At 43.6% G+C, this 283,338-nt stretch overlaps 14 protein-coding genes, 1 long non-coding RNA gene and 1 other non-coding gene across 42 annotated transcripts; 9 read left to right on the top strand and 7 right to left on the bottom strand.

Moving 5' to 3' along the window:
- Positions 1-59,544: 59,544 nt before the first annotated feature.
- gata3 (GATA binding protein 3) lies at positions 59,545-71,402 on the bottom strand. Of its 8 annotated transcripts, none has more exons than XM_023350118.1 (6): positions 71,272-71,402; positions 66,855-67,234; positions 65,793-66,320; positions 64,082-64,353; positions 62,669-62,794; positions 59,545-60,909 (listed from the first exon to the last, which is right to left on the bottom strand). In XM_023350118.1, exons 2-6 carry the CDS (start codon positions 67,087-67,089, stop codon positions 60,619-60,621), a joined length of 1,452 nt encoding a protein of 483 aa, XP_023205886.1. In that variant the 5' UTR covers positions 67,090-67,234; positions 71,272-71,402; the 3' UTR covers positions 59,545-60,618. The 8 variants fall into 8 exon arrangements, with proteins under 8 accessions (XP_023205886.1, XP_014328259.1, XP_005809757.1 ...); XM_014472773.2 differs by lacking the exon at positions 71,272-71,402 and adding an exon at positions 67,386-67,727; XM_005809700.2 differs by lacking the exon at positions 71,272-71,402 and adding an exon at positions 67,386-67,727 and having other exon boundaries at positions 64,082-64,128.
- On the top strand, positions 70,217-78,527 carry LOC111611832. The gene is made up of 3 exons (XR_002754262.1): positions 70,217-70,974; positions 76,768-76,925; positions 77,123-78,527. It is a non-coding gene; the product is annotated as an uncharacterized LOC111611832 (long non-coding RNA).
- A 46,395-nt stretch (positions 78,528-124,922) lies between these two features.
- atp5f1c (ATP synthase F1 subunit gamma) lies at positions 124,923-129,738 on the bottom strand. Of its 2 annotated transcripts, XM_014472772.2 has the most exons (9): positions 129,643-129,738; positions 129,308-129,342; positions 128,185-128,316; positions 127,900-128,107; positions 127,678-127,821; positions 126,994-127,058; positions 126,747-126,902; positions 125,334-125,430; positions 124,923-125,078 (listed from the first exon to the last, which is right to left on the bottom strand). In XM_014472772.2, exons 1-9 carry the CDS (start codon positions 129,681-129,683, stop codon positions 125,075-125,077), a joined length of 882 nt encoding a protein of 293 aa, XP_014328258.1. In that variant the 5' UTR covers positions 129,684-129,738; the 3' UTR covers positions 124,923-125,074. The 2 variants fall into 2 exon arrangements, with proteins under 2 accessions (XP_014328258.1, XP_005809752.1); XM_005809695.3 differs by lacking the exon at positions 124,923-125,078 and having other exon boundaries at positions 125,330-125,430.
- A 410-nt stretch (positions 129,739-130,148) lies between these two features.
- kin (Kin17 DNA and RNA binding protein) lies at positions 130,149-133,499 on the top strand. Its single transcript, XM_023350299.1, has 12 exons — positions 130,149-130,369; positions 130,465-130,559; positions 130,635-130,678; positions 130,779-130,901; positions 130,974-131,158; positions 131,244-131,292; positions 131,386-131,431; positions 131,511-131,652; positions 131,733-131,864; positions 132,579-132,678; positions 132,750-132,850; positions 133,261-133,499. Exons 1-12 carry the CDS (start codon positions 130,256-130,258, stop codon positions 133,318-133,320), a joined length of 1,191 nt encoding a protein of 396 aa, XP_023206067.1. The 5' UTR covers positions 130,149-130,255; the 3' UTR covers positions 133,321-133,499.
- Positions 133,403-142,313, bottom strand: itih2 (inter-alpha-trypsin inhibitor heavy chain 2). Its single transcript, XM_005809712.3, has 20 exons — positions 142,095-142,313; positions 140,841-140,873; positions 140,713-140,751; positions 140,098-140,270; positions 139,759-140,026; positions 139,584-139,691; positions 139,005-139,133; positions 138,804-138,920; positions 138,525-138,693; positions 138,327-138,452; positions 138,072-138,253; positions 137,695-137,880; positions 137,480-137,619; positions 136,333-136,505; positions 135,595-135,738; positions 135,411-135,524; positions 134,494-134,692; positions 134,253-134,425; positions 133,826-133,937; positions 133,403-133,678 (listed from the first exon to the last, which is right to left on the bottom strand). Exons 1-20 carry the CDS (start codon positions 142,188-142,190, stop codon positions 133,531-133,533), a joined length of 2,829 nt encoding a protein of 942 aa, XP_005809769.1. The 5' UTR covers positions 142,191-142,313; the 3' UTR covers positions 133,403-133,530.
- A 519-nt stretch (positions 142,314-142,832) lies between these two features.
- On the top strand, positions 142,833-155,352 carry itih5 (inter-alpha-trypsin inhibitor heavy chain family member 5). Its single transcript, XM_014472770.2, has 14 exons — positions 142,833-143,587; positions 143,662-143,706; positions 144,727-144,890; positions 145,288-145,389; positions 146,239-146,474; positions 146,654-146,823; positions 146,911-147,027; positions 148,366-148,537; positions 148,697-149,006; positions 151,186-151,847; positions 152,369-152,422; positions 153,012-153,128; positions 153,785-154,162; positions 154,927-155,352. The coding sequence occupies exons 1-14, from the start codon at positions 143,489-143,491 to the stop codon at positions 155,181-155,183; spliced, it is 2,883 nt and encodes a 960-aa protein (XP_014328256.2). The 5' UTR covers positions 142,833-143,488; the 3' UTR covers positions 155,184-155,352.
- Positions 155,353-155,522: 170 nt separating this feature from the next.
- On the bottom strand, positions 155,523-162,029 carry LOC102228649 (store-operated calcium entry regulator STIMATE-like). Its single transcript, XM_005809694.2, has 8 exons — positions 161,666-162,029; positions 160,753-160,801; positions 160,574-160,669; positions 160,262-160,383; positions 159,396-159,508; positions 158,708-158,791; positions 158,493-158,624; positions 155,523-156,566 (listed from the first exon to the last, which is right to left on the bottom strand). The coding sequence occupies exons 1-8, from the start codon at positions 161,862-161,864 to the stop codon at positions 156,456-156,458; spliced, it is 906 nt and encodes a 301-aa protein (XP_005809751.1). The 5' UTR covers positions 161,865-162,029; the 3' UTR covers positions 155,523-156,455.
- A 3,966-nt stretch (positions 162,030-165,995) lies between these two features.
- sfmbt2 (Scm like with four mbt domains 2) lies at positions 165,996-191,206 on the top strand. 5 transcript variants are annotated; one of them, XM_023350252.1, is made up of 22 exons: positions 165,996-166,356; positions 171,314-171,446; positions 172,330-172,418; positions 173,811-174,051; positions 175,657-175,677; positions 181,537-181,625; positions 181,923-182,172; positions 182,286-182,383; positions 182,685-182,786; positions 183,530-183,760; positions 184,659-184,785; positions 184,861-184,974; positions 185,083-185,125; positions 185,551-185,612; positions 186,196-186,335; positions 186,411-186,520; positions 187,377-187,552; positions 187,900-188,051; positions 188,599-188,769; positions 189,319-189,444; positions 189,531-189,644; positions 190,633-191,206. In XM_023350252.1, exons 2-22 carry the CDS (start codon positions 171,389-171,391, stop codon positions 190,768-190,770), a joined length of 2,652 nt encoding a protein of 883 aa, XP_023206020.1. In that variant the 5' UTR covers positions 165,996-166,356; positions 171,314-171,388; the 3' UTR covers positions 190,771-191,206. The 5 variants fall into 5 exon arrangements, with proteins under 5 accessions (XP_023206020.1, XP_023206018.1, XP_014328257.2 ...); XM_023350250.1 differs by having other exon boundaries at positions 165,998-166,356; positions 189,522-189,644; XM_014472771.2 differs by having other exon boundaries at positions 165,998-166,365; positions 189,522-189,644.
- Positions 191,207-196,765: 5,559 nt separating this feature from the next.
- Positions 196,766-215,936, top strand: prkcq (protein kinase C theta). 3 transcript variants are annotated; one of them, XM_014472768.2, is made up of 18 exons: positions 196,766-196,852; positions 202,279-202,642; positions 204,990-205,189; positions 206,265-206,325; positions 206,894-207,074; positions 207,157-207,188; positions 207,285-207,370; positions 207,462-207,591; positions 208,519-208,628; positions 210,037-210,166; positions 210,239-210,405; positions 210,575-210,748; positions 211,655-211,746; positions 212,469-212,531; positions 212,677-212,815; positions 212,888-213,076; positions 213,510-213,638; positions 214,153-215,936. In XM_014472768.2, exons 2-18 carry the CDS (start codon positions 202,525-202,527, stop codon positions 214,309-214,311), a joined length of 2,160 nt encoding a protein of 719 aa, XP_014328254.1. In that variant the 5' UTR covers positions 196,766-196,852; positions 202,279-202,524; the 3' UTR covers positions 214,312-215,936. The 3 variants fall into 3 exon arrangements, with proteins under 3 accessions (XP_014328254.1, XP_023205742.1, XP_023205743.1); XM_023349974.1 differs by lacking the exon at positions 196,766-196,852 and adding an exon at positions 202,065-202,158; XM_023349975.1 differs by lacking the exon at positions 196,766-196,852 and adding an exon at positions 202,175-202,194.
- Positions 215,937-216,535: 599 nt separating this feature from the next.
- On the bottom strand, positions 216,536-227,346 carry tbc1d30 (TBC1 domain family member 30). The gene is made up of 16 exons (XM_023349976.1): positions 226,646-227,346; positions 225,146-225,310; positions 223,491-223,552; positions 222,624-222,689; positions 222,271-222,396; positions 221,684-221,869; positions 221,542-221,611; positions 220,267-220,365; positions 220,021-220,189; positions 219,842-219,947; positions 219,647-219,765; positions 219,417-219,556; positions 218,664-218,873; positions 218,506-218,592; positions 217,103-217,762; positions 216,536-216,973 (listed from the first exon to the last, which is right to left on the bottom strand). The coding sequence occupies exons 1-16, from the start codon at positions 227,064-227,066 to the stop codon at positions 216,768-216,770; spliced, it is 2,892 nt and encodes a 963-aa protein (XP_023205744.1). The 5' UTR covers positions 227,067-227,346; the 3' UTR covers positions 216,536-216,767.
- A 2,078-nt stretch (positions 227,347-229,424) lies between these two features.
- Positions 229,425-234,166, top strand: lta4h (leukotriene A4 hydrolase). The gene is made up of 19 exons (XM_014472766.2): positions 229,425-229,635; positions 230,363-230,493; positions 230,575-230,695; positions 231,007-231,075; positions 231,147-231,251; positions 231,378-231,430; positions 231,502-231,574; positions 231,666-231,806; positions 231,890-231,913; positions 232,006-232,076; positions 232,146-232,257; positions 232,339-232,483; positions 232,583-232,686; positions 233,119-233,189; positions 233,263-233,317; positions 233,410-233,508; positions 233,585-233,667; positions 233,743-233,847; positions 233,926-234,166. The coding sequence occupies exons 1-19, from the start codon at positions 229,489-229,491 to the stop codon at positions 234,062-234,064; spliced, it is 1,848 nt and encodes a 615-aa protein (XP_014328252.1). The 5' UTR covers positions 229,425-229,488; the 3' UTR covers positions 234,065-234,166.
- Positions 234,167-236,579: 2,413 nt separating this feature from the next.
- Positions 236,580-250,615, bottom strand: LOC102231712 (protein-methionine sulfoxide oxidase mical3b-like). 13 transcript variants are annotated; one of them, XM_023350444.1, is made up of 33 exons: positions 250,388-250,615; positions 248,864-249,205; positions 248,573-248,780; positions 248,385-248,501; positions 248,054-248,155; positions 247,818-247,973; positions 247,644-247,744; positions 247,049-247,306; positions 246,858-246,973; positions 246,666-246,792; positions 246,455-246,548; positions 245,809-245,956; positions 245,523-245,719; positions 245,309-245,409; positions 245,172-245,234; positions 244,877-245,035; positions 243,723-243,806; positions 243,078-243,237; positions 241,867-241,946; positions 241,736-241,796; positions 241,470-241,587; positions 239,871-240,028; positions 239,699-239,767; positions 238,531-239,082; positions 238,391-238,461; positions 238,030-238,113; positions 237,852-237,899; positions 237,547-237,789; positions 237,375-237,468; positions 237,177-237,227; positions 237,010-237,109; positions 236,869-236,942; positions 236,580-236,799 (listed from the first exon to the last, which is right to left on the bottom strand). In XM_023350444.1, the coding sequence occupies exons 2-33, from the start codon at positions 249,125-249,127 to the stop codon at positions 236,624-236,626; spliced, it is 4,434 nt and encodes a 1,477-aa protein (XP_023206212.1). In that variant the 5' UTR covers positions 249,128-249,205; positions 250,388-250,615; the 3' UTR covers positions 236,580-236,623. The 13 variants fall into 13 exon arrangements, with proteins under 13 accessions (XP_023206212.1, XP_023206211.1, XP_023206213.1 ...); XM_023350443.1 differs by having other exon boundaries at positions 250,392-250,615; XM_023350445.1 differs by lacking the exon at positions 250,388-250,615 and adding an exon at positions 249,788-250,036 and having other exon boundaries at positions 243,723-243,797.
- A 1,811-nt stretch (positions 250,616-252,426) lies between these two features.
- Positions 252,427-256,701, top strand: rtcb (RNA 2',3'-cyclic phosphate and 5'-OH ligase). The gene is made up of 11 exons (XM_005809692.3): positions 252,427-252,767; positions 253,223-253,301; positions 253,375-253,442; positions 253,508-253,764; positions 253,838-253,994; positions 254,441-254,600; positions 254,701-254,876; positions 255,793-255,981; positions 256,049-256,159; positions 256,236-256,355; positions 256,439-256,701. The coding sequence occupies exons 1-11, from the start codon at positions 252,675-252,677 to the stop codon at positions 256,544-256,546; spliced, it is 1,518 nt and encodes a 505-aa protein (XP_005809749.1). The 5' UTR covers positions 252,427-252,674; the 3' UTR covers positions 256,547-256,701.
- Positions 256,702-257,485: 784 nt separating this feature from the next.
- On the bottom strand, positions 257,486-264,720 carry xpot (exportin for tRNA). Its single transcript, XM_005809691.3, has 25 exons — positions 264,569-264,720; positions 262,943-263,096; positions 262,772-262,854; positions 262,607-262,663; positions 262,464-262,533; positions 262,172-262,390; positions 261,917-262,101; positions 261,668-261,836; positions 261,259-261,495; positions 261,151-261,189; positions 261,011-261,073; positions 260,807-260,931; positions 260,591-260,735; positions 260,347-260,466; positions 260,182-260,276; positions 260,014-260,083; positions 259,691-259,929; positions 259,321-259,606; positions 259,066-259,255; positions 258,818-258,934; positions 258,619-258,734; positions 258,496-258,543; positions 258,355-258,426; positions 258,223-258,279; positions 257,486-258,156 (listed from the first exon to the last, which is right to left on the bottom strand). The coding sequence occupies exons 2-25, from the start codon at positions 263,027-263,029 to the stop codon at positions 258,130-258,132; spliced, it is 2,916 nt and encodes a 971-aa protein (XP_005809748.1). The 5' UTR covers positions 263,030-263,096; positions 264,569-264,720; the 3' UTR covers positions 257,486-258,129.
- An 845-nt stretch (positions 264,721-265,565) lies between these two features.
- Positions 265,566-271,005, top strand: rpl18a (ribosomal protein L18a). Its single transcript, XM_005809690.3, has 5 exons — positions 265,566-265,639; positions 267,427-267,606; positions 269,450-269,579; positions 270,653-270,762; positions 270,866-271,005. Exons 1-5 carry the CDS (start codon positions 265,622-265,624, stop codon positions 270,956-270,958), a joined length of 531 nt encoding a protein of 176 aa, XP_005809747.1. The 5' UTR covers positions 265,566-265,621; the 3' UTR covers positions 270,959-271,005.
- LOC111611885 lies at positions 267,229-267,359 on the top strand. The gene has a single exon (XR_002754289.1). It is a non-coding gene; the product is annotated as a small nucleolar RNA SNORA68 (small nucleolar RNA).
- Positions 271,006-283,338: the final 12,333 nt, after the last annotated feature.

Genomic DNA, 283,338 nt, shown 5'->3' with positions numbered 1-283,338 from the left:
GCTGTCAACTGTGTTTGCTCCCATCTCAGCAAGACGGAGCAAATCCTCACCACCCCCTCCCACAAACACACCCAGACACCAGTAGGTTCTCCACACAGGAAGGCCGAGCGCAGGAATATTTCTGGGGTTGGTCTGCGCTGGTCCTCGGGCCAGCAGCAGGGCTGATTGACAGGCTTTCTACTGGAGGTGTCGAGTTTCCCTCTGGAGCAAAACTCCCAGTGGCTCTCCACCAGAGGGTGAACGCATTCCTGACCAGGTCATGAACTGACCACCTTTACCGCTGAGAACCCGCCTCACAAAGCTCTTCAGACCAAAACCAACCTGACAGTTTCCTCTCACACTCAGAACAGATCCAGATATTCAGACTGAAAACATTTATTTAGTTCATCAAATGATTAAAAATAAGCTGCTTCTGCCCACAGACTCCTCTGGCTGGAGGCTGATTCAAACTAAAGTACAAAGAAACATTTTGGTTAAAAACTGTTTAAATGAGCAGAACTGATGCTAACTCATTTAAAAACAGTTTCAGGAAAGATGGGCAGATAAAACCACCAAAGATTAGAGAATAATCTCTTTCTCTGGATTTAACAACGATGCCACTACATCAGGTTTGATCTCAAACCTTCAGACGTCACAGACTGACACCGAGTAAAAATCAGTCAATCTGCAGATCAAACATTAAACACCTCAGCTGAAAAACTGGAGGAAAGTCTAGAAAGAACCAATCAGAACCAAACATGCTGCCAACATGAGCGACGCGACTGTAAAACTAATCAATATTGATCAATAATCAATCAATCACAAGAAAAAGCTTTTCAACTCCAATATTTCAGCCACAGTTTCATGTTTCTGGTCGATTAATTTGCATCTTTTGCTTTTTATTTTGTGATTGTAGATCTGCTGCTGTCTGCACCACAGACTCTGATTTACATGGATGCAGGTGGATGGACCCGAGCCGACCTTTCCGGACCTCCGGCACGGTTCTGACTCCTGCAAACGGCCCGCTTCGGCTCTATCTGGACCCGGCAGAAAGCAGGAATTACGCGCCTCTTCCAGGAATGTGATTAGATTCCTGATGTTGGCAGCAACACATCTCTGGGTTTTAATTGGGTTTGGAGGCGCGACCAGATGAGCTTTGTGACATCACTGATGGTGTGTGTGTGTGTGTGTGTGTGTGTGTGTGTGTGTGTGTGTGTGTGTGTGTGTGTGTGTGTGTGTGTGTGTGTGTGTGTGTGTGTGTGTGGGGAGGTCGGTGGTGTCTGCTGATAAGACATGGGGCGGAGCCTCCCCTCCCCTCCCAGAGGACGATGCTTACTAATGTGCAAATGATTATTTCATTTTCTTTGCAGTTCTATTCAATCATCATAAATGTCACAAATTTGAAGCTTTTTATGATTTAACTCAGTTTTTCCATTGGAAAATAGATCATAAAACAACATCAACATGTTTAACTTTTGTTTTTATTCTCTAAAAATATTAATTCATTGATGCTAATAAGATTTTCGGTCTTAATTGAGAGAAATCTAGATGAGTTTCTCATGGCTGAAGTTATAGATCTGAAACCAAGAGAAAAATATTTTTCTGCAAGTGATCATGCAAAGCATTCTGGGATGCAAAAAGGATGATCACTGCAAAAACATTAAATCTTATCAAATTGTTTTGTCTACTTTCTAGTGCAAATATGGAATTACACTTGAAATAATACAAAAATAACGAAAGTAACTTTTCAACAAGATATAGATTATTTTAATTAAATAATTCCTAAATGTTGATAAAACTTTAGTTCCTCTAACAGATTATTTCAGTATAACAGGAATATGCCTTGTTATAAAGTGAGATAATCTCACTTTATTAATATTTCAGAATCATGCACTGAAAATAAGCTCTGATATCTGGTTAGTTATTTTTGTCTTATTTAAAGTGTAATATGATATTTTCACTAGACAAAAATATTTGATAAGTTTTGTGTTTTCTGAATTCAGTAATCAGATAAAATGATAAAAAGTCCAAACTTTCCCTTCAGTTGTTGGTCAGAGCAGCGACACCAGAGGATGTGGCCTACTCAAATCCTCAGACAGAGAGTCTGTATCAGGTGGATTTTTATTTAAAATGTCCATCATGTGAGTTATTAATGTGTGCTAAGTTTCCCCTGCAGCGGCGACTGGAGGTCACAGATGGTGTCAGTGCGGGTGGGGGTGGTGCAGGGTGGGGTCGCCCCCTCTCCTCCCATTAGAGCGCATCTCCTCCTCCGCGGGCCAGAGAACAATCAGCCTGGCGTCTGATACTTCCTGCCCGGCAATAATTACCCCACCTAATTAAAACTTAATTGCTGGCCTCTCCGACCGTCATCTTAAATGAGCGGTGGGAGCCGGGGCGGGGGCGGGCCGGGCCGGGGCGGGGGCGTCCGCCTGCTGGGATGTTTGTGTGGACGGCAAATTGGTTTATCCCTATCAGATTCCTGAGTGTGTGGCCCGGCCGACGCTGCTGCCCAGAAACACAAAGAAAGGCAGAGAGCTTAATGTGATGGAGGCCAGACAAGGCCTAATGAGATACACCGCTCCACCGCGCCGCTCCACGCTGCTCCACCCCGCTCCCCGCTGCTCCACCCTGCTCCCCGCTGCTAAACCCCGCCCCACCCCGTTGCCCCACGCCGTTCCACCCTGCTCCCTGCTACCCCACGCCGCTCCCTGCCGCCCCATGCCGCTCCACATTGCTCCCTACAAAGCACTTTTAATTTGGCCGGATTAAAAAATGGATTTTTATTTTAGAAAGTGATGACAAAGTTTCCTGGACAGAAAGGCGGAGAGTTTGGGGTGAAAGGAGGAGCAGAGATAAGGAAGTTAGTGCAGAATCATGAGGGGGATGAAGGAGGAAATGCTGCGTTAATCGCTATGGATTCTCATAATTGTTACGATTAAATTTCATAATTGACTAATGGCCAGCTGCGGCTTGCATTACATGGAGGATAAATACATCACATTAAACATGCAAGCTGAGAGGAGACGAGTGGAGATGGACAGACAGATAGAACGGATGGACAAATGGATGGATGGATGGATGGATGGATGGACAGATGGATGGACGGACGGATGGATGGACAAATGGATGGATGGATGGATGGATGGATGGATGGATGGATGGACAGATGGATGGACGGACGGATGGACAAATGGATGGATGGATGGATGGATGGATGGATGGATGGATGGATGGATGGATGGATGGATGGATGGATGGATGGATGGATGGATGGATGGATGGATGGATGGATGGATGGACGGATGGATGGACAGATGGATGGATGGATGGACGGATGGATGGATGGACGGATGGACGGATGGATGGACAGACAAATAGAACGGATGGACAAATGGATGGATGGATGGATGGATGGATGGATGGATGGACGGACGGACGGATGGACAGATGGATGGACGGATGTATTGTGTTTTTGCCATTCAAGCCTCTAAACTGCAAAACCACAAAATATCAAAGTATTTATGCCTAGTTTCTAGTGTAAATATCTCACAAAACTAGCTTACATGTAACTTTTTATCAAGATACAGGAGCTGGTTTACCTCAATAATTCAGTAATACTGATGAAAATCTGATTGTAAGTGAAATAATCAGCCAGTGAAACAAGACGTACAACGAGTCATTTTTGATCAATAATGAATCATTGAGCGAACATCAGCTCCTACATGTTGCCTTCAGTTGGTTTTGTCTCATTTTTGTGAGATCCTTGCTGTAGAAACTACACTGAAATACTGAGAGTCACATGTTGTGTCTCCTCCTCGCCTCCCGGCTTCATCCTGGTCCCGGGGACCGGAGCGAAAGGCGGCGGCGATGAGCCGATAGCGGCAGGAAGGCAGAGGTGGAGGAGAAAGTTGGAGGGTGATTAGAGGGAGATGACAGGTGACATCCATAAAGGGATTACAGAGCAGGCCTCAAAGACAGGGCCCTAATCCTGGCTTTGTACAGACTCAGATAAACAGCTCCACTGATGGCTTGCTCTCTTAAAAAGTGAACATGAGCTACACAAATAACTTCCTAATTCCCCCTTTGTAGAGGAGAGAGCAGGCTGCAACACAAATAAGTTCCCCAGTTCTCCCTTTGTGCGGCCGAGCCCGAGCAGCACAAAATAACTCGCAGCAGCTCTGAGGTGTTAGAGAACAGGATGCTGCGCTGGAGGGGAGAGGGGCCGCCCGCAGGGTGGGGGCGCGGCGCTGTGTGTCACCGAGACGCAACTCAGCGCTGGAACTTCACTCGCTTCCATCTCCCCTAAAAAATAAATACCAACCTGGAGATATTTCTGAAAAAACAACAAAACACAAAGAAAGACGCAGTTTGTCAGTTTGTGGTTTAATTAAGCGTTACCTTAAAACAGAGAGGGAGAACACACACACACACACACACACACACACCACACACACCTGTGCTCCGCAGACAGGAAAGACCACCAACTGAAAGTCTGGTTTCCCACACCGGTCTACAAAAATGTGTTTCTGTTCACACTTCAGCTTCTCAAACAACCAGGCCTCAGATTCTGATTGGTCTCATTTAATCACAAACGTTACGTAGTTTCACTGCTGAACCAAACACGTCACACACACATTTCACACATTTATGACTAAACTAGATGTCTTCATTAGTTTTAGTCAAGATTAAAAAGCAGAAGAGGAATTATTAATGTTCTCACTAAGATGGTAAAATTCAGATTTGAGGCCCGATTAAGAAATAAATTGTTTAACTTTTTCTGATGATCAATGAAAAAGTTTTGCTCTGGAAGTAAATACAGAAATAACGAAAAAACATAAAAATAAAACTTTCAGTACTAATAATGATAATTGTAGAAAATAAAATGTACTACTACTTAATAATTATAACACAATAACTAGTTCTACTGCAAATAAATAAAAATACTAATAACATTACCACTACTGCCATCAATAAATGAATGAATAGAAAAACAAATAGAGTCCTAATAAAGGATTCTACCAATAATACAGATAATTAAAAATAATCTAAAAAGTATAAATTAACATTCATATTAAATATGTAGATTCTACATCAGGGGTCTCAAACTCCAGTCCTCGAGGGCCGCAGTCCTGCAACTTTTAGATGAGCCTCTGCTGCACCACCTGAACAGAATAATTAGGTCATTAAGGCTCTGGAGAACTGATCTACACAAGGAGGAGGTAATGAAGCCGTTTCATTCCAGTGTTTTGTACCTGTGGCACAGCTAAAAACTGCAGGACTGGAGTTTGAGACCCCTGATCTACGGTATCACAAAAATGCCTTAAAATAATCATAATGTAGAAATTCAATTCTTAATTTTGATACTGGTGTAAATATGTAACAATTCTTAAAGCAAACATTAAAACTTATGATTTATAAATTAATTAATGTTTATAAAGTGATAAAAATAAGTTTGAAAAATTATTTTAGTACGTTTAATTAATATATTAGTTTAGCCCGCCTCCTGTCCAATCACGGCTCTCCATCAGCAGCAGCCGTCCTGTGATTGGACGGAAGGAAATGTTTAACAAAAATCAGGCAAAACTTCTTAGCAACTCTTCAAAATAGGAAAGATAAGAGAACATGTATCAAGTGTTAAATATTGATTGTGAACATGGTTTTATATTTATCAATAAAATTATGATCATTTCTGGACTCAATTATTTAAATTATTTTATTTATAATTTTATTTATAATTATTTAAATTAACAAAAACTAACATTCAACCAGTAGAAGCTTCTATTTCATTTGTATTTATTGCTGCTTGTTTTATGAAAAAGACGGTCCCTGCTTCTCCTCTATCGCCAGAACTGATAGGTTCAGAACCGGGTCCGGGTCCGAACCAGAGAACAGAACCAGAACCTTCAGAGTGAACCGATGCGACTGAGATTCCAGTTGCCTGTGATGGACTCTCTGCTCCCTCTTCCTTTAGATACACACACCCACCTGTCACTTCGCTGCTTCCCTTTCATCACACTCCATTAGCAGGTGATGAGCAGATCTCCCTCTTTCTTCTCTCCTTTCTGCTACATCTATGCTAATTTCTCTGATACATCTGCAGGGACTGACGGCAGAGGTGAGGTTGTCTAATGGCTTCATTTTCTCTTTCATGGCCGTTTAAAGGATTCCTTCGAACTGCCAGGTTGGTGACACAGATACTTCAGTGAAATGTAGCAAAGCTCAGAGTTTCAGCCTGCAGAACCGTTAGCTTAAAACTAAAACCGTCGCTGAGCTTCAGGCAGAAGTGGACGCTCTCGTTCAGCCGACAATACAAATCAACAGTTATCTTGATTTAACTGCAGTCCGTTAAGGTGGATCAGGATTTGGTCAGACTCACTTCTTTATGTAAATATTTTATTTTGTTACTTTTTGCTTCTTTTAATAGGCCAAAGTGTTAGGCACTGTGAAATGTAGCCATTGTGCTAATTCCTGTATATTTGCACTGCCATGAATTATGTTGATTAATATGTCGCAATCAAATCAATTAAATTAAATAAAACTTTGATGGAAACGTTTCTCTGGTTCTGTTTGTCTCAGCCGTTGAAGCTGAAGGGACAGGAGTCGTCCAGAGGGACTGATCAGCCAATCAGAAGACACCTTTGTATCAACCAGACGAACAGGCTGGGGGAACTACCAAATATGGACTTCCTTTACATCATCTGAGACGCAGATTCAACACAGACTTTAGTCACATTATGGTTTTATTTTATGGGTTTAACACAATAAATTAGTTACTCATAGAAAAGGTTGATTTCTTAATAACTGATTTCATTTTAATAGATTATTATACTATTATTTTGATTATTAATGCTGCGTTCCAGTTGAAATTTTCACTTCCAGTCATAAAAATCAACTGAAATCAGATTTCCCACTGGGAAACTGGGATCAACTCCAACTATCTCCAGTCACACGGCTGACTGTGATTCAATATGGCCGCTCCACGCATCAGCAGTAATAAGACATTATTTACAGGGTTTACATGAAAGATTGTCTAATGTCAGAGCTCTAAAATGAACTGAACCACGGCGAAATCACCACTTCAAAACCAGAACTCTGTTCACTCGGGTCGGAAGTCACGTCCAGGTGCCTCTTCTCAGGTGACTGGATGGCGTTACCATGGTGATTAAAGCAGGACTTGGTGCTGTGGGTCGGTACCAAACCAGCATCTCCATAAAACTCAGGTCAGCAGAAGGAAGAATGAAGATCTAAAATGTTCTGGTAGAGCCCGTGGACCAGAACCAGAACCAGAAGACGACATGCTGACCCCGATCATCTGTAGCCGAGTTTCCATTCATCTAATTGAACAAACTGGAAATATGAAATAAGTTTGCTGAAGGGAAACACACCAATTTCACCAAAAACTCACATTTCTGATAAAACGTTTTTGCAGCAGGATGAAGTGTTTTGATAATCATGTGATCAATATCCTGATGTTACTACTGGCAGAAACAACAAAGACGACGACAGGAAGTGGTAGGAGGATGACGGCACTGCATGTATTTTAACGACTCACATGAATAAACTTATTAATGTGGGATTTTAATTGCCAAATGGAAACAGCAATTGTGAAATTGCTGTGTTTGACATTAGTAACATTTTGTGAACATTTGTAACAGTTCACTGAAGCATCACTCTGGACTTCCAGCTCAGTGGATCCTGCTGCTCTCCTCTCTTCCTCCAGACTCTGGTCTTGATCTCCAAATGAAAGCAGACTGGACTTTTATCTGTCTGGTTCTGGTTCTCCTCATGTAACAGATGTAGTCCATGTTCTGGATCCATCTGTGTGTGGTGAAATTGTGAAAATCATCAAAGTCATTGTATCTCTTTTACGTGACACGGTTTTTCTTCCACTCAACTTTCCATCCATATGCTTGGGTGACTCCAACGGGTCGAGCTCCGGTTGGTTATTTTGGGGATTTTTTTTGTTGACTGCATCAATTTGAAGTTGGATATTTTTCCTCCTGTTCCCAAGACACACCCAAAGTGCAACTCCACACACACACACACACACAGCTCCATCACAGGCTCATGCTACACACTTCTACACACACCTCATCCCCCCTCTAATAATCCGCTAATCCTGTTTATCATCAGCCAGCTCTTCTTAGTGCGAGCGATACATGAGAGAAATCACTCTCACAAACACACTCCAATGTGCAGAGCGGAGATACAGTATAAATACACACATCGCTATTTCTTGATTTCTCTCTCAATCTGGGGCCGTTTCTCCGTTTCCCTCGGCGCTCTGTTATGCATCGGTTCTGCCGTTTCACATCACAATCCCACATCAATGAGCCGCCTCCGAAACGGGACCGTTTGCTTCTGTCTGAAGAGTTTCACTAAGCTGCGAAGAGCGCACTCATTCTCTCTCCTAATTGGTTTTTAACTTCACACACACACACACGCAGCATCCTGCACTTCCTTATGGGACGATGCAAACACACTCCATCCTGAACTACTCCCTTTCAGATAAAAAGGATATTCTGTGTAATATTCCAGTCTAAAAATAAGAAAATAAGGTATAATCGGAGATGATCCAGGCTTGGGCAATAAACCTACATTCTCATATTTCTCTCTTTTTGGATGTTGATTCCTAAAAGAGTGGAGTAAGTAGTAAATATGCCTTCGTTCCATAAAGTAATGTGGCTCTGAGGGGGTCAGTGCTTTTTAAAGCGGGTTTACTCCGGCCGCCGCGGTTTCCTCAGCACTTTCATCATCACCTTAAGAGTTTCAGACGTTTACCTTACACATCCTCCAAACTTAGAAACACAAATATATTCCAACAGAAGCGCCTAAACCGATTTAGAAAAGCTTAAAGTCGTTGTAAAAATGCAAACATTTGGTCATGACTGCAAACAGAGAAGAGACAGCTTTTATAAACTGAAGCACTTTTATGAAGCATGGCTCGTAAAGTTGCTTCAGGTTCAATCTGCTGCTTTGGATGAAAGTTAAACAGTTAAAAACAGAAATTCATCTTCAAACTGAACTAAATCAACTCTGAATTTATTCATTCACCAAAGTGAATATTTAGTGCAAATTTTTGTGCTTTTTTTAAGTTCCTCAGAGAAATATGACAAACATGCAGAATGATGTAATAAGTGAAATGTAAAATATTGCAGCGTTAAATAGTCTGACCTCCAGTCTTATTGCAGATACAAACCACAATTTTTCTGTAAAATGATTGTTTTCCAAACAAAATTAAGTCATTTCTACTAGAATTACTTTCATCTGAAGCAGGAATAGCTACAATTTTACTCTTGATTAAATTAAAAAGTGTTTTATTGCAAAGAGAAAATAAACATGGCTGTGGATGGTCCTCCAGTAGCAGTCTGCCCTGCAACTAATCTTACGATGCCTCTGACTGAAGATAACCATCACGACACGCTGACAGCGCAACATCCAGACGACAGAGACAATATTCCTCAGTAACGCCATCAGCTCTGCTAATCCTCCTCCTTTGCTTTTGCTGCTTCTCTTCAAAACTCCATCTGGTCGTTAGAAACGGTTAGAATTTCATTTTTATCAACAAAAATAGACATAAATAAATAAAAAGTCCCACTTGTTGCATTTCACTATCAGACAAACAGCAGAGAGGAAGTACTTCCTGCCAGCAGGAATTAGTCGCCATGACAACAAGGCTCAGCGTGAATGATGGCTGAACGCAGCAGATGGACACGCGTTGCAGCGGGAAACGTAGATCATTATTTAACTTCAGCATGAAGATTTTCGTGCATTTGATTTTGCAAAATCACTGACAAATGATGATATATTGGCTTCTTAAAGGGGCGGCATCATGTAAAAAAATAAACTTTTCTAATCTTTCCATCATGTTTTAATGTTTTTCCCTCATCAGAAACGTTCCTGCAGTGTTGTTTTGATTCTTTAATTCATGTTTGAGAATTTCTTTAATCTCCATGGCAACCATTCAGCTGTGCAAAACGCCTGGTTGGACCTAGCCCCACTTTTGAGGCAAAGCTCCTCCCACTCAGCTCCTTCAGACTAGCCAGCAGCCATTAGCAAACAGCTGGTGGAACTGAGCTCATTATTGGAGCTGCTGCTCAGTGAAATGATGGTGAAAACTTTAAAGGGTTAACAGAGGAGCCATATTGGGATGACTTCCTGGAGGCGGAGGCTCAGAAAGAATTGGAGTTTCTTAAAGAGACAGAGGCCCAATTTCAAGGTGTTACATTAGGAGGTCAAATTTATTTTAGGTCATATTTAATATATATAACAAACTATAAAATGTGCTATAAAATGGCTCAATTAAAGGGTTTTTTATATGGAGGACATTTCAACTTGTCACCTTGTTCACCTGTTTGGTTTTAGTTACTCACCAAGAAATATTAAAGTTTTCAAAGATATGCACACAGAGAACCTTGCAGAAATCAAATCAATTGACTGCCTGTTGTAACTGTGAACCAAATGCAGAGCTAGAACTAAAAACCGGTCCTGAAGGGAAGCGTGTCCCTTCTGATTGCTGTGCTCATTTACGCTGCATTCCTGTCAGATTGTGCAGGATTTAAACATCTACACTTTGCTGTGCAACCTCTAATTAATGTGAGTGAAGGCTTGGCAGTGGCTGAGGCGTTTAGCCTGTTATCTGCTGCCACCATCAACGATTCATGACAAATTACATCCACAACTTGACCAAGATAGATGGAGGCGCAGATAGAAACCGTCTGCAGAGTCGTCAAGGATTTGCACAGAAAAAGCAGAAGCAGCACCAAACAAGCGTTTGGTTTTAAGTCGTAATGTGTTTTCTCTTAACGCTGCAGCACTTTGATGTGAGTCCAGGCGAGGGGGGGCCCTGCGGGGTCGGGGGCCGCGGGGAAGCGGAGAGCTCTGGTCACTCAGGGTCCGCCTGTAAACACCGGGGGGCCGTTCCATTTCCGGAGCTCAGGAAGCTCACGGTGGAGGAAGCCCTGTGGGTTGAGTTTCTCTCATTTCCCTCCGACTCCGCTCACGGTCTGACTGCAGGAATGCAGCGGACGCATTTCGCCCGCATCCCGGCCCACTGCGAGGAGTGAGACATCAACACGACGCAGAATATCACCACTCCAGAGAATAAATCCACAGGACTCCCCAATCAGCATGTGTACTCAGTTGCAATTATACTTCTGAGATACTTTGGAAACTTCAATAAGTGAAAAGGAGAAGGCAGTACGGTGTTAAATACAGCACTGGAGCATCTAAGCTGACATAACCCCATTATACACACCACACACACATTCCTGGACACACACACAGTCATTTCCTCAGATGGCCTGTAATCTTACAGGCCTCCATCTCGGCGGCTTAGCCCAGTGGACTGGGGCAGCCGCTGCCAGCTTTCCCCGGGGCGGGGGGCCCGGGGCCTGGAGGAGCCCCACATGGATTGTATTTGGGAGCCTGAGGCATGAAATGGAATAGGTTTAATCTGTTATCACCTGCAGGGGAGCGCCAGGCCCGCCGCTGACAGGGGGAGGGGGCTGGTAAATGAAATATCAGCCGGTACAGGGAGAGAGTGATATTAGTTTAATTTCACCTCATCTGCCTCCCTCTCTTCCTCTTCATCGCCATCTCTCCTCGTCTTCCTCAGCAGCCAATCTGCATGAGATTCGGCTTTGCCACGCCGACCGTACCATCGCTAATAACTTCCCTTTTTGTCCCCAGCAGGACCCATGCAAATTGGTACCAACACACACTTTTGTCGGGATTCCTCCACTTTCCAGCTTCACTTCAAATGTTTCTGATCCAAACCAGAGAATTTATCCGTCCATTGACTGGAAGGGAACATGAAACATCAAAAAATGGAGCTCAGACACAACCTTGGGGTAAAATCCAAGAGCTGAGCAGGTCGCTCGGCGTTTTGCAGGTTTTGACCTGGAATTTGCTTTAACTGCATAAAAAGAGCCATCAGTTACTGCAGACGCATCAACAAAACGACAACGGGTTAAAAAACTAAAAAATATGTCAGAGTTTCAGGAAAAAATGCAGCCGAAGCCCTAAACTCTTAAATCTTAAAGGTAAGACATTATTCTTGTTTTATCATCTATAGCATTTTTTATCTGCAGGTTCAGTGAGTTTTCCACAGAGTGATCACATTTATATTACTGAAAAGAGCAGAACTAGGCTTTATTTTGAAAGGTTGCTGCTGTATTGAATAAAGTTTGAGATTCTGGTTTAAAAAGTCTTTGCATGAGTCTACAGAAATATGTACTGTAATAACTTGTAACAAGTGATAAAAGTAATGCTATCTTGACTGATTACATCCTGAACTTTGACAGGAGAAACTGGTTTTGGTTGACTGACCCTTCTCACCCCAAAATCCACAAACTGTCATCTGTTTTTTCTCGTTTTCTCTGTTTTTTCTCTCTGTGCATCACAAAGAGCGCCGGTTTTCTAAAATATGGCACAAAATCCGTTACACAAGAGCAAACTGCTTTATGGAAAGCCAGCAAATATTTAATGATGTGCAGTTTGAAAATTAAAACAAACTGAATTTCAGGCATTTAAAGCAACATTGGATGTTTTTCCCCAAAAAATGATCTATGTTATAATCTTGTTATCTTTGAATTGATCTAAAATTATTATTTCGGGCAAAAAGGGAAAAAACTGCATTAGGAATCTGTAAGGAGGGCAAATACTTTTTCACCTTGTTGCACATTTACAGTTTAGAAACTTCTAGTTATTTATTTTTTTGCTAATTTGTCCCAAGCAAAGTCAAAGCAGTGAGGAAGCAGAATTAAAATGTTGATTTTAAACCATTAATCATAAAAACACCAACGATCTCAGTGTGGATGTGAGTTTTGAGTTTTTTGCGCCGATTTCAGAAAAACTGAGTGAAGCTGTTAGAGTAACACCGCTGACATGGCTTCGACCGCAGCTTCCTGTGAAGGAGTGAGCGAACAGACAGACATCACTTCTTCTCTCGGGGGCGTCGGGTTGAAGGGGGAGCTCTGTGTCTTCACGCTCCTTGAAGTGGCTCGCCGGCTCTGCTACTGTACAGAGCATGAAGACATGAAGCCTGGGAGTGGGTGAAGGTTACGCAGTGAAGGCAGAGGGAATGTTGGGAAACGGTGACATCATCAACACCAATAAGGGCAGAGCCGTCATGTTGCATCACATGAACCACAGCGAGCATCAATCTTCTCATAGTTTAGCTGTTATTACTGGATTTTTCTGTCAGACACTAAACCACATCCCCTTTAATAAGGCATTCATCTCTTTCCTGCCCCGTATCTATAAATAGGAAGTAATGTTGTTGTGGTTTGTTTGTTTGTTTTCTAAAAGCGTGTAGATTGCACCGCTGGGCGGGGCTTCGCCGCTCCTTTCTTCTTTACATACCCAGTTAGTTTTCAGGTTAAAGTGATGTGGTTCTAAAAATAGCTTCGGTTTAGAGGTTGAAATCGTCACCTACGCATATTCACGAGCTCCCACCGCCCAGCCATTCACACAGAAAGCTGTGAGTGCGCAGACACATGGCGGTACGGTATTCTCACTTGCTCTGCTCCACTTTGCCAGCGGCCCACGCAAACTGATCTGGCACAGCTCACGGAAAATATTCCATTTCACACATTTTTGCTCAAGTTTGTAGCTGCTGACAGACTGGGAGGTCTCTGGGTTCATGACACTCCGCACACATCGCTTTCTCACGGTGAAAGATGCGCCGCTCCTTTGAAATGTCCGAATCGAACAGAAACGTCTCGGTGTGTCAGCAGGAACGCTCTTCACGTTTAGAGATCATTTAGCCAACGCCGGGTTCGTTATTTCCACAACAGTTTCTGTTCAGAGAGTTTGAAAGCTCAGACCAGGTGACTGTTTCAAACCGTTGGAACAGAATAATGTAATGTGGGGAGTGAGGCCGACCCGACGGGCGACCCGCTGGAGGGTCCCACGGTTCATCAGACCTCAAGGAAACAACTTCACTACAATCTGCAAGGAAATTCAGCATGGAGGAAAAATTACTAATGAGACTAATCGCCAAGCTAATGTTCATCCATCCATCCACTTCCAAATCAAATGTAATTGTGAAACTTTTGAAATGTTTTTTTCCTTTAGCCGTTTAGTTTTTAAAAAATATTTGTGATGTTTCAGCCGTCAGCAACAGATCAGCTCATGTAGACAGAAAACGGGCCCTCAGGTTTGATTGTCCACAAGTTGGATTTAAATAATGATTTTGTTTAAATCCAGACATCCAGACCAACTCTGAATAAAAACTGTAGCCATGTGGGTTTAACCACATTAAACAAATTTTATCTGTAACCCGTTGAAGCCCAGATGAAACTGGCAATGAATTCCCATCTAGTTCTGCTGATCTGTAATCACAAAACAAACCCACCTACCCAACCTCAGCATCAGGGCCCAAATTTACTTTACATCCACCCTGAAGCATCTAATGTTGTCCACCTTTAAATCATTTGTCATATTTCTACATGGAATAATTTCTCAAAATGTTTCAAACACGAAAAACCCAAAGCAACCGACACGCTGTAGTTTCTACGCCAGGCCTGTATGAGGTGCTGTGGTGCTGGTGGAGGCATATTATACAATCAGAAGAAAGTTCTAGAAAGACCTACGAGACATGTTTACAAAGTTTGTTTTATATTTAACGGCAAAACATGTAAAATTAAAGATGAAGGATAATTTCTGTGATTTTCAACCAGTTTATCAGTTTCTGTGTAGCAGGAATACAGGCAGAGAAAAGCTTCTGTTTGTCCAGATAAAACCTTCCTTATTTGCTGAAAATAAGAAAATAAAAACCTGTTTGATCTGCAAACCGAACCGACAACCCCAGAACTCCCATTAATCCCAAAGACAACAGACGAGTTTCCTGAAGGAGCGGAGGGAGAAGTTGGAGGATGACCTTTGTTTGACTTTCCACTTTGCTTGGATGGAACAGCACAGTAGGTCCACTATTGTGTTTGCAGTCAAGCATTCCTGTACAACTATTGCAACCAAATAATTAGAGGATTAGGTGGTGAAAAATAGCTCCTGTGACTCCACGGCCAGCTGCACTGTGTATTTTGGCATGTGCCACTGTGTACCTGTCTATCTCATTAAGCAAAGTGCAAACAGCTGCAGATCCTGGAAAAAACATGGAACTCAATAAGATAATCTACTTTAATACGCCGTGCTTCCTGTGACAACTTACACGAATCCACTGCACAGTTTGCGTCGTGTTTGCACAGGAGTTTTGCTTCAAAACTGCGATGACACATGAGTGGCACGTTGTGTTGAAAGGCAGCACAATGGCTGTCCGATGAAGCGTGGAGAGGGAGCGAAGGTGGCAGGTAAGGAAGCCGGGCGGGGCGCAGGAGGAGGGTCATGCAGTGACTGGATGAAACTCTGTGGTTGGGTAAATGGGTGACTAGAGTTACAGTAGGACGAAGCCGTATCACCACTGCCTTATCTCCATCCAGATCGTATGAGGAAACCCCGACCGAGAACACAATTAGTCAGTAATCAGATGTGATGCGATACTCTGTACCATCCACCCCGGAGCCAAAACGGTCCCTTAAGCAGAGCGAAGGCTGCTGGAGACGGTGTTGGTGCTCATGTTAGACCAAGAAATCTGCCAGAAGATAATCACTGAATCCCCTCATTTGTCTACAATTTAAATATAACCGTCATGGGAATGTCAACTTTTATACCGCTCAAGAGAAGTTGTATTTCTGGAGACACGTCCTGCGGTCTGATCAGTAGAGAAATCAATGTTTATGACCACAGAAGAATAGATCAGAGTTTGAGTTTGAGCAAAAGCCTTTATTTGCATTTGATCCTCAATAGTTGACTTAAACTCGTCCCTCAATTCTTGAAATGTGTCTTGCAATAAATGGCTCCTATGTGCAAACTTCATGTTTTGACGTAAAGATGAAGCTCCAACCAAACAGAGATCAATCTGTAGGACACTGAGACTAGATATCAACCCTTCAGCACATCTATGAATATTGACAGTTCATTTAGTTCACAAAGAAATGAAAAGTATGCTAAGCTTTCATAAATAGCTAACTCTCTCCAGTCGTTCAATAGCAACACATTGTCACATCAAATGCTTTTGGTACAAACAAATGTTTACTTTAACAAATGTTGCAATAAGACGTGAAATTTGTACGATTGGTACTGAACCAACGGGGTTGTAGCAGATGTTTTTATATAAATATGTGTACTGTTGCATCTCTACGACTTACAACCTGAACTGTCCCGTTTATACGTGGAAGACTCAATATTTAGCCTGAAATCTTCCAAATCTGCCCGACTACAACCTGCATCCCTCTCACCAGAGCAGATTTTCTGTCCTTCCTTCCTGCATGCAAATATTTTCTTTTCCTCGTCTCCTACTCATAGTTCTTCATTCTTTTTAAAGCAAAACACTCCAACCACTTCCTTGATTCTTTTCCAAGTGCTGTGCTGACAGTTAGATTAATGTCTCCTTGGCCTCATCATGACATCAGAACAGGAGGACAGAGCATCAGCTTGCTGCTGACCTTCATAGCAACAAAGCCTCTAAAGATGAGGAAGACTTCACGTTATGGCTGAAGGAGGCTCTCTGAAAACTTTGCATCATGTATGACGTTGTAACGTCTGCTGCCTGGCCGGGATGCATGGATGTGTGACAGCTCAGCAACAAGGGCAAGCTGCTGACATGGAGGTTTCTCAGCAGCTCTTGCTCCGTCTTGTTTGGACTGTAAACAAGTCAAGAAGTGTGAGAAAACCTTTGCATGCATGACGGCAAGGGGCTCCTGTGTTTTGGTTCTCAGGGTATTAATAGCCAATGGTGAGCTAGGCTAGCATTAGCCAATCTGCGGGTATGCAGGTTGCTGCAGGAGGAGCAGGAAGGGGGCAAACTGGTCAGGCCAGAGCAACAGACGGTTGTCTTTTCATTGCTAAACTATGTCAACAGTCACTTCTAAGAAATGTAGAAATGACTAAAATAGGCAGCAGGCTTTCTGTAAGCATCTATAAAACTGAAATCAGTATTTACAGTATCCTGTTGATGCTGCGGAAACAAGATAAAGATGATGCGCTTTGGAGCTGAAACATAAGACCAGCTTTTCAGTAAAATTAGCAGGAAAAACTAAGTTACTGAGAGCAAAAACAACTGATAAGGTCTAACTCTGCTGTCTGCTTCACACTCTGTAATTATAAAATGACATAATGTCATCATGTCATGGTACATTACTGAGCCTCGTTAGCCCATTAAGTCCTGGCAGCCAGAGTGATTAGTCATGGAAAGCCCCGCCCTTTCCTGCACTCCCACTCATTCAGAGAGGAAGCAGGAAGCTGCCAGCATGTCAGTCATCCCCGGACAGGAAGTTCCTGGGAGATGACCACCCTTTAATGCTGCAATTATTCTAACTATTGTTTGGATTGATAATCACGCTCATTACAGAGAGATGGGGAGAGGAAGGAAGCTGGAAGCTCCAAGGCGACTGGTTTGGGGCCGCGGTTTGTTCTGTCGTTGGGAGGCAGCGAGGAGCTCCGCAGGGATGTCGCCACCTCTCAGTGCATGGGAACGGAGGGGTTTGCATTTGATCTGGGTTTCTCAGAGTAATTATCTGGGCCAGTGCAATTATGAGACGCTAGGGTCAGGACGGGACAGACGGCCAGGATTACTGGAGCTGAAACTGGACACAGAGAAACTGGAAATATGTAGACAGAGCCAAATAAATCCCTGTAAACAAAAATCAAACTCATTTTACTAAAAAATCAAATGATGACAAAAATGTTTCGTAGTTTAAGGAAAAGTTAAGGCCACCCTGACACTTTGTCTACACTGTGAGTCTGATCTTCATGTTTTTCTTAGAGACCAAAGGGTTTCCTCTGTGTTCACCTTCCCTCAACATTCAACCTGCTCAGTTTATTCCTGATTGGAGTTTGCTGCCCTGAAATGACATTTTAGTTCTGGTTGAACTTATTGACCTGCCAGACCTGGACATGTTTATTTTTATGTCATGTGTCCACTTGTAGATAATTTTCTCTACTGCAGTTGATGATTTTAAAATGATTTGAAGAACTCTTAATCCTTCTGAAGGCCTCAGACAGATCTTTGGATCTTCCTAGATTTGATCCTTTTCCCCATCTGCCTTGTTCTCTGAGGACTTTGTCTCCAATATGCTTCAGTGCTGCTGCTAATATGCTAAAAGGCGTTTTTGGCCATGCTAGGTATGTTTGACCTTTCCATCTTGATGTGTTGTCAACCTTACGTGGTTCTGCTGATGTGGATGGAAAGATTTTCCCAAAATGGAAACCAACATAACCAAACTCTGAAATGAAGCAAAGCCAGATCAATCATGCATTTATTTATCATTGTGAAAAACAAACTTGGATCCTGAAATGTTCTGACAACAAAGATACCAGAGAATTAGCAACCAAAGATAGCAACAAACATTTTGTTGTTCTTGGATCAAAAACTATGGAAACCTGTCGACTGGACGGTTCAGAGACGGTTCAGTGTTTTCCTCACATACTGTTGGAGGCAAATCAGCAGATTATTGTTGCAATGATCCACATCTTATGTTTGAGGCAGCCATATTGTATTCTGAGATTAGAGTTAGTGAAAAATGCTAACCAGTCCAAATAAGACTTTGGAAGAGAGTTCCTGACTGTTTTTCCAACTTCAGACAAAATACTGAGAAACACACAGAAAAATGACCAGAGGTGTGAAGACATCCAGACAGGTTGCTCATAATGTGAAACTTTGCTGAAATGTTGCTCAACGAAACCATAAGGTAATAACAGAGCTAAATGTTAAAGAAACAAAATAAAACAGGTATTACTGCTTCCTGTGCCAACTACGCCTTCGCATCCGAGAAAACTGTTGCACTGAGTGAGGGGGGATTCCCACAGTCACACCTGCTCATCAATTGCTTGTAATGTCTGAGTGTTAGCAGGCTGGTAAATGATGGGGAGCAACCGCTCATTTTCCACTTAGGAGAGAGAATCAGGCCGACAGGTGAAGCTACTCCACTGAACCCCAGCAGATCTGCAGGAAGAAACTTTGTTCATGTGAGGATCTAAAACTCATTTATCCTAAAAATGTCTGAATGTGCTCTCTCCTGAACCCAACAAGAGCTTTGCTCTCATTTTACTTCAATCCTCAAACACAAACTGTTTCAGCCACTATTTAAAGTATTCAGACTCTGGTCTTAGTGACAGGTAGAGACATCTATGAGCTAAATGTAGCCAAACGGTTCCGCTGATAGTTTAACATCCAGACTGTCATAAAGATGCTTCTTCATCCTCTGTGTCAGTTTTGGCCTCAGCTGCTCCTCTTCAGATGTCTGAAGCCTCCGTCAGCCAGCAGGTTGATGTCAAAGTAAAATCACCATCAGCTGTTTGAGCTGCTGCTTTATTCCTGTTGCTCCGTCCGAGGGATCATTCATCAGGACCAGACACCAGACTGACAACTTATTTCTAACCGTCTAGAAATAAATAATTAGGTCGAAAGAAACATGAATTTAATGTCCTCTGATTTAGCCACAAAGCAACAGTTTACAGCACTTACATTAAAACCTGAGCAGTGATTCCTCAGGAGAAACGAGAGAAAGTCATGTTTCGTTTGACAATATTAACTCTGAAGTAAGAGAACAGACTGAACTGCTTCCTTCTAGCCATTAAAAATAAATCTGGAAAAGTGCAAATCTTTGTTTTTGAGACAATGAATAAGAGGTCATCATCAATTGGCTGGCTAAATTCATTCAAGCACTTTGATTGGTCTACGCACCTGAATACTTAATGATCCTATTTCACTAATTTAATGCAAAGCAAAGATGATTTCCTGATATTTTGGATTATTTAAAATTTTTTCTGATAATTCCCAACATATTTATGATAAATTGTCAGTTTATGATACATTCTGATAGCTTGTTTATCTGAGCAGAGTTCATATTACTAAAGAAAAAGAAACTATAGAAAATAAAAACTACAGGCTGAGGAAGATGTGAAGCCGGTGATGATGAAGGTTATTAAAATTCAAAAATAATTTACTAATCCCAAAGGGAAATAAGCCAAATATACGAATGCAGCCACTATTTCTCCTATAAAACTCTAATCTCTGTGTTTCTTCAGAGTTTACTCCTTTCTTATTGTCACAGTTAGTAGTTCAGGACCTAAAACACGTTATTGTGGGTCGGCAGTTTCAATATACCAGGAGTGGAAACGGATCCAACTCATCAAACATGAAAAAACTACAGAATTCAAAAGAATAACAACAAAACTTGATTTGATTTCACTAGTCAAACAACTTTACAGCAAAAGCTGAAAATATAAGAGTTTAAAAGCAAGTGGTGTTTATGCAGAAATGAAATAAAAATGTTTAAAGTTGGATCTGAGCTGCAGCAGCAGGCTGGTCCAAAACAATCATCCAGATTTCCTTCATTTAACTTCAAAGCCAAGAAACTCCAGTAATCATTAAACACGTGAAGTTAAGTCAACAGACTAGTTAGCGAGTTTCAGGCGGAGCCGTTTTTTCTTCACCAGCCACCAAAGCAGTAAATACCCAGCATTCCTCAGCATTTAAGGTGGAATATTTAAGGCAGCGTGCTCCTTTCTGTATGCACGCCGTGACCTTTCACCCCGGCCTCTCAACGAAACGAGCCGGTCCGGTCATAAAGACGCACGCACTTGCTGCTCCACGTGCGCAGCCTTAAAACAACAAAAGGAAGATGTTGACCTCTGACCTCCAGTCTAATCCTGGGACCTGCTACTGTTCCTCGCATTGTTTCCTGATTGTTTGTCTTCTGCTGCTCCAGAAACCGATTCAACGCTTAATGTGTCAGAGAGACGCTAAAAACCTCAACAAGAGCGAGAGGAGGGAAAATATCACAACAGAAACGTTACAATGTTTATATTACACTTCAAAAAACTAAATATTACCAAGTATTTAATTCCTTAATATTGATTTTGAAAGTCCTAGTTATTAATGTTTTTATGTTTTAAGTGTTTTTATGTTTAAGTGGAGACTGAGATAAAAATCCCAAATAGATCAAAAAAGTTTCCTTCCTTCCTGCCTGTCAACTTTCACTGGACGATTTTGTGACTTCAGACATTTTCTCATGTTAAAGTGAAATAACAGGAACAAGTACTTTGTTAATCAATATTAAGATGCCATTAGCTTAAAACCACTTCCTAAATCCTAAGAAGAAAACTTACTTATACGTTAGTTTAGTCTTATTTCAATTGCAGTAAGACATTTACGATATAAACTAGACCAAAAATAGTGAGATTTTGTGTTTTTGCTGTGTAGTGAGGACCAGTTTACAGAATAACGGTAATTAGCTTATTTTACTGAAAATGCATCTCAGTTTTTGCAGAAATGTTTTTTGTTCTGATGACTAAATTCATAAAATTGTCCCTTGGATTAAAACTTTCACGGTGTTTGGTTGCATCTATGAGTTTAATTCTGACCTTTTCTCTACGTTCTGCAGCATTTGTGTTATAAAATCCACAAATAAAATAAAGAACCAGTGAAGTGAGCAGAAGGAGCCGACTGGGGCGGCCGGGTCCACATTGTTTCATTCAAAGAGTTTAGAGATGGATGACCGAGACAAAAGAATGTCTTTGATAAACACACTGACGGCCCCCGGGGTAAATGAGCTTATTAGGCAAGCAGGAACACGCGCACACGCCCACACACACACACACACACACACACACACACTGCAGTGAGGTCAGCTGATTACAGGGGTACATTAGCCCCCTGAGGCTGGCCCATTCAAAGCCCGGTTAGCACACAACTTTATGGTATTTACACTCATTTGCATGGCCAAGGCTCCGACTGAGGCGTTTGTTTAGTCATGCTGGGGGCCGCAGGTCCTGACATCGTCTCAGAGCCGACTGAGCACGTCTCAGCCTCAGGTGTCCCTCTGTTTGGGACAACCTGGCTCAGTTCTCCTGAAATCCTGACAAAATCAGCATCAGGCTGGAGTTTCTCCTTCCACCGACTCTCATTTAAAAGTTCTCCTGGAATCGACATCTTCCAAAAATATTACAGCTTTTATTTTAACAAGACTGAGAGGGAAAGAGGATCTAAAGCCAGATTTAAACTGTTTGAGGACAATTTCATGCAGAGCTGATCTATTGAGAAAAGTTTACCTGAAGCTCCAGTATTCACTGAAAAAACAAACTAAGTGTTTTTGTCTAGTTTCTTGTTCTTATAATACTTTGAATAAGACAAAACTAAGTTACTAGTAACTTTTCAGAAATATACCAACTTATTTTAAGTTAATAATTCCTTAATTTTAATCAAACTAATGTTAGTTTCTCTGGCAGATTATTACATTTATAAGACATTTTAAAGTGTTACAAGTGAAATAAACTGCCAGTGGAAGTAGAACTTTTTAATTTTATTAAGGAATTATTGACCTATAACAAGCTGATATGTTGCTGAAGTTACTTGTAATTTAGTTTCATCTCCTTTCAACTATAAAATATTTACACAAGAAACAAGATTTAAATAGAGATTTTGTTTCTGCACTTTAAAAAACTGCATTTAAGTGAATTTTACAACGTTATAACTGTCTTTGCATTTTCATGCTAGGTTTAGTATTCTGCCAGGACTTCCTGAAAAAATAAATACGTAATTTATAATCTGGTTTTGTTTTCAATCTAGCATTATGTTGAAATCATGATTATTTAAATTATGTTGAATAAAACCAAATATTTGAAACTATGCATTTATTCAAATATCTGAAAATAAAGTTTATTCCAATAATCTCCGATAGACAAAATGCAAAATACAAATAAAAAAATAAATATGAAAGTTATTTTAACCAAATAAATTAGCATTTTATTTCAGAGACGTTACATTTTGTTTGTAAATAATAACTTTATCTCCAGTAAATATTGTTATAAAAACCTGAGAAGTGTAAAATATGCTGTGTTGTGGAAGTGAAGTGTGCAGACAGGAAGTGCGCTGAGTCGCGTCAGAAACGGCTCCTCTGATTGGACGAATGCAGACAGGTTGACTTCCTTCTTCAGATTCACACCACAGGACATTTTCATTTTAATATAGGAAAATTACATACTTTACAATAATTTCATTCACTTTTTTATTAAAAGCTCATGGACTGACTTGATCTGAGTGTAAACAAAATATTTCAGAGAGTATTAATTTGCTATTCAAATCAAATTCCCAGTTTGACCAGTAGGTCCAGATACACCAGTATCTTTGTGTTCAGCCTGCTGGAAGCAGAAACCATCCGAAGCTTTTTCCTCTGATAAAACCACAGGGGCCAAATTAACAGCATTAGTGTGTTTAGGGCCCCGGTCACTCTGCATGGCTCCCTGCTGAGCCACAGCAGCAACAACCAGTTAGTTTTACAGTGTTGCCACTCAGAAACACAGGAGGAGGCGGCAGGCGGGTCGGACCAGAGAACGCAGCAGAACCGTCCTCTGACCCAACCAGGGGAACCTCTCAGTCAACATAACATCAAACTGGAAACCTGAACAAAATCCAATCAGGAGGTCAGAGGTCAGGGAAGGAGAAGTTAAACATCCTGCAGGTTGACCAGAAGATGAAAGAACTGGTAGACTCAGTTCTGTTGGAACCAAAACTTCATCATCTGCTCCACCTCCTGCTGCTGCTGTTCTCTTTCTCAAACCAACCAAACCGTTTGAGCAACCTGTTCCCTCCTGGCCTGTGGGGGCGCTGCACCAAGAACCACCGAAGACACCGAGAGCAATTTCCTTCTTCACCAAATGGAAACAAAATGGAGGCGTCAGCTTTTAGCGGTTGGAGGATTTCTCTTTAGTCTTTGGCTGAAGACCAGGAGCCATTTCTGCTGCTAGCGCTAGGCTAGCACGTTAGCTTTGGTTGTATTTACCCAGAATGCCCTGCACTGTGGTTCACTTCCTGCTTTTGGAGCGGACTTTGGTCTACATGAGGTTCACATATGCATTCAAACCAAACCAGAGTTCACTTCAACCAAACCCAGACCGAGGTTTGGAGGACCAGAGGTCAGAGGTCAATTAGCGTTCACACCTCACCAACCAAACCAGATTTTCTAGGTAAACGGACTGGAGTTGGATTAAAGTGGATTAAACCGTAAACTAGCTACACACTCGGGGCCGTAAACAGCAGACCTGCACCGTCTGTTGACGTTGGCTGTAAAGGTCGCAGCCACAGTGACCCTACAGTCCAGAATCGGGCTGAAAGAGGGGAAGTAACGGCCGCCTAACGGCCCCATAAACACCCTGAGGGGTCCCTATCAGCCAGCGGCGGGCTGGTGGGGACAGATGGAGCGCAGGGTGAGGTAGGAAGGAGTTGGGCCAACAGATGGAGAGGAGGAACCTCCCAACTCCTCAGAGGAATGACGCTGGCGGGTGCAGGAACGCTGAGCGCAGTGAGTTGGGGTGATAAGCACATGCTCCCCTGGGTGACTGCTTGAGTGATCTAACAGGGGCAATTAATTTGTTTTATATACAATTTAACTCCTTTGAGCTCCGACAAAGGAAGCAGTCCTCTGGGAGCGCTGAACGCTCCGATACAAGCAGGACCACAGGGGAGACGCTCCATCGCCCGCTCACGCCCGGTGGGGGCTTCCACATTCCCCTCCATGAATATGGAACAGAAACTGAGCCGGCTAATGACTTGTGGAGGTGACCTATTTATTTACTCCAAAGGAGTCGGGACATGAAGCTTTCATCTGTCACACGCTGGAGAAATGTCAGAGTTTTTCTGTCCAAATGATCCAAATGGCATCTGAAGGAGGGCGGAGCGTCTGGGTCACATGACCTGCGGGACGCGATCATGTGACCCAAACTTTTATATCTCACTGAAAAGTTCACTTTGTCTTAATTCACGTGCTAAAAGATACTTTCACTAGAAACTAAAATAGATGGTAGGCATTAGGGTCAGAGGTCATGATTGACTTCAGAAGGATTTGGACTTAAAGCGGTATCAGAGGAGAGCAAATCAGAATAAAATGGATGAAACACCTTTAAATAAACTTAACTCTGGACAATGTGAAACAGTTTATGTCAGAGTTCAGCCTGGACTCTTACTGGGAGCTTACTGGTCTCTGTGGGATGCTAACTGGTTCTGCTGAGCCGCCTCCAGCCCTTATTCAGCCTGATTGCCCCCCGATGTTCACGCCCCATATTGGTCTCCTGAGAGACTGAAGCGCTGGGAACCGGGGCCCCCAAACGGTTCTCTGGAGAAACAGGAGCGTCAGACAGCGGCGATGAGGATGATGAAGGTAATGAGGCTGGATGAACGGAGGCGGACATCTTTGTTGTCCAGGACTAATTAGAGTTAAAAACAATCTGGATCTGATGATAAGCTGCAGAGCCCATGTTGGAGCGGCTACGTAGCGTTAGCTCTCATGCTTTACAGACTTTAGTTCAAACGTTTGTGGTGTTTGGATAATTATTTAAGTTTTACTTTAGGACACAACCATGCATAACCATGGCAACAAGGTGAGAATGCTTTATTTTTACACATTCAGGAGAAGCTGATTTACATAAAGCTTAAATAACACCTGAACTTTGACCCCAAATTCCAGAGGAGTTAATAAGGAGGCTTCAATTCAAACCACCTCAGATCAGATCCCGCATCTTTCTGAGGAGGATTAGCAGAGCTGCTAACAGCTGAGTTTTCTCTGCTGCATGTATATTAAATTATCAGCAGGTCATGAAGTTATGAAACTGTTACACAGCAACAGTCTTCAGTCAGAGGCCTCTTGAGTCACTGCTAGACTGACTGCTACAGGAGATCCTTCCTGCTCACGGCATCATAACCACGACTGAAGAAACTGGGACGATAGGAGATACAACACTGAATTTACCTTCTGATAAATAAATAATGTGTACTGAACTGAAAAGAACACAAAGAACTAACAATAATATTATAGAGTTTTCATTTTTGGATAAAATAAAATAAAATAAATGAAAAAATAATACAGTCAAATAAAAACCAAGAGGTTTCCATAATTTATGGCCAGATAAGGATCAGGAAAGCTAAGTGCTGCAGAGTACCATCATCAGAACCAGTCATAACTCAAACAGGAACATTTGCACAGTTATCACGGCTGATTGTTTCATGTGCAGCCACGGTAACCGTTCAAACAGGAACTTCTTCAGGTAAAGAAGAATGAACAATGCTTTTCATAGTGCATCAAAATGTAAACAAGCTGATGGCTGAACAAACAGCCCAAAGTCTCAGCAAACGGCTCACACAGAAGCATGGCTACAATAAATGACCAGTTTAACTGAAAAGTAAAAAATATACAATATTCTCTTCTTTAAATAGTTGAATTTTTCTGCTCTTAGATAAACAAAGCAGAAATGATCCGATAGGGATCCACACGGATGTGAAGTCAGGCTTTGGAAATGAGGAAACTGATGAATAAGAAATTCCTCTTAACTCAATCCATAGGGAAATATTATCCTCAAATATTTGCCCTTCCAATCTGATCATAAGAATTATCAGCATGTCATTGCTAACAAGAGCTCATGAACAAATGAGGCATTTATTAGGGAACACGAGACAATCCTGGTGATATTTGCTGAAGTGAGGAGTCAGGAAACCTGGAACTTTAACGAGGCGAGGAGCTTCGCTAAGGCTCAGAAACGCCTCCAGGACGGCTCATTCAGCCTGAATCATTCCAGCAATTATTCAGAAACACCATCCGTCAGAGGCAGCCCACCCGCAACCAGCCCCACTAAACTAGTAGGACGGAAACCAAACAGAGGGTTTGATCTGTGGAAACTCCAGCGCTGTGAGCGACTCATTAGGCCAGGAATATTTGGCACAGCAGCCAAATGAAAGACGGGACGGAAAGATGAAGATGAGTCTAGCAGAGCAACAAATTAAGCCTCCTTTCATGCTTTGATTTACAGCTGGGTGTCAGGAATTTAATATTAAGTGATGTATGTACCTTGGCAGCGATCTGGTATGACGAAAGGCTTGATCTGAGTCCATGCGCTCCACTGACATCTCACAAGATGAATATTTATCTGAGTCTTTATTTATACATTAAAATATCCAACAACTTTCTGTCTCTCTCTAATAAAATGCACAATAACAGAAGACTGACACAATACTCATAATGATTATGAACTGTAGGTATTCAGACTTTAACTGACCTGCTGCTCCATTAAGGCCTCATTAAGCAGCATTCAGCCTCTCTGGTCAACTGGGCCTCAGGTTTTCCTCTGACACTTTATCAGTTTCTTCAAACTAACTGGATGAAAATGTAAATAATCTTAATTTACTCCAGATTCTAGGTGTCTGCTCTTCTGCTGTTCTGCAGAGTAAAAAAAATACAAAATAAAATGAATAAGATCAGAGTTTTGCAACTCAGATAATCGTTTTTATTATACTCCCTTTACTGGTCTATAAACAACTGAATGATATTTTATTATGTAATAAGAATATTAGTGGATCATTTCTTGTAAGCCTGCATAAAAGTAAAGATTTGGTACTTGTTCTAGGAAGATTAGAAATATATTAAATTAAGTGAAATTATATTTATAATTATATTATAGCTTTTTCACATGTTGCCATAAAAGTCCACAATAGAACAGAAAAAAGTTGATGGAGGGTCTGAAAAGTTGCTCAGGTGGACACCGTGAACTCTGCACTTTTGGCCACGCCCCTCATCATCTCTGGCTCCGCCCACTTTGGTGGAATTCAATCCATTAACTAAATTAGCTTTCATATTAAAACTTTAGCTCAAATTAGCTCACTCTAGCTAGGTCTTAACATTAGCATGCAGGCTATCACCAGCATGTTAACCTACACTAACATACTCCATTCAAAATAAAAAAGGTTAAAGTTTAAATTAGCTAAAATGCTAATATTAGCATTCCAGTTAAATAAAATTCAATTCGAACTACAGATTACATTAATTTTTTAAAGTAAAAACAATTTCAAAGTAAATTTTCCTATTACTTGTCAAATATCTAAAAACAAATTTTATTTTTTTAGGTTTTAAAACAAAAACTAAACATCTTCTGTTGATATTTGTGGAGCATGCAGTAAAGCACAAAGTTCCCAAACTAATGATAATAAAAAAGATTTAAGCAAACTTTAACTGGTGCTTTTAGTAAAACACCATGTAAAGAAAAACAAAAGCTGCAGATCTCTGCAACATGAAGGACAAACTCTGTACTTTTTGGTCAAACACAACCAGATTAAATCTGTGTCCTGCTGTTGACCTCTGACTGTGACGAGCCAAGAGTCTGGATTAAGATGGCTGAAGTAGATCCCCCCCAACACACACACACACACACACACACTTCTCCTGATTCATTTACATTGAGTCGCCTGTTTTCCCTGAAGTGAACACAATGACTCCGTCCACAATGGTTAAAGTCTACTTTAGAGATTAACAGCATAAACAAACACTTGAGTCACCTGAGAGGAGCGCTTTCTCTCTCCATCACACACAAACGCCACGGCCTCCTGCAGCCGGCGCCCCTTAATAAATTATATCTGGCTCTAAAGGAATGATCCACATTGTCGGCTGGTGGAAGCTAGAATGACTGTGTTGTGTTACCCTGATGCTTGATTCTTTAGGCCAGGTATTGTTTATGGAAGCCGACACCGCCGGCCACTCAGAGCGAACAGAGTGGACCGATGAGGATTCATTCATCCCTCCAGCAGGAAGCAGAAAAGCCAAAAAGCACAAGAGCTACTGGTCACTAGATCACTCTGATTCTGGAGCAGCGTTTTTATTTTCAGAATGGAAGCAGATATCTTTAATTTAGACTTAGACTGACTTTATTGTCATTTTGCATGCACAGGGTGTATACAGAACGAAATTTCGTTGCATAATTTAAGCCATCTTGCTACATTTAACAGGTTAGGATAAACCTACGGCCTGCACTTATAACTTTGATAATACTTCATTCAACGTTTACACTCGCACGTGAAAATGACTGCAAACAGATGCGCTTCTATACAACCGTACAGCTTAGAAAAGCAGAAGTGGAGCCTCCTGCACAGCCAACAAGAATGCAGCAACTGGTTTCTGGATGGTGAGTCAGCAACTAAACACTTGTCCTTTCCAGCAGCCATTGTACGAATAACACAGCGGCAAAAGCAGCTGACCAAACATGCCGCCATTTAGCTTGGGTTGCTAGGTGACGGTTTTTGAAACGGCTCATTTTCCAGACACCAAAAAACATTAACTTGCTGCCAAAAATGTCCGATTGTTTTTTTTAATCACTGACTGTTTTTAGAAGCAACAGAAACCCAAATGGATGCACAAAAACATACAGAATGTGAATTTTGCATCATTGTTCCTCTTTAAATAGCTGATTGTTTGTATAGCTAACAGCAGGAATGCCTGAGGTGCATTTAGCTGGAACCGAGCTTCAGCGCCAGGCATTAGGACACTACAGGATCCTCAAAGAGCATGGGTGAAAAGCAACAAGAGCACTTAAGTGTCAGGCTGATCTCTCACTTACCAGCACTCAGGGAGAAACGCACACCAATCACTTAAACATCCACACCTGTAATTAACCGTCCTGGCATCGGGCCGGAACGCCGGGATCTCTGGATATGCGCGAGTGTGTCCGCTCATAGACATGTTTTAATTTGATCGCTTGGAATCCAGATGAAGAGGAATATCAGGGATAGACGTCGCTTTAAGGAAAACTCTTCATTCAGAAAAGCTTAAAGTAAATCAGAACTTTGGTCCAAAGACACATTTAGTTTAGTGTCAACACTGAGTTTATCTGAAAAATTACTCATAAATAAAAGGTTTTCTGTTAGGATCTCTAAACTAAACAGATTTAACATCATTTAGCTCAGAAGAAGTAAGGATAACTTCTAAATGACTCTTGTCCTGAAACAGAAAACCAAGATGTTGAGTTTTCATGGCTTTCATCAAATATCAGGAACGACAAAGAATGGACTTTGTTTTCATAATAAAATCACAACATTTGGGAAAAGAAAACTAAAATGGAGGCGTAAGATTTTAGTGGTTGGATGGATTTCTCTTTAGTCTTTGGCTAAAGGCTAACGCTAGCAGGCTAACACCAGGCTAAAGCTACAGCGCAGGGCTAGCGCTAGCACAGAATGCCCTGCTCTGTAGTCCACTTCCTGCTTTTGGAGCGGTCTCCGGTCCGCTTGGCGTTCACATTCAAACCAAACCAGAGTTCACTTCAAGAGAACCCAGACCGAGGTTTGGAGCACCAGAGTTTGATTTTTCAGTTTGGCTAATCATTCAGACTTCCCCAGCTGAACCGGACTTTCAAGGCAAACCAACTGGAGTTGCATTAAAGTGAACCAAACATGTTTTTGCTCTTTAGTTTATCTTCTAGACTTGGTAATCATTCACTCCATCTGAAGATACTAAAATAAATGCAACATACTTCAACTGTTTCCCGGTATCAGGACATTTTATCTTAAGGACATTTCATGGTAGATGTAAGAATGTTTCAGTATTTACTGCTACTCTTTAATGACAGACTGGAAACACTATAACTATGCAGAGAAAGTCATGAAAACATAAATTAAAAGTATCAGTTCCAGGGTGCTGCAGAAGTTGCAAACCCTTCCAGCGCCTGTCGTTTGCAGGAAGGTTGTTTCCTGTCTGAGTTCATCTATCAGCTCATTCTGCTTGGAGAGGCAGACGGAGGAAGAAGTGGGAAAGATGAGACAGAAGAAGAGGCTGCCAAGCTCCTTGCACCTCCTCATTGCCCCCAAGCAAAGATTTAGACGTTCCTCATTGTGAAAGCATTTCACATGTTTATTGTCCCGCTCAGAAACCATTCACTCGCTTTTCAGGCATTAGTCAGTGGATTTCTTCATTACCACTGCAGTTTACCACCAAAGGAGAGGCGCACAGCATCAGGACAATAAAAACCGCTGTCAGTTTCCAACTTATTACAGTTAACATGTTACAGCTGATTATGAAAGCATCAATCTGGATTCCAGGTGTAGCTCCGGTTCAGCCCTGAAGGTAGAGGCATGTTCTCACCGTCTGCTCGTTGTGTAAGATAAATCACAACAATTCAATGAGTTGATCATCAGAAAACTAAATGAACCTTCAGAGCAACAGATCAGAACACCATATGGCATCAGTGGTGCTTTTATTCCTTTATTCAAACTTGGATTTAAAGTGTTTTAGTCACCAGCTGGACGGTTTTCTAGTTTCACTCATATTCAGAGTAAAAATATCCAGAAACCTTCAGGAAATCCCCCAGAGAAAACGACACAAACAGATTTCACACAAATACATGAGATTGTTCCAGGATTACTCACACAGTCAAACATTCAGACAGAGATTTGAAGGTTCCTGCTCCTTTTAAACTTTGGTTGTTTGAAGAAGAAATTTTAAAAAGTTACAGTTCAGTTTCATTCAGACTTTAAAGTCACTGAAAGAAAAACTTCCAGGTTTGTCCCTCAGCTATTATCCATCTGCAGGGGGTTCAGACATTAAAATTTAATCCATATTTCATCATGAAGTGGGAAACCAAACCAAATCATCTCGAGTTTGATGATGTATGAGGTTTTCTGTTCGTAAACAACTGAACTGATGAAACAGTAGAATCACTTGGACATATTTAAGATTCTCCAGCTCCATTTTAAAAAATATTTTAGACTCTATGAAATGCTCTATGAAAAAAATAAAATAAAAATCAGCAAGTTGGCAAATTTAGCAAGAATTAAGAATCATGTTCCACAGAAACGTCTGAAAACTGAACTGAAACAGGAGGAGGTGAAAAATGATTTAATATGGAAGAAGAAACATCACGGCAACTTGAAGTGGAATGAAAAAGCAAGGAGCTGCTTGAGAGATCAATAAAACCAAACATCCTGAAAAAACAGATAAAAACTTGAAAGAAGTGTCGCTGTGACAAATAGTTTCTCTGTAACTTTCCTAAACTTTAGTCTTGAAACGTCTCAGCGTAAAATCTTTAACAGCAAATACAATAGTTACACAAAACGCCCTAAATCACACCAATCCACTTATCTGTTGTTTGTGCAACTTTGTTTGCCACAAGTTTTCCTTCCACTCAACTTTCCTGATTCAGCCAGATTCTCCCCTCCTCGTTGAGGGTTTCCACTTCAGTTTTCTGGTCTGAGTTTTGGGTTTTTATTTGCTCTAAATTACAGTCACCAAACCAACAGAATCTCTGCAGTAGATTATTTTCTAAACCTGAGCTGATTTCACTTCCATTGTAAGTGAAATGTGAACAAAGAGCTGCTCTAAGCAGCTGTTGGCTTGGTGCTGCAGATGTTGATCAATGTTTCGCTCTGAAACATTAAACTGGTCCGTTTAGTTTGCTGTTTACAACCAGACTTTGTGTTTCGACATATTTGGCAGCAACTGTGTCAAAGGAACTTCCGCAATGTCGGCCATGAAGCGAGACTATTTTAAATATGTTAACTTTTAAGCATGAATTCACACCTGCGGTTCCACTTCTCCACCGGTATTTTCTTTTTCTTGCAGGTGGCAACATTTCAACATGCCCGTCTGTTCAGTGGGAGCAGAAGCCTCACCAGCCTGAGCTTGTTTCTCCTGTCACTTCTCATCCATTTGTTTGCATTTCTGTTCAAGCACATCTCACCCAACAGCATGTGAAACAAACACTATTATAGCTGCAGTCTTTCACTCTCACAGAGCTAAAAGGAGACTGCTGGATGAAAAAAGCTTCGAGGTTCGAGGCGCAGAGCAGGGAGAGAGCGCTAAAAAAAGAAACTCATTTTAGGTATCGCATTATTATTTCTTTGCAGAATCTAATCTCCATCCAGTTTGGTGAAGAATATGCCGTCATCAGCAGACAGTAATCTTAAGAGACAGAATGACAGCCAGATCAAAGTCCTTTCATGAGGAGTCTGCAGAAAATGAAGGGCGACAGACAGATCACTGCTTGTAACTCAACAATCATTTGTCAGTTTTCGCTGTTCGCTCTGGAGCGCTGCCCAGTTCACCAGCAGCAGCGCTATCATTAAATCTTTATTAATGCTAATAAACTGCTGCCACAGAAGATCAGATGAGTCACACACAGCCTGTCACAACTCAAGTCAGTCAATGAAATTACAAACAACCGTTTAGGACGGGGAGAGATTTCTATCAGATATTATGGGACAGAAATGTTCAAATCCAAGATTTAAAAACAATTTTATCTTGTGACCTTTCAAATTGGCCTCCTTCACATAAAACTGGTTCATATTCATGAAAACATCTTTCAATATCAATAAAAGATATTCAAAACAATTCTTTACGTCCATTTCAATATTTTCCAAGGTTTTAAGAAAGACCAAGACATTTAGTTTCCATATGGTTGGTAAAAACCGACTGACTTCCTTTGGCAGATCTCAGTAAACATCACGCAACACCCAGTGAAAGGTGTAATTTGGAAAGCTACGTTTGCTAACCACAAGCTAAAAATAACCATCAGCAACTGCAGGTTTCTAAAGATTTTTGCAGTGTGAATGAAGCAATAGTTTCCTTACTATCAATAAGACTCACTCACCAAGCTGGAGGTCGTCACCAACAGAAATATTGAAAATAAGCTCATCTGAAAAAGACATGAAACTTTCAAATTTCAATAATTGAGCAATCATGACAGCACACTAAAATTAATCATGTATAATAATAATAACACAGTTGGGCAAAGTTTTGTCATTTTCTGTACTTAAATTTGTTTAAAAATTAAAGAAAAATGGAATTGTGAAGCATTTTACTGATGCTGCTGGGAAAGATCGTTTGTTCCTACAGTCATAAATAAAGTGAATAAAACCAAAACTATTTTGCATATAACATTTTTGCTGCAACTTTCTTTTAATAAAGAAAGAAGAGACGACACGCAGTAGCAACATGGCAGCGAAACAGTGAATGTTGATATTTAGACTTGGTGAAAAAGATCAAACCAAGAATTAGGATGGAGAAGAAAATAATTATAGGATTATAAATTAACTGATTATAATCATCAACCATGGTCAGTTTATAGTGAACGGTGACAGAAGACGATAAAAACCAGCAGCTGTAATCTGGACAGAAACGCTTCATGAAGTCAGAGGAATGGGCAGAGAAACACTAGCAGTAGTTAAATTAACCAAGTTATGCACATGTGAAGCATAAGATGTTGAACTTTGACACACATTGGCTACAGCAGCAGAAAACCTCACTGGCTGCCACTTCCCCCAGCTAGCAGGAAACTTTAGTTACTCTTTGCACAAACTCACCAGAATTGGACAGCAGGTTGGAAAAGGTTTCTGAGTTTTGATTGGATAATTGATTAACTGTTACCTGAGTATCGTTCCTGATCACATCAGTTCTGATGGGTCCGTCCTGCAGGATTATGCACATAATTTTAAAATGCAGATTATCTCAACTTGGTTCAAAGAGAACATGTGTGTACCTAACCCTAATCCAGAAGGAGTTTTAGATTTAGCTCTGCTTAACTTTTCTGTTTTTAATCTGGATTAGTTTTGCCACTTTGATTGTTAGGATCTTTATTTTCATTGTTTATCTTAGCTAATGCTATCATCTTCATCTAGCTGTGCTTAGTTTGTCTTTAAATTTTTTGGCTAACTGTTAGCTAACGCTAGCTTAACTGAGCTAACCGGCTCAGTCTTAGATTAGCTTCATTTAACTTTGATTAAGTTATTTTATCTCATCTGAACTTTAAAATGATTTATTGAATATTTAGTGTAGTTTAATACTTAGCTTTTACCATTTTCTCAACAACAAGGATTAGAAATAAAATATTTGCCTCTTGGATTGTTTTTGTTGCCAGCAACTTTAGTACTCAGATGCTCGACGTGTCTGGAGGTTTATAGTGCGTGTGTGTGTATGTGCGTGTGTGTGTGTGTGTGTGTGTAACAGAACCAGACTGGGCCTTTCTGGTTCTGATCCCTGCATGGCCCACATTCTTATCCAGAGTTTCTCAGCTCTGTTCAGTCTGTGTGTGTGTGCGTGCGTGCGTGCGTGCGTGCGTGCGTGCGTGTGTGTGTGTGTGTGTGATGGTAAGAGGCTGGCAGCTGGTATCCTGGCACCAGGCCACCTCCCCTCCCTCTCTCTCCTGTCAGAGCACAATGGGCGATCGGGTAAAATGACACCCTGAAACAGAAACACTCCAGGATCTCCCGTCCGTCCGCCTCACTCTGCTGCAGGCCGCCATGTTGCCATGGCAGAGCCTGGAGCACAACCTTTTAACCTGGCAACCAACGCTCAAGATGAGACGTCTGAGTTGAGTTTTGTTTTTCTCTCAGTTTATCACCAATCTAGGTCCACTCTGCCTCCTGCTGTGTGACACCGGCTTCCATCCAGATCTGCACCGAGATCCAAAACATGTTATGAAGTCAGAGGCTGAACTTAAACTCAGGAAACTAAACCTATTCAGACTGAATCCTCTGAGTTTAGGGGTTTATTAAACTCATTCTGTGGGTAAATCCAAACATCCAGCCTCGTTTATCGGTTTGAACCTTTACAAACTTTAACTTTTCCTCAGACTGTTGACATGCAGCTTTCAGGCCCTCAGGAAGCTGCAACGTTTCAATCACAACCACTTATGCAAATTCACTCACTACTCAACTTTTCCACAAATCTGACGAATCATTCTTTTCTGACCAATCCATAAACCTCATTCTAATTTAACTTCCTGTTTCATGACGAACCTGCTAGATGAAGGCATGTGATGCTAAACAGTCATAAAAAACATTTTGAAATTGTCTGTAGGACTGTCTTAAAATGGATAAACAGTTAAATGTTAACTTGAATGAACAATAAAGAATGATTGTTTTTCACTTTGACAGTTCCTCTTTACGTGATTTTATTATATTTAACAGTTATATTTCAAGATGTTACTGGAAAATGTTATTTTTAAACATTAAACATGTTTAAATCCTGTCCTTTGGGAGGGTTTTCCATGTTATGACCAAAATGAAGGTAAAAAATGTTACAAAATCACATTAATCACCCTGGAGGGAGACTAAGATGATCAATCGAGTTTATTTCAGCAAAAGGCCATTCAAATGGCTTTACATCATGAAAACATAAAATCAACATAAAACAGTCACCGACTATGAAACCAGTAGCAGAAATCACAGGAAATCCAAAGTTATGAACTGTTGATGAAAAGTATTTTTTGGATTTGGTTGAACTTTTTCCAAACAGAAACAAAGTAATTAAATGAAAACATGTCAGTGCTGCTGCAATAAGACATTTATTTTAATAACTTCTCCATGTCGCTGCAGAACCCAGTGAAGCTGTGAATAATGAAGGAAATATTTGGTCAACTTTCCATTAAGTTTCCACATCATGTGAGGAGGGAACGACGTGTCACATTTAAGCTGGTTAGTGTGAAACGAGGTTTGAATCGCTGAACGGCTAGCCACCGCGCTGCTGGTGATGATGCAAGGCTGAATAAACATCAGCAGCCATGTTTCTGTGTTTCTGCGTTTGTGTTGCTCAACAGCAGCTGATGAAAACACAAACGGTTCCACAGTCTGAACAGAACTCCAGAAGCCCCTCACACAGCCGGCCCGGTTCTGGCTCTGGCCCGGCGGGTCTGACAGGTAAGCAGAGGAGCTGCACAACCTGTCCATGCAGGTAGAGAAGCATTCCAGGCGCTCCCACACACACACACAGCGAGCAGTGTGTGTGTGAATCCTGAGTTATCAGAAGCAGCAGATCTTCCTCTCACTAATACCAGTTAGAAAGCGGCGCAGCGCCCCGTTCTCAGCGCTATCTCTACTTCTCTTCAGAGAAATCACCAATCTCAGTCCTCCAAAGCCAGAGCCGCCGCCACACAATCACTAATCTAACGCCGGCCTTGTTTGCAGATGGAATCGCTCATATTTATCAAACATGGACTCTCCTGTTGGCCCCCTCCCAACCCACAGGCGCATCGGGAAATGATTGGCACATCGGCACGTTTATCACACCCATCAGCATCACCGGGCCACACACACACACACACACACCTACTGCTGTTACATTACTACTCATTACACATTACAAGCTGATAAGATCCCGGCTGCTGATAGTGTCACCTTGCCCCAGAAAAAGGTCCAGAAAATCTGTGGGTGGAAACTATGAGAGGAAAGAGGCGTTGGGAGTTTTCCAGAGGTTCAACATGTGAAGGCAGACTGTGGGGGACAGGGGGCGGGGACAGGGGACGGGGCTGGGGGAGGGCAGGGACAGTATTGTTGGTTTCACCTTCACCTGGAAGAGTCAGGTTAAAGAGATGATGGAGACACAGTGGATCAGCGTTCAATTCTTGTAGAGCTAAAATATTCAGAAGGAAAGCAGCTTTAAAAGCTCAAACAGCTGAACTCAAAGCTATTGGCTACTGGAGGCAAAGCAGCCAATCCAGGAGCACCATCCATTTTCCTTGGCACTGATTGGCTGAACCAACAAGAGCAGACATAAGGAAGTAAATCTTTGCATATTAATGGATATTAAGGTATTTTTGGAACTTTTAAAACAAGTTTTTTTTGTTTTGTTTTTTCTGTGTGGTGTGGAGGCGCTGCAGCCTCCACACCACACAGAGAGGCAGCTGGTCAGAATGCTCTCTATGGTGCTTCTGTAGAACGTCTTGAGGATGGGCGGGGGCAGGTGTGCTCTTCTCATCCTCCGCAGGAAATACAAGCGTTTCTGTGCCCTCTTGACCAGAGACGTGGTGTTCACAGTCCAGGTGAGGTCGTTTGTGATGTGCACCCCCAGGAATTTGGTGCTGCTGACCACCTCCACAGCCGAGCTGTTGATGAGCAGTGGAGCGTGGCTGGGCCGGTTCTTCCTGAAGTCGACGATCATCTCCTTCGTCTTGTCAACGTTCAGGATCAGGCTGTTGTCTCTGCACCAGTCCACCAGCTGCTCCACCTCCTCTCTGTAGTCCAGGTCGTTGTCGTCTCTGATGAGGCCCACCACCGTTGTGTCGCGACGCTGGTGTCGTGGAAGAACTCCTGCAACACCAGGAGTATGTGGCAAGGCATAAAGGCGATCACAGATTACAATCCATCCTCCCCCCCAGTGGGCGAAGTTGATGCTGACTTTCTAAATGGACTCAATAACTTCTTTGGGAGGTTCGAGGCACTGAACAGTACTCCGGCAAAGAAAACTGTTCCCCACCAGGAAGAGGAGGCACTCTGCCTGGACACAGCCGATGTGTTGAAGACTCTGAAAAGAGTCAACCCACGGAAGGCCCCAGGCCCCGACAACATACCTGGGCGGGTGTTCAGGGAATGCGCAGGTCAGCTGCCTGGTGTCCTAACAGACATTTTTAACACCTCACTGGACCAAGCCACAGTGCCAGCCTGTCTCAAAACTGCCTCCATCATTCCGGTGCCAAAGAAACCTCAAGTCACCTCTTTCAACGATTACCGGCCTGTGGCACTGACTCCCATCATGATGAAGTGCTTTGAAAGGCTGGTAAAAGAACACATCGTCTCCAGACTCCCCTCCACATTCGACCCGTTCCAGTTTGCCTACCGCCGAAACCGCTCCACTGAGGACGCCATCTCCTCCGCCCTACACCTGAGCCTGGCTCACCTGGAGGAGAAGAACACTCATGTGCGGATGTTGTTCCTGGACTTCAGCTCAGCGTTCAACACAATCATCCCACAGCATCTGGCAGGAAAACTGGGACACCTGGGCTTCAGCACCCCCCTGCGCAACTGGCTGTTAGACTTCCTCACCGACAGACCTCAGTCAGTCCGGATCGGACAACACACCTCCGATGTCATCACCCTCAGCACAGGCTCCCCTCAGGGCTGCGTCCTGAGCCCTCTGCTGTTCACTCTGATGACACACGACTGCACCCCCAGGTTCGCCACCAACCACATCGTGAAGTTCGCGGACGACTGGAAGAACGTGAGGAGAGTGGTGCGGATAGCAGAGAGGATCATCGGGGCCCCCCTTCCCTCCATTCAGGACATTTCATCCCAGCGCTGCGTGTCCCGAGGCCGAAACATCGTCAGTGACCCCTCACACCCCCACCATGGACTGTTCTCCCTGCTGCCCTCTGGAAAGAGGTTCTGCAGCATCCGGTGCAGGTCCACCAGGTTCTGAAACAGCTTTTTCCCACTTGCCATCAGACTGCTGAACTCTTAACTGGACTGCACTTAAAATCTGGTCTCCACTTCATATCTTGCACATGTACAGAGCTAAATAACTTCTATTTTACTGTCATTCCTGCACTTTATATTTTATATTTATATTTATATTCATATTTTATATTGTATTTTATTTTATTCTGGAGTAACCTCACAACATTGAAAGCTCAAAACACTGTCCTGAGCCGTATGCAACGAAATTTCGTTCTGTATTCACCCTGTGCATGCAAAATGACAATAAAGCCAGTCTAAGTCTAAGTTTTAGGGATGATTCCCTCCTGATGGTCCGGTAGATTAGGTTCTGTTGGACCCAAAGCATCTGCTCCACCTCCAGCTGCTGTGGTTCTCTGAGTCAAACCAACCTGTTCCCCTCCTGGCCTGTGGGGGCGCTGCACCAAGAACCACTGAAGGAAACGACACAAAAACGTCTGAAGACACTGAGAGCAACTTCCTCCTTCACCAGATGGAAACAAGATGGAGGCATCAGATTTTAGCGGTTGGAGGATTTCTCTTTAGTCTGTGGCTGAAGACCAGGAGCCATTTCTGCTGCTAGCGCTAGGCTAGCACATTAGCTTTGGTTGTACTTACCCAGAATACCCTGCGCTGCAGTCCACTTCCTGCTTTGGAGCAATCTCCGGTCCGCTTGGTGTTCACATTTAAACCAAACCAGAGTTCACTTCAGCCGAACCCAGAGGTCAGAGGTCAATTGAACCGGACTTCACCAACTGAACCGGACTTTGACTAGATACAAGACCGTTGGAATAAATTGGACTGAATAGAATAGAATTACTTTATTCATCCCAGCAGGGAAATTATTTTGCAGTTACAGCATAGAGACAAGACACACAACAACCACCACTGAGTAGCAATTGTAGACAAAATAAAAATAAAAATAAGATATAAAATGCTGTCAATATAAAAAGCAGCTTAGAGCAGTCCTTGCAAAGATTCAAAAATGCAGCAACAGTATGTATATGTAAATATATGTACAGCAAGTGTGCCACAGTGCAGTTGTGCGAAATTGGACTGATTTGTGCAGGACAATGATTTAACCGGGCTGGTGGAGGTTTTGCATTTTCATCCGAAGATCTTAGTTTGATTTAAAGGCTATTTATGATTTATGTAACATTTACCTTCTGAATTTATGTAACGAAATGGTTTGTGGTACATTAATTGTTTGCTGTTTTCATGCATGTATCAGTGGATCTGGAGACATTTACCTAAATGTATTATCTGTACATTTGAAATAAGCCCAACCGACAAATAAAACATAAATTGGTAAAATCTAACTAAAGAATCCAGCCTTTAATTACCAACTTTAAAATCACTCAGGTTCCTTGTTCACATCCAGATGAAAAAGTTTGAACCTTTCAAATGTATTTAAAATCTTACAAACACAATCATTACTGTAAAAACTGTACAAAAAGTTTTGAACTTACAAGTTTTTTCTCCCTGAAGATCGGCTCAGATTCAGTCAGATGGGAAAACAGAAATAAGACAGAAAACAAGTATTTATTCACTGAAAAGGCTGATGTGTTTTTGCTCACATTAACTTTTAAAACAATTCAAAATGAAGGGACATCATCTGTGCTATGAACATGGTGGAGGAAGCTTCATGGTTAGAGGCTGCCATGGATCTGAACACTCTGCAGACTTTTCAGGATGATTCAGAGATCCAGTTCAAAATAAACCCCAGAAGATCCAGAGCACAACCAATCAGAAACAGCCTGATCAACGGAAATCAAATCAATATATGTCAGGCTCTGTTCCTGCTGCAGGAGGAGCCTCGCCTCGCGCTCATGTCAAATCTTGTCTCGTCTGTTTCTCCACCTGAGGAATGCAGAGCGAGTGCGTCTCATTTAAACTCCCAAAGCCAAACTGGAGCTTAAAAACGGAGAAAATATGTTAAAATTTACCGTTTTCACCTCAGAACATAAACATGTGAAACGACTGCAGAGCAGACGTTAATGCAGAGCCCATAAATCCCCTACATGCACTTTACTTCACCTCTGAGTGGAACCTGAGCGGCTCGGCCTCCAGGTAGGCTGAACTCGCTCAGAGCCGTTTCTGTGACAAGTTTACACAGAACATCCTGGTCACGGTCGGCCTTCATCCTGAACCTCATCGGCGGGGGGGATTATATAACAATCAGCTGCAAACACTCAACAACAAGTGGCTGCACAGCTTCACTTTATTAGATTTGATCCAATCCACAAAGTTAAACTTTATACAAACTGTCCTGATGCTGAGAGGAAGAGAGAAAACCTCAGGAAACATGGCGACCGGCACAGAAACAAGAAAGAAATGACAAAACAAAATGATGTGGTAGTCAGGAGGAGGATTACTGGGAGTACTGGGATTACTGGGATGCTGCACAGCTGAGTTAATTACCAGGATGAACATCAGCTGTGAGACGATTAAAGATCCTCTGTCAGCTTTAGCTAAACCTGCTGAATATTAGAGCGAGTTGGTTAAAAGATTCACTAAACATCCATTAAATATGGATTTAAATGTGAAAAAGATAAAAATGAGGTAAAGAGGTTATCTTTGCATAATTTAGAATAATTTACAGGAACATTTATAATAGTTTTTGTTTAAAATGCATTAAATTAGTTTAAATAACCAATAAAAAGAATGAGTGGATGTGCATTTATTGTATAATTTCAGTCAGGCATCCAGCTTATAAAAGCCTTCCTGGTTAGAAAGTTTGACTTTCAGTCAGACACACCTGTGCTGAGGATCCCCAGGTGTTCCTACAATAGAGGTCACTTCCTGCTTCCTGTCGCTCTGAGATTTAATAACGTTCGCTCTGGGTCCGACAGAGCGGCGGTGCAGGTAACCTGAATCAGACTCACACCTGCGGCACCAACCCCGGCTCTCGCCACCTGTCGCCATGGCAGCAGGAGGCAGGTAGCGGGTCGGGGGTCGTGGATCTCCCGGTAACCCCCGCTGACCCCGACTGCAGCTCACAGCTCCTCCGGTCCGACTCCGTTCTCCCAATGAAAGGCCTTTAAAACGAACCCCATCAGATCCCAAAGCGAACCCCTGGGGGCCGGACGGGCGTCCATTACGGCTCCGGGCGTCCAGATGGCCAGGTGCTGCTCAGGACCTGCAACAATCCCAGGTTTCATCAGGCCTACTGGTCACACCGGGCCGGTCAAGCAGAGGAGGAGGAGTAGCACAAGATGGAGGAAAACATTTCTGCACAAATTTTAACAACAAAGGACCAATGAGAAGACAGCAGTTTGAAATGGCTGAATGAGGTCAGACACTGCTGTGGGGACCTCCTTTGGGTGTCGACAGTGGGCGGGGTTTGGGTGGATAGCTGTGACCTGCCCTCGGATTGGCTGGATAAATTACAGACAGGACTTTAACCACTTCATTGTCATGTTAATACACCGATTAGATTTAACTGTATTTTTTCTGGAACCTTTGTAACCACGTGTTTCTGGTACACCAGTAAATCTGACGCACAAGCTACATCTGCTAACAGTGAAGGACTAAAAGCTGCTTCTCTCGACCTGATGGGGTCAAATTTCTGCTTCAAAAAACAATCTGACTGGACGCTGGAAACTATTGTTGTGCTAACAGGAGTTAGCCTACAAGCGATGCTATTCAAGCCAAAAATAGCATCTTATTGCTAAACATGTTGCTAACGCTAACATAAGCGTCCTCAGTCCACTGTTCTAAAGAAGCTCTCTGAATGTTCAGGGCTTCCTGAAACACTTTGTTTCAATCTGATGGATGAAAAACACATTAAAAACTAAAAAACATATTTTAGTTATTGAGCTCATATGTCATATACTCATATTTATTCAATAATTCAGCAGAAAAAAGGAATTTTGAATAAAATTTTTTGCACATTTTTAGATCGTTTCTGATTAAAATGCTGATAATTAATCAGACTTTTTTAAATCAATAAATAACATTAAATAAAAAAAATGGTTCGGGTTCAATTCCCATTTGAGCCCTGAAGCCATAGAGCTTCATTTATTTTGGTAAAAAAATGAAGTAAATCCTGAATTGGAAACGAACTTTGACCTTTTCCGTCTCCCTGAACATCCTCTCTAAAAACTGGAATCACCCGAAGCAAACGGTTTTTTGTTCCAGTTTATTGTTGCTTAAGACCTTGGCAACTCTAGAATACGCTGCGTTCTCCTTCCACCTCTTCACCGCTCACGCAAACACATGCATGCATTCTTAGCCTTGCACTCCTCCCACACACACACACACACACACACACACACACACACACACACACACACACACACACACAGGCCCATTGTGGACCCACAAAACAGAAACAACAAGGCGCTCAAAAAACACCCAGGGGACCGGCAATTCAGCGCTCAATCAATCCAAAGCCCTGTGCGAGCAGATGCACGCTCTCAGTCTCACACACACTTAAGGCACATTTAAATGCAACAAATATGTCTTATGACAAATGAATGAAAAACACGGAGCGCTGCATTGCCCTCCAGGGACAGGCCACCAAGTGCAGATATAGGATTACCAGAATTGACGCTTTAGTCTTTCCATTGTGGAGGTGAAAATCCAATGAGGGCCTTTAAGTGGATGCACTCGCACACAGAGACCTGTTCTCTGGCCACTAATTAAATCTAAACATGCGCTGACACTGATCTGAGAGGCCATTACCGGCCGCTTATGGACCCGGAGCGCACAGGCTTCTCAAGCGGCGGCGCAGGCCCCAACGTGGCTGCTGGGTGAATCCTCTCAGATAAAATTATTCTATTCTTGATTCAGACTAACTGTAATGTTCAGAGGAGCGTCCTCCACCTGTCCAGGTGAGCGTCTGTTAGCAGCGGCCCGGATTGAGCAAGGTTCCACTGAAAGGTTTCAGGATCCGTCATTCACCTGAGAGGAGCGACAGCTGAACGCAACGCTGCAACCTTCAGTTTCACACTGACGCCAAAACAAACGGCCACAGGACGAACCTGTCTGAACTCCTGGAGGAAACTTCAGCGGAGACGACGAGCCACGCTAAAGATCTGAAACTCATTCACACTCTCAGTGGAAGCAGGACGACTTCTCTAATCTGAGGAGCTCAGGTTCCCTGGGGAACAAATATCACGTCGCACACATCATAATCACAACAACAGAGAGGCTGCTATCATGCTAACGACAGAGAGGCTGCTATCATGCTAACAACAGAGAGGCTGCTATCATGCTAACGACAGAGAGGCTGCTATCATGCTAACAACAGAGAGGCTGCTATCATGCTAATGACAGAGAGGCTGCTATCATGCTAACAACAGAGAGGCTGCTGTCATGCTAACGACAGAGAGGCTGCTATCATGCTAACGACAGAGAGGCTGCTATCATGCTACCAACAGAGAGGCTGCTATCATGCTAACAACAGAGAGGCTGCTATCATGCTAACAACAGAGAGGCTGCTATCATGCTAACAACAGAGAGGCTGCTATCATGCTAACTTCAGCGGCCAGTGAAACAAAGTTCACTCTGTTGGACTCAAACACTTGTATTATAAAACTTCAAACTGTAAAGGAAAACTCAGATTATTATCTCACACTGTGTTTACAGAAATTTAAATCTTAATTACAGCTAAATTAGAGCTTGCTTAGAACCTCTATAACAATTAGTTTTTATTTTCATAAATATGTCCTATTGGAGTCAACTGAAGCACACAAATACAAAGGTTCTAGCACAAACATGTTCAGATTACCAGAGTAGTTTATTGGTGAACCAGGAATAAATAAATACATTGAAAGAGAATAGAATAGAATTGAATAGAAAGAATAGAAAGGACTGTAATTAAATTTGAATATAAATTACAAATTAACTGTGGCCTGTTTCATACGCCATCCCTTGTTTTCTGTTTGTTTGCTAAACTAGTTTTGTCTCTGGTTCCTGCAGCAGCTCAGAGAAGCTGTAGAACATTTTTAACCAGAAGTGATAAAAGGTAAAAGGTGATGAGGCGGATTCCCTCGAGCGTTTCTCTCTGCAGGGGCTTCATACAGTTTTGGTTTCAGAAATGGTTTCCAGTGAGTGATATCGGCAAACCACTAACCTCCTGCAGCTGATTAATTACCAAGTGTGAAACATAAAGGTGATAAAGAGCCTGTCGCTGTGCCGCCAAAGGAAAGCAGAGCCATTTATTTATCCAACGCGTTTCGGTATGTGGGAGTTTTTTCTGTTTCTGCCTCCTGAGCCAACAATTACAGAGACATTTTCATGAGTTTGGAATTTGAAGCAGAAAGCCCCTGAGAAGCAGGAAGGCGCAAAGGCTGCAGCATTGATGGAGATGACGCGATAAAGCTGAAGGTTTGGAGGAAGGGTTTCTCCCTCCTGCAGGTCCGGACCGGCCCGAGTCAGCTCCAGGTAAAACTGGTCACCCGAGTCCTCCTCTTCATATTCCCCTTCAGCTCACCTCCCCCATCTGGCAGCGACTGCAGCAACCGGAGACGCTGCAGCATTCTGCACCATCACACATTACATAAGACAATGGCTGCACTGTTGAGCCAAACTTTTGTATGGAATAACTTTGTTTTCCAAAGTTGTGTGTGCGCTCGGCTGCAGCAGGCCGGCTCTCAAGGTTAAGCTGCAGATGTGTTAATGCACTAAGACTGTGTGATCAGGACTTCCTGTAACGGCGTTTGGAGAAACAGCCGAGTGAATAGCAGAAGAAGAAAAGAAAGAGGCGGGATGAATGAGGAGGAAAAAGCTCATTTCTGCTGACATGGAGCGTCTGTTTGAGGGACACGCAGCCAGAGCAGCAGAGAGTGACCGAGCCACAAAGGGAGCATAATGGAGGCTGAGCGTCCGCCATGCCAGCCTCTCCGCTGGCTGGCTGCTTTATCCCAGCGCGAGCTGCCAGGCGCCGCCGCCGGCCAGCCTGTTCAGCAGAGCCGCAATAAGACAACACTAATAAACGCCAGCTGGGGGGGAAACAACAAATAGCTTACACTTTCACATTTTACAGTGAAGTAGTCAGAGCTAATTCCCCCGGTTTCCCTCTGACTCCCAACCTGTTTATCCTGTCTGTGGCTCGGCGCGGCGCAACGCGGCACGGAGCCGGCCGTTGGAGCGAGGCACCTGCTGCTTCCTGGTTCACGCTGCAGATCACCAGGCGCTCAGATAAACAAACCCCGTGTCGTTTGGGACGGGTGTTGACAGCGAGACATTCCCGCTTTTCATCTCCTCGTCTTACGCAACCCAGAGCCGAGCCTGCTCTCTGCAGAGCTCTCTGACAGATCGCTCTCTCTCGCCGCCGCAGAGCCGATCTGTCTTCACGTGTCTTCACTTTGCTTATTCTGCAGCTCAGAGATGCTCTCAGGAGTCTCCCTGAAGCACAACAGAGTAAAAGTTAATGTCTCTATTAAAGAACAAACCACCCCACTCAGGTTCTGGGCCCAGTTAGCGAGAAGCTAACTGGTGGGTCTGTAACTCGGTGAAATCAGAATCACTAAAGAAAGTTTTATCGAGTGCTGCTAGATTCAGTTTGGGCCAAATCTGGAGGAGAAAAGAAGCTCAGCAGCTTCTGTCTGTGATTAGAGGTCTGGATCAGACTGAACTCACATTCAGAGACTTTAACTGGACACAAATGATGCAGAAATGCTAAAGGTCACATAAAGCACTAAAGGTCACAGAGCAGGAAGTACAGACCAGAAAGAGAGGAAAGCAGTAAACAGGAAGATATCGCCATCGCCAAGTTATCTAATGTCGCTCAGAGCCAACAGAACTGGACCAGAACCGGTTCATCTCAGACTCTACCAGGAGGTTAAAGGTCATGCTGAGCCAGTATGGCTGGGTTAGAGAGCAACCTCAGGACAGATGAGACCAAAACTAACAGCTCAAAGCATCTCAAAGCATGGAGGAGGGGGGTGATGATGGGGGCTTTACCAAGTCAAACCCATCTGAAGCTTGGTCCAAAACCAAAGGTGCTGGAGTGGTCTAGTCGAAGTCCAGACTTCAACCTCACTGAAAAGCTGAGCAGAAAGACCTGAAGTGAGGTTTTAAAGGAGAGTGGAGCAGGATTCCTCCATGGTGACAGAAATCTAAACCCAAATTCCATCATCATGCAGATTCTCCTCACCGTTTGTTTTTTCCCACCTTTATTTGGTTTCTGCTGCTCTTGCCTCTTATTCCTCCGTCATCAGAGCAGATCTTGTTTATGGATATCAGATCTGAGTGAACTGGAAAGTCGAGCCAAAGCTTACGGTGGGAGCGACAGACGGAGACGCTGCAGGCAGGAATCCACGGAGCGATGCCAAACACTCTGCTCACTTATTAATCAATAAATTATTTTATCAAAGAACAACTGTCAATGAAGAACTTATTAAGCTTTCACTTTCAGAAACTAGAGCAGACAGAATAGAAACACCCAGCATATAGTTTGCCAGAGTTAATGTAATGATTTTATTCACATGATTTAACATTTTTAATTTTTCTCTGGCATGCTGTGGGCTTCATGTTGGCAGTCACAGCGGAGCGCCGCAGGCTCCTCATGTGAAGTTACAGAGCAAATACCGACTGCTAAACATTAAACTCTGAGCTCCACGGCTGCATGATCACAGAGCAGCCATGACCTGCTGCTGGAGCCGACGACTGCTCCGCCGCGAGACGGGACGCTCCGCCGCGGATCTGGACGCTCCGCCGCGAGACGGGACGCTCCGCCGCGGGTCAGGACGCTCCGCCGCGAGACGGGACGCTCCGCCGCGGGTCTGGACGCTCAGCCGCGGGTCTGGACGCTTCGCCGCGGGTCTGGACGCTCCGCCGCGGGTCTGGACGCTCCGCCGCGAGACGGGACGCTCCGCCGCGGGTCTGGACGCTCCGCCGCGGGTCTGGACGCTCAGCCGTGGGTCTGGATGCTCAGCCGCGGGTCGGGACGCTACAGCTGGCAGAAAGCAGTTTCACTCTGAACACACCCAGAGGAAACGGGACTGGGAGGACTGGGGGATGGAGTCTGGTGATACACCAAGATGTCCCATTTGTTAGACGTTAGTCTGAAGGAGTCAGCTCGGCGTTCCAGGAGAAGATGCTCTGATTTCACTTCATTAAACTTTAAGGCTGTTTTCCTCCTTAAGTCCGGTTGACCCGGTTCTACTGGAACCAGAACTCCATCATCTGCTCCTCCTCCAGCTGCTGTGGTTCTGAGTCAAACCAACCTGTTCCCCTCCTGGCCTGTGGGGGCGCTGCACCAAGAACCACTGAAGAAAACGACACAAAAACCTCTGAAGACTCTGAGAGCAACTTCCTTCTTCACCAGATGGAAACAAGATGGAGGCGTCAGATTTTAGTGTTGGAGGATTTCTCTTTAAGCTAAAGCCCAGGAGCCATTTCTGCTGCTAGTGCTAGGCTAGCATGTTAGCTTTGGTTGTATTTACCCAGAATGCCCTACACTGCAGTGCACTTCCTGCTTTAGGAGTGCTCTCCGGTCCGCTTGGTGTTCACATTGAAACCAAACTCAGACCGAGGTTTGATTACATATAAAAATATTTCGCTTTACTGGTAGATTTTCTTCACTTATCACAAGACATTTTTCCCATTTTATCAGCCAGTGGAACAAATAATTCATATCAATATTCAAGTTATTAACTATACAAGCAATAACTTGAATAGTTATTGACTATTCAAGTTATTGCTCCCATATCTTGCTCAGAAGGTACTTGGTTAGTTTTGTCTTATTTCTAGTCGACTGAGATATTTGCACTAGAAACTAGACAGAAACACTTGTGTAGGTAAAAGTTTGCAGTGAAGTTGTCTTTAAGACAAAACTTTGTATTATCTGTAAACTCTTTCTGCCTGATGTTTTCCTGCTGGGTCCAAGTCTTCAACCAAACCTGCAGAATAAACCCAGACATCCTACTTCAACCTGACTAAGTTCAGCTCTGCTGCCCAATCAGAGTTAACCGTCTGAGGGAGGAGTTCTCCACTCGCCTCACTTCCTGAGGTTCTGCAGCAGATAACCGACCCAGATCCACCGTCCTGCCAACGATTGGCCCACACGGCCTTATTTATCTAATAAGGCTTGTCTGATTGGCTCGTGGGAGACAATGGCATGTGTAAACAGCCCGGGGCTCTGGACAGTGACCGACACAGCAGTCCCTTTGTTAGTCAGGTAGCTAACTGTGTCTAACTGCTGGCAGGTTCTCAGTTAGCGCTGGACTCTAGCTGGAAGCCGGATCCAGGCTTTCTGAGGCGGAGCCGCCAGCAGCGCTCACCTGTGCTGGTATTCGGTTTAAAGTCTCTCCTGAACTCATCCAACATCCTCACAGTCAGATAAAAACACAGCGCTGAAAACTTTCACCACAGAGAGCACCAACATTAAACACTGAAGGAGGCCGATCACATTCAGTTCACGTTCTTTTGTTTCATTGAAATCTTAAATATTTTGCTTTAGTACAAATATAGAATAGAATAGAATAGAATTCAACTTTATTGTCATTGCACTGTCACAAGTACAAGCAACGAGATGTAGTTTGCATCTATCCAGAAGTGCTCTATGAGATATAAATATTTATTCACAGATGTACAAGACTATGTATGTATGGACTATAAGAGGTTATAGCAAGAGATATAGATATTGTGTATAAATATAAATATGGGAGCTATATGCACAGATTATACTGATTATACAAGAATGTTAGGGAATGGATCATAGATAAATAATGGCAGATAAAATGTACAGGTCGTATGTGTGTGTGAAGAAAACAGTCCGTGATATGTGTGTGTGTGTGTGTGTGTGTGTGTGTGTGTGTGTGTGTGTGTGTGTGTGTGTGTGTGTGTGTGTGTGTGTGTGTGTGTGTGTGTGTGTGTGTGTGTGAGGATAGTCCATGTGTTATTGTTGTATGAGAGGATAGGGGAGTACAGCCCTTATAGTTTATGTTTTATGTCAGGAGGCGTTCAACAGCGTGACAGCTGTGGGAAAGAAGCTGTTCCGGTGCCTGGTGGTTCTGGTCCGTAGGGTTCTGTAAATATCTAAATACACTTGGAATAAAAACTTTACAGATAGAAATAGGAGGTTTTATAAGCTGAAACTTCCTTAATATTGATGAAAAAGTATTAGTTACAAGTGAAATAATGTGCCACAGGAATCAGACAGGTTTCTACATCCTGATGGAAAAGTGACTGAACCAGGTTCTGGTTCTGCTGGGAGTTTTTCCTCTCCACTGTTGTTGCAAGCTTCTCCAGGAGGACTGAACACTGAAAATGTTCTGCTGGGCTCTGAGATAGAAAACTATCAACTTTGATTGTGAATTTTAGCTGGATAAATACACTGGAATGAATTAACGGTGCAGTAGAGATGGACACACATGCAGCCACGATGAGGAACAGGAATATCCAGAACCAGGATTCCAGAACAGATGACTAAAACTTTGAAATGTATTTTTATCTTGATTCCAGTTTCTGAGTCAGTATCGTATTCGATAATCTGACGTCTCATCTGGAAACTGAAATCAAACGTTTCGCCCTCAGCTTCGTTCTGGATGCTCGTGGCACATTGAGCCGACTTTAACTGCAGAGTTTACCTGAAGTCACCTCAAACCGAAACTGCATGCTAACAGGAAACAGTTAAAGCTGCTGCGTCTGTCCTGTGATACCAACTTCTAGCAGTTTATTAAAAGACTGTTAGCACATGACTTGGCCCAGAGAGAAACTGGGCGTTTTTCAAAACAAACTCCTCAAATAGAGCTCAGAAGACGGTGCCAAGTTCATAACACCTGTCTGCTCTGCCTCTCTGATGCCAGTTAGTCACTAGCTGCTCGGCTCAGGTGATTAGGCGGCCTGCTAGCTGCCTGAGAGGAAAGGGGAACACTTCAGACCGGGCCGGGTAAACCCCAGTGACAGTTTCTGGACTCAGGCCCATGCAAATGAGGCGCTGCCAGAGGCTTAACCAGGTGAAGGTTTCAGTTGTGCCCAGAGGCTGGGCACAACCGTTAGACTGGGGCGCGCCGCGCAGCATGGAATGGACTGGGAATACTGGGAAAAGGACTGGGAATACATGAATATCGGAGAAAAACTGAATCTGCTGCTTCTTTCAAAACTTAAACTGCAAAAACATTAAATCCTACCAAGTATCTTTGTCTATTTTCTAGTGCAAATATCTTATTACACTTAAAATAAGACAAAGATATCTTACAAGTAACTTTTCAGCAAGATATGGTAGCTTTTTAAGTCAATAATTATTGACTATTGATGAAATGGTTCTACTGGAAGATTATTATAACAAGACATTTTTCATTAATCTAGCAGAGGAAATAGGATTTTTAAATCAATTTTCAAGAATTGCTGACTTAAAAATCTGCTATGAATGGCTAAAAAGTTCCCTTTGTCTATTTTTTAGTATAGTCAGATATTTCCACTAGAGACTAAAAACTACTTGGTAAGATGTTGTGTTTTTGCAGTGTAGACAGATTGTCGAAGCGCTGACATGTTCTGTTTCCAAACCAGATCAAATAGTAAACATCAGTCCAAGTGGAAAACGTCCCCCTGCAGCCGCACAAACACTTCTGAGAAGCTGGAACATACTGACTACACTAACAGCCTCAACAACCGTTCTGATGAAAATAAACCTTTAAACACAACAACCAGGTAGAATATAAAAGCTCATGATTTTCAATATAATGACGTCAATTTTTATCCTTTGAATACTTTGAATACAAAATAAACTCAGCAAAAAAACAAAATAAGAAAAGCTGAGATTTAACAGTAAACATGTAAGTTTGATGTGATTCTCATTTAAAACAGTCAGTCTCTAGTCTGGCTCTTTTCAGCCCAAATCCTCCTCCAGCCACGCCCAGATTTCACCTCTGACTCGCTCTTCAATCGCCTCAACATGCTGCAGGAGTTTGAACCTGGGAACGTTTTAAAGTCCAATCTGGGTCTGAAGACGAGGAAATCTTCACATCAGAAATCCTGCAGGTGTTGGACTGTTCTCTAATAGTTTAAATGCATGTCATAAAAACAATAAATGGTTGATTATTCCCAACATAGTTGCAGCCAACAACCAAGCCTGTTTGCAAATGTGTGCTTGAGAGAGAATGGCTGTTTCTGCTGTGTGTGTGTGTGTGTGTGTGTGTGTGTGTGTGTGTGTGTGTGTGTGTGTGTGTGTGTGTGTGTGTGTGTGTGTGTGTGCGTGTGTGTGTGTGTGTGCGTGTGTGTGTGTGTGTGTGTGGGATGAGGGTTTAGGCATGTTGTCTGCGAGGCCGTCCAACAGGCCTCAGGGTGCCTCAGTTAAAAGAGATAATTATCTTTTATCTGCTGTGTTGTGACGGGAGATTATGGTTCAAATTTACGATTGTTAAGGAGACAATGCAACACGAGGCAGCTGAGCTCCAAGTGGCATGAGAGGAGAACTCACAGACGGCGCAGCGCTCCAGGTCCTCACTAACAAAAGGAGAATGGGAGATTTTCACCCTGAAAAATCATTATCCAAATCCCATAATCATGTTTTGATCAAATGATTTTGTGTTTTCTGGATCTTGTTTGGGATTCAGACGTGTTGAAGGAGATGAAGGATGAATGAAAATGAACATGTTGTTCTGTGAGCTGTGAGTTTGTTCTGCAGGAAACTTCACACTGCAAAACAATTCATCGTACTGAGAATTTAATATAGTAATATTAAATTATAATGCACATGAAATAAGCCAAAAATTACTTACAACTAACTTTTCAACAGATATAAAAGTTTGTTTGTCAGTTGAACTAAAACTTTTTATTAATATTAAATAATTATTGATATAAAACAAACTTTTATATCTTGTTGAAAAGTTTCTTTTGTGTCTTATTTTAAGTGTACTGAGATCTTGTCACCAGAAAATAAAATACTTGGTAGGATTCTGTGTTTTTGCAGTGCAGTGCTGGACTGAACCTAAATCCACCGACGTTCCTCTGAGTTACACTCTGAATTTTCACATCAATGAACACAAACGTCCCAGTTTTTTAAGAGTCGTGATATGAGGAACAAGAATTAGGATCATCTGGTCCCAAAGGGGATTTTAAGGGTTAAAGATGAACGTTTTCCAGCTCCGATGACAAAACTCAGGAATATTATCAGCATTTCTGCAATAAGTGATGTGATGTTAGTTTTCTGATAGCGGTGGAGTTAAAAAACTATCCTGCTTATTCCAGAGGTTTTCACCAGCTTCACTGCAGCAGGATGCAGGAAGGAAAGAGACTAACTGAGTTTTTAACAATGAATAAAGAAGAAAACTTACTGGCAGAATGACGGTCGGAGCAGGTCAGGAGGAGAAACGGTGAAAACCCAGCAGCCTGAACACAACGAGGGAACCAGAGGAACGAATCAGAGGAGATGTGGAACAGCTGGAGCAGAAGAGAGAAAAATCAGCCGACCACAAACTGAGCAGCAGATATGAGAGGAATAAACCTGAGTGCACAAAGAATCAACTAAACAGAGAAATGAACTGAATATGGCAACATTAGAATATAGACAAACAACAAGGAGATGATCAAAAACCACATTGGGGCTTATCATACACTGCATTTCAAAATAAAAGCCCAGAATGCTCAGACTAAGATTTGGTGACCTCAACTTACACACAGAGATTTTCTTTTCTGCATTAATTTGACAACAATAACTGAACTATTTGGTTCTTGTTTGATGTTTCTGTTTAGGCAACAAAACTGAACCTAAACTGACAAAAACTACATTTACAAAACTTAGCTGTCCTCTTTCATCTGCAGGTCGGAGGAAAGTTGATATGATGCAGAAACCCTGATGATAAAAATGGAGTTGCTCTGCTAAATAACTGCTGGATCAGCATGCAGAGCTGCACACCTGACCTGACAGGACCAGAGTTAGCAGCCCTGAAACCTGGAAACACTGAGGCCAAAGGAAATGCAGCAGAAACAACCAATAAACCAGAAAATGAAGAATATAACCTTCAGATCTGAGATGATTAGTAAAAACCTTTGGGTTTTTAGACAGTACCTTGGCGTCGGCGCTCGTGGTTTGGCCTGTGGCGACAGGAAAGTCTTTGGTTCTGGTCAGTTTGGCAGATTCCACTGGAATTTTAAAAGGGTTCATTTTCAGGTGAGAGGTGAAGGAAAACATTCACAGCGTCCAGCAGCACTCTCATAATCCCCACAGAAAAACCCAATTGATCCATTTCTCTGCATGAAGGAACTGACTGAGATGTTCTACCGAACATCAAGGTCTGGGGGAAACAAACAAAGTCACAGATTTGTCCCTAGAAGCAGAAACCTCAGTCTGCACCAACCTTTCTGACCTCTGACCTCCCCAGAGAGGAAGCAGGTGAAAAGTGCAAATCTGACCCACTTAAAGTGTCACTCAGATGATCAATGGTTCCTGCACAGCTTTTCAGATTTCTGCTTAATTAACATCAGGAAGTTTTATTTTTGTAGCAGCTTTCACAGATAATAGCAACAAAAAGAAAATAAGCAGAAAAATGACTAAGAGCAGAAAAAATAATTATTTACTGTAAAAACTAACAAGTTGACTTTAAAGGGTTAAAAATGGGAGCTAAAATGCATTCAAACGACTTCAAACGATCGGGCATAAAGTTAGGAGCTTCACAGCACAAAGGAATGGAAATCTGTTACCTAAAATTCACATTTTGAATGTTTTTGTTCTTCCATGTGTGTTTCTACTGCTTCTAAAATCAACTAAAGCACTTTAAAACAAACTCCCTGACGTCTTTAGACAGCCACTTCATGGTTTCTGGTGTCTGAAAAATGCCGGCATCCAGCATGTTTTAGTTCAGTAACAACATTCTCAGCAGGTCAACGTTCTTCTTAGGCCTTTAATGAGCCAACATCTGATCCAGGTGCCTTAAACCAGGGAGAGAACTAAAACACGCAGAATGCCGGCCCTCCAGGACCGACGTTGGACCCCCCTGATCTAAATGATGAGAAATAACTGTACATGCTGAAAACACAAGTATTCCTCAAACACGACCCTGAGGGACTCCACTGAAAAGCAGAACCTGGTGAGATGTGAGCCATCTTGAAGGTCCGACGCTGTAGCCTGTTGTGGTCGACGGCACCGAAGCCAAACTGGGCCAGAAAGTTCTCCAGTCTGCAGACTTTAACACCCCAGATTCACCTAAATCTGTTTCTTTAAAACTCTTTTAAAATGTTTCTCCAGAAAAGAAACAAGATTCCCAGCTGCTGCCTTTTCTTTGTGAAATGTTTAATTCATGTCAGCATTTCCGAGGTTTCCTATGGGTTTCTCTAGATCAGTGTAAGTGCAGCGCTCGGTGTGAACAGACAGAATCTGGTTTGAATTGTGGGCCGGGGAAGAATCATTAGCCCACAGCTCACAACCTGCTTCCCCACACCTGACCACACTGACACATATTGGTCCCTCCGACTAACCAATATGGCTAGAACAACAAAACATATTTTCTGTTTCATATGAAAACAAAGCAGATCATATCTGAGGCAAGAGAGGAGGAGGTTTGACCAACTATATTTAAAAGAAGGAAAAGGTGGGGTGAAAAAAGCACATCCTGCTTCCTGTGGCGTGTTCATCATTTCTCAATCTGCAGAAAAATAACCCAAATTTTAACCAGAACATTTATTTACGTTTGTTTCAAAGATGAGCTAATTTTCCAAAGTCGCTACAATCCTCCCCGACCGCGACCCCGCGCCTGACCCCACCTGGAGACGGCGGCGAAGACGGACTGTCCCCGAGAGCCAATTACGCCAACAAATCTGTCATCGTGCTCACCTGAAAGACGAGAGGCAGACGCAGGAAGAGAGGGAGACGGAGCGCTTTGGGGCGACCGAGACGAGATCAAGAGGAGATCACACGGCGCTCCGTCCTCACCTGAGCAGGAGCCGCACCTCCAGTCACCCTGGCGGCCGGAGAGGTCAACCAGAGGTCATGGGGTTCCACCACAGGGCAAAGCTCTCCTTATCCCTTTATACACACACACACACACACACACACACACACACACACACACTGTGCTCCATTCTCATCCCACATGCCCCCGTGACCTCACTATTAAAACACAGGAGCAAATCTCCCGATTGGTCACAGCGGCTCAGAAACAAATGATGCCAAATACCGAAGTTCTGCAGAGCGAGGAGGAGACTGCTGCTCACATTCCTACCAACACACATCCCAACATATACACGTATTGAGTTTCTGGGAAGTTTTTTTGGGGGGGAACAAGGGATCTGCTGTGAGTTATGCAGACGTTCAGGTTGCAGAAAGCAGAAACGAATCATGAACATCATGTTAGCATTAAAGGAGGGCTGCTATTTAAAATCAGCTTTCTTAGCATCATGTAATAATTCCCTCACCAGTCACACCTGGAGTGTTGCTTTGGTTCTTTCAGGCATGTTAGAGGATCCTTTAATCTCCATGGCAACCATTCAGGGCTGCCTAAACGCTTGCTGTCACCAAGCTCCGCCCATTTCCACAAAACTCCTCCTCTGAGCTACAGGAGCCACTTCTGCAGCTCATTGAAATTGACGCTAATTTCAAGGCTTCAAATTGCAAAATCAAATTTCTTTCAAAATTTGATTTCAAAAGAAATTTCTTTCGAATTTTCGGCTTTCTATAAGCCGTGAAGGTAACTTCAGTGTGCTACAAAACAGCACAAAAATACACAGTACTGTCCCTTTAAGGTTTAAATGTTAGAGACATAAGAATCTAGAACTTACATAAATACATTTACAAATATGATATGAACAAAAGTGCTGATTACAATACGGTACTATGTTACACAAAATGATGAGGTATGAAAAGATGCGATGCATTGTTCCCACAAGTCTGAACCGGAAGTGATCCGCGCCACTGAACCACCATCTTGGCAGAGAGATGGTGGTTCACAGCTCAGATAATGAACCAGGCCATCAACTCCAACAAAATGCCAAAGTGCAGGAGAAAGACAAGTCTACAAAAACCGCTGCTGCTGAGAATGACCTTTGACCTACATGTAGCACCACAGATGTCTTAGCTTCCAGATAAAAGATACATTAGCTAAGCTGCTGTTGCTAGGTCTGCTGTAAGTGCAATAGTAAATATCACTAATATTTATCTTACCTATAGCTTATTTTCCAAAGTTATTACCATAAACCGATGCTGGATGCAGGCAGAGCAAGTGTTTAGCATGTAGCGGTTTAGCTTAGCGTATCTACACCAACCTCAGCAGAGATTTACCAAATCATGAACAGAATAGTTCCAACACACAAAATGCTAGATATAAAATATATATTTTACCGGAATAAAAGCGATGGGGCAGATTCCTGATGTTTTCCACGGCTAATCATCAAGGCTGATGTTTCCGACCCAGATTCTCCGGTTCGCTCAAACGAGTAAAAACTGCGCTTTCCGTCCGTCCAACATCAGGTAACCTTCACTATCTTAAAATAACATTTAATTCAATAAAAAAATAAAATAAATATTCCCCAACAGCTTGTTCACCGCGTCTGACGCCATTCTGCCTTCCAAGATGGCCGTCAGCTACACAGTTCCCGGAAGTGTGACGTCAACTCAGAAGTACGTTAGATGTATGGATGCCGTTATGAAATATTATCTGAAGCGAGACAATGTGATGAAATTCAATATAAACTGAGATGAGATCCTATACGATGGAATGTGAAGCAAAATGTCAGAATATGTAACACAATATGATAAAATATGAGATTATATATTATATATAAATTTGTGTTCCTTTGAGTGAAATTCCTCCTGAATGATGATCCACAGTGAGGTCAAATCTACCTGCAGCAGCAGAACCTGACCGTCCGACCAGGTAGAAGACCTGAGGTGTTTCATCCTTCAGCTGATCTTCTGTTTGTCGTGTTTTCAGCAAATAATCACCTTAAAACTTTTATCCTGTTTTACATTTAAGAATCTGTTTTATCTTTGGGATTATTACAGATTCAGTTAAGAATTGTGAACAATCTGTCTGTTTGTGACAAACAGCTGGAAACAAACAGTCTGAGGTTGTTGTTGTTGTTGTTGATCCGTCAACTTGACGTTTTGATTCTCTTTGTCGCTGTTTTATGTCTGGATAAGTCAAAGGTCAAAGTTTGTGCCTTTCTAAAGTATTCACAGCACTTGAACTTTTCCTTCCTCTTCATGCTGTATGTTCTCTAATTTTCTCCAACTAACTTCTGAGACTTTGACCAGATTTTATCCAGGGGTGTCAGAGTAAACAGGGCACAGCGCTCTTAGCAGGTTTTCAATTATAATTTTCACATTTTTAATTTTTAAAGTTGTTTTTTATGCAAAACAGTAGGATGACAGTATAATACCGACAATATGATGGTCAGATGAGATCCTAACAATACAAATGTAGATTAAAATACAGAAAAATAAATTATTTATAAGTGTATCAGTTTTTAAAATACCAAACTGGAGGTTTAATATTTAAAATCTGAGCCTCACTCTTCAGTGAAAACGGTTTAATTACATGTTTTCCTACAGAATCTCATATAAGCTGAAAAGTAAAGTCTGCTGTGAAAGGAATAATCCAAAGCTTTGTGATGTTTGTAAAAGGTTAAAACAAAAGGGAACAAAAAGAGCAAACATCACAGACAAAGTGATTCCATCATTTTTTTTAAATATTTAAATTTCATCTTGGTTTATAATGGGTCAAAGAGTCAATTTTTTAATCATTCCTCCATTAAAGTTTGTATTGGTCCTTTCTCCTTGTTTTCCAGAGTGAAGCGTCATGAAAGCTGGCTCACAGCTGCGGTGGTGGACTGACCTGCACCAAGCAGAAAGAAAACTGAGGAAACTGCGACGGCTGCAGTTTTGTGTGGACTTGTTTGTACATTAATCTGCGGCAGACGCTGCCTGTGAATTCCTGGTATGATAATGATGTTAGAAAGGTTAAAGAGGTTTGAAACACTTAAAATTCTGCTCTGGAGTCAACGGAGGCCGAAACCTGCAGGAAGGGTTCAGCATGCAGGTGAAGAGAAGTTAGAAAGTGCTTCAGCTGCAGGTTGCTCATGGTTTAGTGTGTTTGTAGTTTATAGGAGAACATTTTATTGTGACATGGAGACATTTTTATTTGCAGATGTGAATTCTGAATGCATTGGACCTTCAGCTGCAGGGCTGCTGATAAAACCTGCGGCTTCATCCATGCAGGTCCCTGTTCTGTCCCAGCTGAAGACTCGAAGCATCTCATGCTACAGATATCGCAGGTTTCATTTCATGGCTTGATTATGAATAATATTAGGAAATTGTGCAGCTTTAAATCAAGAAAACATGGATGAATCTGTATTTATGTAGAAACAGGATGAGACAAAAGCACCTTCAGCCGTGCCATTTGACTTGTTCCTCCATCGCTGTTGTTTATTTCTTGTCTTCCTGTTTGTGCTCAGCTGACCTGAAGCTGTTCCTGCAAACGCAGAGCAACAGAACAGGAGCAGAACAGCTACATGTATGTCTGAATATGAGCACAAAGGTGTGTGTGTATGTATACATATGGCCGGGTGTCTCTGGTTGTGGTTTTGTGGGTAGGTGAGTGGGTGGGGGTGTGCAGAGCGCCGGAGATCACACAGCACAGAAACACAGAACAGACGGCTCTCGACCACAGCGCTAACATGTCAACAGAGATTAAACTAGTTTATTATTTTCAAAGAGCAAAAAAAAGAAAAAAATACGAAACAAAAAAAGCAGTCATATTTTACACTAGTGATTATTATTAATTTTTTACAACCATTCAGTCTGCATAACATAAAGAAATAATTCTACATCTTTGTTTCTTTCGTATTTTTGGTACTCTGATTTATACATACAAATAACAAATACAGGAACTTTTTTTCACAATGCATATAATCTGTGGGCAGAAAGAAAGTCTTTCAGGTGATCCAATGTATGTGTGTGCATGTGTGTGTGTGTGTGTGTGTGAGAGAGCGCTTCAACAAAACCAATTGCCCGAGACGTATAGCACATCCAAAAAATAAAATAAAAAGGAAAAAAATCTAATAAAATAAGAGAGAAGCCGGCAGCCAGAGGCGCCGGATCTCTGCAAACTTAATGCGACACATTTCATGCAGGCAAAATCTGAGGCCTGCCCTGTCTCAAAGTCTTTCCCTCTCGCTTCTTTTCCTCCTCCGGGACTCGCTCGGTGGAGTCTCTGCACCTGCTGCGACTCGTACCCTTCTAGTCGTTAGCTGCCCAGGGGCAAGTTTTCTTTTTTTCTTACTTAATTAAAAAGTCTTCATTAAATGTACTGTATTTCATACAATTTGTACAAATATGATCAGTCTGTCCTCTTCTTCAGCTGAACAAGAGGAAAGGAAAGGAAGCAGAGAGGGATGGGTCCTGTTTCACAGGCAGAAGGTGAGGAGATGCGGGTCGCAGGGACTGGGTGTGTTGCGGTGGAGGAATGGCTTTTTATACACAATGGAGCTCCATGTTGGGCGGAGTCTGCAGCTGCGGCGGGTGGAGGAGAAACGTCCGCTGGAAAAACAGAAACCTTCCCCCTGGAGGTCAGTGCGCCGCAGTCAGTTCGAGTCTGCAAAGCATTTACATCGCAGAGGAACACTTGGGTTTTATAAAAATAAGACAGAACCGAGGAGAAAGGATCCCGCTTGGGTCGAACCGAAGAGTCTGGAGCGGAGGTACCGAAGGGCGTGGAGGTGATGGGGGAGCCCAGGGCGCTGGGGCCTTAACCCATGGCTGTCACCATACTGGAAGGGTGGTGGGGGGCGAAGGGGAGGCTGGAGGAGGGGTGCATGGGTGTGGGGGTGGTGAGCATGTGGCTGGAGTGCGAGAAGGGGGGGAAGGAGGACATGTGGCGGGACAGGGCGGCCGGGCTGAACGAGCTGCTCTTGTCCATCAGGCTCTTGGAGAAGTCGTCCATGTTGTCTTGGGACTTTTTGCTCTTCTTGGACTTACTGGACATCTTCCTGTTCCGGGTCTGGATGCCTTCCTTCTTCATGGTCAGAGGTCGGTTGATCTGCTCTCGAAAGGAGACAGAAAGACGGCAGATTAGTACTTTGTCTTGTGATATGAACATGAAAAAATAAACATTTGTGACCAATTTGGAGCTGATGCATTTCAGAAACTCGACTCGTCCATTTCAGGCTGGTATTTAGATTTCTATCTTAAACTGAAACATATTTGCAGCTGTGGTGTTTCCTCAGAGAGAGAGGAGGACAAATAGAAGATGGAAGTGGGACGGATGGAAGCCATTCAAGCAGAGACGATGCCGGCCGGCCAAGTCCTTGTTCACTTGGCCATGCGTGGACTAAAATGGCTCCAGCTGCCATTACCTACAGGTTGGGATGAAGAGACTCTGGAAGCAGGACTGGGATTCCTTCTCAGAATAAAGCCGAGCATTTTTCAGCTGACTGTCAATGATTATCGGAGGGCAAAGATCTCCTCTGGTTTCTTCCTCCAACCTGCGACTCCACACGGTGGTGGGGGGAAACTTTCTCCGGCTACGAGTTACGCTACGTAAAGCCAGGCGAGCCTTTCCTCTTTGATGCCTGAAACTTCAAACATCTGAACCCGTTGACCACCTGAGAAAAGACAGCGAGGCGTTCACACCCGCCGTACTGTCAAACCTCAGCCTGGGACAGAGGTGTCAAAACTAAACATACTGTAAGTCTCAGACGGTTCCACCCCGTCCTCACTCAGCAGGGTCTGCTGGAGGTGCAAACACAAGCTAGCTTAATGCTAATGTTTTGCGTCCTAATTAATCCTAATCCTGACAGATCTATCCAGAATTCACTCCAAGAACCTGGAATAGGATTCGAGCTCCAACAGAAATCCAGATTTACTCAAATAAACCAATTTGAGAATTACTCAGAGTCAGAACCAGCTAAGTACTGAAATGTATGCAGACACATAACAGAGTCTCCCTCTGGGGTTTTCAATGCACAATCAGCTGCTAAATACAGAAAATACCAACTAGAAATAATTACTCCGCCAACATCTGGCGCCCCCTCTAGCGTGGCGCCCCTGTACAACGCACTGCCACTTTTTACCCACTGACTCAGAGGTTGGGGTCAGTTCAGATGCTAATAAGTAGCTTGGAAATCTTCTTCTTCTTTGTGTTTAAACTCACTCTCAGTCTGTTTTCAGTGGCAAACCATCGGCCAAGAGAAACATGGGAAAGTGATTTAAGAGAGGGCGCTTGCGTGACAAGCAGGGCAGCAGGGCGGAGAGTCTGTGCCTGCACACTGGGATATAAGTAAACTCTGTCATGTGAGAGAGGCAGAGGAGGGGAGGAAGAGGAGGGAGAAGAAATTACCTACATGTGGCCTGAGAGCAGTTAGTCTGCTTATTATTATTATTAGCTGGAGCTACAATGGCGGTTTGATTGGGAGTGACAGCTTTGTGCAGGAGAGGGGAGATAAACGACTCCCCGGGGTGTCCGTCCTGTAGATGTGAAATCCTGTGGTAAGACACCAAGCGACCCAAAACGAATCAGGCAGATTGGTGTTCAGAGGGGAAAACCAAGAGGGTACAAACACCCAGAAATTAATCTAATTTTAATTATTATTTAAAAGCAGACAGACTGCAGGTTGAGCTCACTCCACTGCCAATAAATCAGAGTTTGTGTTATCTCTGTGCTACGGAAATTCTCTGCAGGGACAAGTCAGATCAAATATTCACAGGAAGAAGAGTCCAAGATGAGGGCATGAAATATTCAGCAGACCTGTGTGTGTTGGCGGCGGCAGCAGCAGATCCTGAGCAGGTTTATTACTTACATTGTGCAGCTTGAAGTAGAGGCCGCAGGCGTTGCACACCGGGTCTCCGTTGGCGTTTCTCCGCCACAGCGTTGTCGTCGTTGTCTGGCAGTTTGCGCAGGACGTCCCTGCCCGCCTGGCTGCAGACTGCACAAAAACCACGAGTCAGGTGACCGAGCGACAAACCAATCAGCTTCAAGATTCACACAAAACAGCGGCTCTTCCTCTAGCTGACAGGTTGTGGGTGAATCTACTGTCCTTTAAAATCATTACATACTTATGAATAAACGCAGCAGAAACTCTTCAGATTTCCTTTCATCGCAGATCAAAAGCACAAGTTATTTCCTCTCTAAAACACTGAATGCTTTTATTTTCACTGTATATATTTTCCATCTTTTTATGCATAAAAGTGCAAGCTGAACATAGTTTAAAGAGCACAAAGACAGAAATGGCAGAAAAAGAGCTGCTTTCACTCCGGGCTCTAAAAATAGCATCATGGTGCGCATAACTCAGAGAGAATAAATATTTACAGAAGACATAAAAGCAGAGCCGTTCATCTGATTCAACCTCCGTTCTGGAAAAGGCTGAACGTTTGAAACGTTACGGCGAAAGTTTGTTAATGCAGGAGAAACGCTGCAGCCTGGCAGCGATGAAGACACAGAGCATGCAGCAGCAGCAACGCCTTGACATTGATGTTATAATCTCTAAAAACAATCAATACCTACGGGTGACCGCAGAGGACACGCCAAAAGCGAACGACTACATTATCTGCTGGAGGCATTTCCAATTACACGGCTGTTGTCCTAATAAGTCCTGCTGCCGCTGCGTGCTGGGATTAACCAATCAGAGAGCAGCAGACTTTGATTCCTTTGACGTGTTTTCCTTTCTAGAAATTTGATTTGTGCAGCCCAAATAAATAAATATTTATTGAATTATTAAAACGTTGTGCCTAACGCTGCGCATCGCAGAAATATTTTAGCGGGTTTAAACAAGCGCAGGCCGTGCGGGGCTCCGGACAGACTCTGTGTTTTGACTGCGCCGTTATCTGCGCCGCGCAGATATCCGGCAGCCCTTTCCTCTCCATTCCTTCCCTGAGACGTCGGCTTTTCACATTAAGGCCGGAGGAATAAGTCCAGAGGCCGGCAGAGCAGGGCTGGTCACCTATTGCTTCCTAACACTTTTTATTTTTACTAAATCTAGGGAACTCCTTTAAGCTCATAAGTCATGAGGGGGTTTCCCTACAGAAGAAACCTAAACCTATTTGTCTGGAGCTCAGTGCATGCAGCCACATTCAGCTGCAGAAGAAGCAACTTAAAAATACACATGAGTCCTTTTTGCACACAGCAAAATCAATCTTTTTTTTTTATTATTAATCTGAATTATTTTCAGATAATGCATTAATTTTTTTCTCAGGTAGTATCTGAAAACAGAGACCTGCACTTGCCGAGTCAATTTCCTGCAGCTAATAGGCCTACTTCTTCCTGGATAGAGGGGGAAACAAACACAGAGAGAGACGGAAACGTCATCAGCAGAGAGGAAAATGTCGGTGGAGGAACGTACCAGCCGCCGCTTGGGCTTGATGAGAGGGCGGTTCTGCCCGTTCATCTTGTGATAGAGGCCGCAGGCGTTGCACAGATAGTGGCCCGTACCGTCCCGCCGCCACAGCGGGGTGGACGTGGCCCCGCAGTTCACGCACTCTCTGCCTTCTGCGTGCGGGAGAGCGCACAACACACACACACACACACACACACGCACAGAAATAAAAGATAAAAACACGGACACGGGGTCAGGCGGAGGCGGAAATACACAAATCATGTTGATGTAATAATCAGGGCTGGCAGGAAAAAAATCCGTTAATATTATGACAAAACATGAATTCAATAATCAATAACAATAATAATAATACAGAAAACGACACATTAACATATTGTTAGTTTTCTTAAGGTCCTTAAAACCACAGAGCTAACGTCTCTAAACAATCTGAAACATTTTGGATCTTTTTTAATATCATAGTTTAGTATTTCTCTTTCATTCACCATCTAATAACAAAAATAATATTTTATGTGAGAGTTTTTCCCTCCGGCCTGTTCTGAGATGACGGTGAAGCCTGAAACTGAAACGCGGCGCTGCTGTTATTTGAAAGCAGAGTGAAGCTTTATGAACATCAGCGAGAAGATTTCTGCCTTTTCATGGAGCCACACTTCCCTTTTTTATAAATCACACACACTCACACACACTGCTTTAGATGTGTGACAGACACACACAGGCACCTGGGAAACTGCGTTTCTCTCTTTCTCTTTTGACTTTGCAAAAGAAAGAAAAAATCAAACAGGAACTGCGTCGGTTCCAGGCATGTGAGACAAACGCAGGCCTGAGAGCGAGAGGCTCCGCTGCCTGATTTCAATTTAAATAAAGGAGGAAATGTGCAGAAAAATCTCCTAAGTACTGCGAAGATCTGAAAATATTCTGTAAATGCCTGTTATCTCCAGTGATCCTGGAATTAAAATCTTTATTTGCATTTTAATCCCGATGATATGCATCAACTAATCCACTGTTTTCACCGCTGATTTTAATCTCATTCCAGAAAACGGCCCTTTTCTGTGTTCTCATAATAATAATAATAATAATAATTATAATAATAATAATAATAATAATAATAATAACAGAGCCCTCCGGTCTGCGGCGCAGCTTCCGGTTCTCGCGCTGGCTCAACAAAGCGACAGTGGCGCGCGCTGGCCTGACAGTAATGGGATTATCCTGAACATAGAAACTGGGAGACAGAGCAGAGCAGAGCAGAGAGCCGCCGTCTGCCGTCCTCTCTGTCTGCACAGCGGAATGACTGCGGGCTTCACCCTGGATGTCATTAGAGCCAGAATAAATCTCTAAATATTTTTATTAAAATGGGAAAATATCAGATTCATTTCAGTAGGAAAAAATATTTCCTATTATTATTATGATTATTATTGTTATTATTATTATTATTATTATTATTATTATTATTATTATTACTAGATGAGGAGCTGAAAGAGGGCCGGCTCGGCCTGCCGGAGCTCATGCTCTGGTTTGGGGACAACATGGCTCTGCGGGTCTCTGTAAATCTGGGGAAACGTTAGAGCAAAAGGGAATGTAATAAACGCACGCCTACCTGAACAGGACCTTGTTTTTGGTCTCGTTTTGGAACCATAACTAGAAGATGACCCACCTATCAGGCTACTTGGTGGGAAGAGGCCTGGGCCGTATTCATAGGGTGGGTATGTGGCGATGGGGTGGTGGGCAGAGGTTGACCCTGCTCCGATTGACGCCACGCTCCGGCTGTGAGCTGATTCCAGTTTCATGCTCTCGGCCAGGGTCACCTGGTACTTTATGCACTCTTTGTCCTCCTGGCGCCCGGAGCTGCTGGAGCCCGGGGTGGAAATGCCCGGGTCCGGGGACACGTCTTTGGGAGGGGTCGGGGGGAAGGTGAAGAGGTGCGGACTGGAGTGTCCGGTGGACAGGGAGGTGGAGGAGGCCGGGGGGTAGACGGACAGGCTGGCCGGGGAGCCGTGGTGCAGCGGGTTCTTGGGGAAGGGGCTGAGGTTCCAGGGGGAGCTGCTGTGGTGGGGGGGGATTCCTTTGCTGCCCTCCAGCCAGGGCAGCGAGCTGTGCAGTAACGACGGGCGGCACACCTGGCTTCCTGCAGCGGGAGACACAACAAGATCAGCAGCCTGCTCGGTTCGCAGCAAATCAACGATCTAAAATGTGATTTTCCAGCATGTCAGGTAACAGAAAGCTTCATTTTCCCGTCTAACAGGCCCCGATGCAACAGCTCTGCTATCCAAACGCCTCAAAACAAACTGCGAGCTGACTGTAGAGGAAGTTACATGGTAGGAAACTCCGCAAGCGGCTGCATGTGGCGCTGCTGCCTCAGATGTTCATGTGATCAGAGGGACAAATTTCCCAAAAATCTCCACAAACTCTGAGTCGCCGTCAGACACGCGGCCGGGCCACAGAAACTGATCACACACGGCCTGATCTGAAAAAACAAGTCCTCACTAGAGAGGCAGGTCGGGAACACGAGAAGGTAAAAACTACGGGCAGAAACTGAAACCCGTCCCGGATCAAATTCTGATGTGAAACCCAGCCGCAGAGCTTTTGCGAACAATCATCGAAAAAGCTGGATTATGATTAAAAACTAAAAACAAAAAGGCCGGAGAGGCCGTGGACTCACCGGGTGGAGGAGGAGGGTACCTCTGGACGGCTCGGACTGAGTTCCCATAGTACGAAGAGACGTGGTTCCCCTGTCCATCGATATTAAACAGTACATCCACATCTTCCGCCAGCGGATACTGCGAAGGGTCCATGTACGAGTGGCCGAGGCCCGGGTGATGAGAGCCGGGATGCTGTTCGTTCAGCACCGCGGGATGATGGCTCATCCATCGAGGCTGGTCCGCACTTACTTCCATCGCTCGCTCTTTGTCTTCGAACCTGATTTAATTATTTCTGTTCTTCAGTAAAAGTTCATGTGGAAAAAAAACGGAGTAAAGAAATAATCAGTCCCAAATCCGTTTGCGTTAAAATCCAACAGGTTCCGCGGCCGCTTCCGATCACCTGGAGACAGAGAGCAGAGCGTTAGAGTCACTTTCTGGTTCTGTTCTTCATGCAAACACAGCGGCGCACACTGGATTCACGAAATAAAAATAAATCAATCAAAATGAAAGGAAGAAAAGAAAACGCAGAGAGATTTAAAGAGCAAACATACCCGCAGAAGCCCCGCATGCAACAACGCCGCTGCCGCACCAACACGGCCAAAATGGAATCCAGTTCGGCGCAGAGTTCCTGAACTCTTTCCTCTCAGAAAAAACGTGACCAGATATAAAAAATAAAAGATGTGAAAGTTTTCAGGCTGGTTCAACAAGTAGCGCAGAGCTGAGTCTGCGCTGCGCACTGAGCGGCACCAGCAAGTTCAACTCACTGATCAGATCTGCTGCTACCTTTCTCCATTAACCCCGCTCTCTCTCTCTCTCTCTTTTCTTTTTTTACAGTGAAGGCATTCTTTCAGGATGGCGCCAGGCAGCTCAATGCTCGCAGACAGCTGTGGCGCGACGCAACTTAAGGAGGGTCTGTCAGTGTCATCAGCTGAGGGGAGGAGCCTGATAATTGAATCCAACTAAAGTAAGAAATGCAAAACCTGCAAGTTTTCAATCACTTCAGATAAAAAATAAAAACATAAATTCTCCACATTATTTATTAAAGGCTTTCAAAGGAAACGGAAGTTTAAAAAGGCGCAAAACTGAACAGATTTAAAAAGAAACAAAAATAGAAGGAATAAATAGAGTGTTTGTGGTGAGACAAGAATGTTAAGAAGTAAAGATTTGTTTGTTTCATTCATGTCTCAAAGTGCTGCAGGGTGTGTGTGTGTGTGTGTGTGTGTGTGTGTGTGTGTGTGTGTGTGTGTGTGTGTGTGTGTGTGTGTGTGTGTGTGTGTGTGTGTGTGAGCAGCGCAGCCTGTTGCTTTCGGGACGTTTCTGCTCTTTAGATTGTGACAGTGCGTCCTCTCGCGGTGACAGCCTCATTATTCTGACTGTTGGCTCCAAGACGCGCAGCACGCGGCGCGCGCGGCCCGGACGCGCTGAGGGCCGCGAGCCAAGACCTTTCATCAGATTTCATTTCTTTAGATGTTACAGAAACGTGAACAATTATTAACAGAATAGTTTGTGGCTCTGTTAATATTTCTGCTGCAGTCACGGCTTCATTTTAAACACTGAAGAGAAAAAGTTCAAAATACAAAATATAACATTTGGAGAAAAAAACACAACTTGTATGATCTAATCTTATTTATCACCTTAAAAATAAATTCAGGTTCATTTTCAGATTAAAAGTTACATTAATAAATAATCTTTAAGCAGTAATTAAATATACTTTCTTTCTATTAATTTCAGTTTTATTAAATGGAAATAATCCAGATGCTGAATTTCTTGTTTACATTTGTTGTAAGCAGAAAATCATCTCGTGCGTTTTAGTCTCTATTACATCGATACTGTAGTAGTAGTGGAAATGTGTGTGTGTGTGTGTGTGGGGGGGGGGGGGTGCATCGACGCCACTGGATGTGACGTCACTGTAAAGCCAGGAAATGAACCCGCACAGGGCGCGCAGCTCGGTTGGTAAAAGCAGTCGGGGGCGCGCACGCCCTTGCTGTGCAGCGGCGTCGGAATCAGCAGCAGCTGCAGCAGCTGCTGCAGCATCCATGAGGCTGCTGGATCAGCGGGGCGCCGCACAGGGGAATTCATGAGCTACATGCGCTCAAGCAAAAAAACAACCAAGAATCGCACAAGTCGGCCTGCCGCTATGATCAGACCTCATTTGGATCAAACGGAACCAGTCAGAACTGTTCCCGCCCGCAGGCTCTGCCCCGAACGCCTCACTGCGCTTCAGGGTTTTAATCCACTTAGTTTAATATTGGGGAGGAAGAGGAGAGGAAGAGGAGCAAACCGGAACCTGAATCTGGTTCAGAGTCCGAACCGGACAAAGCAGCAGCCCGGCGGGAAATAACAACTATAACCATAACAACAATAACAATAATAATAAAAATAACAACAACAACAACAATAATAATAATAATAATAATAATAATAAAAACAACAACAACAACAACAATAATAATAATAATAATAATAATACAGACTGAGTTTTATTTCTCTTGGTTCGGGTGAACAGAACCAGTCCGGAACCAGGCCTGTTCTGTACCAGGATGATTTTCTTTTAAAAATGAAAATCAAACTGAAATATCTCCAGTTTTTTTCCTTTGTGTTTTGTAAAAAAATAAAATAAAATAAATAATAATAATAAAAACTCCGTTTTAAATGAAACCCTGAGCAGAATGTGAGCAGAGCTGCAGTCACAGTTCTGGGTCCAGTCGCGGTTCTGATGACGCAGATTATTTCTGCCTGATTATGTCAAACATCTCTGATTAAAATCAAAACGTTTTTTTTTTGGCTCTGCGGCTCAGAGTTTAAGATGTGAACAGATTATTCTGCTGCCAGTGAGAGGATCAAATATTTTAGATTAGGTCTCGCCTACGTGTGTGTGTGTGTGTGTGTGTGTGTGTGTGTGTTTATCCCTAAACATCATTGTTTCCTTATGAACAAAAATTAAATTACAACAAAAGGATAATAAATTAAATGATAAACAGTGTGAATTAAATTCAGCAGGCAGTGAGATAAACGTGTGAATATTTGGAGGTTCGGTGTGAGACGGGAGGTTCTGGTGTCTCGGTGCTGCCGGGGTCTCCGTGTGTCAGATTTCTGCTGCTTTCTCATTTCTGCCAAAACAAAGTGGCAGAAGAGCCTGACTAATATGTGGCTTTCAGCCTGACAGCAGGACGAAATTTAGAAAAACAGAAAAATGGCGCTAAGACGTTGTTAGCGGAATGTTTCCAGGAGCTGCGGCGCGTCGAAGCGGAGCGGGCCGCAGGTGAAGCCGGCCGCCGGCTGCAGGCTGCCGGCTGCGGGTCAGACTGCCAGGCTGCACCGGCGCTGCACGCATGTGGAAACCGCTGCAGCTCCCCGCAGGTAATCTATTTGTTACATCACTGAGTCATTTGTCACCTCGCTGCTCTTTTCAAGAAAAAGGAGCTGTTATTCTCTCCGGCATGTGAACAGAAGCTGCTTCTTAGAACAAAACGAGGGCGTCAAATTCTGCTGCTGAAACCTGAAAGCAGAACTTCGGTTCCTAGAATGATTTAAACTGAAAACAAAAAAAATTCTTCGAGTGTAAAAAGGGAAAAAATAGAGCAGTTAGTGTTTTCTGTCATTCTTTCCTACACTGACGTGAAAAGGGAAAATGGTGAGCCGGTCGGCCAAGTTGTGATGCTTATCAGCGTCTGTATCGCTGCTCGCCAGACGCGCTGATGTAATCTGTCAGCCGCCGTGCGGGGCCTCTTCACTTTCATTCAGCTCATTGCTGACTTTTAAGAGGATGGGCTTCCATTTAGAAATTCACTCTCAATTTAAATACTGAATTAAAAAAAATAAAATTGAATTAAAAAACCTCCCAGCAGCTGAAAACCGGCACCGACCGGCCGGCTGGCGGCTCCGTACTCAGCGTCAAATATTTTACGTTTTAAATCTAATTTGGGAGATTTTATTTTTTTCAGGCAGAATTAAATAAATTAAAAAAATAGAAAAATGCGCGCCGCATCTCCTCCCTGATGCTGCCCTCATTTCTGCGCCATATCGATGCAGAGAGCGGACTGAGATGGAGGAAGAACAGCCGCCGGCAAGGTAATCAGATCGATTTCACGGCTGGAGCGGCTCCCCGGCCGGAACCGCCGCCATCAGCCTGAGCGGCAGGTAATATGCCGCTAAAACTCCTCATCTGCGCTATTTTAGCTGCGGCGGCTGAAATTTGGGGGAATGGGCGGCGGGTCGGTCCGGAGAGAGGCGCGGAACGCGGCGCTGAATCAGTGTGGGCTCGGTTCGGATGGAGGCTGCTGGAGAAGCCGCCGAACCCGAAACGAAAAAAACAAAACATGAAATAGTGTCTGAATATTTAGGATTCTGATTCAAAGCAAAAGTTTCCATCATTCCGAGCCGAACCGCAGCAGCAGGATCCGAGCAAAACGAGCTTCACATGGAAAAGCTACTGACCTGACCGCTGGACGCCGCGCCGCTTTTCTTCTTCTTCTTCTCTTTTCTTTTCTCCTTTTTTGGTTTGTTTTTTTCCTCCCCTGCAGATGAGAAGAAAGACTGACATGCAGATGGAGGCGCCGATGGCATTTAGAGACAGGCGGGGAGAGAGAGGCTGAGAGGGCGAGAGCTGTGGACGGGAAGAGCACACACACACACACACACACACACACACACACACACACACACACACACACACACACACACACACACACACACACACACACACACACACTGAGGCTTCTTACTGCGCGCTCCCGCTCGTGCACGCGCCAGGCCCTGGCACGGTCCCGGAGTCACCAGCCTGATTATAAATAAGAAACGCGCGCGCACGCATGTAGGCTACCGGGGCACGGCAGCGCGCGCGCGCACGCGGCCTCGCCTCTACTGTATGAGCAGCTTCCGGCTCAGAAAGCAACTAGATGCGGCTGCAGCCAATGGGAAGAGGCCTGCATCACAGGGTTAACTGTCAGGCTTCACGCTTCTCCTCATTATTCCGTTTCTTTGACATTTTTAGGAACATTTGAGACGATTTTCATCTCAATCTATCGACTGAATATTGAAAATAGATCTGGTTTTGTTTTAATCCAAATATAACACCCCGGTGTGTTTTAAATGCTTCCCTGCTCTTCAATAAATTCAAGCTTTTTTCATCTAAAGAATTAATTTTAGAGTAAAAATAGATTTTTTCCACAATGTTTTGCTGTTTTATCTGATCAACCTAAACCAGTATTTTAAAATGTTCTCATCCTGAACAAATATACACCTTAGAATCAATTTTAATGGGAGATTTGTTCATTTTAATAATTTTTCTTACCCTGTTTATTTGTTTAATAATTAGTTTTTTAATTGAATATGTATCCAGATTAACCTATAAATCTATTTTCTCAGCGATTTGTTGTTGTTTTCTTAATAAATCAAGATTAAAGGCCTGGAAGCTTTTTATAAACGCCTCTTTTTAAACTAATGTAAGAATTTCAATCCTTTTAAACTGAAACTGGTTGATTTTGAATCTATTTTTCCGCCGTTTTATTCGTTTTATCAAACAGAAAACGGATGTAAGATCTCCAGGGCCTTTTGTTTGCCTGTTTATTAAATAAATATCAGTTTTAGAATAAAAAGCGGCGTTAATTATTGAACTGTGCTCATAGCAGTGATCTTCAGTGACACGGAGCTCCGCGTCCCTTTGTGCTGCAGCAGGAGCCGCTGCGCCACAAAGGACAGAGCAGTGCAGCTGCACGGAGACAAATAAAGCCAGAAACGCGGCGGGTTGGGATGCAGGCTGAACTGCAGCACAATGTGATCGCAGCAACACGTTGGGTCTGCTGGGTTTTTTTTTATGCCAGAAAAGAAGAAAAAGGCGCGAGCGGACTGAGTAACCCGGCGCGCGCGCAGAGGCCTGCTTATTGACAGCTCGGTTGATTGAAAGGAGCACCAAGCAAATCCGATCCTCCTCTGTGAGAAACGCGCCGGAGGAGCAGAGAGGAAGAGGATGCTGCAGGCTCGGCGCCTCGACTCTCTGAAGGAGAATGTAAACTGATCACACCCAAATCTAGCTTTGGTGGCGGAGGGTGGGGAGAAATTCAATTAAGGTAATAAATTAAAGATAATTGGCGCAAACCGCCTTGTATAAACTTACGGATGCGGCTCTGCAGCCAAACGCGTCTTTTTAAAGAGATGAATAATTCAGCGCTGCGCGGCGCGGCGCGGCTCCTCATTTAGGAGGAATTAGAACATGCCGGCATCTGAATGGAATTAGAAAAATAACACATCCAGATCGTAATGATTTATTAATCTGCTTTTGATGCAAACGCAGCGCGAATGCTGGGAATCAGATTTCAGTGTAAAGGTGAAGCAGCACAGATGGAACAACGATCAGATTATGGCGGAATTTATTCACATTAAAGATGCAATAAAAGATTCATTAGGAGGGAGGAAAAATAATAGGAATCAATTTGGAAGATAAACAGGAAGTGGCTCTATTTTAATTCACACTTCTATGATGTTAGAGAAGAAACGTTATTTATTACGGCTGAAATGTGGCGTTCAGTGTCCCAGTCACCTGAGCAGCCATGTTGTCTCTCACCTTTACACGCTGCGGTGTTTCACCGCATCAACGCGTTAAAAGCTGATAAAACTGATCAGCCACTTTCCTCCAAACGGGGAGTAAATTTTCTCTCTCCAGCAGGATTCCTCTCTGGAAACGTGCAGCGAGTTGACCTTAATTTGAGACAAAAAAAAGAAAAGAAAACAACAGCAGCCAATGCGCGGGTTTAATCTATTTACTCATTTATTCTCTCAGTGTGTTTTATTACATTCCGTGCACCCTCCAAAGCCGGTGCATGCGCGTGCGCGTGCGCGCGTGCGCGCCGCTTCTTTCTGCCTGCGATTTTTATTTTAAAATATTAGGCCGAGGTGGGGAGAATTATAAACGACTCGGCTCTTATCTGCTGCCTTCACGTATCCAGGATCACAGAAGCTGATTAAGAAAGAAGTCACAGCCAACGCTGGATTCATAATGATTTGGAATAATGAATCCTTATCTCCCCTCTGCAGATTATCAGCCTTTCAGCTCGCCATGTTTTGTTACATGGGATAATTTATTGCATCTAATACATCACAATGAATCTGATGGGGGAAAGTGATGGCCGTGTTAGCAGAGAGGCTGCTTCTTTCCCTTTTTCTTTTTTTATTTTATTTTATCCCGAGGCAATGAAATGCCTTTACGATTTTTAATTGGTAAAATATAAGCAGGATCTGATAAAATAAAAAATAAAACAGCAGAAAATAGAAGCAGAGAGGTGTAATCTTGGCCGCTAGTGTTCCAGCAGCACTGCGCTATAATTAGTGTGTCAGTTTCAACCTGAAATTAACAGCATCGACCTGCCATCTCTGGCTCTGCGCGCGCACACCCTCATTTCGCATGATTTATTTTTCCACCAAGAACAGATAATTAATCATAAACACATGGAGAGGAAAATACTACAGCTGCAGCGAGCTGCAGATAACGGAACATTTGCATCTAAAAAGATTTGATGAAACCAGGTTTTTCTTCTTCTTCTCATCCCACCTGAAGGCTGCGGGTTCGGCTCCACACCGCAAACCTTCCGCTCACTTTGCGTGATTAATCTGCGGCTGGTGAAGTATCATTAATCACTGCTGCAGGGGCGGCGCAGCTATAAATGGGGCCCAGAGCGGAGTCTGAACGGGGGCCACAAAACAATCTATCTATCTATCTATCTATCTATCTATCTATCTATCTATCTATCTATCTATCTATCTATCTATCTATCTATCTATCTATCTATCTATCTATCTATCTATCTATCTATCTATCTATCTATCTATCTATCTATCTATCTATCTATCTATCTATCTATCTATCTATCTATCTATCTATCTATCTATCTATCTATCATTTTTACTAGTTATGTTTACATGCAGATGTTTAAATTTTCATACTGGTTGAAATTTTGATTTTAAATCCTTTCAAAATAAAACCTAAATAAATAAAAGACGAATTTTCAGCAACATGGATTCAGTGGAGACATTTAGGGTTCCTGAGGCCCCCTGCTGGCCTGGAGGGTTTACGCAGCTCAAAGGTCACATGACTCAGTTTCATTATTTATGTCTGTTTACACAAATATTACCAATAATTGTGATAATAATAATAATAATAATAATAATAATAATAATAATAATAATAATAATCACATTATTCTATTGTGAGTCCAAATGATGTAACCACACCATAAAGTGAACTAACTACATACTAAATAACTAATTATGCAAATAAATAAATAAATAAATAAATAAATAAATAAATAAATCTACTGACATGTGTTTTTATTTCTGATTTTCCTTCCTGGTGTTTGTTTACTCTCCTCCTCTTGTTGCTTAATCACAACAACAGTAATAAAAATGAACTAGATCATAACTTTTAGTTTGTTAAATTTTCTGTCTGTATTATTCTATTCAAAATGATCTGATCTTTCAATCACGATGAAATTAAATAAAAATGTAAAGTTCTTGAGATCAAAGGAAAATGAACATTTTTTAAAATTTATGATCAACAAAATTTGAGGTTTTGAGATTCTGTATTATTTCTTCAGCGCCCCCTGCAGGCCTGTTCGGCCTCACAGCAGCAGCTTCATTCGCTTATTCCTTGGGCCGGCTGTGATCCTCCTGATCATGAATGTGCTGCAATCTGTATGGTGTGCATGAATAATAATAATAATAATAATAATAATAATAATAATAATAATAATAATAATAATAATAATAATTTCTGGATAATGAGTCCTTGTTGGATTGTTGGAGCAGAGCCCGGTCCACTCAGGTTCTGGACGGCGCCATGTTTGAACTCCATCACGGTGCCAGGAGAAATTAGCATTTTATTTGCTCTCTCTCTCTCTCTTTCAGCAGCACTACCAGATATTTATCTCTTCATACTCGGGGAAGCTGCCATGACAAACAAACCCAGGATGGACCCTCAGCCGGGTATCCAGGAACCCCCTTCCTCTTCCTCTTCCTCTTCCTCTTCCTCTTCCTCTTCCTGCCTGAGCAGAATAATCCAGGACCGGTTAGAGTCCAGAGAGTTTCATGGACGGAGGGAAACAAAGGCTCTCTAAGGTTGACTGTGGCCCTGGGCAGAATCTCATCTGGGGCCCCACCTCCAGCTCTGTCCGTGTGATTACACTGTAAAAAACATTTGTTGTTTTTACACCTCATTTTACAGTAACTAACGTTTCCTCAGCCTTTCTGTTCTCTGGATAATCTGTTAACTCTTCAAACTGTTTCATTAAAATAAAAAACTCGCCTTGATTCTTTTATTCTAACAGGAACCTGATGAAATCACAGAAGTGTTTTTATCCATTAAGGTTTCAGATGAGTTGGAAGACGGACTGCTACTGGAGATCCTGACTCTGAAGAAACCTGGATGATAAAAACTACGACAACATTTACATTTACTAAAGTATTTTTAAATTGATTTGTGGAATCCTCTTTAGAAATCTAACAAAAATGTTATAAGTTGTGATTATTTAATTTGCCATAACTATAAATAATTAGGAAAAACTTTTTATTTACTATGTGTGAAGATGCATAGACAGTTTTGATTTTTTTGATTTGATTGAACTTTTATCAATCAGCAAATTTTATTTACTGTTAAATTGCATCAATGTGAAAAGACATTGAATATTGTTTAATTTTAACAATGCAGAGTCAGCTATTTATTAATATTATCATTTGTTAAAGGATTTAATAATAATTGCTGTCCCAGTATCCTGATATGACCAAAATGAAACACTTTCAGTTTCTGGTGAATAAATTCATCAACATGTTTTACAGATTATGAATCTGTTTCAATAAATCCTGTCTGATGGATTCACTTCCTGTATAAATGTTTTCAGTGGATTATCAGCCCCCCCTGGACACGCCCCTGCTGATTTGTTTCAGGTTTTCCTCCCGCATGGCGCCGGGTAGAGGAGGGCTGTCGGGTTCAGAGCCCCGCTCCCTGTTTTACTGACAATGAGGCAAAGATCAGGTTGCAGCGGGCCGGACCGGAACCCGAACCGGAGCAGGAGGAAACCTCCACAAACTCCCGGTTACTTCCGGTAACTTCCTCAACTCAGATCCAAAGTGAAAAATAATATTTTGTTTTAACATGTAGATATAGAATCTCATTATTCTGTTGCTCTGGTTTTCTTTGAGTTGAGTTAGAGAAGCTGCTGAATTCAGAATATTTCTGTTGGATCTAAACTGATTTTTTCTCCTTTTTGCAGAAACTGAAGCTCGTTTTGTTTTTCTTCAGGTGTTTCCTGACAGGATGGAGAGCAGAAACTGATTCTGAAGGACTTCCGGTGAAGTGAAAACTGGACAGTTTCCTCTGAACGCGGAACAAATGCGGGTCTTTAACTTTATCATGACTAACTGAGCCACAGCCTGAATCTTATTGATCTTCATCAGGCTGATCAATTGAACCCATCGCCTCCTGATTGGAGGGGAAAGCAGCGCAGAACCCGCTGCGGAACTTTTCAAACTGGGCGCTAAAGAAACGCTTTAACTCCCGCCTGACGCTGCGGGATGAACCGCAGCTTCGCCGCAGGCTGCCGGTGTGCGGGAGCGGCTGAGTGACGCTCTGTCTGCGGGATCATGTTTAATCCCCGCCTGTTCACAACTCATTTCTGCACACAGAGGCGCAGAGATGGGGACTCAGATGGTTGCCGGGGCAACCGCGTTAGGACTGACGGAGCCGTTTCCCTGAACGGAGGCAATCTGCAGCAGAGGTCGTCACAAAGTCATTCCTGATTACTTTCCTCTTTCCTGGAGCTTCTCGGCTGCAGCTCAACATCCAACAGTTCATTCAGTTCACTCGTTCAGTTCACTCGTTCAGTTGGCAGGTGTAAATCCTGCATGTGACGTCACGTGGATCCGTTCCTCGCAGATCAGAGTTTCAGGTGTTTTTTTTCTGTTCATGTTCCTGATGATTCCTTCAGATTCAGATCTGAAATGATTCAGTTATGTTTCTGATTTTACACGGAATCACGTTGTTGCTTGGATTTTGCGGCGCCACGTTCAGGCCCTGAACTTCACATTTTAACGGAAAAAAGCGCAAAGCGACTCGGATGTAACGAGTAACGCGACGGTTTAGTAGAAATGTAGTGAAGTAGAAAGTACAGCTACTTACTGTAAAATGTAGTGGAGTAAAAGTCGAGTTAAAGTAACGAATTCTTGTCCTTCGTTACTTCCCACAAAACTAAAACCTCAGCAGTAATAATTCAGCCAGTGATTAATGTATAAGTTTTGTGCATAAAAGCAGCAAATGTTCTCAAAAGTCATTAGATTAGAGGCCGAGAGTTTGACTTCACTCCTGTTTTTATTTTAAATATTTTAAACTCTGAATGTTTGTTTTGTGAAAAATATTCAGTTAAATTTGTTTCACAGAAACTTTTACACTGGAACATTAAACCCACAGGTTAAAAATCAGCATTAAATGATCTTATTGATTCATTTATATTCATTCCTCAGCAGATACATGTTGAAATATTTATAATACCGTTAAAAACGTGATTTATTGAAGTAAATAAATTCATAAAGTGAAGTTCATATTCTGTTGGAAAATGAAACAATCAGACTATGAAGCATATGCTGCTTGTTTATCTCCTAAACCTTTTCCTTCCACTAAACTTTCCATTAATGTGCAGATGTAGCACTCTGACCAGAAAGCCTGTTTAGCAGTGATATTTTCCACATGTTTATAACATAAAAATGTATCACTGTTTATGTAATAAATCAATATAATTCAGTTTAAATCAAACATTTATGTTTAATATTCACCAGTCGAATCAAAGTGAGGAGTTTCCTGCTGCTTGTTCTCTAGATTCCCTGAACGTGAAAGAGCCTTCCCCTCCATCCTGCGTGTCTCCAGGGAAACCAACACGCAGCATCATCAGCATCCAGCCTCATAATCCCGAGATGAAGGTGAGGCGTCCCGTCTGATCAAAGCGGCCGTGCGGCGCTGCAGGCCGGCCTCCGTCACTCAAACGCTTCCTGCTCCACCTGCATGCTGCAGGCCGCCAGGCTGCGCTAGCTTAATGAAGCAGCCGTTAGCCGTTAGCTTCATGTGATCATCCAGATGGAAATGAAGACTGCAGGTGAGGGTTCTTGGCTCCGGCTCACCTGGGCTCATTAATTCATCCAACCTGGCAACGCTGCTCTCACTACTCCTCACAACTTTCCTCCCAGCTTGCAGAGAGCCACAGGCGCCTGCTGTGTGTGTGTGTGTGTGTGTGTGTGTGTGTGTGTTAAAGGTGAAGGACAACAATCTGGATGAGGAGGACTGGCGATAATAAGGCTAATAAAGTATCTCTGTGCTGCACATTGTTCTGCTGCTGCAGGAGCCAGCAGCGCTCTTCCTCATGAACTCTGAATATGCAAACACGTTTTATGGAGAGTAACGTAATTACAGGAGAAGCTTCAGGTTGTTTTGATGTCACTGTCCTCCTTTCACAGCCAGCAGGTCTGAGGAGCTGAAGCTTTAAAAGGCCTCAATAAAACCAACACAGAACCGCAGGCTGAACTGGAACAACAAGCAGAATCTGGTCAGAACTTCACAGGAGAACCGCCGGTCTGATTCATTCATTCATTCATTCATTCATTCATTCATTCATTCATTCATTCATTCATTCATTCATTCTGTTTAACATCAGAACTGGCTTAAAGGGCCAGTACCATGTCATTTTATAACATAATAAAGCAACTATGTTATATCCAGCTGGCATGAAAATGACTTAACAGAAATTTTATTTCCTGATTTAACCTCTTGAAATTGGGCCTCTGTCTCTTTAAGAACTTCAAAACCAGAACCAGATCAAAACCAGAACCAGATCAAAACCAGAACCAGATCAAAACCAGAACCAGATCAAAACCAGAACCAGATCAAAACCAGTGTTTCTGCCTGAAGTCATCCATTTATTCAGTATTTCTGTGTCTTCTCTGCAGGTGAGTTCAGGTGAGTTCTGGTGAGTTCTGCTGCTTCCTGTTGGCAGCTGTGAGCTCAGAGCCTCTGACCTGCTTTCGGTGGAACCTTCAGACCCTCCAGACTTCCCCTCATCGCTCGCTGCAACCGCAAACCGACCCAGATATGATCCAGGGCAGCCCGGTTCTGGAGGAAGGCGTCTGACTGGAATCCAGCGGGTCTGGTTCTGAAAAAACGAAGAAGTTTTTTCAGAACAAAAAAATGATGTAACTGTAGACACACTTAGTATATAAACTCATATTTATCACTAGACTGCTCACAGTATTGATCATAAGTTATTGATATTTACTGATCCTCTCAATGAGAAAAACAAAAGTTTTGTTGGGTTTTAAACATCATTAATTTAAATTTATTATGACAACAATAAATCTAAATTCTTATCATGATTAGAAATGTATCACCATAAATAAAGTTCCTGTACAGGTTTATATGAATTAAACTGGAATAATATGAAAATATTTTCAATATTTTCATCCTTCATTTCAAAAAATAAAGTTCATATTTAAATATATTTATCACAATTAGAGCAGAAAAACTTGAGTTTTTTCAGTGCATGACACTTTAAAAAGTGAATCATAAATAAGTTAATGAGGAGATAAATCCTCTTCCTCCCAGCAGGTGAGCCTCTTCTGCTCCTCTTCCTCAAACTGCGTCATGTTTGTGCTGCGTTTCCTCCAATCAGCTTCAGAGCTCACGACCTTTTGACCCCTGCTCTGGAGCCGCTCTCTTCATCACTCAGTCCTTCCTGATTGCTGCTTTTTGAAGGTTTCTGCTCCACATGCAGCAAACATGGAGATGAGAGGAAATGTTTCCACAATCAGAGAAAGTCATGTGGAAAACATTCCTTATCGATGGCGCAGCAGCAAACTGCTGCCGTCTGGCCTCCGCTGCTCTGATCTGATCCGACTCCGTTTCTGATCACATCAGGACATTAAAGGTAAAAGTATGAAAAGGAAAAGAGAAGCCAGGAGCGGAGAGTTTAGACAAACTGGAGTAAAGTACTGAGAATTAATAAAACTAATTCAGGTCACAAATATGAAGCAAAACAAAAATAAAGAGAAATTCTGGGTTAGTTCTATTGTGATAATAAAAAAGGATTAGAAGAGGAATTTATTACTTATTTTTAAAGTAACTTTTTGAGACTCAAAAACAAACACTGCTCTTGAAAAACACAGTTACATAAACTCATATTTATCACTAGACTGCTCACAGTATTGATCATAAGTTATTGATATTTACCGATACTCTCAATGAGAAAAACAGACGGTGAAAAAAATAGTAAAATTAACAAAACAGTTTTGTTTTGTTTTAAACTTCATTAATTTAAATTTATTATGACAACAATAAATCTAAATTCTTATCATGATTAGAAATGTATCACCATAAATAAAGTTCCTGTATAGGTTTATATGAATTAAACTGGAATAATATTAAAATATTTTCAATATTTTCCATCCTTCATTTCAGAAAATAAAGTTCATATTTAATTATATTTATCACAACTAGAGCGAAACATAAATAAGGCAAACTCAGAATGATACAAACTGATTTTAAAACAGAAGTGAAGGAGGAAAAGCCACAGAATGTTTCAGCTCAGAGAGCTGGCTGCTAGGTTAGTGGTGGAAAGTTGGGTGGAAGGAAAAACTCCCAACTTGTTAGAAATGAATTTGGGGATTTCAGAAACTCATGGATGTTCTGCATTGGTCTCTTAAATCTGATCCAGGTTTTGATTAGAAATCATATTTTCATCTGTAGCATAATGTGGCAATCAATAAGACGGAAGAGAGGTCGGTGTCTGCTGACTAAATGTGTTTGAAAAGTGAGCAGATGTCTGAATGAAGACGTCTGATTGTCTGAATGGTTTGGGTCGATCAGAACCAGTTACAGTCCCAGTTTGTTTGTTTTGTCTTAAATCCAGAAGCGAACTGGACCAACTTCCTTCTCCAGTTTATCGTTTCCCCAGTAAAACAACTTTCTGCTGACAAAAACTAAATCCGGGTCGAACTTTCCTTTCTTTCTTGTTGGATCCGCTTCACGGATGTCAGGGAATCGACTTACAGCTGCAGATGAAGCCAGAGGCATGTGCCACTCATCCTCCGTGTGATTCGAACTCCTGAAGCTGGATTGTTTTATCTGGAGTCGGATTGAGCCGCCAGCCAGGAAGTGTCAGTCAGAGCTGCTGAAGGCTTTGGGAGCCGCCGGCGCTGAGCGCAGATACTCAGAGATTATGCTTTATTAGCTGTTCATGGAGAATTAATAGTGAGATCAAAGTTAACATCTCTGCCAGGCAGGCGGCGGCTTTTCATCACCAGGAGACATCAGAGCAACTTCTGCTTCCTCTGGACAGAACCAGGGAGCCGGATCGGCCCATATTGGAGAAACATGGGAAATAAAGCCGAAAATGTCAGAATGTAGGTTAATCTGGTTCTGCAGGTTTTGGTTTGTGTCCCAATCAATCTGATTTCTGGGTTTCGGGTTTCAAAGTCAACATAAATGGAATATTAATCGTCATATTTCATGTTTATTGATGATTGTAATCATCAGTAAATATGATCAACAAACTGTTATTGCTATTGTTGACTGTATGTTGTGTTTATGTTTCATGCTGTAAACACTTTGAAGTGCCTCCTTATTGAAACGACTTACAGGAATAAACCTGATTGGTTGAACAAACTTTCTGGTTTCCAGATGAAAATATTCTGAGATCTTTGAGGAAAAACTCAAATCTGGATTTATTCTGCATAAAAACAGAACATTTAACAAACGGAGTGAAAGTTTGGACAGTCGGCACCGACTGAGATCCAGGGCTGGGCTTTGACTAGGCCCCAGATAGTTCCTGCTGTGTTGTCGTGTTGCAGGATTTCCTCAAGCTCCCTCTGATAAACGCTACTGAACATCCCAAACCATGACACCTCCACCGCCGTGCCTCCAGAAGTATTTAGTTTGTTCCAAACATGTTCTGGTCCAAATGGTCCAGTTTCAGAGTCAGACTGGGTTTTACTTTAACCAGATTCAAAGCTGCTGGTTTTCCTCCTGAAACCTGAAACAACAAACATTTTGTTCAGATTTTCACTGTTTGAAGGTTTATCAAAGTTTTTCTTCAGACTTTCGCTGCTCTTTTCTCTCATTCATGGAATATTTCACCAGTTTGTTTCTCTGATTTCATTTTGATTTATGAATCAATCAGAAATGAAAAATAAAACGTCTCAAAAACTCAGACGTGTTTTTCCTCAGAGCTCGGTTTCTTCACTAATCCATCACTTTTACTGTCTGCCTGCATCTGAAATCTTTAAAATCTGGAAGAGTGTGAAGCTGTTTTGCCATTTTCCAGAGCAAATTTAAATTTTCTTTTTTTGTCTGTTTCCATTTCCTCTGTTGAATTTATTTAAAATGTTTTAATCATAAAACAGTTTGAGGAACAGAAAATAGGATTTCAGCCACAACATGACATATCCATCAAGCTGTTAGTTGGTGCATCTGCCTGAAGTTTTGTGCAGCTAAATGCTAATAAATGACATAAAATGATGGCAGTATTTTCTCATTTTTATGTTGAGATTATTCTGAAGGAATAAAAGATGACTTTAGGATTCAACGTGTTAAATTTGGTCCAAAACAACCATTTCTCCTGAACCTCAAACTGAATAAATTCAGTGTAATGGCTGGTTTTATTTTTCTAAAATTCAAGTGTGAGATTATGCAACTGTAACAAAAGAAACATTTATGTTAAAGCTTTTCACACGTCTGTCCCAGGGGTGTCCGTGGATGTGTACAGTGGCAGCGGCGTCACACTGTAGGTAGCCCATTTCAGGCTCTCTGTGTCGCTTTGTTGCAGCGATTGGACACATTCCTGCTGCGGTTTAACATTTTTAGCTCATGATTTCATCACCCAGGAGACAAAAACACAGAGGCTGTTTACATCTGAAGATCAACTGTTTACTGCGTCTTTGAGCTAATTTAGACGGAGCATTTCTGAGCGTTAGTGTTGTTCTATGCTGAGTTTGTGCAGGTAAAGTCAAAGGTCCAGCTTCATGAACTTTAACCTCGGCCTAATAGAAACAGACAATTCAATAACAGCGTAATAATCTTTAACTGGAGCAGAGAGACTCATTTTCTGGCTCTGGCTTCATTCAGAGCAGAAATAGAGAAAACAGGAACATTTAGCTGTTTATTAATTGCTTTTTTTTATCAAACCAGGTTTATTCTGTAAACAAGAACCTGGATAAATAAAGAGGCAACAAAACATTTAAGATAATAAAATCTCCTCTGGTGGCAGTTTGAGCTTCACCTGGTTCAGATACTGAGTTGAAAAATCTCCCATTTAGAACCTTTTTCTGTCCAATTATTAATCTGTTAATCCCAGAAATAATCCCAGATCAGTTCTGTAACATGGTGTTGATGTCAGAAGGATTTTCAGCTGCAGATTCATCAACGGTTCCCTAAAGGAATGTTGTTGTTGCATTTTAGGTGAGAAAATATTAATTTTCTTTTTCAGAAAAGGAACAATTGTTTATTTGTATTTTTAATCTATTCATAACATATAAAATTAGATTTATTGTTAGTTGGAGCTCCAGTAAAAACAAACTAATTTAGCTTCAGGTTCAATATGACTGTTTCTAACTTCTGGTCTAGTCAAATCCTCCACATCCTGAGTTCTCTGCTGGGCTGCCATTCAAACCCTCTGCTGGTTATTAATGTGTTAAAATGATCCGTTTCTATCCGGTTCTCCGCCTCGAAACCTTTAAACGTATCGTTTTCTCTCAACCAGCCGTCCCCTCCTGAGCTCTCGTGGCTGGCTGACCTTTGACCTGCAGCAGCAGACAAGCAGCCACCCTGGAGGAGAGATGTTGTGGTGTGAGGAGGCCGTCTGCCCGCCGGGTGTCAACCCTGCGACCTCAGGAGGTTAGCTCCGCCCCCGGCCGACCTCACTTTGTTAGTGGAAGGAGAAACTCTGGACCTGCATGGATGGATGCATCTGATGGTCCGTTTCACATCAGAACCAAGTCCATCAGTTCTATCCTGCATGTTTTGGTGTTGTCTTGTTAAAATCCGCAGGTCGTTAACAGAACGCTGCATAATGACTCAGCAGAAACACTAAATATTACCGAGCACAACTTCAACACAACAGTTTTCCAATCAGATTGTTTGAAGCAGAAACGAGTCCCAGTGATTTCAGAGAAGAAACCAGAAACACAACACTAAGGTTCCGGTTGGCATTTTGTAAGTAAAATGAAATGATTCTGTCAAAATTAGCAACACTTTAAATCTATTTTTGTTCAAGGTGGCTTCCCATGCCAAAATAAAAAAGTTTCCTTTTTCCAAATTTGGCATCTGAATAATTCTTTGGTTCATTTCAAATGTACATCACTGATATGGCTTCAAGATTAAATATCAGAATAAATATCAGAAATGATAAAAACAGTTTAAACTTTCCCAGATTTTACTCCTTGTAAAATCAGATTTACGCACATTTTATATTTGGAAGCAGGCGATTAGAAAGATTATGGAGAATTATTTGAATTATCCAGAAAGACAGAAAGATAAAGAAAAACTCAAGCAGAACATAAAGACTTTTGGATGAATTCATGGGTTAGGGACAGAAATGTTTAAATTGGAAGCAGTTAATCAAAGAGAGGACTTCCTTTGAGAGAAACGGTGCAGTGAACCCACATGGCGGTCATGTTTCCTCCGCCCCAGACTGAAGGCGTCAGCAGGTGTTTCTGTTGCGTGGCGCCCGGTCCGGGCAACAGACGCCGCAGCAGCGTGATCCAAGCAGCATCAGAAAGAGGGAATAATAGTGTTTTGTGAATCGGTGGTTTGCTGGGAAAAGATGAAATGAGCTTTTAGTAGCCGAGGAAACAGAGGGAATCAAACACTTCCTGACTTTAAAGTGGAAACAGCAGAGACTTCCTCCCTCATATGCAGGTAGAGGAGGCGCCCATCAGGGACGAACAAAGACTCAGAGTCTAAACATGAGGCGCTACGCCATCACCACCTCGGCCTCCAACGACATGGAGACGGCTTGTGTGTGTGTGTGTGTGTGTGTGTGTGTGTGTGTGTGTGTGTGTGTGTGTGTGTGTGTGTGAGCTTGTTGGCCTCTCCTGGGGTGGTAACACACACCGAGGTGGTGCAGCGCCGGGTGGGAGAGGGCGAATGGTTACTGTGGAGCTCATTCCACCACCGGTCACAGGGTTAAGTGCCACAGTCACACACACACACACACACACACACACACACACACACACACACACACACACACACACACACACACGCCCACACACACACTGGAGCCATTGAGTCGGATGTACAGAGTAGACGCCACTGGAGGGGGTTCCTCACACACACCCACACCGTCTGAGGCACATTCATGGTGAAATGAGAGAGTGACCACACAGGCTGCAGATTTAGAAACAACTTCCTTTAATTTTGCTCTGATTTGGAGCCATTGTTGAATGAGGAGATCTTCACTGAGAAACAGGAGCCCAACCTGCAGAAAAACTGTTTTCTACTGCAACGTAACACCGGCTGCTCAGGAACGGAGGGGAATGTGTCAGAGGAAAATTTAAAAAGCAACTTTTACAGATCAGGCAACATTAGAACCAAACTTTAGTCAAATCATGGTGAAGAAAAATACCAAAGTTAAAGATGTTTCCCTGCAGACTGGGGTTCATTCACACCAGTCCTGTTTGGTCCACTTTAATCCAACTCCAGTTTCATTTAATCCAACTTTCTAGTCTAGAAGGTCCAACAAACACAGGAGTGAATGTGGAAACAAGCTAAAAATGAGGAACTTTGGTCTGAGTTTGGTTCAAGTGAATTCTGGTTCAGTTCGAATGTGAATGTCAAACGGACCGGAGACCGCTCCAAAAGCAGGAAGTGGACTACAGCGCAGGGTATTCTGGGTAAATGCAACCAAAGCTAACGTGCTAGCCTAGCGCCAGCAGCTGGAGAAGGAATAATTCCTCCTGACTCTGCTACTTTCTCCTACTACTCTCCAATTCTGCATTATCTGCTGTTTTTGTTCATGTTAACTTTATGATTTCTGTTTTTTCCTGGATGGAGATGTGGACACCTGAGCATCCAGATGTTCCTGAGCATCCAGATGTTCCTGAGCATCCAGATGTTCCTGAGCATCCAGATGTTCCTGAGCATCCAGACGTTCCTGAGCATCCAGATGTTCCTGAGCATCCAGACGTTCCTGAGCATCCAGACGTTCCTGAGCAGAGGTGCGGTGGTACAGAGCCGTTGAGCTGCTGAGCTCCGTCTTTGTGTTTGGGGTAAACCCCTGCTGCTGCCGAGCTTTTGTCTCCTCCTGATCAGCTCTAATGCTGCAGCACTAATTGTTTAACACAGAAACACGTCTTTTCTCCCTTTAATGTTTTTGTTGTTATTGTCGCCTGTGCATTTATTACCAAACCTTTGTGGATTTCCTCTCCACCCCGCTCGTTCACCACTTCGCTCTCATTCGCTCTTTCCAAAATGCCCGCCCTGAAAAGGGAGGAGAGGGAAAAAAACGAGAACATCAGCAAAAAAAAAGCAAAAAAGGATGTCTGGCAAGTTGCATCATTTTCAGAAACAAACAGTGTGAAACCGTGTTAGCCAGCCTATTAGCATATATACATAAAGAGCGTGTGAGCGTGGCCGTCTGCAGAAGAAAGGAAAATCACAAAGAGGCAAACGTTACTCTCCACTAGCCGTGACGACGGTTTCTCAGAGAGATAGAGCTGAGGGTAAACATGTGATCAGCTCAGATCCAATCAGCTCAACAAAGGGATCAGCGGCGCCGGGTCCATCTCCTCATGTTCTATATGTAGGTGTGCCATGGATGAGGAGAGGGAGAGGCGGCAGGCAGACGCACCGTTATCATTTGCATCATAATGGTAAACTGATCTGAATAGTGCTAAGCTCCTAACCTCCATGGAAATCGCAAACCTTCATGAAATGTTCTGGTTTCCGAGCCGCTCGCTGGTTTCATCATCCTTTGGGTCACAGCGAGGTAACGTAGGAGTGATGAAGATACAGGCAGGAACAAATCTGGAGAAAACCTGCTTCATTTGGAGGTTTCCCTCAAACCTTTGACTTCAACGGTCAAACGTTACACCTGAGCTCAGAAAATGTTTCAGATTAAAACGGAAATTATTGATAATTTAGCAAGAAATTCTCTGTTCTGCAGCAGCACTGCTGGATTCTGGGTTCAACTTTCAGTCCAGATATTCCTTCTTCTTTTTCATTCCATCCTCTTTATGCATCGATCCCAGCAGTGAGAAATCCCCACAGCATGATGCTGCCACCACCATGCTTTTAGACTAGAACCGCTTCATTTACGATTGGGTCTTTTTTACATATTAATCCAGTTGAATAAACTAATGAAACAATAACGGTGGTTCCACTGACGGAACGCTAAGGAACGTCAGACGTTCAGGAAGCAACGAGATCGATGGAAATAAAACACACGACGAGTTTACTGGGTAAACTGGGTGAACTGGGAGAAAACAGAAAACGTGTTGAAATGGTTTTGTTTCTCTGATCATCACATCAACACTGAAACAATCCTCCACTAAGTTACTTCTGTAAGTTCTGACCCGGTTCATCTTCCCACCTGCTACCAGACATGGCAAGACAGGAAACAAATCTTGACCCAAAGTCTAAAGGTCAAAGGTCAAGTGGGACAAAAAATAGTTGGGACAGATATGACAAATGGATGAAATTATTTTTAATTCTGGCTCTGGTTCTGGATTCCAGAATTCAGCTTCTATGTACCACAGATCTGGAACAAACTTCCAGAAAACTGAAAACCAGCCGAAACCCTGAGTGTCTTCAAAACAAAGGTCAGAGTCAAATCAAACATGGATCAATGTATCTGATTGGTCTTTTGCTCATTTCTCTAAATTTAATGTTAGTTTGTTTCATAATTGGTTACACTGTAAATAAAACTGTAAAAAAAACAGTAAAATCTATAAAAATTTACATTTTGATTGACGTTACCGTGAAAAATTTAAACACAATAATTTGTACATTTTATATTTGTTGTTTTGGGAAATATGTAGTTTTTAAATTTTACAGTCAAACAATTTTTAACTGTAAAATCAACAACAAAATGTAACCATGAAAGAAAAAATATGTTACATGTAGTTTTTCCCCAGCTGACAGTGTTTAACCTTAAAAATGGGTTTTTTATTTGTGCTGTTATGATGTAAAGTTCTCTGTTCTGCCAAGTTTCAATAAACTGGACTTGAACTTAAAGTTCTGCAAAAATGTTTTTAAATATTCGACCAGTTGATCCAAAGTCTTTTCTTTAAAAGTCTTCCTGAAGTTTAGCATCAAACATTATCATTCAAAAGGCGTAGAGACATTAGAGGACACACTCAAAGACACAACGTTCAACAATGGGATCACCACACACACACACACACACACACACACACACACACACACACACACACACACACACACACACACACACACACACACACCACCTCTGCCCCCTCCCTCCATCCTCTCCCCAGGAGGCCCCTGTACATCCCAGATAAGACTCCTCAGAGGAAGTGGGTGGTGGGGGGTGTTGGGGTAGGATGGGTGCTGTGGTGCAGGATGGGGGGTGGGGAGGCAGCTTCAGGGTCACCACAATGGCACGCTCCTGATAGCGCTATCAGCTTATGCTAATCAGGCGCTAAGAGGCAGCGCCATCCTAAACATGCGCCTCCTCCTTAACCTGCGCCGTATCGCGATGAGCCCGGCTCATTCAGCAGATGAACCGCCTTTATTTAATGACGAGACGCCGTGTGGAGAGGCAGCGCCTCCAAATTGATTAATCGTGTCGTAAATTGATGTTAAGCGGCGCTGAAGATACGGGACCTCTCTCTTTTTTTGGGACCAACTTGGCTTTTTGAGGCCATTGTTCTGCCAACAATGAGGAGGACAGAGAGGTTCTGGAGCTGCTGACAGAATAACGCGCTGCTGCTGAGGCTCACTGCCAGATAAACTCACCTAAACCGTGATTTCCCCGTACAACACAGAACAGATCAAAAAGGCCTAATTAAAGTAACGGGAAACTCCAAAGAGAAGCATTTAGCTGCGTTAGCTTCTCTTCAAAATGTCTCCAAGTTCAGTTTCACACAAACTAAAGTTTTAAAACATTTAGATGAGAAACCAAAGAGCTGATTTAAACGATGAAACAAAGGAAATGATCCAAACGGATCAGGATCCAAACGGATCAGGATCAAGTGGTTCTGATGTTAACATCTGAGGATGACCTTTGACCTGCTCTGCTTTACTGAAGTGATTTAAAGTAAATTTTAGTCCAGACTTTGACTAGGCCACTCTAAAACGTTTAATTTTTATTAACAAAAGTGTGAGACCATATGTGAGAAATAATGGCAAAGTGAAGCAGAACTGGAAAACGGGCCGAGACCCAGAACATCCCAGTAAACCCACCAAGAACCAGTGGAGAATTCAGAAAGGGAAAGTCCTTGGTCTAGTCAAAGCCCAGACCTTGATCTGATTGAAGTGATGTGGGACAAACATGAAAGAACTTCTTTTATTCGATTTCAGCGCCTTCGTGGTCGTTGGTCTTTGTTCTGGTTGTTTCCAAGGTGATCAAGAGATTTCAGGCAGATTCACTTTAAATCTTTTCTTAAATATTTTCTCTTTGACGCGTTGTGTCGGTTTGATTATTTTAATAGTTTTGCTCTTCAGCACTTTGAGAAACAGTTTTGTTTAAAGTGCTTGATAAATAAAATTGCATTTGGAAATTAATCGATTCATTTTTCTGATATCTGATGTTTATTATCGGCTGAATTCAAATGTTTGTTTTGTTTAAATATACTAACTTATGAATTTCTTTGCTAACCGCATAACTGCAATACACCAATAACTTCACTTTAATCTGTTCAGATTAAAATTAGGATTAGAATAAAAACAAACAAAGAAACTGAAACAGAAAAAAATGGAACTGCAGCAAATCTTCTTCAGCAAATGGTTCAGAAAGTGAAATTAGGAATCCTAAATAAAATGTAAAATAAATAATAAATCATGAAGAGCGTAGAGTTACACTGAATAGATCAGTGTCGCAGATATCTGTTGTAGAACTTTGTTCAGGACCGATATTGATACCGATATTGATATCGTATCGGAGCGTTTCTGGTCACATCGTCTGAACTTTTTCCTCAACTAGAAAACTTTTCTTCACATCTGGAGGTTTTAGGTGAATATTTTCCAGATGTTGATGTTTGAATCTGATCTCATAAATTCCAGAATGTTTTTACTGTTGGCCAGTTTAATAAACTCTGAGACGGTTCCTGACCCAGTGGAACCAGTACCGACCTCCGACCTCCAGCCCCAGTCAGCTCCTCCTCCCATGATCCTCTCTGTTTCTCCTCCTCCTCGCCGTCGCTACACCTGCTCCGGCGGCGCGGCGCCGGGCCCCGGGGCCGAGGTGAGGTCCGCAGATAGGAACCCCATTGTGGTCGGACGGGAAGCGCTTTGTGGCTGGATTTGTCCAGTTTTATGTAAAAGCAATACTCTTTTCACCTGAACTAATACAAGCTGTGGCGTAAGCCCCTTACTGCCATGTGCTGCATTTTCCCCTAATCTCTCTGGATTCAGCAGCGGCCCGCGTACCTCAGGGCGCTGATAAAGCCTTAACTCCATACCACTCGCCTGCTTTCCTCCTCCAGCTTTTCTCACTTCTAACCAGCCTGGCTTCCCCTCTCTCACCCTTTGGCTTCTCCTCTTCCTCCTTTTCTCTTTCCCAGGACACCGATGAAGCAGCGTAGCAAAAAATTAAAGTGATCAAAAGATTTAGAGGAACGGGGGAGAAAATTCACTTTGTGAATCCCATCTAAGAGAGGAGATGAAGTGCTGAGAGAAAGCAGGATTTCTGAAGGGAATCAGCTTCTGTATCTTCTGATTGATTTCCAGAAACTTTCCAATCATCTCTGACCAGCAGGGAAACATCAGAGCTTCTTAGTTTCAGTGTAAAACTGTTTGTTTTTTTGATGTTTTATAAAAAAGGTTTCATGACTTAAAGTATATTTTTAGAGAGATGGTTTTATTTTATTCTCATCTCAAAGTGCTTGGTGGCTGTTTGGCATCATCCTGATTTAATAAACCAGATTCATTTATGAAACGTAACTGAACAGGTTGAGCAGAAAGAAACCCGACCCACAGAACCGGTTCTGCTTATAACCTGAAGGCCTGACGATCACCTGGATGCAGGTGAGCTGATTAGGAAACAAGGAGCAGGTGTGACTGAAAATACCTCAAATACAGAAAATCAATCTAGAAACACACTTAATCCTCAAATTAACCAAAAATAAAACTATAAATTATACAAACACAGAGACTTTTAAAAAATGATTTGAATGGTTCATCCAAATATAGATTTTATTATCAGATAGCACTTTATCGTTTTTCACAGCAAAGCCAAGGTGAGACTGTTTCTGGGTTTCATCAGAAAACGTTGCCTGATTCTGTATTTTAACTCATTTCTGTCAGGTTGAATAAAAAACAACAGAAAGACAAACTTCAATCTGCAAAACGTTTCTGTGTTTCTGCCCAAAACTTCTTTTCATCACATCCCAGAAATGCGCTGTAAGTTCTGGAAGTGAGCAGTAAAGATCGTCCAGGAGAAACCTGACGAAGGAACCAAATAAATGTTAAAAAAAGATCCTGAAAAATAATCTACAACTTCCAGATGATGAAGATGATAACATGCAAGTTCTAGAAAGTAATTTTTGTAAATTTCAGCTTTATCATGTAAATTGCTGCTCCTGAATTGTGTGAATTCCTCAAACTAACCTCTAAGTTCTTTGTTACATGAAAACCAGTAAGACCATTAATGTTCCAGTCAGAGTCCCAGCAGCTTGAATTCGAACATTTTCCCCGTTGAGCTGCTGAAACATCTGGCGGTTTGTAACCATCTGCTGCTGAGCCTCCTGCAGCTGGAGCTGCCGTCCTGCAGGCGTGTTTACCTCAGCACAGGTAGGACGCCGCTCTTTCTCCGCCGCCATGATTTGTCAGAGCGATTTGGATCCGTGCAGAAGCAACTGCAGGTTTTCCACCTGAGCGACCTGAAGCACGCAGCACTGACAGAATCTTTTTATAACTAAAGATCCTGTCAGGAGCGATTAGCTGCTGTAGCCCACACAGGGACAGCCATGCCAGGCAGCGCTGCTGCTGCTGCTGCTGCTGCTGCTGCTGCTGCTGCTGCTGCTGCTGCTGCAGCTGCTGCTGCTGCTGCTGCTGCTGCTGCTGCAGCTGCTGATGCTGCTGCAGCTGATGCTGCTGCTTCAACGGTTTCCTGTGTGACTCTTCATCTAATCCACCTCACTGATCCTCTGTTCAAATGTTTATTTCAAGGAGATCAATCTGCTGTTCTTCCTCCTCTGTTTGGTCAAAACTCTAATTAATATTAAAGCCATGTTCTTAATTAACACTAAAATATAATTTTGAAACATTTTTATAAACACATCAGCAGCTGTCTGTTGATCTAGAGCAAAATCCTGCAGCTTTTATGCAGGAAAATAATCTGACATATTAAACCATCTTCAGTCTTCAGATTTATTGGAAACTATAAATTATGAACCAGGATATCTCAACAATATCAGATCAAATTGAAAATAGCTGGTGACATCAAATGTAAACAATAAAGACCATTGCATAAATATATATTTAACATGATGCCTGGAGCAGTTTTTACATCTCTTTCTATTCTTTGTGCAAGCAGAAATATTACCAAACATCTAAACTTGTATTTCCTGTAAGAAGGGAAAAGTAGGAGCAATCTTTCAGCCAGCTGATAGGAAACGTGCAGCAACAGGTGTGGGAAGGACAGCGCAGTATTTCAGACAAACTTTATGGACAGAGCCGAGTGTCATCACTGCATGAAGAAATATTTAATGTTTGTTTACAAAGGAAACCTAGAAAAAGAAGACAGATAATAAACTAAAGAGGAGCAAAGACAAAGCCCTGAGGAACACCACACAGGATTGTAACTTTAAATGTTTAACAGCAGAAGGGGTTGAATTATCCTGCAGCATGAAGAGGTAAACCTGGAGAAACCAGCTGGTAGTTTAGGTTTCTAAACCTCCTGATTCTCCTCCTGATGGTCCGGTCGACCCGGTTCTACTGGAACCAGAACATCTGTTCCACCTCCAGCTGCTGTGGTTCTGACCCAAACCAACCTGTTCCCCTCCTGGCCTGTGGGGGCGCTGCACCAAGAACCACTGAAGGAAACGACACAAAAACCTCTGAAGACACTGAGAGCAACTTCCTTCTTCACCAGATGGAAACAAGATGGAGGATTTTAGTGTTGGAAGATTTCTCTTTAGTCTGTGGCTGACGACCAGGAGCCATTTCTGCTGCTAGCACTAGGCTAGCATGCTAGCTTTGGTTGTATTTACCCAGAATACTTCCTGCTTTTGGAGCGGTCTCCGGTCCGCTTGGCGTTCAGATATGCATTCAAACGGAACCAGAGTTCACTTCAACCAAACCTAGACTGAGGTTTGGAGGGAGACTAGCGTTAGCGGTTTTGGTTCACGTCTCCCCAAATGAAGCGGACTTTCCAGGCAGACGGACTGGAGTTGCATCGAAGCAGCTGGAGGAAGAGCTTGTTTGATACAAATATCCTCTGTTGTCTGTCAGTCAGTCCACATTAGACACCTGCTAGCTTAATTTTAGTCGCTGTGTGGTCTGAGTGAGCGTGTGGAAAATGAACGGTGAAGATGTTCCTCGGTGGTGTTAGCTTCTGGTTTCAGCGCCTCAGACAGGCTGGATGTTTAAAGGAGCCGTTCATGGTGGGTGGGAAGCCTCACAGGGTGGGCTAGCAACGCGTTGGGGAGGGGGAAGAAGCTTCCTCGTATCACTGCTCTTCATCTGAAAAATTTCTATCAGCTGATGAAACATGGAGGAACAACAGCTTAGCAAGATCCGCCCCCCTTATCAGCGCGGCTAACATCTCCTCCAGTGTTCCCAGTGCTCCCAGTGTTCCCAGCGCTCTGCCTCCATTGTGACGCTGAGAGGCTCATAAAGGCGGAGCGTGGTCCGGCGGTGTCCTCTCGTCTCCGCGCCGCACCTTCACACGCACAGCGCGGTGACACGCACTATTATAAATAGTCTAATCTATATGGTAATAGTGTTGTATTCTACAAGCAGAGAATGGGGATAAGATAACATTGTGACTCCGGGTTTGTTCTGCCTGCTATGGTAATTGTTATCAAAGGTTATTTGGGATGACATCGGCGGCTCGCTGTGATTGGCTGGGACCTGTTATTTACGATATGAATTATGATAACCGTGATGTCTCTGTGCAGCCGAGGCCTCGCCGGCCGCCAGATACAATAAATTGCTATCGTTAATCACGGCGCTTTGTTCTGCCATGATTACCCTGAGCTGCAATAAGAGCTTTATTTAAAGGAGAATATGGATTTGTCATCCTTCTGGCGGCAAAAGGAAACTGACAATTTTTTATGTCTTGACATTTAATTTGTAAAAAACGGACGCGGTGCTGCATTTGCATTTTATGACACGCTCTTCCTCCTCCTCTTCCTCCTGTTGTACCTGGAGTGGAGGTGACATCTGAGGATCCGCAACTGACCCGCCTTATTATTAACATCATGATGACGCCATATATCAATATTTAAATCATATAAATTCACCTGAAATCACAGGACAGAATGTTGCATTCAGAAAAGTATTCACACCTCTGTTACGATGAGGGTGCACAAACTTTATGCAACAGCCGAAAGCACCAGTCTCACAGCAATCCGGAGAAATTCAGTTTTTGCTTCTAATTAAATAAATTAAAAACTAATTTCACAGTTTTTCAGTGTTTCCACAGCAGGACAGCTTAACTGCCAGAAGTCAGAAATAAATCCAGGAGCAGAATCTCGTTAAATGAAATTTAAAAAGCTCCTTATAGCTATCCATTCATATCTAACTAAAAACTAAATATCTTTTGTGTTTGAAATAATAAAAGTCGCAGCAGTTAAACGGCAACACCTCTGGATTTAGAGGAAACAGCCTGAGAAGGAGCGAGTGACGTCATGATCCGTCAGAGGAGCAAATTTTCATCTCAAAACCAAATATTACTTCAGTTTCTCATAACAAGTTTTGTGTCTCATTATAATAAGAAGGTTTTGATGTTTTGTCTAGAAACTGTCATTATAACAAGAAATCATGCCATAATTTATTTCTCAGTTCTGGCAGGTAAAGTCTTCCATAGATCCAGACCAACAGCAGATTTTATTTTGTTGTTTGTTGCAGTTTGCTTTCATATTTATCATTTATCATTTGTAAACAGTTGTGGGTGTTGAAGTCCAAGAAGTTGTTTATTTCCTGTAGCTGTTCTGGTCGGGGCTCTTGATCCAAACCGGTGGGACATTTTAACATCTTTAATAACCATAAATATTTTTAATAAAATGAACAAATCAGTCTGATGTTTGGAGAAAAGTTCTTTGTAAGTCACTGCAGTCTGGAATCATTAAAAACCTTTGCCTTATTAAAATAAACGCATAAATGTTTTCACTTCCTAACTGGCTCCATTTACAGAATGTTTTGATTCTGTAAAAGGAATCAAATAAAAGATAAATACATTCTTTAAGAAAACATCCAGCTCCATAAACTAGTGCAGATAAATTTGATCTATTCTTCAACTGAAGTTTGGGGAAAGAGCAGCAAATGGCCCCCGAGCCGCATGTTGAACACCCTGGATTTTAACTGAGCAGACTGTGATGTCATAAATGAGTTTTTAACATATTTTTACAAAATAAAGCCTCAATGCAAAAACATAAAATGTATTTGAAGTTATCTTAATGAACCTAAGAGGAACTTTTCAGATGTTTTAATTCAATTTTTCCTTAATATTCATCAGAAATTAGCAGATTATTTCACTGAAAACATGGAAATAAAATCATGTTAAATGAAACAATCTAGAACTTTTAAAAACTAATATTAAGGCATTAAAACAAGCTGAAAAGTTAACTGTAAATTAGTTTACTCTCATTTCACATATTTTCACCAGGAACTATAAAACATACTTGGTAGGATTTAGTATTTTTGCGGTGAGAATGCAGCAGCCTTCAGTAAAATAAAAGATGTTTCATAGACTCAGAAGCAGTTTGTGCTCATATGCTGGTAAATAAAAACCATGTGGAGCTTTTATTCCAGTTATGATTTACGCTTCACGTTTTGTTGGTCTGTCACATAAAATCCTAATAAAACCACTGGAGGTTGAAACGAGACCAAATGCTGAAAGTTTTTAAGGTGAAGAGAGGACAAAGCTGAGGTCAGCCGGGTCCAGAACCCGAACATGAAGGAACGTCAGCGGTCAGCCGGGTCCAGAACCCGAACATGTAGGAACGTCAGCGTCCATGTGAACAGAAACTGCACTCAGATTTTACTGGAAATTAATCTGAACAAACTAATATCTGGGTCAAAACAACATTTTCTGAGGTATATTTGGTATATTTTAGATATTTGTTTGTCCCTGACCTGTGAATGCCAGAGGTCAACTGCAGTACCAGTTTGTCCCACCAGGGAGGCTGTTGAGGCAGGAAGACATTGAAATCTCTCAGGTTTTCATTGGCAAATTCCAATTTTCAAAGAGGGAAAAATGTATTTGTCTCATTTACTGCATTTCATTTAAATTAATGACTTCATAAGTGGAACATCCAAAGTCCGGTGACTTACAGCGTCAATTTACGTGATTTCAGCAGATTTCAGCTTTCTGCACGGCGCCGCGCCTCTGACCAGGGTAAACTGAAGCAACCAAAGACATTTTTATTTTTATAAAACGTCGCTAAACACAGCAAAGGTAACGACCTTCTAAACTACAGGAGGTGGAGAAGGTGAGTGGAAGGAAAAACTGGAGAAGATTGTGAACCAAACCAGATGTATTGATGCAACAATCACTGCAGGAGCTCCAGGCCGACGCTGAGAGAAATCTTTTCTCAATCGCAGCTTCTGAGAAACAACATGACGCGTTTTCAACACAATTACAGGAATTTCTGTCATTAATCTATTTGAAATACACGCCTGACTTGTTAAAATAAATAACATTTTGTGATTTATTGTGATTTATTCATTGAGTCACTTATAATGGAAACCAAAATCACCAAAACACCAGAAACTCACGCAGACGGGATTACGCAATTTGGAAAAAACACTGAAAAAACAAGAAACGTCCAAATACTGAAGACTCTTAACAAATAGAAGTGCTGCTGCTGTTTGGCATTACACACACACGCATGCACACACACACACACGCACCCACACACACACACACACACACACACACACACACACACAGGGAGATAACCGCGCTGAAGTCAAACTATTTCCTGTTCCTGTTTGTTTGGTGCCAGCCGAGCCACCCTGCTGCCACCAAGGAATGTCGTTAACGTGGCTCTGAGCGCTGACGTGCACGCTCACACTCACACACACCCTCACACACACACCCACCGCCAGGCGGCAGCCATTTTGTTCCACCAGCAGTAAACAAACAGAGAAAAGATGAGCCTTTGAGTGACTTTGACTCTGCTTTGCTTCACGTGTTTCTGTCTCAGCTCCACCTTCCTCTCACTTTCCTGACCTTCCAGTCCAGGAGGGAGGGGGGCTGAGGGTGGGGGGTGATGATGAGGAGGAGGAGGAGGAGGAAGAGGGGGGGAGACAGCGAGCCCACTGGAACCTTGGGCTGAGCTATGCAGGAGTGAGCTTTGAATAATTGTCCCGCAATATGAGTGTCTCTGATTAATTGCCTGAGATAAGGTCTGCCCCCCCCCACCCCCCTGGCCCCCCACAGCCCCCCCTCCCCCGGCCCGCCTGCGCTCCATAATCAGCACCGACTACTGAGAGAGAAACTATTTAACTGACCCTGTCATCTCAGAGCACCATGATGGCTGTCCTAATTACTCAACAATAACAAAGGCCTCATTTGGCTCCGCCGCCGCCTGCAATCAGCACTTCTATGAATAACTTAACAAATAGGAACCAGGCAGAAACGTATTTACAGCCACAGTAATTCAAGGCCAGAAGACAATGCATGTCACCTCCAGCTGAGCTGCAGGTGACAGTCGGCCTGAAGTCGGGTCCACGGGACTGGGAGAACCACTGGGAATGTTTACTGGTTTAATGCTGCTGCTGGTTTATCCTGAACAGCTGATAATCACATTTGATTTAAATCAAATCTGTTCATATGGAAGATTTCCTTCAAATCTGTTTGTTTAAGTTGAGTTTTGCATAACTTTGACTGCATCCTCCATCAGGGCGCCGTGTTTTACAGCTGACGCCATGTTGGTCTTACAATTACAAAATCTCTGTTTTTATTGAATGACATTAAAATATCACACAAAAATCTTTTTTTTACAAATATTTAAGAGTAAACAAAATTTAAATGGTTAAAAAACTGTTTTAAAAATCAAAAACTCTATTTTAATATGATCTTTGCATTTATCAGCTGATTTTTATCTTTTTTGTCAACAAAATCAATAAAACATCAAATGTTTAAGAAATTTCAACATCATCAGATAAAAAGTTAAATTTCAATGATATTGTCCTCAAACTGTCCGTGTTTAGCACTAAACCAGAGTGTTTAGTTTAAAAGGCAAATAAACTTTTTAAATTACATTCATTAATTTGTTTTGCTAGTAAACAGGGAAAAGTGTTTAAAATGTATATTTTAGAAAAAAACAGATTTTTTAGAAATCTTCCTTTTAATAAACATTTCTTTAAGAAACCCACATTTTGTGCACATGGTGAGAAAAAGTCACCAGATTTCCTTTCAAACTCTTGATAACGTTGTTACCTTTCAGTATATGATTAAAAAGCGATTCAGAAATGCCAGCAGGGTCACATGGAGGGAAATAAATAAAATGAGTTCTGGTTGAGGACCGGCTCTGGCCCGAAGCCGTCAGTCGGGTTCTGCTTCAGATCATCTGATCGTTTAAAACATTTCAGTTCTGCTGATTTTTGTGAGGCAGAAAAAGAGAATCAAAAACTTTTAAACAAACTTCCAGCGTTGGAGATGCTGCAGGAAATAAAACTTATTCTGCATGTTAAATAGTTTTAATAACAGCCGCTGTCATGTTTCTAAGCAGCAGAGATAACCTGGTGGAGAAACCCACCAAAGACAACATCTGAACGTTTCCAGGCTGCAAAGCGTCTCAGCGCTCGCTGTGTGGCTCTGGTTGGAGTATCAGCCTGTGTCTGCGCTGATTGCACCTGGCCTGAAAACACTATTTACACATGAAACACCTCCTGGCTGTTGTTGCTCCCTGCAAAGACGAGACGCGCTTCCCTTTTTCAGAAAGACACAAACTCAACACACCAGTCCAAAGAGTTATAATGGAGGCGGGCGAACTGAGCAGAACCAGTTTACTGATAAACACGCCGGGCCTTTCTAGTGTAACAATAAAACGGACACACACACACACACACACACACACACACGCACACACACACACACACACACACACACACACACGCACACACACACCTCTAACAGCCTCTATCTTTCCTCCTCAAACCACTAAAATCCCAGTCAAACTTTCACACCGTGTGTGTGTGTGGGTGTGTGTTTGTGTGTGTGTGTGTGTGTGTGTGTGTGTTGGGGGAAGGGGGTGGGGGGTCCTCAGCTTTATGCTGTAATTTACTGCAGAGCCTGGAGGCCAAGCTGCCTTTGAAGTGCTGCAAAATGTCAAATCAGTTATTACTAAAAAGAAAGAATTCAATTTGGGTGTTTTATGATAATCGCTACATTTTACCAGCCCTGCGTTCATTCCTCTTTCTTCCTGCTCAGATGTGCTGATCGCAGAAGAAAGTTGTTGATGATTACGTCTCATTCTCCGTCTTCTCCTTTCTGGTGTCACGACGATCGCAGAGACGGGGAAAATCAATTTGGCGGCATAATGCTCTCCATCAATCGGACCGGAGCGATAATGATGTTCTACACCTGAGAGACGGAGAGCGCGCTAAGTGAGCTGCAGCAGGAACAATACGGCTGCTTCATGATTCATTACGCCCTAATGTGGCCCCGAGAATAGAGACGGAGCAGGCCCCGTGAATTACACACACACACACACACACACACACACACACACACACACACACACACACATCAGAGCTGCATGGAGTCCAGCTTCACCAACCCACATTTCCTGTTTCCTGTTGGATCGACATCGGACCGATCCAGAACTTTATTCTTTGTCTTGTTGAAACTCTGAACGCTCAAACCGACCAAGACCATCAGCTGCGTTTCTGTTAGAAACTTGGTCAATGTTATGCAAATATTGCAGAACCTGAACGCAGCACAGTAGAACCTGATCGCAGCAGAACCTGAACCCAGTAAAACCTGAACGCAACACAGCAGAACCTGAACGCAGCAGAACCTGAACGCAGCAGAACCTGAATGCAGCAGAACCTGAACGCAGCACAGCAGAACCTGAACGCAACACACAGAGAGAAAAATCTGGCAAAAACTCAAAAATGTTGAGACTAAAATCTGAAACTTTCAAGAAAAAAAAGGAAACTTCTGAGTTTCAAAAATAAAAAATTATTGACTTTTGATACTCAGAAATTTCTAAGTTTAATCTCAAATTTTCTGTTTTCTATCTATATCTATATATCTATAATCCCCTAATAAGCCATCATAGAACCAGATGAATAGATCAGACTCAGTGAACGTTGTCCAATCTGTACTAGAATATCTCTGTAACTCTCAGCATTCCTGCTCTGAATCAAGCACAAGGCGACAGTGGACACCAACCTCTAAAACTCAACTGAACTAAAATGACTGATTTTGTAATAATATTTTGGCCAAATTTCCAAATTCAGCTTTTCTTTTGCCATAATGTGGCAAATGTTGCTGTTTAGCATCACACATTATTTCACCGTACAAGTTCAGGAGATGCCAAAAAACAGGAAGTTACATCAGGAGACGCCTAGAAACAGGAAGTTACATCAGGAGACGCCTAGAAACATGAAGTTACATCAGGAGACGCCTAGAAACAGGAAGTTACATCAGGAGACGCCTAGAAACAGGAAGTTACATCAGGAGACGCCTAGAAACAGGAAGTTACATCAGAAGGAGACTAAGGGGATTGGTCCAAATTCAAATGGGTTTCAGTGATTGGTCAGAAAAGACGGAAACAGAAAACTTTGAGCTGATTAGTCAGATTTGTGGAAGAGTGAAAACTTTTGAATGAGTGAATTTACATCAGTGGTTGTGATTGAAAAACTTTGTAAAATAAAAGTCTTTAAGTTTGATTTTGATTTTGTCTCCATGACGTTCAGATATTTAACACTTGATGTTTCCGTTTCCAGTCTCGGATCAGGAGCTAATGCTAGCATCAGAAAATATCCGACGCTAACAGATCAACTTTCCTCCTTTTCCCCTCCTCTGGGAGCTGGGGTCAAAGTTCAAGTAGTATTTGAGTTTTGAACAGAGTGCCGCTGCCTCCAGCTGTGAAGACAACAGCTTGTTGCCACGGTTACGCACCATAACAACTGTCATACGTATAAAAGTGAGAGCAACAATCAGAGGTTAGAAACAGGAAGTTGTGACGTCATACAGGAGCAAAATGGCCGCCCCTCATCAGAAACCGGTGGAATCGTATCAAACTGCTGTTATTTATGTTACCATTAATGAAGTCATTAAATATTACAGCTTTATGGAAAATTGATTTAGGAAAAACTTTAACATGTTTCCATGATGCTTGGTCATAATGGGGTGTGATTATGAGAGCACTGCATAGAAAATAGAAAGAATATGATTTACTGGATGATTCTTAGAAATAAATAAATATATTTCACTACTGTTCTTATTTTGTTTTAAATTTAATTTCTTTGTATAGAACTTTTATTACATTAAACTGAATAAAGTCAAACTCAAACTGGAACTTAAAGTTAACTTAATGATTTTAGATATTTGGACAAATATTAAACCCATTTTTAATATTTTTACAGAGGTGATTATTTGCAGAACCAGTTCAGTTCCAGTTCAAACCGAACAAACTGGTTTTATAAGAAATAAACAACAACAAAAAAGAAAAACAAGGAGTTAGAAACCAAACTCATATTTGAACCACTGACTGCTGGCTGGATTTGACCCCTAAGTTGACCCCTCAGGTTGTGTTCGGCTGTGAACTGGACGCTGAAGGCCAAATGAAAGAAGAAGAAGTTGGTGGGAATGGAAGAAAGGAGGGAAAAGGGCAGACAGACATGCTGCCAAGTACCCACATCTCTATTCCACGGCTTTGTGTACCGTGTGGAATAACATACCTCCCCCCTACACACACACACACACATTCACGCACATGCACACACACTCCCTCCCTCCCCGGCTCTTTGTAAAGCGATCAGGCCTCTGATAGTGATGGTGATTACAGAACCACAGGAGCAGCTCCCCACCAAAACAAAGTGTTTTTCAGCTGCTGTTTTTTCAGGGCCTGGCGCCACCCGGAGCTCCGTAAACAATAAACAGAGGCCAGGGCCCGGCTACACACACACACACGCACACACACACACACACACACACACACACACGCACACACAAACACACACAAACACACACCTGACTCACGCCACTCATCATGGCAGGTACAGCGCGTCATTGTGAGCAGCAGCTGGAGCATGCAGGATGAACGGCGGGCCGCGCACTTCCCGTGAACTCCAGCAGAACTCACACGTCCCGCGTCTCGCTTTGCTGCAGCTCGTCTAGTTCAACCTGCTCCGCTCTGCAGGGCTTCTGCGGCACGTAAAACTCTGCAAATATATATTTTCTCTAGTTTTTCACCGAGTCTGCTGCCTTAAATGGTGCCGTCCTATCTGAACATCTACTGTGGCCGGCTCGCAGCCCCGGTCGCGTCGCAGCGGTTCTGTTAAACGGTGGACTCGCAGCAAATTGACTATTACTTCAAAGTGGGCTGTGATTATGTCCCTGAGTGATTAGGGGGGCTGTTAAGAGGGAGCCACTTGAGCATTGCCAGTGAACCCATGAAGGAATGCCGGCTCGGTGCCGATGGACGAGGGAAAGCGCCGCCGGAGACACAGAGCGCCGAGGGCCGAGGAGAAGTCAGGGTGGAGAGGCAGGAAGGAGGAACAGAGGGAAACTGGAGAGGTTAGACAGGGCCGAGAAAAACCCTGCAGAAGTTAGAAAGAAGTGAGAAAAAACCCTGCAGAGGTTAAAAACTGGAGGTTAGATAGAACAGAAAACTGGAGAGGAACCGAGCAAAAAACCTGCAGAAGTTAGAGGAAAAACTTCACTAATACTCACATATTCATCACTGTCCAGTCTCAACTTTGATTACATTTCTGAAAACTTAAGTGACAAACCAAGAGAAACCAGTGAACTGCTTTTAATGCAAAAATAATCTGAAAAGTGTGGCATGCATTTGTATTCAGCTTGTGGGTGTGAAAGTAACTCAGAAATCTGCAGAAAACACAAGAACATTTCTTAAAAGTAGCATAAAAGTAAAAAAAAAAAACCCCAGAATTTTCAAGGTTAGTTGCAGAAATTTTCTACAAAAAACTTTTTTTTTTCAGTTTCAACAGTCAAGATCTTTGACATTTGTTTTTTTCTAGAAAGTTTTTGAGATCAATCTAAACAAATCTGTTTTTTTCTTGCAAACTTTCAACTCTGGGACCTCAGAAATGTTCCTGTTTTTCTAGAAAACATTTGAAATTAATTTCCACAATTTATGATTTTTTTTCATGACAAATTTCTTACTTTTGGAGCTAAGAAATAAAATAAAAAAATCAGACCATTTAAAAGATTATTCTAAAATTTACTCTATTTTTTTCTACCTATAACTTTCCCGATGCGCCGCCGTCGTATTCAACCCCCGGAGTCAGAACTCAGAATTGGAGATAAGAAAGAAAAGGAAGAAATTGAAGTGGTGCAGAAACTGAACACACACCAGCAGCTCTGCTAACATCAGGAGTTTTTATCCCCATTAACCTGAAAACAGATGAAGCAGTCAGGAAATATTTCAGCAAAAAGAGTTTTTGCTGAAATGCAGAAGTGCAAATTAAAAGGAGAAAATAATTCCTGCAGGGAAGAAGAAACAAAGATAGAAAGAATGTAAAACATAAAAACCGTAAAGAAGGGAATATTTTAGGGAATGAGTCTGAAATTAGCAGAAAGTTTTCACCGTAAATCTGATGTTCAGTAACTGGAACGTCTCTGAGGAACGAAACAGAAAAAATACTAAAATATCGACACATTTTATCACCTTTCAGACTCAACTTTGATGTATTTTCTGAGTTTTTGTATTGAGCCTGTCGCCTCTGGCTGCAGCTTTTACTGAGTTAGACGGGATGGAGAACATTTTCAAGTCCAACCACAGGTTTACAGTTGATCTGGACTTTGACTAGACCCTTTTTACTAAGAATCTGCTTGAACCTAAGCCACTCATTGTAATCTGGCTGTTAATGGAACAAAAACCGTATAAAGGGTGTGAATACTTTGCCTGGCCTGCAGGTGAAATGTTCAGCTGAGTTCAGGATCGTCCAGACTTTAAAACGTTTCAATTGTTACCAGATTCTCTAACTTTAACACCAAACTGATCCAGAACCCCCCCACCCTTCATCTTCACATCAAACAGACCAACAAGCAGCAGCAGGAGGAGGAGGAAGGCGGGATGAAAGCAGTGGAGGGAGAGACCCTGGCAGTGCGCAGACCCCGGGAGCGAGGCCCGGACGCCGTTTTAATGGGAATAATGAGCTTCTATCTGAGGCGATTAGGGCTGCGTTGGATGGTTATCTCCCCGCAGAGCCGCACTGTGCCATCTAAAGAAAATGTTTGCGTTTGAAAAACTCCGTCACGTAAACAAGATAAGCAGGGAACACGTATCACATCCAACCTCCGCTTTGTTTTCCGAGGGAGAAGGTTTCCTGGAGCGCCACCGACTCCGATCCCTCTGCCGTGGATCTGCAGCCTCATGCAGCTGGAAACAGAAAACTGCAACATCCCAGCAGCAGAGAAACCTGGTCTGCTTACAAACTGGAACAAAACTTTTCTTTGATTTTTGAGATAATTGTAAATGTTTGCTTATTAAGATTAAAACTTGATGGTCTAAGAAAAAGTATTAAATGTAAAATCAAGCGTTTCTGTTCAGGTTAATGTTCTCTAGTTATTTATTCTGTATTTTCTTTTATAAATTTGCTCCTGAACTTTAACACACTTATAAACTTATTTTCTCTGGAAAAGTGTTAACCCTGTTTTGACCTGGAGTGAGCCATCGCTGCTTCTTAATCCCATAACTAGTTCAGATGAGTAACAACGTTTCCACAATAAAGCAGAACGGATTCGACCGACTCCAGTTTGTGAATGAGTAAATTTTGCTGCGTAATTCCTGACATGTTGAAAGATGAAACTGGTGTTATCTTTGCAGACAGCAAGGCAAGAAGACGCTCATATTTTCATCTCCTCCTTTATGCAGCTTATCGGCGAGTCAGATCGAGTTCTTCACGTCTCCGTCCAGGTCACGAACTTTACCTGCCGAGTTCTAATCCTGAAATACTGCATAGCAGACATGCATGCCTGCTGCATCCAGGACGGTACGTGAAAAGCTAAAAGTCCCGCATGCATCACAGGAGTTATTTTAGATTTATCTTCCTTGTCATCAAAACTTTAGTTTAAACTCAATAACTAACATTTTTTCATTCAGAGACGGTTGTTTCTTAGTTTGAGGTCTTAGAAAACTGATTCATTTGGAGGTTAATTGTGACAATCATAATAAAGAAATTATTTTAAAACAGATTACCTTCTATTGTTATGTCTTTTTTCTAAGGATAAATGTATATTTTCAGTTTTATTTAATTGCTCGATTTATAAAAGTGATAATGACAAATAAGATAATTAAAATTGGATTTTAGTTTGATATCAGATTTTAGTTCAGGCTTAATAACTTTCTGTTCCGAAACAAACTAACATTAAATAACGAACCTCCTTGAAATGAAACAGAAACTTAAAGCATATAAATTTGTTATTTTCCCTTAGCAGATATTTATTCATGGAAGAATAAAACTGATGTGGATTGTGACTGAAATTATTTCCACTCTGCTGGTTTTGTCCCGGACGAGCCCCCAAAAAGAGAGGAAACGTTTTACATTTGACTAATTATGATAACATGTTTATTTTGTGTGTTTATAAAGAAAGACTGAACTGTTGAGCTGCAAGGCAAGGGAATTATTTTCAATCAAATATTTTGTTTTTATCATGGAAGCAATAAAAGTTTTGTTACGTGATGCATAAAACTTTGGGACACATAAAAGCAAATGATGTTATTTTCCCAACTACTTTTATATTTTTGCTAATTATTGATACATTATCTTGCTGTTGCTTTATATCAAAAGTGAGATTTTTTAATTTAATGTTTTGAAGGATTGTAGATTCACTGCCTGAAATTTAATTGCAACATTTTAAAGAAAACATTTAACTCTGAGATTTTCCTGCGTGAGAATCAAATTCTGCAGAAAACTTATGAAAATTTGATCAAAACAAACTGAGGGTTTGAGTTCTGGTGGGGAGGGAATTTATTTGACAAATTAGTTGATAAAATCAACTGTAATGTGGAAACTTTCTTAATAGCTGAAGAACTATTTCATTAAAATAAAAGTCATAGTCTGTTTGAGTAAAGTAATTCTCTAAAGGCAACAAGAGACAAAGATTGAGATTGATCATAAAATATAAAAAACTGTAAAGAAGGAATAATTTCCCTACTGAAATGATGAGAAAAGAGTTTAATGTAAATTTCTCAGGAACATGAAGTGAACTGAGCTGAACTTTACTTCCTCGCGTGTTTTCCTGCAGGTCACGACTCGCAGACCCAGCCAGCACACTGAGGCCCCTGTGACTCAGGGCCAACGCCACCGCGGGGTCACGACCCCAGCCACAGTGTCTCCCAGGTCACGGGGTCGGGTCAATCACAGGGGAATGTTATCCGAGGCATCAGAGTTTATTTGTTTAATTTTCCGTGTCTGCCTCTGATCAAGATGGCCGCCGATTATCGGAGGGAAAATGGAGGAGCAGAGAGCCTACTGCTTCAAATTAGGCTGGAAAAATAATCCTCACCTCAACTAAACATCGTCGTTTAAACTTATTGTCCGAAGTCAAATAAGCTTTACAAACCACCAGACCCGGCCGGCGCGGCTGCAACTCGCTCCCAGGTCACATCCAGAGCCACCAATATTTTCCTGCTGCTTTCAGAGAATAAATGTTCAGATCATCCAACTCTCCTGCATCTTTGCCTTTCTGCAGCTTTTCTCACGAGAAACAGTGAAAGTTAAATCATTTACATTAAAAAGAAACATAAAGAGGCTTCCTACAGAAAAAGGTTTCAATCAGCAACAAAATAAAAGTATTAATAGTTTCAAAAGCTGAAAAAAAAATCCAACTTTTAACGCATTTTAATTTTAACAATGTAAATAATCTCAGACAGTTTTAGTTTAATCATCACGTTTAATGTTTGATTTTTTTTTTCGACTAGTTTCGATATAAATCTACTTTATATTTATGCAAATGTTTAAAAAGAAAGAAGGACAACAGAAATTTAATATTTTGTGAAACTGAATAGAAACAGAATTTATAAAAGATATTTTAACTTCAGTCAGTCCGAGGTAAACGGTGAATATTTTCACTTCCGTTCATTTATTCTTCTCTGATTCGTCTTTTATTAGCCGATAACTTTGTGATTTTATTTTTATTAATATAATAAAGTTCCTTGGTGAAAGAGCTACATAAATGCAACAAACATTAAGAAACTAAAACTTTCCATGTTTGATTGTTGGAATCCAACAAGTAGTGAAGAAAATCGGACATTTTTCTGGATAAATTTGGGTTAATTATTTAAATTCCCTTTTTGATCAATAATAAAGTAGTTTTTGAATTTGAATTTCAGGGTTCGTAATTCATCGCATTTCAATCAAAAACTACACGTTTAAAACATAAGTAATATTTTCAAATCAAAACCTTTTTCTGCTCAGTTACTTAAAAATGAAAAGAAATGAGCAGACAGAGGAGCAGGAAGTTCATCTATCTCTTACACATCCCCTACTCCAGCATCTTTCTAACGGCGCAGCCTGACAGACTTAAAGTGGAGAAGCAAAAGCAAAGGAGGAGGATCAGCAGAGCAGCTAACAGCTGATGGAGTCACCAAAGAATATGGTTTCTACTGTCTGGATGCTAAGCTGTTAGCATGTCAGGACTGAGGACAGCAGCAGTCTTCAGTCAGAGGCCTCTTTAGAGCAGCTGCAGAACTGACTGCTACTGGAGATTAGAGGCGCATCGTTTATGCTGAAAGTTTTCTTCCCATAAGAATTTTGATTTGTTGTCATGATAAATTTAAATAGACTGACAGTCTGATTATGAATGTTTTTGTTCCAGAAGAGCTTCAATAAATGTCTACATTTAAAAATGTGATTAAATGCTAAAACTGACCAGTTTGTTGATATAAATCATGTTTTTAAGTGTCGTCCTGAAGAGCCTGCTGCTGAAAATGGGAATCATTTGTCATTTTATTTGTTTGTGACATTATGAATGTTGTACCATCCAGTTACAGCTGTAGTTACCTGACAAAATGCCATAATCTTGATCATTATCACAATAATACCACAAAATGTGCATTTCCAGCCCGCAGCATCACCAAACAGAAATCAGTGGAAATAGTTTTTCTTTCCTCCACATTTTCTGAGAACAAAGCGTAAACTCCTGGTGGCCTCAGAGCCAAACCTCTGAATGACCCCCAGCCCGACCCCTGACGGTGGAGGCAACGCAACAATACACTTAATTTGCTGTGTGAATACCTGTGTACCTGCAGAGGTGTGTGTGTGGCTCTGAGTGTGTGTGTGTGTAGCTCCAGCCCAAACAGTGCGGCGCCAGCAGTCTGCCCTTCCCTTGAGAACGTAACGGCTGAGTGGTGCTGGAAAGAGAGCCGGGTGGAGGCGGTGGAGGCGGGGAGCCTCCAGGTGACTCAGCCCGGCTCACACCTCCAGCCTCACCTGCAGGAGCCTCCGCTCCGCCTCGGGACGCCGCGCTAATCCGCTTCTTCATCTGTTCAGGAGGAAATTGAACGGAGTGAAAACGAACAGCGGCTCTGCTGACTTCATCAGAAAATAAATAAAAATCCCGTTTCTGCTGTGCTCGGCGCTGTTTTCATTCCGCCCGCCGGCCTCCGCTCAGCTTTTAATGTCATGTTTTAAAAATAAAGGAACCAGAACCGGACCGGAGTCGGTTCAGCCAAAAATCACTGAAACCCAGTCAGGTTCTGTTTTCTCTGGCTGACGGTTTATTCTGAACCAACTGGAGGACGGAAAATGTTTTACCATAAAAATCCATAAATCCATCCGAACCAGCCTGGAGGGAAAACCCGATCACTGGTTCCTCCTCAGCAGCATCAGGCACGTCAGACTTTGACTAGGCCATTTCGTTTCTGCGACAGCAGAAACGTCACCAGACTTTTTCATCAAGACGTTTTTGGTAAATAAAAGAACTGACTTAAGGTTCTTTTGGGTCGGGAATGGTTCTGGTCTTCAATCTTTTTGATTCTTGTCTTAAAGCCGCAGAAACTTTTACAGAAATCAGTTTTTATTTGGTCAAAATGTCTCCATGTGGTTACAGTTTGATATGAGACAGGTAAGCTGTGGACTGATCGAACTCTGCTGAAGAAATACACAAAAAACAGCCAATCAGAGGCAGGAGGCGGGGCCTATCGCTGTCAATCATCCTCATGTACTCGCTGCTAAATGTGTCAGTGGCAGAGAAACAACTTACTGCTGCAGGAAAACTGTTTATCCGCCATCATTGAGGCTATGCTAACTAGCATTAGCATTAATGACAGGCTGTGCTAGCTGCAGAGTAGCAGAGAGCAAAGAGAGTGATTGGCAGCGCTAAGTTCCGCCTCCTAGCCCTGATTGGCTGTTTGAGTGTTTTTATGGATGATCTGTCTCATCTGATGGATGTCAGAAACTTTGTTCTTCATCCTGAATTTCTGTAGCTCGGGTCATGAAGAGTTTCTGTTTCAGATCTTTCTGCCTACTTCATGTTGCCAGACCAGTTCTACTAAAACCCTTTCCTCAGGTCTGGCAGTAAAAAGGTCTGGGATCTGTTCCAATAAATAGGTTTATAACCACTAACTAGTTAATTCTTCTCCACACATGGAGCCTGTTTGGCTCAGGGAGTTTTAGGCTCCGCCCACATGGAGACAATTTTAGATTTTAGATTTATCCTCCAAAGTTTTTGGATAAACTTCAGGTTTTATGTTTCCATGTGACATCAGATCCACCTCTCTCTCTCTCTCGCACGCCCCTAAAATAACAAACACGGCGCCACCTGGTGGTGTTGTTTTGTTTTCTGTCAGTGTTACAGCGCCACCAACTGGTCTGGCAGACTTACTGCAGCATTATTCTTAATCGTTCACCAGAATCTTCGTCTCGTTTCTACAGAAACTTTTCCTCTTCATGCATTAAATGATCCAATAAAAACAGATTTTGAGGTTGGAACAAAAACAGAGCAACAGGGTGTAAATACTTCTTCATACTTGGACAACCTGGAGGCACAGAAACCTCTTCGGTGTGTTTTTAGGTTTGACGGTGGGATCCAAGTCAAACATGGCCGCCCTGCAGTGAAAGCGGAGCGGTCAGTCTGCTCTTTATTCCCCTGACGGCGCGGCCGTCCAGCCGGCCCCACTTAAGGTTATTAGCAGCTATAAATACGCCTGTTTCCAGGACTAGAATGTCGACGCTGTTTGTCCTGGTTAAGACACATAATGAGCTCATTTACATCTCGTTTCCTCCTCCGAATCGGAAGCCATTATGCGCCCCCACACTCCGCGCCCCCTCTGCTGAGAAACATCCACAGTTAGGAACATGGACCAATCAGCTGCCAGGCTGCAGGACGGGAAGGAAAAGCTCCCAGGAGTCAGGCTGGGACCAGAGGACACAGGAAGTGGATCAAATGCTACTTCCTGTCCGGCAGAGACACTGGTAATGGTTTTTACTGTTTGTTTATCTCAATTATTCAGATTTGAGTCAGAAACTAAAATGATTCCCAGAGTTTTAGTAATTATTCCATCCTGGATTTAACTAAAATGACAGTGAAGCCAAAATTCAATAACACTGTAAAAGTGACTTCATGGCTGTGAAAAGTTTTTCCAAAATGATTTTTGCTCTTTTGTCACTTTTAATTTTAATCATTTGGACTTTAAAATTAAAGATAACCTGAGTAAAGTTTAAAAAATCCGATTTAAAATGCTTAAAATAAAAAATATATATTATATACAAAGTATGTAATGTTGTCATTTAACACATAATAATTTCCTTTATCAGTTCATTTTCTGTTCTGGTTCTGTGTCTCACTAATCTGATTATAATTTATGTTTTTTCAACTCAGAATGAACTAAAGTTAAAATGGATCAATAATAATAATAATAATAATAATAATAATAATAATAATCAGAATGATGGACCTCCATCAGCCATTATTTTATTAAATCTGATATTCCTGATTAGTTTTGGGGGATTTTCTTCCATTCCACCAGCGTGACAGAGGTCAGAGTTGGCGTCGTCTGCCTGGTTCGAGCGGTACCTTCCTGACCCGGCCGTGACCTCAAACAAACAGCGAACACGGCGAACACGGCGAACACGGCGAACACGGCGGCCATGACGCCAGAGACAAAACAGCAGCCTGCAGGAGGAGACACTCTGCCTCTCAACACAAAGCAATCTGCAGGCACAATCAGAGGTTTCATTCCTCATTGCTGACGGTCGCCAACATCAGCATCACCGACTCACTGGAAGCTGCTCTTCCTCCAGAACAACCAGCTTCCCCAGTTAGAGCTGCACACTGGGAGTCAGAGCAGCTTCATGAAAACAGGCGATAAGATGCAGAGATGATGAAATATGAAGCAAAAACACATGAACCAGAAAAGAGATGTCTGATAGAAACACACACAGGCTGAGCTGATCACACACACACACACACACACACACACACACACACACACGATCAGTAAAACCAGGAGGTCAGAGGTCAGACATGAAGGTTTATTTTATGCTTCAAGAGAAAAAATGCTGCATTTCTGTTTTCTTTACCGAAAGAGTCGGTGAAATGAAACATTATCAGGATTGTTTTGATTAATCTGAAATCCTGCAAGTGAATTTTCAGAATAGAAAAATTATTTCTGAGATTTAAAATATCATGAAGAAGTTATCAAGAATAAATTCATTATTTATGTAAATTAGCCTTTAAGTTGCTAATTTAGTTACAAAATTCATTTTTAATGCAGAAATATTTTCCTACAGTTCTGGGCTCTGCTCAGGTTCTGCTGAGGTTCTGCTAAGGTTCTGCTCAGGTTCCGCTGAGGTTCTGCTGAGGTTCTGCTGAGGTTCTGCTCAGGTTCTGGTCTCCCTCATCTTCCTCCAGACCAGGTTCTCTATGGGGTTAGAGGTCAGGCCCAGGTGTTACCATGGTGAACAAAGCAGGTACTGGTACCGTTGGCAGTTTGGGTCGGAACCAAGTCCTGCTGGAAGATGAATCCCAGCATCTCTATGAAGCTGTAAAATGTTCTGGTAGGCACTGTGTAGAACCCAGTGGACCAGAACCAGAACCAGCAGATCATCTCTGAACATCGCTGGTCCAGTCTGCTCGGAACCGGTCCTGTTGGTTTTCTGGTCAAATGATCAGAACTGTCGTTTCCTCTGATCTTGTAATGAATTTCATTTCAGTGTCAGTTCGATTTAAGCAGACATGATCAGAGCCGGTCCGGATGGCCGGGTCCAAATGGCCAGATCCGGGCCACAGCTCCATCTGATACCGGTCCGGACACCGGTCCGGATGGGTTCTGCTCCGCTCTGATGGCGGCGCTCTCCAGAGGTTGAAGGACAGATCTGTTTTTCCCCTCCCGGACGGCCAGGCCGGTTCCGACCCGCATGGCTGCGCCGGGACAGCGGGTGACTGACGTGGCGCCCGCATGGCGCCGCCTCAGATTATTCATATCACATAGTTCAGTTTCATAAAGCAATTACATGTTTTCACACTCCGGCAGCTCCGGGAATGGCAGCTGGTGGAAACACAGAGTGGAGGAAGACAAACCTGACATCCTGCTTCCTCCCTGAAAACAGTTTTATTCAGCGTTTGACGGCGGCCATCTTTAATCCTACAGCTGCTCTTCTTCAGCAGAACAACAGAGGAAGGTCATTCCTCCTGCTGGGAGAATCCCAGTTATTACTGGGAAGGAGGCAGAGATTACTGGTGCAGCAGACGGGTTTACTGAACCAGAACCAAAACCAGAACCAGAACCAGAACCAGAGGCTCCTCTGCTGCTTAGCGATGGGAAACTGGTTCTACATGTGGAAACCATTTAGTGGTGACCAGAAAACTGAAAATAAGTTGCCACTTTGTCTTTAAAACAGGAAAATGATCAAAAACATCCGAAACAAAACCAAGAGAAAACAGTGCTGCCCCCTGGTGGATGGGAGGAAATAATCTGACTTAAACAAAATGAGTGAATCTTCATCAGCGCAGATGGAGAGTCGGCATTGTGACGTCATTATCAGGCTATTGAAAGTAACTTTTCAATAAGTCCAAAGAATCTGTTGCATCCAGGAGACCAAACTGGACCCGTCTACCAGCCGGCTACAGCATCAGATTTAATAAATCAATATTTACTAAAGTTGGACAGTAACATAACATATTTTGGGTTTGTCTAAATAAGGACCTGATGACTTCAGATAAAAATTAAAGTGACTTCCAGAAACCAGTCAAATAAGGATTTCCACAGATTTTCACATGAATACATAACTGTCAGTGGACTGTGAACGGCCCATTAAAGCCGTCTTGTTGTTGCAGGTTGTTGTCAGACTGGAGGCAGAAATGCTAAAGAAACGACTTTGATTACTCAACAAGTGCTGCAGAAAATCACTGGAGCCCAACTGAGTCTGAGAACATAAACACCGAGATGGAGGGACACGTACGCACGCTGCGCCTGAAACCAGAAATAAACTCAACACACATGAACCTGACAGGCGACGTCATGGCAACACCTGTCAGCTGCTGCTGGGCACATTGGATTTATTATAAAGTATTAGCTATAGAAGAATGTATTTTGTGTTTTTAATGGATTTACGTACTTTTAACTTTGGTTTTTATTTCTTATATAGATATACTTCCTGTAACAATTATTACCTGAATGGGAAGTTATTGTCTGAACTGAACTATGCTTCCTTTTTGATGGATGGATAGTTGGTTGGGCATTTGGAAGATTACATGGATGGACGGATGGGCGGTTGGATGAGTGGTTGGATGGGCAGTGGGTTGGCGGACAGACGGTCCAATCATCAGAATCTCATTTCTCAGTCAAACTTTAGGAGATTTTTTTTATTTCACACTGAAAAATGTTGTAAAAACATTCATCTTATTCTCCAGCTGTGGTTCCCAAATTTGTGTCATTAACCATCCCATCCATCCATCCATCATCCATCCATCCATCATCCATCAATTAACCATCCAATCATCCATCCATCATCCATCAATTAACCATCCAATCATCCATCCATCTTCTTTGTACAGAAGCTTCTTCTTTTTCTCTTAGTCGCGGTTCTCCAGCGCCGGCTGTGACCCGGTTGGCTTTAAGCCGCTGTTTGAGTCGGCCCTTAGTTGAGCTTGGCTGCTCAGACAGGGCAATAGTTTGCTCTCTCTCACACACACACACCTACACACTCGCTGGCTGCCCTGGCTAATTGAATGGCGGGGCAGAAGGTCCAGGTCTTTATGCTCACCGAGAGGAGCCATGAATATCTGCGTTTCATTTGAACGCTGCTTTGGGAAAAGCTGCAGGAGTGTGGGAAACGACTTGGACTGAGGCTGAATATTCACCTTCCTGTCAGCTTCAGGCCCAGTTTTATGTTCTGGGAAACAGAACTTGAGATTGATTTCGAAGTTTTAACACGGATAATTAGCACGATGTTAAACCTGTGAAACAAAAACGTCTCAAAGAAAATCCTGTTTGGTTCTCTGAGGAAAACGATCGACGGATGGAAACTACTGGCCCTTAAATGTCTAAAATGCTTAAAATGCTAAAAGAAAAAACACAAACTAGTTTTCCATCAGGTATTACTAAGCTTCACAATAAAAGCTTAGATATTTCGGGGGTCTCTGTAAAAATGAAACTTCTTCAAAACCAAAAGAAAAAACATTCTGACATGACCTGGATTATTAATATCAGCATTTTCATGATTTCAGTCTGCAGCCACCTCAAACCTGAACTACTAATTTAAATGTTTTCTCAAAGAAGAAAATTCTAGTGAAATCTGAAGAGTTTACTCAAAGCTAACAGTGAGAGTAACTTTAAACACTTTGAATGCTAAATCAATGAAAATCCCAAGGATTTGTAAAAGTTTTGCACAAAATATCCTCCAAGATCTCAAAATAATTTAAACTTTGATACATAAGTAAAAATGCAAAACATCAGAATTAGACAGAAAAAGATGTTCTGGTGAATTTTAGAGTGAAAACTGCAGAGGAAGTATTTGATTTAATGGGTTTTAAAACCGTCTAGAGATTCTTCAGACAGATTCAAACTCACAGTTTAGTTTGTACCGCAGCTTTTGTTCCTCTTAATGTTTCTCATTGTGAATAAAAGTGGAAGTGGAGGGAAAGAAGACGCGTGTCAGGATGGAGAACAAGGAGTTTCTGACTAAAGTCAGATTTCAGTTTTAGAAATGACAGATTTCTGCTCATTCATTTAAAATATTTCACACTTCAGGCGTCATTTGAAGCTCAGGAGGAAAAAAAGAGTCACCTTTACCCCATTTCTACCCCCCAAAACTTGAAACATACACCCACTGGTGCTTCTCACTTTAAGGCAGAGTCACAGAAACTTCCTTTGAAATGACACAACGCACCTCATTTCAGAAACCAACAAAGCCACAAGTGGCGGCAGCGGACTGACTAACACTCCTGTCACCGGTGGATGCTGCATCTGGCTCTGCAGGTTTGCATCCACTGTGCAGAAATATTTCAAACGGGCTGCAGGAATACGGGAGGAAGTGTGGATCATTAGCTCACTGGAGCCGAATGTTTGGACTCAACATGTTTCCTCCGTCTGCTCAGAGACTCCCAGCGTTACTCACACCAGAGCTCCGATGCAGACGTGCTCTTCTCAGAAACAAAAGCCTCATTTTGATGCATCTAATGCATAACTTAACTGAGGTTTGTTCTGTCTGAGTGAGGAGAACCTGAACATAAAGCCAGCAGCCTGCAGGCTCCTGTTAGCGTCGCAGCTGGAGAGTTTAGATTTATCATCCAGAGGGGAGAAAAATGCAACATTACCAACTGATTTACAAAAGAAGCTCAACATTATAGAGCATGTATAGAAGGAGTTACTTCTGCTGTGATGTCACTTCCTGACTATCAGACCTACTCATGACTGCCCCCATGTGGCCAGAAAATTAAAAACCGATTTTATCTAAACAACACAATGAATTTTCATGAGTGCAGATGGAGCGTCTGCATAACACAGCATGAGATCCTGATGTTATTATCAAATATTCTGAACAGCATTAGAAATGAGGAACGACATGAGGAGAAAACTTCCTTTCTAAACAGAAACTTTGATTCTGGAAAAGTTTTGAAGAAAAATCTGTGGCAGAAAAACGAGATCAAACGATGCAACAATCAGACTGATGAAGATTATGAAGGTCAAACTCCAGAACAAAAACACTTATAGTAAGAAGGTAATATAAATATAACTATCCCAAAATAAAAAATGTCTAAAAAACTCCATTGATTTAAATAAGACTAAAATATTTGAGCAAAAACTGAAAAAGCACAAAATTAAATTCTTTGTAATAAAATGTTTAAAGTTTAAACAGCAAAATCAAAATTACAATTATTATGAGAAATTTTAGGATAAAAGAAATTAAGCAGTATTTTGCTTAGTACAGTTATTTAGAATACTGTCATTAAAAATGTAAAAAATAATGTAAATAAATAAAAAGTTCATAACAAAATGTTTAGAAGATAAATAAAATGTTAAAACCGTCTCAATCTAAAATAAGCAATAATTTTATATCATGTAAATCTCATAATTATCTGTAACTCTCAAAATCTGAAAAAGGATCTGAAGATGATGGAACAACAGTTTGGTTGATGAAAGTGCAAAGGTCAGAGGTCAAGGAAGGCCCGGCCGGGTTCAAACGGTTGGTTTGGATTTACTGCTTCCTCGTCTCCCTCGGGTCCATTTAACATCGCTTTCACTCACATCCAGAAAGAAAACAAGGAGCGCAATTTGCTCTGCGTGAGCATAACACACACACATACACACACACACACACACACACACACACCTCTACGCGCACACCCCCACGCGCACACACACATACACACACACACACACACACACCTCTACGCGCACACCCCCACGCGCACACACACATACACACAGCCTCCTTCTGCTCTAATATGGTTCATTCTCAGCGATCAAAACACATGAAAAGAGAGTAAGGCTGTCGACAAGCGAGCGAGGGATGTGGAACCGGCCGTTTTCATTCTCAGTGTGTCGGGGTTGGGGTGTATTCCAGCGGGGGGGCAGATAGGGGTGTGGGGTGAGACTGAGGGGTGAGACTGAGGGGTAAGGAGGTGAGGAGGGGTGTCGTTCTCCATCCTCTGCTCTCCAGAGAATCCCATCATGAAAGCAGCACAAAGAGCTGAGAGCCGGGAGCCCAGGGACCTTTTCATCCCAGGATCAGAGCGCTACGCTGGGGCAACAGCGCCCCCCAGCCGGTCACCGCCGGTACTGCAGCTGCTCTTCCTCCCACTCTGACCTTTTTTTTTTTTAAAGCCAAAACAAAGAGCTCAGTTGTAATATCCCAGTTTAATTCAGAGATGAGACAGACTGATGGTGGAGCTGGGTAAACCCAAACAGCAGCAGCGCTAATGGAAGCCCCAATCAGCTGCGAGGGAATCGAACCCGTAATGGCTGCAGCCTCCCAGCTCAGCTCACACACACAAATCAAAGCAATTACAATTTGTCCTTTCTCTTTTGTCCTTTTCACTGCACTCCTTTAATTCCCCTCATAATAAAAGGCATGGTGGCGTGTGTGTGTGTGTGTGTGAGGCAGAGAGGGGTACACACAGGGATTTTCCAAATAACACACTTTCCCTCATTTAAATAAGCGCCAACACTGATTTTCTAACAAAATATGCTACTAGTGTAATAACAATGAAGTAAGAGCCTGAGAAAACTCTGCGCCTGCAGCGAGTATTTAAAGTATCGTTTAGAAAGGGCTGATCTGTAATTCAGAGCGGATATGGTATCAGACGGCGTGCTTGTCATTCCCAAACCATAATCTGCACTACACTGAGGAACAGAGTCTGCTGGCAGCGCCGCACAGCCAGGGAGAGGAGGAGGAGGAGGAGGAAGGCTTTCTGCTGCTATCTGCACAAATCTGGGAATATTTTCACTAAAATGTGAAAGAAAATCCCAGAGATTAAAGGGGAGAGGAAAGATGCAGGAAGTTTTCAAATATGAAAAGAATGTTGATTTAAAAAATGTTCAAATGTAAATATTTCACTGATGCTTTTAATAAAACCACAGGATTTTCTCTCAACTCTGGAAAACATTAGCAACAAATGTATGAAGGAATGAGAAACACTGTAAAATGAACCAGCAGTTATTCCTTAAAATGAATTTTTATTTGATTGTAGCAGAATAACCTCAAACTGAAATGTTTATAAAGATTTAAAGTTGAGATATTTTACCTACCATACTTATTTGTGCTGTCAGTAAGTTAGTCTATAATTTATTCACATTTATCTATTTAATAACATGTTTTTTCTCTGATTATTGAGACTTTGGAAACTGAAATAATTTGGTGATTCTGACCTGAAGCCACAAAAGTTTGGTTTGATTCAACTTCACTAAACTAAAATGTTTCCAACATGAACAAACTGTTTTTCTTTTTTTGCTTGGGTCCAATCAGAGTTCAGCGTCCAGATCTGCTGTTCCTCCTGACGGCCTCTAGGAGGCGGCGATGGTCTGAACACGATTCACTGGTTCCACATGTAACGTTCCCAGATTATCGTTAGCATTAGCACAACCAGAGGAGGATTTCTCCTCATTTTAGAAGCAAAGCTCAGTCTCTAGTTAGCATCTGTAAGCTCAAGGCGGCCATGTTGGATTGTTTGGCCAGGCCTGGTGAGGAACCAGAGCTTTAAATCAAACTTTTGAGTTTTTCTGACTTGGATCTTGAGAATCTGAACTTTCCATGTGAAATGAATGAAACATCTTGAGGATCCGGAGCGCTAACATGCTAACTGTCAGAACTGCTAACTGAGGTTCTGCGGTTCTCAGAAACCCGGAGAGAAGAGGCCCGTCTGGACACATTGGGTTTTGGTTAGGTGTGTGTTCTGGACAGGAAGGGGCGGGGCCAACGGGCTCAGCGGGACATGCACGCGCGCACACACACACACACACACACACACACACACACACACACACCCACAGCTGGCGGAAACTGGCCCTGACATGGCATCCAGCTCAGCCATCGATCATACAACCAGCAGCCGCGTAACCCAAGACATGAGTGGCAGAAAACACACACACACACACACACACACACACACACACACACTTCAGATGAGGAAGGTGTCTGCATCAGAATCAGCCCAGCAGGAGCAACAAGGAGACCAAACTTCTTGTCACAGATGTAATGATGTCATATTTTAAATATTTTGTAATAATTGATTGAGGATTTCCTTTGATAATATTTTTTATCTACTAAAATATTAATTCTCCTTTCTGCCTGCAGACTGAGACCTGGACTGGAGACTCTGGAGGAGCTGCAGAGATTCCCTCCCAGAAAAAGTCCTGTTGTCATGGAGATCAGTCCCTCCAGGATTTAGGATTGTTTTATGACCCTTTTTTGCAATAAAAATTTAATTTAGAAATATTGATATTTAATTTAGCAATATTGGTGCTTATGTATTTTCCTTGGTGAGACATACTGCCCCCTGCAGGTGGGAGTTAGCATCAATTAAAGCCAATGATTTTCACCATTTTTGCAGAAAATTGCAACAAACTCATAATAGTAAATCAGCGTGAAAACGTGTGAAATGACGCAATCGGTAAACTAGAAACTGTGGGCAGTTCAAGTTCTGCTGGGGAATTTAAACGCTGCTGATGTTAAAGAGACGAATGAGTCTGGAGCTGAGTGGGGGGGGGGGATAAATCTGCGTGGCGACGGGAATCGATCGTTTCTCCCTCCTTCAGTCCAGTTATCTCATCGGCTCTAAACGATCCTGACCTTGTCCAACATAAATAGTCAGAAAAGTCCAGAGAGCAGATAGAGCTTTGTGTTGGAGAGGAAGAGGAGGAGGAGGAAGATGTTTCAGATATATTCACCACTAAATACATTTAATATCAAAGTTTACTGTGTATTTCTTTTTTCATTAGATATGAATATGTGGTTTGTTGTCATGGTTTCTTGGTTTCTGCAGGTGTAGAAACAAACTTCCAGATTGTTGACATGAATTCTCTCTTTCCTTCTTTTGCTTTAAACATTTTCCCTCCTTTCTTTTCTGTCTATATTAGAAATAAACCCAGAGCAATTTCTAATAAAGTTTCATATAAATATCAAGTGGAGCATCATAGTGAACGCTGCAACTCTCCACTTGTGAAGTAAAATCTGTTGGACTCCATCTTCCTCTGCTTCAGAGGACAAATCTTTAGTTTGATGATGTGAAACATTTAAATCTGATGAAAATGAGAAGCAGCAGGAATCTGGAGGGTGTAAATACTTTTCAGAGCTCTGTGTGTGAAATCATTCTGTCTGGACTTTGCTTCATGTCCAGCAGCGTCTCGGTCAGAGAGCAGAGACGCCGTCCCTCTGTCCTCCCACCGGACAGACGGAGCCGAGGCTCAGCCTCCTCTGTCACCTGCTCCTCCATAACCAGGTGAAGCTAATACTGAGGAGATCCTCAGCGCCGCGTCTTCCTGCGTCCTAATGTCTGCAGAAACCACCGAGCTGCTGACACAGAACTGACTGCTTCTTTCCTCTTCCAATAACTCAGAAACCAGTTCCTCCATGAAACAGGAGGAAGGCTTCAGACTGAGAGGAAGAGCCGCTGCGATTGGCTCAAACTTCTCTGCTTAAAGCAACTTTTCTACCTTTTCAGCCTTTTGTCATGTTTCCCTCTTCAGAAATAAACCTGATGACAAACCTTTTAATCTCTGTGGCAACCACTCAGCTGCAAACATCTGGGTGTACTTAGCCCCGCCTTCGATGCTTAGCTCCTCCCCCACTCAGCTCCTTCAGACTAGCCAGCAGCAATTAGCAAACAGCTGCTGAGCTCATTAGGAGCTGCTGCTCAGAGCAACACTGGCAAAATGTTTTGATTATGAATGAAGTAAAACATTTCCATAAGTTCTTATGTAAAATCTGTTTTTAATATCTATAACAGTTTTTAAAAAGTAACTAGCTTCAAACTTTGCTGTCTGTCTTTCTTCATTTGACATATTCATACCAAAAACTCATCTCACTCAAAAAAATGTTTTCCTTTGTGAAAGAGAAACCATTTTGTTCTACAGTCTGATAACATAAATACATTTATTTTCATTTTGTTAGCTTTCATAATAAAACATTTCATGTCATACGTATTTAGAAAATCGCTGTTAGTGGCTCAATGTGAGTTTTATTTTGTAGCATCGGGGGCAGACGTGATTGTTTGAATGGAAGAGGTTGAAACTGGGACAGCTGGATGTTCCAAACTGGTTTAGGAATAAAACAGATTCACCTTTAGCTTCTGGAAAATCACCTCCAACCTGATGAGTCCGGACGCCGACCTTCAAACATCAGGAAACAGGAGGCAGGTTAGAGGGGCGTGTGCAAACACCTGACCACTCAGTTAACCTACATGCTTGAACTAGACCAAATGTTCAACCTTCCAGCTCAACATTTTTATTTTATTTTTTTTCGTTCAGCATCTTAGTTTTAATCAGATCTGGAAGACTGATGGAGGTTCTCACTTTCCAAGATTTTAAAATATTCCTTCTGCTGTTGCAAAAATTAAGACAAACTCTTTGGAAAGTGTTGAGCATGTCCAAGTTTTAGAAGGTGGAGAAACACGGAGAGCAGCAGAAATCCTTCAGAAAGCTTCTCCTCCTCCAGCCTGTTGAAGATCAACTGAGATTCTTCAGCCAAACAAACCAAACCGTTCAGGTTCGTCTCAGTGGAGGATCTTCCTGAACATGGAGGTCAGACAAACCTTCAGGAAATGTCAGGAAATGACTTTTCTTCCTCTAGCTAAACTTCAGGCTCATGGCTTCTGAACTATTTTTGTTTTTGTAACATCTGGTGTCAATTTTATGAACCATTAGAAACATATTTACGTCAGAACATCTTCTCCCTGCTGTGACGACAAGCTGCTCCTCTTTCTCGTTTCATTTCTGAACCCAAGGAAATTCCCAGATTTCCAAGCTCTCCGTTCCTGCTGCCGTCCCCCCTCCCCCACATGCTGCTGCAGCAGGACTGCTGGCCGGTGCGGAGGCTGCTGCCGCTCCGACTGCATTTATCACCGTCTGGCATCGCTGTAATTTCAGTGTTCAGATGCAATCGCTCCCGACTCCCCTCAGGAGTAAACAATAACAAGCTCAAACACAAAAGACAAACAAGGTCTGCAGGACACACACACACACACACACACACACACACACACACAGCAACAATAATATACACCCACCATCTGCTGTCTGCACTGAAACATTTCATTTCTGTCTTCATCAACATGGGAAACCTGATCTGAGCTGAATCTCAACGTTAGCATCATTTTAGTTTAAGTTTTATTTCATAACTTCTGTAAACACTTCTTAACTTTCTATTTGTTGTCAGACACTGCCACCTGGTGGAAACTATGAAAACAGCAACAGGGATCCTCCTGCCTTTAAATCACTCTTAATGATGTGGAAAAAGTTTTTATTCCCTCAACAATCAATGTTTAAACGCGTCACAAAGCAGCTTGAAATTATTTCAGCAGTCTGGAGGTTTTTACACAAATTCAGCCAAAACAAAGGAAACATCTCAAACTTTCACACGTTTAGTTTTTCTGTTGAACCAAAGACTTCCATGAATCCTTTACATAAAAGATTTAAAGGTGGTGAAATATTATTTTTACATTTTAAACATTTTGGAGCTGAAATAAAGAGCTGTAAATCAAACAAGGATTTAAATGACATTTGATGATTTCTGAATATTTGATGTTTTCAGTTTTCCCGCGGTTAAAGTTTAGTTTGTGTTAGTTTAGTTTATTGATGCTCACCCAGTCTGAGGATCCTCCTGATCAGATGATTGATTCCAGCAGCTCTGAGTTTAACAAGCTGCAGAAGCGCAGAGGAACCAGGAAGACCTGGACCAGAACTACAGGTCCAGTTCATAGACATAAAATACTAGAACTCATCTGTGGTTCTGGTCCAATTCAGAGTAAAAAGGACCAACTTTAAATCAGTTTATTCCTGAATGAAGTGATTTCTATAGAATGAGTCAGGTTGTTTGGATCCATGGCAGACGCAGCAGTTTTCCAGGTTTTCCAGGCCATGATGGAACCAGCATGTTGGACATTCATGGTTCTGGATTTTATATTTCTTACTTCTGTAACCACGACAACAAGACGTTTTTACAAGTGCCAGGATCTGATCAGCATCTTGAATAGCACCTGAACGACTCAGTCTCTCTAACTGTACAGGTTAAGAGGAGCAGCAAAAGCAAAGGAGGTGGATTAGCAGCTGCTAACAGCTGATGGAGTTACTGTAGAAAATCAGCTCTGCTGCCTGGAAGTGTAGCTGTTAGCATGTTACAACAGTCTCCAGTCAGAGCCTTGTTTGGATTTGCTGCTTGCCTGACTGCTACTGGAGATCCGTCCGGCCCGCAGCATCACTACCAAAGTCTCTGTGGAGAAACTTGGATGATCAGTTATGATGTTTAAAATCTCTTTGGGATGAAGCGTTTCTGATTTAATGTGGACCAAACGTTGACAGCAGATTGTAATTTTTTTGTTTTATCTGATTAATGTCATTCAGAGACAGGAAACAGATCCAGGTTCTGGTTAGAGCTTTATTTTCTCCACATATTTTACAAACAGAAGCAGAAATCTTCATTAGACTCAAACAAACATCAAGTCTGCAGCGATGGAACAGAATCCACGGCCCGGTCCGGTCCGGAACAGAATCCACGGTCCGGTCCAGTTTATCTGCAGACAGACCAGAGCCATCAGAACCAACCAGAATCTGAGCAGAAGCTACTTCCTACTGCTGCAGCTAGCTGCTAAAGCTAGCCTAGCACCACACCGCTACGCCATGTTACCTCCTGTTAGTCCCTGAGTTCAGCAGGAGGAGCAGAGAACAGTTAGACATGCAGGAGGAAGTGATGAAGAGCAAACAGGAAGTGATGAAGAGGAGCAGGAAGTGATGAAGAGTGAACAGGAAGTGATGAAGAGCAGACTTACAGGGCTGCAGCTCCAGAGATGATCTCAATGAGCTCCTTGGTGATGACGGCCTGCCGGGTCCGGTTGAAGGTCAATGTCAACTTATCGATCATCTCAGCTGGAGCAAAACACAAAACATGGAGTCAGAGTGGAGGACGGAGCGGATTGGAGCGGACCAGAAAACATCCCACTCCATCAGAGATGATGGAGGACAGACATGTTGTCTGTTTTCCAGCCACAGCCGTTTCCATGGCAACTCCCCCTTAACCCTCTATGGCATGACTTTTTATTTTTGTGGGGAAGAAATATTTTCCTGCATTCTTTGGGAGCTTGGTGGTCCCTAATTACATGTCAATCATAAAATCGGACTCTGACACCTCCTGGAACCAGATTTGGGTTTGTTGCCTCAGGGTAACATTGGTCTAGAACACCAAGATTGTCTACACTGATTATGAGAAATGAAATACAAATCAAACAAAAACTATATTCATAAAAGAACTATTTTTTGGACAAAAATATGTCAAAAATCATGCCCCCCAAAAAATAAAATAAAGGAGCAATGTGAGGTACAGCTATGTGGTTTGTTGCCTGAGGGCAACGCCATGCCATAGAGGGTTAAATCCGTCCAGGTTTAGTTGAAGTTGCAGCATCGCCTTTTATTTTGAAGGGCCAACTTTTCAAAATAAAGTTGAAAAGTTGGCCCTTTTCAACTTTTATTTTGAAGTAGTTAGCAGACTTTTATTTTGAAGGGCCAACATAATCTCTGTGTTGTAAACCAGGGTGTGCAGCCTGTGGTTCTGGCCAGAACTGGCTCTTTGGACATAAAAAGTTCAACTGGACATTTTTCAGTTTTTTATGCAATAATTACGTTTAGTTTCCACAACAGAATGATACTAAAAGTACAAATCATTTTTATTTAAATTATTTTTCTTGCTCTGACGCTGGAAAATGTGCAAATATCAATTAATTATGAGAAAAAAAGTCAAATATTTAAACCTAAAAATAAAAAGTTTAAAAAACAACAAATTTCCTGTATTAAAAATGATAAGCACGTTTTCAGATGTGATGTTGGTAGAAACGGCTCTTTGGATTGTAAATGTTAGACATCGGGTCAGAACCATTAGTGACGGGAGAGAAACCCACTGGGATTCAAACCCCCAACCTTCCTGCTACAAGGCAAGGAGGGAAACGATTACATCATTTAATTTGAAATGTGGAATCTACATTGGAAATGATCTAGTCTAGGTTTTATTTTGAAAGGTCCTAATAATCCTGTTATCAAGATTTTTTTTTACTTGCCTCATCTATGACATATTAATGCTTTTATTTTGTAGTATCTCTAACCTTTCTAACCAAAGCCCATATCAGTTTGGTTCAGCAGTGTGCTCAGTTTCCTAACGTCCTAGTTCAATCATTCCAGAGGTGTGGCCTTACATGCGTTCTTGCTGGCGCTGTCCATGGCCGTCATCCTGGCGCTCTGCTCGCTGGTGGACGATTCCTTCAGCGCCAGATAGAGAACATTCACCAGAGCAAACTCCTGGTAGTTCCTCAGAACGTCGGCATCGATGTCGTCATAGATCCCCAAGTTTTCTATCAGGAGACCAGACGGCATCAGAACCCAACAGAACCCAAACAGAACCCCTACAGCACCGGGACCAGTCAGCAGAACACGGGCCGGTACCTGAGGAAGCCACCGTGTCGATGGAGAACACGGGTTTCTGATCCGTCTTGTAGGAGATAACGGACCTGCAGGAGCAGAACAGGTTCTGGTTGAAAACTTTGATCAGTTATTGAAATAATCAGCAAATATAGAATAACCGCTAACTGGAGCAAACGGCCAGAATATTCACATCAGAAAAGAGTACAAATAAAGAAATATGTCATTTGTATCCAAGATAAACAAAAAAAATTAAACTTTTTTCTGTAAATGTTTCAGCAAAAACTCATCAAGTGTTCGTTTAGCTCCAGCAGGTTTAGATTTGCTAAAGGAGGCAATAAAATGTTTCTCATTTCAAAATGGAAATTAATATTTACATAATCATCTCTTGTATTTCTAATATCATATAAAAAAAGACTTAATAAAAAAATAAGTAATGAAAGTTTGTCCTCTCAAAGACAATAAACATTAATATTTTAAAGAATATGAAAAACTGGAAAACATTTTAAATATCCGGAATAAAAACACAACAATCAAAATCAAACAACAGAAACCAACAAAAAACAGACTACGAAACGTCTCTAAAGAAAAATGCCTTTCAAAAATATTAATCCCAGGGACAGGAGTTACGGATCTCATTTTAATGCATCATATGATTTCATGGTTTAATTAACGGCTAGCAGCAGGCGTTCTGGGCCGGGTCGGTACCTGAATCTGTTGAAGACGATGGATCCCCGGTCGAACTCGTACCCAGAGTTCAGCAGCTCGGCCGCGATCACAGAGGCGTCGCCGAAGTTGGGCGGCTTACGGCCGACCTCCTTACAGTTCAGCAGGATGTGCTTCCCATGAGTTCTGACGAAGAGAAAGTCGGGCAGAGGTCAGGCAGAGGTCCATCAGTACCTACAGGCCCGGTTCTCCAGCGGCTCTCACCTGTACAGCAGGCCCCTCAGCTTGTCTCCCACGTTGATCACCATCACCTCCTTGCCGGCGCCGGTCAGGTTGGCGATCTCGCTCTTGATGGTCTTGGCCACGCCGGAGTGGATGGCGCCGCAGAGGCCGCGGTCAGAGGTCACGCCTACGATCAGGTGCTTGGAGGCCTTGTCCTCAGGGGCCTTGATGTCGGCTTTCTCATACAGAGCTGCAGGAGCAGAGTAAGAAACGCTCTCAGTCTGAGGCAGAGTCCGTTTGGACCGGAACCGGGTTGAGATGGCGTACCGAGGGCGCCGGTGCCGTATACCCGGGCCGGCTTCAGCTGCCGCTCAGCACGAGCGTACTTGGCGGCGGCCACCATCTTCATGGACTTGGTGATTTTCTGGATGTTCTTGATGGACTTCAACCGAATGGTGACTAAAAAAAAGTCAGTCAGTCAGATCCGTCACCATGACAACAACAGTTTGATGTGATAATTAATAACTAGATCGGCAGTTTAAAATCAATTTATATTATTTTTTAATTAACATAAAAAATGTAAATTAAAGTAAGTTCTGTTTATGAATTTGTTGGGTCCAGAAACTAAACATTTGGACGCATCAGTCCAACTCCAGCATAAACGAACCGAAAACTGACATCAAGTCTCAACATTTATGAATTTTAATATGAAACCTGAATATTCAGCAGGCTCTAATCCAAAGATGATAAACAACTAACCTGAGGTGGCTAGCTCTGTTAGCATAGAGCTGAAAACTCACTTTATAAACAACCTGATGGATGCAGCTAGTGGGACGCAGAGGAAAGGAATCTAGAAAAGCAACAATTTGTTGGCAAAGCGCCTACAAAGTGGTTTGAAAAGTATTTATTTTACTGGATATAATTACAGATTAGATGCTTCAACCACTTCCAATTCAAACTTCAGCAAAACAGAATTTAATATGACATATGCATAACTAAAAGAACACAAATTTTTCCTTTTTAATCATCTTTCAAAATAAAAACAAAGCAATCCACAATAGTCATGTTATAAAATTAAATAATTTCAATGTACAAATAAAAAGAATACCATTTGCAAATGAAATTATAGGATGAGATAAACGCTAGTTTTACTGATTTATGCAGGGCCCCTGCCAGGGCCTATTGAAACGCCTGATTTCAATAAATCTATAATAGATCAAACTCCGATATGAAACTTCACCAAAACAGATCAACATAGTACAACTTTGGCCTCCACCAGGTGAAAACTTGCAGAAAACATTTATAGAAAGTGTTTCTGGGGCAGTTGTGTAAATGTTCAAAGCATTTCCCGACACACTAAAAGAGAGCTGAAATTAAAATGATTATACTTAGATTTATCAGATTTTTGTATTTTAAAAACATTTCCACGCAGTTTAAGGGGATTACTTACTGTCCTTCAGGGTAGCCATGTTCCTGACCTGCCCACTGTGGAAACAAACACCGTCAACAGTTATTGTTTAGCAAGTATAACATGATAATCAGCTCATTATGATGTTAACAGGAGGTAAAAGTGGCTGTTTAAGTTTTAACGTTCAGGGCGACTACGTTAGCATTAGCCTCAGTTCCATTCATTAGCTGAGGCCTACAGGTTAGCGCGTCCTTCCGCTCAATAACTCCCCGTTTCACTGTCCTTGCAACCCGGACTGACTTCTGCTTCACGTCCGCTTGAACGTCACACATAGAGCAGGAAAAAATAAAGACTTTGGTGGACTTAAACAGGCTCACCATTGTGGGGAGAACACCAACGCGCTGGTCCTGGCGAACATCCTTACCGCTATGAAGGTCAGACAGGCAGGACTGCGCGTGCGCAAAGTCGAATCAAGATGGACTAACGCTGCCTTCAGAGACAGACGAAAATGTTGGTAAAATGAATTTTAACACTGTGGTGCTGGTGAGTGAAATGCTCTTTTTAAATGAAGTTAAATATTTACTCGGTTTCTATCATAAAATTAGTCTTTGAAATCTGGCAAGAGGAAGTGGAAGAAAATAACGGTTATTATTTATTTTTATTTTATTATTTTTTATTACCATTATCCATATTACGCCACACAAGGTCAACAAAGTGACTTTTTCATTCAGTCAATTCGATTCAAAAATACTTTAGGTGTAGTGCCAACTGATTTGGATTTCTGTGAATCTAATTTAACATTATTACCATTTACCCACGCTGATAAACTGAAAATTATAAATTCCAGGGCTTATGAATGCGGCACCAGTAGTCTCGCGAGTTTTCAAGTTCTTCGAGAGGTAATGGCTGCTAGTTTCCTGTGTTGTAGCGCTGTTGTCCTGTTTTCAACGGTGTAACGTCTGTTTTTGGGTCGTTTGAAAGGTGGTCGCCATGGGAAAAGCGGATTTTCTGTCCCCCAAGGCGATTAGCAACCGAATCAAGTCCAAAGGTCTCCAGAAGCTGAGATGGTACTGCCAGATGTGTCAGAAACAGTGTCGAGACGAGGTGAGAGTTTAATTAGCTTCATAGGAGTTGGTGTGTGATGCGTTCACTGCCAGCTGCTGCTGCTCTGACTTAAACATAACCTGTTTGTGAGGCAGAATGGCTTCAAGTGTCACTGCATGTCCGAGTCCCACCAGAGGCAGCTGCTGCTGGCCTCGGAGAACCCCACCAAGTTCATGGACTACTTCTCCGAGTGAGTCCGTCACCATGACAACGCCGTAGCATCTGCTGCTGGAGGTCTGTTTAACGGTGTCGTTTCTCTCTACAGTGAGTTCAAAAGTGACTTCCTAGAGCTGCTCAGAAGACGCTTCGGTGAGAAAGTCACAGATGTTCTCAGAGATACCGAAGTGTTTCTGATTGGTCCCTTCTAACTGTTCTGATTGGTCCATTCTTCCGGTCCTCTGGTTTACAGGAACCAAGAGAGTCCACAACAACATTGTCTACAACGAGTACATCAGCCACAGAGAACACGTCCACATGAACTCCACCCAGTGGGAAACCCTCACCGACTTCACCAAGTGGCTCGGCAGGAAAGGTAACCGGTTCCTGCTTTGGTTCTGGGTCCGTCCGGCTCCATGTCCCACTAACCTGTTTGGGTCGCCGGCAGGTTTGTGTAAAGTGGACGAGACTCCTAAGGGTTGGTACATCCAGTACGTGGACCGCGACCCGGAAACCATCCGGCGCCAGGAGGAGCAGGCCAGAAAGAAGAAGCAGGAACTAGATGACGAGGAGAGGAGCGCTAAGTTCATCCAGGAGCAGGTCCGAAGAGGGATGGACGGGAAGGAAGCCGAGGTGAGTTCTGACCGGCCCGAACCCGACTAGATGAGCAGAACCAAAGCTGCAGAGATCATCCTTCCCTCCTCTGTTTCCCCTGCAGGCCCAGTCCGTTTACACAGAACTCAAACGTGAGAGTGAAGAAGAGAAAGGTTGGTGTTTGTTCTGCAGGGCGATCCGGGTCTGAACTGGGCCCGAACCAGGCCTCAGACAGAACCTAATGTCTTACTGCTTTTCTCTTCCAGTTGCTTTCAACCTGAGCGCTCCGGTGGCAAGCTCGTCCAGGTCCAGGTACTGATACCCCACCGATCCGTCATGGCTGCTTCCGCCCAACTTCCTGTCTTCAAACCCGCTCTTTGACCTCTTCCAGCTCGGTTCTGGGTGCCAGCTCGGTTCTGGGCGCTCTGACAGCTCCAGCATCCTCATCCTCGGTCAAACGGAAAGAAGCACCGTCCGGTTCTGATTCCAGAGGGGAGAAGAAGAAGAAATCGGCTCTGGAGGAGATAATTGAGGTTCTGGTGGTTTGTTTGGTTTCCACTGATGATGATGATGATGATGATGATGATGAAAGTTCTGATCGTGTTCTCTGCAGATAGAGGAGAAGAAGAAGAAGAAGCAGTTGTCGGCGGTCAGGACTGATTACTGGCTGCAGCCCAACATCGTCGTCAAGATCGTCACTAAGAAGCTGGGAGAGAAATACCACAAGAAGAAGGCCGTCGTCATGGTAACAGCTGGGCGATAAATCAGTTTTATCGATTAATTGAAATCTTTGGTTTTTACAGAATCTGGATTTTTTCCCCACCTATTCTCTCCTCTGGTTCCCACAGATCAGAGTGATGTCACGGCGGCCATCTTGGTTGACACGCTGTTTATTTACAGTTTGGATTCAGTTCAACTTTACGGCAAATATTAGGGCCATACTACAAATTTTTTCAATTATGAGAATAAAGTCTTAAAGTAGTACTTTTACTATAACTCTTGCACAAAAAACATTAAAATGAGGAATATTTATCATCTGTGAAGTTATATTTGGTTTTACAGAAAAGGAAACTTTTAACACTCCAGCTTCAATTATTCCCAGTAGCAGATCTTTCAAATAAATTCAGTTGTTTCCACCACAATCGTTTCAAAGAAAAAACCAGACAGTTGCAGCAATTGCATCATTTTAAATAAATTTAAGACTTTCCTCTGGTAAAAGTTGTCTTAATTCTGCTGTCATAACTATATTCTCATAATTTAAAAAACTAATTTTTTGCTGTAAACTGACAAAAGGGATGACTGAAATAAAAGCAACTTTTTAAACATTTCTGTAATTTGACACTTCATTTTTAGAAAACAAGAGGAAAACCAAATTAAAATCTGATCTTGTCTGAAATAAATCTAGACTTTCTTTCAGAGCTGTTGTGGTTCTGATCCTGTGGCTCTCGTCCGTCTGCAGGAGGTGAAGGAGAAATACGGCGCCGTGGTGAAGATGATCGACTCCGGGGACAAACTGAAGCTGGACCAGAACCACCTGGAGACGGTCATCCCCGCTCCAGGTCAGCCGCCGGCTCCAGCCCAGAAGGTTCTGATCAAATGATTCCAGGTTCTGACATCTGGCCTCCTGCAGGAAAAAGGGTTCTGATCCTGAACGGGCCGTACCGGGACACCGAGGCGCTGCTGGAAGGGATCGATGAGAAGAAGTTCAGCGCCACGCTAACGCTGGACTCCGTAGGTTCCCCTCTTCCTCACCCAGAGCTGGATCATGGTCACGTGTTTCATAGACAATAAATCAATATTATATATCGCTACAGACACATGATCAGTATCTGTAGATAATACGTCCGATAGAATATTCAATAATTTCACCGAACTCTGATCCAGAACCAGAACTAAGAAAGGTTGGTGGGATCAACTAACTCACTCACTCCCTGGTTGCCTAGCAACAGTCTGTAGAGTGACTTTAGCAGCAGCAGATTAAAGTATAGAAAATATTTAAATCTCCAGAGATTATGACCTAAATTGTGTCCTCATCTGTAGTAAAACCATCTGAACTAAAAGTTCTGTTTTCTTCAATCGTGGAATATTATTATAAATATTCAGATTTTTTTTAAGGTTAAATGTTTGTGTCGTGTCCCCAGGGGCCACAGAAAGGGGACATGGTGGACATCGCCTATGAAGACTTTTCCAAACTGGCCTGAACTGGAACGCTCGTCTTGCTGCGGGACTCTACCGTGTCAGAGTTAATTCCCAGATCTGTACAGAAACAATCAGGAAGAAATGTTTGGTGGAATTATTTTTATTTTTTAACATTAATGGTTGAAAATGTACACTTTGTTCTAATAAAGTCGGTAAGTTTCTCTGTGTGTTCTGTGGAAAATGATTAGAAATGAGAGTGGTGGAGAAACTGATTAGACCGTCTGAAGGAAGCTGTTCAGATCCGGCATTATGTAGTCGCCATAGCGACCGTCGATGAAGCCTTTGCCGCTGTTGTGGACGAACCAGCAGTAGACGTTGGAGCCGCGTTTCCGGTCGTGTCTGAAGTCCTTCTGCCAGCCTCTGAAACACACACACAGTAACACACACACAGAGTAACACACACAGTAACACACACACAGAGTAACACACACAGTAACACACGTTCCTGACTTTAGGTTAAACTTCAGTCTGGGTTCACTGAATGCAGCCTTAAGTAACAGGAAGTACCTGGTGACCCGCAGCGTGTGACCTTTCACCTCCATGGTGGCCTCCTCCTTCAGCGGGTCGGGTCCTTCATGGACATCGTACACGCTCACCTCAGGCTCTTGGGAAAACTGCCCTGTTTTACCACAAATTATTCATTTATTTCAACTCAAGAATGGAAAGCCAAGCTCTTTAGGAAGAAAAAACTCAAATTTCATAATTTATATCATTTTTCTTCTAATAACTTATTTTAACCCCTTTTAATCTTCCAATAATAAGTCATTCTCACTTTTAATTGCAGTACTACTACTGACCACTAGGGGTCCAAATGCTTTATGCTGTGGTTGATTTTTTGCTCTCACATTATGAAGAGAATTATAATGTCATTGTTATTAATTAATGAGGGTTATAGAGGTGAAGGCAGAGCCTTGTCCAGGACTGGGAGTCGTACCTATGAGTCCGTGGACCAGTGGAGAGTACTGGTTATTACTGGGAATGTAGAGACCCAGGAAGTCCACGTTGACCGGATGTTTCCTCCACACCCGGTGGAGCAGCACCGTCACCCGGATGCTGTTGTCGATGGTGACGGTGACGTGGGAGTTCTTTACGATGGAGATCGTGACGCTGTAGCAGGAAGCAGAACTCTGAGGACCAATCAGAGCAGAGCAGGAAGCTGGTGGAGGCAGAGTTACCTGTCCTGGACGATGTCAGCCGTGGCGCCCCAGGTGAACGAGTGGCTGCTGCGGCCGTCGGCCATGTAGATCCGGTCGGTGCCGACCTTCACGCTGACCCCGGCAGGCTGGTGGTAGACGGAGATGATGCCAAAGTAGGAGCTGACTCTGTTTTTGTGAGGCTGCTTGGAGCTGATCAGCTGGCCGTTCACCACAACACCTGCACACAGCATGGAGGAGAACCCCAGGGGTGTACTAACTTTATGTCAGCTCCAAAGTTCTCATGGAACAAAAACATGTTGTGTTTAAAAACTGAAATTACAAAAATATTGTGATTTCTTTGCTATGAGATTAAATAAATCCAAAAAGTGTTTTTTCCTTGTTAAATGAAAAAGTCCAGTTTGCTTTTTATTTTAATCTCTATAATATTTCATCTGTGTTCATCTGAAAACACTTCCTGTATCAAACCATTTTGTAAGTAGAATTTGATTTAAAAGTCATAGTTTTGTCCAAATTTATTGCTGAATTGTGGTCAAGCGGGCCACTAAAGGCCCAGGAGCCCTACTTTGAGCACCGTTGGGTTAGATGTCAGTTCTAGGAGCTGATGGAGGGAAAACAACTAACATGCTGCAGTGGTGTTATTTCCACTCTACCACAGCCTGACTCGGTTCTGGAGGAGTTCTGGTCCGCTCTCCGGTTGCTTCAGTTCATTGAGCTCAAACCGAATCTGAGGTTTATACTTTGACTAGGCCATTGCTGCACCTTCTCTTGTAGATCTGCTGCTGTGTTTGGGTTCATGGTTCTGTTAATGACACAGTTTGGGCCGCTGTTACCCACCTAGAAACTTTGTTGCTACATTTAGCAACTTTTAAGAGAAGAAACCAAACCGGGCTTTCTAACGACACCAGAATACCAAAACATTTCCAGTTGTCCTGCACCTGTTCCCATGTCAGACACCAGGCTGAGGATGTGGCCCGGTTTGGAGTCGATGTTGAAGCAGACGTCCATGTTGCTTCCAGGCAGGCGAATGATGAAGTGAGGGTCTCCGTCCACTGGATGACAAACAAAGACTCTGAACATGGAAACTTGTTTCTGCAGCCTGCAGGTGGATGCAAGTCTTACCCAAGTTAACTGTTGGAGGCAGGGCCGTCTCCAGGGGGCCACTCAGGACCTGACTGGAAGGGGTCGTGATGGGGACTTGGACCCAGGGAGGCGGAGTGGCGTAGAGCATGCTGATGGACGGAGGACCAGACAGAGTTTGGACGCCTGCATTGGTCACAATAATAACATGTTTATAATCGACATGCAGAGAAATGTTAGTCAGTTTTAAGTTTTTTTCTCAGCAGCTTCTGGAGGAGGAGACGTCATGAGGGACTGATCAGCCAATCAGAAGCTCTCTTCTGCTAACCTGAGAAATAAGTCATTGAACACCCAAAGTAAATTCAGTTCAATGTTTTTTCTAAACACTTTGCTTAGACTCTGGAGGAAATCCAAAACATTCTGGTACTGTAGGTATAATACATCACTGTTCCTCTGAAACAAGCAGTCAGTTACAATAAAAGACCAATAATAATCACTATTAATTAATGACTGAATATTTTAAAGATTTCTGAATTTTTAAACTTTCTAATTAAGATTATTTGTAGAGGAAACATTCAACAATCTCGACTCTCCAGCAAATCATTTGTGTGACGTTTCAAACTCGTTTTGACTGGACTTGAAGTCTTTAAGTGGAGAAACCTTGTGTGTGTGTGTGTGTGTGTGTGTGTGTGTGTGTGTGTGTGTGTGTGTGTGTGTGTGTGTGTGTGTGTGTGTGTGTGTGTGTGTGTGTGTGTGTGTGTGTGTGTGTGTGTGTGTGACCTGAGCAGCAGCCGTGCCTGGGGTCCCGGGCCGAGTCGGCCAGCAGCCTCTCGGTGGCGTCCTCGCTCTCCACCAGCAGGGCGGTCAGCGGCGTCACAAAGCTGTGCTGCAGGGCCAGCTCTGTGATCTGCTTGGTGATTTTTCTCTTTTTTCCAACTGTTGTAACCAGAGACCTGCAGGGGGAGCCAGAGAGCAGCTGGTAAAGACGGATACACAGAATATTTAGAAAAGAAAAAGCATGCTGTGTTGTTGTGCAGAGAGGTGAAGGCGTCTGGTTTGACCCTGGAGGTCAGGGTCCTGTACATGTCCTCTCTGAACCAGCTGCTGGACAGATGGACTCACACTGACTCTACATTCAGTAAACTTCGGTTTACTGAAAGGTTCAAGGTTCACTCAGTCAGACTGAGGTGTTTGTGCTGATAAGCTGTTTGGTTTTGTGCATATGGACCAAACATCAACACTTTGGTTCTTGGTTGGTTCTTTAGATCCAGATCTGCTAACCTCAGTCTGGCGGCCATTTTGATTCCAGACCAAAGAGGATTTCTCCTTCAACCCTTCCAAACAGACATACTGGTTCAAGGTCATGACCTTTTACCTTTAACCCGAATGAGGCCTGAGGTGAAGATGTTTTTATATATATTTACAGGGACAGTTATCAGGTTTTTTGGGTTATTTATTTGCTTTTTTGAAGAATCAACACAAATTCCTCATTAAGAGAAAATAAAGAGGAACTATAATGCAAAATTCACATTTTGCACATTTTTGTGCTTTCATTTGAGTTTCTGCTGTTTCTAAAAAGCGCTCAGATTGTGCATGATGTCTGGAAAATGAGCCATTTTAAAAACCTTCACAATGTAACATCACAAGTCAGCAGGCACTGCCTGTTACCAAGCAACCCCACTGAAGCTCAGCCGGTTACCTAGCAACACAAGAGGAGTTCCAGCATGTTTGGTCAGCTGGTTTTTCCACTGTACTTGCTGTACAATGGCTGCTGGAAAACACAAGTGTTTTGTTGTCGACTTACCATCCAGAAACCACCTACTGCGTTCTGGTTGGTTGCTTAAATGTTCCTGATTAAACAGACAACCCTCAGCTGTACCATGTGACCCAGAATATCCATGTGAACATGTGATGCTGTGGGCCTCACCTCTCCCTGATCAGCTGTTTAATGGTGAGGTAAGCCCACATCTGCCTGGAGAAGCCAGTGAAGGAGTGCTGCTGCTTGGCCAGCTCCAGGTCCAGCTCCGTGATGTCAGCCTCCGTCTCCAGGTTGAGCTGCAGGCTGGCCTGCAGGCAGAGACGTGGACATGGACGTCAGCAGGTGTCCAGAGCCCCAGTGACGTCTCGGTGTGTCGAACTCACAGCTGAAGCAGAGGTGAAGCTGGTAAGCGTGTTGCTGTCTGACAGCTGCACCTTCCCGGCCACCACCAGCTCCGAGCCGCCGAAGAACTTATCGAAGTGGCTCTGGGTGACGTCGGTCACCGTTCCCTCTGGGAAATGGACGGTGACCTTCTTCAGCAGGGGGGACGACACCTGGCTGTAAAAGGCCTGCAGAGACAGGGGAAGACAGGGGAAAAGACTTTTTAAACTTCAAAAGTTAGATTCTGATCTTTGGGTTAAATTGAACTGTACAAGAGTAGATTAGTGTGGGTTGGTAAAGTCTGTGGGTTCAGCAGTTACCTACTGCTAATGAAAGTAAGGCATTGCTTAAGCAGGTGTTGTGTAATCAACTGTCTTACCCGGATCTGCTCAGCTGCGTCGTGGTTGGCGTAGATCCTCTGGGCCATGCCCCTGTTCTCCATGGCGATGCGCTCCAAGAAGTCGTAGTCGACGTCGAAGCCGATGCCCAGCGAGAAGAGAGAGAGCTCATCTGTCATCACTCGCTTCACGTTCTTCTGGATCTTACTGAGCTTGATCTCTCCTGCAGGGAGCCCATGTTGGATCAGAACCTGCTGCCTGAGGTTTACGGCTCTTCGGTTCCGGTGGCCTCCTACCTACGGTGGGGTCTCCGTCAGACACCAGGATGATCATGGAGACGGAGCGTGGGTCGACGAAGCCCTGGCTGTTCGCCCTGACCAGCATCTGAGCAGCTCGGATCAGCGCCTCGTTGATGTTGGTGCCTGTCAGGAACATGGTCAGCTGTTAAGGGAGCGGCTCCTGGCCCGGCACCGGGTCACACTCTGCCTCTATACCTCCGGTGGGTTTGATGTTCTGGACGTATCGCTTGGCGTCGGCCACCTGCAGAGGAGAGGCGGGAAGCAGCTCCTCACTCCAGCAGCGCACGTTGTGGTTGAAGTCGATGATACTGAAGCGGTCTTCCATCTTCAGGTCGTCCAGAATCGCCTTCATGGCTTCCACCGTCTACAGCAGAACCTCGAAGCTCAGTGCATTCTGGGAAACGGCCACACGGTGGCAGCGCTCCACAGAAACGGGAAGAATGACGACTTTAGAGGTCAACAGAGGTCACTTACTTGCTTCATCTTGACCCCCCACATGGAGCCACTGACGTCAATGACGAAAACGATGTTTTTAGGAAGAGGAGAGAGGTTTGAAGGAGCAAAGAAATGAACAAAATAAAGATCTGACACCTGAAACAGAGAGTCATGATCATAATCATCTCTGTTTATGTTTGAGGAAGTGGATGTTATTTCCTGCTTTGGGTCAAAGTTCACCTGCAGCTCCCCGGCGTTGCTGTCTCTGGTCACGTCGTATTTGACAGAGAAGATGCCGTCGATGGCGCTGCCGGAGCAATTCTCACATTTTCTCTGCTGATGCAAATTTGGCTTGAAGACAACGTGAGCCTGAGAAAAATGTAAAGATTATAATTTCTATTTATAATGCCTGCAAACGTAGAAATATTACGAGCTTCAGCCTTAAATGCATAAAATATACGATGTCCACTATTAACCACAGTGAATTAGTTCATTAATGTTATTAATAGTAGTTAATTAATATTTATATATTTAGACCATGCAATAAAGTAGTAGCAGTACTAGTAGTAGTACTAGCAGTAGTAGTACTAGCAGTAGTAGTAGTAGTAGCAGCAGTAGTAGTAGCAGTAGTAGTACTAGCAGTAGTAGTAGTAGCAGCAGTAGTAGTACTAGCAGTAGTAGTACTAGCAGTAGTAGTAGTAGCAGCAGTAGTAGTAGTAGTAGTAGCAGTAGTAGCAGTAGTAGTAGTAGCAGTAGTAGTAGTAGTAGTACTAGTAGTACTAGTAGTAGTAGTAGTAGTAGTATTCTCTTCCAGGTTACCTTGTCTTTGGTGGCTGTGACATGGATCAGATTTGCAAATCTCTCTCCCAGAGTGTTTGGCGTTTCCAGCTTTGAAATTCCCTTCGGCTCGTAGAGGTAGACGTCCACCTGGGCAGGAGTGGGGTCAGAGGTCAGAGGTCAGCAGAAAGGTCAGTGTCGGACGCGGGTCTCTCACCTGGAAGTGCGGAACCGGCCGTCCGGGCTGCAGGAACAGGTTGTGCTGGTACATGCCCAGCCGGCGCTCCATCATCTCCTGGTAGTGCAGCTCGAAGGCGACGCTGCTGCCCGGCGGGACGTGGACCTCCGTGGTGAAGGTCTCCAGTTCCTGGGCGTTGGTCCTTACGATCCCCGCCGCCTTGTTCCTGGAGCTGGCCTGGGCGTACAGCCGCCGGGCCAGCGCCTTCTCCTTCACCGAGCCCACGAACGTGATGCCGTTCACGTTCCTGCAGAAGGAGAAGAAGAAGAAGTTGGCCTCCCGTCTGCGAGCTGGCGGAGGACGCTCCGTCGGTCTCACATGGTGAAGTTGGAGATGAATGCCCGTTTGGGGATCTGAACGTTGAAGCCGATGCTCTGAGCTCTGGAGCCGGAGTTCACCACCGAGCTTCGGACTGAGGTGTGGGCGAAGCGGGACGTGATGCGGCTCTCCACCCGGTAACTGTTCACCGTGATGTCATCGCCCCGGACGGCCTGCAGGCGTGGAGCGGAGCACAACGCACCGACAAGGAAGAAAAATGGAAACAGAAAATACAAAACTGTAATTAAAACAAAATAAAGTTAGAGAAGAAAATAAAGAAGCGTGAAAAATAAGAATTCTAAAAATATATATGAAAATAAAACTAAAAGTTGGAGCAGAAAATTTAAATATATATATAAGATAGATATATTAGTGTCTCGTTACATTTCTTCACTTTTTAGTCTCAAATGTGAAAATAATCTTTAGATTTTGTTTCCATGCCTCCTAACATTGACAATTAATATAAAAAAATAAAAATATGTCAAACAAAGGGAACTGGACTCAGACGTTCAGTACCGGCGGGTCAACGCGCGGCCTGTCACGAGGAACTCCTCAAACAGTCGGATATTGATTACTAGATAAGACTCAACTCTGCCACAGTGTTCGGCTCTTTACCTCTACGGTCTGGTCTTCGTCGCTGGTCAGCGCGGCTCTCTGGAAACAACAAACAACACAACATGAGTCAGCAGCAGCAGGCGGCTCCCAGCGGCCCACTGGGTTCGGATCAGAACCGAGGAACAAACCTTCTGCCTCTCCTGATGAAGGTCGACTCCAGGCTGGTGGACAAAACAAAAACAGACGAATAACAAAAAATCAGAGCTGTGAGGCACAAATATGAGAAGAAACATTTTAAACTGATTTTTATGAGTTGAAATAATAAAAATGATTCTGTTTAATTTGATAAAAAATATATTTTTGTTTGCAGATGAACAAACGGAACCAGAATAATGAGAGATTTGAGTTTCACATGATTCTGATTCTCTGTGTCTGAAGGAAAGTTTTACTTTTACTTTGTTTTCTGTTTCTGGTTGATCTTTCCTAAATAAAATAGTTTAACCAAAGGAAACAATGATTTTATTACATTTTATCTTCTCAGAAAATGTGATAAATTCAAGAATTATGTATATTTCAAAACTGACGGAACATCATGCTAAGTTTGACAGGAATAAACTAATAAAGTTATTATTCAGTTGAGAGAAGTTCTGGTTTCATTCACCTGAAAAACTTTATGAAAATAAAAAAAACAAACTTATAAAAGTAAGTTTATTGTACTTTTTACTTTTATTTGAGTAACATTTTAAACTGTTGATACTCTGACCAGACTGATTTTAGACTTCACAGATTGAAACATCAGATTTATGTAACTGATTACAAAGTCGACCTTTGACCTTCAGAGCCACATAAAGCTGGTTCCAAAGTGGGCCTTCTAGCAGCTGCAGAACATTTCCAGGACCAGAGACTAAAGTCTCAGATCAGAGAAACTCATCCAGGCTTCAGTTTCTCTTTAGTGGCTTTGATTCCTGCAGCAGCCTCTTCACAGGTCTGATTGACAACCCAACGGTCCAGAACGCTGCTGCTGGAGTTCTGACTAGAACCAGGAGGACAGAGACACCACGAAGTTCTACACCACCTGGTTCTACACCACCCAGTTCTAAACCACCCGGTTCTACACCACCTGTTTCTAAATCATCTAGTTCTACACCACCTGGTTCTAAATCATCTAGTTCTACACCACCCAGCTCTACATCATCTAGTTCTACACCACCTACTTCTAAACCACCCGGTTCTAAACCACCTGGTTCTACACCACCCGGTTCTACACCATCTAGTTCTACACCATGTCTGCATATTAAATTAACAGTCTGCTTACTGTGATCCCCCAGGTTTTAAACAGGAAGATAAACTGATTATTTTGTTCTTGGTTTTCTCTTGTCCTGCTTGTTTTCTCTGTTTGAAATAAATTGATTAATTTTAAATAAATTCCTGTGCAGCCTCACCTCCTCGTCCTCCCAGTCTCCGTTTATCACAAACTCAAAGCAGCAGCTGTGATGAAGGAGCAGCAGCCCCAGAGCGAGCAGCAGCGGACGCCTCATGGTTCCACGCTCATATTTCTACACAAAACTAGAAAGAATAAAACAAGAGCAGCGAGGAACGGCAGCGAGCTGAGAGCCGAGGTTAAAATCCACCAAACTGATCCGATCGACTCCAACCCGGTCAATATTTACTGAGCTGCATGTAGGAACACAGAGGGGAAGCAAACTTTGACCCCTGACCTGGAGGCGCAGGACGAACGGCTCCCTGTTAAACACACAGGTGTAATGCTTCTTTTGACCACAAGATGTCGACAGAGGCTCGCTTAGAATCTAAACCTTTACGCTGCAAAAGCACGAAAACTAAACAAAACTTTTATCTAGTTTTCAATGCAAATATTTTATTACACCTAAAATAAGACAAAACTAACTTACAAGTAACTTTTCAGCAAAATATAGGAGCTTAAGTAAATAATTATTTCACTTATAACAAGTCATTTTCGCATAAGTAACATAATCTGCCATGAAAGTAGGACTTAAATATAAAAATATTTATCTGCTTAAAACAAGTTTCTGTTGAAAAGTAACCTGTCAGTCAGTTTTCTCTCATTTCCGGAGTACCGACATATTTGCACCAGAAACTAAGCAAAAATACTTGATAAGTTTATGTTCACAAATAAGAAATATGACTTCAGCTCACAATATCATGCGTTAACAACATCTACCCACAGGGGGCGACTCCTGCGTACATACGTAGGTTTAAACTGGGGTCTTATTTTTATTATTAATCATATTTTTTCTACACCAGGTTTAATATTTGGGAAGATTATCTCAACACGAAACCAGAATCAAACACGGATCAGAACCACCAGAACAGTCCGGATGGAACAGGAAGTTTTCAGGTATCAATAAAATTAATCAGTATTTATCTGAATAATTCATAAACGTAACACCAAATAATAATAAACTGATACATGGAGGTCAGAATGAGACAATGTGACCCAAACATTCAACATCCGGGTTTTAAATCCAGAACAAACCCGAACCGACTCAGAACCAGACACAGACTAGATTTCAACTTTTTTCTAAATCTTCTGCCCCCTGGTGGAGAAAAGTGGCCCATTCCGATGATTCGGGTCTTAAAAAGAGGAGAAACGCAGATTTAGGTGTTTATGGAGGAAGTTCCGGGTTTCTGGATGTTTCCTTCATCAGGAGGCGAAGCGGAGAAACCAGCAGTTTCATCTTCCTCCTGGTGGGCGGATTTCTCCCGCTGCAGACTCTCTGCGCTCAGTCAGACCCGGACTGGGAACACTGGGAGTCATGGAGCATTCCTGCTTCTAACAGGCTGAGCTGCAGATAAGATGCTGCTGCTGCTGCTGGTTCTGCTGCTCAGCTGCAGCCCGGGCTACCGGCTGCAGGAGGATTCGGATCCAGACTGGGGAGATTTTGACCTGGACCTGGTAAGAGGAGCTGCTGCAGCGCAGTGTGCAGCTCCGTGTTGAACTTCTCATACTGAGCGTGTTTGTGTCTGCAGGAGCCGCGCAGAGTCCCGCGGCAGGTGAAAACCATTCTGCTCAAGGTAGGAAGTCTTCCCATCAGCTTCTTCTGGAAAAACAACCCAGAGTTCAGGAAGTTTTCAGAAAGTTTTGGGTTTTATTAAACTTCATGTTCCGCTCCAGATCGGTGACCTACTTAAAGATCCCTGCGCGCTTTGGGCGTGACGCGCAGGAGATCCGCCAGGAGTTTCTGTAATGTTGGATCCGCTGCAGATTCCTGCTGCAGCGGAGATGAGGATGATTCATCCGGAGGAAAACCGGATGAACCATAAACTCCTGATATTCCTCCCTGGTTGAACATTTCCTTCGTCGTTTCCTCTCGATTTTATGGTTTATTATTCTGAAACATTTTCACAGCTGAAAATGTGAAAAGCATTTTCCTCTGATACCCTGAAGTATAATCCAGTTCCAGTTCAGAGGTTCTTTAGAGCGGGTTCCCAAAGTGGGGGTCGGGACCCCGCGGGGGTCTAAAGATGATTCATCTTGATGCGACTGCTGAGCTGTATGGAGGACCAACGTAGCAAAAAAACTAAATGAGATAATTAAATGTGAATATGTTATAAAATAAATTAATATTCCATTAAATAATTAAATATAACTTTTGAAATTAAAAAGATAAATCCATTTAAAAATGCACATGATTGTGTCACTCTGTATTTATTTACTAGATAAATTTAGAGTGAAATAATTATAATTACTGGGGTCAAAGTTCACCTTCCACCCTGAACATGCAGCAGATGCAGGGGTTGGAATGGCCTAGTCAAAGTCCAGACCTGAATCCCACTGAGAATCAGTGCTACGACTTTGAAACTGATGATGTCAGAAGTTCTGTGGAGGAGATTCAGTCAGTAATGTTTTGACTACACATACACTCCACACTTTTCAGATTTTTAAAGTAAAAATGACAGAAACCATAAATCAGTTCCTCCACTGCTTTCTGCTGCTGTGACATAAAATCCCAACGAATGAATGAAACAAAAACTTTGACTTTGGCTCTGGATTTGGACGTTGTCACAGTTTGTCGTCACATTTCTCTCTGTCAGGAGAACAAACCTCACATCCAGGAACTGTCCATCAAGACCAGCGTCATCTCGCGCTACGCCTTCACGGCGGTGTTCTGCTCCATGCTGAACCGACACAGTGCTGCAGCTGAAGCCGTCTTCCAGATCCAGATCCCTGCTGCGGCCTACGTCTCCAACTTCACCATGTAAGAACCTGCAGCCTCACCTGGAGCCCATCCAGATCAGCAGGAAGAGAAAATCCCAAAATCACTTTGGGATTGTCTAGATTTACTATCTCAACTAAACTTGAATCCAGATCAGGAACCGGTTTATCTGGAGTTTCAGATCCCAAACTGAATCTGGTGGCTGCAGCCGCCCCTCCTGTCTCCGTTGCCATGGAGATTTCAGGCAGAAAGTTGAACATTTTCATAACAGAGTTGAGACAAGCGCAGATCTGTTCATTCATGTGCAGGAAACCTCTGAATACGTACTGACAGCATTTTCTGGCTCCTTTGTTGAAGAAAAACCCAGTTGAGCTCTGACAATAGTGGTGCTGAATGTGTGTGGGGCTCTAAGGCTTGACCTTTGACCTCCTTGAACCAGGATCATCGGAGGGCGTGTCTACCAGAGTGAAGTCAGGCCGAAGGAAAAGGCGGCCAAACCGAGGAACGGCAAAGCCAAGAACAGAGAGTCGAGTGACACAAGGTAGGAAAACCCTTAGAGAGAGAGAGATAGAGAGAGAGTGTGTGTGTGTGTGTGCGTGCGTGCGTGTGTGCGTGCGTGTGTGTGGCCATGACCCCGTCCAGCTGCAGCCTCCTAGCAGTGATTTTCAGATTAAAACTCTTTAGGCAGTGCGCAGCCGTTCATAGCGACCTCTGACCCCAGCTGTCATGGAGGAAATGACACCATGTAATTTCCATGGAAACAGAGAGAGATTGTTTAAATATGCTGCAGAGTAAAAAAAATCCTCCAAATGTTTCTGGCTTTGCTTTGACGTTACCCAAACATCCAGAGGAGCTTTGAATCCCAAAATGGCGGAACGTCCTTCTACATATCCCAGCCAGAACCACTAACTAGTACCACTAACCAGAACCACTAACCTGAACCACCAACATTGGTTAGCAATGTTAACAATTAACATTTCCCCCACTTAGGGGATCAATAAAGTATTATTATCTATCTATTAACATCTAAACCAGAACCAGTAACATCTAAACCAGAACCAGTAACAGCTAACCAGAACCACCATGTAAACCAGAACCAGTAATGTGCAGCAGACTCTGGTCTGGGAATCTCAAGGTTTTATGGATTCTTCTTCAGACGATCTTCTGTCCTTCAGTTTCAGCTGGTTTGTGGCGGCGGATGAATCTTGGTTCTCATTGGTACCAGAAATGTTCGGTACCTTTTAGGAAGTAAAGTTCTGATTCTGAATGTTTGCTAAAACATCTTGGGTAAAGAACTAAAACACTCTCAGGTATTCAGCAGTACCGGTTCTGATCTTTATGCCAAATGAGGGACTACTTCAATATTTCGTCTTGCTCTTTCATTGTGCAGCTCGGAGCCGGAGGTGGAGTTGTTCCGGACCACGGTTAGCATACCGGGCCGGAACCGGGCCGTCTTCCTGCTGATGTACGAGGAGCTTCTGCAGCGGCGGCTGGGAAGCTACGAGCTGGTCACCAGCCTCAGGCCTCTGCAGCTGGTCAGCCGCCTGAGCCTGGATGTCACCATCGTGGACCACGCGCCCGTCGTGGACCTGGAGGTTCTGCCGCTCCGCAGCGAAAAGATCACAGGTTTGAGTTCTACTTTAAATCACATCAGGAGTCGGGACGCCAATGAGCAAACCCAATTCCCCTCAGTCAACAACCCAGAGACTCTGGCTCCAGTCCAAACACACAACCAGTCCATCCATCCCGGGGTTCTGGTTTTGATCCAGTTAAACCATGACATACTTCCTGTCTCTGTGGTCCAGCCAAGTCCGAGGTTCCCATCACAACTGCAGTCACCAACGAAAACAACGTCTGGAAGGTCACCTTCAGCCCCAACATCGTCCAGCAGGCTCAGATCTCCACCAGCGGCGTCCTGGGAGACTTCGTGATCCGGTACGACGTCCAGCGAGACACCGGGATCGGAGACATCCAGGTGAGACGTCCTGCGTGTCGCTCACTGTCCTCCAGCCTCACGTTGTGCTTCATGTCGCCGCAATGTCCGGATTTATTCTGATTCCAGGTTTTGAACGGACACTTCGTCCACTACTTTGCTCCCAAAGATCTGCCGGTCGTTCCCAAGAACGTCGTGTTTGTGATCGACAGCAGCGCCTCCATGCTGGGGAAGAAGATGAGGCAGGTAAAGCAGCGCTCTGATTGGACGACGGTTTGTACTGTCCACCTGGACAACTCCGTTGTTTTTCCTCTTCTACCACTCTGCTGCCTCCGCCTTAATTTAGGTCAAATTATAATCCATAATCAATGTGGCAAGTAACAAAATGTCACATTTATCATCAGATCGCAAAATTTCTTGCAAATATTTCTAAATTAGCTCCATGAGATTAACAAAAATTGTTTAAAAATCATAAAATTATGAACATCAGTGTGAAAAGATGTGCGATATTTTATTTTAGGAAGTTGAATTAGCTATATATTGATATTTTATCAGTGTGTTAATGGTATTTACTGATATGTTCTGGTGGAACCGGCTGTAATGATTTCCAGCAGATCTCAGGAGATTCGGTAGGACCTGCGCAGGCTGACAGCTTCCTCCAGAAACTCTAGAAAGATTTCAGACATTTAGAGCCCAGAACATGAAAACTGGAGGTAAAGGTTGAAGACATGAACATCGACAGAAACATTTCAGTATTTTGCATCAAACTTTAGCAGAGTTGTAGTTTTATACTAACTATCCAACATGGAGATCAGATCTGCTTCCTGCTTTCAGTTTGAACTTCTGCACAAACTCTCAGCAAATCCATTCATATTTGGATTTCAGCAGATATGAAATCATTCTCAGCACGTTTTCCATTTGAGCCGGAGGAACTCTGACGACAGGCTGCATCGCCTCCTCCCTCATCGTATCGATGTCAGGAACGCAGCGCTGTGACCCCGCCAGCCTCCGGCCAGAGCAGCTCACAAACTACAGAAACAGACTTAAAGCAACAAAGCAAAGTGGAAAAGTACAGCAGAAGGTCACCGTCACCGTGACGACGGAGCTTTGTGGACAACAACACCCTCGACCCTTGACCCCGTGATCCGCCCCCAGCACGGCGCGGGAACAGAACAAGCGTGTTTTGATGCTTCACAATGGACGGCTTGAGCTGGGGTCAGTTTGTCATTTTAGGACCGCAACCCCAAATTAAATCGCCCGCCCACAGAGGAGAGAGAGAGGACTACCGAGGTTTTAATGGACTTCCTGAAAGCTTTTTAACCAGACGGCCATGTTTATGACTGCAGCTGCTCTCTCACATGCTCAATATCAATGAGATGTCCTAGTCAAAGGGAGGGCCAGAAAGACTGTTAACTCTGCTGATAACAGGAAGTAGGGGTAGGAATATTTTACCCTCTCATGATTTGATTCAGTCTGCTCTGGAAATCAGAACGACAAACGGAAACATTGAATAGGATTTAGAGGATGAGGGATGGTTTAAAACTTCTGCACAGGCTAACCTGTAATTTCCTGTGATTTTTGCAGACCAAAGATGCTCTGTTCACCATCCTGAAGGACCTGAGACCTGCTGACCACTTCAACTTCATCAGCTTCTCCAACAGGATCAAGGTTTGGCAGCCAAACGCTTTGGTGCCGGCGACGCCGCTGAACGTCCGAGACGCCAAGAAGTTCATCTATACGCTGATTCCCAACGGCGGTGAGACACACCGGCCTCTTCCCTGACCCTCAGCGCCGAGCTCAGCTGTTTGGAGGCTGGTTGCATTTAAAGCTCATGTCTTAATGTTAGCTAAATCCAGCAGCAGCCACCAATAAAAGGTTTTTCCATCAAGCCTTGATTTTAGTTTCTTCCCTTCAGGCACAAACATTGACGGAGCCATCCAGACCGGATCTGCTTTGCTTCGGGATTACCTGTCGGACCCCAACACAGGACCTAACAGCGTCTCCCTCATCATCTTTCTGACGGACGGCCGGCCTACGATAGGAGAGACTCAGTCCGCCTCCATCTTGGGAAACACTCGCTCCGCCGTGCAGGAAAAGTTCTGCATCTTCACCATCGGGATTGGGAACGATGTGGACTACCGGCTGCTGGAGCGCATGGCTCTGGAGAACTGCGGGATGACGAGACGCATCAGCGAGGAAGCCGACGCTAGTGCTATGCTCAAAGGGTAACGCTTTACGGCTTTCCTCTGAACAGAAAGTTTCAGCTGCTATTTAAGACGTAGGTTCCAGCCTGAATGGTTCCAAATCCACTGATACGCAGATGACGCCCAGCTTTACCTTCCTACTCGTTTCCAAAACGTTCTCAACACAAATCTTCACTTTCCAAACCTTGGAGTTTACCCATCAGTAACTCCTTCATCCTTCCTGTCTGGGTGAGATTCTGTCTCCACTGATAGACTTCATTTCTTTCCTCCACTTCGTTTCCATTCTGTGTTTTAATGCTAATTAAAGTAACTGAAACAGTAGCCAAGTTGTGGAAAATGTTTAGAGAACAGGGTGAGCGTAGGTTTGGCTTAGAGCTGGTCTGCAGCAGTCTGATACTGGTTCTAAACTGGTCCGGTATCTGGTCTGAACTGGGAACAGAACGACTCTGGGTTAGTGTGACGGAGGTCAACAATGGTGGAGCCATTCAGCGACAGGTCAGCTTCACTGGTCAGATTAGGTCATGATGGGTTGTCATGGCAACAGGAAAACCTCTGTAAAGTCTGTCTTTGACCCAGAATGATTTTAATAAAGCCACAGAAGTTACTGCTGAAGAAGCTGGTTGTTGCTTCCAAGCAGGGAAATGAAAGTTTAGTGGAAGGAATATCCAGAATATGGCTTTCATTGTCATCTTTCTCTTTAGTTGATCATCATGTTGATCTCTGAAGAGAAACTAACTGGTTAGATAAATGGGCAGGAAGCTGAAAGGTTGGAATATGAATCAACAAATATGTGAATTTAGTCAGAGTTTTTCTCAAATATCAGAATTAAAGTCTTTTCTTACATGCAGGAACGTTAAACTGATGTAGTTTCCAGACATTGTGATCCAGACATGATCCTTGTGCACAAACTGTGTTTGTACGAGCGGTCCGTCCGTCCGTCCGTCTCTCAGGCTGACAGCAGACCTGTAATCAGCTGAAGCAGCAGGCCGTCCTCTGATCTGCTGCTCTCAGACAGGTGTTGGTTCAGTCGCTCAGGAATGCGTGTGTGTGGTGGAACCTGCGTCTTGAGTGTGTGTGCGGGGTTAACAGATAGACTCTGATAACAGAGCCGCTCCGGCTTGAACAAACAGCTGCAGGTTTGCTGAGCTGACAGGACGCTCTCCTCCTCGGTTCACATTCATGCTCTCATTGTGAGCGGCTTAAAGAGCCGGCAGGTTAGACGGGAGATTTCAGTCCGGATGGAGATGATCCACTGATGATGGAAGCTGCAACCACACAAACATCCAGCTTAGACTAAAATAACCGCTTTGCTGCTGGTCCCTTAAAACGTCCAACCAAACCCAGCTGGACGCGTCCAATCTCTGAAATACGAAGTTTTTTATGAGTCTAAAGACTTTAAAGACTTTGAGGTTTATCTTCAGTGATTACATGTCTGAATAGTGATGGGAAAACAGACCCAACCAGGACAGTTTCATGTTTAGAGTGATTCTGATTGGCTGAGCAGCTCGTCATGACGCCTCCTTCTCCAGACACGCCGGGTTCCCCACATGATGATCAAACATCCAACAGGTTCAGTGTAGAGAGGGTGATGTGGAGACACAGCAGGAGAAACTCAACACTCACATTTCACTCACCAACATTTAGATTTCAGGATTTTAGATCTTTAGATCAGTCGTGAGTTCAGAGTAAAAAAACATGGCCGACGAGGAAGAAGCAACGTGGATGTTTATGGTCTTTATTTAGCAGAGAAAAATTATACTATTAAATGTTTGCCAGATTTTCTGCTGCATGTTTCTATTACATCATTTCTCCAGCTTTACCACATCTGACCAAAGGGAGGCGCTCTTCCCAGTCCTGGTTTCTGGTGTTGAAATCTGGAAGACCAGAGCCGCTTCTGGACCTGTGAAATCTGTTTTAGTTAGCTCTCCAGCAGTAAACCATGAAAGTCCTTCTGGTTTCCAGAACGACTGAGAATATTTGAACCCGGATGAACCAGGAAAACTGCTGACCAACTTTGTTAGATTTTTCTTTCTTAACCTCAGCAACTTTCACGTTTTTACTTTTGTGACGGTGGGACAAATGGCACCTCAACGTCCAGTTAGCTAATGGTTGCTGTGGAGACTCTACTGGTTGCTATGGTGACCTCTAAGAGTGAGCTTGGGGAGGTTGTACCTCCTTCACCACCTCTGTTCCTCTCCAGGTTCTACAATGAGATCGGAACGCCACTTCTGTCCGACATCCGGGTCAACTACACCCAGAACTCGGTCGGCTACGTCACCCAGAGCCTCTTCACCAACTACTTCAACGGCTCGGAGATCGTGGTGGCCGGGAAGCTGACCGACCGCAGCGCCGAGTCGCTCCACGTTCAGGTCACCGCCAGCAACAACGAGCGGCTCATCACCATGGAGACGGACGTGCCGCTGCGCCGCCTGCAGGCGGAGACGGAGAAACACGTGAAGGCGGCGACTGCGGCGGTGGACGCTGGAGCCAAGGCGGTGGGGTCAGGGGTCACGCAGGGGTTGGGGAGCTCCCTGGGTTCAGTGGCTGCAGACTTTGTGCGGCGTGTTTGGGGTTTCCTCAGCGTGAAGGAGGGGCTGCGGGCGCGGCTGCGCAGCCGCTCCAGCAGGGAGAGGGAGGAGCAAACCCAGCAGGCCACCAACCTGTCCCTCACCTTCCACTTCCTCACGCCGCTCACCCACATGGTGCTGGACCAGCCCCGCCCCCTGACCCAGACCTCCATGGCCCCGCCCACACCTGATGCCGCCTCACCGGCCAATGAGCTGCCAGCTGCAGACGACGAGCCGCCACAGAAACCAGACGGGAACCTGGGAGGCCCGGTTTCCTCTCTGAGCAGCCGGATGGGTGAGGCTTCACACCACATCCATCAGACGGGATTCTGCTGAGGAAAAGATTGGAGAATAATTCACCACAGATCCAGTTTCACCCAGCAGGAAGCTGGGTGATCCCATCCATTCCTTCAGTTTGGTTCACTACAAACCAAACCAATAAATAATGTGAAATTATTCAGGATAACAAAGTCTGATCTCTGCAGATCAGTTTTATGCTTCACAAGTGGAGGTGATCTAAAGGTCAAAGGTTTTCTAGAAGAGCTTATTTAACCTGCGAGGTTCCTCAGGGTTTCATCTTTGGCTCTTTGTTATTTTCATTTTCAAGTATTAATGTTCATGTACGAATTACTATCTGCTAATTTTTTGACAAAACATTTGTAAAAATTTAAAAAATAAACCATTTAGCAGATGAACCTGCATTAGTTCTTTTTCATTATTCTTGTATATTTTTGACTTTTAATCCGTTCAGATTATTGTTTATAAATCATTACATCTTAAATCATTTGACACTTTCTGAATATTTTTTCTCTGCAGGAAAAGCTGAGAGCGGATCGGTCAGGAAGTCCATCACCGTCTCCAAAACCTCAGGTAAGTCGTGCCGTTTCTCTCACTGAGTGAATTTCAGCAGATTGAAGCGTCTCTGCCTCCAGGCCTGTCATTCAGCCTGTTAGCTTTGATCAGCCTGGCTTTCCTCTGAAAAGCTCTAATTGAAACGCCAGCAGCAGCTCTGCGTTGTACTTAAGTAGCCAATCCTGGATGTTTGTGTTTTAGTAAAGAGAGGGGGGATCGGGGGCAGATACGGCTTAATGCCCCTGTCATTAGGGTCGCTCTGTAATCTCATTTAGCTGCTTCCAAAGAGCTGCAGCAACTTTTAAAACATCCCAAAGACAAAAACCAAAAACAATCCAGACAGCAGAAACAGCAGGCTACAATATGAACGCTGTGCTGACATTTCTAATATAAAATAACTGAAAACTAATGAGATTAAAAACAACAGCGGACCCTGGCCTGGTCACACATTTATCCATAGAGCATCTGAACTATTCGAAAGAAATGCTGAAATACTTATAGGCCTAACCAGTTTTCTTTCATATCAGGGCGATAGTCTTTACCAAAAGGAAATGAATGTCAATCTCTTCAGTGATCCCTCATTCCTGGTTGTGCTGCTCTCTCTCAGCGGACGGCGACCCTCACTTCGTGGTGGAGTTCCCTCTCAGTAAGCTAACCGTTTGCTTCAACATCAACGGAGAGCCTGGAGACGTCCTGCGTCTGGTTTCTGACCATCAGTATTCTGGTGAGTCTCATCAGCCTCAGGGCTGATCTCAGTCACTGATTCTTTCTCAGGTGTCCTCCAGCAGATCATCAGCCTGGCGGGCCACCAGGCTTCACTCTCGCCCCCACAGGGCCAGTGGCATCTGCTTCCAGGCACACAGTGACATTTTATAGCATGACAGTTATTATATCACCTTCAGCTGTTATCAAATAATATTTAAAAGAAATTTGACTTTGTAATATAAGGCCTTGAAATTGGGCCTCTGTCTCTTTAAAAAGCTCTTGCTGTTTCTGAAGCTCCGCCTCCAGGAAGTTATCCAACATGGCTCCTCTATTAACCCTTTAGTGTTTTTACCTGTGTTGCTCTGAGCAGCAGCTCCTAATGAGCTCAGCAGCTGTTTGCTAATTGCTGCTGGCTAGTCTGAAGGAGCTGAGAGGGGGAGGAGCTGTGTCTGGAAGGCGGGGCTAGATCCACCCAGGCCTTGCAGCTGAATGGTTGCCATGGAGATTAAATGATTTATCAAACAGAGCAAAACTCCAAGTTTGTTCTACATGATGAAAAGCTAAAAAACTATAAATCTATTTTACATGACGCCGCCCCTTTAAGCCGCAGCCTGAGATGACTGAGACTTTCCCAACCTCAGGTTGGATTAGTTGATGGTTCTTTGACTATTCCAGGTGTGACGGTGAACGGCCGGCTGATCGGCGCTCCAGCGCCCCCTGGCAGTCATAAAAAGCAGCGGACTTACTTCAGCAGCGTCGCCGTGGTGATGGACCGGCCGCGCCGGACCTACATCGAAGTGACCCCCACCAAGGTCATCCTGGACGGGCGGGACCGCATCGTACTGCCCTGCCACGCCACCGCGGCTGTGGAGGGCGACCGGCTGTCCGTCGCCGTGGTGGGCGGGGCCAATGTGACGGTGACAGTGGGAGGAAACATCAGCTTCGTCATCCTGCTGCACCGGTACAAAAACCCCAGCCCCTACCAGAGAGACCACCTGGGGTTCTACATCGGCAACAGCGCCGGGCTTTCACCGCGCTGCCACGGCCTGCTGGGTACGTCCCAACAAGCTGCTGTCCGATTGGCTGCTGCCGCAAACAGGAGTCAGCCAATCACAGAGCAGCTACACTCAGACATGAACAGGAGCTGAAGTTCAAACCGAGTTTCAGACGGTTGGAGGACAGAAGACGTGTCCAAACTTTTTACCCAAACTACTGGCAGTAGTTTATGGGTTTCTGCATTTTTCCTGCATTACAGGAGAAATGCAGAAAGATTTTATTTTGATGGGTTTTTAAAGTTTTTCCTTCTCAACAATATATAATTGAAGATCCAAAACATAAAAAAGGTTTTAAACTGTTAGATACATTTTTATCATTTATGATTTACGTTCAGGGGCCAAACAAAATCATTTGAAGGGCCACAAATGGCCCACTGGCCACACTTTGGACCCCCTGCCCTGCAGTGACCCAACGGTTCCATCTGGTCTTCATGATTCAACAGTTTCTGCTCACAGACACACAAAACATCACAAATATAAACTTTGAAAAATGTAAACATGCAGAAGGAATAAAAACTCTGGTCAAACCATCAGACGTTCTTGGATAGTAATGTTGAGGTTATGCTAATGTTATGCTAACATTAGCTGCAGTTTCCAGACACAACCTACAAGGTTTTCAACCATCCTTATTGTTACCTTTTGTTCATTTTCAGATGGTAAATGATAAAACCTGAAATATGTAGATGTAACTACAACCAAGCTCAGATGCAGATAAAACAGCAGAAGCAGGAAGTGAACCTGACGGTTTCTTCCTGACTCCAGGTCAGTTCCTGCATGAAGAAGTGGGCGTGGCACCGCTTCCCGCGCCGGGCGATGCGGGAGACTTGAACCCGTCCGCATTCCTGAAGGTGAAGGAGCGGTCGGTACCGGTGGTTCGGAAGAGCAGGCGGATCTACGACGGGAAGCAGAACGTGGACTGCTGGTTTGCCCGGAACAACGCAGAGAAGCTGATCGACGGCCGGTACGAGGATTACGTCACGGCTCAACTGTTCGATACCGGAAACACCAACAACGCATGAATACTATCATTATTGTTATTATTATTATTATTATCTGATTTAACTAAGCATTAAATATAACTTAATGACGTCAGTACCTGTACGGTTTTTTTTACTATTTCTAATGAAATGAAATGTTTTATGATGTTTAATGTTTTCCATGTTGAGGTGAATAAAACCTTTAAACTAGTTTTAGACTCATTTGTTAAATTTCTGTCAGGTGTAACAGCTGTTTGCTACCTGGCCTCATTAACCTGCAGCTGCACCGCAGGCCCCGCCCACACAGGTGCGCTGCAGGCCCCGCCCACACAGGTGCGCTGCAGCCAGGTGTCGGTGGTAAGAACTGAACTCCACAGCAGCTCTGGTCTCAGAATAATCATGTTTATTCCGGTTCAGAGCAGAGCAGGACTTTGGGTCCGACCGGAACCAGCAGAACCTTTCATCCTTTGGTTTATTAAAAATACGTTCAAGCACAAATAAAACATGAAACAATCAGGAATAAACAGCAACATAGAAATATGATTATTAAAGTATCGATCCCAGAATAGAAGTTTCTCAGTAAACAAATAAACGTGATTATTATTTTACTGCACAGATTATGAAACATTCCTTTATGTGGAGTTCCGATCATTTAAACAATTCATTCAAGACAAGATGAATTCTACCAAAATCATTAAAGAAATTATTTCTTAACCCAAATATTAGTTTTTAATTATGTAGAAAAACATCATTATTCTTCTTATAACATTTTCTATGATTTACCAACCAAAGAGATTCTGATTCTGGAGCTGCAGAAGAATGTTTCAGTGGAAAATCAGGTGGAAGGAAAAACTTCAGTGCACTGAGCAGCAGAGCAGACGGATTTGTTTCTGGACAGCCGGAGGTTCCCAACAGAACCGCCTCAGCTTAAAGCTGATTCACAATGAAGGCAGAAGGAATGCAAAATAATCAGGTCAAAGGTCAGAGGTTAAATTCTGTTAATAATAATCAGATGGATCTCTGTCTGAGGATCATCAGCTGCTCATTTCTAATAACTTTATTTTTTGATAAACTCATTTTTCCTCCTGAAATGCAGAACCATTCTGATCCGGATTTACTGCATGAGCAGAACCTGAGGTTCTGGTTCTGGACCCCACAGAGAACCGTCACAGTTCTGATGATGTCATCACTCCGATGATGTCATCACTCCGATGACGTCATCACTCTGATTCCTCTCAGAGTTTCTTCCACCGGAAGGCAGGAAGTTGAAGGCCTAGTGATGAAGATGAGGCTGAGGCTTTGACTGGACCGTTTCTACACCACCACCCAGCTGGGTCTCAGCGGCCCGCCTGAGTACTGAACATGGACCCGCTGCTCTTCATCCTCCTCCTCTTCCTCGCTGGAGTCGCTCTCAGCCAGCAGAACCTGAGGAAGGAGAGCCGACCAGTTATCCCAGTTCAGCATTCCCAGTCTGGATGTTCTGGATCTACGACTCCAAACCGTCACAGGAAGTGACATCACTCCGTATTAGAGTCCATCAGAATTAATGAATGTAAAACAACATGCTGCTGTTTATTATTATTATCATTATAAATCATTTAAACCAGAAAAGTTCGACCTGCCAAATTCAATCAGCAACATTCATCTGTTGCTCAGCATCTTTTTATGAAATCTGTTCATCATTTTTATTTTCTGAAAATAAAGATTTTCAGAAAAACAAAAAGAAATCATATTTTTGTGTAATCGGTTGTTTTCTGTTTTGTTGGCCTAATTTGATCTGTTCTTAACTTTTAATCCGGGTCCAAAAAAATCATTTCAAGGGCCACAAATGGCCCTCAGGCCACATTTTGGACATCCCTCTTCTAAAGTGTATTTTTGTTCCTACAAACAGTTTTATTGCTGCTTTTTTCTATGTGATTTATAGTTTATTTTTTTGTAATAATTTTTTTATTTAGAAAGACAGATTTCCATCACATTCGTTAATTCTCCGGTTGTACATGAGGAAACAACCGGAGAGTCCAAGTGATTTTGTCCACACTGCACTTCTGGTATTTTCCATTACAGACTATTACTAATATTTGTTGTGAACGATAACAAAAATGAACAGAATCGTGATTTATAGTTTAAACAGCTGAAATACTCCTGCAGTTGAAAGCTGAACGCTGCAGTGAGCATCAGTGAGTCACACCGTGAGCGCTGCTCTTCCTCCTCTGCTTTCCATCCCATCAGCCTGCAGACGCTCCATAAATGTCACTTTTATTCCCTGGATGAAGGCTCGACTCATGGCCGCCTGGCAGCGCGCCACAGAAGGAAGAAACAAAGCCTCTAATCCCGTTACGCACAAAGGTCACGACCCCTGAGATGATGGAAACTGAAAACATGGCCTCTGTGTTCAGAAAACTGATTTCAACAGAGAAATGTGAGGAGAATAAAAAACCAGGTCAGTTTAGGAAACTGCTCCGTCTCACCTAAACATGAATTTCAAACAAGAACCCTGAGATAAAAACCTTTAAAATAGAAACAAAAACCAAAGTTGGACCGGAGCATCTAACGGAGCGTCTAACGGAACGTCTAATGGAACGTGGACCGGAGCGTCTAACGGAGCGTGGACCGGAGCGTCTAACGGAGCGTCTAACGGAGCGTCTAACGGAGCGTCTAACGGAGTGTGGACCAGAGCGTCTAACGGAACGTGGACCGGAGCGTCTAACGGAGCGTCTAACGGAACGTCTAATGGAACGTGGACCAGAGCGTCTAACGGAACGTGGACCGGAGCGTCTAACGGAGCGTGGACCGGAGCGTCTAACGGAGCGTCTAACGGAGCGTCTAACGGAGTGTGGACCGGAGCGTCTAACGGAGCGTCTAACGGAGTGTGGACCAGAGCGTCTAACGGAACGTGGACCGGAGCGTGATGGACTGGACCGTTCCTCTGAGCTGCAGCGACAGACAGGGGCCTCTCGGGGCCCTGAGGTTCTCCCACTGCCTATAAACACGTTTCTACATTTTTAACTGTTTGGTACAGAAACTGGATGAAAATGGATTTTTAATTATGTCTGTTTGTGTAAGAGGAGACGAGAAATAAAAACTTTATAACTCAAAAATACTCCAAAGAGTTTGTTTTTTTGTTGTTGTTTTTTACAGAAACTTTCTGTTTATGTCTCAGAAAGAATGAAAATAGATGGAAAGTTTATGTTTGACCTGTTTTGATTTTTGTTCATAAGTTTGAGGTTTATTTATATCCTAACGAAAAAGATAAAACTTCAAATATTAACAAACCTTAAAACTGAAACACTTTCAGCTCCCATGTCCTCTAGGGGGCGTAGTACAGAAACAATGAACCCGGGTCATTCTCACCTGAGCCTCCTCGCTGCTGCCCCCTGCTGGCAGAGCCTCGGCCTTCTCCGTGGAGTCCCCGCTGTGCTCCAGGCCCGTCATGGTCTTGTACTTCCTCATGGTCAGGCTGTCCACCACCCAGAACATGACGGCCTGCAGGGGGCAGCAGAGGAACAGCATGAAGCCGCTCTCTGTCCGAACCGAGCCGAACCGAACCGACCGTTAAATCAGCTTACATTAACGATGAACGGCACGATGAGCATGACCAGCGCCAGCTCCAGCTGAGGGTTAGCGATGTAGCTCAGCAGCACCTCCTGCAGCTGGAACAGAGGAACTACAGTTAACTCACCGCCCGGCGTCAGGGGAACATCCAAAGTAAACTTTCCTCCACATCAGGAATGTTCTTAAAGGACCGGTGATCAATAAAACTATTAAAATAAAAATGAATAGCCAAGTACGTCTTTAGTGAAATATTACTGAACTCATCAGGATTCAGGATTATTTCCAATAAAATCACTGATTTGGGGCTGATTTAGAAATATTTGTAAGGAATTTTGCAATATTTGCATTTACGTATGACAGTAACTGTAAGGCTGAGCAGTACAGTGTATGCATTAGCAAAATATTGTGAAGTTTTGATTTGTACTTTAATTTCTGCAAAATAAAACTGAAAACTGATTAATCAGTAAACAGATAAAATGGTGTTGATGTGGTTAATGAAATGATATTTCAGCTCAGTTGTAATATTGAAGGTAATATTCATGCGTCCCTCTGGAGGGCCACAGGAGAAGCTGCGGCGGGCCGGATTTGACCCCTGAGCCTTCAGTTTGACACACGTGATGTGAAACATGCAGGATGTTGGATCTTCAGGACCGGATCTGGACAACAAGTCCCAAACTTTCGGTCCATTTTGACCCGTCTTACTCTGGACCATCCGGGGACGAGCAGAACCAGGCTGATCACGCCTTTCTCCAGAACCATGATGAGCAGGTAGACGCCGCCCTGACCCAGCCACGCCGCCGCCTGCGGAGGGTCGCCTGGTGGAGAGAGACGTTCACAACCTGAGCTGATCCAGCCACACAGATTGGGTTAGTTCACCACAGCACCCTCTAGTGGCAGACGCTGGAACTACACCTCCTGCCTTCACTTGTACTCAGACTATTTTAGTATCGATTATTCTAACAATCAATCAATTCATCAGATTTAAAAATAGGAAATTCTGCAGATTTTTCATGTAACTACTTAAGCCTTTTTTTCACAATATTAGAAATACATTAAAAGATGCAAGTAAACAAATAACTCAAGTACATTTTTGAATAATAATATTTTCTTACCTAAAACGGTATTTCGTCATGATAGCATTTCTTTTATGAATGCTAGATTATTTGTATTAAAGCATAAATCTGCAGCTAAAACATTCTGTCTATTAATGTGTTGATTATTGTTTGTATTAATAAGGTGATTATTTCACAGAACGTGAAGCAGATGAAGCTGAAGCTGCCACTAGAGGAGTTCTGGTCGAACAGATTCACAGGAAAATAATTTGTTTTTATCTTAAATGTGAAATGTTGATACTTATTGTTGAGTTTTGGCTTCATTTCTGCTTTGTCGTGTTCTTCTTTCATCAAATGTCTGTTTTTAGCGTCTGTTTACTCCAGTTAACAATTAATCAATGAATAATCTATGTGACGGTTATTTAAATCATTGATTAATCGTGATTAATCGTGATTCAGCCAGCCGTTGGTGTACTTTCTGTGTGTTTTCTCATGAGCTGAAGGATTTCCTCTCACCGTATTCTCCAAAGGAAAGCAGACTCCACTGCTTGATCTCCACCAGTCTGGAAACCAGTTTCACGGCTGCCCAGATCACCAGCATTCCCAGTGTCGCATCCAGCAGGAAGTTCATCAGGTACCTTCAGAGGAAAACACCGGAATAACCACATCGCTGCTTTTTTAAATTTCTGTTTGTTTTCAGGATTCTGGCTCACGGGGGGGGGGGAAAAAAACCTACACTTAAGGAAGTTAGACTAGAGATTAGCGACTGCAGCTAGCAGCTATCAGCTAGCGTAGTGTCGGGTCGGCCATGTTGGATTTGGGACTCACAGAGAGCAGGGATCCTCCTTGGTGAGCGTGGACAGGAAGACGTTGGCGAAGTGGATGAAGAGCGCTCCGATGGCCTGCTTGGACGTGTCGAAAAACCTGGAAATGACAAAAAACCTTAAAAACGTTTTTAAGGTTTAACTGTTTTCTATCCGGACAGTAAAAGCAGGAAGTGGTCTGACCAGATCCTCCAGGGCCGCCTGACGCCTGCTGGCTCCCGGAAACGCTTCACTGCAAACAGACACAGGCTGCAGATCACACGCCGACTTCAGGAGAAAAGCTTCATGCTAACGTTTTATTTACATCAGAGAAACACAGATATTTATTTCATGTTTTCATAAAAAGCTGTTTTATGTCTGTAAATAGTTTCAAATAAATTCATTGTTATAAAAACTGTACAGATGGAAATGACCAAAGCATGACTCTCCCGCCACCGTGCTTTAGAGCTGCTGTAATTCCTGATTCTGAATATTCTGGAGCCAGACCGGATCAGAACCTCACACTTCCTGGAAAATCCTGGAATCTGACTCCAGACTTTTCCAGACGGGGGCGCTCTGAGCCCACATGGAGAGAGGAAGACCTTCCTGCTGTGGTCAGGATGAAGAATCAATCAGCCTGATTGAGCAGGAGCTGCAGGACTCTGACCGATCAATAATCAAAGATAAGAAACTCACAGAAGAAACAATCAATTCCTGATGAACCCGAGAGCACGAGCTAAGGTCAAAGGTCAGGACTCTACAACAAGACCAGAGAATGGGCTGACTGGAACCACCTCAGAGAGGATCCACAAAGAAACTTTCAGAGTGGCCTAGTCAAAGCCTGGACCTGAATCTGATTGAGATGAGTCTGTTAAATCCATCCTGCCCACCAGAGCGGGTCAGAACTCTGAGGTTCAGGTTCGATCCAGAACCGGGCCTCAGATCAGATCGGTTCCGGACCAAAGACCCGATTCTGCTCGAATCTGTGTGAAACTCGTTCATTCTGGGTGGAGAAGTTCTGGAAGCGGTTCTGGTTCCGTCCAGTGGGAATCAGATGCCACGTTGGCTCATGAAGGCCGTCCAGGACCAGAACCAGAACCCTCCAGTCGATACTCACACATCAGCGTGCTGAAAGCCACGACGGCCAGCAGAGCCTGGATCAGAACCCCGAACCGGTCCGTCAGAGCTCCGTTATCGCAGCCGTGTGGCCCGGCCTTGTTAATGTCGGACATGTTGGCCACCACGACCGGACCGAGGTCCAGAACCCGCTTCACCAGAACGACCCTGTCGAACCCGAACCGCTCCATTGCTGTCATTAATCCACCCCGACTCGGTTCCGTTTGGACCGGCGCAGCCTGCGGTTCCGTTCTGCTCGGTGCCAGTCCAGAAAGTGGCTACATCCCGAGGAGTTCAGGCGAACCGCAGCATCGATGTTCCGACCCACAACAACAGGGATGGACCCGCCGGAAAGCGGCGCAGCGACACCAACACCAGCTTCCGGTGAATCCGTTTCAAAATAAAAGCACCAGCTGGAACAAACTAAAAGAGACGGATCAAACACTGATTATAGAAATATTTTATTCTAAAATATATGACAAAAAACCAAATAAAGACTGAAAATATTAATTATCTGAGAAATTTTAAACTAGGAAAAAATTCGGAAATAAAGTTAAATATTTTAGTGACAAAAGTGAAATATTTTCTGATATGTCTTGAGTTATAAGGGAAAAAAACCTAATTAATATCTCTATAAAGCACAAAAATCACCTGATTGTGATTAAAAATCTTTAAAATTGGGACATTTGATAAGTATTTATTTTAAAACTGTACTCAAATAAAAGAGACTTTTATTTTGGTATTAAAAACCAGATATGACGTATTTAGTTTAAATGAACTTTATAGATGCTGAAGCGATGCGCTGTTAAAAAAGATAACTCCTTACAGATTTGTTTTGTTGTTGTTTTGATGATTAGATAATAAACTGAATATTATTAAAACAAAAATAACCTGAGATGAAATTTTAAAAATAGTTTTCAAATCATAAATTTTATTGATTGTGAGTAAAATAAACTCTCTCCTAACGAACCGTCTGCCATGACTGGAGGAGTTCTGACCCCTGCTGGAGGTCAAGCCGCAGCAATTCAATCAGATTCTGTACTTTACTTTGACTAGGCCACCCTAAAACATGAATTGTACTGTTTTTTCCTGAGGTGAACTTGCTGGAAGTCCGGTTGGAGCAGAACTCATGGATCCATTTAGTTCTGCTGGTTCTGAAGCAGCACCACACCGGGGGGGTCGTTCTGGTTCTGGAGTGTTGTGTTCTGGACCAACTTCAGTCCAGAGAATATTTTCCCAGAAGTCTTTGTGTTTTTTGGGTCATCAGTGGAGTTAAATCAGAAACAGGAAACAGAAATAGTTCTGCAGAACCGGGACAACGGGATCGTTTCATGAAAATAATGAATCCAGAATATCGAAGAATCAAACGTTTATGTTTACGGCTCAGGAAATTAATCTGCTTCATATATCCCCACAAATCCACAGATGACCCAGATTCTTCAGGGGTTCACAGGAAAACCGGCCCGGCCAGACGGAACCGACCCGAACGGCCCGGTTCTGCCGGGTTTGGGCAGCATAGTGACCATCCAAGAACATGACTTTACAACCTGATAACAGAACCGATGAAAAATTATCAAAATATGAGAGAAAATGAGCAAAACGAGAAAAAAATATTTTTTAGTTTTTGAAAGAAAAACGATAAAAAATTTAAATCTGATTTTATAAAAACCAAGAAACGTTTTCAGATGACAAAACCTGCAGCAGAACCAGAACCAGAACCAGAACCAGAACCTGAACCAGAACTAGAACCAGAACCAGGACCAGGACCTGAACCTGAACCAGAACCAGAACCAGAACCAGAACCAGGACCTGAACCAGAACTAGAACCAGAACCAGAACCAGGACCAGGACCTGAACCTGAACCAGAACCAGAACCAGAACCAGGACCTGAACCAGAACTAGAACTAGAACCAGAACCAGAACCAGAACCAGGACCTGAACCAGAACCAGAACCAGAACCAGAACCAGGACCTGAACCAGAACCAGAACCAGAAACAGGACCAGAAACAGAACCAGAACCAGAACCAGAACCAGAACCAGGACCTGAACTAGAACCAGAACCAGAACCAGAACCAGAACCAGAACCAGAAACAGGACCAGAACCAGAACCAGAACCAGAACCAGAACCAGTGAGGATAAATCATGGATAATTCTGTGTAGCTGATCGTTTCTCTGAGTTTCTGTCTGACCGAGTCCAGATTCCCAGAACCTGAAAATGAGAAGAAATGTCCAAAAACCACAAAATAGTTTAAAACATCGAATTTGGAAAAATAAAAATTCTGATTGATTTGATGAAACACAGAAAGTATTCACGCCCTTCAACCTTTCTGTGTTTCCTTTGTTTAAACTCTCAGAGATTTTAGTGAGACTTTATGAGGCACAGCGAAAATCATTCCAGGGAAATCTGAAAAGTGTGGCATGCATTTTAGTCGGAAACCCTTAAATGAATTATGAATCAGGGTTTGGTTTTAGACAACACCCTTCATTCTTCGCTGATGACAGAATGTCTAGTTAGTTCTGAACATGAATATTGATATTTGGGTTCAGTGGAGAACAGAAGCACGTGTCCGCCTGCGCGCGCTGGAGGCTAATCCTCTTCCTGCGCGCCCGGAAAAGCTCCTTCTCGTGCAGATTAAACGGAGCCACGCTTCGGCCATCTGTTCCTGCAGAACCGGCAGCTTCCTCTGCTGGTTCTGGACGGGTCCAGGCCACGCAAAGAAACTCTCAGCCGGAGGAAATCATTCAGCAGGAGCTAAAAACACATCTATTTATTTAAAATAAAAACATTTAGATTATTAAAAATAGATTATAATCTTTCCAGCGTCATTTATTTATTTTATTTATGCATCTGTCTGTCGGCTGAACTTTATTCAGTTTCTGTTCCTTAAACTCTGTCAATCATTTAACTGGGATTTTGTTGGGAAACACCGAGAAACACATTAAAATCATAATCTTTCTGTTTCATAATCATTTCCAAAGGTCAAACTTCCAGAGAGGAACTGATTTATTTTTATTCATATTTAAATTTCCCATCAGACCTGCAGCAGCTTCCTGGTGGATCAACATCTTTACAAAGTCACATTTTTCATCGGTGAAAATTACAAGTTTGGTTTAATGATTGTTTATAGTTTAGCAAAGAGCCTCGTGAAGGAAGAAGATGTAGCGTGGAGCCACAAGGGGGCGCTGTGGGCCGCGAATACTGGAAACACTGAAGGTGTAAAGAGAAAAAGTGAGATTTAAGAAAAAACAATAATAATAACACAAAGAAAAAAATATTGAAATAAAACCATTTGAATTACCTGGAGAAAAAATAAACCAGTAAAGAGTTGAAGGAGAAAAAGACATGTTGATTCTCTGACTGCTAAATAAAATGATTTGTTTTATGAGATTATCAATAGTTTAATCATAACTGATAAAAACAATAAACTGAACATTAATTAATGAGACAACAACAAATGGATGCATGAAATAAATGATAAATAAAATGTGGCTTCAAATAAAACAACAAAGAAACAAGATGTGGAAAAAAAACAACTTTTAAAATGATAAAATACAAAATGAAACATGGAAATTATGAAGAAAACAAACTGGAGGAGATTCATGGTCAACAGACTGAATGGATCCAGATCAAAGCTTCAAACTAAATATGACAAAAACGAAGAAGAATAATCCAAACTGGATTATTTTAATCTGGTTCAAAGAATCAGAAACACAAAACAAAACAAGGCGGTTCTGATGATTAATGAACGTCTGGATTTAAAAATCATCTGTTATGAAAATATGGAACCAAAAGAACAAAATATCAGGTAAAATAAACCGAGACTCAGTAAATAGGTGATCGATTAATCTCACAACAAAATATCATTTTACAAGAAAAACAGATTAAAATAATCGATCAGATTCACCAATCAGATCCTAAAACTGATCAGAATGGAAAGAATCTTTTGGTTCTGATTCAGTCCTTATGAACAAGCATGTGGCGACAGTGGACAGGATACCTCAACCAGAACCAGAACCAGAACCCAGCGCCCATCTGAGATCAGACAGAACCACGAAGTGACAGGAAACGGGTCAGAGAACAGATGATGACCCGGGTATGGAGAGAATAAAGAAACAGAGAAACACTAATAAATAAATAATAAAGTTTTTATTGTAAGTTTATCTAACCAGGTGAAAACAGATGTATTAATGTAGAATGGCTGTTTAAACAAATATACTGACTCAGTAATAAAATAAATACTGAATTAAGTTGTTGAAACGAATTGATGAATTAACATTAAACTATAAAATAAAACCAAAGTTTCAATCAAACCCCAAAAACAATTTAGTTCCAAATCAGGAGAAACTCCTGCAGAGAGATGGAAACAGAAAACTTCCCATAAAATCTTTTATTGTTGCTTTTATTGTCTGTTGGTTTTATTGCTGTGAAGCTCGCGCAGACCGAACAGACGGACTTCCTGGTTGAGCGTGCGCTGACGCTGCGTGTGCGTCAGTTGCTCGCCGCAGCCTGATCTTTGGGTTTTTCTGCGCCGTTTCTCTCTGCGCTGAAAGGTCAGTGGAGGAGTTGGCTCCAAAATATCTCTACATGTTTGCGGACATGCGCAGTGGGGAGATGCCATATTGAAACGGGGGCAGCGGCGGCAGCAGCTGAGACAGGAGGAGGGGGGGTCTGCGGAGGACAAACCGGGACAGGTAAGACAGGTGAGGGCCCCGGCCCGCTTCCCGACGCTTCTTTACCTCCGTAGGTTCCGGTTTGCGCTGCGTGGACGCGGCGGACCCACGCAGCGAGTTCTTTCCTCCTGCTGCTGCTTTTAGACGCTCTCGGAGTGAGTCGGTGTGTTTCTGCAGGAGGAAGAAGCGATAAACTAGTTTCTGCGGGACTCTTCCTGCCCCCAGCCCCTCAGCGGACCCCGCAAACCGGTAAAAATGTTTCATTTTATTTTCCACGCTGAGGAAAAACAGGAAATTAAATAAAAACCGAATAACGTGGGGTTTAAGTTGAATTTCCTCGCGACGTAAAAATGGTTTCTTGGTGTGTTTTTGTCGATGACGCGACTCGCGGGACATTTTTCTTCGTCAGCCGTGAGAGAAATAAGTCCGTGGGAAAGCACCGGACAGTGTGGAAATGTCACGGCAGTCTCAACATGGCGGGCTGTGAGCTGGTCGAGTGGAAGAGCTGAAAACTGCCTCCGAAAATCTTTGAAGGAGGAAAAAACCGAACCGCGGCTCCGACCGGCTCCGGTTCGGTTTCTTTTGATGGACACACGCGAGATTTAATCAATTAAATCCGAAGTGTGCGTGGGGCATCTCCGTGGGAGTTTTTTTCCGCTGCAGTTTTTTAGTGTGCAAAGTCTAAGAGCTGCAGGGCGGCTGGTTCCACCCAGCCTCATCTTCCTCTGAGCGCGCCGCGTTTCCTCTTTCACTTTTCTCCCAAAACGCTCTTTCAGCGTGGCACGCCGTCACGCAACACCCCACGCAAAGCCCGCGCACTCCGGGAAATATCCAGAATATTTCTGGCTGGGAGTTCTGGTCATTTTTCCAGAAGATTCCTGCTCCAGATCCAACAGCGGAAGCAAAAGAGTCAGAGAGAGTCAGACTGAATATCGATCCGTTTCTGAAGTTCTTATTTCTGATTTTTCTGATTATCCTGAAGGATGCGCCAATTTATCCAGGATCAGCTCTGATTGGTCAAAAACTCAATAATCCCAGTTTTTCTCAGACAAACATTAGAAACTACATTTTCCTGAATGATTGTTCAATGAACTAATCATTTAGAGTCCAGTATTGTAAAAGAAAAAATCACCCAAAGTTTGTTTTTTTTGGGTTTGAAAGATCAGAAAATCGTTTGAAAACTGAATATTTTTATTGATCTGATCAGAAGCAGTCAGATCTTCATTAACCTGCAGTACTCTACAGGTTTCATGCAACTTCTGGTTCCATTTTTTATATATTTTCAGTTTTTCCTGTAGAAATGTTTCGATGTGGAGAAGGAAGACGAGGAAAAACCTGCAGGTTTTAGATGAAAAGTGAAAATCTCAACAGGAGATTATTCAGAATCCAGTTTGGTTTAAAATCACCCAAAAGTTTTTTCACTTTGACGGATCAGATCTTTAGTCCTGTGACTCTGTTGGCTCTGGTCGGGTCGCCTGTGTCGATCCATCCAGAGCCAGAACCAGAACCGGCTCTGGACGAGTCGGGAACAGCAGAGCCCAGTAGGCGGTAAGCCGGGCCTGCAGTGGGAGTTAATCTCCTAATCCCTCATTAAATCTGTGGTGGATGGCAGAAGGGCAGCACGTGGCGCCCGGCGCCCATCTGGGGCCAATCAATTAAAAACTCTCAATCTGAGGCGGCGGGGCCTCCAGCGACCCGCTCAGATTAACGGCAGCGGCCGCTTAATCCGCCCTGAGCTTCCTGCAGGAGGCGCCACTGAGCCCCAACCTGGAAACCAGACCTGGAAACCAAACCTGGAAACCAAACCTGGAAACCAAACCTAGAAACCAAACCTGGAAACCAAACACCTGGAGGAAACGAGTTTAACGGAAGAGCCTTACCATCCAGAGCTGATCAGTGCAGACTGGCTGATTGATTCTTTACCAGATTGTAATGAGAGGTGTGAGCAGCAGGGGGCGCTCCACAGGGTCATGGATGCAAACTGGGAATGAGGCTGGAAAACTCCGTAAACATCCCATCAATAAAATGTTTGACCAAATCTCATGCAGGTGAATCGTATCTGAGAGTTTCTTCTTCAGCCAAAACCTGTTGCACTGAAAACGATTAATCGTGATTAATCAGTTATTACAGTAATTATCAATTATCAGTAATCAATTAATTTGTAGCTGGAGGCTCAAAAAGGCCATCTGGTAAAAAAAACAGCAAAAATTACAAAATATAAACATTTTGAATTTAAGATGAAAACTTTTTGTCTGTAAATATAATTTAACCAAAACTTCTGAAGTTGTAAAGTTTTAGTTTTATCTTCATTTGTTTCAGATTCACTGAAGGAAAATTACATTTTAGGCAAAAAAAGGTTTATTTTGTTATTTAAAAAAGAAATTTAACTATTTGTTCATTTGCATCTTTTAATGTATTTTTATTATTGTACAAAAAGGTTTAAGAGGGCAAATTAAATTTCTATATTTTTAAGTGATTAATTGATTAATGAAATAAAAGAAAATCGGTACATTATGCAGATTTTCATTGAATCAGTTAAAACTTTTTGTATTAGAAAATGTATTAGAAATACATTGATATTCAAATAAACCAGTAGTTAAATCATTCTAAAATAAGAAAATAAACATTTAACAAATATAGTAACATTCCTGTAGAGCAGTGGTTCCCATAGTGTGGGGCGCGCCCCCTAGAGGGTCGCAGTGCCACTGCAGGGGGCGCAGGAAGCAGTATGGATGAATGAAAAAAAAGAAAACCAGTTATACAAAAGTGTTTCACTGTAAAGACGGTTTGTAGTTTGTTTTGTTGCAACCTGAAGTGTGAAATAAAGTTCAGTGGAGTTTGAAAACAAAATGTGTGTTTAGGTTTATGTCTGGTTGAACGATGTGTGTGACCAGTTTATAAATTTTTTCTGTTTTGGGGATTTTATTGTGATCCAAAGGGCCCAGAAAATCTTTGGGAACCACTGCTGTAGTGAATCTGAACCAGATGAAGATAAAACTAAAACTAATAGTTTGAGCGTTATTCTTTCAACAAAATACCATTTTTGAGTCTCCAGTTAACGATTGATTGCTAAATTAGTGGACAATTATTTTTAATCTAATGGTGATCAGATTCACATCAGAATTAATATCTGGACTGTTTTTGTTCACTTCTGTTAAAATATCTCCTGGATTTCTCTCCATCAGCTCTGAAGCAGCTTCCACTGGCTGGAAAACAGCCTCAGCATAATGCTGCCACCACCATGATGGGGACGGTGTGTTCAGGGTCAGTTTAACAAAATCCAGATAAAAATACCGAAAAACGTGGAAGATACTGAAGCATGTTTTTAAAAAATGAACAAACTCTTCAGGAGGAAAAGCATCATGTGAGCCACGTTAGGCCAGAGTGTTTACACAACAGGATCTGTGTGTGGGGGTGTGGGGGTGTGTGTGTGGGGGCGTGTGTGTGTGTGTGGAGACTGTCGGCCTTTGTACCGCTCTGCACACACTCCCTCTGAGCCCAAACAGCAGCCGAGTGTTTCCATTTATCCGTGTTTCTGCGATCTGTGAGGTTTTCCTCTCAGAACGCTGCTAACAGCTGGCAGGTTTAGGCTAGCAGCTTTAGGCTAACAGCTAGCAAGTTTAGGCTAACAGCTAGCAGGTTTAGGCTAACAGCTAGCAGGTTTAGGCTAACAGGCAGCAGCTGCGACATGAATCACCTCCGTCGGTTTCAGAGCTGCTCTGATGAAGCAGCCATCTTTGACGCGCTGCCCGGTTTTGTGGGTTTCGACCCATTCTTTGGTTCATTCGGATAAATATTTTGTAAAAATGTTGAAATTTATTGGTTTAATTTCTGGCCTAATTAAATCAACTGTCGGTGGCGGCCATATTTTCCTTGAGTTGCTTTCAGAGGCCGCACAGAGTCAGTTTAGGGGACACAAAAGGCCCCCAAACCACACATTGGACGCCCCTGCTGTACGGGATTAGAAATGTAGAAGAGCCCATCGAGACCTGCAGGAAAGTGCTTGAACTAGGACGTTTAAAGATTTAAAAAACAGTTTTCCCGCTTCACATCTGCTCTGCTGCTTTGCCCTTTGACCTTTCACACAAAGCAGGAAGTCACAGCGATGAAGATGATGAAGCTCAGAGCCTTCATCATCATCACTTACATGCTCTACCTGTTGGGGTCTGAGTTACCATGGCAACGGCGGGAACGGATCTGCATCCAGCGAAGCTGAAAACTGGAAGTCAGTTTGTTGTTTGTGTCAGATTCATGTTTTGTTTTCCATATTTTCTGATTTTCGTCACTCCTGGTTCTCCGTCATGCGTGGACGTTTTCTCATGGGTTTCGTCGCCTCGGTCGCGTCCTTCCAGTTTTTCTGCTTCCTGTGACTCTGATTGGTTTAGTTTCTGCTGAGGCGTGCAGACGTCCGGCAGACGTTGCGCTGCAGAGGCTGCAATTACAGGCTGATAAATAACTGCAGAGTTTAGACTAACTTCCTCTTTAATGTCTGCAGGATTTTTGCTTTGCGTATTTTTCATTTTATTCTAAAGAAACTGGAAATTCTCCTTTTATTCCTGCTGAGTTTTTTTAGTCAGACTTTTGTCAGTTTATTTATTTTCCATTTGCTGTTCCACTCCTGATTTCTCTGACTGAACAGATTAATCTTGTTGGATCAACGCTGTGAAGCTGTTGGTGTTTCATTTGCTGCTCTGGTTGTGAAATGTATTTATGTCTATTTTTAAAAAAATCCCTTACATTAATATATGATGAATGTAGATGTATTAGATTTATCTAAATGCTAATTTCAATATGTACCCATACAACAAATACAAAATACAAACATTCATACAAAAAGTAGGAAAATTCAAACAATTAAAATCTGCATATAAAGTCAGAAAAACATTTTTTAAGAGGTTTATATCAAAATGCTAATTTGGTAAAAAATTGTTTGCAGTGTCTGTGAAAAAAACTTGCAGTCTGAACTTTTGTCCTGCAGGTCTGATTGGGACGTGAAGCAATGCTCTGAGGCCGAACTGAAGCCTCAGGAGAGTTCAAAGGTCAAAGCGGCAGGATGCAGACGGGGGCTCAGGATCAGCCGACCAATGGGAAGGAGCAACAGGTGACCACAGGTGAGATCAGTAACTGCAGGAAGCCAGGACCAGAATCGGCTTCACTTCAGCTGGATTTTATTGATCAGGAGCCGTTTTCAACAGTTTCTGATCAAATCTGAAAAGTGTGGCCTGCATCTGCATTTAGCCAAACTGAGTCAGAGCTCTGCAGCAGCTCTGATCGCCTGCAGACTGTCAGCACGTTTCTCACAGAATTTACTTGGAAAGTGTTGAAATTCAGGGGTTTCCTGAACGCCTCACCACCTGCCGCTGTTACACAACACTAAACTGAGCATGGCAACGTCTCCAAACACAAACATTTTGTTAATACTCAACTTTTCCGCAACAAAGAAAAATCATTCTGATGCAGGTGGCAAACTCCAAAAAAAAAAAACAAAAGTTTTTGCATTTCCACTTGGCTCAGTAGTTTAACGGTTCAACTTTTCTAACAAACCAACAGAAAAGCTGCAGCGGCTGCAGCAAGCTGGTGTATCAGCTGCAGCAGGGAGACTCATTCCTTCCTGCATCATCAGGACGTTTATGTGAATTATTTTGTTAAGAGATGCAGATTATGGAAATTATTACCAGAATGTTAATGAAACTACTTAAATATTCCTCAGGCTGTGATAGAAACAACATGGATCATAATTATAAAAGAAGGAAAAAGATTTTTTAAATTGTCGTTAAATTTAGTTTGCAGCAGCAGAATCACCTTTAAATGTTTTTTCTCATTTATGGCTCATTTGTTGGAAGAGAAAAAATGAAAGAAAATGTCTTGATCTCTAAAACCAGTTTTTAAAGGTTTAGGAACTCCTGAATATTTGTGGAATGTGATGTTAATGAAAGGAATAATCTTTGTGTTATTCATGCTGACTGAGTTGTGGTGTGTTCATGTTGCGTTCAGGTGCCGAGTCCATGGAGGAAGAGTTCATGTGGGAGGAGTACTTGGAGGAGACGGGAGCCACCGCCGCCCCACACACCATCTTCAGACATGTACGCCGCCGCCGCGCTCTTTCTGCTTGACCCCTCGACCTTTAGCTGTTTGTAAACTATTTTCCAAGTGAAATTGCATTTTATGACTTTCTCTGTTCAACACAGTCCCGTTCATCACCTCAGTTAGATTTCTAAATGGTGATTATTAGTTTTTTAAAATAGTTTAACAAGATAAAACACCATCTTTTCCACTTTAGCACAAAACTTATTCATAAAAAGTATTAAATAGAATCTGTTATTGCATCTCTATGATCTGGGTGATAAACCAGCTCTGGATTTCTTCCAGCTCCACACCAACATCCAGTAACTCCTGCAAAACAAACATTTAGTTTCAATAGAAATCCAGTGAAATTGGTGTCACTGCGTTTCCATAGCAACCACCAGACTCCGGCTGGTTTCCTGGTTTGGTTTTTAAAGGTGTGTTGGTGTTTCAGCGATGGAGGAGACGCAGTGGGTCCTGATGCTGAATGAGCTGCGTGGTGATTGGCTCTCTGTGGGCGAGGGGGCGGGGCTAAACGAGTTACTGGGAGTCTCAGTGAAGAGCTGCCCTCGTTCTTCTGTCTGCTTGAAACAATGCTGACTCCTGGGCACACACACACACACACACACACACACACACACACACACACACACACAGTCGGCGCTGCAGCAGGAAGTGGCCTGTATTGTTTATTCCTGAGATTGTTGGATTCGGTTTTCCTTTCTCTGGGCAGACGGTTTTAAACGCTTCATGTTGCTGCTGAAACCTCAGTCTGACCACAATCTCAATTATTTTCAGTAGAATCTGTTTAACTTTCCTTCTTTCATTTTCACCTGACAAAACTCATGAATGAAAAATGATTGTGTTGTTAGTTTTGTTTGCTATTTGTCTTATTTCACCAAATTTGATTTTAATATTTAATTTCTCAGGTTTATATGACTCAGAAATGTAAAAGTCCAGGTTAAGTCACGAAAAGTGATTTTTGTAAGAAGAACAACTTTATAAAGAAAATTGTTGAAATATTCCATCATTTCACTTTTATTTTAAAAAGTCATAATTCTTATTATTTTAATAATTGATTAATTGTTTCAGTCCTAAACAGTATGTGGAGTGTATTTCTGTCAGATATTAACACCAACTTTTCTGTTCTAGTTTAATAATTTATCATAATTAATAAGTTATTCTGCGTTTTTTTCTAATGCAACATGAGACACTAATAAACGTTAAACTGATTATTGTGATTTTTACTGAATGCCTAAAACACTTTAAAATAATAAATATCACCACTTTTCTGTTTTCTGTTTAGCTTTAAATCAGCAGCAGTTTGTTTCAGAAACATTTTTAACCTTCTAGTAAAGGTGAAAGCTAAAACCAGTCCGTTGGCGACTTCCTCTCGCTGCTGCCCCCTGCAGGTGGAGGTCAGCCTGCAGAGCAGCTTCCAGCCTGGCATGAAGCTGGAGGTGGCCAGTAAGAGCAGCCCAGAGACCTACTGGGTGGCCACCATCATCACCACCTGCGGCCAGCTGCTGCTGCTGCGCTACAGCGGCTACGGCGACGACCGCAGGGCCGACTTCTGGTGCGACGTGATGACGGCCGAGCTGCACCCGGTGGGCTGGTGCGCCCAGAACCACAAGACGCTGACGCCTCCAGAAGGTAGGGCCACCCGCTGGCTCCTCACATAACGGCTGCTGGTTTCTGATGAATAAGTCGATTTCACGGAAGGGTCAGTCGACATGACGCCACCAGTCAGTTATTCTAGCGGGTTGGTGATCTACTCGCCAATCGGCTGTCACTATTTGTCCTGAAGTTCGCGCCCGTTATCTGGAGGAACCAAACCTCTGTCAACATGGCCGCGGTTCGTCGTCGCTGATGCGCTGCGGTCAGAAATTCAGAGGAAAATAATATAATGAGACGTTGTCAGATGTAATCCTGGCAGCCGTTACCCGGAGCGTTTAGAGGACAGAATAGGATTTATTACATTTCCAAAACCCAAAGAGAGTCTGGAATAACGCAGTAAATGGATAAAGTTCTGCAGCCGACCTCATGTTCAGACCACCACATGTTCCTCTGTGTGAAGGTAGAAAACATCCCATTTTATGCCATTACAACTCTTAATGATGGTCAAATCAAAGATCAGTAATTGAAGGTAGTTAAGCTTGATTTTATGTGTGCACACTGGGATGGTAGCTCTATGGAAGCATGAAAACATGTGCTGCAGTAACTGCAGTATTTACATTTAAGCATATTTTTATGCTAATGTTTATTTTCCTGAATCCTAATCTTTCATTTCTTGAAGCCGGAATAATTTATATGATTATTCACCAGTTTTTGCTCGGCGTTCACATCCAGTGAGACTTCGTTGGTTTGACCCGATGTTCGACTCGCTGGAGAATTCAACGTCTCTGCCGATGAGGCAAAAGTGACTCAGAAAAACGTCTGATAACGGATCGAGTTCCTCCGCCGTGACGCCGTCTGAGCTCAGTGACAGCTGGTTCTCCATCAGTTCTGAAAAGTTCTGCTTTCAGTTCAGCTGATTTAAGAGGTCAAAGGTCAACAGATTAGGAGTTCATTAAAGCCCAGATAAGGCTGCATGAAGGCAACAACTGTTGATTAATTAGAACATGCTGAATAATTGATAAAAAGCTAGTTCTTCAGGTCCAGTTGCTCAGCCGGCGGTTCTGGTTCTGGTTCTGGTTTTGGTTTTGGCTGATTGTTTTAAATAAATGTTTTTCTTACAGCAGCATCACTTCACTGAATGTTTGAATCTGCAGCTAAAAATCCATCAACATCAGAGAAGCTGAACAGCAATAGAGAGCAAAGACCATTAATTATTGATTAACTGATTAGTAACTGGATGTCAAAGGTGACTAATAGGAGATTTTTTTACAAAATGTTAAAGCTGTGACTAGACAAGTTCTGACTAAAGGTTGTTTTTCATTTAAATGTAAAATGTTGATATTTTTGTCAACATTTTAATTGGCGAATAAAAATTTGCTGTTTTTCTTTCAGCGAATTGCCTTTTCAGCCTCAAAGTCCAATTAATGATTAATCGATCAGTTTGATCTGGTCGAAAAAAATTTTATTATTATTTTTAAAATACCTCGTATTATAAATTTATATTCAGGTGTGTGTGTGCGCGCACGGGTGTGTGTGTGTGTGTGTGTGTAGGCGTGTGTGGGGGTGGGGTGTGTGTGTGTGTGTGACAGTTTACAGCTGTGTTAACCTGTTTCCGTCTCGTTTTGTTCTTTCACTTCTCAGAGAACTCTTACCTGAGGACAGGTAAGCTGCTCCAGCTGCATGCTTCGTCCTCCTCCTCTTCCTCACTGCTCTCCTCTCCCTGCATGCTCTGTAGGCGAGTGCTGAGCGAGTGTCTTAGCTGAGATAACACACACACACGCACACACACACACACACACGCTGCTGTGCTGCGGTGATAAAGCGAGGCGGTTCAGACAGAAACGTGGAGCTCTGATAAAAAATAAATAAAAATAAACAGCTTCCTGTCTGAAGTCAAACAGTAAGAGATCGTCCAATCAGATCGCTTGATTCCAGTTTGAGCTGAATTTGGGAGCTTCTGATTGGACCATTTAAAATGAGGATTTTAAAATATAAAGCAAGTTTTAAGGTGAATGATTCTTTGGATTTCTTTTTGTGGTTTTTTTCTCAGCTTTCTCTCATTTTTATACCCATAATGCATCAGTTTTGTGCGGACGCAGGAAGAAAGTTCTGGACGGTTTTCCCTCATTTTATCACATCAGAGACGCAGACAGAACAGAAAACGTGACGTTGTTTCTGTTCTCCAGACTCACTGAAACATGGATTGTTTTATTTGTTTCTCTTTGGGACAAAATGGATCCAGAAGTCAAACAAAACATAAATGAATATTAATATCTCAGTAGAAATCACCATAAAATATTCTTTGTGTCTAGAAATTCAGACTTTTATGTAAAATAACAAATATCTGTAAATAAACATTTGCAGATAATCAAAGATTTGTAACAGACGATTCTGTTTCAGGACAAATTCCTCAGATTATTCATAATTAGTATTGAATGGCAGTAAAAAAAAGCTGAGAAAAGTTTTCTCCCCTTTCCAGATTTTGTTTCTTTTTACATTTCACTTCAATTTTTCAGATCAAAAAATTACTTTAGTATCAAAGAAAACCTGAGAAAACTTAAGAATCTGATCATTTAATTAAAAAATACAAATTTATCCAGGTGAGAGGAGAACCAAAAATTTATTATTTCTACTCAAGTAAAATTAAGAAATAGTCGTTCAAGAAATACTCAGGAATAAAATAAAGTAACTGAACGCAGCGCGATGTGTTCAGGGAACGTTAGGAGGGAGAAAGCAGTCGGTATGAACGCACCTTGCTCTCCGGTCTGACTCGCTCCCTCATTCATCAGGATCAGCCAATCAGGTTGAGGCGCCGCTGCAGCGTTAGACAAGAACAGACATAAGTGTGTTGGTGTGTGTGTGTGTGTGTGTTGGTGTGGGTGTGTGTGTGTGTTGGTGTGTGTGTGTGTGTGTTGGTGTGGGTGTGTGTGTGTGTTGGTGTGTGTGTGTGTGTGTGTGTGTGTTTAGGACATAGATTTCTAATTTTTCAGGCTCCATTTGGCCATGTGCTTTAGTAGCTGCTTGCAGAAAAACTCTTGACTGAGGATTTGCATAATGAATTCACCACACGGCTTCCTGCCTGCCAGACCTGCACGTGTGTGTGTGTGTGCGTGTGTGTGTGTGTGTGTGTGTGTGTGTGTGTGTGTGTGTGTGTGTGTGTGTGTGTGTGTGTGTGTGGATGTGTGGGAGGGTGGGGGGTGGTGGTGTGTGTGTGTGTGCACGGCTGAAATGGGGGGTTTTTCTTTGCACTTTAGGCTGAACAAATTTAGCTAATTACTCATAAACTGGTTGATCTGCTTCCAACCAGGAAGTTGATTTCTGCCTGGAAACAACAGAGAAATTAAATAGTTTTAATTCACATTTAAGTAATTAATTATGTTTTGTGTCATAAAGAATTCAACATTTAGCTGCTGTTTGAGCTGATTTTATTTCCAGAAACTTTGTGAAAACATTTCCTGTTTGTGAGGAAGACTGTAACGGCGGCCATCTTTGATTTTCACATTTCTGCATAAACACAGAAATTATTCCACATCAGTCAAATATTAATTTGATTTTTTAATTTCATTCGTTCAAACTTTATTATTAACCTCAGCAGGATTTAAAGTTTTCTCAGTTTCAGTGATTTATATGTATTTATATTTATATTTTGGCTGCAGAAATCATTGGGAACTTTATTTTTTCTTTCATTCCCTGAAAAGTGAGCAGCGCAGGATGTTACTCTAATCCATAATTTAAGATTAGATTAAATCCAATGAACTTTATGATTCCATGATGGGGAAAAAAGTTTTCACAGCAGCAGAAAGAGACAAAATTATAATTATCTTAAAAACAAGAATCTAAAATAGGATTAAATAAATTATTGAAGTAATCAACTAATTTATTAATAGATGAATCATTAACTGGAGTGAACGGACCATTTGCTGAAAGAACAGATATTAAACCAAAACTACAAAATAAAAACATTGTCTGTAAATCTGTTCAGTCAGAACTAAACTACATGCAGTTTTAGCTTCACTGGTTCTGTAAAAAACATCCTATTAATCAACATTTATATCCAGTTATTAATCAGCTAATCAATAATTAATCCCCAGATCATTCCCATATTGATGTTCAGCCTGAGGTTTTTATGTTGATGTTACATAAACTAGTAACTGTAATAATCCAGACAATACAAACTGTTTTATTTCATCAACTGGAATTTATTGTACTTTTTTAAATCATTTATCACGATAAATGATAATCGATGCGATAAATGCTCATCCCCAGTCTTAGAATGATTTCCATGATTGGAACTTATTGATGCAGTTATAACAGAAATAACCAGATCAATCTCAGTGTGATGTGAAGAGGTTTCACTCACATCAGGATGATAGATGCTTGAAACTGAAAGTTTACCAACTTTGAGATTAACTCAGGTAATCGTTATCTGTGCTCTCTCATAAAGCACTAATATTTGATTCCCAGATTATCCTAGGTGGAAATGAAATGGGAGGTGAGCCAGTCCTGAACACTGTGAACTCCTCTGTTCACATCCAGATCACTAACATCTTCTTCAAACCTCCTGCACAGGAAACTGCAGCTTTTCACAAATTTCTGTGACTTTTCTGGACATTTTATTTAAAACCATGCAAACTGTTTCAGAAGCAGATCTTCCTTAGTTTGCTTGAAGGATGAGCTGTTCAAGCTGTGGTTTGTGCATCTTCACTGTGAGAACTGATCTGTTTATTTCAGATTAGATCATCTTTAATTTCAGCAGTTTTCTCTGAGCTGATAATCTGGACAGGATCTGTAAAAATAGTTCTTCTATTTCTGAACGAGTCTCTGCAGATGGAGAGAAAATAAAGTTCCTACTAACCAGCAGAACGTTACAGTCAGGAAAACCAGCTGCTTGTTACTCAACTTATTGATTCATTAAACTGAAATAATTTAGTTTAAAATCCTGATTTTTAGAGTCGACGTCAAACTGGAGCCAAACGAAGAAACTTCACTGAATTTATCACCAATAAACGTTAAATGTCTGAGTGTGAAAACACAACTGCTTCTTAAAAGCCACAACTTCTCACTTGATGATTACATCACACACACACGCCACCACACACACACACACACACACACACGCACACACACACACACACACACACACACACGGCTGTTCCAGTAAATGTTCACACGAACAAAAGCAAAGTGAGAAAACGACGGGAAGAGTCTGCAAACAGAAATGATTACCCAAAACTGAAAATAAAAACACTTTTATTATTAGACCGGGCCTGTGGTTCTACATCTGGCTCTGATCCTGATTCTGGGCCTGTGGTTCTGGATCTGGTTCTGATCCGGAACAGTCTGGTTCTTCTCTCTGGTTGGGAACCAAGTTGTCAGCTGGACAGGAAGTAAATGGATTCTGTTCATTTCGGCTCTGGTTTGGATCGATCCGATTGGGTTTTTCTTGCTGGTTCTGTATGCAGAACCTTTTATTTTGGTAGGAATTAAAACTCCTGATGATCCGCCGGTATTAAAAATGATTCAAGTAATATAACATTTAAAATCATAAGATTAAAAAATCTAAATAAATGACGAGAATTAATAAAATTGTAAATAATAAACATAATTTCTAATTGTGTTGTTTAAACATATAAATATTTTTGCTTTTTATTCCAGACAGATTAAAAAATCGGCCATAAATTTCCACAGTTTGAGTTTTTTCTGTTTTAAACTCAACAAATCAGAATCAGTTTTTTTGGCCCATTTTGTTTTCATAAATAAGGAATTTGGTTCAGTTTCACTTTACTCTCAACAAACATTTCAAATATAAAAATCTAACATTTAAGAGGAAATGGTTTTCATTTTCTTGTAAAAATACGGCAAAAAGGTTTTCTGGGAATGTTTCTGAGTAAAACATTTCCTCTCAGATTAGTCAGATTGTTTTCTGAGGAAAAATAATCTGAACAACATTTCAGTTGAGTGACGCAGCGCGGCCGCATTCAATAACTTCCAGTAAGAGACGGAGAACTGGGAGCAAATATGAGGAAGCTGAATGGAGGCGACTTGGTTCCCAATGAAAGAGCCGAGCTGCAGGGAGGCTGCAGGAAACATGCAGAAAAAAATCTACAAACATTCAGGAAACATGCAGAAAAATCTACAAACATTCAGGAAACATGCAGAAAAACCTACAAACATTCAGGAAACATGCAGAAAAACCTACAAACATTCAGGAAACATGCAGAAAAATCTACAAACATTCAGGAAACATGCAGAAAAACCTACAAACATTCAGGAAACATGCAGAAAAATCTACAAACATTCAGGAAACATGCAGAAAAACCTACAAACATTCAGGAAACATGCAGAAAAACCTACAAACATTCAGGAAACATGCAGAAAAATCTACAAACATTCAGGAAACATGCAGAAAAATCTACAAACATTCAGGAAACATGCAGAAAAACCTACAAACATTCAGGAAACATGCAGAAAAATCTACAAACATTCAGGAAACATGCAGAAAAACCTACAAACATTCAGGAAACATGCAGAAAAATCTACAAACATTCAGGAAACATGCAGAAAAATCTACAAACATTCAGGAAACATGCAGAAAAACCTACAAACATTCAGGAAACATGCAGAAAAATCTACAAACATTCAGGAAACATGCAGAAAAACCTACAAACATTCAGGAAACATGCAGAAAAACCTACAAACATTCAGGAAACATGCAGAAAAATCTACAAACATTCAGGAAACATGCAGAAAAATCTACAAACATTAAAAAACAAGGCAGCTCCTGGCCTGCTGGTTTTTGCCTCCCTGCAGGTTCTTCCTGCCAACAGGAAGCAAACTGCTGCCAAACCAAACTTAACGGAGCCGTTCAGCTGGTTTGGTTTGGTGTTTAAACTGCAGCATGTTCAGTTTTTCTGGTTCTCATGTTCGTTGTTCTAAACTTTAACCTGTTTCTGTTTGGAGATCAATCTGCTGCTAACTGAAGATCTTCTGTTCTGATTTCATCTGATTAAAACTTCATTTATCAGGTTTTGAAAAAGTTAAAAGAATCATTTTATTCAAACATGTTTGATACTTTTGGAACAAAATAAAATAATTTCAGTTTTATCAGTTGAAGTTTTGTTTGTGTTGACACCTGAAGATCTGGTTTCTGATTCGTCTCATTTCATTCTGACTCTCAAATCAACATTTATTCTTTTGTGTTTGGGATGTTTATGGATGAATCTGAGACGTTTGATCTGATCAGAATGCAAACTTCATTTCTGATCAGCTGCTGTTTTTCTGCTGGTCGTTTCATCAGAAGCCGTTTTCTAAAACGTTCCAGATTCAGTTTTCCTGCTTCCATTCCTCCATGAAGCCTGAACATGTCTGCAGCAAACCAATGGGAAGATGGGAATGATAGCTCATGATAACTCATGATAATTCATGATAACTCATGATAATTCATGATAATTCATGATAACTCATGATAACTCATGATAATTCACTATCTCTTACTAATTATTGATGCTAACCTTTCTGCAGCCATCAGGGAGAAATACAGCGACTGGACAGAGTTCCTGGTTCAGGACCTGACCGGGTCCAGAACGGCGCCGGCCAACCTGCTGGAGGGAGTGAGTTGCTTTCCACTCATAAAAACTGTTTGTTTTATGACATCATCAAGGTTTAAAACATCAGTTTTTCAGACCAGATCAGATTTTAACTGATTTTATTTTTGACAAAAAATTGAAAATATTCCAGTCACTTTTCAGTGATTATTAAAAGTTTAAACACCAAAATAACAAGCATGAAGTTCTGATGTCAGCAGGACCCAGTTCTACCAGCAGAACGTCAGAACCGACCCGTACTGATCAGAACCGGTCCGTACTGATCAGAACCGGTCCGTCCTGACCCAGTCATTGTTCCTCCAGCCTCTGCGAGGGAAGAACACGGTGGATCTGATCGTGGCCGGCTCGGTTCTGGAGCTGCAGAACCTTTCGGACCCGCTGCTGTACTGGCCGGTCCGGGTGGTCCAGAATGTCGGCGGCCGGCTCCGGCTGCGGCCCGTCGGACTGAGCGAGCGGTACCGGGCGCGGGACACCTGGCTGTTCTACCTGGACGTGAGGCTCCGCCCCCTGGGCTGGGCCCTGGAGAACCAGCTGACCCTGGAGCCGCCCGCAGGTCAGAACCGGGCTGGACTGCTGGCTCTGGACCTCGGCTTTGTTTGGTAGGAAAATGTTTTGATTGGATGGTCAGACGGTGACCTATGACATCATCCTGCTTTGCCCAATCAGAGCTCAGGCCGTTGCTTAGCGACCATGACTGGCAGCAGGCTCTGCAGGACGCGCAGGCGGATGGACAGAAGGACGCATTGCCGCTGGAGGTGTTCAAGGTCAGTCGCCATGGTTACCGCTCAGTCATGGCAGCCATTTTGGGAAACGTATTTAATTCTCAGAAAACAATTTAAGAATTTGTTGAGATGCTTTTGTTAATTTTTGTATTTTTTTAAACTTTATTTATAATTCTATAAATATCAATAAGGAAGTGGCAGAATTGTCACACAGTTCTGCCGTCTTGATGTCCCAGACGTTTGTTTTTCCGCCTTGTTTTCGATTTCCTGAACCTTCCTGTGTGCGTTGTTAAACATGGCGCCGGTTTGTGCTAACCCTCTGGCTGGTTGCCATGGTTACCAGGACCACGCGGACCTGCCCAGCCACGCCTTCAGGACCGGGATGAAGCTGGAGATGGTTTCTCCGTGGGAGCAGCTCCTCATCCGGCCCGTTTCCGTCACCAAGGTGAGTTAAAGAGGCGCCCTGATGCACGGCCCAGCGCATGCTGCAGCTGCTGCAGCCTCTCAGGCTGCGCTCCAGGATTCTTTGCATGCTTCTGTGGAGTCGGCCTCCTTCCTGACGCCGTTGGATTCCAGAGAATGAATCAGGAGGGAAGTTCTTCTGCCTTTCATCTCATAACGACATTGTTCCAGAAACTTCCTCTGACGAACAGAGACGTCTCCCACTTTGAGTTCCAGATCACACAATCAAAGTTATTGATACTAGTCATGGTAAAAACAATCAGGCCAGTGAAACTGATCCCACTCTGTCAGAGACATTCCTGGTCCAGAGGAATTCAGCTGGAGTAAAAAGTCAGATTAATAATCCTCAGATTAGCATAAACATTAGCTCATAATCTAAGAATCTAATGTTTCCAATCTCTGAAATCTATCCTTAAATTTCCTTTCCTTTCCACCAAGCAAGAGTAGCAATAGTTCAGGAAAGTTAGATTATTTGGATTTCCAGTAGCAGTTGCCGTGACAACGGCTGCTTTTCCTGAGGTTCAAGAAAAGTCAAAAGTTGAAACGCATTTGGACACATTAACAACGGATTAAACTTTAAACAGACCGGCGCTCCTGCTGTGTCAAACTGAGATAGGAATAATAGAAAGTTGGCCACTCTGAGATAAAAATCAAAACCCAGATTAATAAGATGAGCAGCTTCCAGTCCAGTAGCTCTGAGAAATCCCGGTTCTGCTTCCTGTCCAGGTCTACAGCGACACCTACTTTCAGGTGACCTTGGACGACCTCTGCGCCGAAGACGCACCCCGCTCCACCGTGTGCCACGCCAACTCGCCCGGCATCCTGCCGGTCCAGTGGTGTCTGAAGAACGGCGTGGCGCTGGAGCGGCCCGGGGGCTACGAGGGCCCGGACTTTGACTGGGCCGACTACCTGAAGCAGAGCGGCTCCGAGGCAGCGCCAGACGCCTGCTTTCCTGATGTAAGGACGGGAATAACGGATCATGTTCCCTCATATCATCAAACATTTCTCACTGAGAAACTAAAAACTAACTCAAAATTATCATCAGTTAGGAGAAAACGCAAAAACATATTCCAATATATTTCTATTAAAACCCTCAGGGAGAAAATAACAGAACAGCAGGAACATTTGTACAGGAGCAAACTAATTAGCCTAGAGCTAACTATTTAACATATAGCTAACTAAATATTTAGCTTAAAGCTAGCTATTTAGCTTAGGGCTAACTATTTAGCCTAGAGCTAACTATTTAGCATATAGCTAACTAAATGTTTAGCTTAAAGCTAACTATTTAGCTTAGAGCTAACTATTTAGCCTAATTATTATTTAGTCAGATGCTAAATATTTAGCCTGCTAACAAAATAATTGGTTTGAAGCTGTTTTAGTTAAATACTTAGCTTGTTTATGAAATATTTGGTTTGAAATTGTGATATTTATGAATGAATGAATGAATGAATAACATGGTGAAAAATGAAAACCCGTTTTTCTCTCAAGCTGAATAATCTGAGAATAATCTGAATTATTGCCACTAATTTCTGACTCTTTATAAACTCCATGTTGAGCTGCAGTCGTAGTGTGAAATGAAACACAATCTAAATATCTCTTCATGTTTTCATTGGCATTAAACTCCCAGCCTGATGTGTTAAATAATTAAATTCATAAAATTTTATATTTAGCTTTTCGTACAGAATAACATGAAGAAAAGAGTTAGTTTGCTGCTAAACATAGAAAAACTCATCTAGATTCTTGCTGTGAGAGTTGAACTAACCGCCTCCTCTCCGTGTGTGTGTGTGTGTGTGTGTGTGTGTGTGTGTGTGTGTGTGTGTGTGTGTGTGTGTGTGTGTGTGTGTGTGTGTGTCAGACCGGGGACACTCGAGGCTTTGCTGAGGACATGTGGCTGGAGGCGGTGAACCCGGCGCGTCCAGAGGAAGTGTGTGTGGCCCGGATCAGTCGGGTCCGCGGCCGCCTGCTGTGGCTGCGGCTGGAAGGTATTCCCTCTGCTCACTTCCCTCTGGAGGAGGAATTAGAAAGGATTCATGACAAACAGCGCCACCTGTCTGCAGGCGTGCTGCAGCCGCAGTCAGAATGCATCGTGGATGTAGAGTCCATGGATATCTTCCCAGTGGGCTGGTGTGAGGCCAACGCTTACCCTTTGACCCCGCCGCTCAGGCCCGTGTGTACGTACCGCCACAGTAACGCAGCAGCAGCTGTCGCTTTAAACCGTCTGTTTGTTCCGTTTCTGTGGCATTAAGACGTCGTCTCCTCGTGTTTCTGTCGTCCTGCAGGCCAGAAGCAGAAGAAGATCGCCGTCGTTCAGCCGGAGAAACAGTAAGAAACGGCGCCACGTTCAAGAGACGGGTTGGAGGAACGAGGCAGACCCGAACTAAACTTGAAATAGTTTGAAAACATTTCTGGATGTAATTTTAGGAAGGATTCCAGGAAAATTAATAATGTTAGGTCAAATTGTGTCTAAAATTATTAAAATATGTCAACAATTTATTATTTACACAACTAAATATTGGATATATTGTGTTAAAATGATGCGTAATCATTTCAGTATTTAATACTTTTGGTATTTTAGTCCAGCAATAAATTGTCATCAGATAGATCCCGTGGTTCACATTTAACTTTTTATCTCATTATTATTATTATTGTTATTATTATTATAAAATCACTTTCTGTTTGTATGAGAAACACGAGATCTTCCTCGCCCCTCCCCCACTGCTTTCTGACTTGTTCTGTTTTTTCTGCAGGTCGGCTCCGCCGGCCGAAGTGCCTCCTGTTAACGCCTGCCAGCCCGTCGCCATGGATACGGGTAATTTACCCAGCAATTAATGTAACGAGTTCAAGGGAAAATCACTCTTCAGGTTAAACAAGTTCATCATCATCATCATCACCCGCCCACTTCCTCATGAATATTCATCAGCCTGGATAATCGGTGGGCGTGGCCTGGGCTCTGGCCCCGGTTCTGTCTTTACTGGTCCGAGTCATTCCAGTCCCAGTTTGGGTTCAGCTGGAGGGATCTGCTGGTTCCCAGTGCAAGACCAGAAGAGCCATCGATTACTTTAAATTTAGTTTGTTTTTAATAAACTACATTTTAGTTTATTTGGCCGTTCTTAAAACATTGATGGAGAAAAAATATCCTAACCTGAACCTGTTTTTTTGTTTTCCATTCAATGAATTTTTTAAATTAGTAATCCTTCCATCGATTTATTCATCCATCCATCGATTAGTTATTGTTTTTGTTTTTTCGACATTCCATCTGTTCATCCAGTTTTTCCTGCTGATTCAGAAGGAAACAAAGTTCAGCTTGAAAAACATGAAACTAAAACCCTTTAATATCTCATTGGCTGAATGAATGCTAACCTTCTGCTAACGTCCGTTTATTTCCTGGTCAGGCGCAGCGAACGGCCGCTTCTGCTGCTCCCGGGTTTTCGTGAACCACCGCTGCTTCTCGGGGCCGTACCTGAACAAGGGCCGCATCGCAGAGCTGCCGCGCGCCGTGGGGCCCGGGAAATGTTCGCTGGTGCTGAAGGAGGTGAGCCGCAGCCGACGGCGCCGCGCTCAGCCACAGTTCCTCCTCCTGACCGGCGTTTGGTTGTTTGTGCTGCAGCTGCTCAGCATGCTGATCAACGCCGCCTACAAGCCGGGCCGCGTCCTGAAGGAGCTGCAGCAGCTACAGGAGCCCGGCTGGGACAGCCAGGAGGAAACGCTCAAAGCCAAGTAGGACAAACTCATAGCGCCTCGCTTCCTCACCACGGTCAGGATTTAATGTTTGGGTTTAATGTTTGGGTCAGTGGCATCGCTCCCTGCTGCCATTCAGAAAAACCTGCTGGAGGAACCACTTTCCTCCAGAGCGACGGCGCAGCGGCACAGGAAAACTCTTCTTCATCTCATCATCCTCAGTGTTCTTAAAGGGCCGAAATAAAACCAGTTTAAAATCAATAAAAAGCTGCCTATGGATCCAATAATCTGAAACAAATCAGATTCTTCTGGACTCCACCACTGTTTGGTTATTTTCTGATTTAGAAATAATTGTGATAAATTTTGATATTTACGTTCATGAATGACAGTAAATCATATTACAGACGATAACGTGGCATCAAGTAAATCTGAAGCAGCAGTGGAGTAAAAGCAGGATGCACTGCCCCCTGCAGGTCGGAGTTAGCATCACTTAACTCCAACGTTTTTGATCATTTTTGAATAAATTCTGTTGATTTGACCTGAATTTAAAAACTGAAGGAACTGATTGATGTAATTCAGCAACAAACAGATAAAAACGGCTTTGATTTGATTGATAAAATATTAAAGCACAGAACTTTAATCTTTTTAGTCCAGAGGGCCACATGAGAAGCTACAGCGGGTCAGATTTGGCCTCCAGGCCTCCAGTTTGACACACGTGGTCTAGTTTTACTCTACTGATTAAAAAGTTCTAGTTTCATTGTCAGATTATTTCAGTTACAGCGTAGCTGAAATAATCTGACAATAATATTTAAACAAACTGAAGTTTTGAGCACCAAGACATTTCCACTAGAAACCGTTGTTCAGAGGGTTCGACTCATTCTGCGTCTCTCCTCAGGTACAAGGGGAAAACGTATCGCTCCACCGTCCGCATCGTTCGCCTGGCCGAGCAGATCCCAGATTTCTGCAGGAAGGTTTGTGTGAAGCTGCAGTGCTGCCCCAACCTGTTGGGCCCCGACCTCATGGCCGACAAATGCCCCGAGAACTGCTCCGTCCAGACCAAGACCAAATACAGTGAGTCTGCAGCACCATTCTGTCCTGCTGCAGCACCATTCTGTCCTCTGCTGCAGCACCATTCTGTCCTCTGCTGCAGCACCATTCTGTCCTCTGCTGCAGCACCATTCTGTCCTGCTGCAGCACCGTTCTGTCCTGCTGCAGCATCGTTCTGTCGTCTGCTGCAGCATCATTCTGTCCTCTGCTGCAGCATCATTCTGTCGTCTGCTGCAGCATCATTCTGTCCTCTGCTGCAGCATCATTCTGTCGTCTGCTGCAGCACCGTTCTGTCCTGCTGCAGCATCATTCTGTCCTCTGCTGCAGCATCATTCTGTCCTGCTGCAGCATCATTCTGTCCTCTGCTGCAGCATATTACTACGGCAAGAAGAGGCGGCTCCCCAAGGCGGCGGCCGGAGACGAGGCCAAGCCGGCGCGCCGACGGAGGAAGAGGAAGGCCATCTTCGTCCAGAAGAAGAGACGCTCGTCCAACATGGACTACACCGCTGCAGGATCTCCTCAGGTCAGAGGAACTAGTTCATCTGCAATGAACAGATTCACTGAAACTGATTCATTATAAAAGTTTGAATTCAGATTTTATTTTAGCCGAAGTTTAATTATTTACAGTTTGCTATAAAATCCATCTGATCTGAGGAAACTAAAACACACACACACACACACACACACACACACACTGTAAAAACACAATATTACCAAGTATTTCTGTCTAGTTTCTACTGTAAATCTCTCAGTACACTTAAAATAAGAAAAAAAAATCCTGCAAATAAAGGAACTTGTTTTATAGAAATAATTCATTATTTATATAATATATATAATTGATTAAAAAACAAAAGTTTGACTGGCAGATATTTGACTTATAATGTGGAAATGTCTTGTGGTTTTTCAATCAATATTAATGAATTATTGATATAAAACAATCTCCATCATGTCTCTAATAATCGATGTTTATATAAAATGGAGGTTCTTTAAAATGACCTGCTAGTAGTGGAAGTGTCATGCTGCGGGCTGTGGAGCTGAACTTTAACCCTGATTTCTCCTCCGTCCGTCAGGACAGCGACGAGGAAGAGGAGGAGGATGAAGAGCTGATGCAGTCCTGCAGCGAGGGCAGCAGCTCCGAGCCGCGAGACGATCAAACCGACGCCTCGTCTGTGGAGGCGACCAGCGGCGGCGGCGGGCGGCCACGCCGGGCCGCGACGCTGCGCAGAGCCTTCAGCGCCGCGGTGAGCCTGAGACCATTAATCAATAAATCAATTAATACTATCGATAATTTCCATTTCCATCATTTTGTTTGCTCTCAGCTAGTCACTTTTTGAAACTTCAGTATTTCAGTTTATTTCTAATTCACAGCAAATATGTCAGAACACTAAAAAATTATTATTTCAATTCAGTGTCGCATAATTCCAACAATCAGTTTAATTATGTTCAGAATTTTATTCAAATTAATTTAAAAAGTTTCTCACCAGATTGGCAGCATTTAGTCCTCCTGGCCAGCAGGGGGCGACAAGTGACTTTACAGTAGTCTCCCATACTGGGCATATAGACACAGGAAGAAACCTCCAGCAGAACCAGAACCAGAACCGGGCTCAGTGCTGGCGGCCACCTTGGTTCTTTTAGTTGTTTTGTTTATTTAGTTTGGATTTTTAAAATGTTGGTTAAAAAAAGTTTTTTCAATAAACTATTTTATTCAAGTAAAATAGTTTAAACCAAAATATTATTGTTTATGGTAATAGTGTAAATTTATCGTCCAGTAACTGTTGTTATGGTAACAGGCGTTTGGATCGTTTGGCTCCGGACCATTCGGTGCCGACCGCCAGCCTCCGGACGGGCACCGGCGCTCGACCCGCTCCCTGTCCACCTGCAGCCAGAACAACAGGCAGCAACAGAAAGACGTCAAGGTGAGACAGGAACACCAACCTGCAGGTCCGGGTCCAACCAGAACCCCGCAGTCAGAGTCTCGTTCTGATCCGTTCAGGTGGAGCAGGAGGATGGCCAGCTGGTTCTGGACCGGAACCCACTGGAGTGGAGCGTCGACGAAGTCGTCCAGTTCATCAACTCCACCGACTGCGCATCACTGGCCAACATCTTCAAGGAGCAGGTACACACACACACACACACACACACACACACACACACGGATGCAGAGACACACACACACACAGAGACACATTTCGACACACACAGAGAAACACACAGAATGACTCAATAGATTATCTGTTATCAGCCTGAAATACAAAAATCAATTTCTTCATGAATAATCTGAACATGTAATACCACAGACGGCCACTAGGGGCTGAAGTGGTAAATCTGAGTCAAAAAAACTAAAATATTTTTAATTGACAAACTATAAAAGAAGTTTTGAAGCAAAGAAACATGACAGACCAGAACCGAATGACAACAACCAGCCCTGTGTGAAAAAGCTTAGAAAAAAACACTGCGGCGGCCATCTTTACTGAGGTAAATAACGACACGCTGCGGCGGCCATCTTTACTGAGGTAAATAACGACATGCTGCGGCGGCCATCTTTACTGAGGTAAATGATGACACTCTGCGGCGGCCATCTTTACTGAGGTAAATAACGACACACTGCGGCGGCCATCTTTACTGAGGTAAATGATGACACTCTGCGGTGGCCATCTTTACTGAGGTAAATGATGACACTCTGCGGCGGCCATCTTTACTGAGGTAAATAACGACACGCTGCGGCGGCCATCTTTACTGAGGTAAATGATGACACTCTGCAGTGGCCATCTTTACTGAGGTAAATGATGACACTCTGCGGCGGCCATCTTTACTGAGGTGAATAACGACACGCTGCGGCGGCCATCTTTACTGAGGTAAATGACGACACGCTGCGGCGGCCATCTTTATGGTGGTAAATAGAGTGCTACGGCGGCCATCTTGGGTCATTCAGGGGTCATAAACTGTTCACCAGGAATAACAAACATTTTTAAATGTGACATAAGGAATGAAAACAGAGGAAGTGTCTTTAACGTATCCACCTTCATGCTGTAGGCAGGCTGTTAATCTGAGCAGAATAATCCCGTATGTGTGGATTATGAGGCCTGTGTCCTGTGGTTGTGCAGGACATCGACGGCCAGGCGCTGCTGCTGCTCACGCTGCCCACCGTCCAGGAGTGCATGGACCTGAAGCTGGGCCCGGCCATCAAGCTGTGCCACCAGATCGAGCGCGTTAAGGTCGCCTTCTACAAGCAGTTCGCCTGAACTGGAGACCTGCTGCCTGCTGCCGCCACATTACCACAACGCATTAGATCATTTCTGTTTTTGTTTGAATCTGTTGAACCTGAAGCACAAAGAGGAAGAGACGATCTCTGGAAGGATTTATTTTGGTGTTGTTCCTGTTCGATTTGCTCTGCCGATCTGTGAAGAATTGTTTAATTTCCTTTTTATTCGTAGGGAAATCTCGGCTTGTTTCTGTTCGTCTGATTGGTTCCCTAAACATTTAATCCAAAAGTCGTAAGGAGTAATATATTGTGAGATATTTATTATTTCCTGGTATTTAAGAAGAATCTGGAACGCTTGATTTACTGCACTCTCTCCTTATTGTTACAGAAAAGAGAAAAATAATCTAAGCTATTTTGTGTTTATCTATGCAATTGTGTTGCAGATATTTTTGATAAAATAAATTTCTATGGATTTGTAGTTTTAGCTGTTTTTCAATGATGCATGATGAACTGGTTATTGATGCCATTTTAGTCTTTTTATTTATCTGAACAGTTCATTTTCTAGAGTTGTGTTCTAGAAACAAGAAGAAAATCAACTTTGACCTTTCCAAAAAGCAAAAAGGTCAAAGGTGATTCGACCAAAGCTCAACTCTTCCGGCATCAGACTTTCTGTGAATTATATGATTTTGTTTATCTGCTGTGAAAAAGTGAGGTTTTGTTTTTCAAACTCATATTTTGTGCCATTTTATGTTTTATGTGCCATTTCTCGGTCGGATCAGACCAAACTGAAGCTTAAAGCTAACTGTTAGCCTCTCAGGTAGATAATATGATCAGCAGCTTCCAGACATTTGGAATCGATTCTCATCTCAGAGGAAAGTATTCCCACCCCTGCATATTTATTCAGTTGTTACTTTTTTGTCACATTTAAATGTTTAAGATCAAAAAATGTTGATATGAAACAAAAATCTGTAAAGAGGGAAAAAATCCCTGTATGCTGCGTGGAGTTCATCTGTAAAGTATTGATCAATCTAAAACTAGTTGTGAGAGAAGTTAATCGATTGTAAAGCTGAGGAGTTTCAGGTCAGCGGTGAAAGAAGTGAGTTCGGTTAACCAGACGGAGATCTTCCTCTCACTTTCACACACAAACCATCACCTGAAATCTGGGTCAGACGGAGGAGGAGGAGCAGCAGAATGACGAAGAGGAGGCTCAGACAGCCCCTCTCTGCTGGTTCCAGTTTCTCTACTGGGACCAAACTGGTTGAAATCTAAAACTTTACGGCTGATTTTAGACTTTTTCTGCTGCAGGCTGAGGAACCCTGACTCAGGTTGTGTCTGAGATGAAACCGACGCTTTTATGGAGAATCATATAAAAATAAATGAAATGTTAAAAAAAGTTTGTTCGTCTGTCGCTGCAGGAAAACTTCATTCTGAATATTTTCCATAAACTCAAACTTTACTCCACATGAAGGAATAATTATTGATCATCTTTTTCTTCCACAAAACACAAAATCTTACCAAGTTTTTCCTGCAAATATCACATTCCACTGAAATAAGACAAAACTGACTCATTAGTAACTTTTCAGGAGCAAAGTGGAGCTTGTTTTGTTTCTGTCTTAATTCCTGGACGTTCTGGTTCCACTGACAGATTTTATAATAAAACATTTTTCAATGCTAAAAGTGAAAATCTGTCAGTTTTGTCATCAATATTAAGCAACTGACTCAAAGCGAGTTCTTGTCTTTGCTGAAAAGTTGTTTTTCGGTTAATGTAGTTTTATTTTTATTGCACTGAGATGTTTGCAGCAGAAACTGTTTGGTTGTATTTGGATGTTTTCAGTGTTGAGGTCGGAGGTCGTAGGATCCGCTGGATCTCTGTTTTCAGATGTAAGGTGCTCGCTCATTCAGTCCCACAGCACCATGCTGCCTCTGCCGTGCCTCCCAGTGGAGTTGGGTTCTTCAGCAGACGTTCCTCTGGGCTCCAGCTGAACTCCTTCCTGTGTCATGGAGACTCGATGACCTCACTTCCTTTCTGCAGGTTGTTTGGAAGGATTCTGTGAAAACACAGAGTGTGTTTTCCAAAAGCGTCTGTTTCTAAATCTAAACACACACTTTGTCTCTTTCATTTCAGTGCAGTTGCAGAGGGAGGTGATTACAGACTCAGAGGGATCAGACTGTCGTAAACTGGAGAAACCACAAGACAAAACAAACTGGGAGAGCTGGGAGACTGAAACCAGTAAACTGTCAGAGTAAATCTGCGCTTCTTCTTCCTTAAAGTTTTTTAGTTTGTGTGTCAGAACATTTCTGTTTGTTGAGTTGATGTTCAGAAGCTGAAGTGATGAAATGATTTTCTCCTCTGATCTGATTCTAAACTTTGACTCGTTTCTCTTCACCTGCTCACTTCCTGCGGCTTTGCTGCTCGCATAAAGCTGACTCACTTCCTGTCGCTGCGCTTCACAAACCGCCGCGTTTGTAGTGCATGTGCTGCAGGCTGAGTGTGTGTGTGTGTGTGTGTGTGTGTGTGTGTGTGTGTGTCTGTGTTTCAGGTGGGAGATGAATATCTGGGTTTCATCCATCTGATCCATGCTCTGGTTTGCAAACTGCAGTGCGGCAGCTGATTGGCTGCTGGTTTCCATGGCGCTGGCTCTCAGTCCTGTCTTCATCCAATGAACAAAAGATTTTTTATAAAACATAAAGTCTTGAATACAAATATTTAAATCCTAATTATCATAAAATAAGCAGATTAATTGAAAACTCAACACAATAAATAATAATAATGAGATGGCTGCTGTTGTAATTACTTTTTCACAAAAGTTAATTCATCTTTGATCAGGTTAACTTTGATATTAATATCTGTTTGTTGTTGTGGAACATTTAAATGTGATTAAAAAGTAAAAACTTCCCCACTGCATGTTTCTATATTTATGCATCTTCAGATTTCTGCATTCAGTTTCCCTGAATGTCAGCAGAAAACCAAAACAATAAACATTTCAGAGAAGAAATCAAACATAAAAACACTTAAAGACCAAATTTTTAAAAACCAGCAGAAAGAGAGGAAATGAGGTTTTATTTTTCTGTTTGGTGTTAAAGAGAAAATCACAGAGTCGGGTCAAATCGGGCCGGCGGTTCCTGTTCTGAGAGAAACGTCACTTTTTAGATAAATAGCCCTTTTCAGATCTAATTATTTCTAATGATTAGAAGTGATTACAGCGACAAAGACGCCATCGGGTGTGTGAAGTGGCTTTTATTAAAGCCGCTAGAAAAACCTTCACCACAAACTCAGAAATTTTGAGATTAATTTCAGAAATTTTTTAGAGAAAACATGGAATTTTTTTGCGTTAGAAAAGTTAAATATTTGACTTTACTCAGAAAACCTTTATGTTTTTCCTAGAAAATTTCTGTCCCGACTCGCCGTTGTATCTTTGAGCTGCTTTCCCTTTAAATCCGACTCGTCTTTCTCTCACAGAAGTTGCTTGTTTGTAGTTTCACATCGGCCCTGAAAATGATGGGAATCGCCATGGCAACCATCAGGGGGAGAACTTGCACCTTTTTGAAAAATGTTGGGATTCACCTGTCAACCCCTGATCCTGCTGGAGTAAAGAATCCCCCAGCATGATGCTGCCACCACCAGCATCATGGTGGCAGCATCCTGACTTCCTGATGTTATCATCCAATAAAAACAATGAATGTGAAATAAAAAAGTTAAAGGATGAAAACTCTGTGAAACATTTTTTATAAATAACAAACTGCAGAAAATAAACCCTGCAGGAATCAGGACGGTATCCATGGAAACAATCAGCAATAAAAACAGAGATGTGATCAGAAAAATGAGAACCAGGTGAGTTAATCAGACGATGAAGAACAGCTGGGAGAAAAAGCAGGACACATTCAAAGGAACAGAAAATATAAGAAACTAAAAACTGCATGAGAAACCAACTGGATTATTTTAAACTATTTATGTCAAATTTCCATTTCCAAGTAATCCATTTGTTGTTTTAGGTTATTTCTATTGTTTCTCCTGTTTTAGCTTGATAACGAACATGAAAACGTTTTATTACAATAACTGGGAAGGTAGCAGGATTATGTTAATGAAATGAACGAGCATTCAGGATTTCACTCAAAAACTGCAAACTGCTAATTCCAGTAAAACCGCTGTCCTCCTCAGGGAGCAGAGGACAGCGCCCCCAGCAGGCAGCGGCCGGACGGTGCATCCAGCCGACCTGCAGAAAAACCACAGACCGCGGATCCGAGGACAATTAGAGGCAGAAATGTGTTAAAGTTCACAGCAGGAAGGAGTTCATGGACTCATTCATTCATCAGCCGCTGCAGCAAAACTAAAAACAAAAAATAGAAGAGGAGTAGAAAAGAGAAAAGAATAATTTAGGAAATGTTAGAACCCAAATTAAAACTTAAAATAGAAACTATTTGTTTTGTGGCTGAATTAGTGACAGGATTAATCAAAAGTTAAAATGAACTTCATGAATAAAATGTTAGAATTGCTGCTGCTTGGAGAATCATCACATATAGACCCAGAAATTATCACAGACATGTTTTATATGCTTAAAATACATTTTTCCTTTCCGCCTGTTTCACTTGGACTGAAAAGGTCATAACATGGACGGTGGCGCCCCCTGGTGGAGAACCGAGGCAGCGGACATGAAAACAGCCACAGCAGCAACTTGGGCTCTTAACGAGTCACAAAATGAATGAACTATAACTTTAAAACAGCTATGAAATGCTATTTAAACCTGCTGAAGATTACAGGAAGTAAAACCGAAACCGGATTTTTGGTATTTTATTTATTTTTATTGAAAAAGTGAAAATAAAGCAGCAGCAAGCAGGAGAACAAACAGGCTGGAACTTTTATTGTATTTAATTTAATATAAATTATGTTTCCAGGTCGCCTTACATTATCCGTGATTAAAATAATTATTTTATGTTTTGAAAGAAGAAATTATATTTACTCAAGCACCAAATTAGCTTTACATGTGGAACAGAGAGAAAAATATTAAAATCTTTTCTATAGTTTTCATTTAATAAAAACTGACTCAGCATTTAATTTTATTATAGTTTCAGTTCACAGCAAATAAGAAGAACTTCAACATCAAACTTAAACATGAAGTGAAGAATCAAATATAACAGCATAAGCAGCCATATTTCATGATATCTTCCAGTTTGATTAAACTGAATTTAATGAAATTCAGTTTATAATGCCTATTATTTATTAAAGGAAGGATGTGGCGACAGTGGGGAGAAATGATTCCTTAACAAGATGAGACCAGAACCAGAACCAGGGTGATCGACCCGTTAAACAGATTAACTGAACTGAACCAGGATCACTGTCTGAACAATAACAGGGATCCACTCAGACTCAGATTTAATGTGAAACCAGTTTGCCATAATGTAAAAACCCTTTTGAAGCTCAGAGCCATAAAGCCGTAAACTTATTACTCTGCCAATAAATACAAAATATAACAAAAATCTGCAGGAACATTTTATGTTTCACATCCATCTGCAACAAACACTTTACCTAAAACAAAAACAGATCGTATTTAAAATCATGTTAATCTTTGTTAGTTTTTATTAAACACAGAAACATAGATATGCAAACCCAGGTACATTAAGAGTTTTGTTTCTTATGTTTAATACATTTATTAAACATAAGAAAATTTATAAATTTAGTTTCTGTTTCGATGTGAAGCTTGACTGAGTGTTGCGTTTAAAGACTAAAGGGAGAATTTGCTGCTCTTCGTTTAAAAACTTAATCCAGCCTCTGAAAAAGGTTATTAAGTGCTAAAGTTAATAAAATAAAACCACAACATATTTTGTGGTTTTGATTTTAAAAAATTAAAAATCTATGTTGTTTGTTTCTGTTAATAAATAAAAATATTTAATTATAAATTAGACTTTACGGCGACCCGCGATTTTATTTGATGTAAACACTCCCAGGATAAACAGGAAATAAAAACCTCCCTCTTTCTCTGGTTTAGTTCAGATGAGAGGCGGTGGCTGGAGGTGAGTAAACATTCCTACGGTCCGTGAACGCGTCACGCAGCCCGTTTAAACGCTGCGGCTCCGTTTCCTCCGCTCAGTGAGAGCCGCGGCAGCAAGCTGCAGTCCGCCGGGAGGTGAGTACTCTGAGCTGTTACTACGACCTTTATCAGCCTCACATTTCACCAAAGTTAGTTTAATATCTCAGCTGAAGCTAAAACATCTCAGCTGAATCGTTTCCCGCAATGAAAACTGGCTGGTTGTCGTCAGACCGGCTCAGTTTTATTAAGACTGTAAGGTTTAGTTTTAAACAAATAAAAGGATATACTTTACGCATTGTAAAGCATTAGTTCATGTTTTTCTTAAACACGAACCATTTCTGTGAAATAGTTTTCTACATTTCTGTTCTTAGGCTATAAACCAGATGCTTTCCTCCGTTATTTGGTACAAAGTTTTGTCTTTGTTCTCAAACCTGAAATAGACATGAAGTTGTTGTTTAGCCACCAAATAATCAGTTTCCTCCGGTAGGCGTCTATAAAACATAAAAAGTCTTTTTCAAAGTGTCTGGTAGGTTTTGTGAGCTCAGGCTGAAAGAGGCTAAAATGACTGGAAAGCAGCAGAGGAAGAGCAAGCATGAGGCGACAGTGGAGACGACAAACCTCAATTTAACCAGAAGAAATGTAAAACAAACCCTCATAAATACACAATAAAATTTCTTTATAGAGCACCAATGAAATGTACAGCATAAATAACAATATATGTAGCATTTATAAGATTTTATTGATTCCTGACACAGGAGTCATTTCTATAGAAAGATAAACAAACTATAAAGGAAATTGATGCTTTAACTTATTTTAATTTTCGTCCACATCCAGATCATGAATGCTCTTAAAGGGCCGGTTGTTGCAGAATGTATCAATAAAACCCGCTGAAATATTTTAAGACGTTTCTGCATTCAATATGTATTTCTTTAAACTCATGGTTGTTTCACTGATTTGTGTGGAGATAATTTAGAAATATTTGCGGGAAATTTTGCAGTATTTGCGTTCATGTAAGACGATAACTTGACATCCAGTAAAGTGGGAACAGAGTAGAAGTAAGAAATATCGCCGCCTGCAGGTGGGAGTTAGCATCACAGTTTTGTCTATTTGTGCAGAAAATTTGCAATAATATCACAATAATGCAGTGGCGTAAAAAGTGCAGGGATCACGAAATAACTAAAAACTGGAGGGATTACAAACACGCACAAAATGTTTTAAAATATTCTGTTAAGGGGGCGTGCTGTGGTGGCGCAGCGGGTTAGCACGCCCCACGCTTGGAGGCCCTAGTCCTCGACGCGGACGTCACGGGTTCAACTCCCGGTCCCGACGACCTGTGCCGCATGTCTTCCACCCTCCTTCCTGAAAAAATACAAGCCACTAGCGCCGCAAAAACTCTTCGGAGAAAAAAATGAAAAAAATATATATATATTCTGTTAATGTGGAAAAACACAATTTTGGAAATGCTGTTTCTGTTAAATAAGAAAAAATATTTAAATCACATTTTCGCTTCAAGTTTGTTGAAGCGATACGTTATTCAAAAACCTGCAGCTCTTTATCTTGCTCCACTTCCTGTCGTCGTCTTCTTCTTCGTTTCCTCCAGTAGTAAGATCCTGTTGTTCATCATCTGATCAGAAAAAGTTTCTATTGGAGCCAAAACCAAAACACAAGAAAATGTTTCAAAACTGGTGAGTTTCCATGAAGCGGTGTTAGAATCTGACACTGTAAGGCAACCAGTCCCACCCTCCGGCCGCTGAACCGATTCAAACCACGGCAGGAATCAGAATCTGTTCAGAGACGGTTTTAAACCGCTGAGCGTTTGTCAGTAGGCAGTATCTTCTGATCTCCGTCCTAGAAAACTTTTCTCCTAATCTGTAGTTAAAGATCAATTACTGCTGCCATGTTTAAGAGTACAGCAGCTGGTTCTGGTTCTGGTCAGGTGGATCAGAAGTGTTCTGACTGTGTGGGTGGAGGTGAGCGGTGCTGGTTCTGGTCGGGTCTGGCGTCTAGTCAAAGACCTCTCAGAGAACAAAGGTCCTGACTGAGTTCTGATGGATCGGCGTTCAGATGATGGGTCTGAAGGTCGCGGCTCGCCACGCCGCCGCGACCTTCGTCTGATCTCAGGTCGACTCAGAGGGGGGTGACCTTCCTCGTCCTCCTCTTCCTCACCTCCATGGCTCTTCACAGGAGGAAAAGAAAACGATAAAAAGAGAGAGAGAAATATTTTCTCCTGATACTCAGAACCTGAAACTGATTTAAGATCAAAGATCCATTTATTGATCCTCCTTTAATCCATAGGATTAGGATTATTCCTGTTATTTTCAGACAGAATCCGTCCGTCCATCCATCCATCCATCCATCCATCCATCCATCCATCCATCCATCCATCCATCCATCCATCCATCCTCTATTTTAAGGTTTGATATTCATATTTTTAAATCTGCTCTAATATGGAGTGAAAACTTCCACCACAGTAAAACTTTCAGGAAGTAAACCTCTGAGTGGCACCAGAACCAGCGCGATGGTCCAGTTGGTCCAACAGAACCAGTAGAACCCGTCCTGTGGTTGTTGCGCAGGTGTTTTTCCAGCTCAGCGTGTCGTGTTGCTCCGGGTTGAATCCCCTCCTGCAGAGGCGGCACTTTGCGGCAGACGGATTAAAGCGGCGGCAGCAGAAACGTCCAGACTCTGGACGTTCTGGATGAGCCGGAGGAACATCTGGCTGCTGCTGTAATCTCATCAGTTCAAACGTTTCTAAACGCTCCAGACTTCAACCTGAAGTTCAGCTGATGAGCAGGAACCATAAAATCTCAGATTAAAATCCATCAATATGCTTCAACTTCACTGGGAAGATGATTAATTCATCCAGAGTTTTTACTAAAAGGTAGAGAAGCAGTGAGGATAAACGGCAGATTAAAGATGTTTGATTAGTTTCACGGCTCACAGGCCTTCTTCCTGCAGAGGTCAGAGGTCAGGTGTAGATGTTCAGACTCCTTGCAGTCAGTCTCCAGGATGAACTGAGACGGTTTTTCTTTCTGTACATTTTTCAGCCTTTGCACCGATTGGCTGATCATCTCTTGTCCGTATCAACGATTCTGCGCAAAATTCCTGAATCGCTTCATTTCTTCTCTTAAAACAGCAAAACGTTTTTTAAATCTTTGAAAGCCGGAGTCAGGATCGACTTTTTACTCATTTTCTGATGACCACAGGAGAATTTCATTGTGCTAAGCTCCTTAACTCTGACCTCTAACTCGGCTAAAAAGCTCCTAAAGTTTCCGGAGGGAGAACGGCGCTATGATGAATAAAAAGGTTTTCCAGATGAACTGCAGAGAACAGAATCCGGTCGCTGTCCGTCTGTCAGAAGTTATAAAAACACTGAACGTTAAAATCTGTGAAAATACGAAATGAAACATTTAAACTGATTATAGGAGGAACAGCTGAGGAACGCCCAGCAGGCAGAGCGGGAAGAAATCCACCAAACCTGAGATAATATCTGTAACTGTGAGCAGTTATCATTTATATGAACTTATATCCATTCCTTATAATAAAAATATATTTGTCAACAAACCAGCAGTGCACCAAAATTATAAACATGGATATAGATTCAAAAATTACAAATATTAGATCATTGTTTGTTTTTTTTTAAAAAATCAACTAAATTCAGAAAAATTACTTAGAAAATGAATTAAATATTCCCAGTATGTCTACATGAGGAATAAAATAAAGGTTTTATCATAAAACTACTACATATCTAACCTCCATTATGTTAAACACTGATAAGTTAATAAATTATATGGAAAATCTTCTAAATATTCTCAGATGCTCGCGTCTGCCTGAGGAATGAAATACTTTTATGTCCATGTTTGAAATGATTTTCAATGAGAAATTAATTTTTATATTAACCAAAAGTTTAAAAATTCAAGAGAAAAATCCAAAATTCAGAAGCAAAAGTAAAGTTTGTTTGATTCATCTGCACCGACTGTAAGCAGAAAATAAAGTTTTGTTTTGTTTTAATAAACTAAATTCTGTGAGAAGATTTTAATATTCAATGTTTTTGGTTCATTTTGTTTCTTTTCTGTAAAGTTGATCTCTGGCTGAAACTGCATCAAACCCACGGAGAAGGAAAACGCTCAGACAGGAAGTGTGGTTGGTGTTTAGTGCCGTGAACTCCGGAAGTTTGACTCCGCCCACTCAAACGCATCAACAGGTCGCAGCAACGCTGCAGCAGCAGCTCCATGCGACGCTGCAGCAGCTGTTTTAGTGGATCTCAGTTTAATCATGTTGGTGTTCATCACCGTTTCTGTGAACCTGTCCGGTTCTGTACGGTTCTGCCCGGTTCTGTCCGGTTCCGTACGGTTCTGCTCCGTTGTGTTTTCCCGGCTCACATCTGTTTTTGGTTTTGGTTTTCCGGCTCGTTATTTCTGGTCTCTTTGACCAACTAATGATTAGTTAGTTGGTCAAAACTAACTAACATAGAAACCTGCTGATCGGTTTCTATGCAGCTCCCCTGGACTCTGGTGCCCTTAAATAAAATCTAATGCAACAAATTGCTGGAAGACTTTAGTTTTCCTGGAATGTGTCAAAATGTTTTTTAGGTGGTTCATATTCAAATCTCAATACATTCACAGTCAAATTAATTTAAAACATTTTGTTCTCGTCATAAAAATGTGAAGAATTCAAACTTTAAATATTTACCATCAAAATTTCTTGCAAAAATTTCTAAAGTAGCTCCACAAAAAATATTGATTTTAATTGCAAAACAATCCTAAATTTAAAGAAGTTATAGAAAACGGACGACTATTTTTAAAATATTTTAACAGTTTATTAATTAGACCAAATGGAAATGAGTTTAGGATTAATGTCGGAGCTTCAGGCCCGGTTCTGGTTCTGAGTTTAAGCTGCTAAAAGCCGACTGGACCAGCTCCGGGTCCTGGAACCAGTTCTGGTCAGAGTGTTGGTTCCTCATCTGCGCTTAGGATTTCATCTCTATTAATAGAGATGACACACACACACACACACACACACACACACGCGCGCTCAGCTATCTTTGCAGGGACTTTCCATTGACTTCCATTCATTCCTACAGCCTAAACTTTACCCTGACCTTTACCCTTACCCCACCCATTACATACCTAACCCTAACCCTACCCAAAACTCAACTCACACCGTAGTCCTAAATCTGACCCCTGACCCAAAAACAGTGTTTCCCCTTGTGGGGACCAGGCTTCGGTCCCCACAGCGTAGTGTTTCAGGAAAATGGTTCCCACAAGGTATAAGAAACAAACACACACACGGTCTTCTAAATCCAGCAGTGACTTGGGTGTCACTGGGACAGAACCAGGTCCAGTACTCACTGGGAGCCGGTCAGATTGTGTCGGCTCCTCTGAGGTTCTGGTTCTGATCAAACAGTGGGTTCTGCCTCTGAGCGTTGAAAGATTTCACCAGTCTGTGTTTTTCTGGGTCTTTGACTGAATTTGTTTCTGACGGATTTTGTGGTTTCTTGATGAAATGTTTCTCTTCCTCTGCAGGTCGTTTGATACGAGGACGGAAAAACTTTAAAAACGCTCACTTCCTGTCGCCGACCTGCGCCCGCTGCCAGCCGCCTGCAGAGAGACGGCGACACGCTGCAGCACGCACTGCGAGGAAACCTGGAAAACTCCTGATTTAACCTGGAAAACTCCTGATTTAACCTGGAAAACTCCTGATTTAACCTGGAAAACTCCTGATTTAACCTGGAAACATCCTGATTTTTCCTGGAGGAGCCATCATCAGACATGTCTCCTTTCCTGCGGATCGGCTTCTCCAACTTTGAGATCGATCCCAGCTTGGCGTACTATGAAGAGGTGCTGAACCCGTACTGCGCCGTCTACATGAAGGAGGCCGTGGACACAGGTCAGTGGCTCCTGGTTGCTACGGCAACTGTAATTTTTTCCATAACGACTAAAGTGGATCTGAAACTCCTTCCAGCCTACTTCATGCTGTCAGACGGGTTTTACAATAAAGAGTTTAATTAGTTAACTAGACCCAGAATGAACTTCTGAAGCTGCTGTGCTTCCAATGTTTTAAAGTCATAAAAATAAAAATGAATTATTAACTTAAATACTTACTTCCTTTAAAGGAAATGTTCAAATATCAATATTTCATCTCTTTTGGATGCAAAACGATGCAAACATCCGTCAGTAAAAACGTTTCTATCTGAGGAAACAGTTTGGACCTGGGAAGGCAGACAGGAAAGTAAATACACCCTAAAAGTGAATACACCCTAAAAGTAAATACACCCTAAAAGTGAATACACCCTAAAAGTAAATACACCCTGCTGTTTTTGTCTGGGTTCTAAATTTGTTGGAAAATAACAATCAGGTTCACTTATTAAATAAAGATGAAGATAAAAAGTAAGTACACCCAGGATTCAGTAAAAAGTCTTTATCAGTGTTTCATTTCATTCTGGAGTCATTTTGGCCTGCAGAAGAAGAAGAAAGGCGTAGTTCAAGTCACAGGAGGAAATGATTATTTTTAATAATGTAACGACACGTCGCATTAACATCAGAGTTTTCAACTGTTGATCAGGAAGGACCCATAAAGTTTCTCTACAATAACTATTGTCAATATTTTTGCTCAGATTCTAAATAGAAATTTTGTAATTTCCTGTTAATGTGCAGGAAATGACATCATGTTCAGATTCATCATTTCAGTTATTTTATGGGTTTCATGTGAGAATCAGGAGGAAAATCAGCTGATCGCTGACTGAACATGGTTCTGGATTTTATGAGCATTAATGGGAAATATGATGTCATCGAGGGCAGAGTTAAAAATGGCTGCTTTGATGATGTCATCGAAGGCAGAGTTAAAAATGGCTGCCTTCTGTAGGAAACGTTTCTGTTCAGGAAGGGAGATAAATTTACCTTTTTTTACTTTTTAATCATTTTCAAACAGTTTTCCGTTTTATGGTCATAATAAAAAAAATTTAAAAAGTAAAGAATCCAACAGGACATCCAGTTATTAATGTGTTGTCATGGTAACGGTGTCGCTGGTACTGATCAGGTCCGGTAAAGCTTCATTTCTCTGTATTTCAGTATTTTTGACCTTCATCATACTTTCTGTCATATGTGGGCTGTTTGCTTACTAGCAGTCATGTATGAAGATGATAAATACAGAAGTAAAACCGAGGCGCTACGTTCAGTCTTCTGGTTGACAGAAAACTCGTCGTTTCAGACGGAACCGGTTCTGACTCAGAAGAAACAGGAGGGCAAACGACAGGAAGTCAGCGTTTTCTGAGCGTCACCTTTTCGTTTTTAGCAGATCACACAGGAACTGGCTCACATGTCACTCTGACAACATGTTGGCTCATCTGGCTGCACAGAACCAGAACCGGACGGGTTCTGGGCCCAGAAACAGCTCCGATGTTCAGCTGCAGGCGAAGTGGAAACTTTGAGAGTTTAATGGGTTTTACTGGAAACATTTTGGCTAATTAGTCTGGAAATAACTGAACTAGTTTCAGTGCAACAAGTAGATTTGTTTTGGACTTTACAGTCCGATTAATCACGATTAATTGATTGATTGGAATAATTAACTAATTTAGCTATTAATTAATAATTAACTGGAGTAAACAGACTCAAACAATCTATTTGCTAAAAGATAATAAAAAAAAACTCAGATCAGTAATAAAACAAAAACATAAAATAAATACATAAAAATTAGGCTGATGTTTTATTTAATGCTTTTTTTGCACCATGTTAGAAATAACTGAGTATTTCTGAATTCACAGATTAATTCCTGGTTAGAAAACGCTTTCAGCAACAAGGCAATTCAAAAAGCTTTACATGAATTAGAGGAAATACAAACAAAATAAAAGGAAAACAAAAAGTACTCCATAGTTTACAAACTAACAGAAACGTAAAAGTGTAAAACTACATGTTGGTTCCCCGTGTTTAATAAGTAGTCTGTAAGAAACTAGTGACTGGTTCTCCTGGTTTTATTAAACTAAGGAGTTTCTTTATTTCTTGTTCCGATATTAAAAGTTTAAAGCTAAATCTAAGTTAATGAGTAACGATCAAATTATGCTACAGCAATAATCTAAAAAACAAAAACATGAAACTCAAAGAATCAAATCAGAGCCTGTTTACTGTGTGGAAGTGAAACTGAAGCCGCTCAGGTTGGTGCTGGTTCCCCTGAGACGACCCTGAGCCAGGGTGTGTGTGTGTGTGTGTGTGTGTGTGTGGGTGTGTGTGTGTGCATGCAGAGAAGGGACAGGTGTACAAGCAGAAGAAACCCACCATGTACCCGCCGTGGAGCTCCACGTTCGACGCCCACGTCCACCGCGGCCGCATCATGCATGTCATGGTGAAGGACCGGACGGCCGAGCTGCGGTCCGAGGCCACCGTGGCGCTGGACTCCCTGGCCACGCGCTGCAAGAAGGAGAACGGCAAGCTGGAGATCTGGGTGGGTGGAGCAGAACCGTACCGGGTCGGACCAGACCGCACCGCTCAGAGGACACTCAGAACGTCGATTAATGTTTTGATTGATTGATTAAAGCAACAGGTCCAGAGGGCCACAGAGATTGAGCCTTAAAGGGCCGGTACCATCTAAAATGGGCTTTGAGCTTTGCGTCATGGTCTGTTCTCCCTCATCATAAACAAACCTGAGAAATCCTTTAGTCTCCATGGCAACCATTCAACTGCTAAACATCTGGGTGGACCTAGCCCCGCCTCCGAGACGAAGCTTCTCCTCCACTCAGCTCCTTCAGACTAGCCAGCAGCAATTAGCAATCAGCTGCTGAGCTCATTATAGGAGCTGCTGCTCAGAGCAACGCTGGTAAAAACGTTAAAGGGTTAATGGAGGAGCCATGTGACTTCCTGGAGGCGGAGCTTCAGAAAGAGCAGGAGTTCTTAAAGAGACAGAAGCCCAATTTCAAGAGGTTAAATCAGCTAAATTTAATTTCAGTCATATTTGACATATAAAGAATATTTATAAGAACTTAATGTAACATACGTTAACAAGAAGTATGAATGCAGAGAAAATTTAAACAGTTTTTTAACTGGTATTTTTTATCAAAGCACTCTGCTACAACCGGCCCTTTAAGAACATTAATGACCCAAATGTGACCAACATGAGGATTAATTTAAAGGGAAATTACGTAATTAAGCTGATAAAGCTTCAGGTTTTTGTTCATTTAATGGTTGAAGGAGAATTTGTTTCAGTTATAATTTAGTCCAATAAGACCTGGAAACTAAAAAGTAGAAAAATCAGAGAAATGTAAAATTTTCTTCAGATGAATCTCAGAAACATTTTCTACTTACTGAAAGTTAAAATGAGTTTTTTCTATTTTTGTGGGGAGTTTTTATCTCCTGCTGAGATCAGAGATTTTCTGCCAACCGTTTCCTTCCCAAACAAACACAAACTGTAATTAAAATCCTCCAGGCTGTTTGTTCTGCCGGAGCCGAGTCTGTTCCCAGCACCATGTCACCCAGGCCTCCTCCAGATGGAAGGTTTTATTTGTGCTGGTTTTGTGTTTCAGCTGGAGATGAAGCCGCAGGGCCGCCTGCTGATGGAGGCCCGGTATTACCTGGAGAAGAGCGGTGAGTCTCCAAAAACAGCAAAACTAAAACTTTACCTGATACCATCAATAACCCTACCAGCAGATATCTTCACTAATACAATATTTGCTAAACAGAATAAATGTTTAATAAACAGAAATATAGATTCAAAACTTTAAATTGTTGTTTTTTGTTAAATGAAATTCATCCAGTTTGCTGATTATTTTATAAACTAGAAAAGCAGCAAAAACAGAATCCAGGCTAGAGTACAAAAACACTTCCTGGTTTAATCCAGCGGCGTATGAAGGTCACTGTAGATACAAAAAAAGTTACTTTCTGACAAAAAATTCAGAATTTTTAAAATTAATATCAGAAATGTTTCAGAAAAAAATTCTGAGTTTCAAAAGATGAAAATACTCGACTTTTCCTTGAAAGCTTTTTGTCCCAAAATATTTTGCGGTGGAAATATTTGATTTTTCAAACTTAGAAATTTCCTAGTTTTTTTTTAGAAAATTTCTAAGATTAATCTCAAAACCTTAGGGGTCACGGGGTCGTGTCCTGGTGTGTTTAGACCCTAGGGGTCATGGGGTCGTGTCCTGGTGTGTTTCAGACGCTGCGGGTCTGGCCGGCGCCGACCCGGACTCAGAGTGCGGCAGAGACGGCCTGTTCACCCTGCATCAGCGGCGCGGCGCCATCAAGCAGGCCAAAATTCACCTGGTGAAGTGTCACGAGTTCAGCGCCACCTTCTTCCCTCAGCCCACCTTCTGCTCCGTCTGCAAGGAGTTCGTCTGGTAAGAACCGGCTGGAACCAGCCCGACTGGACCGACCAGGACCCGGACCGGTTCCTGACTCGGCTCTCTTTCTGCTTTGCAGGGGTCTAAACAAGCAGGGCTACCAGTGCAGACGTGAGTCTCCGTGTTTCCCATGATGCATCAGGAGACGGCCGTCCTGCGGCGGTGTCCTCCATGTCTCTGTCCCTCTTGTCTCTGTGTGTCTCCCAGAATGCAACGCTGCCATCCACAAGAAATGCATCGACAAGGTCATTGCCAAATGCACCGGGTCGGCGGTGAACAGCAAGGAGACCATGGTGAGTTAATACAGGTTCTGATTCTGGTTCTGGTTCTTTTTCTGGTTTCTGGCCGTTTGAGTCAAGCTGCACTCTGGTTCTTGTTCTGCAGATACATAAGGAGCGCTTCAAGATCGACATGCCCCACCGCTTCAAGGTGTACAACTACAAGAGCCCCACCTTCTGCCAGCACTGCGGCACCCTGCTGTGGGGGCTGGCCAAGCAGGGGCTGAAATGTGAGGGTGAGACGCCGCCTGCACCGCATGTACACAGCTCAACATGGCCGCCACGCCTCGATTAGCGTCAGGATGGCTCAACATGGCCGCCACACCTCGATTAGCGTCAGGACGGCTAAACATGGCCGCCACACAACGATTAGCGTCAGGACGGCTAAACATGGCCGCCACGCCTCCGTTAGCATAAGGACGGCTAAAGATAGCCGCCACGCCTCGATTAGCATCAGACTGGCTAAATATTCAAATCTTCCCACTGATTCTCAGCTGGATTCACGTCTGGACTTTGACTAGGCCATTCTCTGGCTGTATTTTCCTCCTGCTCCTTCCCTTCTTCACCGTCCGCTCCGGCCTGATTCCCTGTTCCTTTATTTCTTTGTTCCATGAAATCGTACCAGCTGTAGTTAATTCGGTCACAGATGTTCCTCCGTAGGCGGGCCAGTCGATTTGACTGGTCCCAGTTAGTATCTCAGACTGGGAGTCTTCTGCTGCTGTAGATTTTAACAGGTTTTGGACATTAGTTGTTTGAACTGAATCAGATTCAGGAACACAAAATGTTTCCCACGACGAACCAGATGATGTTTTAGATGCTTTATGTAACATAAGAGGCTTATTTTCCAAACCCATAAAGATAATTTCATGTGCAGCAGGAGGAATTATCATGATTTAGGTCTCGGCGTTGCATCATGTGCAGCTGCTGCTCATTTCTCATCAGAAATATGATCCAGCAGCTGAAAACTCCCGTTTACAGACAAAAATCATCCATAAAACGCCTCATTTCTCTAAAAGTGTGAATCAAATGCATCATTTAAACACTTTAAGACAAATTTAGTTTCCAGAGATTTCAGCATTATGATTGATTGTAATCTGAAACAGAATCCAAACGTAATTGTTACAGATGCGATTGCAGGTTTATTTTTTTTGTTTTATGTGCAGAGTGCAGCATGAACGTTCACCATAAATGCCAGAAGAAGGTGGCGAACCTCTGCGGCGTCAACCAGAAGCTGATGGCTGAAGCTCTGGCCGTCATCGGGAGCCAGCAGCAGGTCAGGACATCGGCAGATGTTTCTACGTTCTGCCAGGAAAACTAAAACGGTCTCTGATCTAGAGAAGTCAAGATGAAGGCATAAATATTATAACTCCATGATGTTATAAATTCAGACATCTGTAAGAGAAAAACCCTTAAATGTTTAGAGAAAATGAATATTTTCCAGAATGTGAGAGGATCCAGAAAAAGATCCCAGTTCTACATTTAAAACATTTCCTGAATTCACCACAGGACTCTTTTAGCTCTTCTGCTGTTTTTATTCACAAATTTCTGACTAAATGTGAAATATTCTAGTTTTAATCTTGGAAAAAAATGTTCTTTTACACATGCAATTAATCTAGCAATTTTGTTTTTGGCGAAAATTTGTTCCTCCAAAGTCATTTTATTTTCCTTCTGAAACTCCGTCAAACTCAGCAGTTTTCTTGTCCGATACCAATTTTTGCTTTAGTTTAAGGTTCAAACCAGCATTTTTACTGAAAATGTACAGTTGCGTTTTTTATTACAACAGAAGCAGCAGAATCTACCCGACTCCTACGAGAAGGGAACGCCTCACACGGCTGCAAAATCGTCTCATAATGAGTCAGATTTCCTGGTAATAGAAACAGTTTTATGAGTCATGATTCTGTGTACTGATAAAAGTTTCTTCAGAAACTGAATTGTTTATTTTTACACTTCTTTAAATTTAATCATTGTACATAAAAAATCAGTTCATTTAGCTGTAAAATAAATCTCTTCTACCGGCCAGATTCTTTCCTGGACATCTCAGAATTAAGATTTACTCTATGAAGCAAATTAATTATTATTCGCCAATTATTTAATTTGGAACAAACAGTAACTCTCCACAATATTTCTGCTAGAGGGAAAAAAATTTAATGGATGAAAATTGCAAATGTTCTCCAAACATTTTTATGTTGTAAATTTACAGTCAATTATTAACAGCAATGATTTGGGTTATTCAGCCTGACATATTTTTCTCTGTTATTTATTCCTTCAGTATCAAATATCTGATTAGCAAGCTAACTAGCTCCAAACTGAATATTTAGCTCTAGAGCTAGCAAAATATTAATTAGCTCTAAAGTAGAAATATTTAATTTACAAATGAGATATTTGTAGTTTGCAAACTACAAATATGTAAACTAATTTTTTTGTTTACAAACTAAATATTTAGCTAGCTAGCTAAGTTGGAATGTAAATATTTAGACTAAGCTAGCCAAAGCTAAATATTTAGCTAATATGCTAATTCACTTGCTGGTTACTTTTTTAATGACAAAGTTTGTCTGAGGATTTTTAGAAAAGTTTAGTTTCCAAAAATGTTTCACCAGTAATTTAAAAGTAAAACAAAATATTTTTTAAGGATAATAATTGTCTAATTTATTTATCTGTTGGGTTTTATTTTCCCTCTGAAGGCGAGAAGTACTAAAGACGGTGACATCATGGGTCGAGAAGGTCCGGTGGGCATTGGCCAGCCGGGCGTAGTGCGGGTGCCGTCCGGGTTGGTACCGGGTCTGCCCGTCACACAGGCACCTGCTAGCAAAGGTACGCCGCCGCTGACATCACCTCTCCATTGTGCTAGCTAATGTCTCACCGGAGGTTTCCGTTCGCCGGCAGATCCGATGGGCGTTTTGTGGGAGGGGCCGACCGACGTGAGCAGGCTGGCCCTGGAGGCGGCCCCAGAGGAGCCGCTGTACGCCGTCCCAAAGAAGGACCATCAGCCGAAGTTCAACATCGACGACTTTGTCCTGCACAAGATGCTGGGCAAAGGAAGCTTCGGAAAGGTGCGGCGCCGTTGGCTTCAGCTGCTCTGTCACACTTTGACTCATTCACACTTCAGCCAGGCTTGTGGTCAGGCTTGTTTCCACGGAAACTTGTCACCTGGTTAGCAGGTGGAGGCGGATCTGTCCAGAGTTGTGCAGAACCTCAAACCCCGTCTTCCTGTGGTTCCAGGTGTTTCTGGCCGAGCTGAAGAGGAGCGGGAAGTTTTTTGCTGTGAAGGCTCTGAAGAAGGACGTGGTGCTGATGGACGACGATGTGGAGTGTACGCTGGTGGAGAGGAGGGTTCTGTCTCTGGCCTGGGAGAACCCGTTCCTCACACACCTGTACTGCACCTTCCAGACCAAGGTGATGACCACAGACAGGGCTCCTGTCAGAGCGAGGCCCTGCCAGTTCTGACTGGTGCAAACAGCAAAACCAGCTGTAAACACAGGAAGCACGAGCTAGAGGTGTCAAAGCTGCAAAAACAACAGGAAGTATGAAAGCTGCAATTCCCTCCTCAAGGTGAAAGTCCTCCAGGCCACCAGGGGGAGTCAGGAGTAAATTATATCTCCTATGTAAAAATGCAGCTGAAAAAAAACTGTTTTGAAAAAGACATGAAGTTCTTCCTCCAAGTCCTCGCTGAGCGTCTGGTCCCAGTTTGTTGGTCGACTCCTCCTGGTGGCCTGGAGGACTTCTGTTCTGTGGAGCGAGTTTTGCTCTTACTGTTGTTTTTGTTAGAATTGCAGCATTTTCCCTTTGCTCCCATTTCCTGTGGCTGCAGCCTTTTGTTTATTTATTACAGAATTTTTGATTTGTTTTTAAATTGATTTTATTATTTTCTTTTAATTTCCCAATAAAGTGTTTGAATTAAATGTAGAATTTAATTGTAGATTTTGGTTCTGTTTCCTGCAGTTCCAGTATATTTTATTTGCAGTGTCTGGTTGTTTGGATCTTGTTTGGATCTGAAATATAAAAGGGTCAGACATGAAGAGAGACGGTCTGATCTTTGATGTGGTTCCGGTTCTGAACTGGAAATATCATCTCAAGGTTCTTTACAGAACAGATTCCAATCTGAATTATCAGGCTGTAGTGAATGGAAGCAGCTGAAAGTCTCATAATCCCTTCATGTTGAACTGCACTACAGTAAAGTTTCAGTCTGTAGTTTATCTCCTGCCTGATATTAGAAATGTTATTAAACAGCCAGCTGCAGTCCAGCTGTTTCGCCTTCATGTGGCTCAGAGTTTCTCATGACGCCATTTTGTTTTTCTCCAGGAGAACCTCTTCTTTGTGATGGAGTATCTGAACGGAGGAGATCTCATGTTCCACATCCAGACCTGCCACAAGTTCGACCTGCACAGAGCCACGTAGGTCTTCCTGCTAACGCAGCCAGCAGCCCACCGAGCTGGGAAAAGTATTTACACCCTGGGAAATGTCTGCAGTCACAACTCAGTGTTCCAGATCGACAAACATTAGTATCTGAATAAAAACAAAATGGATTTCAGTGCTGAAAAGCTTCAGTTTTATCAAACTGAGGTTTTGGTTCTGGTTCCGACTCGGTTTCGGGGATGATTACTTTTTCTTTTTCTGTTAATAAATTCAAATATAATTTTAAAACAGGCATTTTTATTCCCTAGGTTTGATAATATCATTAATATTTACCAGTATAGGCCAAACGTCCATGATGGTGCGTTAGCTTCGCTGCTGTTCTCAGCATGAAAACGTTTTTGGTTTTAGTTACAAAACATTTTAAATTGCCGTGGTTACGCCGCCAGACGTTTCTGTCATGCACCTTAACTTACAGAGCAGTAAAAGACTTTACCTCCAGCTCCGATTAAAGCTGAACAGAAGTTTGTTTTTAAAAAGAAACTGAAAAACTTTTAGGAGCAACTTACTGGAATGGTTAATTATTGTATATTTTATAAGTTTAACAGCAGTTTTATTAACTGTATTAAATTTTTATTGCTACTTATGTTAAATCTGTCATATCTGAATGGTTTCTGCTGTAAGATGTGTGGTGGAGTGGTGGAGCCCAGAAACAATGAAATCTCATTCTGTTGAATTAATCTGATCTGTTTTTGTCCTGCAGGTTCTACGCAGCCGAGATCGTCTGCGGCCTCCAGTTCCTGCACTCCAAAGGAATCATCTACAGGTGGGGTTGTGCTGCGGAGTCGTGCTACGGCGTCGTGCTGCGGCGTCGTGCTGCAGCATCGTGCTGCGGCATCGTGCTGCGGCATCGTGCTGCGGCGCCGGTTGAGTTTTGGACAGCAGGCTGACTCTGTGCTTCTCCCTTGCAGAGACCTGAAGCTGGACAACGTCCTGCTGGACTCGGACGGACACATAAAGATCGCCGACTTCGGGATGTGTAAGGAGAACATGCAGGACGACCTGCAGACCTCCACCTTCTGCGGGACGCCGGACTACATCGCCCCGGAGGTGAGCGGCCGTGGGTTTGGGTCGGAGCTTCTGGTTGGTGTGTGAGGCTGATGCTTGTTGCCGTGCCAACAGATCCTGCTGGGCCAGAAGTACAACAGCTCGGTGGACTGGTGGTCCTTCGGGGTTCTGCTCTACGAGATGCTGATCGGTCAGTCGCCGTTCCACGGCCGCGACGAGGAGGAGCTCTTCCAGTCCATCCGGACCGACTCGCCCGTCTATCCCAGCTGGCTCACCAAGATGGCCAAAGACATTCTGGTCAAGGTGAGACTCAGACCACCGGAACCAGTCCAGTCTGTCTAAGAGAACATGCTAAACTCTGATTAACGTCTTCAGCCTCTTCTTTCCTGCTTTTCCTCTGTTTCAGTCCAGATCCACCTTCCTGGAGCTGAAATCAGATTTTGTCCCAAACTTTTATTTACAGTACAATTTTCTACAGAAACTGAACCAAACTGTGTTTCTAAAACTAAACATCCAGCTGTGTTTATCTTACCTGTATTAAAAAATACTGAATTCTGTTGGAAGACCTGCTGATACAGGAAGCATCTGATGAAATTCCTGTTCCGACACAGGGAACGACTAATTAAACCTTTTCCAATGAAGAATAATTAGACTTTCTGGCTCTGTTGGTAAATCTGTCCCGTCGTCATGGCGACTAGCAGCGAGTAAAGGTTTTGTCTGACCTGGTTTTCTTCAGCTGTTTGTCCGGGAGCCAGAGGAACGACTGGGAGTGAAGGGAAGCATCCGGCAGCACGGCTTCTTCAGCAGCATGGACTGGAGCGCCCTGGAGCAGCGGCAGGTGGCGCCGCCCTTCAGGCCTACGCTGGTAAGTTAAAGAGGAGCTCCAGGTGTTTGGAGGTATTATTTATTATATTATGGAGGGAATATTCAGGTTTAATGGGAGTTATTTTATCTGAACTATAGTTCATTTTGGCTTTTGAGTAATGTTTCTACTGAGAATTTTGATACATTTATCAAATTGTCAAATACTTGATATCATTTATGTTGCTACAGAAACAAAAATATCTTCAGAAACTTCATATATAAAATAATCAGCTTTCATCTGAAACCCTGAACATGAATGTGGTCAAACATTTAAACTAAAAAGAGTGACCTCAGAGCAGAGCCTTGAGGTACTCCTGTGTTCATATAGCAACAGATTGTTGTAGTTTGGTTTCTGTTGAAAAACAGAAAAGTTTAATGATGAAAGAGGAGGACCTGGCCTCTCCTGCAATGACCGCTGGATGGATGGATGTCCATGTCTTTACTCAGACCAGTTGGTGATGCAAACAGGAAACCAGTTTTACCATCTAAGAAAATGTTTCCCTCCATTTTCTCAGACGTCACCAAGCGACTGCAGCAACTTTGACAAAGAGTTCATCAACGAGAAGCCGAAGCTGTCGTGTGCCGACCGGACGCTCATCAACAGCGTGGACCAGACCATGTTCAGGAACTTCTCCTTCGTCAACCCAGGGATGACCCGCATCGCCGCCCGCTGACCCAAAACACCAAGGGTTGGCCCACATCGCCGCCCGCTGACCCAAAACACCAACACTTACTGAAACAGAGTCAAACTAAATCTCCAGACTGTGAATGGAGATTTACCCCAGTGGGGTTGAAGAACCAGTCAACCCCACTGGGACTGGACTGTGGAACCAGGCAGGTCCGGTTTGTTCTGAGGTTCCTGCTGACTGCTAACTGTGATCCTCCTGAGACCCAGATCCATTTTCTCCTCATTAGAACTGTTTATGGACTTATAATGAATCTCAATGCATTTCTTTTCCAGACCGCCTCAGAACCCTGAAGGCTTTAATTTCTCATTTATTCATGGATTTCATGTTTTCCTCGGGGAGAGCGGTCTGTTCATTTGAACTGATGTTCCTCCAGCTGCGTCACATCCTTCTCTGAATCCAGGTGTGTTGAAGCACAGACACATCTAAAGTAGCAGGACTGATTTAGAAAAGGGGTCTACATCAATGTTCCAGATAATTTACATGAAAACAAATTTTTCTAATTTAACACAAGACGTTCAAAAGTGAGTAAATTAGTGGGACTTGAAAAACTTTAATCGAGTTACAGCACAGTTTGTAATTAATCACATTTAATTACAGATGTATCTACCAAATATGCAACATTATTATTTCAAAAGCAGTTTTTGCTGCTAATTTATTGAATAAATGGACATATAGCCTCAATAACACATACATAGTTTGTAATCTCTTAGGTTATTAAACCATCAGCTTTCAACTGATTAATGGAACTAATTAAAAAAATAATTCTGTAGGAATGCAGAAGCTGACATTATTAGGGACGTCTGAGCTGCTGCTACATGTTTAGCATGGAAAATGCTACTTAAGGCTTAAAAAGCTTCGCCGATAGGCTAACTCCTTTTAGCACAATTTAAACACAACAATAGTCTTTTCCAGCGTCCCATCATGTCTGCTTGAAACAGAAATTAACTGCCAGTGGGCCGAGAGAAGCGGCCTTGTCATCCATCGCTGTTAGCGAATGTCGCTTGTGCGTCAGATTTACGGACGTACCAGAAACGCGCGGTCGCCGGAACGTTCGTATGAAAATCAGAATGCGGCTAACATATTTAACGCGTTAAAATCCGTCATTAATGATCGACAATAACGCGTTAAAGTCCCGAGCCTAAAATGAAAACAATAATCGGTCTGATATTCAGCTGCTGTTAGCGGCCGCAACTATATTTCTATTTATTCGGTTAGCATTAGCTAACAGAGTAACTCTGGATTAGCATTAATCTAGTAACAAGACAATTCTCCTTCAGCTGGTTTACTGGACCATATGGATCACATTGGACCGCAGTTACGGGAAATAAATACCTCTAAAAGTAAAATAAGAGCCTGAATGTGGTGCTGATGACTGAGGTTAAGACAGTTTATTCCTCCGTTTGTATATGTTCATGAAAACATGTCAGACTTTTCTCCTCTGGGTCTCAGGAGGATTTCTGTTTCCTCATAATGTGTAAATAAAACTTACATGTGATGAATTTGGCTTGAGATAAACTTGGATGTAAATAAGTGAGTTGTACTGTAGTCACGTGGATGGTTTCACTCCAGATCCTGTACATTAATATTAATAAAGTAAGTTTGTTTTTAAATGTTTGAGTGAACTCTGAGCATCACCGCTTGTTTCTGCCTGTCCGCCTCCTTTCATGTAAACAGGAAGTAGGAAGATCATTTCCTACACAATAATAGAAACGAATGCTGAAGCTGAACGTCTGACCGGATCCATCAGGTGTTGACTGTCTTTACTGAACAGAATCTGGAAAAGAACAGAAGTAAATTCAGCTATTTTCCAGATTTTATTCCATATCCCAATAATCTCCATCCACTCTGCAGGCTACATATTCCAGAAATTGTCATCAAAAGTAATTATATACGATGGTTATAAGATGGTTAATAGAGTCATCTGGAAATTTGTGTCTCAGACATGAAAACTGTCAGAACCACCCTGATTGGATTCTGGAGGCTTTGCTTCAGATCACAACTTATTCTACCACTTTTTCCTTATACTAAGCTTTCCATCAATATGATTGGCTGAAGACGAAGAACAAGATGCTAAAGCAGCAGAAGATCAGAGGGCTGGATCCAACCATATTAATGGAAAGCTTAGTGGAAGGAAAAAGTGGTTCAGTTGTTTAATCTGAGGTCAGAGAACTGGTTCAGATCTTTGAGAACAGAAGAAACGAGCCACAGCTGAATGTTTCCTTTCATTCTTTCATTACGACAGATGGAGACGGTACATTCTGGGTTTCTACAGAACCAGAACAGAGTGATAGGAAACAAGCAGAAGGTTCTGGAGGATGTCGGGTCAGGATGCTTTTGGGTCTCCATCCATCCTGTGCAGATAAATACTTGGCATAGAAATGTTTTATGGCTGTAGTGCAAACCGGGGAATACTGCAGCCCGGTTCCGACCCGCTGAGCTCTTCACCGCCGGCCCGTGGCCCCGGCAGCGCTGCTCCGGTTCAGGCTGCGGCTCAGCTGGGGGAAGTGGACCGTGGGGGTTCTGGATGTCGGCCCGTAAAGGCCCAGGTTCCGAGCCGCCAGAGACTTCCTGGGCTGCTTGATGGATGGAAACGGAGAGAAGAGAGGCTGGCGGGGAGCCGAGGAAGAGGAGGGAGGAAGAGGAGGACTGAGTGAGGAAGGAAGAGGAGAAGCAGAACCGGGGGAGGAAGAGGAGGGGGCAAGAGGAGAACTGGGGGAGGACGAGGAGGGGGGAAGAGGAGAACCGGGGGAGGAAGAGGAGGGAGGAAGAGGAGGACCGGGGAAGGAAGAGGAGGGAGGAAGAGGAGGACCGGGGAAGGAAGAGGAGGAAGGAAGAGGAGGACTGAGTGAGGAAGAGGAGGGAGGTAGAGGAGAACCGGGGGAGGAAGATGATGTTGAAGGTTCTGCATCAGGTCCATCAGAACCGGCTGAGTCTGGTTCTCCGGGTCGGTCTGAGTCTGGAGGAGGAAGAGGAGCTGCAGCTCTCCTCGCCTCTTCATCAGGTTCTGGTTCTGGATCGGTATGGGAGTTGTGGGTCGCTTGGTTCTCCAGGTCCAGGGAGTCCAGCCGGACCTCCACCTCCTCCACCTTCACCTCCTCTTCACATCCTGACTCCCCTTCCTCTTCATCATCTTCATCATCATCATCCTCCCTCACCTCGGAGTCTCGGACCCCAATCCGGGCCCGGACCCGGGCCGGGTTCCTGCGGTGCTGCCGAGCGTGGTTCCGCCCCGGAGAGCCTCTGCGGCTGCCCGGGGAGCCGGTGCTGCTGGAGCCGCGGCGCCGCCTGCAGGGCGAACCGGGTACCGGCGGGCCGGCCGACCCGGGCCGGAAGGTTCTGGACGGGCCGCGGGGCTTCCGGCCCAGCAGCAGGTGGTTGATGACGGCGCTGGACGGGTTGAGCTGCGAGGCCAAAACCTGCGTGGCAGGACATTTATCTGAGGAGAAGAAGAAGAAAAGATGGCAGTGAGTGAAAACAGGCTGCAGCCAGCAGAGGGCGCCACAGGAGGACCAATCAGATCCCAGAACCGGCTGGAGGAAGGATGTTAGCAGCTGGTTAGTTAAAGCAGGAAGTACCGGGTCAGAAACTTCTGCCTCTACTGAACGTCCATCAGAACCAAGAGGTTCCGCTGCTCGCCAAGTCGGCCATTTTTACTCAGGACCAGGATGAGCTGACATCCAGTAGCGACGTTCGTTTCCACCAACCAGAACTTCATCGAAAAGTTGATTCATTTCAGCGACTTTAAGTAAAATTCTGTTATTTGATGATTCTGGAGCGTTCAGAGAATCGGAACCAAATATCAGATCAATAATCAATCCGTTCAGTTCTGGTCTGGGCTGATTACTGCGTCAATGCAGACCAGCCCAGGTTACCATGGTGATTAAAGCAGGTACTGGTACCGTTAGCGGCTAACGTGACTGGAAGCTTCACAGTCCTTAATGTTTGTTCAGGTATATTTTCCATCACATTTCTTCCCTCCACTCAACTTTCCATGCATATGTCTGGAGCAGCTTCTTCATGAAATCATTTTTAGATTTTTATTGTTCTGCTGGAATAAATCAACGTTTGGATGAGGATCCAGTTCCTGAACAGAAACAGGAAGTCACTCCAACACTTCCTGTTTCCTAAAGTGTCGCCCCGCCACCAGTCTGAGCCGTTCTGCCGTTTGGACCCGAGTACCGTGAGCTTCCGGGTCAGAACCGCTGCCGGGTTTGTTGAGACGGTCCTGCAGAACCCCAGGACTAATGGCCATGCCGGGTCTGGGTCCTACGAGTCACACAGTGCAGTTAAACTATGCACTTCCTGTCGGGGCGTCCGGGTCGGCGGCGCCGCCTCACCTGTGCGGATGCAGAGCTGCATGGCCTGCTGCTGCTGCCGCCGCTTGATGCGGCCATATTGCTTCTTCAGCGCCGTGATGTCGGTGCTCATCCGCTCCAACATCATGCTGTTGACGGCCGCCTGATGCTCCGCACGACCACTTCCTGTGGCGGCTCCGCCCACGGCGCCCGGGCTCAGCTCGGCGATGCTGCCCTGCTCGACTCGCTGGTCTAGAAGAACACGACAGACAGACGGCCTCAGGTATCGACTGTACATGCACACCACACTTTTCAGATTCTTTTCACAGAAAACGTTGATATAGATTCATTCTGCTCCATTTCTGCTGTTTGTCACATACACTGTAAAAAGTATTTTTGGTGAAGTTTTTAATGCACTTAAATAAAACTAATTTACAAACTTTGAAGTTATCAGCTGGTTCAAGTCAATAATGTAATATTGATGAAAAATTATTAGTTTTTCATCAATATTATTTTATTCATTTATAACATGAGAAAAATATTAGAAGAGAAATGATCTTCCAATGGAACTAAAACAGTTTGATCAACAGATTAACTTAAACCAGCTTTTAATCCAGGTTTACTGACAGTAGAAACTAAACCAGTAACAAACCAGTAATACTCAGTAAGATTTTTTTTTTTTTGCAGTGTAAAAACATTAAAGAGTAAAGGTGTTAGGGACTGAAAAGGTTTTTGGTCCAATTGTTTCTGTCTGGAGGTACCGGGTCAGCACTGGTCTGTGGTTGTCATGCCAACCTTTGAGGTGTTTCTGGTATCTCTGCAGCTCAGGGGCCAGCAGGCCGCCCAGGGGCCCCAAGCAGCCCAGGGCCGCCGCCACAGAGTCGTCATCGTCCACATCGGCGTCTTCCTCACTGTCCCAACCGGACGGACCGCTACTGGAGGACAGAACTGGGTCAGGATGGAGGAAGACTTAAATGACACCAGGAAGGAACGGCTGGCCGACGTGGTCTCCATGGAAACGGTACCTTGCGTTGACCTTGGTGTTGACCTTGGCTGCGGTGGGGAACGGCGTGATGTTGTAGGTGTATTTCTCTCTGAGCTCGGCCAGCTGGGGGAACGGGAACGGCGCCATGGAGTAAACGTCCTGCAGAGCAAACAGAGCCTCAGCTGCAGGCCACGCCCCCGGCTGCAGGCCACGCCCCTCCTGATGCTGCCACTACCTGCATGAGCTGCGCCGGGTGCAGCAGGTTCTGCTCCAGCATCTCCTGGGTCAGGCCGCCCATGGTGCTGTAGAATTCGTCCGCCGTCTGGCAGTCCTCGATCCTCCTGGAGACGAGACACACACAGGTTCAGCTGGGCTCCCCCGGCCCCTGACCCCTGGTCCTGCAGCTCCACTCACTCCCCCAGCCGCTCCCAGATGGCCAGCGCCGCCCGGAACAGAACCTCGGACCCCTCGAAGAACACCGAGTCCCAGATCTTGAGGACGGTCGGCGCCGGTAGGCAGGTGGCGAACATGGTGAGGAACCACTGCATGGTGAAGACGTTGGTGAGCGGCGGCTCGTAGCTGCCTGCAGGACAGGAGGCTCCTTCATCCTGATTCACCATGACGACCCCCATGATGATGATGGTGATGATGATGACTTACCTCCAGCCTCCCGATTGGCCGCTTTCTGCAGGTGATGAAGGTGCTGAGACAGTCGGGGCAGCTTGAGCCGCAGCAGGTCCCGGAACACCGCCATGTCCACTGGAGACAGGAAGACACATCCTCAGCACTACTGAAGGCCTGCTGCCCCTCCCCCACCCACTGCTGCACGCTGCCGGCCAGCTGCCTGCAACACGCCTCCTACCTCTGTGGCTCACCAAGTAAGTTGTCTAGTTTCACGACACTTGAAATAGGGCAAAACTAACTTTAAGATATAGGAGCTCATTTCGCTTAGAACAAGACAATTAATCAAAATGGTCGCAATGGTTGTAATGTATGTAAGATATGTATGAACTAAAACTGGAAGTAGCCATTAGCCACAGCTAACCAGAAAGTTAGATTCACCAACTACTCAGGCGTTCAATATCAATTTTGAGCTCTGCTAACGCTAAACACATTAAAATATTATCGGAAGTTAACTCAAAACCGCTAAACACACTAAAAAAATGGACGTTAACGTACAAAACCATTTGCAAAAGCCGTCACTAAGTTACTAAATAAAAAAATTGTAAAAGCTAACAATAAAAAATTGGACGCTAAAGCACAAAATTAGCAAAAGTCAGAAAACATTAAAAAAAAGAAGCCAAAGCTTAGTCCTTGACCAGGCAGTCACAGGTTCGATTCCCGCCCGGTGACCTTTGCTGCATGTTTTCCCTCTCTCATTACTTTCCTAACATAACACTTTCACATAAAGGCAGCTAGAGCCAAAAGAACATTTTAAAAAAGCCAAAGCTAACCCTAAACTGCTACAGACAAATAAATTAGAGAGTCAACGTAAAAAAAAAAACATTAGTAAACTAGTAATCACATAAAAAATGTGCAGAAGCTAACTAAACCGCTAAATCCAAACAACTGAAAAATAATTTGTAGAAGCTATTGCTAAACCTCTAAACACGTTACATTTAGCATAAGCTAACACTGAACCACTTAACACAAAACGAAAGAAGATAGCACTAAACAAATAAATAGCGGAAGCTAACGCTAACCATTAAGACGCCTCCTTTCCTCCCTGTTGACTGGTGTGAGATTCACACAGAAAGTTTCTGATTTTGCTTCATATTATCATGAAGTTGTATGAATTTGACGACTAAAACATGATGTGACAAAGTTAATCCAAGTTATGATATGTGGAACATTTTATGGCAATAATTGTTTAGTAGGTCTAAAAACGGCAGCCATGTTGTAACATGGCGGTTTCAGACATGAAGCCGGGTTTACCTGATAGCGCTCGCAGGTTGTTGGCAAAGTAGCTCTCTGGCAGAACCTTGTCGATCAGGTAGATCATCACCTAAAACCCAAACAGCAGAACCAGGTGAGGTTCTGGAGAACCTTCCAGGTGGCTGACCCGTCACCCACTCACCTTCAGCGCGTCGCTCTCGTTTCCTTCAGTCACCTCCAGGATGAGAGCGGCCAGCACGTTGAAGCCCTGGCAGTAACCCACCGACTTGTTCCAGCGGGCGTAGGCCAGCAGAACCCGCTTCAGAACCACCCGGTCCTGCTCCCCCTCCTGGCCGCAGTAAGAACTGCAGCCGGTGCGATGCAGATCCTGCAGCAGAGAGGGAAGAGTAAACACAGGAGCGGACTTTGATCCTCTCACCCGTTTCCATGACGACACCATCCCAGCTGCTGCCGGTTCTGTTTATGTGATTTTACCTGCATGGAAAGGGAACCAGGAATAAAACCAAGAATTTCCTCCAATCAGAACGTTGCTTTCTGACAGGAAGTGACACAAACGAGTCCAGGAAGGTCAACATGTCTCCCAGTCAGAAGGAAACTGGAGATCAGATTCAGATATTCATTTAGCATGAAAACGTAGAGCTGTAGAAAGTTCTCCTGGTCCATGAAGCTCAATGAGACCCGCAAACATCAGTTCACCTGGAATCGACCTATCAGACACTAACTGACTCCCCTCCTCGGCCAATCAGATCACAGATAAAGTCTGGTTACCTTGACGATCTGGATGCCCAGGGAGTCGTCGTCCGGGTTGCTGCGCTCGTTGAAGGTGAAGCGAAGCGTTTTGTCCCAGTCGATGGAGATGCTGTGGAGGTAGCGGTCCGCTAGCGTTAGCCAAACCTGCAACGACACGCCACAGTGAACCAGAACCTCCAGAACCAGTAGAACCTTCAGAACCTCTCTGGGTTCTGAAGGTCCAAACACTGAACCCTAAACTGCTCATTTATTTGAAGGTACCAGTGTGATTTTATCTCTGACCAACGTGAGCTGAAGGTTCTCCATCATGCTGATCTCTGACTGACGTCACAACAATAACAATAACTGATGATGATGATGATGATGCGTACCTTCTTCCTCCACTCCCTCGGTATCCCGGTGGGAAGCCGCGCCACAGCTTTCAGCGCATCGTACCACTGAGGAACAGAGACGCAACACTTAATGTCCTTTATTCACTGTATGTAAACTTCTGGTTCCTATAAGGAAAACTCGTTCAGAAGTAAGTACACCCCACAGCTAATAGAAAACTTCTCATCTTCATCCTCCGCTGAAGAAAGTATCCCCACAGCATGATGCTGCCACCACCATGTTTCACGGTGAGTTCAGCCCAGACCAGCTGGTTTCGACAGGGACTCTTCATCATTCCTCTGTGTGGAGCTGCTAGCATTAGCATCACTTCTAATCAGTATTATTATGATTTTAACCTTATAGAATAAACTAAATAAAAAACATTTTAAAATGCTGCACTGAAAAAAACTCTAAATCCTACCAAGTCATTTTGGCCAAGTGTAAATACCTGAACTACCTTCCAGCAGATATAGGAGCTTAAATTAAGTCAATAAGTTCTTCATATTGATGAGAAACTGTTTCCCCCCAATTTATAAATGAAATAATCCATCAATATGAAGGAACTATTAACCTAAATTAAGCTCCTATATCTTTACATTTCGTCTATTTCAAGTTACATTTATCTAATATAAGATATTTACACTAGAAACAAAACCAAAAATACTTCTGTGAAATGTTTTTGCAGCATGTCATTATTTAACTATTAACTACAGAAGCAGCAGAAAACAGGAAGATATTAACTATTCTCTTTCTGTATAAATAAATCGTTTTTCCATGTTTAAGAGCATTTAGTGTGTATTATTTAATGTTGTTGGTGCCCTGGCCCCCCAGCTCTCAGATGCCTGGGGCCGGCCCTGGGTGGCCCTCACCTGCTGGAAGCCGTTGTTTCCCAGCGACGGCTCGATGGTGAACTTCAGCCTGGTGTCAACACCTGGAAACAAACAGGAGCCTGAGCACCACAGCTTCTACCGGATCAGAACCGGCTTAAAAATCAACTTTCACACAGAAAAGTTCCATCAGGACTTCAGGATCAACAGAACCGAGTCGGAATTAAAGTCACATCTCCAGCTTTTTCATCTTTTTATGAATTAGGATCATCTGATCCCAAAGGTCCGTTTTCGCTGTCCACTTCCGGTGGTGCTGATTCGGTCCCGAACCGCTAAACACCGACAGGAAGTGAACTGGACCCGAACCGAATAGGGAAAACTTTCCTACCGTACCAGACCAAACCGAACCCGTTTCCTCCAACCGGAACCTTTCTAACTATTATTATTCTGTTAGAAAATCCCGTTTGACCTGCTTGGTCCGGTTCGGTTCGGCTCCCCTGCGCCATTCCGCTCCAGCGCCGGTTCGTTGCGCGGCTTCTGGGGGGGATTACCGGGGAGAACCCGCCCACTTCCCGCCGGTACCGGATTATATTCCCACCCGGGACAGCGCCCACCGAGATTACAGCGGCGGGACTACACCGGAAGCGCTTTACAATTACAGAAAAATACAAAATAAAAGCCGGCAGAGAGAAAGGAAGGAAACTGAATCTTAAACCAGACGGATCAGATTCATTTACAGAGAAATGTTTCATTTCTTCAAAATCTAGAATTATGACATTTAAATGTTCTGATTTCAATCTAAATTATATTTTGGTGTTGGAGATTAAACCTAAAAATAAACAGAGCAAAATGTCCGAATGAACTCAGAATAATTAAACATTAAGCAGGAGGTCCATGCGGAGTGGCGGTCGGAACCGCAGGTCCAGACCTGGTTCCAGGGTGCAGAGCAGCCGCGGGGCGCTGCGGGAGATCCCGTTGCGTTTCCGCAGGACGCTGCTGATGATGCCGCCGACCCCCGCCGGGCCCTGCGGCCGCTGCCGGCCGGCCGCCCGGGGCCTCCTGCCGGCGGGGAGCCGCTCCTGCCTCATCCCGGAAACAGGCCGCTCCGACCGGACTCTGCGCTCATCGCCTTACGAACCGCAGCCCATCCGGAACCGAGCCGAGCCGAACTGTTCAAGCCGGTTCAGGTTCTGAAGCGCTGCTTCCGGACTAACAGGAACCAAGTCCAAACAACCTGCCGGTACCGGTACCGAAGAGCATCTGATGAGATGAGGAGGAAGTGGTGGATGCTGCTGATGCTGCGCTCTTCCTCCTCTTCCTCCGCTCTGACGTCACCAGGAGGCGGCGCAGGGACGGAGGACAGAGGAGCTAAAGGAGGACCGGTCCGGTACGGTCCATAAAGTTCGACAGTAAAACTGGATCTAATGTTTATCAGAAAGGAAACAATGAGATTATTACGGATTATTTTTTTCCTGCAGAATCACGTTATGAACTCAGCTCTTAGTTTTAGTTCTGGTTTCAAACTTTCTGAGAAAATGTTGGTTCATGAGCCGGTACCGGTTCCGGACCTGCGGTCCGAATCAAAACGATCATCTACAAAATGAGCTTTTATGTCTGCAGAAATGTGCAGGTCTTTGAAGTGGTTGGAATAATTAGCAGAACTTCATGGACCCAAACAGAAACGGTTCTGGTCTTACGTCTCTTCTGGGACACGGCCTGGAGGCACGCCGTGATGACGTCATAGTTCTTCTGGCGCTTGTGGACCAGCCGGTCCCGCCTCTTCAGCTGCCGCAGCAGCTTGGTGGACTGCAGGCCGGAGCGGTGCTTCACCTCCTGGATGATGGAGCGCAGCTCCTGCAGGTCTGACAGGAGAAGAGCAGCACAGCGGGTCAGAACCAGGACCGGAACCCGATTCAGAACCAGAATCACAACCAGAACCAGAATCACAACCAGAACTTGATTCAACACCTTGGCAGTTGGTAGCACTGTTGCCTTGCAGCAAGAAGGTTCTGGGTTCGATTCCCGGCCGGGGTCTTTCTGCATGGCGTTTGAATATTCTCCCTGTGCATGCGTGGGTTCTCTCCGGGTACTCCGGCTTCCTCCCACAGTCCAAAAACATGACCGTCAGGTTAATTGGTCTCTCTAAATTCTCCCTAGGTGTGTGTGTGTGTGTGTGTGTGTGTGTGTGTGTGTGTGTGTGTGTGTGTGTGTGTGTGTGTGTGTGTGTGTGTGTGTGTGCATGGTTGTATGTGTCTGTGTTGCCCTGCGACAGACTGGCGACCTGTCCAGGTGACCCCGCCTCTCGCCCGGAACGTAGCTGGAGAGGCAGCAGCTCCTCCCGACCCCATTAGGAACAAAGGGTGAACAGAAAATGGATGGATGGACTTTTCCTCCCGTTTTGCTCAAACAGAACCGGGTCAGCGGGTCTGATCTGAGCGTGTGGTCAGTGATCTTTCCGTCTCAATCTGCGCATTACAGCAGAAAACATGAAGTTCATTAAACTAATTATAATATTCATAATATTTTCAGTTTCTGTAAAAGAGGAAACTTTGAAGTTTAGCTGCTGAAAGCAGAGCAGCAGGAAAACACCAGAACCGTTATCGGACCGTTTCCTTTTCCTGACTCTGCATTGTTCAGCAGGCAGAGTGTGTGTCTGTGTGTGGGTGTGTGGGTGTGCTCTCTGTGTGTGTGGGTGTGCTCTCTGTGTGTGTGTGTGTGCTCTCTGTGTGTGTGTGTAGGGCAAACACATCCTGCCGCTGCATGCCAGGCGAAACTCCAAGGCGACGACCCATCAGCTCCACTAACCAGGAAATAACTAAACAGCTCAACATTATTATAGTTATCGAGTTATAGTTAAGTTCATATTGCGGAGCTTTAGCAGCATCCAGCCTGCAGGGGGCGCTCTTCTTTCTGAACTCCTTTTTCAGACTAAATAATTATTATATTGCCTCATTAGTTTAATCCCTCCCTCTCATTGTGCATGTATGTTTAGTTGATGTCACTCTGAGATGTTTCAGGTCTTATTTTTAGTTCACAAAACACCGAATTTTGTCTGATTTCACTTTAATCATTCATGTATTAAACCCACTTCATTACTTTCTGCAGTTTCAGCTTCAGTACCGGGTTCTGGTCGGACACAGGCAGCAGACCCTTCCGGGCCGCGCAGGGCCCGCCAGCCCCCGCCCGGCCCCGCTCACCTTTCTGGGCCAGGTATGTCATCTGCAGCCGCCGGGTGTGCCGCTCCTGCAGCTCCTGCAGGAAGCCGCAGCCGGAGCTGCTGCGGGCCGGCAGGGTGTCGGAGCCGGAGCCGGTGGAGCTGTCCCAGCTGTCCGCGGTGCGCCGCCCGCCGCCGCCGCTGAACGCGTCGTAGAGCTCCACCAGCAGACAGTCCACGATGGAGCTGCGTGGGGCCGCGGGCTCCGGGTCCCGCAGCTCCGCCAGACGTGGTGAAGGTGAGGATGAGGATGATGATGTGTCATTGTGGATCCACTGCTGGAAGCCGCAGAAATCCTCCGCGGAGTGGCTGAACACGCCGCTCTCCTCCTCGGAGCCCACGCTGCGATCACATATGTTCACTTCCAGAAGTTCCTCCCGGCTCGGTTCGAGCCTCGCTGCCATGTTTCCGGCCGCTGGACCGGTTCCGATCCGGAGCGGGTTTATCAGCGGAGTGGAAGTTTGTCTGAGTCCGTGGAAGACTCCACGGCTCCCCACGGCAGGTGGGCCGGTCCCGCCGCTCCCGCTGCCTGCCTCCGGGTTCCGGGCAGGACTTCCCGGATCCCCCCTCTCTAACGGAACAATGGACCGGTCCAAAGCGACTCCTGAGCGACGGACAAACTTTCTGCTGCTCCACAGGCAGGTGCAACAGGTGTTCCTGTCAGCCAATCAGAAACAAGCCGAAAATGATCGACCAATCAGCTTCCTGTGGTGAGCAGCCAGCTGAGCAGGAAGTACCAGGATGTTTTTCACTTTGCTTAAAGTTTATGAAACTTTTCAGACTTTAACACGTAGTTTTATTAATTAAGTAAATGTTTAATAATTTAAAATTAGAATAAAATCCTTTACTCTCCATCGGTGATTCAGATGTAACAGCAGATCACAGAATGTAGATTCACACAAAGATTTTAAAAAATAAAATAAAATTGATAAAAACAGAATTAAGAATAAAGTACTTATAACTTAATTACTGCGTAGTTATGAAAACAGCGAAGTGCAAATGAGTTAAAAATGTAGCATTTAATTCAATTTAAGTTTTATTTCTACAGTTCACAACACATTTCTCCAGACTTTTTACAGTAACTTATGTCAATTCAATAATAATACATTCCAACTGATCATCAAACAGTAAGCTCAGTTAATTCATTTCAAAGTTTAAAAAGTCTAAGCAGCAGAGCATCGAGTCACTTCCAACAAAAAGTAATAAATTTTGGAATCATAAATAACCTAAAAGAGGAAAACATGAATCTGATTTAATGTCAGATAGAAGAAAATGGAAATATACTATTTATAAATTATTTTTATTGTCTTTATTGCTCAAAACTCTGAAAGCTTGATGTTTTACTTTTTACATTTACATTTCCAAACTATTTTAAAAGTCATTAAAGAATAAAAAGTAAAATAATATAAATAATCAGCAATAAACAAAATAATAAGACATAATAAAGTTGATTAAATGGATAAATAAACCTGAGTTTTCCTCCTGGTCATCTTAGACTGAAAATAAAAAGTACACCCTCCGGGTCCGGGGTTCACTTTCTTTCATCAGTTTTTCCTTTTTATCTTTGTTTCATTAAAACATGACGCTGCTTTAATGACATGTGGATCAGGTAATCATCCACTAATGTAAATATTAACACGCTGTCCCGGCGCGTAGCGCCCCTGCTGGATGGATGCGGAACATGACGTGATTTTCATGGAGGATTTCCATCCGGATCCGGACCAGATTCTGGTTCTGGACCAGATTCTGGTTCTGGACCTGATTATGAGGCTGCAGGTCAGATAAAAACGAACTCTGCGATAAAAGACAAAAGTTCCTGAAAGACTGAAGGACTTCCAACTTTAAATGAACTAAAACTGATTAGTAACCGAGTCCTGATTTTATATATCCGCTCCATTTTTCAGCTCAACTTGAGGAGACTGACGGCGTGTAAAGCTTCATTGGGTTTATTTTTACAAGCCCATTAAATGAAACGCCTTACAGATTTTGCGGTATATTTTATGTTATCTTAGTCAATTTTATACGGTGTCGATTTTGTTCAACTTCATTGATTGAAAAGAGGAACTTAAAGAGGAAGCAGATTTAGTTTCGTAAGTAAATCAAGACGTAGAAACAACAGAGGAAGCAGATCAAATGACTAGGATTCAGTCTTATTTTTAATTATTATATTTAGGAGTTTTGTGTGAGTGTCCAACAAGGTTCAAAGTTAAAATAGAAATTTCTTCTTATTTATAAATCTCACTATTAATGATTTCTGTATCCATGGTTTTAAAATTAGTCAATTTATTATTTTACATTTATCCATTTCCCTATTATTTATCTTACTTAATATTTCTGTTTCATTCAATATTAATATATCAAGACTTTTATTTTGCACAACCCAGCCTGTTGTTTCCATTCTGTTCTGATGACTGCTTCCTGTAGTAAAACCAAGCTGCACCAACAGTGCCCCCTGCTGGACGGACATTGATTTACTTATTAAACCTTCTTAATTTATATTTTATTCAGATTTACTTATTTATTTAAAGTTCTTTTTCTCCAAGAATTATATCTAAAATTATTTTTACATGACTACTGATTTAGTTTCTTGATTTATTATTTTAATTATTTCAAACTTGTAAAATATAGGAATATCTTAATGTTTTTAAACAAATCATAAATTAACGTTCAGTCCCTGTTTAATTTTTTTTATGCAGGTTTCAAAATAAAATTCCACGGGGGGTTTTATTATGAAAGGCGGTCCGGAAGTCCCGCCCCCTCCCCGGTGTCTGAGCGGCTGTGTCGGGGTGCCTCCTCTCAGTGCTCGGTCTCTGCGGACGGATCAAGATGTCGGACCCCTGCTCCTTCTCCTCCTTCTCCACCTGCCTCACCAAACACCTGAACCTGCAGCTACACGTGGACTTCGACAGACACGTGATCAGAGGGAAGGTCCAGCTCACCGTGGAGGCTCTGGAGGACCGCTTCTCCGTTCTGGTAAGCTGTCCGGATCCGGTGCTCCGGTACCGACCCGGTCTTAGCCTCTGAGCTCACATCAGGCAGCTTGGCAGTGAGGCGAATAAAAACAGAGGTAATTTACATGGAGTCTGGTCTGGGGCTGGTTCAGAAACACGGAGCTCAGGAATATCTCCTCAGAGTTCTGCTTGGTTCTGGTTCTGCAGCGGAACAGCCGCAGGTCCAGCTGAAATGGTGAAGTTTCGTCATCCAGCTGAGGTTCTTCTTTAATTCGGCTCATGAAGGTCACACTTACGTCACATATTTAATCATTTTAAGGAGTTAAATCTGAGCGGAGTTTTGTTAGAAGACGGTGAATTTTGTTCTTTGGTTCCGGAGTGAATAATTCCTCGAATGCAACATAAACACACCGCAGGAAGTGTTTAAATGCTTTATTTGTGACTCATCCAAACTTCCAGTTGCTACTGTGCGGAGTCCTGGAGTGTGACGTCATGAGTCAGGTGTTTTCACCTGAACTCTTCATACTTTACTGAAGTGTAATCTGAGTGTGAAAGAGTCAGAAGCAGCAGAATGAAGCGTCAGATTTCTGCTCGGATCATCTTATAAATGTGTCTTGTGTTAATGAACTGGAGCTGCAGTGATGTGTGAACTTTACACTGGTCCAACTGGTTTCCAGACAGGTGACTATTATCAGCAGGTGTGGCTTTATCTTGTTTACCCCTTAATGAAATCAGTTCTTCTGCTGCAGACTTTGGACAGCAGGGACCTGAACATCTCGTCGGTGTCGGTCAACCAGCAGCTGGCCTGCTTCACGCTGGGCCCCAAACACAGCTTCAAGGGGACCCCGCTGGTCATCACGCTGCCCTTTGACCTCTCCAGGTGAGCTCACGTCCAGCTCCCCGCCTCCTGTCTGTCCTAACGGTGATCTTTATGACCTGGCTGTGTGTCTGGACCAATCAGGGGCCAGCAGGTGATCGTGGAGGTGACCTATGAGACGTCTCCATCTGCGTCTGCGCTGCAGTGGCTCACACCTGAGCAGACAGCGGGGAAGAAACAGCCCTACCTGTTCAGCCAGTGCCAGGTGACGTACCTGTCAGACCGTACCTAAGGCTTAGGAAGACGAGGTTGGGTCCAAACAGCAGAGGTTCTGGTTCCTCTTGGTGGTTTCCATCTGTTGAGACACAGATTTGGGGAAACTGATGTTTCTTCAGTGTTGAGCAACGGCCCGGTTGCTCCACTTCCTCTTGGTTCTGGTTCCGTTTCTAACGAAGCTCCTCGTCTTACCTCTGAAAAACACACAGAACCGGTCTGGAAGGTCCAACAGAACCAGAACATCCACAGAACAAAAAACTGATGAGGATCTGAATCTTTGCCCTGCGCTTTGTCTGACAGGCTCATCACTGCAGGAGCATGGTTCCCTGTCAGGACACGCCATCCATCAAACACACCTACTATGCACAGGTATCACCCACACCCATGCACAACTAACACACACACACACCTGCACAGCTAACACACACACCTGTCCCCAGGTGTCTGTCCCGAAGCAGCTGGTGGCGGTGATGAGTGCGGTGAGGGATGGACAGGAAGTGGATCCTCAGGACGGCGGACGGATCGTCTACAGGTTCCGACAGCCGGTAAGCCACGCCTCTTTCCTTGATGACATCATCTCACCTGAGTTCAGGTGTTCACAGTCTGGCTAAAGTATTCAGCCCCACAAGCTCTGTGACCTCACTCTACCCCTCTGTGACCTTTGACCTCAGGTGGCCATGCCGTCCTACCTGATAGCCATTGTGGTGGGAGCTCTGGAGAGCAGGTAGCGTTTGATGATGTCATGGCTCCACCTGTACCAGGTGACAGGACCTCTGCTCTCTGATTGGTCTACAGGGAGATCGGTCCCAGGTCCAGAGTCTGGTCTGAGAAGGAGTTTGTGGACAAGGCGGCGTCCGAGTTCTCTGAGGTGAGTTGCCATGGTAATCGTAATCTGATCGGAGCGGCCGGGCCCGTTCAGCTGCTCTGCCTCACCTGTTCTGATCTCACCTGTCCGTCAGACGGAGACCATGCTGAAGACGGCCGAGGACCTGGCCGGCCCGTACGTCTGGGGTCAGTACGACGTCCTGGTTCTGCCGCCCTCCTTCCCCTACGGTGGCATGGAGAACCCCTGCCTCACCTTCGCCACGCCCACTGTGCTGGTAAGTCCGAACACGCCCACCACACCTGGCGCCGCGTCATGTGACCGTCCTGTTGACCAGCTGTTTCCTGTCTGTCTCCTCAGGCTGGAGACAAATCCCTGTCTGGAGTGAGTAACACCCGGGTCACACCTGGGTCTCTGTGTGGGCGGGGCTTTAATGGACAGGTTAATCCAGGTGGGATGGTATCTGTGTTCCTCAGGTGATCGCTCATGAGATCTCCCACAGCTGGACCGGGAACCTGGTGACCAACAGAACCTGGGAACACTTCTGGTAACCAATCAGGAGCGAGTTGGGGTCCAGTGGGTTTGGGTGTGATACTCAGGTGTGTTCTGCTCCCAGGCTGAACGAGGGTCACACCGTCTACCTGGAGAGGATGATCAACAGGCGTTTGGAGGGGGAGCAGTTCAGGCAGTTTAAAGCCATAGGAGGCTGGAAGGACCTGCAGGACTCGGTGAGAACCAGAACCCATCAGTACGTCTCCTCAGAACCATGCAGGTGTTTCCTCTCACCGCTCGCCTCACCTGTCGCTCAGGTGAACACCTTTGGAGCAAACAACCCTCTGACCAACCTGGTGCCCAGCCTGCAGGAGGTCGATCCTGACGACGCCTTTTCCTGTGTGCCCTACGAGAAAGGCTTCGCTCTGCTGTACCACCTAGAGGAGCTGATGGGGGGGCCAGGTGACCGTGACCCTGGACACACACACACACCCACACACACACACACTCACCTGGTTCTGGCCCTTTGCTGATACACCTGTTGTCTTATCTCTCCCTCAGAGGTCTTCATGGGTTTCGTGAAGTCCTACATCCAGCGATTCGCCTACAGCAGTGTCACCACTGATGACTGGAAGAACTACCTGTTCACCTACTTTAAGGACAAGGTGAGGAAACACCTGGGAGGGGCCTCTGGGGTGACGTACCTACTCAGGACATTCTGGCATTACGGACCTACTTGGGCGTTTTTGGTTTGACGAACAAACTTCTTGGCTTTTGGGGTGATGAATGTAGTCAAGAACCTACTTGTGGTTCTTAGGGGCTGTTGGTTTGACCAACCCAACAGCCCCTAAGGACCCCCAACTAGGTCCATCACCCCAAAAGCCAAGGAGTGGGTTGACCTACCCGAGGACCTTTTGGGTTGATTAATGTATTCAGGGGCCTTTGCGGTGAGGAACACACCTGGGGGGCCTTTGTTTGGGTGGGGAACATTTGGGGGAGATGAACCCAGGGTCCCTAGTTCTGGGGTGTGCCTTGTTTTGTTGGCTTCTTGGTTCTGGTGGTTCCTGGTTCTCAAGTGCCAACATGTCGTCCTGCAGGTGGACATCCTGAACAAGGTGGACTGGAACGGCTGGATGTTCACTCCTGGGATGCCGCCGGTCAAACCTCAGTAGGTGAACCTTCCCTGTCCTCCATCTGGTCCCTGAGACCCGTCCTAAACGTTAGTTCTGGTTCTGATCCAGGTATGACACCACGCTGGCAGACGCCTGCATTGCTCTGACTCAGAGGTGGATCAAGGTAAGAACTGCTCCTCAACCAGACCCGTCCCCTAGAGGCTTTGGACCGAGACGTCTGTCCTCTGAGCCTCCGTCTGTCCTCTGTCCTCTCAGGCCAAAGACCAGGACCTGAATGTCTTCAGCCAGTCAGACGTGAAGACACTGTCGTCCCACCAGCTCATAGAGTTCCTTTCTCTGCTGCTGCTGCAGGAGGTAAAGCAGGCCCTCTGTGTCCCCACTGTGACCTCTGTGTCCCCCTCTGACCTTTGACCCCTCCTCTGTCCCTCAGAAGCCCCTCCCTCTGTCTCATGTGAAGAAGATGCAGGACGTCTACGATCTCAACGCCTCCACCAACTCAGAGATCCGCTTCAGGTGACTCATTGGCTCAGATCTAAGCTCCGCCCCTCCGTGGCGGCGCTGCGTCCTGATTGGCTGCTGTGTGTCCAGGTGGCTGCGGCTGTGTGTCCGCTCTCAGTGGGAGGAGGCGGTTCCTCTGGCGCTGAAGATGGCGACGGAGCAGGGCAGGATGAAGTTCACCCGGCCGCTCTTCAGGTACCGACGACGGGTCCAGGTGAGCTGCAGGTAAACGCTGCCGTGTTTCTCACCTGTCCTCCATCTTTGGACCTGCAGGGAGGTTTTTAACTTTGGGAAGTACCGTGAGGAAGCCGTGCGCGTGTTCATGGCTCACCGCGCCGCCATGCACCCGGTGACCTCCGGCCTGGTGGCCAAGGACCTGAAGGTGGACACCAGCAGCACTGGAGACCGCTGAGTCCCGCCCGGTTCCGACCCGGTTCTGAACCTGCAGTATTAAACCACAGAACCAGAAGCTTGTTGGACCAGATCAGGTTTTTATAAAGATCTCTGAGCTCAGCGCCGAGTCGTGTCGTTTGTTTTAAACTGCAGGGAGAAATTCAACTTTCTGCATCTCTTTGGTGTGGAGTGCACCTCTTGGTTTAGACCCGGGGTCTCTAACATGCAGCTCCAGGGCCATAAGTGGCTCTCTGGTCCTTCCACAGCGGCCCTTAATAACTTTAAATAAAGATGTAATAACAAATGCAGGTTGTTTTCCCCACTGTAAAAAATATTAGCAGGTATTTTTGGTCTTTTATTGCAAAACTCTTGAATGAACTTAAAATAAGACAAAACTAAGTTAGAGATAACTTTTCAGCTGTTAATAACTCCTTAACATTAACTTAAAACAATAATCTACCATTTTTACTTATATGGGAAAATGTTTAGTTCTACTGACAGATTATTTCACTTTTGGATCAATGTTAAGAAATTACGTTAAAGCAAGCTCCAAGTTATTTGTAACTTAATTTAGGCTTTTTCTACTAGAAACTAGACAAAAATAATTTTAAGGTTTTGTGTTTTTGCAATAATTTCACTAAATATTCACAGAAGAACGTCTGAAAAATAATCAGGAATATTTTTAAGTTTTTTTTTATAAGGTTGTAAACTATTTTTTCAGTCAGGAAAAGATTTTGGGCCCAAACAAAAACTTGGACTGAAGTTTGTGTTCAGAGCCCAGTGAGTCACGGCGGTGGCAGCGTCATGCTGTGGTGATGGAGGCGTTCTGGGTTTTAATGTCTGAGCAGACCGAAGATGAACAGGTAAAAGCTACCAGCTCGTGTTTCACCATCAGCTTCCCGTTGGCGTGAAGCAACAAGAAACGATAAATGAGATTCTGAGTTTGTTCATCAGGAGGAAGTGAGGAAACGTTTCTAGAGTTCACATGAACCACAGAGTTAGTCCTTAGACATTTTCCCATCAACTTTGTTTCATAAAAACATCCAAACTGGATCCAAAGAACATACAACTCAAATATTTTGGATGATTAATGTGAAGCAGCTGGTTCCAGAGGTCACAGAGTTCAGAGGTTAATTGGACACACCTGGACAGTTCAGGTGACACATGATCACCAAGGAAACAGCCTGGAGGCGCCTTCAAACACGCAAGGTAAGAAAAACACTGAACTGCTTGATGCTCTAAGGTCAGAATCCTCTGGAGCATCAGGAGTTCCCCACGGCTGCGACTGGGCCCGGTTATTTCCAACCAGCTCAGAGTGGAGATGTCTGAGCCTGTTAGCAGAGTTAGCATCCGCACGGAGACGCCCGTCACCAAGGCAACGCAGAGCAAAATACTTTGGACTTTCTTCCAACTTTATCATTTAAAAAGGTTTAAAAACATGGCAAATTGAAAATCTGGACCTGAATGTAGCAGAAACTAGTTTGAACTAAAACCTGATTGTAGTCGGCAGGAAGTGAAGAACCCGTCCAGCCGCAGGAAGCAGGCGAAGCGTTTTCAGTCTTTGCATTTTAAATCCGGTTCTAGATGACGGAACCTGACACTCAGTGAAGTTTCTCTTAACACTCGACAGTTTGAGCTGAAAATCAGTTTTTATTAAACACAGGAAGTGACATCAGAGAGAGTTACAAGACCTGCTGAGGAAATAAGGCAGACGGTGATCAGAATAATCCGGTTCTGCAGGAAGCTGAGTTCAGGTCACATGACCATCAGCTGGCTCATCCCATAATACTGTGGGTTACCATGGTGACGCATGAAGAAACTCAGACTATTAATCTGCAGTTTAATCCCAAAATAACTGGAATAATCTGGGATTATTTGTCCTTTTTATCTTATGGATGGTTTTGTAATTTTACATATTTAAAACATCAGTTTTATACTGTAGTTTAAAAATAACATTTTTATTTATTGTACATATTTGTTACATTTTTACAGTTTAATTTTCAATTATTTTATGTTTCCAATAGCCAGGGATTATTCTGTTAATGTTTAAAAACCATATTCAGATTTATTAAAATAAATCTTTTAAAGTAATTCTTTTTTCACATTTGTTAAGATCTTTATATTTTAATACATTCTTACCTTTTTTCAAAACTTAAAGGCTATCGTTCAAGTTTTCAGTGTTTTGATATATTTATAATTCCACGTTTTTTATTTTAATTTAAAAAAAACCTTTGCAATGTTTATAATTCACAATTTAAAATGCAACTCATCAGTAAAATTGGATTAAATCTTTTTAGAATCAAACCCGGACGTATTCAGCAGATTAACGCAGTTTTTATGATTTCATCATTCTTAGTTAACGCAACTGATTAATTAGTTTTGGATTTTATTTTATAATCATCAGTTAAAATAACTTAATTTTTCTTTTTTAACAATCCTTCATAATTCCAGTGGATTAGTTTTTAAGTTATTGTTCAGATTATTTGGATCAAAAATCTTCAGGAATCAGTTTGATTATTGATATTGCAGATCGTCTGAATCAGAACCAGCAGAACCCCCAGGTTCTGGTCCGGTTCCGTCAGGCCCAGCTGAGCGCCCCGGCCAGCAGAACCTCCAGGTTCTGGTCCTGCTGGCGGTCCAGTAGGCGCTGCTCCTCCAGCAGCTCCACCAGGGCGTCGCGCTGCTCCACCACCTCCAGCATCTCCTCCAGGATCCGCCGCTCCTCGTCCAGCTGCTCCTCGCCCTTCAGGTGATCTGAAACATTGGGCCAGTCAGACTGCGGCCCGTCCGGGTCGGAACCCGGTTCTGTTCGGGTCGCCTCACCGTCCACGGCCATCCGCTCCCTCAGCTCCTGCTGCAGGCAGCTCTGTCGGTCCTCCAGCTGCAGCTCCCGAGCGCTGAAAGCAGAACCGCCTTCAGTTCTGACCCGACCCGGTTCCGATCCAAATCTGCTCACATACTCACAAGATCATGAGTTCCGACTCGTATCGGACCAGAGAGTTCTTCTGCTGGACCAGTCGGAACCACTGCTGCATCAGAACCAGGTTGTCCAGTTTGCCCAGTCCTGCAGTGGCAGCAGAACCACATCAGGCTCCGTCGTCATGGAAACACTACAGGTAACAGACACTCACCTCCCAGGTGAAGCTCCGTGTCTGGACCGTGGCTGGAGTCCTCCCAGTAGTCTGACAAGAACCAGAACCAAGAGTTCAGGATCAGGTTTCTTTAGATTCAGGTGAGTTCAGGTAGAAGCTGCTGGTTCTGGTCGGGTTTACTTTGGGTTTTATTTAAACCCAGGTGTGTGTTCAGGTGTGTTCTACTGCCTGGCTCACCTGCTTCTCCTCGCAGAGCTTTCTCCACCATCACTCCTCTCTCCTCCAGCTCTCTCTGCTTCACCTCCACCTGCTGCAGCTGCCGCTGGATCATCTGAAGCAGACGGAACGGGATCACCGTCTGGACCTCACCTGTCCTCACCCAAACTCACCTGTCCTCAGATAAACTCACCTGGGCCTTGTGCAGCCTCTTCAGCTGCTCCTTCTTGGCCTGCCTCCTGGCCGCTCTCTGGACGCGGCGGGTGATTTTGGCGTCCAGATCTCCGTCTTCGTCCCCTTCCTGTTTCTGGAACATGGTCTCCCTCACGCTGAGGCTGGACGGCTCTTTGGGCGGGACCAGGACGCCCAGAACCTCCGTGGGACAGGAAGACTGTCCATCCGAGTCCAGGACGCTGTCCCTCACGCATTTCTTAATCTGAAACAAATGGCGGCTCACACCTGGACGACAGCATCGCTAACAGGACAGGTGAGTCTTACCTTGTCTCCATACGACCGCCTGAAGGCCAGAGCATGAGGGACGTAGACCTGCAGACAGACCGGAAGTGGACGTAAGCAGAACCGGAAGGCGTTAGCCAGCTAGCGGAACCTCTCGGACTAAGGAAGGTTTCAGGTTCGGCTGAGACCGTTTCCAACCAAACCGACGCTCGGTCCTTACCTGCTGGTTCTCCTCTTCAGCCTCCTCTTCCTCCACGGAAACTTTCTGCAGTTCAGACACGAGGTCGAACAACTGCAACTGCAACTGGAAGACCAGAACATCACACTCCAGGTATTAGTCTGATCCACCGTCTGCTCGACATCATTTATATTACTGGAGTCTGTGTTAATCCAGGTATTAGTCTGATCCCTCTGCCAACTGGTGGAGGCGGAGATTTGACTCCGCCCACTTTCTGTTCCTATTATGTTACAAGCTGTTAAAATTGGCTGATTTTTATTGTTTACTTGTTTCTGATTGGCTGATTTTTAATGTGTTCAGTGATCTTGTCTCCGATTGGCCGGATTGTGTCAGGTGATCTCACATTGTTTCCGGGTTTTAGCGAACATCTCTGCAGCAGCGTTGAAGACTCCAGAGTCGACTGCTCTCCTGCGACTTGGGGACACAGGAAGCAGTGTCATTACATCATCACTGTGACATCATTCTTTCTTATTGCATCATCACCTGTATTCCTGCTGTGATTGGCCGGGAGCCTCCTGAACTTCTCTGCAGGTAAAGTCCCGCCCCTCCGTTTCTTCTCCTTTCTGTTTCCGGGTAGAACTGCCTTCAACAGGCCTCTGGCTCCGCCCCCACCGAGCTCCACCTGGTAAGGGGGCGGAGCCTCCCGGAGCTTCTTGAGGTGGAGGAAGAGAGCTCCGCCTCCAGGAAGCAGAGGGAGGGTGGGGTGTGGACCGTCTCTTTGGCTCCGCCGCCTCACTCCGCCTGACTCCTCCTCCTCTGGCTCCGCCCCCCGGTCCTCCTGCTGGAGCAGCGGCTTCTTCTGGGGCAGCTCAGGTGTGATGTCATCAAACGAGCCCCGCCCTCCTGCTGTGGGCCGTTTCTGCGCTGCCGTCTCCATGACGATCACAGGTGAGAGGGGAATTTTGGTGATGTCAGAGTCAGGGGTGGAGTCAGTTGAGGTGACAAAGGAGGCGGTGGAGGGCGTCGGGTCAGTGGGCGGAGTCAGAGAGGAGGGGGCGGAGCCTCGCTGCACAGGTGAGCCGAGAGGAGGAAACTCTGAGGGGGAGGAGGAAAACCTGGAGTTATAAATCAGCTACAGTAAAGAAACACAGACTGAAACATCCCACACTACAGGAAGTAACAGGCTGGAGAATTTCAAAATAAAACAAGTAAATAGACAAACCAGAAATAAAATAAAAATAAAAACTAATTACTGTAATAATAACAAGTAAATTATTATTATTAAACAAAAAGGAACATTTGAATGTGACAGTGGTGGAAATAAAAACTCCAAATTACAGGAAGTAACAGAGACCGGAGGATTTCAAAATAAAAGGGGAAAAAATGACATTTAGACAAAATAATAATAAAATCAAATCTAATTACAATAACAATAAGTGTATTCATATTGTATTTATAATTATTATTAAGTTTATAGCTGTGGTTATTATTATTAGTGTTATTGTTATTATTGTTGTTATTAATAAATAAAAAAGAAGCAAACAAGTAGTTTTTTATGCATTTTTTCAACGTATTATTTCTTTAGCTAAAGTGAGAATAAACCTAAAGAAAAGTTCAGTTTTCTGTTAAAATGTCAGAATGGAACCAGTCAGACATGTCAGAAACTCCATCACTAAAGACTGGAGGGTTCTGGTTCTGGTCGGGTTTCTACCTGCTTCCTCCTCTAACAGGAGCCACAGACCCGAGCGGCGCTCCGTCTCCCAGGGGCTGTACTCCCCCTCTACCAGCAGGGGGCGACACAAGACACACCGATGAAGCGGCACATACCTACACACACACACACACACACACACACACACACACACACACACACTGGAACTCACCGTCACTGGACTCGTCTCCAGCGCTGCCTTCCTCTTCCTCCTCTTCCTCTCTCAGAGTTTCCCGCCTCAAAGTGTTCGCCTCCTGTGAGGTCACACAGCCTGGACCTTCATCCTCCTCTTCCTCACAGCCTGGACCTTCATCCTCCTCTTCCTCTGAGCTGACAGCAGGAAACACACAAACAATTTACTGAAGATTAATATTTACATTAAATATTAGATTTAATGTAAATAAAAAACTGGACAAATGATCAACATAAGGAAATAAAACAATTTCAAAACCTGAGAGCAGAAAATGTGTTTAATATTATTGAATTTTTACTTTTCATTAAATTTCATTTAGTGGGCCAGAAAATGTTTTCATAAAGTTTCTGTTGAGGAGAAATCTCAGGATAATTCTGAGTTTCATATCAACTTTCAAAACTTTTTATTTATGAAGTTTTCAGATATTCTAAAAATATAAATGTAAATGCCATATATTTAAAACATTTTTACTGCAATTCAATTGATTAAAAATATAATTAAGTTTGAACAACCTCTGAACTGTTTGATACAAAAAGTAATACAACTTTTCTATATAAATATGTTTTTGGTTCTTAGTATTCAAAATATATATTTTTATTCATCTGATTTGGATATGATTAACTGATCAGATATTTAAATTTTTCAAAGCTAAATTCAGAATTTTAAAAAGTCCATTAACAATCAGATTCATATTTACTGTTTTCAAATTGAACTTTTACTGAGTTTCTAACAGAAAAATCCGGTTTTAGCAGCAAAACTACATCGATGTTTGGTTACAGTCAGCAAAGCTTTGAAAATCCTCCCAAAAAACTTAAAATCAGTTTATTTTCAGAGATTTTCTAAAAATGTAAGACATAAACGTTTATTCATTTTATCTGATTTTTAAATCAAAATATTCAGTTAAAGCTGAAAACAAACAAAAAAACATTTCCATACAGAAAAATCAAATCCCGCACATCAGAAAGAAGGAACTTAGTTTTCCGAATATCTAAAAAGAATCATTTAAAAGTTTAATTTCCTGTTTAAAATACTGAAATAATTCAGACATTAATATAAAAAGTTTCATTTTTGCATAAATTTAAAGTTTGAAAAGCGAAAGTAAGACTAAATAATAAATTAGAGGATTAATTTATTTTTCCATCTTTTACACAGTTCCAGTTTTCAAATTTGAAGTCTGAATTAAAGTTAAAACAGTTAAAGTTTCACTTGATGAGTTTTTTTGACAGGCATAATTTTACAGTTTGCAATAATTTGACAAGTAAAATAAAAACATTTGTGTCAGTTTTTTATTTCTTCCAGTTGTTTGTAATAATTAAAGCTTCTTAATTTAATTACAATTTATAATCTCAGTTAAGTAGTGTGGCATTGATTGGTTTCCGTATTTTCAGTTAAGGTTTGACTGAAAATCCTAATAGTCTGAATTATAGTTTTTTAAACTTTTATATCTTTGATCCAGAGTTTTTTCCTGTGAATTTGACTCTTTTTTTTTTTTTTTTCTTTGCAGTTTCTCAGTTTAATGCGACTCTAGAAACACATATTTTTGCTCCTGTCGGACTTCCGTACGGCTCCAACCCTCACCTGACATGCACACCTTGGCTCAGGTTGACCTGGTTCTGGACCTCCTCCGGCACCTCCTCCTCCTTCCTGCGGTTCTCCAGCTCGATCCGCTCCGGCGTCGCCGCCATCACAGACGCAGCTGCAGACACAGCAGCGCAGTCGCGCACACACACAGACACACACACACACACACACACACTAAAGCCCACATTGATCCAGAGGTTTAAAGTGGCGGCCTCCGTGTCGACTCGTATGCAGACTGACGTGGCCAGGTGAGGCGGCCTCACCTGAAGACCGGCGCCGCTCGCTCAGAGAGTCGGAGAGGGACGCGGCCGAGGACGGAGATGGCTGCAAGACAAGACGGCCCATGGTTACCATAGCAACCAGCAGCAGCAACAGGCGCGGGGTTTTTCCTCACCGCCGATGTTCCCGTGGGAGTCGCTCTCTTCCTGGGAGCAGCCGGCCGGCAGTCAGGATGCTGCAGGCAGCGAAACCTTCCTGAGACAGAAGACAAGAAGTTTGTCATCAGCCGTCCATCAGCGCCGGGACGGAGCTGCCCCACCTTTATAGCCGCATGCCTGCTACAAACACAGGTCATGTGACCTCCGCGCCCCGATTGGCTGCTGAGCTTCATACACACACAGCAAGAATCCTGTCAGATAAAAACCCCACAGATCTGCAGCACAGAGACTCGAGGTCCTTCACATGACGGCATCATGTGGCTGCTGCCGGGTTGCTGTGATGACAGGGAGCCGCATGGGGCCCCATGGGCGGCAGGGGGCCGCGTGGGGCCCCATGGGCGGCAGGGGGCCAGATGGGCCTCAAAACTGCCACTCATACTTGCAGATAGGTTCAGGACGACCCCAGCTCTGCAGAGGCCAGAGGTCAGGACCCGATAGTTCCTGAACCTCATACTCCACACAGTCCCGGTTTGTTGTTACCTTGGAAACGGGAACCTTCAGTTCACAAAGCTGATGATGAATCAAAACAGAAGTGAGCTCATCTTCAGCCTTTATGGTTGTAGCGTTAGCCTCATTATGTCAGCTAAGCCTGACCTTTGACCTTATAAATACATTTGTATTTGGATTCTGTGGTTTTGTTTCATCACAGAACTATAAGTTTGTGTCCTCAGTGTAGATGAGATAATCTGAGCAGAAGGTTATGAAGACTGAGGAACTCCACATGTGGTGGTCGTCTGGATCAGGAGGTTTTCAGCGGGACGCTGTTAAGAACTTTATAAAACTGATCCAATCTATGAATTCATTTGTGTTTTCTGAATATTGAAGCAGCAGCAGAGCTTCCTGGTTTTTAGTCTAAAGTTAAATCTGATGTGTTTTTCTCCATATTCAGCAGAGTATGTTCCAGTTACTGGTTGCTATTTTTAGCTCAGATTATCTGAATGTTGACCAGCAGAGCTGTGGTTTCATGATGTTGCAGGTAAATCGTCTTTTTGCCGCTGCTGGAAACGCAGAGCCAAGACTTGAAGGGGGCGTGGCCAGGAAGGGCGTGGCCAGGATGGGGGCGTGGCCAGAAGGACAGAAACTCTGTTGCTAACCTTCTTTAAAAAAAAAGACTAGTGACAAATGTAGCTACTTTTTCCAAAAGGTTATAGGTCATCTGTGAACTGACCGGTGTCCTGGTCGTAGCTGTAGGAGACCAGCCTGAGGGGGGCGCTGCAGGAATCACAACGGAAGCAGCTGCGATGGAAGAAGAGCCCCTCGGCGCTCAGACGCTCCATCACATAAACCTTCTGCTTGCAGAAGAAACAGACGTCGCTTCCCACAGAGACCTGCAGGGACAGAGACACCGATTGGACCAGAGGACAGGTAAGGACCAGAGGACAGGTAAGGACAGGGAAGGACAGGAGGACAGGGAAGGACTAGAGGACAGGGAAGGACCAGAGGACAACAGAGAGACAAAAACCGGAGGACGGAAGGAACCAGAACCCAGACTAAAGAAGAACAAAGTAAAAAAACCCTGAAATATCTTCATACTCCACATCAATAACTAGATTTTCTTGGGTCTGAAGCAGAACCAGACCAGAGGCTGCTAGGTTCTGCTGGTTTGTAACAAACTGTAACCGGGTCAGATCTCTGCAGCTCCTCCAGAGTCTCCACTGGAGACTGCTCCTCCAACCACAGAGGGAAACAGTTCAACCTTTAACTCCAGCAGATCTGATGATGCTGATGGTTTTCTTTCCACTCAACTTTCTATGAAGGCACCACTCCTGCCCTCTAGTGGCCATTCCACATAAAGATGAAGAAACCTTCTTACCAAGCTACTCTGCTGCTGACGCTGAAAACGGCTGGTTATCTGCTCAGCCAGTGAGTTCACTCCACCGGTGTACATCTGAAGACACTTTGGACAGAGGGACAGAGAGGACGGGGGACATGAAGGGACAGAGAGGACGGGGGACATGAAGGGACAGAGACGACATGAGGGGACATCACAGCTAACCAATCTAAAGTCCTCCATCTTCAGCAGCACAATCAGTGTTTCTGCTCTCACAGGACAAACTAAACGAGCCAATCAGGATGGATCCTCCATTAATTCAAAGAGTTCAATGGCGGCCATCTTTACTGAGGTCAGTGAGGTCTCCTGCTGCTGATTTTTGAATTTCTGCTGCCAGTTTTGCTGGAAGCTGCTGCAGATGAACTGAAACTCTGATTGTGGAAACATTCTGGGAATTTCTGGGTCCGACTGCACAAAGTGCCCAGTCAGCAACCCGTCCAGCTGTCAGGGCGGTTCGGCAGGCTCCCGGGCCCATCAATAGGAACTATTCATGGGGTTTGGCTGTTGTGGGTCACATGCGGCGCTAAGGACGGTTTCAGCCACAGGACACAACGAGACAGAAGACAGAGGAGGCCCGGTGGGTCGGACCGGGTCACGTCACATCATGTCCAGCACCGGTACCTGCTGGTCCCGGCTGGCGGCCCACTGAGACTTGATCCTCTCCCTGAAGCGGAAACTCATCTGCTCCTGCTGGAGGGTCCGCTTCTTCTGGCAGAGACAGGGCAGCGCAGAACCGTGAGTCCGGCCCGAACCGGGTGGGTTCTGCTGGTAACTAGTATTCACTCCCCTCCCGGAATAATTCACCCTTTTCACTTTAAAAATGAATCCTGATATGAGCTTGTCTAAAAGAATCAGACATTCCCATCGCAATGTCAGGATTTGTGCTTAAAATCTACTGGGTTTTACCGGTCTCCATGACGACGACTGAATAGGAGGCGTGGCCTGCGGGGGGTCTGCAGACTCTGAGGAAGGGAGGCTGGATGGCGCCCCCTGCTGGTTATCAGGTGGAATTACATTATTGAGAACAAGACGTTAGTTTGACATGTGGGACAGGTGACATCATGGAGGGAAGCTCCAGTCTGTTTCCTGTAAACATCATGAGTCGCACCGCGGACCCAGAGCCTGACTCCGCCCACCTGCTGACGTAGAGCGGAAGCAGAAGAAGACGAAGAGTTCACGCAGGTCGCAGAGCCCTCATCCAGCTTTGCCTGCAGCTGATTGGCCATCAGACGAACTCTAGAGCGGCTGGTCCCGCCCACAAAGTTCTCATCAAAGTCGCCATTAAGGTCACGTGACTGGAAGACAGAAAACAGGAAGAGATGAAGATCTGAGACTTTAGATGGAAAAATTCAAAATGTTTTAGTCCATCCATCCATCCATCCATCCATCCATCCATCCATCCATCCATCCATCCATCCATCGGTAGCTGACCTCCTGCAGCTCTCCGCTCTCTGGACTCGTCCTTCTCTTTTTGCCCAGAGCATCTCCATGCTCCTGCAGAGGTAACAGGTCAATACCAAAATCTGAAACAGAACGCATCAGACATGATGAGGACGAGCCACTGGTACCTTTGGGTTTCTCTTCCTGGACGGACTGGTTCCCAGTCTGCTGAGGAGGGAGGCTGGAGTGAAGAGAGCTGCTCTCAGATCAGCATTCTGACTCAGAGAGCCTGAAACAAACACCAACACCAGCTGCTTCACTGATGCAGAGTTTACTGGACTCATCTGACCTCACATCAGTTAGGATTAAAACTGTAAAAACTATTGCAATGTTCGGTCTCACCAGCAGGGTGCAGTGACTCTTTATGCAGCTGGTAGAACTGACTCAGGTACATCACCATAGAAAGAGAGTCTGGTTCTCCAACAGACGACATCTCTTCCACCGTCATCAGAGGTGAAATCCCAAACTCTTGCTCAGCCACATCAAATGCGAGGCGGATGTTTTCCTCCACTGACGACTCGTCCAGAGAGTCGTAGTCTCTGAGGTTGGACAATGTTTCAGGTCAGAACACAAGCAGTCTCCTGTGTTTTAATCACAAGCCTTAAAACATGACTGTCTAGTGTGTTACATCAAATCTGGTTGGCATCGGTGGATAAGAGCACAAAGGGCAAGGCCACTCTTCCAGGAAGTAGTCAGGTCACAAATAGCGACACCTCTGTAACCATGAGTCTGCTGCTGACACCAAGTCAGCAGCTGATTGGACTGAGAGAAGGACTCTGAGAAGGAAATGAGACGGGAGACCAAACAGATTAAAGACGTAACACTTTCAGAAAGCAAATAAGGTTTGGGCATCTAAGGTTGATCCTCATCTATGGCCAACCAGCACTGCACCTCTGCATTGAGGATCCTTATAGAGCAGTTGAGTCCTCGGGTAAATGGTGCCATGCAGTTTTTTCTGGCTATAAACGGCCCTAACCGTTGGGTAAAGGTCTGGACTCTTGGTGCTTACTGTTGTTCCTGAGTCCAGGCGAGGCCCTGATCTACCTGATCTGACTGAACTTGATTATGGAGTCATTGTAGAATGATTGTAACTGATGTTTCATCAAGAACCAGTTTACCTCTAAAGACCCAACCAGAGCCAAAACAAACCAGGTGACCCAGTGATTGAGGCAGTGGGACCAAAGAGGAGCCAGGTGAGCAGATCTCAGGTAAACCTGTGCCAGTGAGCCAATGGATGAACATTCAGGTAACAAAGGTTATGAAAGTTAAGTCACCTTGTCTTGAAATTCTGGGGGAAGGCAGCCGGATAATATCACTCTCACTTGTGTTTAGCCCGGCCTCTCTACCTGTGTCTACCAGGTGTCTCACCTGGCAACCAAAAGAATATCAACATGAAAGGTAAAATGTTTTCAGTGCCTTTATTTTAAAGACAACAACATGAAATAAAGCAACATGAAATAACGTCTCAGTCTGTTGCGTGTTCACCTGAGCAGGTGTGACGGTCAGAGGGCTGATGTTCACGTATCTTGTCACTGGATCTACGGTGAACAGACTGATGCTCTTCTGCATATTCTCTGGAGTCGTCTGAGGCAGCAGATGGTACAGACTCTCCCTAGGTAAACAAGATCATGTCAAATCATAAGGCAAATCAGAAATTGTGTCCAGGTGAGCTCTTACCTCTCAGCCAGGACATCTAGTGGTGCTCTACCCTGAGCCCAACTTCTGATCATCCAGGCTGAATCCAGAGCTGCTAGGAACCCCCGTGCCACACCTGTCCCCATTGGCCAAAAGGGCTGTAGACAGACAGAGATCTGTTCTAACCATGACCGACTGGTTGTATGTCTTTGTCTAGAAGATACCTGTCTCACCTCCAGCAGACTGTCTCCAACCAATGTGACCAGCAGCTGGTGTCCGTGGCGCTGGCGAATCAAGGCAGCGTTTTCTGATGCGTACATGCAGGTAAAGTCGAACATGGCGACGTCCGGCTGACCGTAGTGGTTCATGGCGAAGTCCAGGATTGGCAGCTGGTGATTGGTGGAGAAGTCTGCGGCCTCACGGGCGTATGCCTGCAAAGCATCCTGGTCCACATTCCCTCGAGAGAGGAGCTGCTCTGTGTCTGGAAAGTCCTGAAGGAGGACAGTCTTATGATACCTTCAACCCAAAGTTCTGTTGATCTTTGATTCCAGGTGTGATGATTTGCTTTGTGACCACAGACCTAGCTTACTGCCAGTGGAGTGGCTACAGGTGAGTGATTTTACCTGTTCTGTGTCTCTGTTACCTTTGAGGTGAGATTATCAGTAACATGTGTCATAGTGAACTGTTGCCTGCAGTCCAGGTATGTCATTGTTACTTGTAATAATGTGTCCAGGTATGTTTCACTAAAGTTACTCAGGTGTGATCATTTTTTGTATCTTAAAGGTAACTCTCACCAGTGACTCGATTGACTTCAGGTGTTTTACTTACCTGTAGAATGACTCCTTTGTCCAAGAGACTCTGTTTCTTTGCTGTCATAACAAAGTAGTGTGTGTCGTCCTTGTAGTAGACAATGTTCTCCAGGTCAATACCTGAAATCAGGTGTTTATGTTAGACTCAGTTCCAGACCAGGTGTCTCAGTCAGACCTGCAGGTTCAGACGAACCAGTTTCTTGCCGCAGCTCCTGAAAGAACCTCTGGTTGAAGATGAAAGCCACTCCGCTGATCTCTTCCACTTTGGCCTCGGCTGAGGTGTTTTTGTTTTTGAAGTTGGCTGTGATGGCGATGGCCAGTTTCCCCCTGAACTCCTTACGCCTGAAACCTGATCACCAGAAAATCTGTCTCATCCGGGTCTTGTACCAATCATAAACAGTAGAAGGACAGATGTAAATGTTTGCAAACCTGGCAACGTGTTCCTGCGTCCATCTGCTCCAATGATGACATCAAACTCCATCTGACTGACTGGGTGGGACTTTGGACTCACCTCCATCCTCCAGCCCTCCTCTGGACATGAGGACAGATAGACCAGTTTGATTTATAAAGATGTAACTTGAATTTCAAGCCTTTCAGTCTAAACGTTTCAGCTTTTAGTTGATTTAAAAGCTTAAACTAACACAAGAGTCTGACACTGTTTTCTTGGCTACAAAGCTTTAGATACTTCAGTGTCCTTCATGAAAACTGGTTGGTTGTACTTTCTGCCGACTCCCTCTTCCTTCAACCTCCCTGGCCTCACTGTTTCTGTGCTGGTCCTCTGGTGGCTCCAACAGCTGCTTGAACTCAACATTGACATGAACTTCGGCCCCCAGGAGCAAAGCCACCTTCAGCAGAACAAGCTGCAGCTGGCGAATACCTGCACACAGGAGAGAGGTGGTTTTGACACTATAGTCATCATCAGACAGAACCAGCTGGTCAAAGACTCACTGATGTGGTCGATGGAGCCTGCACAAAACTTTCCGTAGAACTTTTTGGCCCCAAGACTCCTCAGGTCGTAGATGGTGAAGGGCCAAAGGTGGAGCACGTTGTTTCTGGAGAACGAGTCCCTTTTCTCCAGGACTACCACTCGGGCTCCCATGAAGCAGAGCTCCACCGCTGTCCTGAGACCACAAGGCCCCGCCCCGATGATCACACACTGATCAATCAGAGGGGAGACAAGCTGACCAATCAGAAACAGTTTGTCTAAATGCATCGTTAGAGAAAACGGTAAAGCCTCACAGTCATGTTTCTGCAGACCCGGCCCCTCTGGTACTCCTGCTGTGCCGCCCTCCGGTCCAGTTTGGCCCACAGAGCATTGGCCTTCCAGTAGTTGAGCCGCTGTTTGATTGGTTGGTAGAGAGGCTTTTCAGTGGTGCTGTGATCCAGCTGCAGATGTTCGCACAGCTGGCTGAAGCAGCGCAGCGCCGCCCTGCAGGTCGATGCTGATACAAATTCATCAAACAACTCCTGAGTTTGGCATTCTGGGTAAGACTCATCTCCCATGGTGATCCCTCAAGGCTGCAGGGCATCATGGGAAGGGTGTCACCTGTTGGTGGGTCCCAGCTCCTCTTCTGACATCAGCTGAAAGGTAAAGAAGGAAAAGTTCAGACTTCTAACCTTCAGACAAAGGCTTTTAGGTTTTTCACTGTGACTCCGAATGAGTGTGGAGTAGATTTTGACAAGTCCAATGAAACTTTAGAACACGCTCCAATAATCCCTTTACGCTGGATTAAAACTCTGCTGTAATATAATCTGCCAAAGCAGATAATCCTATGTAGGGATTTTGAGATGTCTGCAAGATTTTTGTGGGATCTTGATAGGATTCTTGTGAGGTGTTTGTAGGGTCTTATTTGGGTCTTTGCCGAGTTTTGGTAAAGTCTTTGAAGAGTCTTTGTAAGATTTCAGGGTCTTTGTGAAGTTTTGAGACTTGGACAGACGAAACTCCTGCAGCCAAACAGGGATCCTAAAAAGGTCTGAGGAAAAGTCAAAGGCTGTAAATACTCGTAAAAGGCATAAAATTAGTTTTCATTCTACAAGTGATTCCTCTGTAAGTTCAGTTGTAGTATAACAGTCCCAGAGGAATGGAGCCAGATCTGATCCAAGGTTTATGGAGGAGAAGTTCTGTCCAGCTGTGTGAAGTAGCTTCAGCATTGGAGTAATCACCTGAAAAAAGGCAAGTTGCTGAGGTTTTGGTCCAGACAGTGTCCAGAACTTCCTCTGGTGGATCTCTAACCTCCAAACTGAGAGGAATAACATCCAAACTTTCAGGAATCTGGAGATTTTCAGCAGCATAAAGCAGATAAAGCTCCCATCTCAGCTGTGATGGTCACATGATGGAAACAAAGACGCTCTCACACGCAGCCGACCCGTCCGTTCCAGACACCAGCTCACAGCCGGCCCGCTGTCTCCTGGTCATCAGAACCAGAGGTCGGCTCTGACCCGGGTCAGCCAGGTCCAGACAGCAGGAGCTAACCTTCAGCTTATTTTGCCTCCGCTGACCTGCTGGAGCTGCAGAGTGAAAACTGACATGGAGAATCTCTGCAGGTCATCAGCAGAACCAGCTTCACAGAAAACATGACAAGACCCACATGGTTCTACTGGATCAACTCATCTTTACCTGAATAAGACTCATCAGTGAATGTCAGAACTTTAACTTTATCATGGCTCTGAGAAGATTCGACTTTCTAACATTTGGATCAAGAAGTTCTGAAAAGATCTGAGCGTCAACATTCAGCTTGAAGTGTGAAAATGGGTGAAACGTACTCACATGTCAGCGTCTCTGACCGCCTGCAGCTCGTCTGACTGCTGCTGCTCGCTGTTAATCCACCCTAATCACACACACACCCTGTCACACACACACTCTCTGTCACACACACATTACGCCTTTCTATCTGGAAGGACTTTGTCTTGGTTTCTATTCATTTCTAAAGCTTAACCCAGACGTTACTCGACCATAACAAACTCAACTTTGGGCCCCATAAGGAGCACAGGGGCCTCATAACGTAGTAGAAACGCACAAACACACACATCAGTTCTCACAGGACAAACAACCACAATGTCAAAGGTCATGGGGCGTGGTCAGACATTAGCCCCGCCCACCAGTGTCAAACAGAGATCTAATTCTGATCTGAGTTAACGAGCTTAACGAGAACCAAGCAGCAATCCCATCTTATCCTGATCTGAGTTGTAGTAAGGAGTCACAACACCAAAACGCCACCATCAGGATGAACTCAAATACCATCAGAATAAAGGCGGAATGACACAAGAATAAAGTCATAATATTACCAGAGTAAAGTCATATTGTTATTCTGGTAATATGAGAATAAAGATGAAATAATATGAGAATATCCATAACGATGCGAGAGTAAAGTCACAATAAAATAAAAATAAAGTCGGAACTTCCTCATCACGAAGTCGAAATGATACAAGAATAAAGTCGCAATATTACGAGAATGAAGTTGTAATATTACCAGAGAATATTAATATGAATATAAAGTAATATTCAGAAATCATTGAAGTTGTTTGTTCAATAATCTTTTCATCATTGCATCTTTTATTAAAGTTAATGACATTCATGCTAATATTTAATTTATTTTAATAACTAATATAAATTATCTAGCTAACTCTTTTCTTTTTTTTTGTTTCCACTTTTCCCCTCAGAATTATATCTGCCTGGTTCTCCGGTCCACGGCCCGGTCCACTCAGTCGGTTCTGGGTGGCTGGTCGTCCTGTAATCTTCCTCTGACTCCATCCAGCTCCCACCTGAACTGTTCCAGCCCCAAACCCGCAGGGCGCCACCCAGACTCCCCGTCCACCACAGCCGGGTCCGGGGTACGAGGAGGCGGAACCGCGACCCAACTTTGAACCAAAGATCCTCCTCAGCCTGTCAGGGGAAATGACTAAGAGTTTTTTTACCGCGCCCCCTAGAGGGATTATTTTTCTCTCTGCTTTTGCCTTCCCTTGCAATAAATGAGCAATTTCTATTTTATACAGTCACAGTGATTACAAATGTCAATTTAAAACCTCAAATACCTTTAAAGTTCCTCAGTGAAAAAGTGTTTATACATTATTAACCATAACTATTTTTGTCGCCTTCAAGACAAAACGCCACATTAGTAGAACTTTTAAATAACATTTGTGTTCAAATATTGTTTTATTAATCAAATCAAAGCCGTCTTTATCGTAGGCTAGAGGTTCCATTTGTAAAGTTACACAGTAAAAAAATAGCAATAATTTGATTTAATTTGGCCCATCATACCTGTCACAAATTTATAAAGGTAAGATTTCCAAACTAAATATTTAATTCACCAGATAAAGATTTATCTAGCTTTATTTAGCTTTCAAATTTAATATTTTGAATTTCGATTAGCTTTTTTAGGAGTATTTTTACTATGCTGTACTTTTGAAATCCCTCAATCAGGAAATTTAACTTTTAAGAGGAGAACTGAAGTCTTCAGACATCTTTGGAGAAAAATCCAGGATTTCCCTGCTGCCAGATGGAAAACGTTTCCTCAGGATCTCCGGAGTTCCACTTCTGCAAATTAATCTACTCTATATTTTAAAATCCCGTCACTGAATATTTTAAAACTCCTTCTGCCTCTTTAAAAATCATTTCCGCAAAAGAGGGGAAAAAAAGTCCTTCGGCAGCCAATCATAAAGTCCTGAGTCCAGCCTCAATCCAGAGTCACTTTCCTTCCTCTGTGCAGCTCTAACTTTAAAAAGATATTGCAAATATAAATATAAAAATGTGTAATGACTTTCCTTGCCAGCAGGTGGCAGCAGATCATAATAACCCACAGACATCAGAAGCACCGCTTCACTGTTTATAACCAGAGAAGAAGAAGAAAATCACAAATATTGGAACGCTGAGGGATTAGTTTCTACAGGAAACCCGAACCGATCTTAAATTAGCTTATAAACACCCCGGAATCATTTAATAAGAACATTTAAATCTTCCTGCGTCATTCCTGCAGTCTGAGTCTTACCGGCTTCTGTAGCGCTTTGCGTCCTGCGGCGTGGCGTCGAACCGGCAGCTGTTTGGGTCGGAACCATGAGCCGAAACTACAACGATGAGCTGCAGTTTCTGGAGAAAACGGGCAGCACGAGCTGGAGGATCAAAAAGGGCTTTGTTCCCAACATGCAGGTGAGCAGGTTCGGTTCCGACAAAATCCGGGAGGGATCTGTCGGAGATAAATTGGACCTCAGGGTTCTGTTGGGTCCAGGCCGACTTTAAGAAGCAAGCCGAAAGAAGGAGGACCCCAAAATAAAGACAAATTTTGAAAAAAAATTAAATTTAATAAGCTTGTTTTCATCAGTTTGATTAAGTAAAATTACAATAATACAAACAGAGAACAGAGTTCAGCCTGAAGGTCCAGCCTGACAGCTGCTGAACTCGTAAAGGGCTAATATAGATGTTGGATATTAGAGTTGGGCTGCTGTTTTAGGCTAACGTTAAGGATTCACGTTTATCTGTAAATGTCCTGCTCTAGTCTAAAGTCCTCCACAGATAAGAACCATGTCAATTTTTTCATTGAGCTTTACAATGGAAACTGGTGGAAGGAAAGTGTGACAGAATCTGCCTTGACTTTTTCCCTTCAGGTTGAAGGAGTCTTCTATGTGAATGATTCCCTGGAGAAGCTGATGTTTGAGGAGCTCCGGAACGCCTGCAGAGGGGGAGGTGAGTCTGGATCTGCCACGTGCTGCCTGCTGTCTCCCAGGTGTTCAGTCTCACCTGTCCTGGTTGCCTTCAGGTGTCGGAGGGTTTCTGCCGGCCATGAAGCAAATCGGGAACGTTGCAGCTCTGCCTGGAATTGTTCATGTGAGTACAACTGAATGATTTGAACCTTTGACAAGTCAAAACCTTAATCTAAAATGTCTCCGCAGAGGTCCATCGGACTCCCAGATGTCCACTCTGGATACGGATTTGCCATCGGCAACATGGCTGCCTTCGACATGAACGATCCAAACGCAGTAGTGTCTCCAGGTGGCGTTGGCTTTGACATTAACTGTGGCGTCCGTCTCCTGAGGACCAACCTGGACGAGCGGGACGTCCAGCCGGTGAAGGAGCAACTGGCCCAGTCCCTGTTCGACCACATCCCGGTCGGAGTCGGCTCCAAAGGAGTCATCCCAATGGGAGCCAAGTGAGTGGTTCTCCAGAATTGGGCAGGGTTCCCTGCCGGGCCTTGCCCACCTGTCTCACCTGTGTGTCCCCAGGGATCTGGAGGAGGCTCTGGAGATGGGGGTGGACTGGTCCCTGAGGGAGGGCTACGCCTGGGCCGAGGACAAGGAGCACTGCGAGGAGTATGGCCGGATGCTACAGGCTGATCCTAACAAGGTGTCGTCCAAGGCCAAGAAGAGAGGCCTGCCACAGGTACGTCACAGGCCCCGCCCCCACAGGTCACTGGGATGATGGTGGCGACGGTGTAGGAGTTCGCCTCGCTATCAGTGGGTTCAATCTCTGCTCTGTCTGCCTCTGTTGTTGTGTCCTTGAGCAAGATATTTCACTCACCTTGCCTGCTGGTGGAGGTCAGAGGGTCTGTGGCGCCGGTGCTTGGCAGCCCGATACGACCCATTCAGACATACAGATGAATGACTGAATGTAGTGTGAAGTGCTTTATACTACATACTGACAGAGGCGAAGCTGCCGTGCACCGGCACCACCGGTCCCTCTGACCTCCACCAGTAGGTCCAAGACAAACTCCTGCCACAGTCGCCACCATTGTCCCATTGATAAAGCGCTATACAAGTTCGGGCCATTTACCATTTACCTGCGAGTAACAAGTATGAACCGCTGTTCTGTCTGTATCTGCGACGAAGCTGGGAACGCTTGGGGCCGGAAACCACTATGCTGAGATCCAGGTGGTTGACGAGATCTACAACGAGTACGCCGCCAAGAAGATGGGCATCGACCACAAGGGCCAGGTGTGCGTGATGATCCACAGCGGCAGCCGCGGCCTCGGACACCAGGTCGCCACAGGTACACCTGGTTTTCTAAAAGACAGCGTCAACACCCAGCAGTACCTCAGGTCCAGTTGGGTTTGACCTCATCAGGACACTAATGGGTTTGTTGTTTACAGATGCTCTGGTTGCCATGGAGAAGGCCATGAAGCGGGATAAGATCACAGTGAACGACCGGCAGCTGGCCTGCGCTCGCATCACCTCCCAGGAGGGCCAGGACTACCTGAAGGGAATGGCTGCTGCAGGGAACTACGCCTGGGTCAACCGCTCCTCCATGACCTTCCTCACCAGACAGGTACGCTCACCTGGCAGAGGCTCACCAGCTGACTAGCAGCTTGGTTAGATTACCCGAAGATTAACTAGTCCTTAACGGGTCAGTTCAGGTAGGCTCTGACTAGTCACAACCAGCTGATCTGAGGAATTGATCAAAGTTTCTAATAACTCACGCGATCGTTAACGAGTTGGTTCTCATTCGGTTGAGTTAATTGCTCGGCTCCACAAAGTGTTAAAGTTTTACAGACTATAATATTTGATTTTCTGGTACTGACCTGGATTTTACTTGCAGTCCATAAATTTTCATTTGGGTTGAAGTTGGAGTTTTGGGATGGTTGTTCCAGGAAAATGTCCAGTTGGGATTATTGTTCTGTTAGAACATCCAGTTGTCTTCAAGATTCAAACACCTGACCCAAACTGGTCCACCTCAGAGCAAAGGATGTCCACAACCGACCCAGAACCTGCCAAGACTCAAGCCTTGAGTGATTAACTAAAAGCTAAATGTTTTTTGTATTGCACTTCAAATCAACAGCTGGTTGGTTGAAACTGGTGCACAGTTGGATGTCCCAACAGAGCCGTGATCCAATCAGAACGGGTTTTAGTGGCTGAAGTGAGCCAGTGTTAAGCTGCTGGCACCGCCTTACCAAAGGTTCGACCTCAAACCTGTGGATTAGGATGAAAAGCTGGGTTTGTTCCCAGCCAAACTAACAAACTATTACCAACTGGTCCAAGGGGAGTAGATCAAAACAGAATGATGATTGGATGGAACCTTCTGAGGTCACTTCCTGTTCAAGTTGGAGGACAATTCTTAAGAGTGAAAGATGGAGTGTCTGAAAATCTGAACATTTCTACAGGAAGAAGAACACTTTCACTTTTAATATTATGTTCAACTTAGAGGCCCAAACATCTTCTCAGTCCGTCTTTATTCGGTCTTCCAGGCCTTCTCCAAAGTGTTCGGCACCACGCCAGACGACCTGGACATGCACGTCATCTACGACGTCTCCCACAACATCGCCAAGGTGGAAGAGCACATGGTGGACGGGAAGCAGAGGACGCTGCTGGTTCACCGGAAAGGATCCACCCGTGCCTTCCCTCCTCACCATCCTCTGATCCCGGTGGACTACCAGGTACTCTTCCGACCCGTCGCTGCCGCTGGCATTAGTAACTGTTCTGAAACATTCCTGCTTCCTTCAGCTCACAGGTCAGCCGGTGCTCATCGGAGGGACGATGGGAACCTGCAGCTACGTCCTGACAGGAACCGATCAAGGAATGACGGAAACGTTCGGCACCACGTGTCACGGAGCGGTAAGAGTCTGATCAAGAGATTCCCGACATCAGGGAGGACCTGGATGTTTGATTCACTTCATGTTCTCTGTTGCAGGGCCGCGCCCTCTCTCGAGCAAAGTCCCGCAGGAATCTGGACTTCCAGGACGTCCTGGACAAACTGGCTGATATGGGCATCGCCATCCGAGTGGCGTCTCCCAAACTGGTGATGGAGGAGGTGAGGAAGACAATGATCTTTGATCAGAAACATTCCCAGAAACACCTCTGAGGAAGCAAACTGTTGATCCGGTTTTCTTTCAGGCTCCAGAGTCGTACAAGAACGTGACGGACGTGGTGAACACGTGTCATGACGCAGGAATCAGCAAGAAGGCCATCAAACTGAGGCCCATCGCTGTGATCAAAGGCTGAGCACCTTACAGACTCTTTACTCTGTACTGATTCCTTTTTCTGCTTCTGAACAGTTCAGTTCATTTCTGTTTATAAATGAAGCTGAGAGTCTGGTTCTGCGCCAAGACTAGCTGTTTTTGGTTTACAAAATAAAAGCGATCACATGAAGCTTAAAAGTTCGTTTATAATACAGAACTATATAAACGTTGTTTCAATCCTCCTGCCAGATCCACCGCAGGATTTTCCAACTTCATCCCGACCTCTATGGTTTCACACCTTTAACCTTATCCTCCCCCAACCTCATTCTAACTTCACCCCAACTCAACCTCATCAATAACCAGCTTCGTTCCAGCCTAATCTCAAATGTATCCCAGTTTTACCTCATGTAATCCCAACCTTAATCTCAAACCAGTCTCTTCCTAAACCCAACCTAAAACTGCCTGGGAATTAAATTTTTAACCAGAAAACTCTGCATAACATCCAGGCGTAACACTGATCCAGAGCCTGATCTCCCTTCGGGTTTAGGTTTCCTGTCCAACTCTGAATGTCTTATTTTGATTCAGTGTTTCTCCCAGAATATTCCCTTTCCTGATGGTTTGATCAAGTTACATGAAATACTTTCTGCTCTGAGGTATTTTATCAGAAATATAGGACTCATCAGGAATGCAGGTTTTGGATTTTCTACAACCAAACATGATGTCATTGCGTCAAACCACCACTAGAGGGCACAAGACAGAGCAGAGGCTTCCAGCTTCTGTCCAGATGATTGGCTGAGGAGTTTAACTGCTTGGAAAGTCAGTGGCGTAATAAAATAGAGATGTTTTAAACATCTAAAAAGTTATTTTTTTTTCTTTTTAAATCAGTTGTACTCCTGTTAAAATATTTTAGACTGAATCAGATGTTTTAAATATTTAAAGATTGTAGAAGAAAAACAAAAAGATATTTTTAAAACTGCTTTTATGATGAAATAAGATCTGCAGGAAATTTACTGAGTCACACATTCTGCAATGACAATGAGACCAAAACAGAAACATGATAAATAAACAGATCAGAAATGAAAACTCCTGGCAGTTCAGCCGATTATTAGCGTTTAACTGAAATCTAAATTAGTAACAGAAAATATTTTTATGTAAACATTTCCAGAATAAATCGGGTCACGTTCAGCCACCAGTTTTTTTTCTTTACCTCATAAACTGGATCTTTATCTTGGCATTGATGGGCTTCCGTACAAGGCTCCCAGATGTGACAAATTCTTAAAAAAACTAAAGCTAGCATCTTTATTTACAGTTTTAACATCTGTTTTATTTACACTCGGATCCTATGTTGGATCAGAAACCGTCCAGAACCAGAACCTGGTTGAGCAGCCGGTGGCGTTGGTTCTGACGGACAGAAGACTGAAATGTTTCACTGCAAACCGAAAACAAGCGGATCACGGGAACGTTCCCACTTCGGGTTCCAGAGGTGAGGAGTGGGTTCTGCTCTGTCCAGGTTCCAATCCGAGGCCAGAACCTCGGAGCCGTTTCTGTGGGACGGCTCGTCGTCCGGTCAGAGCGGCGCTCCGACCTCCAGCCTCCAGCAGAGTCCAGGCGGCGGTCCGGGCGGGATCACAGCTTGGCTCTCTGGAAGAACGCCTGCAGACAGACAGAACCGTCACAGGAAGCCCAACAGCACCAGAACCGGGTAGGGACGCCTCCTACCTTCATGTAGTTCTTCAGGACTTTGACATCGGGCTGCTGGAGGACCTGGCACAACTCCTGGATCAGAACCAAGATGGCAATCAGAACCAACACCAGAATCTGAGGAGAACCACGGCTCTGGTTCTGTCCTACCTGTGAGATCTCCGGAGTCACCTGTAGGGACGGCAGGTACTCATGCTGCAGGAACTGGATGAACTCTGACCCCTGAGGAGCAAACAGAATCTTAGAACCCGTTGAGAACCTCAGAACCGGGACAAACAGAACCGTTTTTACCCGTTTCAGATGGATCATCTTCAGCGTGAGCGCGCACTCCGACAGCGTCTGAGGAGCAACAGAACCATCAGAACCAAACGGGTCAAGTGACTGGGTTCAGACTGGGTTCGGTTCCAGACTCACCAGAACCGTCTGGGCGTCAGAGAGGTCAAAGGTCGGGTTGAGCGGCGCCAGGAAGCAGGCTGGGACGATGTGTTTATAGGTAAAGTCAGGGAAGCCCACCATCCCATCCTTCCCGCCTGCAGATCGGATCAGAACCGCACACAGATTAGTCCCAGAGGCTTACCGGAACCAGAACCGAGGTCACGGTGCTGAGACGCACCCCACAGCTCCACCAGCCGGGTCAGGATGATGAAGCAGGTCTTCTGGGCGATCGGGTCCGGGAATTCCACAGCACCCTGGATGATGGTGAACAGAACCCGCTCAATGTTTTCTGCTCCTGGAACCAGAACCAAACGGGTCACATGACCAACATCTGGACCGCCGGCCCAAATGTTCTGCTGCTCAGGTCGCCTCCAGCTTCCTGAACCCAAATAGAACCGGTTGTGATCTCGTGGCCTCTGCGCTCACCCTGATTGGCCAGCACCTCGTTCATGCCGCTGCCGGCCACCGTCTGGATGAAGGCGAAGTAGCTCCGCCGCAGCATCTGCTTCTCCAGCGCCGCCGTCTGGTCGTTCTCCTCCGCGGGTCGGCCCAGAACCTCGAAGATGGCCAGGACCAGCGGCATGAAGATCTGCTGCAGGAAGGGTGACACCTGGCGCTGCAGGGAGAGGAGGAGTCAGCAAGGCGCCGCGGGGAACCGCAGGGTTCTGGTTCCGGATGTACCTTGAACTTGGCCGTGATCTGGCTGATGAGCGGGATGAACTCCTGCAGGTCTTTGGCCTCGCAGTCCTTCAGCATGTGCTCCGAGGCGGCCGGGATGAAGGGCAGCACCTCCTCCTCCAGGCAGATGATCATGCGATGCAGAAAGGAGCGCACGGCGCTGCGCAGCGCCCCCCGCTGGACGGGGCAGCTCAGCGCCGGCAGGAAGCTATGCAGGCAGTCCCTGTAGACCTCGGTGCAGCCGCACTGCTTCACCGTCTGCTTGTTACTGAACGCCTTGCTGGTCCGGCTGCAGAGACGAAGGAAGAGGAGTCAGGCGGGTCCGAAGGAGCCCGCCGCTTCCTCCCTAAACCGGAGAGATGCTGGCTCTGACCTGGCGAATCCCACGGCGTGGCTCAGGCAGTCGGCCAGCGCGGCCTGGTGCTCCTCCACGCTCTCCTGCAGCAGCTTGGCGAGGAGCAGGCGGAAGGCGTCCGTCAGCGGCGCCAGCAGACTCCTCATCAGAACCTGCTTCCGCTCCACCGGACTCTCGCCGCTCACGATGAGAACCCCGGCTGCCTCGAACATGAAGAGCTGGTCGTCACTGGTCAGCAGCGCCAGGAAGCCGTTCTCCTGGAGGAGGAGGAGTCAGGGAGTCAAAGTAGTCAGGGTGAAGGGCTAAGGCAGTCAGAGGAGAACAGCTGTATCTCTGCTTACAGGAGGAGCGAGCTCCAGCAGGTCCTGGATCCGGGTCAGAATGTCCTCGATGAACGCCGTCATGTGTTTACTGGACAGAAATAGACGTGTGGTCAGAGCAGGGAGTGGAGCCCCAGTCCTGACCCAGAGACAGGCCCGTTTACGACCCGTTTCAGACCGAGAACTCACTGCAGAGTCTTGATGAACCTGGAGAACAGGTAGGCCACTCTGCTCCGGACCTTGGGGCTACTGTGTCTCAGTCCTCTCTGGTCCAGGAACGCCATCTGAGACAGACACTTCCACATCAAAATGCAGTTCGGATCATCAGAACCGTTCTCTGGGAGCCGGACTCACCAGAACATTGGGAATGTGCTGCGGTTCCACGATAAAGAATTTATCATATCTGACAACCGTTTCAAAAAACTCCAGAGACACGGAGGAGTGCTGGTAGGCGCTGACACCGCAGGAAACCAGCTGAGGAGAGACAGGGAGCAGTGAAGGACGGCAGGAGATTCTGGTTCTGAACCACTCCTCCTGAAACCTGCCCGGTAGATGTTCTGGTTCTGATCCGTTCCAGATGTCGGGTCATGTGACTCACCGTCCTCATCATGTCCTGCAGCGCGCTCGTCTTCGCCGAGTCGCCGGAGAAGTGAGCGCCATGAGACGCCGGCAGCGCCTCGCCCAGCATGTAGAGCAGCCGGATGGCCACCTCCACCTCCATGAACGGCGCCGTCTGCCACCTCCTGATGGTACACAGAACTGGGTCAGAACCTAGACCGGCACCAGAGCCGTCGTCATCATCGCCTGTACTCACTGCATGGTGCTGGTGAAGACCCGGCGCACGGCTTCCAGCAGCAGCTCCGGAGAAACCTGAGCCAGGCGGTCCAGTAGCATCTTCAGCTGCTTCCTGTACTCTACGAACATGGCCTCATCTTCACCCTGGAACACATCATCCTCATCATCATCCCCAACTCCACCACCATCATCATCCCCAACTCCACGCAGGAACACCACCCACCTCGTTCTCAAAGTTGTACTCGTCATCGTAGGTCAGCTTCTTCATCACAGCCAGCATGACGGCCTGCAGACACTCAGAGCTTTAACACCAACCAGTAGCTGAAAGCCCCAACATCTCCAGCTTCAACCATCGTGACTCACCTCGATGTTTGCCTTCTGCTGCTCCGTCAACTGAGGAAGCTGCAGAGAGAGAACAGAGTCAGAACCTGCTGCAGAAGGATCCAGACCCACCTCCTCTGGGGAACTCACCTGTTTGAGCACGTGCAGGTAGTCGTAGCAGAAGCCCACCATGTTGGTCGAGATGTCGTCGTCTTCATGCACCAGCAACTGCAGCAGCAGCGGCACCTTGGCCTCCACCGCATGAAGAGTCTCCGTCGCCTCCTTCACGTTCCCAGACTTCACCAACTTGGACCAGCTCAGGACCAAACTCTGGCCCATCCCGTTCACCAGCCGGGAGAACTTGGCCAGGAAGTCCACATCTTCTTCCTGAGGGACCAGAGGAAATCATTGGACCTGAACCAGAAGAGTCTGGTCTTAAACCATAAGGTTCTGGTCCTGGAGCCTAAACGACAAAGTTCTAGTCCTACACCCTCAATGTCAGGAGATTCCTGTCTTCAACCAGGAGGTTCTGTGTTGGTGCTGTGAGGACGATTCCTACCTGCTCGATGTTGAAGAATCCGGCCGACTGCAGAACCTGGCACAGCGATTCCACCAGCTTGGTTTTATCCACCGGGTCCATCCCCTTGTTGACAATTTCAAACAGGCAGTCGCAGGCCTCTTCTCTCAGGTCCTCCATGGACATCTGACTCAGCAGCAGGTTCACAAACCTAGAACAAGACGAACCGATGACCCACAGAACCATCCAGAATCTCCTCAAGCGGGTCAGCTGATTGGTGCGTTCGCTGACCGGTCGTTGGCGATGAGGTTGAGGTCGATCCAGGACACGTAGGCGCCCACCACCTCCAGACACTGACAGGTGAGCTCCGGGTGGGTCTGCTGGTACGCCGTCAGGATCTGGAACCAGGATTCCACTAGGCTGGGGATGCACTGCTCCCTCATGGAGTCTTTGATCAACGTATTCCTGCGGGTTTCCTGCAGAACACGGTGCCGGGTCAGAGTGTGGACCAGAACCAGAGCCTCCTACCCGTTCGCGCATGCTCACCTCAGGCGTGTGCACGATGTCTCGGTCCACGACCTCGGCGTCGATGGCCATCAGCGTCCGCAGGTAGATGTCGACACCGTGTGGGTTCAGACCCACCAGGTTCAGGATATCAAAAAAGAACTTGGGCCACAGAGTGAGGTACTCCATGACGAAGGTGAGGGCGAACACCTGGGCCGCCTTGTTCCTGATAAAGGCCTTCTCCGGCTGAGCATTCATCAGCTACAGAGCGAGGAGAATATGATCAGGAGGAATGTCTCAGGTTCTGACGGAGCCTAGGTAAAGGTGACGGTACCTGGGTCTGCAGCCACTTCATCAGCGTCTCTCTGATGAGCTGCTGCTGAGCTGCGCTCAGACCTGCATGTCTACAACAACAGCAACACGAGTCAGAAGACCTGCAGAGCCCACAGCCCACCAGGAACACCTGCTGCTCCTCACCTGAACTTGATCTGGTGCTCCAGGACTTGGAAGCAGAAGAACTTGACGTGGGCGTCGCTGCAGAGAAGAACCGTGAGCAGGTGTGTCAGTAAATCTTTCCTTGATGAGCAACAGAGATTTAGCTGAAGTATTGAATCCTGTGCTGCGCTCTCAGCAGACTCTCACCTGTAGATACCTTTAGCCAGCGCGTCGGCGCAGACCTCCCAGGCGTCCTGAGACTCCTTCAGCTGCTCAAAGTAAGCCAAAGCCTGCAGAGACACACAGTAAGCTTTACCCTGCAGGCGAACAGCGCCCCCTGTCTGTGCGGACAGAAAACGGCCCGTTGAGCAGTCTCACCCTCTGCCTGTAGGGGGCGTCGGCGTTGGGGTTGAGCCCCAGCAGTGCCTGCTCGTCCATGACTGCAGAGACAGACTGGCAGGCCATGCAGGGGTTAACTCTCCTCACGGTGGGCTCGGTTCCTCGGTGCTGCAGCGGAACAGCTGTGGAACATCTGCAGGAGAACCAGGAGTTAACCACGCCCCCAAGCGGTCAGCACAACTCCTGGGTTCTGGGCCCATTTCTGGGCCCGTCTGAATGAATTATGGGCTTTAAGTTCTGGTGATTGCTGGACTCAACTCATCAGAACCAGAACTGAAGTCCAACTTTCTGACTGAACTATTATTAGTTTACTGAAGCAAACAACTGTACCGCTCAGGTCAGCTGTCACACCACAGTAACCTGGTGCTGGTTACTATGGTTACCGAGTGGCGGGGAAATAACCTGGTATTGGTTACCACCACTAGTTAAAGCTGTATTTAGGCTACATGATGGGTAGTTAGTGACATGCTATTAAACATTACTTAGATTATTTAACATTCTTTGTATATAATAAGTTGGTGGATAGTTAGTGGCTGGCAATTAAACATCTTGGATATTTAGTGAAAAACACTAAAATGTTAACTAGTTCTTAGACCATTTAACCCATGCACAGGTTACTAAGTGGTTAGCTCACAGTTATGGGTCTCTACTGGTAGTTAATGACAGTTACTAGCCTGTATTGGTAGTTAATGACAGTTACTAGCCTGTATTGGTAGTTAATGACAGTTACTAGCCTGTTTGTAGTTAATGACAGTTATTAGCTTGTATTGGTAGTTAATGACAGTTACTAACCTGTATTGGTAGTTAATGACAGTTACTAGCCTGTATTGGTAGTTAATGACAGTTATTAGCTTGTATTGGTAGTTAATGACAGTTACTAGCCTGTATTGGTAGTTAATGACAGTTACTAGCCTGTATTGGTAGTTAATGACAGTTTGCAGTTAGTACTAAGTGTCCGGTGGGTCAGCGGCCTCCGGTACTTTGTTTATCCCGGACTCTGTGGTCTTTAGGCGGACTGTTGCACTGATTCTAACCGCCGGTTCTGGACGGTTCGCGGTAGTTGGTACTATGGATATGATCAGAAGTTACTGACAGTCGATGTTCGGTTCGGATCGTGTTTCTGGATGACGGGCAGGACAGACGGATCGCTTTAACAGCAACATGATGCAACACGGTGCCAACACCTGCAGCATGGCATTTACTGCCGGGCTTACCGTCAGTAAACAGAGAAAACATCGGCCTCCATGTTCAACCAGAGCCGGACAGCTGGATCAAGGTCCCCTCTCTGGATCAACACCCCATCAGCCTCTCAGGCCGCAGAATCACGGCTGAAAACTAAAACTTTTGCCCAAACACAGCGAGCTGACTGCGGCTAGCTGGTTTACCTGCTGCTGTAGGAACCAGAGGCGGTCAGATGGGCTCAAACCAGCCCGGAGTTCAAGCAGAGCCAGTACCAACCGACAGACACAGGAGTTTCTAAGTGTTATTTAGTTCTGTGTGTCTCGGCCCGGTTCCGTTAGCTGCAGTCGGTCACTAACATCCCACAAAGCGATCATTCCGCCCTCCAGCCCTTCATTGTCTCCCCGGAGAAACCGATCTACTCACCGTACTGAAGGCTGACTCCTCCGCGGCTCTCTGTCCCGCTGGGCTATCACAGAATCACGGGGGACCCTCCAGAAACCGTCCGCATGTCGTCAGGAATCACACGGCGCAGCCAGCATGTCCGCCGCGGGTTTATATCCGGGTCAGGAGGGCCAGGGAGGGAGGTAATATTCACTGTGGCCTCTTGGGGGCGCACTGAGCCAAAGACATACAAATGCATTCATGAAACTTTAGCTGAAAATACCCCAAAATAGAACTCTGGTAATTTTGTCTGACACAATTCTTTATTCATAAACAAAGTGCTAAGGTCGTCCCCAGTTATTTTTATTTATTTATTTAAATTCCAGTTATATTTGAAATCTCTGAAGTGTATTGAAACATATGAATACATGACTGAAATATTAATGAAATTGCCCACTAATGCATGTTAATCCTAAAATATTAATCCCATTGTCGTAGTTTATTTTTTATATCAATTTTGCTGTTGTGTTCCCATTTCTAAGTCTGATTCTGCTATGCATTCTATAGAGTGACACTATTGTAATTGCCACATTTGTTTGTGCTTACTTTGACTAGACAAAGTAAAAAACCAAACAAACCGTGGGCTGAGCTAAAATAAATAAAACTGAGAAATTCAACTACAAAAAATACAAAGAAAAAAAAACGTTACCTGAAAATATAAATTTTGGGGGGTTTCGATTGTAATCTAGTAGGCGGTTACCGCCCAGAACCAGAATTATTTTATCATTATTATTAAAACATAATTCTAAAAATATTAGTCGTACATATAAAATGACATATGTGTGTAATTTTATATTTATTACTAGTATTATTAATAGATATATTTTTTAAACTAAGACGGCGAACTATTCACGTGTCCGTGGTTCAGCCAATGACAATTACATGTACACTAGTAAACGTGTAATTATTAGTTCAGCCTATCACAGTGTGAGTCGTAAACTGTATCTGGGTAGATTCATTACCTCCTTCCACTTGACATGCGCAGTATCCGCCTTGCTACCTCCTCTTTCACTGTGGCGCTGAGCGACAGACACCATGAAGGCGTCCGGAACAGTAAGAGTGTCCTTCATTTGAGCAGTTTTAGCGCGTTTTACACGGTTAAGAATGGCTCATATAGCAGTCTGATGTAATGTTAGTTCGGTTCTTGTGCGAATTTGTGCCAAATATCAACTTTAGAAGGGAAATATTAACGTTTTTTTCACGCCGCTGCCGCTCCAACATGGCTGCCGCGGCACCATGTGGACGGAAAGCAGCTAAGAGATAAACTGAGACGCTTTCTGGCTTAAAGTTTAAAATGAACACACAATTTGGATTTGTTTGGCTAGTAATGTTTGGGTCAGGTCTTGGCCCTGGTCCACAACCAAAGCTAGAATTTTTCAGGTGTGTAACTAAAGCAGAAACCCGCCGTCATGATCCAGTTTAACGAGTTGTGTATCGCGAGTTTCAGCTCCTGGATTATAGTTTATATCAGGGCAGATTAGTGCTAAAACGTCTGCTCCTGCTTTAAAAAGCCCATATATGTTCTGGAACTGCAATACCAGGAACCGAGGGGATCGCTTTGAAAACGTTTAGCATCCCCAGCAGAACTCCTTTTAAAAATCTCCAGTTTTAAGGCTTGGTTCGGTTCGGGCGAGACGCAGAAACACTGAGGGGAACATGAACCCAGCAGATGCTAATTGAGGAGGTCACGGTCGGTTCGGCTCAAATTAACCAACAATAGGCTTGATGGCGAGTGGAGAACAGTAAAATAATCACTCAGATACTCTGTGGGTTGATAAATTTATTACCAGCCAGGCTGGTGGAAACCTTTCATGTTTCCATGAAAGGTTCAACTTATGTTGGTTAAATTTTTAATTATAGTCATTCTGTTGAGTCCAAAAGTGAGGATAATTAAAGTAAAACACATTTTACCATTAAAGTTGGCTGAAGAGGCACTCTGGCTATTTACAAAAAAAAAAGAAAGGTAACTTACTGGTTTCTTTTCAAATGCAGTTCAATCCTAAAAATTCATTTCCAAAATACTTTATTTATCCTAAAGCAGTCAAACTCCAGTCCTGGAGGGCTGCTGTCCTGCAAATTTTAGATATGCCTCTGCTGCAGCACCTGAATAGAATAAATGGGTCATTAAGGTTCTGGAGAACTGAGCTACACAAGCAGGAGGTGGTTAAAACATTTCATTCCAGGGTTTGTACCTGTGGCTCATCTAAAACCTGCAGGCCAGTGGCCCTTAAGGACCGGAGTTTGATACCTGTGTCCTAAAGGAAAATTAAAACTAACTCTAACTCAAATCATCCAAGATCTCCAGAAGCAGTCAGTGTTCCAGCAAATCTGAGGAGACCTCTAGGGGTCAAAGTTCAGGTGTTTGAGATGTTAACCAGCGGAGAAGATGCTGCACTCAGAGTTAGAGAATCTAATCAGTGAATTTCTGGTTTATTTGTTGGTAAACATTAAATCTCCTTCAGGTGAATCAGTTTTGTTGTTTCTGTTTCTTTACTGAATTAAATCAGTTTTTCAGGAAATGATGCAGATTTTGGCTTCAGTCTCAGAAATCTCCGGTTTAAACCTTTTAAAGTCAAAGAATCAGTGAGATGTTCTGTTTGTGTCCCGGTCTGTCAGGTTCTGACCCAAACATCCGATTTGGTCCTGCAGCCTAACCCAAAGGTCCCGCCGTCCTCCATTGGCGGGACTTTGTCAGGCGTGCGAACAGAACCAGAACCTTGTCGCCTTTCTCTGACTCTGGTGTCTTTGAAAGTGAATTCTTGGTCCGACACTTTGACCTTTGACCCGACTGGTCCTGTGTGGGAGGTTCTGTTTCTGATCCCGTCTGGTTCTGCCCGCAGCTTCGGGAGTATAAGGTCATTGGGCGCCTGCTGCCCTCGACCAAGAACCCGGCCCCCCCGCTGTACCGCATGAGGATCTTCGCCCCGAACCACGTGGTGGCCAAGTCCCGCTTCTGGTACTTCGTGTCCCAGCTGAGGAAGATGAAGAAGGCGTCTGGAGAGATCGTCTACTGCGGCCTGGTGAGTGGACCGGAACCGAGGGGGGGGGGCCGATCCTGGTCAGAACGGAACCGGGGAGGGTCCGGTCTGTCTGGTTCCACTGTGACTGGTTCTGATGGTTTTGTTTGAATTTAAATCAGGTTTTCAAGGTTTGTAAAATTCTTGATTTCTGTTTAACTATTCTGATTAATAATTTTTTAAGGGAAATTTGTTTACAGACGTTATAATTGTTTCTATTGTTTTTGTGTTTTTTTTCCTGTATTTTGGAAACATAAAATATTTTCTGGTTTTTAATGTTCTTTATATCAGAATTGGTCTTTGAGGGACAAACTGGTATTATGTTATTATCAATATATTACTTGAAAATGGTCTCATAGCAACAATATTATAATTAATCACTGAGGAAATTAATCATTCAGCAAATTGTGTTGACAGTCTAATTAAAAGCCTTAATGTTGAGTTTACTGTTGGACCAGATATTTATTTCATATAATAATGAACTGAGCTTTTACCAAAGCTGTAAAAGTTAGAAACAGATTTTCAACGTCTGGATGAAATAATCCATGAATTATTTTATAGTTTCCATTTCTGGATAAACAAAACTATTTCCTGAACATAAAAACCTGAAAACTGAGACAGTAAGAAGTTTTATCAGAGAAAGTTCAACTACATTTTTCTACAGTTGGGTGAAACGGAAAGCTTCAGTCTGGTTCTGTTCTGGTTCCAGGCCCGGTAACTGGACCAATCTGAAACATCAGGATGTTTCAGCTGCTTCCTGCAGGGGGAGCCACAGTTCAGACCCGGTGTTCTGACTATTGGTGCTACCTCGTCAGATTTTCCTACCATAGCTCGGATAGATGGCTAAGTCTATCTGTTGGTGCTACCCGTCTAAAACTGCTACCATCATGTTTACAAACTATAGCGGGTTGTTAATGTTAAATATATTGGATAACAATATTTGAGTGACTGAAGTAGAAGCTTGGTTATGGTTAGCTTAGCATTGGAACAATTTATATCATGACGAAACCACAAGAAGATCACTTCCTTCATCTGAATATCCTACCCGTTTAAAATGAAAAGCTGTAGCTGTTTGCACTAATCCTTTATTACAATATCCTACCTGTTAAAAAATATTTTAAATACAGAGGCGTTAGTAAGAATAAAACAGTATCAGACAGAGAAACACGTTTTTATTGGACTTTATTAAACACAGACAAATACAGATCACTGTAACTCTTTTTTTCTACATTAATTGATTTCATAGCGTCTGTTATCAGCAGAACCACGATGTGTCACTGGAATGATGAGATATGATTAATATACACTAATATTACACGGCTGTTATAGCTTCAATGTCACATAGCATCGCTACCATCTATTTAGAAAAGTTGAATAATAAAAAAGTGTAATTAATCTAAAGTATTTTAAAATATAGGGACAAAAAAGCCCACAAAACAACGTATTTTGTCCTGATTAACCGCCAAATAATAACTTGTTTACAGTAACAACATTGCAGACGACAAACTAAAGACATTTATAAATATATTTATAAGCTGCTGTCATGTAAAGTAAAAGCATGAAGTAATACAGCAGCTTAATGAAGCCAGATATGAAATAAATTAAATAAAACTTACCGTAATCTTAAATGAAATAAAACACATGAAACAAATAGGACATATTTATAAGAAATCTGCTGAGTCAGCAGATTGTGACGTAGCATCGATGAGGTCATCACCGCAAGGTAGGACGGATTTACGGGTAGCACAGATAAACAGGACACTGGCCTGGTTTAACCCTGTGAGCTGACTGGTTTGGTTCTGAAAGCTGCAGCTCTGGTTCTGATGGTTCTGACCCGTGTGTTCAGGTCCATGAGAAGACTCCTCTGAAGGTGAAGAACTTTGGGATCTGGCTGCGCTACGACTCCCGCAGCGGAACGCACAACATGTACAGAGAGTACCGAGACCTGAGCACGTCTGGAGCCGTCACCCAGTGCTGTGAGACACACACACACACACACACACACACACACACACAGAGACTCTGAGAAACACAGAGACACACACACACTCTGAGACGATCAGTTTCTTTGTGTACACGGTTCAGCAGTGAGGCGGTTCTAGTTGCTTGACATCATAAAATTACAAAGTTTTACAGAAAATGTCAGTCAACTCGTCAAACGTTATATTTTGATGAGTTTGATCAGATATTGATCAGTGTTTCATTGATGATGTTTCCATAGCAACTCTAACCAGCTGGATTTAAAGGAACTCAGTTTTTTCTTTTGCCGTTTTTCAGTTTTCTGGAAGTTTGTTCCAGATCTGTGGTGATAGAAGCTAAATTCTGCTTCTCTATTTGGTTCTGGTTCTGATGCAGAGCAGAACCAGCAGGTTGATCCAGCAGCAGAACTTTATTCTGTTCAGTGATTTTTAAACTACTGGGTGGTGTAGAACTAGATGATGTAGAACCAGGTGGTGTCTCTGTCCTCCTGGTTCTAGTCAGAACTCCAGCAGCAGCGTTCTGGACCGTTGGGTTGTCAATCAGACCTGTGAAGATGCTGCTGCAGGAATCAAAGCCACTAAAGAGAAACTAAAGCCTGGATGAGTTTCTCTGATCTGAGACTTTAGTCTCTGGTCCTGGAAATGTTCTGCAGCTGCTAGAAGGCCCAGTTTGGAACCCAAGGGTCAGAGGTCAGTCTGATCTCTAGTTTCCAGGTGGAAGAACTGAACCTGTGCCGACTCTACATCTATAGCTCTAGATCAATAACTCTAGATCGTTTCTCTTTAATAACTTCAGTTTCTGTTCAGAAAGTTTTGGCCCGTCCACACATTTCTGTTTTCAGCATCTGTTTAGTGATTGGATGGGGTCAAAGGTCACCTGATGACATCATAATGTAGAGTTGTTATCATCTGTGTCGTCATGGTAACTGATCTTATTTTATGGTATAACCCGGGTCAGTGGGAGCTTATAAATATTAAATCAGAGAAATCCTAGGATTGACATGGTTCTGACCCGACTGGACCCGGCGGTTCTGACCAGGTGGTTCTGACCCGTTTCCTCTTGTTTGCAGACCGGGACATGGGAGCCCGCCACCGTGCGCGCGCTCACTCCATCCAGATCATGAAGGTCCAGGTCATCGCTGCCAACAAGTGCCGCCGACCCGCCATCAAGCAGTTCCACGTGAGTGACCCGACCCAAACCGACCCGACCTGGGCGGTTCTGAAACCGGCTACTGAGCCTTTCTGGTTCTTGATGTGTTCTAACCGAACGGTTCTGGTTCCAGGACTCTAAGATCCGGTTCCCGCTGCCCCACCGGGTTCTGCGCCGGCAGCACAAGCCGCGCTTCACCACCAAGAGACCCAACACCTTCTACTGAGGAGACGCAGAAATACAGAGAATAAAGAAATCTGGAGAAAAACCCGACTCTGTTTTTACTGCAGCTGAGTAATCCAGACACACTATTAAATATCAGACAGATTAATGTGAGGCTGCAGCCGCGGCATTTATTACATTTATCCTGATAAATTTCAGAAGAATTTTGACTTATTGTTACGATAACTTTTTTGACGATAAGTTAAAAAAAAAACCCATCTGGTTTATTTTCATCATTTCTCCCACTGTTTATTCAATGAGCGTCAATAATTTAGAAAATATGGTTAAATGTATTTTAGTCGCTGGTTTCTAAAGATAATTTTGAGTTTTTATCAAGAGCAGTTTATTTGATGTCATCACTGATCCACATACTTATCTACAAAATAATAAATATTGTCACTGCTGCTATCGGTTATTTTAATAATCAATTATTCTGCTGATTTTACATTTAATTAATATTCTGTACATACAGACTTAAATACATCAGAAAATTGAAATAAAGGAATGTAAAAGATTTTCTCTAATTGAAGCTGGTTAAAACTTCTGGTAGATTTAAATGTTTATCTTTTTTACAGATTTCTTTTCATTTCTGCTGTTTCAGCAAATTTCCTTTTTAAGTTTCTATGCTTCAGTTAATGATTAATTAGTTTATTTCAATTGATTCATTCTGATTAATTGATACTAATTCAGAATATTAATCATTAAAATAAAAACCCATAAAGGTCGCATCTAAAACCATCCCTGTGGAAATGAGGCTGATGCAGTTCCGTCATCTGTCCACATGGAGGCGCTGGTCTGTAAGGCATAACGGTAGAGCAGTGAGAGCTGGACAGAAAACCAAAAATTAAAAGATTAAAACTACTTCAACATGTTTTACTCAAGTAAAAGTAAAAAGTATCCGTCCAAGAAGTTTCTCGAGTAAAAAGATATTTGGTAAAACGTTTACTGGAGTACTAAGTGATCAAATTATCAATCATTTAATATTTAACAAAATCAGGCAAAAGGACATTTTTCCAAAACAGTTCTTCAATTAAAAAAATTTGAATTTTTGGTTTAAAATGTTTTTGTTTCTCATTCAGTGGGTAGAAAATCCAGAAATTTTACTCAGAGTAGAAATACTTCATAAAATTACTCAAGTAAAAGGTAAAAGTGCAGCGTAGTAAAAATGCTTATAAAAGTAAGCATTTTCAAAAAGGTTACTCAAGTAAATGTAATTGAGTAAATGTAACTAGTTACTGTGGTTCTAGTCAACAGAGGAAGATCAAATATATATTAATATAAAATATAAAAACGTTTTAATAAGCCTAATTACAACATCAACAGGAGTTTTTAACCAACAGAATAAGGTGAAATGGAGTTTCTCCATCAGGTCCAGTCAGACTGACAGACCGGACCGGTCCGGTTCTGTGGACTGATTTGGATCAGGAGCGTTTCAGTATGTGAACAGAATCAGATCCAGACAGAACCAGCAGCTTGTTGGCCTGAGAGCCCCCCTGCAGAGAGACGAATTACTGCAAAACCCTGAAAATAACAGATTCTAACGGCTGCCGTCAGTCCGACCCGCTTCAGTTCAGCCAGAACAGATGATTGGACTATGCCGTTACTGACAGTGAGGATCAGAGGTTCTCCCGTTGTTTTATGGGAATGTCGAGTCGGACGCAGATCTGTGGGGAATCGTTTGTAAAGTAACAAGCCTTAACTTGCTAACTAAATATTTAGTTGGAAAGTTTAGCTCCACATATTTTGGAGCAAAAAAACTAAATATTTAGCTCCAATCGAAATATTTAGTTTGAAGCTAAATATTTGATTTGCTAATTAAATATTTAGCTTCAAGATAAATGTGTAGTTTCAGTTTGTAAGCTTTAGCTCGCTAACTGCTTAGCCAACCTCACACCTGCTCTCCAACTCGGCTATGTGACGAGTTTTGGCAGCGATGAGGCACCGTAGACTCAGGGTTAATGGGCATTGTGTGAATAAATTCATAATTTACTGAAGAGACAAAAAAACTATCCAAAAGTAACTTACAAGATGTTAGGTGTGGCCAGCAGAGGGTGCTGTTTCAGTTACATCAAATTGCTCAGACTAACCAGAACCTAAACGTTCCCTGAAGAATCCGAACCAAACATCCCAACATTTTTCCAGTTTTCACAGAAACACATCGCTGTTAATGTTCCAAATGTTAAACAGGCCGGAAGCCTCGAGGAGAAACAGTGGCCCCTGGTGGCCGCAGCGCGGTACTGCGGCCGAGCGGCCCCTGAGAGCATGGTGATCTGATGTTGATTGAGTTTCATAAAGGTTGCCATCAGTCACAGCAGAGCTCTAAGGAACCGGTCCGTTTGAAGCCGGGCCGCTCCCAGAACCAGCCAGCATGACCCGGTGATAACCGGGCCCACAAATCCGATTCTGATGACACCGGCTGTCAGCAGCCGCCAATGAGGCAGCGGAGCCTCAACAGAGGAGGCTCTGTTCTCCCAGGGGAGGAGGAAGAGGAGCGTCTCCGCATTTGGCAGGAGGAAGATCCAGTTGGTCTGAGCTGGTTCTGGTTCCGTTTAAGGTCATGAAGCTCGTTGGGGTCGTTAGGTTATGTAGCTCGTTGGGGTCGTTAGGTCATGTAGCTCGTTGGGGTCGTTAGGTCATGAAGCTCGTTAACTCCTGTTTCTTTCCTCATTGGACCAAATGATTAATTTCGAGCATTTTCCAGGGGTTGTTGGCTGCAGATGACGGTCTGGTTGTAGTTTGTTGTTCTGACCCGGTGAGACCCGGTCAGAACCGACGGTACTGCTGAGCTCTGCGCTGCGGCGCCACCTTCAGGCCATGTCTGGGCGTTTCCTGCAGACGTGCCTCAGATCCAGGCAGAGTTGAACTTTCTCTGCTCACAATCAAAACAAGGAAGAGGAGCTTTCAGCGCCGAGCTCCACGCCCTGACAGAGGAACCGGAGCGGGTCCACCCACACCCAGAACCCCACCCGACACCGGGCCTCACAGAACCAGAACCACAACTCAGGTCAGTGAAGACAGAACCACCAGCTGCTGATTGTAAGTTAAAATTTAAATGAATCGTTCAACCAGACATAAACCTAAACACACATTTGTTTTCAAACTCCACTGAAGTTTATTTCACTTTCAGGTTGCAACAAAACTACAAACCATCTTTACAGTGAAACACTTTGTGTAACTGTTTCTTGGGGTTTTTTCAGTCATCCTGCGCCCCTCCTAGGGGGCGCGCCCCACACTTTGGGAACCACTGCTCTAGGAGGACCGACGGGCCGCATTTGGCCCGCGGGCCTTCAGTTTGTTTGAAGCTGGTAGATCTGCCTTTGGTTAATAACCTGGAACATTGATCAATATATTTATATATTTGATGATATTTAACTAAATGTAATGTTTGTTTCATAATTAGTTACTGTATTAAATTCTGAAAGTTTCTGCACTGATGAACTGGATCAGACGGGTTGGACCCGGTTGGTTCTGGTCCGATGCAGCAGGTGCTATGTGACAGATCAAAGGTCAGCTGACGGTCAGACTGAGGGAGGAGTCGATGTGGGACGAGAACAGATGATGATGATGATGAAGGGCGTCCTCTGTTCCTCTCTATCAGCGCTCAGATCGGCAGACGGGAGGAAACCTCATCAGACGAGACGATGAAGCAGCAGAAATAAATTTATCAGCCAATCAGATCCTCTGATCCCCATGATGTCATCACTAATAATGCTGTTTGGACTGTAAACATCCTGCAGAGGATGAAGCAGAAGTGATCCAGAGCCTGTTGGGTTTTTGTGCCCTGAGCAGCGTCTGCAGGAAGCGTCTGGGCGCTGACAGGAAGTGGCCGGGCGCTGACAGGAAGTGGTTTGAAGCCGCACGGCGTCATGAAGCTTTGATGAGCGTTCAGTGTCTCGGGATGGAGACGGGAAGGAGAGGAGAAACCGTCCACTGTTCCTTTTCATTCAGATGATCCCAGAATGGCCTAGTTAAAGGAACAGGGGTCTGGTCCTTCGCCTGGTTTGGACCGGGTTTACCTTTAGAACTGCAGTTGGTACCATTGTGTTATCAGTGGACGGTCTCAGGTCCAAACGTTTGGTTTATTCATCACCTTTAGCAGACTGGGTCAGGTCACGTGACCCGCAGAACCTCATCACTCTGAGGAACCAGAAGATCTTTACCTTTAAGCTCCGCCCACTCTGGACCGCTCTGCTGCTTCAGAACCAGAACAAAGAACTTCTTCTCGGATTCTGAACGCTGACCTCTGACCCCTCGGTCTAAAATTAACCCTGAATGAACACATGAACTGCAGCTGAGAGCAGAGACAGTTCATAGGTCACAGGTTAGATCTGAAAAGTGTGGAGTGCATTTATGCTCACCTTCCCTCTGATGGTCTTAAATAAAGCAGAAGTCAGGTTGTGGATCTTCTCAAAGCGTCTCGACCCGGTTCGGTTGGCGCTGCAGGTGTGACGGCAGTTAAAGTCCGGCCGGTTTATTTCTGGGTTCTGGATGTTCTGTCTTCAGGTTTTACGACCCAGAATGAGCAGAACCCCCGCAGAGCTCAAACAGAGGTTCCCTCTGCTGCTGAAAGCCCCGTGAGCAGCAAACGGTCCTGCAGGAACAGAACCGGGACCATTAGCCTCGCCTTAATGAGGACTGGGTCCAATTAGCAACCGGAGAGGACGGAGAACAAACGAGCGTCTGTCAGCGGCAGCCGGCCAATGAAAACAGCCCAAATCAGAACCACATGCACCTCCACTTCCTGCTTCCTGAATGGAGCATAGAGGCAGCCAATCAGCTGGCAGCAGGAGACACACACACACACACACACACACACACACACACACACGCACGCACACACACACACACACACACACACACACACACACACACACACACACACACACACGCCGCTCTGATTGTAAACATCCTGAACTAAAAACCATAAATTTATTATTTTATTGTTCATTCACCAAATAAACAGAATAAAATAAAAACCTGTTAGTTGATTTCTTGGTTCTGTTCTGGAGTAATCTGGGCCTTCTGCCCATCTGGATCGGTTCAGATACTGGATCTGAGGAAGAGGAGGAGGAAGAAAGCCAACCAGAACCGAAACCCAGAATGGTCCAGAAGAACCTGGAGACATTTCAGAACTCGGCTCTGCGTCCCGATTAAAGGATCAATGATTCGAACTCAGCCCAGTTCCTGGCCCTGTGGGACCGATCATCGTTTGGATCAGAACCACAGCGTGAGCAGCAGAGAGCTCAGAGAGGATTTACTGGATAGTTCTCTGAACAGAAACAACAAATCCTGCAAGGATCATTCCTGTTCCACACTACTAAAGGTTCTGGACTCTGACCCGTTTGGGCCAGAGTCCAGAACCACTTCAGCTGGGACTTAATGACCCAGCATCAAGATCCAGTGCCAGTCAAAGTACATATTTAGCTCTCAATATTTAGGTAATATTGTTGGCCAAACTAAATATTTGGCAAGATCATAACTAGATATCGATTTAGGAATGTAGCTAGTTAGCTTCAAGCTAAATATTTAGTTGCATATTACCTAAATATTTTAGTTATATATTTAGGTAATTTTTAAATATTTAGCTCTAGGCTAAATATTTGACTAGCTAACTAAAAATGTAGTTTATTACTTTGACATTTGTAAAAGATTGAATAACATAGTAATAATATGACTTGCTCTTATGAAAGGTTAAACGACTCACCAAACGGGCCCCATAATAGTCACGGTTCTGTTCCTCCAAACTTCATAAAACTCTGATTTTATGAAGGCCCAACTGCAGGCAGGACCAGCAGTTGGGCCTGCTGGTCCTGCCTGACATCTACAGATTATAAATCCCTTTAATTCTGTATAATCTGCCTGAAACCTCAGGAAAACTGACGGATCCATGACCTGGAAGAGAAAAACCTTCCTGGATGGACATCCCATCTCCTCTGACAGGCGAACTGGGAGCGGGAAAACCGGAGCCAATGGAGGGAACATGTTGGACTTTCAGGAATGTTTGGGCTCCGTTGGAGCCTTTGAGGAGTTTGGCTGCAGGAACCTGTGATGGACATTTACTGACGTCTCAGACTAAACGATGACAGCTGCCATGGAAAGAAAACCTCTCGCAGAACTTCGGAACCTCCAGAATCAAAGCTGCAGTCAGCTTTTCGGACCGGTGCCGACTGGAATCGGATCCAGGCGGGAGGACAAGTCGAGCATGTCGTGCTGTCATGAAAGCCGAGCTCCTGATTCTAACAGTTCAGAGCCGTAAAGCGGATCATGAATCCGTCCCGATGGCTTTTCCAGCACCGCTTTGATCCAGCTCATCTGCCCGCGGCCCAGTCCGCCCAGTTCGGCCAGTCCGCCCAGTCTGCCCACACTTTCCCAGGAGCCGGCCAGCCGCTGCCTGGATCCTCTGGGAACCCATCATTCACCCCAAATGCTTTTATCAGCTGTTAAAAGGAAATGCCGGGCCAGTCCAGAAGATGGAGACATTCTGTTGCTCCAGTGGTTCTGGAAACGTCTTCGCTGTAGAGTTCAGCAGAGTTAGAGGCAAACAGGAAGGTGGAGAGGAGACCGTTTGGTTTTCATTCACAGATCACTGGTGAATGAACCTATGATCTTTCTTAAGCAACCAAAATGACTTCAGTCTCTTCTGTTCTCCATTTTCCACCTCTTTCAATTTTAAAAACAATAGTAATTTATTTACAACGTATAAAATAAAATGTCATTGTAGTTAATTCTCTTTTCCAACTTCTCTCTTTGATTTAAGAAGCAGAAGTTTCTCAGAACTCTGTCAGGTGGAAAATGAGCATAAAAATATTAGGATTAGCAGCCAGTTTTAATGTCAGAATTTTAACTTTTTCTGTAGCCCTAAACATGTCAAAGTGTTCATCTGAACCAGACTTTCTCAAACTGTGGTTCCCGGACCACTGGTGGTCCGCGGCCGCCCCCTGGTGGTCCGCCAGGTACTGCATGTAAACGACCATTTATTTGCCGTGACGTTACAACTAGCTTAGCAAAGGATTGTGTTAAAAATAATTACGGAAAACTGGATTAAAACAGAGTCACTCAAAAGAAAAGCTGCAGATACCGGTGGAAAGAAAAACTCCAGGAATATTTTATGACCAGAGGAAGCTGGAGCTGCTGTCGTTCACTAGCGAATGGATTCTTTTGAACGGCTCTATGCGGTAGGAATCGACTCTGATAGTCAGAACTGTTCTTTGTTTTTATGACTTTGCTTGGTAATGAATGATGCTCCTCTTTCTGGTCAACAGCTATTGTAATTTTGTATTTAATTAAAAATATTAAATATTGATAGATATAGTATATTATTATTATTTTTATATCTAATGATGCAGAAAATGATTTTTTGTTTCTGTTAAAGCAACTCAAGGCTATTTTTCTTTAATTGTGCTTCTAAATTACAAATAGCCCTAAATGTTATTAATGCACATAACACTTGATAGTAAAGAACAACTTATTTTTTAATTCCTCTTTTTTAACATAATTAGAAAGCTTAGACTTCACACTTTAACAATCTAACTCAAAATACCCAAGTAGACGTCATCATCTCTTTGTCATGGCCAGTCACGTTTACCAAACAGCACCACCCTTCTCATTAGAAAGAACAAAGAAAACAACAATACGTGAATTAAGAGACTAATATTTTAATTTCAGGTTGCATTATATATTAAGATGTGCTGTCGCGGGGGAAATTTCGGGTTAGGTGGTCTATGACTGTTTGCTAAATGGGTTAAATGATCCTCAGCCTGAAAAAGTTTGAAACACTGATCTAAAATCACTGTATGTAAATAAAGGTGTGATTCTGACTCAGCCAGTAGGGGGCGCACGCGCTTCAACAGATGGTCGCGAACACTAAAAGGTCAAAGATCACTTCCCCTTCATAGGCACCACCCTGCTGAACCGAACCGCGGATGTAGCTAGTAAAAGGTTTCCATAAACTACCCTTAAAGTCTGTATAAAATGTTCTGGTTCGTGTTAGTGATCCATACCTTCCTTATAGCTCCACTCCGGGTCGAATACGGACCGCTTCCGGCCGGGTTAAAACTTTTAGAAGCTCCGGTGAGTCATGGATGTAGCCGCTGCTAGCTGGACCGTTAGCCTCTGGGCTAATTCTGGTTTTAAATGAAGAGGTTCCGGTAACCCGAACCGGGACCTCGAGTTCGAGATGATTATGTGTTTAATGTTTGTAAAGAATTAACTGTAAATTTATTAAACTGCTAATAAATAAAATATTTTCGATTATTTGGTAGAATATATATGTAGGTTTAAATAATTTATAAAAACATTTTCTTTCATTTTTTTATCAGCATCATGCAGCTAATTTAAAGCTGTAACCATGGTTACTGGTTATAGGTTGCTCCACTGATGACTGGTTTCATGATGAAGAGTTGGTTCAGGAGGATTGAACCTGACCAGAACCAGAACCACAGATCAGACTTTACACCAACACTGAGCTCTACTCAGGTAGGAGGAAGTGACATCACACCTGTGCCCCAGGAAACCCTGAACCCTAATGGATCCTTTGACATTTGTTGTGTTTTTCATATTTTTGGTTTCAACATATCCCAATAATATCTTCTTTTCATTTTTCATAAATCTTTTAAATTAACTTGTTTCCTTTCAGTAGTTCCATTCAAGCTGTATTTTTACGTAACTATTGCAGTGTAATTTTTAATTTTCTTTGTTCTTTTTGTTGAGATCCCTCAGTATTCAGTAGTTTATCATTTCCACATCAGATATTTTCTCACATATGTAAATCTACCAATCTGTGATCATGGAACGGCAAAAAAACAAATCATTTTTAAAAGAGTGATTTTAACCTGTATGACCTAAAATCCCCCCTGTACCGGGACAGCAGCACTTTAGAAAACAAAGTCAGTCCAAACATTTTCTACACATCAAACAATGTCAGCATACTGCAGATCTGTGTAACAGGAGAGAACGCATCTGAGTTTCAACACCAAGCAGGTAAATAAATAAGTAAATGCTTTTGTGGAAAAACACACAGGAACGCCTCTGAAACACAGTCTGACCGACGCTACCGACTTTTCAAATTAAAGCCCAAACATTGCTCTTTAAATGGAGATATTTATCACATATTAAATTACAATTATTTGAATATCTATAATATTGTAATATCTGAATTGTAGATGTTTGCCTGGTGCTGAAGGTTGGAGTGTTAGTTCACTGTTGCGTAACAGAATCACGTCTAGCAGCCTGTAATTCATAAACAGTCCTGGTTTCAATTCCACTGATGAAGCAATAAATGTTCAAACTGCAGAAATAATTCTTCCATGAACACATCAGGAGGTCAGCAGTTTTTCTACCCAGATGAACAGTGGACTCGTTTCCTGTCTGCATTTTAAAATAAATTCACATTTATTCCAGTTTACTGATAAAAGCCTCATGAATTTATTGAACTGGAGAAGAGATTCAGACTGACCATTGGCTCTCGTTCAGTCTGCAGGTTTGTAAACGGGAAGTAGTCTCTCCAGCTCTTTGTTCCATCCATCCATCCATCCATCCATCCATCCATCCATCCATCCATCCCTCCCTCCCTCCCTCCCTCCCTCCCTTACTTCCTTACTTATTACTTATCCGGGGTCGGGTCGAGGGGATCTCAACTTAAAAAGGGAGGCCCAGACTTTCCTCTCCCAGCCACATGTTCCAGCTCTTCCAGGGGGAATCCCAAGGCGTTCCCAGGCCAGCTGAGAAACATCGTCCCTCCAGCATGTCCTGGGTTTTCCCCTCCTCCTGGTGGGACATGAACTCCTCACCAGGGAGGCGTCCAGGAGGCGTCCTGACCAGATGACCCTCAACTGGCTCCTCTCAATGTGAAGGAGCAGCGGCTCTACTCTGAGTCCCTCCCGGATGACCGAGCTTCTCTCTCTAAGGGAGAGCCCAGACACCCTACAGAGAAAACCCATTTCGGCCGCTTGCACCTGGCCGAAATGGTTGAGCTTTATTACAATTCAGACTTTTTTTAGGTTTTCTGTCATAAGTCTCTGTCCATTCTTATTTTCTCTGTTTTGGATCCGTTCACGTTATTGTTGTTTACATGTAACTAGTCCAGTTTCACGTCTGGGCACTCCCCACCTTGGCCACTTGATGGCAGTCAGTCACAAACGCTGGTCCTTTAAAATGTCTGTAGTGGTCTTAGAAATGTTCCATCATGTTGGCTAGAAATGAGTGATTAAGGTCTCATTCCTCTCAGTTCTTGTCAGATCCCTCTTGGACTCTTATTGATCATCAAGGACTTCCTGGATTTATTCTCTAATTCCTGCTTCAACAAGAGTTTCTCCCTGATGGGTTCAGTTGGTCTCGTTTATGCTTGATGAGCATTAAGGTTGATGGTTCATAAATGACATTCAGGCTGAATAATGAAATAATGAGATGCTTAGCTGGTGAACTTTGACTACTTGTCTGCTCACATTAAGGCCGACAGCTGGCAGAAGGTCACAGCTTGTTGATCAACCAGCAGGAGACAATCAGGCCATAAATTAAAGTGGCATTAACATCACACCAGGTAGCTGCTCATTGTGACCAACCTGAAACTGAAACAGATCAGCTACGTGCCGAGGCCGGACCATGATGCATTGTCCTGGAACTGGAACGTCTCCGTATCCTCTGGGATCCGGAGTGTTCCTTCACCCTCCAGGATCCAGAGCGTTCCTGCAGCCCTCCTAAAGCTGAAGCACTTTGTCGGCCTCCAGAGGTCGGAACATCCCGATAGCATTCTGGAACTGGAGTGAGAACAGTTCTTAGGGAAAGTTGATGTGACCTGGACCCTGGACCAACAGTTTTCTTCAGGAATTGTTGAGAGCAAACTGACAGCTGTGAGGAAGTGCTGCCATGAAGCATTTATTTACCTGAACGTTCAGCCCCACTGGGAGCTAATTTGGCCCTCTGGTCTGTTTGCAGCGTTGATCAAGATGAGGTGTGAAAAGATGTGATGAGTCGTCTGATGAGCTGCTACTAGTGACATTTAAAGCTCACCTGCAGAGCTGAGGTTGATGTGAACGAGTTTCACTCTGTTCAAAACAAATCAGCCAGTAGAGACTTCTTATTGGTCTGTGAAGGTCTGCAGACCCGTGGGAGGCGAGCTGGTTCCGAGTCAGCTCTCCCTTGTCTGATCCAGATGTCGGCATATCAGAGGTGGCTGGATTTACCTTCAATCCCAACCTGTTGATGTGGGAAATCCTGCGTGAAGTCCTGGGAATGGTGCTGGGTGGGATTGAAGCCGGACTTCATTCATCCAGCTTGAGATGGAAAATAAACCTTTCATCATTGATGTTCATGATGTTGTTTCAGCTCGCTGCACAGAAGCTGAAACAAGCCCAGTTTTTATCACCAGATGATGATAAATCTGAAGAAGACAGAGATGTTTGAGGATAAGAAAGTCCAGAGCTCTGATCTCTTCCCAGATGTTCATTTGTCTGCTGGAGTCTGGAAAAGATATTGACTGCAGAAATATCTCATCCTCACCAAACACATGGAAACAGCAGAAAGGAACAACTTGGCTTTAAATAGAGACTGTCAGTAGAACCAGAACCAGTCCTGTGACTGACGGTGAGTTGGAGAGAACAGAAATCGAATTCTGATTGTCCCATAAGCAGTTTCTATAGGAGAAGAGAGCCATGAATCTGGTGAGGTCAGAGGTCAACGTGGAGGAAAACAGATGAAAGCAGCTCAGGGCGTTAGATGTAACAGAACCATTTGGTTCTGGATCTGGTCTTTGATTCTGTCCTGGACCCGTTCCAGTTCCCTCCCTGTCAAGGTTTTCTGTCCTTGGTTGCTTAAATTAACGCGGGATCAACAGATCTGCGCGTGCTTTTGTGCTAATGCATAATTATGAGTTTATTATAAGTTTTCTGCTGCAATACTCAAAATCAGTGGGCTTAGCGTTGCTACCTCCCACCTGCAGGAGGCAGAATTTATTACGTTTTCTCAGGCGGAATATTTTTAGCCTTTGACGAAAAATCTGAAGGCCATCTGTCATTTTGACAGATTTCAGTCCACATGGTGCTAACATTTTTAATTTTACGCACTGAGAACAAATGACTAAAGCAAAAAGAAAATTCTTGTGTGTGTATCATCTCTGGTCTGGATTAAAAGCATCCTGGAGCTCATGGAGCGCTGCAGAGTTATGACCCGGAGTGCGTTGATGCAGGAGAGCATCAACACGCAAACGCTGGATTTCCTCCAGCCGGCCCTCATTGAACGTCTAGTCAACTGGAGAGATATTCCCTGATGTCAAAACTTTGGATTTTTATTCCAAAAAAAACACAACTAAATCCTGGAAGGACTGCAAATTGTGGCAGGAGTGTCCCATCAGTAAGATGCTTGAATTCAGCGGGCCCCATCAGAACCATC

This window comes from Xiphophorus maculatus, chromosome 17 (assembly GCF_002775205.1).
Source record: "Xiphophorus maculatus strain JP 163 A chromosome 17, X_maculatus-5.0-male, whole genome shotgun sequence".
Lineage (NCBI taxonomy): Eukaryota > Metazoa > Chordata > Actinopteri > Cyprinodontiformes > Poeciliidae > Xiphophorus > Xiphophorus maculatus.
The sequence above is the reverse complement of the archived record's forward strand: the minus strand, read 5'-3'. Positions and strand labels throughout refer to the sequence as shown.

Excerpts from the sequence above, each read along its gene's own strand:
- gata3 (XM_023350118.1), bottom strand. The coding sequence starts at position 67,089 with ATGGAAGTAAGTGCGGACCAGCCTCGATGGATGAGCCATCATCCCGCG. Across the intron at positions 64,354-65,792 it reads AAAAACAAGGTCCTGTTCAG|AAGGCAGAGAGTGCGTGAAC; the intron begins GTAGGCGTGCGT and ends TCCCGCACGCAG. Across the intron at positions 60,910-62,668 it reads TCTACTTCAAGCTGCACAAT|ATCAACCGACCTCTGACCAT; the intron begins GTAAGTAATAAA and ends TTTCGAGAGCAG.
- atp5f1c (XM_014472772.2), bottom strand. The coding sequence starts at position 129,683 with ATGTTCGCCAGGACCAGCGCGTTGGTGTTCTCCCCACAATG. Across the intron at positions 127,822-127,899 it reads CTGAGGGGCCTGCTGTACAG|AACTCATGGGAAGCACATCC; the intron begins GTGAGAGCCGCT and ends TCTCTTCGTCAG. Across the intron at positions 127,059-127,677 it reads ATCGTCTTCAACAGATTCAG|GTCCGTTATCTCCTACAAGA; the intron begins GTACCGACCCGG and ends CTGCTCCTGCAG.
- kin (XM_023350299.1), top strand. The coding sequence starts at position 130,256 with ATGGGAAAAGCGGATTTTCTGTCCCCCAAGGCGATTAGCAACCGAATC. Across the intron at positions 130,679-130,778 it reads GCTGCTCAGAAGACGCTTCG|GAACCAAGAGAGTCCACAAC; the intron begins GTGAGAAAGTCA and ends TCTGGTTTACAG. Across the intron at positions 132,851-133,260 it reads CCACGCTAACGCTGGACTCC|GGGCCACAGAAAGGGGACAT; the intron begins GTAGGTTCCCCT and ends TCGTGTCCCCAG.
- itih2 (XM_005809712.3), bottom strand. The coding sequence starts at position 142,190 with ATGAGGCGTCCGCTGCTGCTCGCTCTGGGGCTGCTGCTCCTTCATCAC. Across the intron at positions 138,694-138,803 it reads GGGGGGTCAAGATGAAGCAA|ACGGTGGAAGCCATGAAGGC; the intron begins GTAAGTGACCTC and ends GTTCTGCTGTAG. Across the intron at positions 134,426-134,493 it reads GCTGACATCGTCCAGGACAG|CGTCACGATCTCCATCGTAA; the intron begins GTAACTCTGCCT and ends TTCCTGCTACAG.
- itih5 (XM_014472770.2), top strand. The coding sequence starts at position 143,489 with ATGCTGCTGCTGCTGCTGGTTCTGCTGCTCAGCTGCAGCCCGGGCTAC. Across the intron at positions 147,028-148,365 it reads TGGGGAAGAAGATGAGGCAG|ACCAAAGATGCTCTGTTCAC; the intron begins GTAAAGCAGCGC and ends TGATTTTTGCAG. Across the intron at positions 149,007-151,185 it reads GCTAGTGCTATGCTCAAAGG|GTTCTACAATGAGATCGGAA; the intron begins GTAACGCTTTAC and ends GTTCCTCTCCAG.
- LOC102228649 (XM_005809694.2), bottom strand. The coding sequence starts at position 161,864 with ATGACAGCAATGGAGCGGTTCGGGTTCGACAGGGTCGTTCTGGTGAAG. Across the intron at positions 158,792-159,395 it reads TCGTCCCCGGATGGTCCAGA|CTGCAGGAGGTGCTGCTGAG; the intron begins GTAAGACGGGTC and ends CCTCTGTTCCAG. Across the intron at positions 156,567-158,492 it reads GCAGCAGCGAGGAGGCTCAG|GTTCTGCTGGCTGAGAGCGA; the intron begins GTGAGAATGACC and ends CTCCTTCCTCAG.
- sfmbt2 (XM_023350250.1), top strand. The coding sequence starts at position 171,389 with ATGCAGACGGGGGCTCAGGATCAGCCGACCAATGGGAAGGAGCAACAG. Across the intron at positions 174,052-175,656 it reads GACGCTGACGCCTCCAGAAG|AGAACTCTTACCTGAGGACA; the intron begins GTAGGGCCACCC and ends TTCACTTCTCAG. Across the intron at positions 186,336-186,410 it reads GTTCGCTGGTGCTGAAGGAG|CTGCTCAGCATGCTGATCAA; the intron begins GTGAGCCGCAGC and ends TTTGTGCTGCAG.
- prkcq (XM_014472768.2), top strand. The coding sequence starts at position 202,525 with ATGTCTCCTTTCCTGCGGATCGGCTTCTCCAACTTTGAGATCGATCCC. Across the intron at positions 207,075-207,156 it reads GTCTGCAAGGAGTTCGTCTG|GGGTCTAAACAAGCAGGGCT; the intron begins GTAAGAACCGGC and ends TCTGCTTTGCAG. Across the intron at positions 207,189-207,284 it reads GCAGGGCTACCAGTGCAGAC|AATGCAACGCTGCCATCCAC; the intron begins GTGAGTCTCCGT and ends TGTGTCTCCCAG.
- tbc1d30 (XM_023349976.1), bottom strand. The coding sequence starts at position 227,066 with ATGGCAGCGAGGCTCGAACCGAGCCGGGAGGAACTTCTGGAAGTGAAC. Across the intron at positions 220,190-220,266 it reads GGCCAATCGGGAGGCTGGAG|GCAGCTACGAGCCGCCGCTC; the intron begins GTAAGTCATCAT and ends CCTGTCCTGCAG. Across the intron at positions 218,874-219,416 it reads ATACCAGAAACACCTCAAAG|ACCAGCGAGTCGAGCAGGGC; the intron begins GTTGGCATGACA and ends GTGTTCTTCTAG.
- lta4h (XM_014472766.2), top strand. The coding sequence starts at position 229,489 with ATGTCGGACCCCTGCTCCTTCTCCTCCTTCTCCACCTGCCTCACCAAA. Across the intron at positions 231,914-232,005 it reads GAGACAAATCCCTGTCTGGA|GTGATCGCTCATGAGATCTC; the intron begins GTGAGTAACACC and ends TGTGTTCCTCAG. Across the intron at positions 233,668-233,742 it reads AACTCAGAGATCCGCTTCAG|GTGGCTGCGGCTGTGTGTCC; the intron begins GTGACTCATTGG and ends CTGTGTGTCCAG.
- LOC102231712 (XM_023350444.1), bottom strand. The coding sequence starts at position 249,127 with ATGGGAGATGAGTCTTACCCAGAATGCCAAACTCAGGAGTTGTTTGAT. Across the intron at positions 246,793-246,857 it reads CTAGATGTCCTGGCTGAGAG|GGAGAGTCTGTACCATCTGC; the intron begins GTAAGAGCTCAC and ends TTGTTTACCTAG. Across the intron at positions 241,947-243,077 it reads CAGCTACGACCAGGACACCG|GAAGGTTTCGCTGCCTGCAG; the intron begins GTCAGTTCACAG and ends CTTCTGTCTCAG.
- rtcb (XM_005809692.3), top strand. The coding sequence starts at position 252,675 with ATGAGCCGAAACTACAACGATGAGCTGCAGTTTCTGGAGAAAACGGGC. Across the intron at positions 254,877-255,792 it reads TGACCTTCCTCACCAGACAG|GCCTTCTCCAAAGTGTTCGG; the intron begins GTACGCTCACCT and ends TCGGTCTTCCAG. Across the intron at positions 256,356-256,438 it reads CCAAACTGGTGATGGAGGAG|GCTCCAGAGTCGTACAAGAA; the intron begins GTGAGGAAGACA and ends GTTTTCTTTCAG.
- xpot (XM_005809691.3), bottom strand. The coding sequence starts at position 263,029 with ATGGCCTGCCAGTCTGTCTCTGCAGTCATGGACGAGCAGGCACTGCTG. Across the intron at positions 260,932-261,010 it reads AGTACAACTTTGAGAACGAG|GGTGAAGATGAGGCCATGTT; the intron begins GTGGGTGGTGTT and ends GATGTGTTCCAG. Across the intron at positions 258,735-258,817 it reads CCGGCTGGTGGAGCTGTGGG|GCGGGAAGGATGGGATGGTG; the intron begins GTGCGTCTCAGC and ends TCCGATCTGCAG.
- rpl18a (XM_005809690.3), top strand. Across the intron at positions 269,580-270,652 it reads TGGAGCCGTCACCCAGTGCT|ACCGGGACATGGGAGCCCGC; the intron begins GTGAGACACACA and ends TCTTGTTTGCAG. Across the intron at positions 270,763-270,865 it reads CCGCCATCAAGCAGTTCCAC|GACTCTAAGATCCGGTTCCC; the intron begins GTGAGTGACCCG and ends TTCTGGTTCCAG.